Below are 288358 nucleotides of genomic sequence, written 5' to 3'. Positions count from 1 at the left end.
CAAGGGATTTTAAAGCAGCACTCCAGTGTTATTTTGCAGTGCTGGAGTGGTGCTTTCACTATAAGCCCTGTGCCCCCATTCTTATACTCACCCTCCAGCGTCTTCATATAGTACTGTACAGACACCACACTGGTCCCGCAGCTTCCAACAGAATAACATACAGGTCCTTCTCAAAAAATTAGCATATAGTGTTAAATTTCATTATTTACCATAATGTAATGATTACAATTAAACTTTCATATATTATAGATTCATTATCCACCAACTGAAATTTGTCAGGTCTTTTATTGTTTTAATACTGATGATTTTGGCCTACAACTCCTGATAACCCAAAAAACCTGTCTCAATAAATTAGCATATCAAGAAAAGGTTCTCTAAACGACCTATTACCCTAATCTTCTGAATCAACTAATTAACTCTAAACACATGCAAAAGATACCTGAGGCTTTTAAAAACTCCCTGCCTGGTTCATTACTCAAAACCCCCATCATGGGTAAGACTAGCGACCTGACAGATGTCAAGAAGGCCATAATTGACACCCTCAAGCAAGAGGGTAAGACCCAGAAAGAAATTTCTCAACAAATAGGCTGTTCCCAGAGTGCTGTATCAAGGTAAGTCTGTTGGAAGGAAACAATGTGGCAGAAAATGCTGTACAACGAGAAGAGGTGACCGGACCCTGAGGAAGATTGTGGAGAAGGACCGATTCCAGACCTTGGGGAACCTGAGGAAGCAGTGGACTGAGTCTGGTGTGGAAACATCCAGAGCCACCGTGCACAGGCGTGTGCAGGAAATGGGCTACAGGTGCCGCATTCCCCAGGTAAAGCCACTTTTGAACCATAAACAGTGGCAGAAGCGCCTGACCTGGGCTACAGAGAAGCAGCACTGGACTGTTGCTAAGTGGTCCCAAGTACTTTTTTCTGATGAAAGCAAATTTTGCATGTCATTCGGAAATCAAGGTGCCAGAGTCTGGAGGAAGACTGGGGAGAAGGAAATGCCAAAATGCCTGAAGTCCAGTGTCAAGTACCCAGTCAGTGATGGTGTGGGGTGCCATGTCAGCTGCTGGTGTTGGTCCACTGTGTTTCATCAAGGGCAGGGTCAATGCAGCTAGCTATCAGGAGATTTTGGAGCACTTCATGCTTCCTGGCACCTGCTCACAGTGCCAAAACCACTGGTAAATGGTTTACTGACCATGGTATTACTGTGCTCAATTGGCCTGCCAACTCTCCTGACCTGAACCCCATAGAGAATCTGTGGGATATTGTGAAGAGAAAGTTGAGAGACGCAAGACCCAACACTCTGGATGAGCTTAAGGCCGCTATTGAAGCATCCTGGGCCTCCATAACATCTCAGCAGTGTCACAGGCTGATTGCCTCCATGCCACGCCGCATTGAAGCAGTCATTTCTGCCAAAGGATTCCCGACCAAGTATTGAGTGCATAACTGAACATTATTATTTGATGGTTTTTTTGTTTGTTATTAAAAAACACTTTTATTTGATTGGACGGTTGAAATATGCTAATTTATTGAGACAGGTTTTTTGGGTTATCAGGAGTTGTAGGCCAAAATCATCAGTATTAAAACAATAAAAGACCTGACAAATTTCAGTTGGTGGATAATGAATCTATAATATATGAAAGTTTAATTGTAATCATTACATTATGGTAAATAATGAAATTTAACACTATATGCTAATTTTTTGAGAAGGACCTGTACTATTATATATAACAACACCACATATAATAGTATGTTATTTATGTTATTAAATATTTTACCACATTTTTTGCTTCAAATATTTTTTTTCCCTATTTTCCACCTCTAAAACCTGGGTGCGCCTTATAGTCCGGTGCGTCTTATAGTCCGAAAAATACGGTAAGTAAAAAAAAAAAAAACACTAAAATTTCCATATCCAAAGATCATTCTGTCAGCTGATTTTTGCTGCCCGAACCACAGGCAGCATGAATCAGATTATGGCTGCTTTATTGCTGTTATCGGAGGCTGGGCCCCAGCAACTTCTCCCTGCCTCAATCCCCATGATTGACCGTTCTCTCCATATGTTTATGTATAGGGAGAGACAGTCTGGGGAGTGGAGGGGGAGGCAAGCAGCCGGAGACCGCCTTGGATGAGTCTTTCGAGATGACTCCCCCAATATGCAATATAATTGCACATTGAGGTCAATTACTCAGATTTACTAATGTATTTATACCAGTTTTTTGTTTATAGACACATATAAAAATAAGGAGCTTAGGCTCCAACTTTTACTTACAAAGTCTAAACACTAACCTCTCAAACACAAATCTGAAAAAAAAAAGTGGGTGTAGCTATTTCTTAAATGGAGTTGTCCAGGCTTGGGGTTCAGGTCTGCGGCCACTTACGCGGTATCCAGATTAACCGCTGCTGGCGACGGGAGCAGGCAGGAGCGAGAATGCTGTTTGCAAACATGCAGTCATGTGGCGATTAGATGTGCACAGCCTCGCTCAATACAAGTGAACTGAGTGAGGCTGGAAATGTCTAGTCGGAAGGTGGCCAGAAGAAGGGCCGGCGTCACCACCCGGCGCACACAGGCAATATATAAGTATATATAGGCCATTATACTGTATGGAGCATTATATGGGGCCATTATATAGTATATGGAGCAAAATTTATGGGGCTATTATGTACTGTATGGTGCAATATATGGGGCCCATTATACTGTATGGAACAATATATGGGCCCAATATTCTGTATGGAGCAAAATATAGGGCCCATAATGCTGTATGGAGTAATATATTTGGCCCATAACACTGTATGGAGCAATATATGGGGCCAATTGTACTGTATGGAACAACATATGGAGCCCATTATACTGTATAGACTATGGGGCTCATTATACTGTTTGGAGCAATAAATGGTGCCCATTATACAGTATGGAGCAATTTATGGGGTCCATAATACTGTATAGAAAAATATATTGGTCCATAATACTGTATAGAGCAATATATGAGGCCCATTATACTGTATGGAGCAATATATGGGGTCATAATACAGTATGGAGCAATATATAGGGTTTATTATACTTCATGGAGGACTATGTGGGCTCATTATACTGTATGGAGCACAATGTGGTAAAATTTACAATAAGTATCACTCATATAATGAAGGAAGAAAGTGAAATCTTTGACATCGTACTATACCTATAATTCTTATCTGTGCATCATGAATCGTGGTATGTGTTAAAGGGGACACTGACACTCTTTTTCCCGGGGCCCATGAAAACCTGGAGCCGGCCCTGGCCAGAAGTATGAAAATCTATCCCAGAGCCAGCACTGGAGAGTCCTGACAGTGCACACTGTCCACGCTGCGAGGATTCACAAGCCTGCAGCCACAGAGAGTAGACTTGAGCCCTAAGCATGAACAACCCTTGTAAGTTTTTCTATTTATAACATTTAGAGAAAACAATGGTAGGACCAAATTTGTATAATTCAAAATCTCTGCATCAATTTATAGTAACCAAATTTGCTAACACTTTTGGACTAATCGGAAGGCTCCGGTAAGAAGAGGAAGACCGCACAGGAGACCTCCTGTAATGCTGTGCGCACCACACTCAATCACCCTCATTAAGGCAGCACTAAAGAAAAATTAAACATGCATACGCCCTAGTGATAAATCAGACAGATATCGCTTTGGGGAGGAGAATAGGCCACTGCTCCCACAGAGTATAGCCCTGGTGCTCCTCACTAGGCAGACACTTGGTGTTTAATACTGCAGATGTAACTTACACAACACATTTTGGACTCATACTTCATTTTTTATAACCAATGTATTTAACCAATGTTTTTTCTTTGTTTTTCAACTTTGTGATATATTAATAACCATTCTTTTCTCCTCTCTTGCCCCCATTCCTAATTTTGTTCCTCCATCATTGTGTCATTAAATTACCATATGTTGTACAGTCATATCCACGTTTCGGTCTTCCCATACAATCCCTTTCGCACCTTCTTCCCGCCATTTCTTTTCCCCACCCTGCCACCTAAATACCCATCAAGCCTGGCCCCCCAAAAAGTCCCACTTATTGGAAATGGAGCATCACAGAAGGAGAAGGAGGTGCTGACCAAAGGCTAGTTGGAGCCGGCCTCCAACATGGCTAATGGCAGTGAGTCTGAGGAGCTGTCTGGCTCTCTTACCCAGTCAACAGCAATCTCAACCCATCTCAAACTAGTGTTACTGGGTTTCATTATATGTGCCAGTCTGGCAGGCAACCTACTGGTTTCACTGCTAGTACTAAAAGACCGTTCCTTGCACAAGGCTCCTTACTACTTCTTGTTGGATCTCTGTCTTGCCGATGCTGTCAGATCATCTGCCTGTTTTCCATTTGTCCTACTTTCCATCCGCAACGGTTCAGCCTGGGCCTACAGCCTATTAAGCTGCAAGGTTGTGGCGTTCATGGCCGTCCTTTTTTGCTTTCATGCCTCATTCATGCTTTTCTGCATCAGTGTTACACGCTACATGGCCATTGCCCATCACCGATTCTATTCCAAGAGAATGACGCTTTGGACGTGCATTGCAGTTATCTGCATGGTCTGGACACTCTCAGTCGCTATGGCCTTTCCACCAGTCTTTGACGTGGGCACTTACAAATTCATCCGTGAAGAGGACCAGTGCATATTCGAGCATCGATACTTCAAAGCCAATGATACCCTTGGATTTATGCTCATGCTGGCAGTGCTCATCGTTGCCACTCATATTGTCTATGCCAAACTACTTCTCTTTGAGTACCGCCATCGTAAAATGAAGCCTGTGCAGATGGTGCCAGCCATCAGCCAAAACTGGACATTCCACGGGCCAGGAGCTACAGGGCAGGCTGCTGCAAACTGGATTGCTGGATTTGGAAGGGGGCCAATGCCACCAACTTTACTGGGTATACGTCAAAACACCCACACTGCCAACAGGCGTCTATTGGGGATGGATGAGTTTAAAAGTGAGAAAAGGTTGGGTCGGATGTTTTATGGAATAACCCTGAGCTTTTTGGTGCTTTGGTCACCTTATATCGTGGCCTGTTACTGGAGGGTGTTTGTTAAAACCTGTAGCATCCCTCATCGCTACTTGTCCACCGCGGTGTGGATGACTTTCACTCAGGCTGGGGTAAACCCTATAATGTGTTTCCTACTCAATAAAGACCTGAAAAGCTGTCTGCAGCTCCACATCCCCTGCTGGAGGACGAAAGCCTTGTTACCCAGGGAGCCTTACTGTGTGATGTGAAAAAAAAAAGGGAAACCATTGCACTCCCAACCTCACATTAACCTCAGCGATCGGGAGATCGATCGGGGTGGATTTAAGAGGCCAACGCGGCATGCCGATGATGAAGGAATCGTTCTGATGGACCATGCTAAGAGGGAGAAGACAAAAACATCAAATTGAAAGACCATAGCTTTCTTTTTTAATAACAAAGAAATGTCCCTTTTCTAGAGATGTCATTGACGAAAGGACTTGGCGGGTGGGTGTGGGTGGGGACGACGGGGTGCGTGAGAATTTCTGGGATGTCTCTTTTTTATTCAAGCTAAGTGCATAAAGGGAGAGGGGCGAAGGATGGGTAAGGGGTTGTAATGGAGGGTATGCAATGTGTGTTTGGTGGGAGGGAAAGGGGAGGCTGATGGGAATTTATGTATTTGTTTATGGACATATTTATTGACATGGTTATAACGCCATCACTTGTATTAATGTCTTTTGATTGATACAAAAACACAAGGGAATTTGTTTTTCTTTCTACTAATTAATCGCACTCATGGAAACATCCAGGTGTACAACTGTATCCAAAGAAGTAACAGGTTTTGAAAAAAAAAAATGATATGGTAAACATAATTAAAAAGGAGAGTCTTTGTCAGCGCCTCTCCCTTCCGTATCGGTAGGCGAGGCACTGCTGATGTGGCATCTGTCAGCTGCTTACTAGATCCCGTGGAAGAGGAGGCCATATCTCAGGAACAGAGAGGAGCAGGAGCAAAAGAAAAACAGCGCCGGATTTATGAGAAAAGCGTCATTTACACCATGACATATTATGAAAAGTGACGACTCCTATTTTCACAAGTTTTGTAACTGCTATATTTACCGTTACAGTATGGTTTCCACATTGCAGGGGCTACTGACTTGTTACTCCTTTCATTCCATGTGTTAGTCGACAGATGACAACAAGTATCATAGACATAGATCAATGATGCAGCATATTCACACATGTGCACGATACAGTTTACAAGCTGTCCCATCGTACAGGTATTGGACATCGGTATCATCAGTGTCTAAAGTAAGCTTGTGGAAATCCAGCCTGTGCGCGAATGTTTTAGCTCTCCAGTGCTATACACACCAATGGGTCCTATTCTGTATCACGCCAGCTGTCACCATACTACAATTCCCTGCATGTTCTTTCACAGAATGCTGGGAGTTGTGGTTGTGGAACACGTTGGGGACCCTGCTATGCTTCCATTCATACAACACTACTATACATTTTCCATATAGCAATTCTACCACAAAGGATAAATTCCAGTGGAAGTAACTAGTCTGTGCTTCGCATTCACATACGTACATAATGTACTATGAGAAAAGATGGAAAATACTTGTCTGCTAGTACTCAAACTGGAGAGCAAAAGGCCAAAAATACACAGAAATTATGTGTTTTTAGGATCAGATTGGATATTTTAAGTGTCTGACCCCATCAATTACACTGTTATGACATATCTAATTTATATGCCTTATACATTATGTATAGTGAACAACCCAGACTAACCATCGTTTTCATTTGTATTTTACAAATCAATAGTACACATGAAAATAAGCAACTTTGTAACATATCTTATCAGCGAAATCTGCTTCTTTCTCTTCCTGGACTGATCTTTTGTGCTCAATATTTTCAATTTACTGGTAAAATCTGTCTTCAGTGAACATAGAATTTTCCATTACTGAGATGGCCGTTGGTGCTCATAAAATTCTATATAGAGGGGAAAGGCAGGACCTGGAGGCACACACAGACATTCTGCCGCAAGTTCTCCTAGAATGACACGCTTTCATTTTTGTAACCATAGATTTACAGTGTAACTGTTGTTTCAGGAGAACTTGCAGTGGAAAGTCTGTGTCTGCCTCTAGCTCCTCCTTCCTTCTTCCCCCTCTCCTCTTCATAGAATCTTATGAGCACCAACTGTCATCTCCTAGCTCAATAATGCCAAAATCGGTCTTCTCTGAATACAGCTTTTGCCCTAGAATAGAGAGTGAAAAATGAATCCAGAAGGAGAAATTAAGCAGATTTTCTTGATAAAATAAATCACAAAGTTGCTTATTTTCATATATACTATTGATTTATAAAATAAAAAATACAACAATGGTAACTCTTTAGAGTCAAATATTCTAAGTAATCAAAAAAGTCATTTGTTGCATATGCAGTCAAGCAATTTTGCCTCTTTAAAGCCAATTCTGAAGACTTCACAAGAACCTGTCAGGTGGATGAAACTAGTGCCATAAATGTATAGGTCCTAATACAACAATAAAAATGATACCTATCTTGTAGCAATCCGATGTGCCAGCGCTGAGAATTCAACCTTTGAATCTGCACGCAAAATAGCCTGGAAGTGCATTGGGGGCAAGTCATTGCACTCTTTACATCAACACGCCCCCATTGCACTGACAGTCTAATTTGCCTGTGGCTTCAAAGCTCGATTTCTCAGCGCAGGCACATCAGATTACTAAAAGATAGGTATCATTTTTATTGTTGTATTAGGACCTATGTATCCGTACCACTAGCTTCAACAGTAAGAATCCTCCTTAAATGTTCCCTTTCACAATCTACATCAAAAGAAAATCTGAGTTGCCCGGTTTCTTCACTGGGTATCATATTTTAGAGCAACCTACAGAGGCACCTAAAAAATATCCCAAAATAGTTACCAAACTTTTTATGACAACATGTTTCTAATTTTTGCAAGATCACAGAATTCTTTGTGGCTGCTGGGAAAGAAGCAACATTGATATGTTAAGGGATCAAACAGCTCACAGGTTACTCTTACATAAATCTTTTGGCTTTAAAAAAAATGTGAGACCGAACAATTCACGCTTACTGAAGCCTCTGTACGGAATTGCACAGTCATCTGCTGCACTGGCGCCGGAGGACACAGACAGAAGAGGCCCCTGTGCAAGAACAGTTTATGGGCCCTTTGCAGTCCATCAGGTCATCATAATGTACTATTGCACATATTTTGGAGGTGGAAATGGGCCCCCTTACCTCTTGGGCCCCTGTGCTGCTGCAGAGGTTGCACAAATGATATATCCAGCCCTGGTCTGCTGATCCTCATGGGCTCTGTTATTGTGGCAAAGTCTGGGCCGGCTGGGGGATTATCCAGGGGCCAGTCCAGCTGTGACGCTCAAGGATACCAAACAGGTAAAACAAAAAATATCCTATACACATACATGGCCGGCTACAGGTGTATGTAACAAAGTCACAGCGTATTTTGTGTTCCCACTTTCTTTGCTTGAGTTGGTATGCATGTGTGCCCAGATCATCGCACCCCCATACCTTCAGACCCCGAAGATCGCGGAATCTTCCCAGCTTTACCTGGTGCAGACCTTGACCTGAAATATAGAGAACTGAATAACAATGGGGACAACATTTTAAAATAATTTGCATACCAGGCCCCCATACACAGGAGACAAAAGTTGGTCGGTCGAACTCGCTGAAATCAATGGCATCTACCGAGAGTCTAATGTGTATGGGTGTCTCCCATCGCTACCCTGACGAATGACATCTGGGGAGCGAAGGATCCGGCATTTTGGACTTTAACTACATTTTTTTTCCTTTAATGAACGTTTTCTTATCTAGTATTTTCATTACTTTTTACTTATTTTCCATTATTCAGGTTCATTCTGTTGACTGATCGTGTAAATTTTTATTATTATGAATCCTATGCTATTAACGGTCAGTTTCTTTCCATGAGGGTGGGGGGACAAGTAGCTGCCAAAATCTTTTAAAGCCATGAGTGACCCAAATGGATAGGTCGGATCCAATTCCCTTAAAACAGACATGTGGACACAATAGACTGATGGTTTTGACAAAATTGTCAGGATCCGCTGATGTACGTGTAAGACCCTCATACACACATTAGACTAACATCGGCCAAATCTGCTGATATCTGACAATAGTCTAATGTGTATGGGGGCTTCCCGAGTTTTCCCCAACAGATAATGTCGGGGCGCAATAAGAATCCGGTGCGTCCGATTTTGGATTGCCGATACTTTTGTTCTTAGTGAGTTAAGCCGCCTATAGAGGAGTAAGCCTGGCATGAGGACGACCTTTGTCCGATGTCGGAATGCGCAGCCCTTATTTTTTTTATAAATTGTTATGAAGGTATTACCTGCCTGTCTGTTGCACTCAGCAGCGCTTTTATCATCCGTGTTTTATTTCAATTTTTTAAACATTTTTCCCAACACATGTCGGTTCCGGGACCAGTCTATCACCGGGTGCAAGCTGCAGCTGATTCCTTCCATCTCTGGATTTGAAACAGGTATTTGCACATCCTCCCAAGGTGATCATACTGCAATGTGCCCTTTCTGTCAGCCCTCACCATCTCCACTTCATTAAGGATTTCGGCACTGTTGGAATTGATTGGAAGGGGAGATCCGATGCTGCTTTTAATTATTGGAGACCTCAGTAACATACTGTATGTGATGATTTCTGGGATAGAAACAAAAATATACAGAACAGGTCGGAAAGCCATACTACGGCGTTTGGAACATATATTCGAGAGATTGGTATGACTGATTTGTGGAGAGTGCGACACGTTGGGGAGAAGGGATATTCTTGCTACTCACCGGCTCATGATACTTTATCCAGAATAGATATGGCGCTCGGAAACAATATGTTTGATACTATGGTGGGAGAAGTGAGGTACTTGCCACGGGCGTTCTCCGATCATAATCCAATAGAGGTAGAGCTACGGACAATGGGGACATAAACACGGCATAGGGGAGAGTGGAAAATTCACCCTAACTGGTTGCATAGTGTGGGTTTGGAGGGCATACAGCAGGAGGTGAAGGAGTTCTTTGATATTAACGAGGGCAGTTTGGACATACCCACTATATGGGAGACTATGAAGGCATATATGAGAGGTTTGCTGTTCAGGGATATCAGTAGATGTAAGCGGCGATCAAAGCAGGCGGAGAATGCCGCGAGGGAAAGGCTGAGAATTGCTGAAGATGAGTTGTCCACACTGGGTACCCCTGAGGCTGTAAAACGGTTAAGAGAAGCCCAGAATAATATGGATAAAATTCTTTTGGAGAGGGCAGGGAGGAAGAGAGAGTTACAATGACTAGCCTTTTATCAGGAGGGGGAGGTAGCGAGGCATATGCTCTCATTGGTGGCTTCTGCCCAGAGGGGTACATCATTCATCCATTCACTGGAACTTGACAATGGTATGAAAGTGTCAGAGACCTCTGAGATCTTAAGGGTCTTTATAGACTTTTACACGAATCTGTACTCCTCTGGTGTGGTCCCATCGGGGGGCGACAACGCTGCATTTTTAGAAGGTATTGTCTTACCTAGGTTGAGTGAGGAGAATAGGGAAAGTTTGGAGGGCCCTATCACGGATGAAGAACTAAGTCGTGCTTTAAGGGCTATGGCAAGAGGTAGGGCGCCAGGAGCAGATGGACTACCAGCTGAAATTTATAAAGAGGTGGAGGGAGTGTTGTAACCCAGATTACGAGTAGTCTTGGAGGAGGCTAAGAATAGTAAGAATAGGGGGATTCTCCCAGCCTCCATGAGGGAGGCCATAATAGTTGTAATTCCGAAGGAAGATAAAGATCTATGACTGCCTGAATCGTATCGCCCTATTTCTTTGCTCACCACGGACGTTAAACTTCTAGCTGGGGTGTTAGCGACCCGATTGATGGGTGTTATTTCTAAGTTAATTTATCCAGATCAGTCTGACTTTATGCCTGACATGTCCACGGCAGTTAATCTTAGAAGGCTTTTTTTAAATCTACAACTGGGAGCTGATAACGATAGGCATAGAGTTGTTGCTTCCTTAGATGCCCATAAGGCATTTGATAGTGTGGAATGGGGGTACTTGTGGCAGGTATTACAATGCTTTGGCTTTGATCCACAATTTGTGTCTTGGGTTCAGTTACTGTGCTTGCAACCATCAGCTAGAGTGAGAGTGAATGGGGAGCTTTCACACAGGATAAGGCTACATAGAGGGACGAGACAGGGGTGTCCTTTCTCCCCTCTTTTGTTTGCTTTGGCCGTGGAGCCGTTGGCCGCCAAGATTCAACAGTCCGCCAAGGTCTCTGGGTTTAAATATGGATCGATAGAGGAAAAGATAGCGCTTTACGCGGATGACATACTGCTGTTCTTGAGTGACCCACATGATTCATTGATTAATGCAATTCGGCTCATCAAGGGATTTGGTGCTTTGTTGGGGCTAAAGATAAATTGGAATAAATCAACTTTGCTCATGGTGGATGATGCAGGGGGTGAGCTGCGAGATTCCACGGAAGGGGGTAGACTTAAAGTAGCAGATCAATTCAAATATTTGGGGATACTAATCTCTTTGCCGATCACAAATTATTTGCATACGAATCTTGTACCAGTGTTGGGAACATTTAGGGTATGTGCACACGTTCAGGTTTTTTCGCGTTTTTTTCGCGATAAAAACTCATTAAAAACGCATACATTATGCATCCTATCATTTAGAATGCATTCTGCATGTTTTGTGCACATGGTGCGTTTTTTTCCGCAAAAAAAAAAAATGCATCGCGGTAAAAAAAGCAGCATGTTCATTAATTTTGCGGATTTTCTGCGTTTTTCCCGCAATTCTATGCATTTGGAAAAAAACGCACAAAAAACGGGTCAAAAACGCATGAAAAAAAACCGCATGCGGATTTCTGGCAGAAATGTCCGGTTTTTGTCAGGAAAATTTCTGCAAGAAATCCTGACGTGTGCACATAGCCTTAAGGCTAAGGTATGGGTTTGGTCTAAATTGCAATTGTCTGTTATAGGCTGAGTTAATCTCATTAAGATGATTCTGATGCCTAAGATACTGTATGTTCTCCATAACTCACCTATCTGGATACCACTTGGGAAATTCAAACTGATTAACTTTTTATTTAGAAGTCTGGTATGGGGGAAGCAACACCCACGAATCAGGTTGGAGATGCTTCAACGCCCTAAGGACGTGAGAGGTTTAGCTCTACCTAACCCTGAAATATATTTTTTAGCAGCCCAATGTCAGCATTTAAAGGGCTAGGAGCATGAGTCGTCTGCCAATGTGGTACAACTCTTGATAGAAAGGGTGACAAAAAGAAGTCCGGCAGTACAGTGTTTAGAAGATGGCTCCCTAGGGAAACTTTGGAAAAAGTACCCAACATTATTTCTGAAATATAAAATATGGGGGAGAGTTAAACAAATAAAGAGAGGCGGGAGTTGAAACCCTTTTCGCAGTTACAGTCGGAGTATGGTCTCAGGATATCTGGGGGGTTCCAATATGAACAAGTTCGACATGAGTTTGTGGCTCAGAATAAGGGTGATTGTTTCCAAATTCTAAGTGACTTAAGGTACCTTCACACTAAACGATATCGCTAGCAATCCGTGACGTTACAGCGTCCTGGCTAGCGATATCGTTGAGTTTGACGCAGCAGCGATCAGGATCCTGCTGTGATATCGCTGGTCGTTGGTTAAAGTTCAGAACTTTATTTGGTCGTCAGATCGCCGTGTATCGTTGTGTTTGACAGCAAAAGCAATGATACCAGCGATGTTTTACAATGGTAACCAGGGTAAATATCGCGTTACTAAGCGCGGCCCTGCGCTTAGCAACCCGATGTTTACCCTGGTTACCCGGGGACCTCGGCATCGTTGGTCGCTGGAGAGCGGTCTGTGTGACAGCTCTCCAGCGACCAAACAGCGACGCTGCAGCGATCGGCATCGTTGTCTGTATCGCTGCAGCGTCGCTTAGTGTGAAGGTACCTTTAGTATTGGACTACATCTGTGGAGTGGGGACAACGAGGGGTGTTATCTCATCTCTATACAAGGATTTACTCCATGCTCACTTATTGGGATATCAGATTGGCGCGAGGGCTAAATGGGAAAGAGAGTTGGGTTGCTTAGAGGATGAAACGTGGGAGTCTGTACTAGAATGGATACCGAAATTATCACTAAACGAGCCATATAGACTCTCCCAGCTTTATATTATACACAGTGTATAGATCCCCTGATGTCCTATACAAAGCGGGGTTGAGATCTGACTCGGAATGCCCTAGATGTAGGAATGATAGTGCTGGAATGTTTCATATGTTATGGACGTGTCCGAGATTGACTGCTTTTTGGTTGGTGGTTTGAAGCCGGATAGAAGGGGCATACAGATGTGTGATTCCAAGAGAGCCTTTGGTGTGCGTGTTGGGGTATGTGGATGAGATAGTTGTGGATAACAAGCTGAAAATAGCAATCGCTAGACTGCTATACATGGCTCATAGTCATAGCAAGAAATTGGATTAAAGAGGAGCCTCCCTCGAGGGGACAATGTATTAAATATGTGAAGCAGGTCATTACCCTGGAAAAGGGATTGTATCAGAAAAGAGGGAAGATGGGCCTGTATGATAAATTGTGGACGCCTTGGCTGGAACTAGGTTGGGGAAGGTTAAGGGAAGCAAGGCCTGAGGAGGGTTCGCCTATATAATAATGGTTTATATGTCCATAATGGAAGTCACTACAAATGGACAATGTATATAATGTTACAAGACATGTTAAGAGAAGAGCGTGAGCGGTCTAAAGGGGAAGGAGGGGAGAGGGTTGGGTTAGGGGATTTAATGTTGGGGAAAATGAAAATATATGTCTTAATGTCAAATGTTTTATTGGAATTTTATACTTAATAAAAAATATTTGAGTTAAAAAAGGATTTCGGCACTATGGAGGGCGCTGCTTTTTTATTCTTAGTATAGGTTCATTGCTAGAGGAGTCAGACAGCGGCCACCTATGGAAAACACAGGAGCTGAGTGCTCTCATGTATGGACAAGTTGGGGACAATAGCTGTCGGCAGAACTATTGTTTGGCAATCTATCGTGTATGGGGGGCTCTAGTTTATACAGTTAGGGTACTGTCACACAGTGGCACTTTGGTCGCTACGACGGTACGATCCGTGACGTTCCAGCGATATCCATACGATATCGCAGTGTCTGACACGCTACTGCGATCAGGGACCCCGCTGAGAATCGTACGTCGTAGCAGATCGTTTGAAACTTTATTTCATCGCTGGATCTCCCGCTGTCATCGCTGGATCATTGTGTGTGACAGCGATCCAGCGATGCGTTCGCTTGTAACCAGGGTAAACATTGGGTTACTAAGCGCAGGGCCGCGCTTAGTAACCCGATGTTTACCGTGGTTACCAGCGTAAAAGTAAAAAAAAAAAAACGTACATACTCACATTCCGGTGTCCTTCAGGTCCCTTGCCGTCTGCTTCCCGCTCTGACTGACTGCCGGCCGGAAAGTAAGAGCAGATCACAGCGGTGACGTCACCGCTGTGATCTGCTTTCACTTTGCGGCGGCACTCAGTCAGAGCGGGAAGCAGACGGCAAGGGACCTGACGGACACCGGAATGTGAGTATGTACGTTTTTTTTTTTTTTACTTTTACGCTGGTAACCAGGGTAAACATCGGGTTACTAAGCGCGGCCCTGCGCTTAGTAACCCGATGTTTACCCTGGTTACCCGGGACCTCGGCATCGTTGGTCACTGGAGAGCGGTCTGTGTGACAGCTCTCCAGCGACCACACAACGACTTTCCAACGATCACAGCCAGGTCGTATCGCTGGTCGTGATCGTTGGAAAGTTGCACAGTGTGACAGTACCCTTATGTGCACACGTCCGGATTTCTTCCAGAAATTTCCTGAAGAAAACCGGAAATTTTCTGCAAGAAATCCGCATTTTTTTTTTTTTGCGTTTTTTTTCCGTTTTTTTCGCGGTTTTTTTAGCATTCTGCAAGCGTAATTAGCTTGCAGAATGCTAAAGTTTTCCAAGCGATCTGTAGCATTGCTTGGAAAACTGACTGACAGGTTGGTCACACTTGTCAAACATACTGTTTGACAAGTGTGACCAATTTTTTACTATAGATGCTGCTTATGCAGCATCTATAGTAAAAGATAGAATGTTTAAAAATAATAAAAAAAATTAAAAAAAATGCTTATACTCACCTGCAGACCTCAGCGGCGTCCGTTCCGTATAGATGGTGTGTGCGCGCAGGACCTTCCATGACGTCGCGGTCACGTGAGCGGTCACATGACCGGTCTCGACCAATCACAGGACCGTGATGTCATCGCAAGGTCCTTCACCGCACACCAGCTATAGAAACCGAAGCGGCAGCATGCAGCTGAGAGGCGGGAAGACATCGAAGGTGAGTATATCACTATTTTTTATTTTAATTCTTTTTTTTTTACCAATTATATGGTGCCCAGTCCGTGGAGGAGAGTCTCCTCTCCTCCACCCTGGGTACCAACCGCACATAATCTGCTTACTTCCCGCATGGTGTGCACAGCCCCGTGTGGGAAGTAAGCAGATCAATGGACTCCTAGGTGTGCGGAATCCCCGCAATTCCGCATTTTTAATGAACATGTTGCTTTTTTTTCCGCGATGCGATTTTTTCGCAGAAAAAAATCGCAACATTTGCACAAAAAAATGCGGAATACACTGTAAATAATAGGAGGCATAGGTTAGCGTTTTTTTCGCGTTTTTATCACGTTTTTATAGCGAAAAAATGTGAAAAAACCACGAAAAATCCTGAACGTGTGCACATGGCTTTAGCAATAGGGTTTATTCAATGTCAGATAGCGCTGCTATTTATCAACCAGCTGTATGTACCTAATCCACATACAGCGATCACCCACTGACTCAAAGGTTCTTCTTGTGACCCTGACCTTATAGTCATATAGATAAGGCGTTATCAAGTAATCCCATGTCATTATTGATCCACATCAGTTAAAGCCTCCATTGTTTTAAGGCACAGTGAACAATGTATACTAACCTGTCAATGAACCACTAAAAGGGGGATGTTGCCGGAACTGATATATTGATGACCTATTGGATAGGTCATCAGTATGAGATCGGAGGGAGTCCGATACCCATCACCCCCACTATTCCGTTGATATCTCCTCTGGTAGTGGCCAAATCTAATATAAACAGTAACGATTACTACACAATGTGTTCCTCTACATACACAGCTTACATCCGGCCACTGAAGGACCAAATGTCAGCTGATTGTTGGGGAAGCTGAGGGTCAGACCATGACCAATCTCATATTAACCTACAGAAAGGTCACTTAAGAAGAACACCTTTACCCTGAAGAAAACATGGAAAAAGAAGGAAGTATAATAATGCCTGTGAGAGATGAAATGTAATACTTGGTCACATTGAGTCCAACATAGTCAAGACCCCTTTATGAAATGGCTCTATGCTATAACTTGTTGATGGGAGTCCTTACATGCCCCACTATGATGACCTTAGACGATATTAGGACATAGAGAAAGAGTATGTCCATATCCGAACATCCTGTTAATCTGATGTTAGACATGTTTGTTTGTCGCTCTTGGAGCAATGTTAGATCTAGTGTAGGCTCCTATTCACCCGATGAAGGACAAAGGGGTGTCCTTTAGGCCTCCTTGGCGTCAGTGTACATTGGTATACTGCAATATTCCTTACAGAGGCATTCAGTAAAAATTGCATACATTTTTTACAATAGGAGCCTATAAGGGAAAGATACCACTGGATTTGGAGCGCCCCCACACCGCCGCAGGGCCGAGGGGTACCCGGAGCCGGGCCTCTGGGATCTCAGTCCTGGGGTTGTCACGGTGGCTAGACCCGGTCCGTGGCCCTGTCTGTCAGTGGGGGACGTCCGTTGCAAATAGGTACTGTTAACGGTGGTGTAGCGGTGCAGTTGTGGGGTGCAGGTCGCGGTAAATAACGAGGACACCAGGTTGCAGTCTCTTTACCTCTTTACTGGAGATCTCTCGGTCCTCAGTCCAGAATCCGGTCCACCAGGCTGCGCAAGTCCGGCCGGTCCAATGGCACTTCCAGAGTTCTCCTCACAGGTGGAAATCAGTGCCTTCCTACTTAGCGCTTTGTGTTGTAGTCCTTCCCTGCTGTGCTTACGGAAAGTACCCCACAACTGTTGTGTCTGTTTCTTAAGTTCCCTCACAACTCGATTAACTGATCTTCTGCTAATCTTCCGTCCCTTCCTGATGTTACAGTAAGAACGGCACCCGTTTGTCAGGTAGGCCTGGAGTTCTTCCGGGACCCTAGAGACGCCCCTCTCCCGCAATTGCCCCCCAAGACTTCATAGGTGATATGTGGTAGACAGCCCGCCTGAGACTGACTGTCCTGCCGCTGTTTGGAGTATGGCTTAAAGCTGTATCTTATTCCACTCCCTCGGCGTTCCGGCCACCGGTAATGCGCCTCAGCAAGGTGCTGCCTCTTTCAACAAAACCCCTGCTGGTATTCTCCTTCTGCTTGATCTCGTTTCTCACTCAGCACAATCTATCTCGCTTCTAATCCTTTCTTAGGGCACCGCCGCTATTCTGAGCAGGCACGGTCCCGTTACGTTCTTTCAATGCCAAGCCTCTGCCAGGATCCCACCCCTGGCAGAGACCCTACTGTCTCTTCCTCCACAACACCCTCTCTCACTAGGTGTTGCTTCGTTCAATCCAGTCAGCTTTCTCTACTAACTTCCTGCCTGACCCCCAGTTTACCCACTATGGTGGGGAGTGGCCTAATGAATAGCACCCTTAGCTCCCCCCGGAGGCCCAGCTGTGAAACATATTGGTGTCTGTGATACCTGATTGGAGGAACTCCTTCAGTGCCATCGAACGCACCATGGCTCCCCTTAGTGGCGGAGCCACAGTACTGCAACGACCAGGACTCTGGGGCGCTGCACTCCCCCCTGGTTAAACACAGTACTCCGGGACTGGGAAGAAAACAACAATACAGGTTAGCAAAAAGACATACAAATTTGTTGAGTGCAAAACAATAAGCATACTTGAACAGGCTTCCCTTTATGGGAGGTGAGGACACTTTAACGTTACAAAACATAATCAAATATCATAGCAACAGGCTACAATTAACTCTCATTACCCAACCGGGTATTCTACTAAGTGCAAATGCTGGAACAATAAATTAACATTGCCTTTAAGAAACATACACTCTTAGTTTATCAAAGGCCTTCCTATAATCACATTACAGGGCAAGGTAACTTCACATTCTCCTACTTTGAACCTGCAGGACCGCCTGTCCCTATGGCACCAGACCTACTGCCTCTCCTTTCTTTTACAGGACCGCCCCGTTCAGCCAGGGCCTACTGCCTTTCTCTACTATACATAGTATAGACATAACATTCCTTTCAATTTGAGAGCATGGAGCCCACTCTGCTTGGCTCCTATAAGGACTCACTCACTAACCCCTACGGGTCTACTTTCTGTCCTTAGTAACGAACTAACTTTCTATGGGGACGCAGGGTTTACCTTCTATCCTCACCTTCGTTATTACTTCTTTACTTTCAGTTAAACCGAACTCTACATCTACCCCTACGGGCTTTCTACATCTTTCTCTTCAAAGAACATTATCTAGGTTTCACATTTTAAACAAATTAAACACACATAACTTTTCCATGAAGAACAGTTACATTTCCTTCAAAGCATTATCTTGACATTACTGTTCTAAAACAGTATCACTTTCAAGTTCAATTCTAACCTCCCCTTTAAGAGGAGATCAAGTCTTTCTGAGGTAGCTCTTCTTCTCAGCCTACCAGTCCATGCAAAGGCTCCGGAATGGTATCTTCGCAAAATGTCCTTAAACAAAACCAGTAGGAAGCACCTTTAAGAAGGTGCAAACTATTTACAAGAAAGTTCAAATCATGCACAGTCCATGATTTCGCAGTTTGTGTAACTTTGTGCAAAAACTTCAAGAAAACAACAATAGTGACCCCGGGTCAACAAAGGGGTCACCTTTTTAAAGTTTACCCTGGACGGGTTTAGCAGCAACTTGAAGAACAAACAGTAACTATTTACATTTTCATAAAAGAGCATTCAATTCAAAATCCCCCACGAGGCGCCACCTGGCGGGGGAACCCCTGCAATACAGGCAGGTCAGGTTCCAGATTCACTCCCGCGGCCAGGTACACCCCATGGGTGCGGGTCTGTTGCACAACCAGATCATGTGCGGTGATGAGGGTCTGCGTTCCTACGTCTTTCTGCGCTGGTACATCAGGAACATCAGTCACTTGAAAAGGCACTTCCTTGGCCACTACGGTGGTTGCGGGGGTCATGCGGCAGATCGCAGGTTCTGTGATCAGACAGGTGGGGGCGACCGGGGTGGTTACGGATCGATCACACGGTGGCACCTTGGCTACAGGGGCTGGTTTCTCTTTCTTGTAGACGTTCAGAGCAAACCACCCCTTTTCCCCAAAATGCCGGGTGTAAGTAACGCTGTCCCCCGGGTAGAGGTCCCGATCGGGGTGGCCCTCTCTAAGGTGTGACTCAACATCCCGTCGGTTGACAAAGATCTCCGCATATAGCCCCGGTTCCTTAATAAAGCCCCAGCCTCCTCGGAGCTTAAAGGTGGTGACGATGCCCTGCCTGCGCGGGGCCTGGTGAATGGTGGGGTCCTTGCGGGCCCGATCCTTGACCGCCAAATCCTTTTGATGGTGAGCCTCCCGCCCAGCCTGATGTACTTTCTCCTCCTCTCGCCACCGATGTTCTAGCTGGATTTGGTATTCCTCCCAGCTTAGGGCCTGTACCATCTCCCCCTTCTGGGTCTCCACCCCGGGGAACCCCATAAGATTGGATCCGGGGTTCACCCAGCGGCACACCGTGCGCTCCGCGTGGACCTCACACAGCAAGGGAGTAGGGGTGATTGGGGCTCGCATACGGTGTTCCATGCCCGTGGCTTCCTCCCATGGTAGCAGGCGCTGGAGTCTATGGGTTCCCGGGAGAGGTGGTGCCGCTACAGGACCCACTAACACACCCTCGGCTGGCGGGGCAGGATCGGCGGACTCACCAACTGGTACGAGTTCACTTTCCGTAGCAGGTCCCGCTGGTTCTTCCGGTGAGAACTCCGATGTCCGGGAACCCTCTACCGGCTCCACCGGGTGCGGAGCCTGGACTCTCACATTCAGTTGGAGGAGCTGGTTATATAAGTCCTCCATCTCAGCTCTCAGGAATCTGGTGTTATCCACGGAGGACGGGCTACTGGGCTCATCCGGGTAGTCGGGGGAGACTTCCACTTCAACCCCACTGTCGGGTTCGGAGCTGCTGGCCATAGCGTCCTCCACGTGGGTCACTTCCTGGTCTTTTTCCCGCTCTCTCCTTCGGGAGCGGTTTCGTTTTCTCTGCCTCCGCCCCCCATTAAGAATTAGGAGGCGGATCTCTGCTGCTGACGGACACGTCCTCACCGTGCAGAAATATTTAGACTGGGCGGCCATTGCTGTTCGCGCTCTCCAACTTGTCTACGCCCACTCCACGCCCCTCTTCTCTTCCTGCGCTCTCCTCAGCGCTGCAATGGCGGCGGATTTTGGCGGCAAATGGCACAACACACAGTCTTTTCAATAAAGTACGGTTCATGCACAACAAATCACAGTCTCTAGGCACACATGACCTGATTCTTCAGGCTTAAGTAGATCCTGTTCGTGACGCCAAGATTTGGAGCGCCCCCACACCGCCGCAGGGCCGAGGGGTACCCGGAGCCGGGCCTCTGGGATCTCAGTCCTGGGGTTGTCACGGTGGCTAGACCCGGTCCGTGGCCCTGTCTGTCAGTGGGGGACGTCCGTTGCAAATAGGTACTGTTAACGGTGGTGTAGCGGTGCAGTTGTGGGGTGCAGGTCGCGGTAAATAACGAGGACACCAGGTTGCAGTCTCTTTACCTCTTTACTGGAGATCTCTCGGTCCTCAGTCCAGAATCCGGTCCACCAGGCTGCGCAAGTCCGGCCGGTCCAATGGCACTTCCAGAGTTCTCCTCACAGGTGGAAATCAGTGCCTTCCTACTTAGCGCTTTGTGTTGTAGTCCTTCCCTGCTGTGCTTACGGAAAGTACCCCACAACTGTTGTGTCTGTTTCTTAAGTTCCCTCACAACTCGATTAACTGATCTTCTGCTAATCTTCCGTCCCTTCCTGATGTTACAGTAAGAACGGCACCCGTTTGTTAGGTAGGCCTGGAGTTCTTCCGGGACCCTAGAGACGCCCCTCTCCCGCAATTGCCCCCCAAGACTTCATAGGTGATATGTGGTAGACAGCCCGCCTGAGACTGACTGTCCTGCCGCTGTTTGGAGTATGGCTTAAAGCTGTATCTTATTCCACTCCCTCGGCGTTCCGGCCACCGGTAATGCGCCTCAGCAAGGTGCTGCCTCTTTCAACAAAACCCCTGCTGGTATTCTCCTTCTGCTTGATCTCGTTTCTCACTCAGCACAATCTATCTCGCTTCTAATCCTTTCTTAGGGCACCGCCGCTATTCTGAGCAGGCACGGTCCCGTTACGTTCTTTCAATGCCAAGCCTCTGCCAGGATCCCACCCCTGGCAGAGACCCTACTGTCTCTTCCTCCACAACACCCTCTCTCACTAGGTGTTGCTTCGTTCAATCCAGTCAGCTTTCTCTACTAACTTCCTGCCTGACCCCCAGTTTACCCACTATGGTGGGGAGTGGCCTAATGAATAGCACCCTTAGCTCCCCCCGGAGGCCCAGCTGTGAAACATATTGGTGTCTGAGATACCTGATTGGAGGAACTCCTTCAGTGCCATCGAACGCACCATGGCTCCCCTTAGTGGCGGAGCCACAGTACTGCAACGACCAGGACTCTGGGGCGCTGCATATGCCTACTCTGTGATTCAATGGAGGTATATGTTGGGAGACTCTCCTGAAGTAGACCATGGATGAACAATGCACCGGACAATGACCGTAAAGTCCCAACATGTGCAACGGTAGCATGGGTCAACAATACTGCTTTGGCATATTTCGGTCTAGTATAGTCTAGAAAACATATTTGTTGTATGCACTAAGAGAATTTTTTACAATGTGTGCAATGAGTGATGGTGTTAAAACACAACTTGATTTTTCGGGGAACTTGGCAGAAATGCACCAATTCTGACACCACCTGTAAAGAAAAATTATAAAAAAAATAAAGGGAACACTAAAATAGCACATCCTAGATATCACAGAATTACGTATTTCAGTTGCAATTCTTTACTTATTACATAAGTAATTGTAAATCAAAATTAATATCCCATGGCGGTCTGGAGTTGGAATGATACTCAAAATCAAAGTGGAGAATCAAATTACAGGCTGATCCAACTTCAGTGGAAATGCCTCAAGACAAGGAAATGATGCTCAGTAGTGCGTGTGGCCTCCACGTGCCTGTAAGATCTCCCTACACGGCCTGGGATTGCTCCTCATGAGACGGCGAATGTTCTCCTGAGGGATCTCCTCTCAGGCCTGGATTAAAGCATTATTCAATTCCTGGACAGTCTGTGGTGCAACGTGATGTTGGTGGATGGAAAGAGACACATGTCCCAGATGTGCTCGATTGGATTCAGGTCTTGGGAACGGGCGGGCCAGTCCATAGCATCAATGCCTTCATCATGCAGGAACTGCTGACACACTCCAGCCACATGAGGCCTAGCATTGTCATCAGTAGCGTAGCTACCAGGGGGGGCAGAGGGTGCGGGCGCCCCGGGCCCGGTGCTCTGAGGGGGCCCACCCGGAGCTACGCTACTGTAAGTGTATACAGTTACATTCTGCAGCAGTGCAGGGAGAATCGATCTCCCTGCTCTGCCGCCCGGCCAATATGGGCCCCTGAGCAGGCGGGGGGGCCCGGTGCCAGCAGTGGGCCCCCCCGCCATCATCGGAAGATCAGCTGTACCGGCATTTAGCCGATACAGCTGATCGCAATGATGGGAGAAGGAGTGCTGACAGCGGGCGAGATGATGTCACTGCCCGGCACCCGCTGTCAGGAGATCAGCGGGAGCAGCGCAGGAAACAGGAAGAAGAGAGGTGAGTATTTTTTTTTTCGAATGGGTGCTGCCGCCTTATTACAGGGTCTGCCAATGGGGGGGCTGCCTCATTACAGGGTCTGACTATGGGGGCTGCCTTATTACAGGGTCTGCCTTATTACAGGGTCTGACTAAAGGGGCTGCCTTATTACAAGGTCTGACTATGGGGGCTGCCTTATTACAGGGTCTGACTATGGGGGTGCTGCCTTATTACAGGGTCTGACTAAGGGGGCTGCCTTATTACAGGGTCTGACTAAGGGGGCTGCCTTATTACAGGGTCTGACTATGGGGGTGCTGCCTTATTACAGGGTCTGCTGCCTTATTACAGGGTCTGCCTATGGGGGGCTGCCTAATTACAGGGTCTGTCTGACTATGGGGGTGCTGCCTTATTACAGGGTCTGCCGCCTTATTACAGGGTCTGCCTATGGGGGTGCTGCCTTATTACAGGGTCTGCCTATTGGGGGGCTGCCTTATTACTGGCTTTGCCTATGGGGGTGCTGCCTTATTACAGGGTCTGCCGCCTTATTACAGGGTCTGCCTATAGGGGTACTGCCTTATTACAGGGTCTGCCTATATGGAGGTGCTGCCTTATTACAGGGTCTGACTATGGGGGCTGCCTTATTACAGAGTCTGACTATGGGGGTGCTGCCTTTTTACAGGTTCTGCTGCCTTATTACAGGGTCTGCCTATAGGGGTACTGCCTTATCACAGGGTCTGACTATGGGTGCTGCTTTATTACAGTGTCTGCCTTTGGGGGCTGCCTTATTACAGGGTCTGACTATGGGGGCTGCCTTATGCTATAGAGTCTGCCTATGGGGAGTGCATTATACTATATTGTGGACTTTTTGGTGCATTATGCTACTGTATATGGCGGCTATCTAGGGGGCCATCATACAGTATGGAGATTACAGTGTGAGAGTCATTATACATTGCTGGAGCCATCAGTTTGGGGGCTACTAAGGAGTCAGTATACTGTGTGGGTGGACCTATACAGTGAGAGGGCAATATACTGTGTATAAGAGAGCATCATGCTGTGTATAGGGGAGCTGTACAGGTGGGAGACTCGGGACAATATTAAATGTAAAGTTGGCACTTATTGTTATAGGGGAACTCAGGTTACTGTGACTATTAAAGGGGCACCCAGGGCCATATTACTTTCTAGGGGGCAAAATATGGGCACTGTTTTCTAGGGCACTTGCACCTGGCATTACTATATTATAGAGGGGTGCTTTAGAATTTAGAGGGCACAGAGAACCACACAGCAGGAGCAGTAATAGGGACACATACGGCAGCAGCGGCTCAGTATTGGGGTATCAGGTGCAGTAATAGGGACACATACGGCAGCAGCGGCTCAGTATTGGGGTATCAGCAGGATGAGGAGTTGGTGCAGGTTGGGAATAGATGGTGATGGGGCTGGAATATGAGAAGTTAAATGTGTCTTTGTTGTATTCTCTGCAGATGAGTCCTGGCTGGAAGAAGTTGTCATGTCGGTCTGGGCCAGATGGAAAAGACGGGAAAAATGAACGATTCCATCAGAAAGGACGTTTCACCGGTAAGACACTATCTGTAACTGTGCAATGATCTGTTATATGTTATGTAGGGCTGGTATCTACCACTGACCATATGGCGGTAATATCCATGTTGGTCGTTGAATAGAGATTATCTTCAGTAACAGCGTGGTCATCTGCTGAGGTTCTCCTCCATTATTAGGGTGACTGAGTTGTAATCAAGGTTACCTGGTTAGGGGCCCACTCAGAAGTTTCGCCCCCCCTGAACCAAAACCCTAGCTACGCCTCTGATTGTCATGTATCAGAAGGAACCCATGGCCCACTGCACCTGCATATGGTCTCACAATGGGTCTGAGGATCTCATCCTGGTACCTGATGAAAGTCAGGTTACCTCTGGCGAGCACATAGAGGGCTGTTTGGCCCTCCAAAGAAATGCTTCCCCACACTATTACTGACCCACTGCCAAACTGGTCATGCCGGAAGATGTTGCAGGCTGCAGAACATTCTCCACTGCGTCTCCAGACACTGTCACGTCTGTCATATGTGCTCATTGTGAACCTGCTCTCACCCGTGAAAAGCACAGGGCCCCAATGTCAAATCTGCTAATCTTGGTATTCTATGGCAAATGCCAATCGCCTTACACCACGGTGTGGGGCTTTAAGCACAACACCCACTTGTGGATGTCAGGACCTCGTGGAGTCTGTTTCTGACAGTTTGAGCAGACACATGGATGTTAGTGGCCTGCTGGAGGCCATTTTGCAGGGCTCTGGCACTGCTACTCCTTTTCCTCCTTGTACAAAGGAGGAGGTAGCGGTCCTGCTCCTGGGTTATTGCCCTCCTACCACCCTCTTCACGTCTCCTGGTGTACTGGCCTATCTCCTGGTATCATCTCCATGCTCTGGACTCTGTGTTGACAGACACAGCTACCCTTCTTGCCACAGCTCGCATTCATGTGCCATCTTGGATGTGCTGCACTACCTGAGCAACTTCTGTGGGTTGTAGACACCACCTCATGCTACTGTACCTCTAGGTAAGAGCAATTACAAAATGCAAAAGTGACCAAAACAACAGCCAACAAGGATGGGAACAGATAAACGGTCTGTGGTCACCCCCTGCAGAACCACTGCTTTATACGGGTGTCTTGATAATTTACTACCATTTCTACCTCTTCTGTTTGCACAATAGCAGGAGAAATGGATTCACATTGGTGTTGCTTCAAAACTGAACAGGTTGAATTCACAGAAGTGTGATTGGCTTTCAGTTATATTGTGTTGTTTAAGTGTTCCCTTTATTTTTTATTATTTATATATTGCACACTGCCTAAATTCGGCAAGCTGCATGGCTTGCCAAAAATTTCCTCAAAGGTGAACAACCCATTTAAAAGGGACGGCTAACATCTGATTGGTCAGATTCCCAGCAATCAGAACTTTGACTTACTGACTCGACAACATTGGATATTGATGTGTTGTCATTGGCCTCCTAATAAAAAAATATTTTTTTTATTTATAGGGAAGCAATGTAGAAATCTAGCATAGAAGTCATATGCTTGCAAAGTATATGGATTTTACGGTAGATTTCTCATGTTTGGCACATTCAATCTAGGGGAAAAAAATATAATAATTATTGGGGGACAAGCACCTATACAGTTATATTACTACATCCATATATAGAAACACGCCAACAGGATCCCTAAGGCTATGTGCACACGTATTCTGGTCCACTGCGGATTTTTCCGCAGCGGATTTGATAAATCCGCAGTGCAAAACCGCTGCGGATGTATTGCGGATTTACAGCGGTTTTTCTGCGGTTTTCTACGGTTTCCCAACTGCGGTTTTCCATAGGGGCAGCTGTAATGAATGTAAACCGCTGCGTTTCCGCGCGTTTTTTTTTTCCACAGCATGTGCACAGCGTTTTTTGTTTCCCATAGGTTTACATTGAACTGTAAACTCATGGGAAACGGCTGCGGACCTGCAGCTGCGGAAACGGTGCGGATCCGCAGCGTTTTCCGCATCGTATGCACATACCCTTAAAGTCCATTTTGCATTGACTGAAAATTGGCCATATGAGCATTTGTGAGAGGGCACATTTGTGATTAATGGCAGGTGTAAATGTAAAGTGCTGCAAAGTGGTAATCGCGACCGAGCTGTGGTCTGGCTGTGCTCTGGTCCTTTACAGACACGCGGTGTTTCAGTGTGCGGCAGGGTGCATCACACTCACTTGTAGACTGCAGGCCTCCGCTGCCTCCAGCCTTACGTCCTCAGGAGCCACCGCACACAATGCATGGGACACCAGGTTCTTTGCAACAGTCAGACTTTTACTAAACAGTCCAAGTTCATCAGGTGTATACAGGTGGGATAGGGCACAGCAATTCACACTTCCTTTCTCCTTAAGGTACCTTCACACTCAGCAACCTTACAATGAGAACGACAACGATCCGTGACGTTGCAGCGTCCTGGTTAGCGATCTCGTGTTTGACACGCAGCAGCGATCTGGATCCCGCTGTGATATCGCTGGTCGGAGCTAGAAGTCCAGAACTTTATTTGGTCGTCAGGTCGGCGTGTATCGTCGTGTTTGACAGCAAAAGCAACGATGCCAGCAATGTTTTACATGGAGCGAACGACCTGTGAGAACGATAAGTGAGTCACCGTTACGTCACAGGATCGCTCCTGCATCGTTCTGGAGCTGCTGTGTTTGACGTCTCTACAGCGACCTAAACAGTGACGCTGCAGCGATCGGCTCGTTGTCTATATCGCTGCAGCGTCGCTGAGTGTGACGGTACCTTTAGTACAACTCCTCTTCTGCCACATGTTTGTTCTGGATTACCCCAAAGTACACTGACTCCATCAGCCTCAAGGATTTGTTGTCTGTTGTGAATTCTGTTTGTGGGCTCCCCCGGTGGTGTTTTATGGTATTGCCACTTATTTGCCTTCTTCTATCCTTGATCACCTGTTGACACCCATTAGGGGAGTTTCCTATTTAAGCCTGCTTGGCTGCTGGTCTGATGCCGGCCAACAATGTATCAGTAGCATTCTGTTGCATTCTCCTGCCTCAAGTTCCAGTTCAGCTAAGTTGAATTTTGTTCCTAGTTAATGCTATTTTTTGTCCAGCTATCTGCAATGTGACTCTCTGTAGCTGGAAGCTCTCGTGGACTGAAATTGCCACTCCAGTGGCATGAGTTGTCACTGGAGTTTTAAAGTAATTTCAGGATGGTGTTTTTGAGTAGTGTTTTGAAGTTGACCGTGAAGTAACTCTTTCCTGTACTTCTGCTATCTAGTAAGCGGACCTCACTGTGCTAAATCTGCTGTTCATCCTACGTATGTCTTTTCCTCTTGACTCACCGTCAATATTTGTGGGGGCCTGCTATCTCCTTTTGGGGTTCATCTCTGGAGGTAAGGCAGGCCTGTATATTCCTCTGATAGGGGTAGTTAGATCTCCGGCTGGCGCGTGGTGTCTAGGGCATCGTAGGAAACACTCCCCGGCTACTTCCAGTGTTGTGTCAGGTTCAGGTCACGGTCACTTTAGTTTCCATCACCCGAGAGCTAGTCCGTTTGTTATTTTTGATTTCCCTGCCATTGGGAAAATCATAACAGTTTGGCCGGCCCACATGTGTTAAAACTATGCACTAAAGCAGGAAAGGATATGAAAAGGTTTTTTTTTTCCTTCTGTGTTTGGAAAGTGCACCTTAGTGCTTATTTGTACTCCTTGCTTAAACTGCAGTCTTCAGCCTTTTTTTTTTTTTTTTCTTCCTCTCCTCTTAATCTCTGAATGGCTTTGGTTACACCTGTTTGAATCATGGATCCACAGAGTTTGGTTGCAGGTCTGAATAACCTGGCTTCAAAGGTCCAGAACTTACAAGATTTTGTTATTCGTGCTCCAATGTCTGAACCTAAGATCCCTATGCCTGAATTTTTTACCGGAGACAGATCCCGTTTTTTGAATTTCAGAGAGAATTGTAAATTGTTTTTGTCTCTGAAATCTCACTCTGCTGGTGATCCTGCGCAACAGGTTAAAATTGTTATTTCTCTATTGCGGGGTGACCCACAAAGTTGGGCATTTGCATTGTCGCCAGGGGATCCTGCGTTATTAAATGTAGATGCGTTTTTTCTGGCTTTGGGGTTGCTTTATGAAGAACCTAATTTAGAGATTTTGGCTGAGAAAGCCTTGATAGCTCTTTCCCAAGGGCAAGATGAAGCTGAGATATACTGCCAGAAATTTCGTAAATGGTCGGTGCTTACTAAATGGAATGAGTGCGCTCTAGCAGCTAATTTCAGGGAAGGTCTCTCTGATGCCGTGAAGGATGTCATGGTGGGGTTCCCTGTGCCTACAGGTCTGAATGATGCCATGAAATTGGCTATCCAGATTGATCGGCGTTTACGGGAGCGCAAATCTGTGCACCATATGGCGGTATCTTCTGAGCAAAAATCTGTGCACCATATGGCGGTATCTTTTGAGCAAAAACCTGTGCACCATATGGCGGTATCTTCTGAGCAAAGACCTGTGCATCATTTGGCGGTGACCTCTGAAAAGGCACCAGAGCATATGCAATGCGATAGTGTATTGTCTAGAGGCGAACGACAGAATTACAGGCGCAAAAATGGGTTGTGCTTCTATTGTGGAGATCCAGCTCATGTTATATCAGCATGCTCTAAACGCATAAAGAAGGTTGATAAAAAGGTTGATAAATCTTTTTCTATGGGTACCTTGCAGTCTAAATTTCTTTTGTCCGTGACATTGATTTGTACTTTATCATCTGTTACTGTGGATGCTTATGTGGATTCTGGCGCCGCTCTGAGTCTCATGGATTGGTCCTTTGCCAAGCGTTGTGGGTTTGATTTAGAGCCTCTGGAGGTTTCTATTCCCTTAAAGGGTATTGATTCTACACCTTTGGCTAGCAATAAACCACAATATTGGACACAAGTGACTATGCATCTTTCCCCAGACCATCAGGAGATTATTCGTTTCCTTGTGTTATATAATCTACATGACGTATTAGTACTTGGATTACCATGGTTACAAATTCATAATCCAGTCTTGGACTGGAGATCAATGTCTGTGCTGAGTTGGGGATGTCGGGGGATTCATGGGGATGCACCTTTGGTTCCCATTTCTTCATCTACTCCCTCTGAGATCCCAGCATTTCTGTCAGATTTTTATGATGTCTTTCAGGAGCCTAAAACTGATTCTCTCCCCCCTCACAGAGAGTGTGACTGCGCTATTGAGTTGATTCCCGGTAGTAAATTTCCTAAGGGTCGCTTGTTTAATTTGTCTGTACCTGAACATACTGCTATGCGGGAGTATATCAGAGAATCTTTGGAAAAGGGTCATATTCGCCCCTCTTTGTCTCCATTGGGGGCAGGGTTTTTTTTTGTGGGTAAAAAGGATGGTTCATTGAGACCTTGTATCGACTTCTGAATAAGATTACTGTTAAATACCAGTACCCGTTACCTTTACTGACTGATCTTTTTGCTCGCATAAAGGGGGCGAAGTGGTTCACTAAGATCGATCTACGTGGTGCGTATAATTTGGTGCGGATTAAGCAGGGGGATGAGTGGAAGACCGCATTTAATACGCCTGAAGGCCATTTTGAGTATTTGGTAATGCCTTTCGGTCTCGCGAATGCCCCTTCCGTTTTTCAGTCCTTTATGCACGATATTTTCCGTGAATATCTGGATAAATTTATGATTGTGTATTTGGATGATATTTTGATTTTTTTCGGAGGACTGGGAATCTCATGTTCAACAGGTCAGGAGAGTTTTTCAGGTTTTACGAGCTAATTCTCTATTTGTGAAGGGCTCAAAGTGTATTTTTGGGGTTCAGAGAATTTCCTTTCTGGGATATATTTTTTCCCCTTCATCTATGGAGATAGACCCTGTTAAGGTTCAGGCTATTTGTGATTGGATACAACCTACTTCTCTAAAGAGTCTTCAGAAATTCTTGGGATTTGCTAATTTCTATCGCCGATTCATAGCGGGTTTTTCTGCCATTGCTAAACCTTTGACTGATTTGACCAAGAAGGGTGCTGATGTTGCTAATTGGTCCTCTGCGGCTGTGGAGGCCTTTCGGGAGCTTAAGCGCCGCTTTTCTTCTGCTCCTGTGTTGCGCCAGCCTGATGTTTCGCTCCCGTTCCAGGTTGAAGTAGATGCTTCCGAGATCGGAGCAGGTGCAGTTTTGTCGCAGAAAGGTCCTGACTGCTCAGTGATGAGACCATGTGCGTTTTTCTCTCGAAAGTTTTCGCCCGCTGAGCGAAATTATGATGTTGGAAATCGGGAGCTCTTGGCCATGAAGTGGGCATTTGAGGAGTGGCGTCATTGGCTTGAGGGTGCTAGACACCAGGTGGTGGTCTTGACTGACCACAAAAATCTAATTTATCTTGAGTCAGCCAGGCGTCTGAATCCTAGACAGGCGCGCTGGTCGTTGTTTTTCTCTCGATTTAACTTTGTGGTCTCATATCTGCCTGGGTCTAAGAATGTGAGGGCGGATGCCCTCTCTAGGAGTTTTGAGCCTGACTCGCCTGGTGATTCCGAACCTACTGGCATCCTGAAGGATGGGGTGATATTGTCAGCTGTCTCCCCAGACCTGCGGCGCTCTTTGCAGGAGTTTCAGGTGGATAGGCCTGATCGCTGTCCGCCTGGTAGACTGTTTGTCCCTGATGACTGGACCAGTAGAGTTATTTCGGAGGTTCACTCTTCCGCGTTGGCAGGTCATCCTGGAATTTTTGGCACCAGGGATCTGGTGTCTAGGTCCTTCTGGTGGCCTTCCTTGTCTCGAGATGTACGTATTTTTGTGCAGTCTTGTGATGTTTGTGCTCGGGCTAAGCCCTGCTGTTCCCGGGCCAGCGGGTTGTTGTTGCCCTTGCCTATTCCTAAGAGGCCTTGGACGCACATCTCTATGGACTTTATTTCTGACCTTCCTGTTTCTCGTAGGATGTCCGTCATCTGGGTGGTGTGTGACCGTTTTTCCAAGATGGTTCACTTGGTACCTTTGCCCAAATTGCCCTCCTCCTCTGAGCTGGTCCCTCTATTTTTTCAGAATGTTGTGCGTTTGCATGGCATTCCTGAGAATATAGTGTCTGACAGGGGTACTCAGTTTGTGTCTAGATTTTGGCGGGCGTTCTGTGCCAGGATGGGCATCGACTTGTCGTTTTCGTCTGCATTCCATCCTCAGACTAATGGCCAGACTGAGCGTACTAATCAGACCTTGGAGACTTACTTGAGGTGTTTTGTGTCCGCTGATCAGGACGATTGGCTTGATTTTTTGCCATTGGCAGAGTTTGCCCTTAACAATCGGGCCAGTTCTGCCACTTTGGTTTCTCCATTTTTTTGTAATTCAGGGTTTCACCCTCGCTTTTCGTCCGGTCAATTGGAGTCTTCGGATTGTCCTGGAGTAGATGCTGTGGTTGATAGAATGCATCAGATTTGGGGACAGGTTGTGGACAATCTGAAGTTGTCCCAGGAGAAGACTCAACAGTTCACTAATCGTCATCGGCGTGTCGGTCCTCGTCTTTGTGTTGGGGACCTGGTTTGGTTGTCTTCTCGATTTGTTCCTATGAAGGTCTCGTCTCCTAAGTTTAAGCCTCGGTTTATCGGCCCTTATAGGATTCTGGAGGTTCTCAATCCTGTGTCCTTTCGTTTGGACCTCCCAGCATCTTTTACTATTCATAATGTTTTTCATCGGTCATTATTGCGGAGGTATGAGGTGCCGGTTGTTCCGTCTGCTTATCCTCCTGCTCCTGTGCTGGTTGAGGGTGAGTTGGAGTATGTGGTGGAAAAGATCTTGGACTCCCGTGTTTCCAGACGGAAACTTCAGTATCTGGTTAAGTGGAAAGGCTATGGCCAGGAGGATAATTCTTGGGTGACAGCATCTGATGTTCATGCTCCTGATTTGGTTCGTGCATTCCATAGTGCTCATCCAGATCGCCCTGGTGGTTCTGGTGAGGGTTCGGTGCCCCCTCCTTAAGGGGGGGGTACTGTTGTGAATTCTGTTTGTGGGCTCCCCCGGTGGTGTTTTATGGTATTGCCACTTATTTGCCTTCTTCTATCCTTGATCACCTGTTGACACCCATTAGGGGAGTTTCCTATTTAAGCCTGCTTGGCTGCTGGTCTGATGCCGGCCAACAATGTATCAGTAGCATTCTGTTGCATTCTCCTGCCTCAAGTTCCAGTTCAGCTAAGTTGAATTTTGTTCCTAGTTAATGCTATTTTTTGTCCAGCTATCTGCAATGTGACTCTCTGTAGCTGGAAGCTCTCGTGGACTGAAATTGCCACTCCAGTGGCATGAGTTGTCACTGGAGTTTTAAAGTAATTTCAGGATGGTGTTTTTGAGTAGTGTTTTGAAGTTGACCGTGAAGTAACTCTTTCCTGTACTTCTGCTATCTAGTAAGCGGACCTCACTGTGCTAAATCTGCTGTTCATCCTACGTATGTCTTTTCCTCTTGACTCACCGTCAATATTTGTGGGGGCCTGCTATCTCCTTTTGGGGTTCATCTCTGGAGGTAAGGCAGGCCTGTATATTCCTCTGATAGGGGTAGTTAGATCTCCGGCTGGCGCGTGGTGTCTAGGGCATCGTAGGAAACACTCCCCGGCTACTTCCAGTGTTGTGTCAGGTTCAGGTCACGGTCACTTTAGTTTCCATCACCCGAGAGCTAGTCCGTTTGTTATTTTTGATTTCCCTGCCATTGGGAAAATCATAACAGTTGTCCACTCCAGTAGTGCAACCGGGACCGGCCACCTACCCCTCATGTAACTCCACGTCCACCAACCTTGTAATGTCAGAAAACCAGGCCTGAGCCATAGCTCATCAGGTATTTCCATTTGGCTGCCCACTGCCTTGAACGTTTGGCCCATGCTGCCCCTAGCAACCCACCTCACCTAAACCTGAACTCTCCTCTACACTTCACTGACTGACACTGAACTCCCTCTAACATGAAGTGCCCCCTTCTTATCAGCACTAGTGCCCACCACTGTGCTAGTCCTAAACTTAGCCATTTCTTATTGACATGCTAACCTAATCTATATCCTATTCACATAGCGAGTCTGTTGTCACCAGGGGCAAGACAGTACACATCCCTACATTCCTCCCCTCTTTAAACACCATCATCATCATTGACTATTCTGAGACCTGGAAGAAAGAACACAGCAGGCAACAATCACTTAAAACATTTAAACTGCTAGTCTTCTCTCTTCTGGGGTATAGTGTTCATTGCAGATGAATACACTGACCCCAAAATCAAAAAGTACAAGTTCATCGGCCTGTAGGCCAACTTAAAGGGATCCTGTCACCAGGAATAACACAGTTAACCTGCAGGTTAACAGCGTTATGATGTCCTGTGACTGCACGTAGCCGAATGGAGCAGGGAGAAAATTACCTTTATTCTCCCCGCCAGCATCCGGTATTCAGTCATAGGGGCAGAGCGGTGTCGGTTCAGTCATCGCTCTTAGTATACAGAGCGACCGCTGTAACCGCGCCCTGACTGACAGCCAGCCGCAATGTAGAGCCAGTGTAAGTCAAGGCTGGGGGCACGGTTATAGAACCGCTCTGTATATTTAGAGCGTGACTGAACCAGGGCCAGCGCCTCTATGGCTGAATACCGAATGCTGCAGGGGAGAATAAAGATTACTTTCTCCCCGCTGCATTCGGCTGCGTGCAGCATCAAATTGCTGTTAACCTGCAGACTAACCAACCTCATTATGTCAGAATACCAGGCCTGCTGTCATGACCCCAAGGGTTGGTCTAGCGGATGGTATAACAAACACCAACAATGTGATGGAAAAGGGGGAAGAAGGCCCTAACTGTATGGATCAAGGGATGGGGCACCTCCTAACTCAGCCTGTGCTTATCCCTAATCTCCCCTAACATCCTATGAGGGTCCTTCCCCCCCGCCGCCACGAACCTGTTACCTAGCTGTCACCTCACTAAACCCTGGCTAGTGCACTGGCCGGCAAGGACACTAGCCTCACCACTGCAGAGACAAGCGTGAGACAGACAAGGTATAAACAAAAGTTACTTAGCTCCAGGGACTGCTGCCAAGCTCCACACCAGAGGACACGGAAACAAGACCCCTAACTCCACAGAAGTAGCAGATTCGGAGCTAACACCAGAAAGCTGCAACTCCACCACTGGTCTCCAGAGAATACACTATCACCAACAGTCAGCTGATGCTTCATGTGACTATTTTAAGGATGGTGGGAGTGGTCACCACTCACTTCAGCTGACCTAGCAACTTGCAGCAAGGAAAACTGACATAACCCTTGCTGGCACAAAAGCAAAAAAACAATGTTTAAATTAAAGCAGAGGCAGAGCTGTCACAAATCCAAAAATGGATTGTGACACCTGCTCCATGGTACCTGGAAGGAGCCATAGGCTCCAGACGTTGTTGGAATATCCATCAGGGATCTCCATTTGGCCACCCAATGACCTCAATGTTTGGCCCATGCTGACCCTAGCAATCCACCTCACCTGAACTTGAATTCTCCTCCACACTTCACTAGCTGACACTGAACTCTCTCTAACCAGCAAGTGCCCCCCTTCTTATCAGCACTAGTACACAGTACCCTCTCATATGCTGTCCTAAACGTATCTTATGCTATATTCACATTATGCTCTAACACTTGAAATACTATACATCACCATAATACATTACATGTATTACTTTCATGTGTTACTTTCACATATAAAACCGCAGGATGGTATTCACACAGTGCATCTGTTGTCTTCAGGGGCAGAAACAGGGTAAGGCCTCTTTCACACTTCCGTCTTTCTTTTTCCCTCACAATGCCTTGCAATGCAAATGTTTCTGCTGGATCCATTTTTTTCTCATAGATTTGTATTAGCGACGGATTGTGATGGATGGCATCCGTTTCATCCATCGTGCACTGGATTCGTCATAAAATTGCTGTCCTTCGGGCGGAGACAACGTACAGAGGAAAGTTTTTTAAGCGCGTCGGAAAATCCGTTGCTGTGTGTCAAAAGCAGGAATCCAGCGACGGGTTTCGTCTTTTGAAACTGAGCATGCGAGGAAGAATTTCCAGTCAGAGAAATTCTCTCTTGCTCTCTCTCTTTTTACTATTGATGCTGCCTATGCAGCATCAATAGTAAAAAGATATAATGTTAAAAATAATTAAAAAATCTTGATATTCTCACCTTCCGGCGTCCCCCGCAGCGTTCCCGATGCTCCCATTCCCAGTAATGCATTGCGAGAATGACCTGTGATGACGTAGCGGACTCGCGTGATGCTACGTCATCGGGTCATTTCGCAAGGCATTACTGGGAACGGGAGCATCACGAGCATCGGGAAGGCTGCGAGGGACGCCAGAAGTTAAGAATATCAAGATTTTTTATTTTTTTTATTTTTTTTAACATTATATCTTTTTACTATTGATGCTGCATAGGCAGCATCTATATATATATATGAGGCATCGTGATTACTAGCTAATCCCGCCCCCTGCACAGTAGCTCTGCCCCCACCACATCACCACACACAATCCCGCCCCACCACATTACCACACACAATCCGCACCACATCACCACACACAATCCCACACCCCACAAATCCCGCCCCCCCACCACATCACCACGAATAATCCCGCCCCCCACCACATCACCATACATAATACCGCCCCCCCCACCACATCACCACCCATAATCCCGCCTCCCCACCACATCACCACACATAATCCCGCCCCCCACCACATCACCACACATAATCCCGCCCCCTCAACACATCACTACACATAATCCCGCCCCCCAACACATCACCACACAATCCCGCCCTCCCAACACATCACCACACATAATCCCGCCCCCCCACCACATTACCACAGATAATCCCACCCCCCCACCACATTACCACACATAATCCCGCCCCCACCACATTACTACACATAGTCCCACCCCCACCACATTACCACACATAATCCCACCCCCCACCACATTACCACACATAATCCCGCCCCCCACCACATTACCACACATAATCCCTCCCCCCACCACATTACCACACATAATCCCGCCCCCCCACCACATTACCACACATAATCCTGCCCCCCCACCACATTACCACACATAATCCAGCCCCCCACCACATTACCACACATAATCCCGCCCCCCATCACATCACCACATACTGTATAATCCAGGCCCCCACCACATTACCACACATAATTCCGCCCCCCACCACATTACCACACATAATCCCGCCCCCTCACCACATCACCACACATAATCCCGCCCCCAACACATCACCACACTATTGTTATTAACTTCATTTTAAGTTAATTTACCACCTGCTTAAGTGCTATTGAATATTGTCATTATTTTCTTTAGTTTAATCACCAGCAGCGTTAATTAGATAGCAATGGGTGTGCCGAGCGTTATCTGGCTGGAAACATCTAGTCAATAGTATAAAGTTGGTCACACTTGTCAAACCGTATGTTTGACAAGTGTGACCAACCTGTCAATCAGTTTTCCAAGCGATGCTACAGATCGCTTGGAAAACGCTACGGATCCGTCAAAAAAACAGATCCAGTGCATCCGTTTTTTACAATCTGCACAGGATCCGTATTTTCAACATTTTGACGGATTGTGACTGATTATAAAAAACGGAAGTGTGAAAGAGGCCTAAGACAGTCCACATCCCTACATAAACATGGCAGCTATCAGTGGACAAACTAACAAATGCTGGAACATAATTTTATCACATCTTTTATGGAACAAAAAATCCCTGTTGCTTATCGCTACTGGGGAATAATTATGGTGGATTCAGGGAGATGCATTCGCAACTGGGCCCTGGAGCCTATGGGGGTCATAACTTGTCCCTATGGCCTGTAGGACAAGACCAACACTAATAAAGTCCCCTGATATTTGGAGGCCCTGTTGGGAGATTTTGCATTGGTGCCCACATACTTACAACACTGGCTTTTGGCTGCACATCTTTTAATGGACAAAAGACGAGCTGCGACCAAAGTGAAACCTGAATGGGGACAGCATGTAAAAGACCTCCTTAATTATAAGTCCCTGTTATTATGCTCCTTGTGTAAGTGACACAATAACCCAGGAACCATAATCTGGAACCAATTTAGTGACCATAAACTACAATATTACAAAAAATCCAAGATTACTGATTAATGGTAATTATTAATGATTTGGGTTAAAAAAAAAACCCACATAAGTTATGATCACACGAGCACGGCTGAGATTTCAACCAGGGCTTGTAATATATTGAAAAATTATGTGTCACAAGTAGCTGAAGCGAGATGATTAATGAGAGACCACCCTCCCGCCCCCAACTCTGGGCACAACACCTACATTTAGTGACTAGGATCATTAATCCCCGAGAGGTATTCAAGGTTAATTGAAAGGTATTTAAGGGTTTGGGTTTTTTTTGCAAAAAAAAAAATTTGTTCATATCCTCTGTGTTAATTGCCCTCCTCACATAAGAGGGGGACGAGGAGGTACTTACTCATAAATTACATACGCGGGGAAGATAATAGTACATGTACAGTAAAAAGCCTCAATTTTACATATATAAAAATTATGGGGGCAGATTTATCAAAAGTGTTTAAAAGGACACTGTCTTTGTTACCCCCTAGCAAACAACCACAGAGCAGCTTTCATTTTAGTTGATCAGTTTATGAAATGAAAGCTGTGCTATGATTGGCTGCTGTGGACGACAAAGCTAATTTTCTTTTTAGGCACTCTTGATAAATGAGGCCCATTACCATATATGTTATGTTTTGCATGCTCCTAATATCTGAATCCACAAAATTGTTTGCACATTTTTTTTTTAACCTTACATAGAGCAGTATATTTAGATTACAGATCTGAGAGTTTTGCCCCAATATTTAAAAAAAATGAATGTGAAATTAAAGGGGTTTTGGGCTCAAGTCACTGTATGTGACTGCAGACTTGTGAATCCTCACAGCGTGTACAATCAAGATTCTCCAATGCTGTCACCGGTAACTAGTGGTCATTGTCATACTTCCGGCCACATTGTGAATTCTTGCGTTCACTCCAGGGCCGGCTTCAGGTTTTTTGTGGGCCCTGGGCGAAGGGGTCTCAGTGGGCCACTTTAACACATACCACGATTCATGAACCACAGATATGGCAGACGAATATAGGTATACTACAATGCCAAAGATTTCACTTACTTCTTACATTACATGATTGATATCTATTGTAAATTCTACAATACCATACATATATTATAATGCATCCCATAGTCCTCCATATAGTATAATGCACAGCCCATAGTCCTTCATATAGTAAATGCACAGCCCATAGTCCTCCATATAGTATAATTCACAGCCCATAGTCATCCATGTAGTATAACGCACAACACATAGTCCTCATGTAGTATAATGCATATCCCATAGTCATCCATGTAGTATAATGCACAGCCCATAGACCTACATGTAGTATAATTCACAGCCCATAGCCCTCCATATAGTATAATGCACAGCCCATCTACCTCCATATATTACGCACAGTCCTCAATATAATATAGTGCACCCCCCATAGTCCTTCATATTCCTCCATATATAGTGCACCTCCATATATAATGCACAGCCCATAGTCATCCATGTAGTATAATGCACAACACAGTCATCCATGTAGTATAATGCATAGCACATAGTACTTCATATAGTATAATGCACAGCCTATAGTCCTCCATATAGTATAATTCAAAGCCCATAGTCATCCATGTAGTATAATGCACAGCCTATAGTCATCCATGTAGTATAATGCAGAGCCCATAGTCATCCATGTAGTATAATGCACAGCCCAAAGTCATCCATGTAGTATAATGCACAGCCTATAGTCATCCATGTAGTATAGTGCACAGCCCATAGTCATCCATGTAGTATTATGCACAGCCCATAGTCATCCATGTAGTATAATGCACAGCCCATAGTCATTCATGTAGTATAATGCACAGCCAATAATCATCCATGTAGTAAAATGCACAGCCTATGGTCATCCATGTAGTAAAATGCACAGCCTATAGTCATCCATGTAGTATAATGCACAGCTCATAGTCAACGATGTAGTATAATGCACAGCCCTCAGTCATCAGCGTAGTATGATGAACAGCCCATAGTCATCCATACAGTACGATGCACAGTCCATAGTCATCCATGTAGTATAATGCACAGCCCATAGTCATCCATGTCTATAATGCACAGCCCATAGTCATCCATGTCGTATAATGCAAAGCCCATAGTCATCCATGCAGTAAAATGCACCACAGCCTAGTCATCCATGTAGTATAATGCACAGCCCATAGTCATCCATGTAGTATAATGCACAGCCCATAATCAATGATGTAGTATAATGCACAGCCCATAATCATCAATGTAGGATAATGCACAGCCCATAGTCTTCCTTATAGTATAATGCACAGCACATAGTCATCCATGTAGTATAATGCACAGCCCATAGTCTTCCTTATAGTATAATGCACAGCCCATAGTCATCCATATAGCATAATGCACAGCCCATAGTCATCCATGTAGTATAATCTCAGCCCATAGTCATCCATGTAGTATCATGTACAGCCCATAGTCATCCATGTAGTATAATGCACAGCCCATATTCATCCATGTAGTATAATGCACAGCCTACAATCGCCCATGTAGTATGAGGCACAGCCCATAGTCATCCATGTAGAATAATGCACAGCCTATAGTCATCTATGTAGTATAATGCACAGCCTAGTATAATGCACAGCCTATAGTCATCCATGTAGTATGATGCACAGCCCATAGTCATCTATGTAGTATAATGCACAGCCCGTAGTCATCCATGTAGTATAATGCACAGCCCATAGTCCACTATGTAGTATAATGCACAGCGCATAGTCATCCATGTAGTATAATGCACAGCCCATAGTCATCCATGTAGTATAATGCACAGCCCATAGTCATCCATGTAGTACAATGCACAGCCCATAGTCATCCATGTAGTATAATGCACAGCCCACAGTCATCCATGTAGTATAATGCCCAGCCCATAGTCATCCATGTAGTATAATGCATAGCCTATAATCGCCCATGTAGTATGAGGCACAGCCCATAGTCATCCATGTAGTATAATGCACAGCCTATAATCGTCCATGTAGTATGATGCACAGCCCATAGTCATACATGTAGAATAATGCACAGCCTATAGTCATCCATGTAGTATAATGCACAGCCTATAGTCATCCATGTAGTATGATGCTCAGCCCATAGTCATCCATGTAGTATAATGCACAACCCATAGTCTTCCTTATAGTGTAATGCACAGCCCATAGTCATCTATGTAGTATAATGCACAGCCCATAGTCATCCATGTAGTATAATGCACAGTCCATAGTCAATTATGTAGTACTAGATGGTGGCCCGATTCTAAGGCATCGGGTATTCTAGAATATGCATGTCCACGTAGTATATTGCCCAGCCTATAATCGTCCATGTAGTATGATGCACAGCCCATAGTCATACATGTAGAATAATGCACAGCCTATAGTCATCCATGTAGTATAATGCACAGCCTATAGTCATCTATGTAGTATGATGCTCAGCCCATAGTCATCCATGTAGTATAATGCACAACCCATAGTCTTCCTTATAGTGTAATACACAGCCCATAGTCATCTATGTAGTATAATGCACAGCCCATAGTCATCCATCTACTATATAATTGTCTAAGGGTACTTCCGTCTGTCCTTCTGTCTGTCACCGTTATTCGTTCGCTGATTGGTCTCGGCAGCTGCCTGTCATGGCTGCCCCGACCAATCAGCGACGCGCACAGTCCAGAAAAAAATGGCCGCTTACTCCCCGCACTCACTGCCGGCGCCCGCATACACCGCTCACACAGGGTTAATGCCGGCGGTAACGGACCGCGTTATGCCGCGGGTAACGCACTCCGTTACCGCTGCTATTAACCCTGTGTGTCCCCAACTTTGTACTATTGACGCTGCCTATGCGGCATCAATAGTACAAAATGTAATGTTAAAAATAATAAATAAGAAAAAAAAACCTGCTATACTCACCCTCCGCCGCCTTTCTCGCTCCTCGCCACGCTCCCCGGACCGCTCCATTACAAGCGTCAGCTTGCGGTGCGGTCCCGTCCCAGGGCTGGTGTGCAGCAAGGACCTGCCGTGACGTCACGGTCATGTGACCGCGACGTCTTCATAGGTCCTGCTCCCACCAGCCCTGGCACTTGCAATGGAACTCGGCTTCAGGAAAATGGCCGCCGCGATCTCGATCTGCGCACGCGCAGCATCCAGCGGCCATTTTCCTGAAGCCGACCACTACCATCTGCACAGGATCCCAGGAAGAGAAGAGGCAGGACGCAGAGGAGCAGCGACAAGAATGGTGAGTATGATACACTACAAGGGGCCCTCGGATCGTTAGGTGAGTATGTTTATTTTTTATTTTTTGGCCCTATACGTGCCTCGGTAATATACTACGTCACTGGGCAATATCCTACGTGGCTCTGCTGTATACTACAAGGCTGGGCAATATACTACGTGGCTGGGCAATATAATACGTGGCTGGGCAATATACTACGTGGCTGGGCAATATACTACAAGGCTGGGCAATATACTATGTGGCTCTGTGCAATATACTACGTAGCTGCGCAATATCCTACGTCGCTGTGCTGTATACTATGTAGCTGGGCAATATACTACGTCGCTGGGCAATATACTACGTGACTGGGCAATATACTACGTAAATGGGCAATATACTACGTGGACATGCATACTCTAGAATACCCGATGCGTTAGAATCGGGCCACCATCTAGTGTAGTATAATGCACAGTCCATAGTCAATTATGTAGTACTAGATGGTGGCCCGATTCTAAGGCATCGGGTATTCTAGAATATGCATGTCCACGTAGTATATTGCCCAGCCACGAAGTATATTGCCCAGCCACGTAGCATATTGCCCAGTCACGTAGTATATTGCCCAGCCACGTAGTATACTGCCCAGCCATGTAGTATATTGCCCAGTCACATAGTATATTGCCCAGCCACGTAGTATATTGCCCAGTCACGTAGTATACTGTCCAGCCACGTAGTATATTGCCCAGTCATGTAGTATATTGCCCAGTCACGTAGTATATTGCCCAGCCACGTAGTATATTGCCCAGTTACGTAGTATATTGCCCAGTTACGTAGTATATTGCCCAGCCACGTAGTATATTGCCCAGTCACGTAGTATATTACCCAGCCACGTAGTATATTGCCCAGCCACGTAGTATATTGCCCAGCCACGTAGTATATTGCCCAGCTACGTAGTATATTGCCCAGCCACGGAGTATATTGCACAGCGACGGAGTATACAGCACAGAGCCACGTAGTATACAGACTTAAAATAAAAAATAAACATATACTCACCTTCCGAAGGCCCCTTGAAGTCCTGGCCCTTTGTGCGGTGCACGCGGCAGCTTCCGGTCCCAGGGTCGGTATGAGCGCAGGACCTGTGATGACGTCGCGGTCACATGACCGTGACGTCATGGCAGGTCCTTCTCGCAGGACCTGTGATGACGTCACGGTCACATGATCGTGACGTCGTGGCAGGTCCTTGTCGCATACCATCCTTAGCACTGGAACCTGCCGCTTGCATGGAGAGGTCACCGGAGCGTCGCGAGGAGTGGGAAAGGCGGCGGAAGGTGAGTATATAATGATTTTTAATTTTTTAAATTATTTTTAACATTAGATTTTTTTACTATTGATGTTGCATAGGCAGCATCAATAGTAAAAATTTGGTCACACAGGGTTAATAGCAGCGTTAATGGAGTGCGTTACACCGCGGCATAATGCAGTCCATTAGCGCTGCCATTAACCCTGTGTGAGCGCTGACTGGAGGGGATAATGGAGCGGGCACTGACTGCGGGGAGGAAGGAGCGGCCATTTTGGCGCCGGACTGTGCCCGTCGCTAATTGGTCGTGGCTGTTTTGACACGACCAATCAGCGAGTTGGATTTCCATGACAGACAGAGGCTGCGACCAATGAATATCCGAGACAGACAGACAGACAGACGGAAGTACCCCTTAGACAATTATATAGTAGATAATGCACAACCCATAATCATCAATGTAGTATAATGCACAGCCCATAGTCATTCATGTAGTATAGTGCACAGCACACAGTCATCCATGTAGTATAATGCACAGCCCATAGCCATCCATGTAGAATAATGCACAGCCTATAGTCATCCATGTAGTATAATGCACAGCCTATAATCGTCCATGTAGTATGATGCACAGCCCATAGTCATCCATGTAGTATATTGCACAGCCTATAGTCATCCATGTAGTATAATGCACAGCCTATAATCGTCCATGTAGTATGATGCACAGCCCATAGTCATCCATGTAGTATATTGCACAGCCTATAGTCATCCATGTAGTATAATGCACAGCCTATAGTCATCCATGTAGTATGATGCTCAGCCCATAGTCATCCATGTAGTATAATGCACCGCCCATAGTCTTCCTTATAGTATAATGCACAGCCCATAGTCATCCATGTAGTATAATGCACAGCCCATAGTCATGCATGTAGTATAATGCACAGTCCATAGTCAATTATGTAGTATAATGCACAACCCATAATCATCAATGTAGTATAATGCACAGCCCATAGTCATCCAAGTAGTATAATGCACAGCACACAGTCATCCATGTAGTATAATGCACAGCCCATAGTAATCCATGTAGTATAATGCACAGCCTATAGTCATCTGCAGCGCCCCAGAGACCTGGTCGTTGCAGTAACATCGCTCTGCCGCTAAGGGGAGTGATGGTACGTCTGATGGCACTAAAGGAGTTCACCTGACCAGGTATCACAGACACCAATACACTTCATAGTCTGGCCTCCAGGGGGAGCTAAGGGCGCTATGTATTAGGCCACTCCTCACAATCTGGTAAAACTGGGGGTTAGATAGAAAGTTAGACAGAAGCTGACTGGGTTGGAACCAGGCAACATCCTGTGGCAGAGGGTGTTGCAGGGGAAGATTCAGGGGGGTCCCCGTCAGGGGTGGGATCCTGACAGAGGCCTAGCGAACAGAAAAGAACGTTAAGGAACCGCGCCTGCACTACATCGCGGCGGTATCTCAAGAAAGGCAACGAAGCGAGGTTTATTGTGGAGAGTGAGAAACGAGATCAAAGCAAAAAGGAGATAACACCAATAGGAGTCGTGCTGTAAGATCGAGGCAACATCCTATTGAGGCGCGTAGCCAGTGGCCAGAACGCCGAGGAAGTATTAGGCTCCAAGCAATACTTCAAACAGAGGCAGGACAGTTGATTTTAGGTTGGCTGTCTCACCAAAATCACCTAAGAAGACATAGGGGGCAACTGTGGGAGAGGGGCGACGCTAGGGTCCCGGAAGAACTTCAGGCCTTCCCGTCATACGGGTGCGTCCTATCCATATCATCTGGGGGACGGAGAAGAACATCAGAAACAGATATAACAGTTGTGAGGACTATCCCGTGGTGCTCAGCAGAGAAGTACTACAACACACAGGCGCTAGAAGGTAGGCACAGATTTCCACCTGCAAAGGGAACTCTAGAGGTGCCATCGGACAGGCCGGTCTCTTGCAGCCCTGTTAACCGTACTCTGGATTGAGGACCTTGAAGCCTTCAGTAAAGAGGTAAAGAGACTGCAACCCTGTGTCCTCGATATTCACCGCGAACTGCACTACGCACCACCACCTACACCTTTCATTGGACGCCCTTTAGCAGGGTCACGGACCGGGTCTAGCCACCATGACGACCCCAGAACCGAGACAGAGAAGCCCGGTACCGAGTACCCCGCGGCCCTGCGTCTGGGGGCGCTCCACATCCATGTAGTATAATGCACAGCACACAGTCATCCATGTAGTATAATGCACAGCCCATAGCCATCCATGTAGAATAATGCACAGCCTATAGTTATCCATGTAGTATAATGCACAGTCTATAATCGTCCATGTAGTATGATGCACAGCCCATAGTCATCCATGTAGTATAATGCACAGCACACAGTCATCCATGTAGTATAATGCACAGCCCAAAGCCATCCATGTAGAATAATGCACAGCCTATAGTCATCCATGTAGTATAATGCACAGCCTATAGTCATCCATGTAGTATGATGCTCAGCCCATAGTCATCCATGTAGTATAATGCACAGCCTACAATCGTCCATGTAGTATGATGCACAGCCCATAGTCATCCATGTAGTATAATGCACAGCCTATAATCGTTCATGTAGTATGATACACAGCCCATAGTCATACATGTAGAATAATGCACAGCCTATAGTCATCCATGTAGTATAATGCACAGCCTATAGTCATCCATGTAGTATGATGCTCAGCACATAGTCATCCATGTAGTATAATGCACAGCCCATAGTCTTCCTTATAGTATAATGCACAGCCCATAGTCATCCATGTAGTATAATGCACAGCCCATAGTCATCCATGTAGTATTATGCACATCACACAGTCATCCATGTAGTATAATGTACAGCCCATAGTAATCCATGTAGTATAATGCACAGCCTATAGTCATCCATGTAGTATGATGCACAGCCTATAGTCATCCATGCAGTATGATGCTCAGCCCATAGTCATCCATGTAGTATAATGCACAGCCCATAGTCATCCATGTAGTATAGTGCACAGCCCATAGTCATCCATGTAGTATCATGCACAGTCCATAGTCATCCATGTAGTATAATGCACAACCTATAGTCATCCATGTAGTATAATGGACAGCCTATAGTCATCCATGTAGTATAATGCACAGCCTATAGTCATCCATGTAGTATGATGCACAGCCTATAGTCATCCATGCAGTATGATGCTCAGCCCATAGTCATCCATGTAGTATAATGCACAGCCCATAGTCATCCATGTAGTATAGTGCACAGCCCATAGTCATCCATGTAGTATCATGCACAGTCCATAGTCATCCATGTAGTATAATGCACAGCCTATAGTCATCCATGTAGTATAATGGACAGCCTATAGTCATCCATGTAGTATAATGCAAAGCACATAATCATCAATGTAGCTTAATGCACAGCCCATAGTCATCCTTTTTATATAATGCACAGCCCATAGTCTTCCTTATAGTATAATGCACAGCCCACAGTTATCCATGTAGTATAATGCACAGCCCATAGTCATCCATGTAGTATAATGCACAGTTCATAGTCAATGATGTAGTATAATGCACAGCCCATAATCAATGTAGCATAATGCACAGCCCATAGTCATTCAAGTAGTATAATGCACAGCCCATAGTCATCCATGTAGTATAATGCACAGCCCATAGCCATCCATGTAGAATAATGCACAGCCTATAGTCATCCATGTAGTATAATGCACAGCCTATAATCGTCCATGTAGTATGATGCACAGCCCATAGTCTTCCATGTAGTATAATGCACAGCACACAGTCATCCATGTAGTATAATGCACAGCCCAAAGCCATCCATGTAGAATAATGCACAGCCTATAGTCATCCATGTAGTATAATGCACAGCCTATAGTCATCCATGTAGTATTGTCAAGGTGAAAAGATATATTTTTATACACCTTTTTGTACTGTTATATTCTTATACTGTGAAACAATAAGTTTTCCCTTTTTGCCAGCTAATGCTAATGTAATTGTATTTAAAATGGCTGCCAGTATTCACCTTTGCCCTACTTTTCGTCTCTGAGGAAAGAAGTATCATTTCTTCTGAAATCGAAACTTGAGGAATGTGAAGAAAGGAGGATTCGCCAGGAGACATCAGGACAAATCAGAAAGACTGAATACTAGACATATACTGCTTAAACCCCGCCTATTGCATTCCTTCTCTTAACACACAATATAGTACTGTGTATCCGGAAATAAATGCAGTTGCTGTAATCGTTGCCGACACTTGTGGACGCACGAGCATCAACTAAGATTGAACCAGCTTTTGTCTGACTCATTCTTACCCGGTATCAGATGCTCTGCGCATACTTTAATTTGGAATGACTGGTGAATGAGGGTTATTGTCGTGACGACCCCGACAGTATGATGCTCAGCCCATAGTCATCCATGTAGTATAATGCACAGCCTATAATCGTCCATGTAGTATGATGCACAGCCCATAGTCATACATGTAGAATAATGCACAGCCTATAGTCATCCATGTAGTATAATGCACAGCCTATAGTCATCCATGTAGTATGATGCTCAGCCAATAGTCATCCATGTAGTATAATGCACAGCCCATAGTCTTCCTTATAGTATAATGCACAGCCCATAGTCATCCATGTAGTATGATGCACAGCCCATAGTCATCCATGTAGTATAATGCACAACCCACAGTCATCCATGTAGTATAATGCACAACCCATAGTCATCCATGTAGTATAATGCACAACCCATAGTCATCCATGTAGTATAATGCACAGCCCATAGTCATCCATGTAGTATAATGCACAGCCCATAGTCATCCATGTAGTATAATGCACAGCCCATAGTCATCCATGTAGCATAATGCACAGCCCATAGTCATCCATGTAGTATAATGCACAGCCCATAGTCATCCATGTAGTATAATGCACAGCCCATAGTCATCCATGCAGTATAATACACAGCCTATAGTCATCCATGTAGTATAATGCACAGCCTATAGTCATCCATGTAGTAGTATGGCCACCGTGTATTCAGTGATTTAAAAAATTAATACTCGCCTCCCTTCCGCTCCCTGGCATCCTCTTCTGAAGCAGGCAGCTGACTTGAGCGTATAAGTGACGGGAGCGCATGACGTCACTGTCATACGCCCTCAGTCACGTGCATGCTGATGGCAGCTTCTGGCCTCTAATTAGCCAGCAGTGTGTATTGCCTTGCACAGATGCGATGGTCTGTGCGCTGAGGTACACTTCAGCACTTCTGAGGATGCACATCCAGCTATAGTATTTGCTGGCTTCTGCAGGACCCTCACCCTCCAGGCTCGGGTGGTCGCAGCAGACACCGCTTCGACTGCAATAGTTACGTCCTTGCCAACGACAAGTGGGCCCCCTCATTTGTACAGGGTCCCAGCACTTGCCCGGGTGCCCCAGGTGGTGGCGTGGGCCCTGGGTCATGCGCCTGCCATCTCTAGGTACCAGAGAATCCTGACTGTGCACACTGTGCACTGTGAGGATTCACAAGTCTGCAGCCACATAGAGTGACTGCATACTTGAGCTGCAAACCTAGAAGATGCCTTTCAGGATCTATTCTCCCCTGAAGTATTGAATGGAGAACACATTATTTTACGGTGGCACTAAATCGTCTGTAGGTAATATATGTGGATCATATACATACAGGTGCGTCTCACAAAATTAGAATATCATCAAAAAGTTAATTTAATCCAGTTCTTCAATACAAAAAGTGAAACTCATATATCATATAGTCATTGCAAACAGAGTGATCTATAGAGAGGTTTATTTCTGTTTATGTTGAAGATTATGGCTTACAGCCAATGAAAACCCAAAAGTCATTATCTCAGTAAATTAGAATAGTTTATAACACCAGATTGAAAAATGATTTTAAAATCCAAAATGTTGGCCTACTGAAATGTATATTCAGTAAATGCACTCAATACTTGGTCGGGGCTCCTTTTGCATCACTTACTGCATAAATGCAGCGTGGCATGGAGGCGATCAGCCTGTGGCACTGCTGAGGGGTTATGGAAGGCCTGGTTGCTTCAGCTTATCTGCATTGTTGGGTCTGGTGTCTCATCTTCCTCTTTTCAATACCCCATAGATTCTCAATGGGGTTAAGGTCAGGCGAGTTTGCTGGCCAATCAAGCCCAATGATACTGTTGTATGTAAACCAGGTATTGGTACTTTTGGCAGTGTGGACAGGTGCCAAGTCCTGCTGGAGAATGAAATTTCCATCTCCAAAAAGTTTGTCGGCAGAGGGAAGCATGAAGTGCTCTAAAATTTCCTGGTAGATGGCTGCGATGACTTTGGTCTTGGTAAAATACAGTGGACCTACACCAGCAGATGACATGCTCCCCAATCCATCACTGATTGTGGAAACTTCACACTAGACCTCCAGCAGCTTGGATTGTGGCCTCTCCACTCTTCCTTCAGACTCTGGGACCTTGATTTCCAAATGAAATGCAAAATTTACTCTCATCTGAAAACAACACTTTGGACCACTCACTGAGCAACAGTCCAGTTCTTTTTCTCCTTGGCCCAGGTAAGACGCTTCTGGCGTTGTCCATTGGTCATGAGTGGCTTGACACAAGGAATGTGACACTTGTAGCCCATGTCCTGGATATGTCTGTGTGTGGTGGCTCTTGAAGCAATGACTCCAGCAGCAGTCCACTCCTTGTGAATCTCCCCCAAATTTTTCAAGACTTTCAAGACCCAGTGGCCATTTATTTAACCCTGCAGTAACCCAAGTGGCAAGAGTAAAATCATAACCTATTGCTTCCTTGTTTTTGTGCTAAGATTCATCACGCACACCATGGTTACTGTTAGGATCTGTCAAAGGCATTCTGCTGAAAAAGACTGCCTTGGACAGGCTTGGCACAAAGCACTCCGCTTAATAGGTCCCAGCGTCACCCTGGTCTTAACCTTTCAACCGCTGTACAGAGATCTGGGCTTCCACCAGTGCTCACTAGGTTGCCCCTATGGAGTAGCTGCTGGCCCGGAGGAGTGAACAACTAGCCTGGTTAGTAACTGTATGTAAGAAGCTAGGCAATGTGCACACAGTTATTTTTGAGCCAGTGAAAAACAATGAATCTTTCAAGCAAAACCCAGAACAGGAAACGCTCCTTCTAGCAGTCATTTTCTAGGCAATTCTTTTGTCTTGAAGAGTTTGTGTTACCCTATTATTCTGAAGCATTTTCTGTAAACACTTCATAGGTTTCATTTTGTGGGTTTGCATATGCAAATTGCCTCTTCTGAGAAAAAGAGGACTTAAACTCTACAGCGCCACCTATTGGAAGTAGCGATCCTACAAGTCACAATCAACCCTTTAATGAGTCGTGCAATATGACTTAGGATAAAAGCCAAATCAGTATCTCAATTCGCAGACACGGTGTTTCGGGCTGTTGGCCCTCGTCAGTGCGAAGCATGAGAACTGAGTTGGCTAGGTGAGAGGCTCTGGACATGGGGTCTAAGGGGTATCGTTTCTCCTTATGGAGAGTGACATACCATCTCTGGCTTGTCAAGGTAAGGAGGCTTATTCGCCGTACAATGCTCCTCTAGGAATTTAAATATGCAAATTGCCTCTTCTGAGAAAAAGAGGACTTAAACTCTACAGCGCCACCTATTGGAAGTAGCGATCCTACAAGTCACAATCAACCCTTTAATGAGTCGTGCAATATGACTTAGGATTTTGTGGGTTCTCATTTTATTAAACAGTGAATTATATGAGGCGAAAATGCCATTCATAAAACACGGGTAGCGCCGGCTGAGGACAGAGGCTCACGTTGCTGGAGCAGATCGAGGCAAGGACGTTACAGTAGGACATAAGAGGCACACGTGCCATCATCCTAGAGAGGCAGGAGACTGTGGCACACAAAGCACATTATCAAAATATACTTCCACATTGAAACTCCCCTTTTAAAGGTCATCTGCCCCGTCCAAAAAACAAAGTTGGTTTTGGGGGTTGATGCCTCCCTAAACTTGCTTTACGGCACCCAGATTTTCCAACTCCTCAAAGTCTCCCTTTTTCCCGGAGCCTCCTAGACACTTTGAGTTGGCATTAGTTATGAGTGAACGTGCTCAGATAAGGTGTTATCTGAGCATGCTCAGTTGCCTAGTGTACTTGAATAATATGTTTGAGTCCCAGCAGCTGCAACACATGCGGGGATTACCCAACAAACAGGAAATCCCTACATATGTTGCGACCATCGAACAGCTGTGTAACATGCAGCCACGGGGACTCGGACATATTATTCGAGCACGTCGAAGACACTCGGTTAGCACCCGAGCATGCTCAGATAACACCTTATCCCAGCATTCTTGCTCATCATCACCAGCTGTCATGTAAGATTAAAGGCATTTTCCAGTTTCAGATAGATAAAATGCATTGACTGACGCAAGAAATTATGAAAGTCAACTAAATAAATGTTTCTCCTGGCTGTCGTTGAGAAGAAACTATGCTTTACTCCTCCTCCGGTCCAACACTGCAGCATTATTGTCTGCAACACTGACGTGTAAATAGCAAAGCCGCTTGGTTCCACTGATGAAACAGCTCAGAGCAGCAATACCATACACAGCCTGTGGACAGGGAGGCGCTGTTTTGGGAATTTGCAACCATGTTTTTTTTTTTTGTAATCCTGTATAATGCCTTTAAGGCATCAGTGGGGGACCAAGAATTTGTACAGCCACTCAGGGCCGGACTGGCCATCGGGCAGTTCTGGCAAATGCCAGAAGGGCCGGTGCCAGTAGTGGGCCGCTGCGCACTGACTCACCCCCCCCCCCAAGCGCCGCCGCTGCCGCATTCAACTATACCGGCGTCTATGACGCCGGTACAGTTGAATGCAATGATGGAGGAGAGAGCGTCACCTGACGCTCCCTCTCCCATCATTCCCCGCTCTGCCTCTGACACTGCGGGCACGAGGAGTGTTTTTTTTTTTTTTTACTGGACTGTGGGGCCATTCTAGGGGGGGGGGGGAGGAGAGATGTGGGCTGTGCTGTATACTACTATGTGGGCTCTGCTATATACTACTGTGTGGGCTCTGAGGATACTGCTATGTGGGCTGTGCTATACATTACTATGTGGGCAGTGCTGTATGCTGCTATGTGGGCTGTGCTATACACTACTGTGTGGGCTGTGCTGTATACTACTGTGTGGGCTGTGCTGTATACTACTGTGTGGGCTGTGCTGTATACTACTATGTGGGCAGTGCTGTATACTACTATGTGGGCTGTGCTGTATACTACTATGTGGGCTGTGCTGTATACTACTATGTGGGCTGTGTTGTATACTACTATGTGGGCAGTGCTATATACTGTGTGGGCTGTGCTATATACTACTATGTGGGCTGTGCTGTATACTACTATGTGGGCTGTGCTATATACTACTATGTGGGCAGTGCTGTATACTACTATGTGGGCTGTGCTATACACTACTGTGTGGGCTGTGCTGTATACTACTATGTGGGCAGTGCTGTATACTACTATGTGGGCTGTGCTATACACTTCTATGTGGGCTCTGCTGTATACTACTATGCGGGCTGTGCTATACACTATTATGTGGGCTCTGCTGTATACTACTATGTGGGCTGTGCTGTATACTACTATGTGGGCTGTGCTATACACTACTATGTGGGCTCTGCTGTGTACTACTATGTGGGCTGTGCTATACACTACTATGTGGGCAGTGCTATATACTACTATGTGGGCAGTGCTGTATACTACTGTGTGGGCTGTGCTGTATTACTATGTGGGCTGTGCTATACACTACTATGTGGGCTCTGCTGTATAGTACTATGTGGGCAGTGCCGTATACTAGTATGTGGGCTGTGCTATATACTATGTGGGCAGTGCTGTATACTACTATGTGGGCTGTGCTATACACTACTATGTGGGCTCTGCTGTATACTACTATGCGGGCTGTGCTATACACTACTATGTGGGCTCTGCTGTTTACTACTATGTGGGCAGTGCTGTATACTACTATGTGGGCTCTGCTATACACTACTATGTGGGCTCTGCTGTATACTACTATGTGGGCTGTGCTGTATACTACTATGTGGGCAATGCTATACTACTATGTGGGCTGTGCTGTATACTACTATGTGGGCTGTGCTATATACTACTGTGTGGGCTCTGCTGTATACTACTATGTGGGCTGTGCTATATACTAGTATGTGGGCAGTGCTTTATACTACTTTGTGAGCTCTGCTGTATACTACTATGTGGGCAGTGCTGTATACTACTATGTGGGCAGTGCTATATACTACTACGTGGGCTGTGCTGTATACTGCTACATGGGCTGTGCTGTATACTGCTACGTGGGCTGTGTTATCTGCTATGTGGGTTGTACTATATACTATGGGGGGTATATTATATTCTATGGGGGAGGCTGTGTTATACCATGGGGGGCTGCATTATATTATGTGGGGGCTACATTATATATCATGGGGAGGTGGGCTGTATTATATCCTATGGGGTGGCTGCATTATACTCTGGGGTGGCTGCATTATATTCTGTAGGGTGGTGGCTGCATTATACTGTATCGAGGATTATGGGGAATACGTTATACTATATGAAGAACTATGGGGTGCATTATACTATGGGAAGTGAATTGTACTACATGGATGACTATGGCGGTGCATTATACTATATGGAGCACTATGAGGAGTGTATTATGCTATATGGAGGACTATGAGTAGTGTATTATACTATGTGGAGGACTGAGCAGTGTATTTTATTATATGGAGGACTATAGGGAGTGTATTATACTATATGGAGGACTGTGGTGCACATTATAATATATGGAGGACTATGGGGTGTATTTTACTAAACAAGTGCGGCATATTCAGATTGTTTTTGCTGGAACAAAAATCATTGTTCTCAGCAGCGCATCGCCGGTGTAAACTGTAGATGTGCTGCTGATAACATGATACTGTATGGGGATCGGTTAGTGATCTATTAGTGATCGTTCTGTCTCATCATTATTCCTCAGCTGGTGGAAAGAGGCCGGGAAACAAGCGTTGAACAACTTCAGTATTGTCGATCAAACTTGTTTAGCGGCCTGAACTCAGCGCACGTAAATACAACAGAAAGGCTTCTGTGTGATGTGCAATATGTTAGCATTTGGGGACCCATTTTAAACTTTGCCTAGGGCCCCACTTTGCCTAAAACCGGCCCTGCCTACAAGTGTACAAAGATATTATACAGTCACCATGTGACAAGTGGGCCTGTGTAACTTCAAATGCCAGGGCTGAATTTTAGTCCCAGTCCGGCCCTGCAGCCACTGTTAGTAGATATGACACATTAAATATTAATTTAAAGACCGTAAACACTTTTTAACTCCACATATTTATTTTCTATAACTATTTCTCTATAAAAGACTGATAAGTGGACCCACTCCCGGCCGTAACAGCAGCTCGGCACTCTCGTAGACACTGTGTGTGAACTCTGCTGCAGCACAATCCCTGAGGACATCATCATCAGCAATAACAACTTTTCCCCGCCCATCACATCGTTTGCGTTCCAAACCTCGGTCTCACAACAAGCGGCAAACGGACGACTCGGAATTTTCATTTCTATTGGTCAACACAGGTCCTAGGCGTGGATCTCGTTAAATTTCCTGCAAGGTGATTGGTTTAGCCAGCATGACTGAGAGCGGGGTGGGACTGGGAGGAAGTGGCTGCTGCTCACGTGATCCTTGCTCGTATTGGGCGGGAGATGCAGCAAGGCCGGAGCCTCCGACGTCACGTTCGTTGGTCACGTGCTGTGTTGTTGACGTGACGTGGCGCCCCGTGACTGGCGCAGAGGTGACAGGGGCTGTGACGTCACGCGGTGACAGTTCTCGTGGTGGCATCGGGGGGGACAAGTTTTTGAGGGGGTCCCTGTGTGGTGAGTTTGCCGTATCGGGGAGAAAGGGATGGGGTGCGCTAATAACGTCGTCAGTGTGACGTAGTGCGTTTCTGTGTCGTGTGTGGTGCTTTTATACTGTGCACTGCTGCTGTATTGAGCGGTTGCTTGGGGACTTGTGTATAATGCTTTTATATTTTGACCTGAACTAAAATCATCCACAAAAATGTAGAGTAGAAATCCTCTGGGAGGCTTTACCTCTTAAGTGTCAAAGTTATGAGTCATACATGCGATATTTTCCTGATATATGCAATATATACGCTATACATGCAATATGTTCCTCCTACATGTGATATATACCCCATACATGTGATATTTGCCTCATTCATGCAATATTTACCTCATACATGCCATATTTACCTCATACATGCCATGTTTACCTCATACATGTCATATTTACCTCATACATGCCATATTTTACCTCATACATGCCATGTTTACCTCATACATGTCATATTTACCTCATACATGCCATATTTTACCTCATACATGCCATGTTTACCTCATACATGCCATGTTTACCTCATACATGCCATATTTACCTCACTGCATGCTGTATTTACCTTACTGCATGCAATATTTGTCTCCCTACATGTAATGTTTACATCATGCATGCAATATTTGTCTCTGCACATGCTGTATTTACGCCATGCATGCAATATTTGTCTCCCCACGTTCAATATTTACATCATGCATGCAATATCGGTCTCTGTACATGCAATATTTACGTCATGCATGCAATGTTTGTCTCCCTACATGCGATATTTACCTCATGCATGCAATATTTGTCTATCTACATGCAATGTTTACCTCATGCATGCAATATTTGTCTCCCTACATGCTTTATATTCCCCATACATGCATTATTTGCCTCCCTGCATGCAATATTTACCCCATACGTGCAATATATGTCTCAATAGATGTGATATTTACCTCATACTTGCAATATTTACCTCATGAGGCTCGTTGATATCAAAGTTAAGACTCATACATGTAATATTTTCCCCATAAATTTAATATTGGCCACATTAGTATTACATTTAGAGTTTATACATCTAATATTTGCCACATAACTATCAAATACCTATGTTACATCGTTGTTACACGTGCTATATCAGACTTGTGCTCTATACGAGCTTGTGTTTTTCTGGGCTGCGTTATTTGCCAATTCTACTTTACAGCCTTTGAGGTATTGGTGCAGCGCTGCCATTTTTCTCAACTGGGTAAGCTCCAAATATCTCCATAGGGTTACATTAGTTAGACAAGAGTGCCCTTTTAATTCTTGACTACTTGACTAGCTGTAAGTATACCGCAAAAAGCAAATAGCTTATTGATGGTTGGGGGGTCCAATCATTGAATGAAGCAGAGGTGCACATACTCCACCTCCGCTCCTGTAATTGTATGTAGGACTGGTGGAAATAGCGGGGCGCTGTATTCAGCTTCCTCCGGCAGTTCTATAGACAATTATTAGGCATCTGTCACACCAATGGGCGAACATGCTCGGATAAGCATCTTATTCAAGCATGCTCGGGAGTATCTTGGGCATAGTTGTATATTATGTTCGAGTCCCTGCGGCTGCATGATTTGTGGCTGTTGGGCAGCCTGAACACCTTGGGATTCCCTGACAAACAGGCAATCCTGGCATGTGTTCAGGCTGTCTAACAGCTGCAAATCATGCAGCCGCAGGGAGTCTAACATGGTATTCGAGAACGTCCAAGATACTTGGATACGATGTTATCCGAGCACATTCGCTCATCACTAGTCACAGCCTCTGTTTACCCTATATGTCAGGAGCTTTTCCTGGCATATACAGTACATTGAACAGATACTATAACAAGTAAAAAAATAAAGATGCTAAAACAGCTTAAAAATAAAATAAAAAATGATACATAGGTTGGTGTGTTAGGGTATATGGACATCTTTCAGTTTGCAGTCTGTGTTGCTCTGATCACTGGGGTCCTGCTCTTGGCAAACTGCTGTTTTTGCTGAAGGAATCTGTGGCCAGCCAGACATTTCACCTGCAATGGCTGCCAAAGTGGGATCTGTGCACCCACGTGGCGGACAATCTGCTATGGAGATGAGTGGAGTGCACCAGAAATGGGTGTCGCTCATTGATGGTAGTCCCTAGTTAATGGGGACAGGCAATATGACAACCTGTGACCAGCAGCACAGTCTATAACGCTATTTAGTGAAGGCTTTGTAATACTAATACTTTAGAATATACTATTAAAATGACATGATGTATGTATGATTGCAGGGTCACCGCCAGTTACAAGAATGAGGGTTGTCTGTCCGTACTTAAGTGGAGGTGTAGTACTCGTACATGACGACCGCTCTCATAAGTAGTGAATGAAGCCGTGCAGGCATCCTGCTGCTCGCTCCCTCATTCTTGTGATCGGTGGAGAATCCTAGTAGTCGGTCCACGCCTGGTACGTGAATCATGAACCCTGACACGCGGACGTGTTGAATTAGGTCTAAGGCCAGCTGCAGACGACTCTATAAAAATTGTCCGCTTTTCATTCAGAAAAAAGTACGGTTTTTTTTTATGTCCTTGTACGATCCGTTTTCATACATCTATATTAAACATACATGATCAAATACCGTTTTGAAGGTTGATAATAGAAATATAGCCATAAAAATTGTTTCAGATTTTTTTTTATGCACCCATAGACTTGCATGGGTGAGTCTTGAAAGAAAGTAGTGCATGCTGCAAATTTTTTTTCTCTTACGAACTATTGGACTGAGAGAAAGATCGTTCATCTGAACAGCCCTATTTTATAACATTGGTCAGTGTTGTGTCCTATAAAAAAATCAAACACACGTCAGATTTATACACTCATTTGCATGAGCCCTAAAACTGGGAGACTGGGAAGACCTGCTCCTTGGCATTATTCTTGCATGTAATACCCTGTACACAGACGACTGCGTAAAGACATCCTGATGAAACTCAACATTATAACTGAAGGGCTCATATATACAGGCTTTTATTTGGTTGTTTTATGGTTGTCATAGTACAAATAAACTTCTATGGGGGCTTTTCTACCTCTGTACCTCTTATATCAGAGGCCCACCCATCTTCACTGTGGGAAAATAATTGAGGATGCAAATAATTGATAAGATACTTTATAGCATGTTAAGCTCTTGATGTTAAATACTGCTTTGCATTTAATTATCAGATGATCGACCATGTGGAGGATTGGTAAAATACTATCGATTCTTTAAAGTTTCTGCACCATGAGCTGTCCAGAGAAGAGTGGGGAGTGCTCTCCTCCACCAGCTAAACAGAGAAAAGTTTTGGACACTGAGGAAAAAAACAATGGAGTTCTTGATCTTCCAGATAGTCGTCAGGAAGTTGAGGCTGCTCAGACATTATGGGAGATGACCAATTGGAGGGAGAATGCAGAAGATAAGGAGCAGACAGGAAATGTTATTCCACACACGCCAGAAAATGGCGCAGTAGAAGACACACATGCAAGGCTACCTGTGTGTACACCCGAAAGGGGGGATACAGGAGAAAGCGCAACAGGAACCCCTCACATCCCTGAAGGTGGTGAAACCGGAGAGAAGAAAACACCATCAAAGCAAGAGTCATTAAGAAGGGATGCAGCAGGGAATGGAGATTCAGATGATCAACGAAGAAGATGTGCCCCACCAAGCCTAGAGATAGCGGACACAGAAGAGCCGGCTGTCTTGTCACCCCTTTCCTCAGATTCAGAAACGGGTGACCGTCGATCTTGCAGCGAGGGTGATTGCTGTATTGTTTCTGTTGGCACCCAGGCTACTGGTAGTGATCGCTCCCTGCAGGCTCTCGAGTCAGTGCAGCAGGAGCTAAGGTCGGTGAATGAACGGGCCGACCGTGCTCTGCTGCAGCTGAAACGAAGGTACGGACAGCTCAGAAAACCACACATCCAGAAACGCAATGCCATCATACGCACCATCCCAGGTTTTTGGGTCACTGCTGTATCCTATAACAAATTTGTTACTCTTTTTATGACATTTTATTTTTCCCCTTCCCTTCTCTGTGAAGACAGTAATAAGTATTTACCGTATGTAAAAATCATTCACTACAAAGTATGTTGTTTTACAGTAGTGTTCAAAATAATTGCAGTGTGTTCAAAAGCATGATTAATCACAAAATCTTTATACTAGTTTTTATTTCCATGCTTTGGGAACATTGCACACTGTTTTCTAATTCAAAACATGAAGAGAAATGTATATAATATTTAACTACTTTACAGAAAATAACAAAAAATGAACATTGGGCTGTTCTAAAAACCAGCAGTGTCTGCATTTGTCTTTACAAACTCTCAGTATGTACTTTTTTTTTGTGGATTTAGCATTCCTGTGAATAACCTAATATTTAGTCGTATACCCACAGTTTTTTAGAACTGCTTCACATCTATGTTGCATAGAGTCAACCAAGTTCTGGCCCCTCTCAACTGGTATTCCAGCCCAGATTGCTTATATCCCCCAATTTTATTGTCATTTGTTGGCTTTGGCTCAGAAACGGCATTTTTAATGCAATGTTCTATTGGATTAAGGTCCAAGGATTGGGCTGGCCACTCCATAACCTCAATTTTCTTGGACTGGAACCAAGATTTTGCTTGTTTACTGGTATGTTTAGAGTCGTTGTCTTGTTGAAACACCCATTTCAAGGGCATATCCTCTTCAGCGTAAGGCAACATGACCTCTTCAAGTATCTACTATATAATTGTCTAAGGGTCACTTCCGTCTGCCTGTCTGTCCTTCTGTCTTTCTGTCATGGATATTCATTGGTCGCGGCCTCTGTCTGTCATGGAATCCAAGTCACTGATTGGTCGTGGCAATGGCAATATGGCCGCTCTTTCCTTCCCGCAGTCAGTGCCCGCTCCATACTCCCCTCCAGTCATCCAGTCAGCCCTCACACAGGGTTAATGCCAGTGTTACCTGAGCGCGGTGTAACGCACTCCGGTTACGCAGCTATTAACCCTGTGTGACCACGTTTTTACTATTGATGCTGTGTATGCTGCATCAATAGTAAAATGATCTAATGTTACAAATATAAAATAATTTTAAAAAAAAACACGTTATTCTCAGCCTCCGACGTCGCGTCCTGTCCGCCGGCAGGTTCCGGTGCTAAGGATGCTACGGGAGAAGGACCTGCCATGACGTCACGGTCATGTGACCGCGACGTCATCACAGGGCCTGCGCGAGAAGGACCTGCCATGACGTCACGGTCATGTGACCGTGACGTCATCACAGGTCCTGCGCTGATAGTCATACCAACCCTGGGAACGGAAGCTGCCGCGTGCACCGTACACAGGAGCCAGGACTAAGGTGTGTTTATTTTTTATTTTATGTCACTGGCCAATATACTACATTACTGGGCAATATACTACGTGGCTGACCAATATACTACATACTTTGTGGCTGTGCAATATACTACGTTGCTGGGCAATATACTACGTGGCTGGGTAATATACTACGTGACTGGGCAATATACTACGTGGCTGCGCAATATACTACGTAACTGGCCAATATACTACATGGCTGGGCAATATACTACGTGGCTGGGCAATATACTACGTGGCTGGGCAATATACTACGTGGCTGGGCAATATACTACGTGGCTGGGCAATATTCTACGTGGCTGGGCAATATTCTACGTGGTTGGGCAATATACTACGTGGCTGGGCAATATACTACGTGGCTGGGCAATATACTACGTGGCTGGGCAATATACTACGTAACTGGGCAATATACTACGTAACTGGGCAATATACTACGTGGCTGGGCAATATACTACGTGGCTGGGCAATATACTACGTGGCTGGGCAATATACTACGTGGCTGGGCAATATACTACGTGGCTGGGCAATATACTACATGGCTGGGCAATATACTACGTGGCTGGGCAATATACTACGTGGCTGGGCAATATACTACGTGAACATGCATATTCTAGAATACCCGATGCGTTAGAATCGGGCCACCATCTAGTTTTAATATATGTAGACTGGTCCATGATCCCTGGTATGTGGTAAATACATGTGCTTTTCACAAAATTAGAATATCCTCAAAAAGTTAATTTATTTCAGTTCTTCAATACAAAAAGTAAAACTCATATATATAGAGTCATTACAGAGTGATGTATTTCACGTGTTTATTTCTGTTAATGTTGATGATTATGGCTTACAGCCATTGAAAACCCCAAAGTCATTATCTCAGTAAATTAGAATAATTAACAAAAACACCTGCAAAGACTTCCTAAGCATTTAAAAATGTCCCTTAGGCCGGGTTCACACATCTGTTTATTTTCGGTACTGGAGATGTCCGTGTGTTGTGAATGTAATACTTATGGCAGCCGTGTGCCGCATCAGTACCACACAGACGGCCGCTGGGGAAGAAGCGCTACAGTAAGCGCTGTTCCCCGGCAGCAGGTGTTGAAGATGGCTCTCATCATTCTCCCCTGCTCTGCCGGCAATCAGCGCAAGCAGAGGAGAATGATGAGAGTTACTCTCCTGTTGTCACTTGCGGCAGCAAGTGTCGGATGCTGGGAGTAATAGTCCCAAAAGCCCCCACCTGCTGTCATCTTTCGGACTTTAATATAGCTCTCATCATTCTCTTCTTCTCACGCCGATCGCTGGCAGAGCAGGGGAGAATGATGAGAGCCGCCTTCAGCACCTGCCGCTGGGGAACAGCGCTTACTGTAGCTCTCCTTCGCTGGTGCCAATGTGTGTCACATGGAGGCCAAGGAGGAAAAGAACTGGACTGTTGCTCAGTGGTCTAAGTTGTTGTTTTTATATGAAAGTAAATTTTGCATTTCATTTTGGAAATCAAGGTCCCAGAGTCTGGAGGAAGAGTGGAGAGGCCACAATCCAAGCTGCTGGAGGTCTAGTGTGAAGTTTCCACAATCCGTGATGGTTTGGGGAGCCATGTCATCTGCTGGTGTAGGTCCACTGTGTTTTATCAAGGCCAAAGTCATCGCAGCCATATACCAGGAAATTTTAGAGCACTTCATGCTTCCCTCTGCCGACAAGCTTTTTAGAGATGGAAACTCAAGAGAAAGATGAGACACCAGACCCAACAATGCAGACGAGCTGAAGGCTGCTATCAAAGCAACCTGGGCTTCCATAACACCTCAGCATTGCCACAGGCTGATGACGTCCATGCCACACCGCAGTATTTGAAGTAAAAGGAGCCCCAACCAAGTATCGAGTGCATTTACTGAACATACATTTCAGTAGGCCAACATTTCTCCTATGCCTCATTGGGGGACACAGACCGTGGGTGTATGCTGCTGCCACTAGGAGGCTGACACTAAGTGATACAAAGATAGCTCCTCCCCTGCAGTATACACCTTAATGCTGGCTCTCAGCTAACCAGTTCTTGCTTAGTGTCTGTAGGAGGCACTTGGGTCTGGTTATTTTATTTTTTACTTTTCTGTAAATTTTTATTTTTTAATTAACGGAGTGAAGGGGTCGACGGATCCTTTCAAGGTTCCAATCTCCCCCGAATCATCAACAGGCGAGCACGCGGAGTATACATCCCCGTACCCTCTCCTGTGACGTGGGAAGCCATGCCTGAGCTCACTTCAGGGGCGACTGGTCCTTCGAGTCCCGATCTCCCCACACCAGCAGCAGGCGACCACATGGAGTGTCGCCTCCATGTATCCTCTCCTGGAGCCAGGCCTACAGCCGGACAACTGGCCCTGTCCACCCGAGTGCTTGAACTCTGTGGATGTACAGAGGCTCCTCTCTTTGGCGTCCGAGCAGCCCCCACTGTCCCACCTCTGTGAAAGCGGATGGCACAAGGAGGCGGACGGTTCCTCTCCACCTCCCTAACAAAGGGATGGTGGATTAAGGTTTATCCCTCTATCGCTGCACCTGCAGCAGAACAATAGAGTGCGCGCGCTTTCCTTGTCGCTGAAACCGTCATCGCGGCGGTTCCATGCCGGGACGCGCACCTATGGTGAGTGGATCAGCGATGGGCCTCTGCAGTGGGATATTCACATGCTGACAGGCAGCCTCAGCTTCCCTGTGGCCCACCTCCCTGAGGTAACGCTCCGGCCAGCTGCAAAAATTTAGCCCCCGGCTTCGGCCGATGTATAGGCCGCATCCCGGAAGCCGCGCCCGCACTAAGGCGGCTCCGCCCACCTTTTCTGGCGCTTCTTCCCTGGCACTGGAGCGATCGCTTCCGTCTGCAACACTGGTATTGCTCACGCCAGCTGCAGAAATTTAGGCCCCGGCTTGGGCCTATTCATGGAAGTCACGAGGCTCCGCCCACATATCGTCTGTGGCTCCTCCCCCCAAATTGGCGCCTCTCGCTCTCTGCGAGACTTTACCACCTCTGCAACTCCCGGTGGCCATCTTAGTCCACCCTGCCAGAGCGAGCGCACACGCACACACACACACACACACACACACACACACACACACGCGCTCACACACTCTATGGTTTTGCATTAAAGGGGCACAACGACTGCAACCAAGTAAGGAAGTACTACATAAAGGTACATGACCAGAATTCCCTAGTCTTAAAGGCACGTGACGAGTATTACCTTTTCTTAGGGGCGCAAGACCAATATTTCCTGGTCTTAAAGGCGCATGACCTGTATTCCCTGGTCTTAAAGGCACATGACCAGTATTCCCTGGTCTTAAGGGCACATGACCAGTATTCCCTGGTCTAAAGGGCACATGACCAGTATTCCCTGGTCTTAAGGGCACATGACCAGTATTCCCTGGTCTTAAGGGCACATGACCAGTATTCCCTGGTCTTAAGGGCACATGACCAGTATTCCCTGGTCTTAAGGGCACATGACCAGTATTCCCTGGTCTTAAGGGCACATGACCAGTATTCCCTGGTCTTAAGGGCACATGACCAGTATTCCCTGGTCTTAAGGGCACATGACCAGTATTCCCTGGTCTTAAGGGCACATGACCAGTATTCCCTGGTCTTAAGGGCACATGACCAGTATTCCCTGGTCTTAAGGGCACATGACCAGTATTCCCTGGTCTTAAGGGCACATGACCTGTATTCCCTGGTCTTAAGGGCACATGACCTGTATTCCCTGGTCTTCCCAGTTTCCGCAAATGGACTATTGTTTTACTTTTGTAGTTTATTTATCTGTTACCCAGCTGTATGGGGTGGACTTAGTCTGAATGACAATCACCTGTTTTTGCATATGATAGCCTATTGTCCTTGAGTCTTAAGCGAAGTGTTTACATACGGAGAATGTGCCTGTATAAATTATACTAGTGCCATGTGTCCGGAGCGCTTCAGATCAGCTGAGTTTCATGTATACGATTATGCCATCCTGTTGCGCCAGGTTGTTAGCAGCCGCTTGCGTTTCATGCTTGGAACGCACAACGGCACCGGCGTACCGGAAATGAGGTATCCAATATGGCGTCGGCACTTCCGGTTGCGCGATATGTACTGGGAGGAGGCCGGCGACCACTGAACACATGGGCAGACAGCGTGCGTTCCAGTAATGGAGCGCAAAAGGACCCGGTAAGCAGTATTACCAGAACCGGATGGGGGTAGGTACTAGTTGGTACATACCCGCTTGGTGGGGAGGGATTTTCTAATTCGCCACATATAAAAAGGGATAGCATATACCACTCTGCGCTGACTCACTTACCAGGGTGGAGTGCCATATGATATCACCCATCTCCAGGATGCTATACAGCCACTGCGTATACTCCGTATTTTTGGATGCTTGAGTGGACTTTATTTACGGACTTTTGAACTGATGTCCAGGCCTGCTTGGCCATGAAAAAATCTCCCCTGATGAATCTCCATTATTGGTGAAGAAACGCGTAGGGAGGCGTCAATTACATTTGGTGGGGGGTGTCCATAGTAGAGCATACTTGGGCCTGTCCTTGTAAGGACAGGAGTTTTGTGCTGGGGCACGACAGGGGAATAGGTCCCTGTCCCCTTTCATTATTCTACTGCTTGGACCCTCCCTAGGATCACCCGATTCATCCATCTGGGGATCCTCTGTCCATAATTGGTGAGATCAAACCAGTTTTTTATCTTGAGCACAGTTTTCGGCGTGAGCACCTTATTTGTTTGTTATGGTTTGTTCTATTTTAATATTCTAAGTAAAAGTTATGTTTTAACCGATTGGGATACACTCTTCTAGCTGATTTCTGTTATAATCCCCAAGAGTTGGCAACGGCTCGGTATATCCAGGCCATAGCTTATTACACACATGACCAGTATTCCCTGGTCTTAAGGGCACATGACCAGTATTCCACATGACCAGTATTCCCTGGTCTTAAAGGTACATGACTAGTATTCCCTGGTCTTAAAGGCACAGGACCAGTACTCCTGGTCTTAAAGGTATATGACCATTATTCCCTAATCTTAAAAGCACATGACTCGTAATCCCTGGTCTTAAAGGCACATGACCAGTATTACCTTTTCTTAGGGGCGCATGACCAATATTTCCTGGTCTTAAAGGCACATGACCTGTATTCCCTGGTCTTAAGGGCACATGACCAGTATTCCACATGACCAGTATTCCCTGGTCTTAAGGGCACATGACCAGTATTCCCTGGTCTTAAAGGGCACATGACCAGTCCGAAGCCAGTCACCCTAAATGAGCTCAGGAGCCCTCCGCCGCCTATCCCAGAGTACCTAGTTCCCTGAGTGGGCTTTGTCACTGCCGCAACCCATGGATTCTCTGACAAGAGATTGAATCCCTCCGTGAACCCTCTGTGGCTCGGAGTGCTGGCAGGACCAATATAGATGTCCCTTTCCTTCATGCGAGCCGTCGGCTAGCAGGAGCCGCAAGCTTTCTAGAAACGTACAGGCGTCTAATAACGTACACGCACCTAGAAAACGGAAGTTTCATTTCTTGATCCCTCACCAATGATTTGCTGAGAACAAGTCTCTGAATATGGATTGGATATTGCCTTGGTTCTGGACTCACCAGAACTTCAGAAAAGGTTGGATTCGCCTATTTATATCATCAACCAATCTCTGTAGATTGACGAGGACTTCGGTTCTACTCTAGATCACGCAGCGTCCCTCATGAGGAAACTAAACTCCCTCACAGAGCATCTGCCATTCACCCGGACAGGTAACCTTTGGATAAGCGATCCACTGGACAGAAACCTCTGCAAGCGCGGTATCCTTTTTTCAGCCAATATGCAAACACGCGGGGTGTCCACTCCCACATATACCCACCTAAGACGTGAGATGCCATGCTTGGTTTGATTCTTAATTGCGACGGGTCCTTTTAAAGGGGCACCGATCTCCCTTCACCATCGATAGACGAGCACATTGGGTGTCGCCTCCATGTATCCTCTTCTACAGCCAGGCCTAACGCCGGACAACCAGCCCTGTCCACCTAGGGACCTTAACTCTGTGGATGTACAGAGGCTCCCTTTTTGGCGTCCAAGCACACCCTCTGCATGTTCCTCCGCTCAGCCATTACTTCAACGGAAAAAGGTGGAGTTTCTGGCATCCACCGACATTCGAGATGCTTACCTTCACATTCCTATGTGTTCCCCTCTTCAAAAATTCCTTCGCTTTCCTTTCCGCAAACAGCATTTTCAAATCACGACCTTGTCCTTTGGCCTTGCCACCGCACCCAGAGTGTTCGCAGGGGTTATGGCGGCTGTCACGTTCCTCTTTCACCCTAGAGGCGTGGTCGTCCTGCCCTATCTGGTCGACTTTCTAGCCGCTCTTCCAGCCCTGCGCTGAGTCGTCTATATCTCTATAAGTTTTTCCCTTATTTCCAGCCCAGCAGATGTCCTTTTTTGAGGATAATCCTGGAATCTTCCAGAAGATTGGTGATTCTCCCTTGAGACAAGGCCGTGGCCCTTCAACAGGGAGCTTGCGCACTTGTTCACTCTCCCTTCATTCCATTCGATTTGCTAGGAGGGTTCTGAGGAAAATTGGTGACGGCAATGGAAGCTTTTTCCTTCGCTCCTCTCGTTTTCTGCAGGTCAATCAAACTTTCAGGGGGTAGTCTCTGAGCTCCTTCCTCATCCAGGGGAGATCCTTTCTCCCGGTTCAAGGGTTATTAGTGACTACCGATGCCAGTCCTCTTCTACTGATCATTGTTCTGGGGATCTGAACGGTACTGCTAGTCCTACGGCAGGTCCACTGCCTTCTGGCGGGTCACCCCATCCGTTTCAATCGGACAATCCCACGTCTGTCCCATACGTCAGTCATCTAGCAGGTACCCACGGTCAGGCGTCATGGCCGAGGTACCTCACATTCTCTGTTGGGCCACGATCTATCATTTGGTGATCTCGGCACTACACATCTCAGGAGTAGAACTCTGGGCGGCGGACGCCGCCAGGGTCCTGCCTCATATGAGTGGGAACTTCACCCGGAAGTCTTCCATCAGATCTGTCTTCTCTGGAGCACTCCAGATGTATGTCGGATGGCGTCCAGACTGAACGCCAATGTACTCTAGTTCATGGTTCGGCCTCCAAGTCCAAAAGCCATCGCAGTGCATGCTCTGGTCCTTCCATGGTACCAGTTTCGTTCACCCCTCTTCAACTACTTCCGAGATCTTTTCGGAATCAGGAAGGGCCCCAGTGATCCTGGGAGATCCGCACTGACCATGTCAGGTTTTTCTCGTTTGCGGAACTAGTATTTTTCCGTCTTATTGCAACAAAACTGCAAATATGGACTTCCTCGCAGGGTGTCTTCACATGTGGTTCTTCCCTATCGCATACCGTTAGATCTTTGGGACCTTAATGATCCTGGGAGTCTTGCAGTAGTCTCCTTTTGATCCGAACAAACTTTACTATCAGGGAAGGTCCCCCCTTTTTTCTCTGCGATCTCCTCATCCTGATGAGTCTTCGGAGCTAGCCACTCTGTTCTTTCAGACCTTTTTCCCTTATTACCATCAAGGCAAGGTTGCCCTCAGGCCATCCCCGTCCCTTGTTACCAAGGTGGTATTGTATTCCCACAGTTATGAGGGCATCGTTCTTCCCTCATCTCTTTTCGCACCAGTCCACATAACGGAATGGGTTCCCCATATTCTGAACGTGGTGAGTGCTCTGAGTAGGTACGTCCCTAGGAAGGCGTCCTTCCGAAGGTTGGACACTTGATTTGGGCTTCCTCACTGTAAGAGGACGGCTTCCTGACGGTTACAGGAAGGGTTTAGCCTTTTCATCGGCCATGTTAGCTTGGTGGATTTGTTACACCATCCAGGAGTCCTTCCGTGTTAGATGTCAGCCTATCTCCCTGTCGAGGTTTCTTGGATGCTAAGCACCAGGCGTCGGCACAGCACGCCTGCAAGGTCGTCCAGTCCGCATGCATTCTTGAATCACTATAATTCCCACACTTCCACAGATGTGAGTCTGGACAGGCGGACTCTGCAGGCCGCGGTGTCGCACTTGTAAGTAGCGGTTACACAGGGCCTGATCTGATGTTGTCCCCACCCAGGGACTGCTTTGGGACGTCCCACGGTCTGTGTCCCCCAATGAGGAGTAGGAGAAATATCGATTTTTGTGTACTCACCGTAAAATTCTTTTCTCCAGCCATTCATTGGGGACACAGCTCCCACCTTATTATTAGCTTGTGCTTGTTTTATAATTTAACATGCTATACTCTCATATATAATGTGACATGTTATACGCTTATATATTGTTTATTGATCTCCTACTGCTTTGGCACCGAACTGGTTAGCTGAGAGCCAGCAGGAGGGTTTATACTGCAGAGGAGGAGCTAACTTTCTTTGTATCACTTAGTGTCAGCCTCCTAGTGGCAGCAGCATACACCCACAGTCTGTGTCCCCCAATGAATGGCTCGGAGAAAAGGATTTTACGGTGAGTACACAAAAATCCATATTTTACATTAATTTTTCAAGCTGGTGTTATAAAGTATTCTACTTCACTGAGATAATGACTTTTGGGTTTTCATTGGCTGTAAGCCATAATCATCAACATTAACAGAAATAAACACTTGAAATAGATCACTCTGTATGTAATGACTCAATACAATGAGAGTTTTACTTTTTGTATTAAAGAACTGAAATAAATTAACTTTTTGATAGTCCAATTTTGTGAGAAGCACCTGTAGGTCCGGCACCATAGTAAGAGAGACCTGCCCATATCATGATGCTTACACCACCATTCTTCACTGTCTTCAGAGTGTACTGTAGCTTGAAAGCAGAGTTTGGGGGTCGTCTGACGAACTGTTTGCGGCCCTTGGACCCAAAAAAAAGAACAATTTTACTTTCATCAGTCCACAAAATGTTTCTCCATTTCTCTTTAGGCCATGTTCACACTTTGCGGGTTTTACCGCGGATCCGCGGCGATTTTGATGCTGCAGGTCCGCAGCAGTTTCCATAGCGTTTACATTTACATGTAAACCCTATGGAAACCGCAAACCGCTGTGCACATGCGCAGAAACGCAGCGGTTTACAACCCGCAGCATGTCACTTCTTTGTGCAGAATTGCAGCGATTCTGCACACATAGAAATGCATTGATCCGCTTACTTCCCGCATGGGGCTGTGCCCACGATGCGGGAAGTAAGCGGATAATGTGCGGTTGCTACCCGGGGTGGAGGAGAGGAAACTCTCCTCCAGGCCCTGGTAACCATATTTGTGGTAAAAAAAAGAATAAAAATAAAAAATAATGCTATACTCACCTCTCAGCGCTGCACGCGGCAGTCCGGTCTCAGGTTTGCTGTGCGAGCAGGACCTGCGGGGACGTCGCGGTTACATGACCGTGATGACGCCGCGGTCACATGACCGTGACGTCACGAAGGTCCTTCTCGCACAGCATCTTTGGAAACGGACCGAAACGAAGGAGATCGGGACGTCAGAGAGGGTGAGTATAAACCATTTTTTTTTTATTTTTAACATTACTATTGATGCTGCATATGCAGAATCAATAGTAAAACCAAAGCCCGCAGCGGAAACCGCAATACAAAACGTGATAAATCTGCAGGGATAACCGCAGCGGTTTTGCCCTGCAGATTTATCAAATCCGCAGGGACCCGAACCTACGTGTGCACATAGCCTTAGGCCAGTTGATGTGTTTTTTGGCAAATTGTATCCACTTCAGTACGTTTTTGTTTTTTGTAACAGTGTGACTTTGCGGGGATTTCTTGCTAGGAGATTAGCGTCACACAGGCGTCTTCTAGCTGTCGCAGTCCTCACAGGTTACTTGAGACTGTCTTTGATTATCCTGGAGCTGATCATTGGCTGAGCCTTTGCTATTCTGGCTGTTCTTCCATCTATTCGAATGGTCGTCTTCCGTTTTCTTCCAAGTCTGTCTGGTTTGGCTTTCCATTTTAAAGCATTGGAGATCGTTTTAGCTGAACAGCCTATGATTGTCTGCACTGCTTTATAAGTTTTTGCCCTCTCCATTCAACTTTTTAATCAAAGTACGCTGTTGTTCTGAACATCTGGTAATAGACCATGTTTTTCGGACTATAAGATGCATCGGACCATAAGACGCACCCCAAATTTTGGGGTGGAGAATAGCAGAAAAAAAGATTTATTTTTTTTTTAAGATGGGGTCCGTCTTATTGTCCGAATTTAAAGTATCTTACCTGAGGGTAAGAAGGCATGATCCCTTCCTCAGGAAGCTGGCGGCAGCAGAAGTGGGGCAATGCTGCAGTCCTGGGTGCGATGCTACGGGTCTGGTGTCGGCAGTGAGGCAAAGCTGGAGCAGGGTCCCTTCCTCAGGATGCTGGCGGCAGAAATGTGGCAACGCCGCGGCCCAGTGTCCACCGTGAGCAGAGCCGAGTGCATCACCGGTTTCCGTGTGGCCATTCTCCTGAAGCCGGGTGCCGCCGAGATTTCAATCCGCGCATGCGCGGCCTACGGCTTCAGGAAGATGGCTGCAGGGAAAGTGGTGATGCAGTCGGCTCTGCTCACCGTCGACACCGGGTTGCGGCGTCGCCAAATTTCTGCCGCCGGTATCCTGAAGAAGGGACCCTGCTCAGGTGCACTGCCCACCGCCACAGCCTCGCAACACCTCTGCCGCAACCCCCCACTTCCTTCCCGGTAAGCCTGCGTGCGTACCCCTCCATTTTCCTCCCAAATTTTTTGGAGAAAACGTGCGTCTTATAGTCCGAAAAATACTGTAATTTATACCAACAACAGTGATTAATCTTGTTAGTCATATTGGACTTTTTATTTTGAACACTACTGTATCTGATTAGGGGTTTTAATGTCAGATGTCAGTGACCTGGAGAGCGAGTGGTAAGAGGGGTGTTAAGTGTTGTGTAATTACAGTTTAGATCACCACAAGTTCTGTATCATAAGAATGTTTGGGTATCAAAACCTTACTGCGTGAACAAGGCCTAAAAGTGTCTCTTATTCTCTCCATACTGTTATACTGTACATTTTATGTGGACATTAAAGTAATCCCATTATCTAAGGTGTTCATATAATATGAATTCTTTGAAAATATTTCCCATATTTTCCTTAACATTAACCTATTTTAGTTTCTGAATCACCCCCAACTTTCTGCGATGATTGACGACCGTGACGAAGATACATTAAGTTACATGAACAATTTACAGGTAGGTGGATGTACCTATTATGTATGTGAACCTGCTTATCTCATACTTGTTTATGCTTAAAGGGTTTTGGTCAATACATAATCTGGCGTGGGCATTCTTTTTACCAGATCACCCTGGCTCATGGACCCCTAGGCTCAATTTCTGCAGCCAGTTTATGTGTATTCCCCAAATGCCTTCTGCACTGGCATGTAAGCGATCGTGTGGTTAAATCACAGGGTTGTAGAGTCCCTACTCAGGATCGCTGGTCAGAGCCCAAGCAATTAAGACAATTATTATCTATCATATGGATAGAGGATATTTTTTTTTTTTTTAGGAAATAATCTTTTATTTTTAGAAAGTACTTGCGGAAAATCCAGATTTCTGCTTAATTTAGCCAATGCAATACTGTGACCTTGAAATGTTATTACACCAGCATTCCTTGTTTTTGTTTAGTTTTCTCTTTATCAATACCATGATTTTTAATTTTTAGGTAGAGGACTTTACACACATAAAGTCTAGTTGCAAGATAAAATTCTACTTTAACTCCAATCCTTACTTCAAGAACGATGTGATCATCAAGGAGTTTCAGTATGCTTCCTCTGGTGAGTAATGAGTTGGTAAATCAGTCCAGGGAATGGGAATTCTGTGTGACACTCCTCTGTTGTGTGCTGAACTGTGGGCTGGAATCATCAAGCAGAATTCTTGCTTAAAGGTACCTTCACACTAAACAACTTTCCAACGAGAACGACAACGATCCGTGACTTTGCAGCGTCCTGGATAGCGATCTCGTTGTGTTTGACACGCAGCAGCGATCTGGATCCCGCTGTTATATCGCTGGTTGGAGCTAGAAGTCTGGAACTTTATTTGGTCGCTAGATCGGCATGTATCGTCATGTTTGACAGCAAAAGCAACGATGTCAGCAATGTTTTTACATGGAGCGTGAACGATAAGTGAGTCGCCGTTACTGTGTTTGACGTCTCTACAGCGACCTAACAGCGACGCTCTAGCGATCTAGTTTAGGTCGGATCATTGTCTATATCGCTGGAGCGTCGCTTAGTGTAACGGTACCTTAAGGGTATGTGCACACGTTGTGTATTTTGATGAGTTTCCGCAGCGTTCTTGGACGTGTGAAATTGCCTCAAATCCGCTGTGCGTTGTACACACAATGTTAATGAGAAATACAAAAACGCTGCACACATGCTGCGGAAAAAATCGCGCAGGCCAATGCGCAACGTGTGCACATACCCTAAAACAGCTTGAAATGTTGCGCAACTCAAAACTGAGCAAAAATGTATTGACTTTAGACATTTTGTGCTAGTCCCAGCCAGTGTCTGTGCGACATACCAGTCCGGAGATTCAATTCAGGCAGCACGAGCTCTGTCAGTCAAGAAGAGGGAAGGTACATGGCATGGTGATTGATGAGGCGCAACAGTGCCCTGAGCACTTGGCCATACCAGGTGTACACTGGAGCCTCATGGATCCCCAGAACTAGGATCTGAAATGATCCCTTCTGAATGCTCCACTTATGCTCTATGAGACTACTGAAGGGGCCCAAGTACAACATTAGAATCTGGTGATCCTACTGCTCCGTTCCTGCTAGACATTTCAGAGCTCCATTTTCAAAAATAGTGGGGGTCATGGCAGACATATCTACTTTTAATGATGTTTATGACCTTTTAATGTTTGTGAGTTCTTAGCCTCCATGTCATTGATCTGGCCAGTTCTTTGGAATGCAGCTAAATACTGCATTTACTATTTAGAGAGACAATATGAAATTATGCACAAATATTTTTAGAGCTCTTAATGAAAGGGAGAGGTCCATTCTTGGGGTGGGGTAACCTTTTGTCTCTTTGTGGGTGTTTAACTGCTTTTTCTGTGATCTTTAGTTGTACAGAATGTGGTGTATTCCTGAACCCTTGTATGTTTACTGAACAATGAGCTTATAAATTATATTTCTTAATGGATATTTGTTTTGTCTTTAACGATGACTACATTTCTTCCTGAAAAACATTTGCTTTATTTATATTTTCAGTGGTAAAACTAAAAAAAAAATAACTCATTCTGTTATCAGCTCCAAAGAACCACAATGATGCAGTGCACCTACCTGATTATTTTCTGTTTGCAATACCAATACACAGTATTCAAAAAATAGTATATACGTATAATAAAAACACACACAAAACAGTATCTATCACTGTGTTGTGATATTTTCCTATACTATTTCAAAATCCCAATAGTATTTTTTGTCTTTCCATCAGTATAGCCATATGATTGTTTGTTTCTTTATTTGGTGGACAAGCTGTCATTTAGAATGGCATCATTCACTTTTCTAAAAAAAAAAAAAAAAAAAAAAAAGTGAAAACATTTCCAAGTGAAAAAAAAATCCCACAGTTTCACATTTGTTTTTTTGGGTTGTGTGTCTATGGCGTTCATTTTCTGGTTAAAATTGCCTGTTAGTTTGATTCTTCGGATCTTCTTTTTTTAAAAAAAACAAAAACAAACTATTTTAGTGACTTAAAAAACATCTGAACTTTTGGAAATGAAAAAAAAAAATCAGATTATGTTGCTGTTTTTCAAAAACCATAACACTTTTTTTTTTTTTTTTCAATCTGTGATGCTGTATGATGTTTTTTTTTTTTTGTGAGCTGAGCTGTAGTTTTTAATGGTACCATATTGGGGGACGTACGACGTTTTGATCACTTTTGTTGGGGGGAGGTGCAGGAACTCTCATCAAATGGGTGAAGTAATATTATATTTTCGTATACATTTCACTAACAAAAAATGGATGATTCCACTTTTGATTTTTCTTTTCAATTGCTGTAATATTCTGTCAAAACATATTTTATAAGTCATAAAAGGGGCCTTCTCCAACAACCCATTGGCACCCTACAATAATGTAGCAAAGGTCATTGGGCGTTATGGATGGAAGCCCGGCAGGATCGGCCGGCTTAAAGGCTGTTGTCTTTGACAACTGCATTTACGTTGCTGCTCTTAGAGGCAGTTTTCCGCTGTGTAAGGCTGGGTTCACATTGCGTTAACAGCAGCCCGTTCAACACATGCGTTAACGGGCTGCTCTTAACGCAAGTGCCAATTTGTCATCGCGCTAGCGCAGATAGAGCATCTGCTAGCTCTATCTGCGCTAGCAATGACGGACCCGGAAACGCTGCAGCCCGCGTCCCAGGGTCCGTCACTCAATGACGGCACAAAGCTAGCACACGCCCATTGTGGGCATGCGCTAGCGATGCGTCCAACATAGGAATTAATGGCGGCCGTTAAGGACTACGTTACACCGCGTTATGCCGCGGTGTAACGTAGTCCGTCTAACGGACGCCAATAACGCAGTGTGAACCTGGCCTAACACAGCCTACATCTTGAGCCCACTATACACAACCGGACATGCTCCAGGATGGATATGTCTCCATAGAGTGTTAAATAGGTTAGGATTTTACAACCTGTGGGGTGATAAATATACCCACTAGAGTCATGTTCACATAGATTGTAAGTCCTGTATGAGGACACCACACCACTACCGCCTAGCAAAAACTGATGATTATTGTAATTCAATCTGTAGTTAGCTGGACTAATGCAATGTCTTGCTAATTATGTTAGGCGGGATAGGTTTTCTGACAATCTAATACTAGGATGTTTTTTTCTTTGTTTTACTATTATTGCTTTAAGACTGTCTTGCAAAAACCAAATCATCGTGTCACAACAAAGCCATAGCCAAGCAAAACTTTTATCAAAACTGCCCATTCCATACTACTGGTAAATTAACGTGGAAATATGTCATTTTCTGTGTAATGAACTGCTCGTAAATACCATTTTCCAATTTGTTTCAGGCCGCCTCGCATCTCATTCTACTCCCATTCAGTGGTGGCGAGGGCAGAACCCATCATACAGAGGCAAAAACACTTCTACACCAAGTTTTTTCAGTTGGTTTTCTGATCACAGCTTCCCCGCTGCTGACCGTATTGCAACAGTAAGATATAAAAAAAAAATTAAAGAAAAGTTGGGACTTCATACAGACTCCTCTTAGAATGATAGCCACAGGCCTAAGAAATAAAAAATAAAAAGATGCATTAATGAACAGAAATTTTTAACTTTTTAAAATCGTAACTCAAGCAAACATGTAAGGCTACTTTCACACTAGCGTCGTTTTGAATACATCGCAATGCGTTGTTTAGGAGAAAAAACGCATCCTGCAAAGTTGTCTGCAGGATGCGTTTTTTCCCCATAGACTTACATTAGCGACACATTGCGACGTATGGCTACACGTCGCAACCATCGTGCGACGGTTGAGTCGTGTTTTGGCGGAGTGTCGGCACAAAAAAAGTTACATGTAACGTTTTTCTGGGCGTCGTGTCTGCCATTTTCGACCGCGCATGCGCGGCTGAAACTCCGCCCCCTCCTCCCCGGACCTTACAATGGGGCAGCGGAAGCGTCATAAGACTGCATCCGCTGCCCACGTCGGGCATTATTTTCACAACGCGCGTCGGCACGTCGGGCCGACGCTAGTGTGAAAGAAGCCTAAGAGAAGAATTGCTGCAACTCATGAATTTTTCCTTGCAGGGAATCACAATATTTATGTTATTAATTACTTAAGTCCTGTCATTAAAGCACCCTCTGCTCCAACATGGAAAAGAGGAGTGTGACATGGCAAGTTTAATTTCAGCTTGTAGACTTGTAGAAATTTTTGCATCTCCTGCTTTATCTGTAACATGGCAAACGGCAATACCCCTCTGTGAATTAGGATGGGAGAGGTCTGCAGCACAAACTGTATGACAACTTAAGGAAAAGACTCCAAAATCCTACAGTACTTATAGATTTGAGGGCAGAAATTTTTATTTCATGGTCCACCTAAAGGGGATCTTTCACCAGTTTAAGCATTTTAAATGGCTCACTTTGTGGAATATTGGCTGCATATCTGAATAACATATACAGTAGCTTTTTTTTATTTCTCATTTCAGTTGTGGAGATATTAGCTTGTAAAGTTCGAGTCCAAAGTGGCGTGTACTTTTTCCCCTGCTTGATGGTAACCAATCATTAGCAGGAGCCATCATATAGGGGGAAAAAAACAAAAACGTTACCCCCACTCTGCAGCTCCTGTACAGTATAGAGTAGAGCGTAATGTGATTACAAACACCCCTAGCAGCTTTCATCTCTCTGCAGTCAGTGTGGGAAGGAAGGGCAGAGCTAACAGCACTTTTGTCACAACTGCATGTGTTTATTTTAGATAATCAAAGAAGATCTATGGCCAAATCCTTTGCAGTACTATCTTATTGGTGAGGGCGAAAGTGACGATCATGCAGCTGAAGACAGGTTAGTAAGTGATGAGAAATTAGTGGATTGTTTCAGTCAGTAATATTTTCTGAACACCATGGTTTGTATTGTTTTTTAATAGCGATCCTGACAACACTGATGATTGTGTTGTTATCGTTGACGATGACGACAACGACGATGAGGAAGAAGGGGGAAATGAAAACGAGGAAGATGACGACGATGATGATGAAAATGATGTACATGAAATATCTGATAATACGGAAAAACACACAGAAGGTAAATGTTGAAACGTATTAGATGTTAGAGGCTCTAGATTTCACATGTAAAACTCTGGCCCGTGGGACAAATCTGGTCTGCAGGGTGATTATATTTGGCCCATATTGCCTGAACTGCTCCTCCCATCATACTGTACGGAGGACTATGTAGGGCCATTATACTGTACTAGACTGTGGCCCGATTCTAATGCATCGGGTATTCTAGAATATGCATGTCCCCGTAGTATATGGACAATGATGATTCCAGAATTCGCGGCAGACTGTGCCCGTCGCTGATTGGTCGAGGCAACCTTTATGACATCATCGTCGCCATGGCAACCATTATGACATCTACGTCGATACTGTGCCCGTCGCTGATTGGTCGAGGCCTGGCGGCCTCGACCAATCAGACGCGGGATTTCCATTATGACATCATCGTCGCCATGCTGTGCCCGTCGCTGATTGGTCGAGGCCTGGCGGCCTCGACCAATCAGAGACGCGGGATTTCCAGGACAGACGGAAAAACCCTTAGACAATTATATATATACTAGAATGTGGCCCGATTCTAACGCATCGGGTATTCTAGAATATGCATGTCCCCGTAGTATATGGACAATGATGATTCCAGAATTCACGTCAGACTGTGACCGTCGCTGATTGGTCGAGGCAACCTTTATGACATCATCGTCGCCATGGCAACCATTATGACATCTACGTCGATACTGTGCCCGTCGCTGATTGGTCGAGGCGAATTCGCGGCAGACTGAGTTCGTCGCTGATTGGTCGAGGCAACGTTTATGACATAATCGTCGCCATGGCAACCATTATGACATCTACGTCGATACTGTGCCCGTCGCTGATTGGTCGAGGCGAATTCGCGGCAGACTGTGCCCGTCGCTGATTGGTCGAGGCAACCTTTATGACATCATCGTCGCCATGCTGTGCCCGTTGCTGATTGGTCGAGGCCTGGCGGCCTCGACCAATCAGAGACGCGGGATTTCCAGGACAGACAGACAGACAGACAGACGGAAAAACCCTTAGACAATTATATATATAGATATATATAGACTAGACTGTGGCCCGATTCTAAAGCATCGGGTATTCTAGAATATGCATGTCCCCGTAGTATGTGATTCGCGGCAGACTGTGCCTGTCGCTGATTGGTCGAGGTAACCTTTATGACATCATCGTCGCCATAGCAACCATTATGACATCTACGTTGATACTGTGCCCGTCGCTGATTGGTCGAGGCCTGGCGACCTCGACCAATTAGAGACGCGGGATTTCCATTATGACATCATCGTCGCCATGCTGTGCCCGTCGCTGATTGGTCGAGGCCTGGCGGCCTCGACCAATCAGACGCGGGATTTCCAGGACAGACAGACAGACAGACAGACAGACAGACGGAAAAACCCTTAGACAATTATATATATAGACTAGATTGTGGCCCGATTCTAACGCATCGGGTATTCTAGAATATGCATGTCCCCGTAGTATATGGACAATGATGATTCCAGAATTCGCGGCAGACTGTGCCCGTCGCTGATTGGTCGAGGCAACCTTTATGACATCATCGTCGCCATGGCAACCATTATGACATCTACGTCGATACTGTGCCCGTCGCTGATTGGCGGCCTCGACCAATCAGAGACGCGGGATTTCCAGGACAGACAGACAGACAGACGGAAAAACCCTTAGACAATTATATATATAGATAGATGGGGGACTATGTTGGAGCCATTATACTGTATGGAGGACTATGTAGGGGCATTATACTGCGTGGGGATCACAGTTGGGACATCCATACTGTGTTGAGGTCACCATACTTTGATGGGTGGGTACAGTATGGTCATCATACTATGCGAGTGGGGGTATCATACTCTGTTTAGGGAGGCACTTTTGATGGCATCATACTTTATTATCTGTATCTATTCAAGGTTTTTATCATTTGTTATTAAATATTATACCTTATTTAATAGATATAAAGGTTGACATCCTTGCTTTAGATTGTTTAGGTCCAAACCTCAACATGGGACTGCAAAGTAAATTATGGGGATTTACAGGCCGCCTGCAACCAAATGTCATCAGTTTGCGGTTGCGGGACATGGGCACAATTGTTTAGTAGTGGACATATAGTAATAGTAATATCTGTAAATGGAAGCGCTTTTATTAACAACCACATGATGCAAAGTTTGTTGGGCTGGTAGATGCCTTAAATGGCTTATACTAAGGTGAGTTTCACATATCCGACATTCACGATCTTTGTACGAACTACAGTGCTTTGTCCAGTCACGGGTGTCCTAACCTGAATACAGTAGCTTCAGAGGCACATATGAGGCTGTTGTGTTCTCATCCTGAGGCTGGTCCGGACATCGTGGTCCGTACATGGATCGTTTATTTACGAAAGCAGCCTTTGGATAAGCCTTCAGTATTAGATTGTGGAGATTCGTCTGTCTGCACCCTCTCGCAATAATACTTTGAAGAGGCTACAGTGCTTGAAAGAAGCAACGTTGCAATATCTTGAATGGCAGGATGTATAACCACTTTAATTGGCATGAATTATTTCTTTGCACAGAATGAATGTAAGATGATACTGGTGTTAAGTACTTATTCCCTGTTATCCAGGTACTGATAATGATGATGATGACGACGAAGATGATGATGATGACGATGTTGATGATGATGATGACGACGGTGAAGAATCGGTGCCCGAGGAAATGGTGGAGTCAACTGTTGTTGATGAAACAGATAACATTGTTGTGGATGCAGATGATTCTGACAACTCTTCAGAAGAAGGTGGTGATTCACAGTAGGATGCCAGGACGATATTAAATAGCTAAATTAGTAGATGCAGGGAATACGTCACCCCACTTAGAAGGCAAGTTGCACTACAGCGAGTAAGGTGTGTAAGAAACTTGGTGAATTCCACTGGCATCAGGAAAAAAAAGACCAATTCTTGTGGGGCTTCTCATGTCCAGCTCCACAAGCATGTCTGATCAGGGACAACCCATTTATACGCTTTTCTAGTTAACGCTGTGGGGAAAGTGGACGTCTGCTTATATCCCATTGGCAGTATCCATAGCATTTGCACTGCAACGTAGGCACACAGGAGCCAGATATATTAAAAATTAAAATACTGGATATGTTAAGGTAATTTAAAAGAAAAAAAAAGAAGCTATTTTTATCAGTAAATTTTAACTGGTTTATTTTTTTTTTTTTAGATAAATAGATATTTACATTTTTTTTATAATTCAGGGGAATTGTTTTTCTTGAGTTTTATTTTTTAATCTTATAGTTGGCACCATTTTGTGCCACCAAAAAAAAAAAAAAAAAGTACCAAGTAGTGGTCTGCATGCTGCTGTTGGTAACCTTCTCATATTTCTTCCACTCCTGCACAGAGCAGATGTCTCAATTAATACAGGGTGAATCTTTTACAGTGGTCAGTTAATATTTATTACTTCATCGCTATTCATTCCACACCTGTGCCGTCTGCTGTGGACCTCAACCATACCTTTCCGTGACGAGCGTCAAATCTCTCTAAGTGACCCAACACCTTCCTCGCATGGACCATGACTTTGAAACCTCAAGTCCTGTCTTACCCCTATGACACTTTCAGCAAACGCTGTACTTCTCCTAGCACAATAGTGTGTACACTGGCTTACCCTGTATGTGAGTATTTATAGAAAGAGAGGTGATTGCTAAAGAACTTGGAAGATCATCCTGCTGTGTGCTTAATAGTATGTGATACAGCCAGCTTTCAACTCTTTTTGGACGTTGATCCACCAGTGCAGTAGTAGTTGCAGCATTTTAGTTTCCAGATACACAATTATGTTGGTTTGATACGCAGGGGTATTTTTGTTTCTTTCTCGCTTCATTGGGGGACACAGGTAAACATGGTGTATGCTGCTGTCACTAGGAGGCTGACACTATGCAAATAAAGAAGAAGTAGCTCCTCCCCGGCAGTATACACCCTGCGACAGGCACCAGGCAACTCAGTTTTTGCTTAGTGTCTGTAGGAGGCGGACCTGGATCTAACCCCAGATCCGCATTTCTTTTACAGGGGTTTGTTGTGTGTATTAATCATTTTCCCTTTCTTTTTCAGATACTCTCTTCAGGGTAACAGGGTGCAGTTTTCTCACCCTGTTTTCCCCACTTTGAGCGACAGAGAGAGCAGTGTGGTATCACCCACATCGCACCCTCTCGGACCCGCTGGGCAGGACTTTGTCCCCTGTCACCCATTTGGGTGTTCAGGGTGACCTTTCCTCGGTGGCCAGTCCTGCCTGTTACCCCTCCTCATCCCTCTCCTCGGAGAGGGCTGAGAGAAAGACGGCAGTCACTTCCAGTGACCATCTCCCCCTGGTTAGGGGTCGACGCCGTCTTCTGCGCCGGCGCGGGAAGGAGGACTTCTTCCAGGACCCTCTACTCTTCTAGGGACCCTGATGCGTCCTCATCACCAGGTGGGGAGCCTTCAAGCAACAGTACGCTCCCCGCCCCCCGGCAAGCTATCTCCCTTATCTTACCGGCTGGATGTCTTATACCCTCTTCAAGGATCTCCTGCAGGGGGCGTTCTAAGGAAAGGGGCTGCAATTTCAGGGGCTGGGATACGCAATTGCCGCGGATCACGCTGGCATTTCCCTCCCTTTTATTCAAACCTGCGGGCGTGCGCGCCCGCCATTTTTTTTTCTTTCTCTCCCGGCTTTCTTTCCTTCATTCGGCGCTCACGCACCCTCTTGTGGCGGCTGGCATTATTGCGGCCGGGAGTTCAGCTTCAGCGCTTGTGCACGCCCACAGCGTCGCGCTGTCTCCGCGCTCTTTCTGCCTCTTCCTGCATCCTGTCAGCGTCTGCTCACCACGTGGGACACAGAATCAGGGCTACTGCTCTCTCGGGCTCTACTACTCCCGGCAGTATTTCTCCTCTCCTGGACAAGGTAATATCCACCTATGTCCGACCCCGCTCCGGCCTTTGCCACTACGGCCATCCATTACGCCTGCGCTCTCTGCAAGAAAAAGTGGACCTCAGGTCAGCCTTCCCTTTGCTGCCCGTCCTGCGTTCCTCCCACCATGTCAGCTCCCCTGGAAGCTCCTAGGTCCCGGGATGAGTGCAACGGAGTGGACTGTTGCAATGTCTCAATCAGTGTCTGACCTGACTAAGGTGTCTCAGTCCCTGGTCCAGGCACTTGAACGTATCTCGCTTCTCTCTAATGCCACCAGTGCCACGAACGCCTCACACGGCGATTCGCTCGCACCTGTCCAAGACCCTCACAGAGGCAGACCGGACAAAAGAGACAGAAAAAGGACCTTGAAATAAATAGAGGGCTGACAGCACTCACTAACTGGGGCGCCCGTCCGAGTCCAGGGAACCATCCAGGACCATATAAGTTTCAGGCAATAGAAGAACAGCGCTCCATCCAGGTGTGTAGTATAAAAATAGTAGTTTATTCAGCCATAAAACAGCAACGTTTCGGCCCAAAGGGCCTTTATCAAGCATAACATACAATGCTCATGACCGGCTTTAAATAGTGTGTGTGCCACGCAGGGCACCAATCACCATTCAGCCGCCCACTATCTGATAAAACATACAATATATTGTTTGTGGCCATTCGCCACATTGTGGCCATTCGCCGGATTCTCTGGCTAAAGGCGTGGAACGCTGACCCCGCCTCTAAGAAATCTCTCACTGGTCTGCCCTTCCAGGGTTCCAGACTCTTCGGCACGCAGCTGGATCAAATGATCTCGGACACCTCGGGTGGTAAGAGTACCTCCTTACCCCAGTCCAAGCCGAAGGGGCCCCCAGTCCTTTCGTCCCTTTCGGTCCTTTACCTCCTCAGGAAACCCCAATCAGGACCGTTCCTCCTCACAAGGGGACCGAAGAAAACTTTCTTTCAGGCCTCTGCCGCGCTGGAGAGCTAAGAGTCACCCCTCAAAACCTTCTGGATCTCGGAGCCACAGGTTTTCTAATAAATGATGGGTCGCCCCCACCTGGAAATCCTTCCAGGGTGGGAGGCCGCATTCTTCTGTTCTCAGAGGTTTGGCTTTCAGTAGTCGACGACGCCTGGGTCAGGGAGATTGTCACGTCAGGCTACAAAATAGAATTTTCTTTGCCCCCAGGAAGTCGTTTCCTCCTCTCTCGTCCTCCCAAACAGCCCTCTCATCTCCCAGGGCTTCTCCAGGCCGTCGATTCGCTCCTTGCCTCGGGAGTCGTAGTGCCGGTGCCTTTTCGCGAGACGTTTTCGGGTTTTTACTCAAATCTGTTCGTGGTTCCAAAAAAGGACGGCTCTCTCCATCCGATTTTGGATCTCAAGCGATTGAACCGCCATCTACGGATTCGGCACTTCAGAATGGAATCTCTGCGCTCGGTGATCGCTTCCATGGAACCGGGAGAGTTTCTGTGCTCCGTGGACATTTGGGATGTGTACCTTCACGTTCCGATTTGCTTACAGCATCAGAGGTTCCTCCGGTTCGCGATCCAAGAGCACCATTACCAGTTCACGGCCCTCCCTTTCGGGCTAGCGTCGGCTCCCAGGGCCTTTACTAAGGTCATGGCAGCTGTCATGGCCATTCTGCGCTCAAAAGGGATTTTGGTAATCCCATACCTCGATGACCTCTTGATCAAGGGCTCATCCCGTCGGGATTGTAGCCAGAGCCTCCAGCTCTGGTTCGCCTTGGCTGGATAATCAACTACCAGAAGTCTTCCTTGATTCCAGTCCAGCGTCTGGAGTTCCTAGGCATGGAATTCGACACCTTTCGGGCTCAGGTCTTCCTCCCCAAGGAGAAGTTTTTCTCTTCGTCGGGGTGTCAGAGCGCTAAAGGGTCCGAACCCTCTGTCCCTCCGTCTCACCATGAGGGTTCTGGGGAAGATGGTCGCTTCTATGGAAGCGGTTCCCTATGCTCAGTTTCACCAGCTGGCCCTTCTGTCTGCCTGGGACAGGAACCCCCTCTCCCTGGACCGTCCGTTTCCCCTCTCTTCCAAGGTGAAGCAGTCTCTCTCTTGGTGGACGCTGTCCTCCATTCGGCGCGGGAGGTAATTTCTCCCTCCCCGCTGGCAGGTGATCACCACCGACGCCAGTCTCCAGGGTTGGGGAGCGGTCTTTCTCCATCTCACAGCCCAGGGCCGCTGGACTGCTCAGGAGGAGTGCCTCCCTATCAATCTCTTAGAAATCAGAGCCATCTTCCTAGCCCTCATCCGCTGGGAGTCCCTCCTCTCGGGAAAGCTGGTCCGCATTCAGTCGGACAACGCCACAGCCGTGGCATATATAAACTATCAGGGAAGGACTCGCAGCAGTCAAGTCATGGCGGAAGTGGCAAGAAGTTGGGCGGAGGGTCACTTTCCCTCTCTGTCAGCCATCCACATCCCAGGGGTGGACAATTGGGAAGCCGACTTTCTAAGTCGCCAGGGCATCGTGGCGGGCGAGTGGTCTCTTCTTCCCGCAATCTTCAGCCAGATTTGCCAACGGTGGGGCGTTCCAGACGTCGACTTGATAGACTCCTTGGCAAACCACAAGGTTCCCCAGTACGTCTCCAGATCTCTGGATCCGATGGCCGTCGGAGTCGACGCCCTCGTGATCTCGTGGGCCCAGTTCCAGATGCCCTATCTGTTCCCGCCTCTCCCCTTGATCCCAAGGGTCGTAAAGAAGAACAAGTCAGAAGGGGTCCCCGTACTCTTGGTAGCTCCAGATTGGCCTCGCAGGGCCTGGTATGCGGAACTGGTGAACATGCTATCGGACGTTCCGTGGAGGCTTCCGGATCTTCCGGACCTTCTTTCGCAGGGGCCCCTCTTCCACCCGAATTCTCGGTCTCTGAATTTAACGGTATGGCCGTTGAGGCCGCGGTCCTGAAGAATGCGGGTCTTTCTCATAGCGTCATCCAGACTATGATACGAGCGAGAAAACCGGCTTCCTCGCGTGTTTACCACAGATGTTGAAAGGCCTTTTTCCGGTGCTGTCAGTACAACAATCTGTTTCCTATGACCTTTTCCCTTCCTTCCCTTCTCAGCTTCCTTCAAACGGGTCTAGATTCGGGTCTTTCCCTTAGCACCTTAAAGGGTCAGATCTCCGCTCTATCCATTCTTTTTCAAAGAGACGTGGCCTCCCTGCCTCAGGTGAGGACCTTCATCCAGGGGGTCGCTCATATAGCTCCCCCTTACCGTTCTCCTGTCGAGCCTTGGGATCTCAACCTCGTCTTAGACGCCCTCCAGCGTGCGCCCTTTGAACCGCTTCAAGACGTTTCCTTCTCACTTCTATCCTGGAAGGTAGCCTTTTTGGTCGCCATCACCTCCATTAGAAGGGTGTCAGAGCTGGCGGCATTATCCTGTCGTTCCCCCTTTCTAGTCCTGCATCAGGACAAAGTGGTTCTTCTTCCAGTTCCTTCCTTCTTACCGAAGGTAGTCTCATCTTTTCACATCAATGAGGACATTGTCCTCACTTCCTTTTGCCCTTCCCCGGTTCATCCCTTGGAGAAATCTCTTCACAAGTTGGATGTGGTCAGGGCTATCCGGATTTACCTCACCAGAACTGCCTCTTTTCGTCAGGCCGATCCTCTGTTCGTCGTCTCGGATGGGCGTCGAAAGGGACTCCCCGCCTCCAAGTCCACAATTGCTTGTTGGATCCGTTTGGCGGTTCTGGAGGCATACCGTGTCCAAGACAAACAGCTCCCTTCGGGGGTGAAGGCTCACTCTACCCGGGCTGTGGGAGCTTCCTGGGCAGTTCGTCACCAAGCTTCGGCCTCGCAGGCCGCAACGTGGTCATCCATTCACATTTGTCAAATTCTACAAGGTGCATACTCGGGCTTCTGCGGACGTGAGCCTGGGTAGGAGGATACTGCAGGCGGCGGTTTCTCACCGGCCGACCTAACTCCTCTTTTTTCTGCAGAATACCCGCCCTAGGGACTGCTTTTGGACGTCCCATGGTTACCTGTGTCCCCCAATGAAGCGAGAAAGAAAGAGGGATTTTTGGTTCTTACCGTAAAATCTCTTTCTTGGAGCCTTCATTGGGGGACACAGCACCCTCCTTTGAAGTTGTACCGTTTTGGCTAACATGCCGTTGTTTTGGGTTGGTACATAGGTTGAGTTTTGTATTACCTGTTCCTACTACTGCTTTTGCACCAACTGAGTTGCCTGGTGCCTGTCGGAGGGTGTATACTGCCGGGGAGGAGCTACTTCTTATTTATTTGCATAGTGTCAGTCTCCTAGTGACAGCAGCATACACCATGGTTACCTGTGTCCCCCAATGAAGGCTCCAAGAAAGAGATTTTACGGTAAGAACCAAAAATCCCTCTTTTTGTTATTTGTTTTATCAGCAATTTATTTCTCACTTGTACAATTCCTGTAGCGGCCACGTGTGAGGACACCGCCCCCTGGTGGCAGTTATGCAGATTTACCAACATAAGTCACTTGGCACGAGAGCTGCATATTTGGGCAACGCGATATCTATTCTTTCACATACATAGCACTCAGTAAGGATTCACTTATGCCATCATTTAATCCCGTCTTGCATCTGCATGTGATATACAGCCCAGCAGGATTGATGGTGTTTCTATTTTCACCGTATGTCATATCTTTTTATTGTAATGTATTCCAAGGCAAATTTTGGTTGTCAGGAAGAGTCAAAACAAATAAGATGTGCATCATTGTAGATGATAACGGTGTGCTTTGGTGTCTAATGATCTAGCGATGACTCGGTATAGAAACTATGGAACTAAAATGTAGGGTTAGAAGTTGCAAAAAGCTTCATTTTCAGCTGCTAGGCAGTGTAATGCTCAGGATTATAGTGCACTGATTACCTATAGGATTGCCTATTTGTTATTTCATGTACTTGCCACCCTCTGTCAGAATATAGAATTGTTAATAGAGTAAAACCTGCAACTAATAGTTTTTTGGGTAGTCTCCTCTGCATTAAGTAGGCTACCTGTGTAGCTGCGTCTTAGGTTTCCTTTCTTAGGCATTTGCTTGGGATGTGGGAGATACAACCTCCTTTATTGATAAGTTTGTCATTCTCTATCCTCTCTTGGGATTAAGTTCTCGGAGCAAGTAACTTTCCTCAGCAGGATACAGAGGTTTTTTTTTTTTTTTTTTTTTTTTTTTTTTTTTGCATGATTGCTGCCCATGACAACATCTGAATGAATGACACCAAGTAAAAGAAGGTCTCTAGAAACTTCCGTTTCCTAAATAATCATCTATTATGACTTGTTAAATAATCATGTACTATGACAAACATTAAATTAGTTTTCATGGCACAGCACATCCTTAAAGCATTGCTTCACCTTTGAACATAATTCCCACGTATACAGTATATATGATGAGTGATAATGTTTATTGCTTGTTCTCTCTTGATTTTTAATTTACATATTTTATTATAGCCCGCCATTCATTTGCAGTCTTTTCAGTAGCTAAAGTCTCCAATCGATCTTATGTTGTTCATGTCTGCAGACAGCTTATTTTTCTGATGTTTACTTACGGACACTATGAGTCAGACCAATATTGTTATCTGACATTGGCAAAAAAAAAGGTGAGAATGCATTCATTGCATTTCAGTAAAGGAACGTTAAACCAGCAAAATAATTATAACATAAACAATAGATTTTTGTTTTTTCTTCACTTGGAGCACTCCCATAGGGATGAACTCCAGAGATTTTTTTTGTTAAGTGTTTCCTATGTCCACCTTCTTGGGGCGCAATTTTTCTTTTCTTTTTTTTCTTAAATGCATGCTTTCGGAGCCCATTCATTTTTTAAAAATTGTTTCACTAAAAAATTGGCACCATTCGTCATTTTGCAGGCTTTATTTCCCTGTAAATTCAACTTCGGTGTGGTCATAATTTAGCTGAGAAGCTCAGAAATAAGAGTTACAAACCTCCAGTCAGACTGTCATAGTGGACTCACTATAAATATTTTTAGTCTCGATTACACACATTTAAATTAAAAAAAGTAATGATAATTTGTCCCCAGAGGTGAAGAAACCTCTTTAATAGCATATTGAAAGAATGTCATAAATGATGTCAGCAATGCACTGTGGAATTAATGCTGCCATATAAGCTAGAAAAAAAAAACATATGTGGTAATATTTTGTTCAAAGGTGAACATATACGGTATTTAAAATGTTCTGTTATCCAAAAACATTGCTAAAAATTAATTCTTCTGTCAAAAAGTTTTTTCTTCCTTCTTTCCTATTGATAATGAACTTCTGTTGTCATTCTTTATCATGAGCATGGTCAGCCTAGCCTTGTCGCTAATACGATACCTCACAGTGAGGTTTTTCTTAAAGTAAGTTCCATGGCAGTCATTTTTTTTTTCCTCCGTTCATTCTGTGAGATTTTTTTTTTTTACATCTTGTCCTTATATGCTATATGATGTTATTGGTGATGTAACAAAAAAATGTTTAAAAAAAAAGAGCAACCTACGCATCCCTCCCAAATGCACATAAAATCTGTGTTGAAAAAGCATTTTTGTACTAGTCATATTTCATATGTAAAGCTGTGCTATTGTGTGTACTTTCGTATGTGTTTTTGTGATTTATTATTATTTTTATTTTTTTCTAACTAACTTCTTGCTTGAGCTGTGGAAACTTTCTCAAATGCCCTAGGTAAGTCATTTCAGCTAGCTTGTGCGTGCATTAAAGAAGGTTTCCTAAATTATCCTGTCAAATCGTATTTGGCAACTGCCCCAGCTTAGACACTTGGGCTAGGACTATAGGATGACACTGAAATCGCGACACTGCGACGTTGCATATACTTACTATAGATTAGTGGAACTCATTTACCATAGACTATATAGCAAGACACATGCAATTTGGCCATTTATTTTTCTTTACAGCAAAATCACATCTATAAAATAGTTGCACTACTGCAAGTCACACGGATGTTTTGCTGTCACATGAAGCTGGGTATCCCTTAGCCTAAATCTGTCTAACCAGAGCCCTATTTTCTTTTTTGTATTGCGTTGAGCGTGGGGACAATAAGAAATTTTGTGAAGCTCATCATTGCTAGCTGAAATTTTCTGACAGTATGCAGGACTGGATCTCTTGGAATTTTTTTTTTAGACTGCTATTATTTTACACCAGTTTTAATAAACAGACGTCTGGTGTTAGATGCACTTAATTTATTACACCTCTTAATTAAATGCTTCTAATAAAATCTAGGTGTACACTATAATTTACGCCACTTTCTGCTGTAAATTATTGTATATACAGTGGGTACGAAAGTATTCGTACCTCTTTACATTTTGCACTGTTTCATTGCAGCCATTTGGTAAATTCAAAAAAGTTCATTTTTTTTTAATTAATGTACACTCTGCGCCCCATCTTGACTGAAAAGAAAACAGAAATGTAGTAATTTTTGCAAATGTATTAAAAAAGAAAAACTGAAATATCACATGGTCATAAGTATTCAGATCCTTTGCTCAGACACTCGTATTTAAGTCACATGATGTCCATTTCCTTGTGATCCTCCTTGAGATGGTTCTACTCCTTCATTGGAGTCCAGCTGTGTTTAATTAAACTGATAGGACTTGATTTGGAAAGGCACATACCTGTCTATATAAGACCTCACAGCTCACAGTGCATGTCAGACCAAATGAGAATCATGAGGTCAAAGGAACTGGCCAAGGAGCTCAGAGACAGAATTGTGGCAAGGCACAGATCTGGCCAAGGTTACAACAGAATTTCTGCAGTACTCAAGGTTCCTAAGAGCACAGTGGCCTCCATAATCGTTAAATGGAAGAAGTTTGGGACCACCAGAAGTCTTCCAAGACCTGGCCATCCAGTCAAACTGAGCATTGATGAGATAAGAACCTTGGTGAGCGAGATAAACAAGAACCCCACGATCACTGTGGTTGAGCTCCAGAGATACAGTAGGGAGATGGGAGAAAGTTCCACAAAGTCAACTATCACTGCAGCCCTCCACCAGTCGGGCCTTTATGGCAGTGGCCGGATGGAAGCCTCTTCTCAGTGCAAGACATATGAAAGCCCTCATAGAGTTTGCTAAAAACACATGAAGGACTCCCAGGCTATGAGAAATAAGAATCTCTGGTCTGATGAGACGAAGATAGACCTTTTTGGTGATAATTCTGAGTGGTATGTGTGGAGAAAACCAGGCACTGCTCATCACTTGCCCAATACAATCCCAACAGTGAAACATGGTGGTGGCAGCATCATGCTATGGGGGTGTTTTTCAGCTGCAGGGACAGGATGACTGGTTGCCATTGAAGGAAACATGAATGCGGCCAAGTACAGAGATATCCTGGATGAAAACCTCTTCCAGAGTGCTCTGGACCTCAGACTTGGCCAAAGGTTCACCTTCCAACAAGACTATGACCCTAAGCACACAACTAAAATAACAAAGGAGTGGTTTTAGAACAACTCTGTGACCATTCTTGACTGGTCCAGCCAGAGCCCTGACCTTTAAACCCAGTTGAGCATCTCTGGAGAGACCTGAAATTGGCTGTCCACCAACGATCACCATCCAACCTGACGGAACTGGATCCCCAAACTTGTTGCACCATTCCCAAGAAGACTCATGGCTGTACTAGCTCAAAAGGTGCTTCTACTCAATACTGAGCAAAGGGGCTGAATACTTATGACCATGTGATATTTCAGTTTTTCTTTTTTTAATAAATTTGCAAAAAATACTACATTTCTGTTTTTTTTCTTTTCAGTCAAGATGGGGCGCAGCGTGTACATTAATGAGAAAAAAATGAACTTTTTTGAATTTACCAAATGGCTGCAATGAAACAGAGTGAAAAATGTAAAGGGGTGTGAGTACTTTCTGTACCCACTGTATATACCAGGATGTACATGGCCGCACTCCTTCCAACCAAGTGTCACCCACACTTTACTGAGAAAAAAAAACATAGCACAAGTGGTGGAAAAGGTGTGTGTATATATATATATATATATATATATATATATATATATATATATATATATATATATATATATATATATATATATATATATATATATATATATATATATATATATATTTTGATGCATGCCAGGTCTGCAACACTTAGGGATATATACCGTATTTTTCGCTTTGTAAGACGCACTTTATTTCCCCCAAATTTGGGTGGGAAATGGGGGTGCGTCTTACTAAGCGGATATACCGCTTACCGTTACAGGCTGGGATGAGGGGGTGCCCGCCGCCGCTGCAGCGGTTGTCCGCTGCTGCCCAGGGTGATGCTGGAGTCTCCGGTGCTGCGGGGAGCTCTGCTGACATTTTGTGAAAGGCCAGAGCCCCCCGGCAGTTCGTCCATGCTTTCCTGTGCGACGGACTCCGGAAAAATGGCCGCTGGAATGTTCGGGAGATGAGATTTCAGCGCTGAGATCTCATCTCTCGAGATCTTGGTCCCAAGATCTCCATCTGCGCACGCGGTGTCTCCCGACGGCCATTTTCCCGAAGTCCACCACACAGGAAAGCATGGACGAACTGCCGGGGGGCTCTGGCCTTTCAAAAAATGTTGGCAGAGCCCCCCGCAGCACCAGAGACACACTTGCAGCACAGGAGCCCCCCTGCAGCACAGGACACCTGCACACCCCCTCATCCCAGCCTGCAGCAACGCTCCACTCCTGCCTCCTCCAGCAGCGACCGTGGGACCCTGATCCACCGCAGCCACAACCCCCTGTAAGCAATCAGACGCATGGATTATAAGAATCATCACCAAATTTTTAATTTTTTTTCTCCTATTTTTCTCCTCAAAATTTGGGTTGCGTCTTATAATCCGGAGCGTCTTACAAAGAGAAAAATATGGAGATATATGTATGCATGTGTGTGTATGTATATGTGTATATATATATATATAAATGTATATATATGTGTGTGTGTGTGTGTGTGTGTGTGTGTGTGTGTGTGTGTGTGTGTGTGTGTGTGTGTGTGTGTGTGTGTGTGTGTTGCAGACATGGCATGCATCAAAATTTGCAACATGTTTACTGTAGAAAATTGGTGTGACTGTGTATTAACAAAGGAGAAAATACGCCTAATATATTGTTTAATTTTGTTCTATACGTTGTACTATGTAATGTTCCCACTTACTAATATACAGGATATTACCAGTCCCTGATCACGGCTGCCCAGGAGACACTGTTCACATTCTTTCATTACACATTGCTCTATATGAACTACCTTTATGGTATACGCCCTGTTAAAGTGCTGTTCTTATCCTGTTCTCTCAGCCATGTGCAAAAACCATTCTGTAGGCATGAATTATATATTAGTATATTGTAGCCCTACTCCAGCTCAGCTGTATACATATATATGCATTGTCGTATTTACATGACACGTCCTACGCATTGGCCATATTGGCATGATACTGCAATAAACCCTTCTGTATCTACCAGTGACATGATTTCTTGGTATATACAGCACCCTTTGCTTATAAGCACAGTGTGAGCCATTGTCTTCCTGATTTCTGCAGCTGCTTTTTTTTTTCTTTTATATTTGTGAATGTTACTCGTTCATTTATATGTAAGAGCTTGCAATTCGAGGACAGTGGTTGTAAACATTAAATTGATGTCAATAAAAAGAATACCATAAATATATTCTCTTTAAAGAGCCACTGCCCTGAAATTTTGGCAACAATACCTGACATACTAATTGCCTTTATAGGAAAAGTATTGCAGGTTACAGACATGGAGTAAAAAATGCTAAAGCATTTGATCCACAAGAAGCTTTGTTCAGGTAATGCCCATAAATTATGCTAGTCAGGTTCTCTGCCATGGTCTAGTGCAGATAATTTTTATACATCTATTACCATACTTTGGTGGTAAGATTTTTATTTTATTTTTTGCAAAAAGGCAAATTGTGTCACAGGTTTAGTGGTCATTTCACGATTGCATCGATTATGTGCTGATATTACAATGATTTCTGTTTGGTTGCAAGACATCCCATACTTGCGTAGATTGAAAATCCTGTCGGGTAGAAAGGCACACTCAATCCTGTGCGCAATCTACCAGATGTAGAAGCACCTGTATTTCAGTAGTCTCAGAGTTGGAGTGTCTTACTATCTTGTTCTTATGCAAGGACCCAGGGCTCCTCTAGCGATGGGTTGTGGGTTCATCTTATTACACAGCTTTATAGTATATTGTATAATGTATCTTAATGGTGTTTGAATGCTTTTCTTGCTAAATACCCAATGCTGTTTTTTTTATTTTATTTTTTTTCTGTTTGCAGTTTCCTTTTTCTTCTGTAAAAAACAAACAAAACTTGTTTCTTTCCACAGAGGAGGTTGTTAATTTTTAATAAAATTCTTCCTACATTATTTGTTTGTTTTCACTCTCGTTAGCGATAATTTAGATTTGGATGCACTGTCCATGTTTAGCAGTAAATGAAATAGCACATTAACTAGGCGTAAGTTAATAGCACCTTATCTGATAGAACATAAGCAAAACCTATTCATTTTAGTCTGTTTTCACAAGGGTATGTTCAATTTACATCTCAGTGTTTGAAATCAAAAGGCTGACCCCGCAGATTTGAAGATTGAACTGCTGAAAATTATCCCAATTGTTGAACTTCTAATCCTCTTCTGGGTGGAATCTGCCCAACAGAAGTGGAATGCTGCTTATTTCCACTGCCGACTATTTTTCCCTCATTGTCTCCAAAATTCATGCTCAACTCGACCCATGTGAACGTAGCTCAAAGGTTTCACTGATATTTATTAAAAAAATATATCTAATATATAATTGCCTAGAATACTACTTCCTGCAATTTGTGCCAACTTCCGTGGCTTTGTCCGGAGCTAATGTCCGGAGCTAATGTCCGGAGATAAGTGACGTCACCAGTGTCCTACACCCAGGCAGAGCACAGGGGCCCCAGGCAGAGCACAGGGGCCCCAGGCAGAGCACAGGGGCCCCAGGCAGAGCACAGGGGCCCCAGGCAGAGCACAGGGGCCCCAGGCAGCATATGGGGCCCCAGGCAGAGCACAGTGGTCCCAGGCAGAGCACACACCAAATCGGAGGCCGAGGGGCCCCGCCCACCAAATCAGAGGCCGAGGAGCCCCGCCCACCAAATCAAAGGCCGAGCGGCCCGGCCCCGCCCACCAAAGCGGAGGCCGAGGGGCCCGGCCCCGCCCACCAAAGCGGAGGCCGAGGGGCCCGGCCCCCGCCCACCACATCGGAGGCCGAGGGTCCCCGCCCACCACATCGGAGGCCGAGGGTCCCCGCCCACCACATCGGAGGCCGAGGGTCCCCGCCCTCCAAATCGGAGGCCGAGGGTCCCCGCCCTCCAAATCGGAGGCCGAGGGTCCCCGCCCACCAAATCGGAGGCCGAGGGTCCCCGCCCACCAAATCGGAGGCCGAGGGGCCCCGCCCACCAAATCGGAGGCCGAGGGGCCCCGCCCACCAAATCGGAGGCCGAGGGGCCCCGCCCACCAAATCGGAGGCCGAGGGGCCCCGCCCACCAAATCGGAGGCCGAGGGGCCCCGCCCACCAAATCGGAGGCCGAGGGGCCCCGCCCACCAAATCGAAGGCCGAGGGGCCCCGCCCACCAAAGCGGAGGCCGAGGGGCCTCGCCCACCAAAGCGGAGGCCGAGGGGCCTGGCCCCGCCCACCAAAGCGGAGGCCGAGGGGCCCCGCCCACCACATCGGAGGCCGAGGGTCCCCGCCCACCAAAGCGGAGGCCGAGGGGCCTGGCCCCGCCCACCACATCGGAGGCCGAGGGGCCTGGCCCCGCCCACCACATCGGAGGCCGAGGGGCCCCGCCCACCACATCGGAGGCCGAGGGGCCCCGCCCACCAAATCGGAGGCCGAGGGGCCCCGCCCACCAAATCGGAGGCCGAGGGGCCCCGCCCACCAAATCGGAGGCCGAGGGGCCCCGCCCACCAAATCGGAGGCCGAGGGGCCCCGCCCACCACATCGGAGGCCGAGGGGCCCCGCCCACCACATCGGAGGCCGAGGGTCCCCGCCCACCAAATCGGAGGCCGAGGGTCCCCGCCCACCAAATCGGAGGCCGAGGGTCCCCGCCCACCAAATCGGAGGCCGAGGGTCCCCGCCCACCAAATCGGAGGCCGAGGGTCCCCGCCCACCAAATCGGAGGCCGAGGGTCCCCGCCCACCAAATCGGAGGATAAGGGGCCCCGCCAACCAAATCGGAGGCCGAGGGGCCCCGCCAACCAAATCGAAGGCCGAGGAGCCCCGCCCACCAAATCGAAGGCCGAGCGGCCCCGCCCACCAAAGCGGAGGCAGAGGGACCCCGCCCACCAAATCGGAGGCCGTGGGGCCCCGCCAACCAAAGCGGAGGCCGAGGGTCCCCGCCCACCAAAGCGGAGGTCGAGGGTCCCCGCCCACCAAATCGGAGGCCGAGGGTCCCCGCCCACCAAATCGGAGGCCGAGGGTCCCCGCCCACCAAATCGGAGGCCGAGGGTCCCCGCCCACCAAATCGGAGGCCGAGGGTCCCCGCCCACCAAATCGGAGGCCGGTCCCCGCCCACCAAATCGGAGGCCGGTCCCCGCCCACCAAATCGGAGGCCGAGGGTCCCCACCCACCAAATCGGAGGACGAGGGGCCCCACCAACCAAATCGGAGGCCGAGGAGCCCCGCCCACCAAAATTAAGTGCGGCCCCAAAAGTAAGTGCGCCCCCGGGTGCAAAAGTAAGTGCGCCCCCGGGTGCAAAAGTAAGTGCGCCCCCGGGTGCAAAAGTAAGTGCGCCCCCGGGTGCAAAAGTAAGCGCGCCCCCCAGTCCCGTGTGTGAAAAGTGCTGCTGTAAAGCTGGTAGCGCTGTTCAAGCACCATGTATTTCCTTCAGGAAATGCCCATCTAATATATAATTGCCTAGAATACTACTTCCTGCAATTTGTGCCAACTTCCGTGGCTTTGTCCAGAGCTAATGTCCGGAGCTAATGTCCGGAGCTAATGTCCGGAGATAAGTGACGTCACCAGTGTCCTACACCCAGGCAGAGCACAGGGGCCCCAGGCAGCATATGGGGCCCCAGGCAGCATATGGGGCCCCAGGCAGAGCACAGTGGCCCCAGGCAGAGCACAAGGGCCCCAGGCAGCATATGGGGCCCCAGGCAGAGCACAGTGGTCCCAGGCAGAGCACAGGGGCCCCAGGCAGAGCACAGTGGCCCCAGGCAGAGCACAGGGGCCCCAGGCAGCATATGGGGCCCCAGGCAGAGCACAGGGGCCCCAGGCAGCATATGGGGCCCCAGGCAGAGCACAGTGGCCCCAGGCAGAGCACAGGGGCCCCAGGCAGAGCACAGGGGCCCCAGGCAGCATATGGGGCCCCAGGCAGAGCACAGGGGCCCCAGGCAGAGCACAGGGGCCCCAGGCAGAGCACAGTGGCCCCAGGCAGAGCACAGGGGCCCCAGGCAGCATATGGGGCCCCAGGCAGAACATGGGGCCCCAGGCAGAGCACAGGGGCCCCAGGCAGCATATGGGGCCCCAGGCAGAGCACAGGGGCCCCAGGCAGCATATGGGGCCCCAGGCAGAGCACAGGGGCCCCAGGCAGAGCACAGGGGCCCCAGGCAGCATATGGGGCCCCAGGCAGAGCACAGTGGTCCCAGGCAGAGCACAGGGGCCCCAGGCAGAGCACAGTGGCCCCAGGCAGAACATGGGGCCCCAGGCAGAGCACAGTGGCCCCAGGCAGAACATGGGGCCCCAGGCAGAGCACAGGGGCCCCAGGCAGCATATTGGGCCCCAGGCAGAGAACAGGGGCCCCAGGCAGCATATGGGGCCCCAGGCAGAGCACAGTGGCCCCAGGCAGAGCACAGGGGCCCCAGGCAGCATATGGGGCCCCAGGCAGAGCACAGTGGTCCCAAGCAGAGCACAGGGGCCCCAGGCAGCCTATGGGGCCCCAGGCAGAGCACAGTGGCCCCAGGCAGAACATGGGGCCCCAGGCAGAGCACAGGGGCCCCAGGCAGCATATGGGGCCCCAGGCAGAGCACAGGGACCTCAGGCAGCATATGGGGCCCCAGGCAGAGCACAGGGGCCCCAGGCAGCATATGGGGCCCCAGGCAGAGCACAGTGGCCCCAGGCAGAGTACAGGGGCCCCAGGCAGAACATGGGGCCCCAGGCAGAGCACAGGGGCCCCAGGCAGAGCACAGGGGCCCCAGGCAGAGCACAGGGGCCCCAGGCAGAGCACACACCAAATCGGAGGCCGAGGGGCCCCGCCAACCAAATCAGAGGCCGAGGGGCCCCGCCAACCAAATCGGAGGCCGAGGGGCCCTGCCAACCAAATCGGAGGCCGAGGAGCCCCGCCCACCAAATCGAAGGCCGAGCGGCCCCGCCCACCAAATCGGAGGCCGAGGGGCCCCGCCCACCAAATCGGTGGCCGAGGGTCCCCGCCCACCAAATCGGAGGCCGAGAGTCCCCGCCCACCAAATCGGAGGATAAGGGGCCCCGCCAACCAAATCGGAGGCCGAGGGGCCCCGCCCACCAAATCGGAGGCCGAGGGGCCCCGCCCACCAAATCGGAGGCCGAGGGGCCCCGCCGTCCAAATCGGAGGCCGAGGGTCCCCGCCCACCAAATCGGAGGCCGAGAGTCCCCGCCCACCAAATCGGAGGCCGAGGGGCCCCGCCAACCAAATCGGAGGCCGAGGGGCCTCGCCAACCAAATCGGAGGCCGAGGAGCCCCGCCCACCAAATCGAAGTCCGAGCGGCCCCGCCCACCAAAGCGGAGGCCGAGGGTCCCCGCCCACCAAATCGGAGGCCGAGGGTCCCCGCCCACCAAATCGGAGGCCGATTGTCCCCGCCCACCAAATCGGAGGCCGAGGGTCCCCGCCCACCAAATCGGAGGCCGAGGGTCCCCGCCCACCAAATCGGAGGCCGAGGGGCCCCGCCCACCAAATCGGAGGCCGAGGGGCCCTGCCCACCAAATCGGAGTCCGAGAGTCCCCGCCCACCAAATCGGAGGATGAGGGGCCCCGCCAACCAAATCGGAGGCCGAGGGGCCCCGCCAACCAAATCGGAGGCCGAGGAGCCCCGCCCAACAAATCGAAGGCTGAGCGGCCCCGCCCACCAAAGCGGAGGCCGAGGGGCCCGGCCCCGCCCACCAAAGCGGAGGCCGAGGGGCCCCGACCACCACATCGGAGGCCGAGGGGCCCCGACCACCACATCGGAGGCCGAGGGGCCCCGCCCACCACATCGGAGGCCGAGGGGCCCCGCCCACCACATCGGAGGTCGATGGGCCCCGCCCACCACATCGGAGGCCGATGGGCCCCGCCCACCAAATCGGAGGCCGAGGGGCCCCGCCCACCAAATCGGAGGCCGAGGGGCCCCGCCCACCAAATCGGAGGCCGAGGGGCCCCGCCATCCAAATCGGAGGCCGAGGGTCCCCGCCCACCAAATCGGAGGCCGAGAGTCCCCGCCCACCAAATCGGAGGCCGAGGAGCCCCGCCAACCAAATCGGAGGCCGAGGGGCCTCGCCAACCAAATCGAAGGCCGAGGAGCCCCGCCCACCAAATCGAAGTCCGAGCGGCCCCGCCCACCAAAGCGGAGGCCGAGGGGCCTGGCCCCGCCCACCACATCGGAGGCCGAGGGTCCCCGCCCACCAAATCGGAGGCCGAGGGTCCCCGCCCACCAAATCGGAGGCCGATTGTCCCCGCCCACCAAATCGGAGGCCGAGGGTCCCCGCCCACCAAATCGGAGGCCGAGGGTCCCCGCCCACCAAATCGGAGGCCGAGGGGCCCCGCCCACCAAATCGGAGGCCGAGGGGCCCTGCCCACCAAATCGGAGTCCGAGAGTCCCCGCCCACCAAATCGGAGGCCGAGGGGCCCCGCCAACCAAATCGGAGGCCGAGGGGCCCCGCCAACCAAATCGGAGGCCGAGGGGCCCCGCCAACCAAATCGGAGGCCGAGGAGCCCCGCCCAACAAATCGAAGGCCGAGCGGCCCCGCCCACCAAAGCGGAGGCCGAGGGGCCCGGCCCCGCCCACCAAAGCGGAGGCCGAGGGGCCCCGACCACCACATCGGAGGCCGAGGGGCCCCGACCACCACATCGGAGGCCGAGGGGCCCCGCCCACCACATCGGAGGCCGAGGGGCCCCGCCCACCACATCGGAGGCCGATGGGCCCCGCCCACCACATCGGAGGCCGATGGGCCCCGCCCACCACATCGGAGGCCGATGGGCCCCGCCCACCAAATCGGAGGCCGATGGGCCCCGCCCACCAAATCGGAGGCCGATGGGCCCCGCCCACCAAATCGGAGGCCGAGGGGCCCCGCCCACCAAATCGGAGGCCGAGGGGCCCCGCCCACCAAATCGGAGGCCGAGGGGCCCCGCCCACCAAATCGGAGGCCGAGGGTCCCCGCCCACCAAATCGGAGGCCGAGGGGTCCCCGCCCACCAAATCGGAGGCCGATGGGCCCCGCCCAGCACATCGGAGGCCGGGAGTCCCCGCCCACCAAATCGGAGGCCGATGGGCCCCGCCCACCAAATCGGAGGCCGATGGGCCCCGCCCACCACATCGGAGGCCGAGGGTCCCCGCCCACCAAATCGGAGGCCGAGGGTCCCCGCCCACCAAATCGGAGGCCGAGGGTCCCCGCCCACCAAATCGGAGGCCGAGGGTCCCCGCCCACCAAATCGGAGGCCGAGGGTCCCCGCCCACCAAATCGGAGGCCGAGGGTCCCCGCCCACCAAATCGGAGGCCGAGGGTCCCCGCCCACCAAATCGGAGGCCGAGGGTCCCCGCCCACCAAATCGGAGGCCGAGGGTCCACACCAACCATAACGGAGGCCGAGGGGCCCCGCCCACCAAATCGAAGGCCGAGGGGCCCCGCCCACCAAAGCGGAGGCCGAGGGTCCCCGCACACCAAATCGGAGGCAGAGGGACCCCGCCCACCAAAGCGGAGGCCGAGGGGCCCCGCCCACCAAATCGGAGGCCGAGGGTCCCCGCCCACCAAATCGGAGGCCGAGGGTCCCCGCCCACCAAATCGGAGGCCGAGAGTCCCCGCCCACCAAATCGGAGGCCGAGGGGCCCCGCCAACCACATCGGAGGCCGAGGGGCCCCGCCCACCAAATCGGAGGCCGAGGGGCCCCGCCCACCAAATCAAAGGCCGAGCGGCCCCGCCCACCAAAGTGGAGGCCGAGGGGCCCGGCTCCGCCCACCAAAGCGGAGGCCGAGGGGCCCCGCCCACCACATCGGAGGCCGAGGGGCTTCGCCCACCAAATCGGAGGCCGAGGGTCCCCGCCCACCAAATCGGAGGCCGAGGGTCCCCGCCCACCAAATCGGAGGCCGAGGGTCCCCGCCCACCAAATCGGAGGCCGAGGGGCCCCGCCCACCAAATCGGAGGCCGAGGGGCCTCGCCCACCAAAACGGAGGCTGAGGGTCCCTGCCCACCAAATCGGAGGCCGAGGGGCCCCGCCAACCAAATCGGAGGCCGAGGGGCCCCGCCCACCAAATCGGAGGCCGAGGGTCCCCGCCCCCCAAATCGGAGGCCGAGGGTCCCCGCCCACCAAATCGGAGGCCGAGGGGCCCCACCAACCAAATCGGAGGCCGAGGAGCCCCGCCCACCAAATCGAAGGCCGAGCGGCCCCGCCCACCAAAGCGGAGGCAGAGGGACCCCGCCCACCAAATCAGAGGCCGTGGGGCCCCGCCAACCAAAGCGGAGGCCGAGGGTCCCCGCCCACCAAATCGGAGGCAGAGGGACCCCGCCCACCAAATCGGAGGCCGAGGGGCCCCGCCCACCAAAGCGGAGGCCGAGGGTCCCCGCCCACCAAATCGGAGGTCGAGGGTCCCCGCCCACCAAATCGGAGGCCGAGGGGCCCCGCCCACCAAAGCGGAGGCCGAGGGTCCCCGCCCACCAAATCGGAGGTCGAGGGTCCCCGCCCACCAAATCGGAGGCCGAGGGTCCCCGCCCACCAAAAGTAAGTGCGGCCCCAAAAGTAAGTGCGCACCCGGGTGCAAAAGTAAGTGCACCCCCGGGTGCAAAAGTAAGTGCGCCCCCGGGTGCAAAAGTAAGTGCGCCCCCGGGTGCAAAAGTAAGTGCGCCCCCGGGTGCAAAAGTAAGTGCGCCCCCGGGTGCAAAAGTAAGTGCGCCCCCGGGTGCAAAAGTAAGCGCGCCCCCGGCCCCGGGTGCAAAAGTAAGCGCGCCCCCCAGTCCCGTGTGTGAAAAGTGCTGCTGTAAAGCTGGTAGCGCTGTTCAAGCACCATGTATTTCCTTCAGGAAATGCCCATCTAATATATAATTGCCTAGAATACTACTTCCTGCAATTTGTGCCAACTTCCGTGGCTTTGTCCAGAGCTAATGTCCGGAGCTAATGTCCGGAGCTAATGTCCAGAGATAATGTCCGGAGCTAATGTCCGGAGCTAATGTCCGGAGATAAGTGACGTCACCAGTGTCCTACACCCAGGCAGAGCACAGGGGCCCCAGGCAGCATATGGGGCCCCAGGCAGAGCACAGTGGCCCCAGGCAGAGCACAAGGGCCCCAGGCAGCATATGGGGCCCCAGGCAGAGCACAGTGGTCCCAGGCAGAGCACAGGGGCCCCAGGCAGCCTATGGGGCCCCAGGCAGAGCACAGTGGCCCCAGGCAGAGCACAGGGGCCCCAGGCAGCATATGGGGCCCCAGGCAGAGCACAGTGGCCCCAGGCAGAGCACAGGGGCCCCAGGCAGAACATGGGGCCCCAGGCAGAGCACAGGGGCCCCAGGCAGCATATGGGGCCCCAGGCAGATCACAGGGGCCCCAGGCAGAGTACAGGGGCCCCAGGCAGCATATGGGGCCCCAGGCAGAGCACAGGGGCCCCAGGCAGCATATGGGGCCCCAGGCAGCATATGGGGCCCCAGGCAGAGCACAGTGGCCCCAGGCAGAGCACAGGGGCCCCAGGCAGAGCACAGTGGTCCCAAGCAGAGCACAGGGGCCCCAGGCAGCCTATGGGGCCTCATGCAGAGCACAGTGGCCCCAGGCAGAACATGGGGCCCCAGGCAGAGCACAGGGGCCCCAGGCAGAGCACAGGGGCCCCAGGCAGCATATGGGGCCCCAGGCAGAGCACAGTGGTCCCAGGTAGAGCACAGGGGCCCCAGGCAGCCTATGGGGCCCCAGGCAGAGCACAGGGGCCCCAGGCAGCATATGGGGCCCCAGGCAGAGCACAGGGGCCCCAGGCAGCATATGGGGCCCCAGGCAGAGCACAGGGGCCCCAGGCAGAGCACAGGGGCCCCAGGCAGAACATGGGGCCCCAGGCAGAGCACAGGGGCCCCAGGCAGAGCACAGGGGCCCCAGGCAGAGCACAGGGGCCCCAGGCAGCATATGGGGCCCCAGGCAGAGCACAGGGGCCCCAGGCAGCATATGGGGCCCCAGGCAGAGCACAGCGATATTTTGGACCACTGTGTGGTGTTTCAGACCCCCTGTGTGATGTCTGGGGCCCTGTTCTTAAGTATATTAAAGATTAAAGTAACGTATATTAAAGTATATTATAGATCAAATTTGACACGTTTATGAGCACCATTGAGTGATATACTCAAGAATGACATAATTTTTCAACATTTTATGGTTTCAAACTGTAAACACTCAGAGTTTTTTTTACTTCAACCAGAAAACCTTAACGGTTCATAAAAAACTTGACTGTTCAGGATATGATAAAAGTCATAGTATTCTGAATCTTTAACTTATAAAAGATACCTTTACATGGGGTGATTATTGGTTCCAGAGAGGCTTTCGGCCGATAATCGTACACATGGCTGGTGACAGGACAATACAATATAAACGTTCAAAGGTAAACACTGATAACATTAAAATCTAATATATAATTGCCTAGAATACTACTTCCGGCAATTTGTGCCAACTTCCGTGGCTTTGTCCGGAGATAATGTCCGGAGATAAGTGACGTCACCAGCGTCCTACACCCGCTCAGGGTGGACAAAGATATATGCCTTCGTGGTGCGCGGCACTTTTCTGATTGGTTGCCGCCTGCCGCGAGCGACCAATCAGAAATGTGCCGTACTGTCAAGAATTGTCAAGAGCTGGTGAGTGCAGCCATTTTTTGTTCTTTCTTACTATTATATATTAATTGTATTATTCTTTCATTTGAATAAATAAAGTATATATGGATTCTAGACTCCCGATTCTTTAGAATCGGGCTGCCATCTAGTATTTACATAACTGTGCAATAAAGTTTTTAGGCAGCTGTGTAAAAATACTGTACAAAATAAAATAACATCATCACAGAAACCCCCTTAATAGCCAGAGCACAACAAAACTGACAATAATCAGTAAACACACAAGAAAAATCCAGTATACTGTGCTAGTATAAAGTTACAGCTTTTATTAAATAGAACTAAACAGAGTTAATTTAAATAACACAAGTAACAAAAATCAAAATTAAATTCATATAGCCATTGTAGTCACTACTTAGTACAGATGGGGAGATAACCCAACACATGCCTGACCTACTAACCACGTTGTGCAGTGTGTCATACACTATTAACTGATACTCCCAGGAGATATCCTAACTCGGATGTCAGTAGTACTACCATGGGATTGAATCAAAATGTACAAACATAGTAAACACTTACATGAGAGGTGGTCTGCTGTGTGTGGCTCTTCCCCAAGCGCTTGTAGGTCAGGCATGTGTTGGGTTATCTCCCCATTTGTACTAAGTAGTCACTACAATGGCTATATGAATGTAATTTTGATTTTTGTTACTTGTGTTATTTATATGAACTCTGTTTAGTTCTATTTAATAAAAGCTGTAACTTTTATACTAGCACAGTTTACTGGATTTTTCTTGCGTGTTTACAGAATAAAATAAGCAACATGTGGGAGATTGTTCCAAACATCTTGGAGAACTAACGACAGATCTTTTGTGGACGTTGCCTGTTCAAATTCTTTTTGCCTTTTCATGTAATCCCAGGCAGACTTAATGATGTGAGATTTGGGATCTGTGGGTGCCAGATCATCACTTCCAGAACTCCTTGTTCTTTATGCTGAAGATAACATTTGCTGTATGTTTGGGATCGTTGTCCTGCTGCAGAATAAATTTGGAGTCTATTGGATGCCTCCATCATGGTATGGACATCTTGGTTAAGTATCTGCCTGTATTTCTCTGCATTGAGGACACCTGAAAAAAACGGAGTGACAGGTTCCCTTTAAGTATGAGATAAAAATACCATTAAAATAGGGCCTGAGCTGTGCTGGACAATAGTGTATTTTGTGTACCCCGATTCCCCACCTATGCTGCCGAAATACGTTACCAAAGTCGCCGTTTTCGCCTGTCAATTAAGGTGATCAGGTCAAATGGGCGTGGTGAAATCACTTCTTCTCCCCCAGATCTTGCTCATCTTTCCGTTGGTGGCGTAGTGGTTTGCGCATGCAACAAAGAACAAGAGAAAGAATATGCACACTAGTGGGATCAACCAACCATAATAATCTTTATTAGAAATATTTATACAATACAGGGCAATGAAAAAGACAGTTTAAAACCATTTAAAAAGGCCGTACAGAGCAACTGAAACCTCCCAGGACAAATGATCTCATTAGACATATACGTACATATGTAACTCAGCACATGAAACTTAAGCTTTGGTAAGATATAAGTTGAGCTGACACACATAAAAATCCGTAAATACATCCATATAAATAACAATAACCTGTGCCGCCAGCTGACCTTAAACAAATACTATCAGCCTGAAAAGATTTTTTTTGGTGTGCAATGCAATAGTAATGTGCAATAAGAAGTAAACTGGTACCATACTACCTAAGTACCACTGTAATCAAATAGACACATAACCTATTGTGGCCCATCAAAATATTGTAGCCGGGGGGTGCTGTAATAAATTCAGTTAGATAAAGAAATCCAACAAATATTCCCCAAATAATCACCAGCCAGAAAGCCCAAGGTCCTGTGTCCTAAGGTGCTAATAGTGCATGGCAGAGTATGGCTACAAGTCCTGGGGGGGGAATACGAACCCAAATAATCACCAGCCAGAAGGCCCAAGGTCCTGTGTCCTAAGGTGCTAATAGTGCATGGCAGAGTATGGCTACACGTCCTGGGGGGGGAATACGAACCCAAATAATCACCAGCCAGAAGGCCCAAGGTCCTGTGTCCTAAGGTGCTAATAGTGCATGGCAGAGTATGGCTACAAGTCCTGGGGGGGGAATACGAACCCCACGCGTATCGACGCTGCTAGAGCGTCTTCATCAGGGGAGATATAGTCAGTCCCTCCAATGCCCCCTTATATACAAAAGTTAATATGAGATAGTAATCACCTGTGAGAGGACCGCAGCTTATCGGAACGCCGCATGGCGTGTAAGGCCGGATAAACATCCGGTTTCTAAGTCGGGAAATGGTATGCGTCTGTGCACAAGAGTATCCCGGATTGGTCGAGTCTGACAATGCCGGCGCCTAGGTAACCATAAGCGTTGCCTGCGCACGCGCTGTGCTGTTACTAGACCACTCAATGTTACATCAGTTACCAAATACAACGCAGTGTATTTACACTGCAGTACTGACAGTGCGCCTGCATACATACGAGCACGATCTGCGCTATTCTCCGCTTTTTCGCTGGCGGCGGCCATGTTCCTGAGGCCGCGCGTGCGCAGATGGAGCGCTCTGCTGCCTGGGGCTTCAGGAAAATGGCCGCTGGATGCCGCGCGTGCATCTCGGCTTCAGGAAAATGGCCGCCGCGATCCCCATCTGCGCACGCGTGGCATCCTGCGGCCATTTTCCTGAAGCCCCGGGCAGCAGAGCGCTCCATCTGCGCACGCGCGGCCTCAGGAAGATGGCCGCCGCCAGCGGAGAATAGCGCAGATTGCGCTCTTTTTCTTCAGCTGCGCAGTGCATTCCCCTGTTGGGCATGCGCAAACCACTACGCCACCAACGGAAAGATGAGCAAGATCTGGGGGAGAAGAAGCGATTTCACCACGCCATTTGACCTGACCACCTTGATTGACAGGCGAAAACGGCGACTTTGGTAACGTATTTCGGCAGCATAGGTGGGGAATCACTATTGTCCAGCACAGCTCAGGCCCTATTTAATGGTATTTTTATCTCATACTGCTAAAACGGGGTGACAAGTTCCCTTTAAAATGAGCAATGTTAAGAACTGTAGATGTAGTAGACAGCCAGCATTACAATCGGCTCAGAAGTGGCAGCAGCCAGTGGGACTCGGATACTGTATGTCTACTGTTCAAAGAAGTCTGGTCAGAAGTAGTCTTCATGGAGGAATTATGGACAAAAAACATGCTTTCTTATTCTGCAGCAGGACAACAGGCACAGAATACATACATCCACAATGGTATTAATAACTATTTTCAGCGTAAAGAAGAACGAGGAGTCCTGGAAGTAATGATGCAGACCCACAGACCCACAGAGCCCTGATCTCAACATTACATCTGTCTGGGATCACATGAAGACACAGAAGGATTTTCACAAGTGGCATCCAAAGAAGATCTGTAGTTAGTTCTCCAAGATGTTTGGAACAACCTTTCAGCCAAGTTGCTACAAAAACTGTGTGTAAGGCCTCTTTCAGACTAGCGTCGTGCACTGCACGTCGCTATGCGTTGTTCTGTAGAAAAAATGGTTGCGTCGTGTTGCATCGGACCATCGGCACAAAAAACGCTACGTGTAACTTTTTTGTGCGTCGCTAGCGTCTTTCCTAACCGCGCATGCGCGGCCGGAACTCCGCCCCCGCCTCCCCGCACATCACAATGGGGCTGCGGATGCGATGTAAAATAGCATCCGCTGCCCCCGTTGTGCAGCGCTTCCACACTATGCGTCGCTGCGCTGCAACGTCGCATAGCGACGTGCAGTGCACGACGCTAGAGTGAAAGTAGCCTATAAGTCAACCAAGAAGAATTGAAGGCAAAGAATATGGGTACAATTTAGATTTCTCTTTGGTTCATTCACTTTGCACTTTAATTGATAAACATAAACTATTAACATTTTTTATTTTTGAAAGCATTCTTAGTTTGCAGAATTTTTTGTACCTACACCTGTAAAAACCTTTGTAGGTCCTGTATTTACTTCTCTCATATCTTCGCTATAAATCAAAGTGTTGAAGTCTATGGACACCTTTGACATGGAAAAAAATATTTTACATATCTTGGTGAAATTTTATTAACTAAACATAACCACTAAGATTAAGTCTGCATCCATTCTTCATTTCTTCATTGCCTTTCCTACCCCTTGATATGCAATTTGCAGCCTAATCCAAGTTTCAGATACTTCTTTTGTAAGATTGTTCCTCCTAGTAATATAGGCTGGATGTGAGGTCTGCATGAATCCAGGGCACTGCTCTCTTTACTACTCATATAAAAGCACAGCTTCTATCCTGAAGATTTCTTCATGTGCTTTACGCCCTATCTGTAGTGTGTTTTCTCTGACCTCTCTAAGATACTCTCATCCTTTTCTTTGCTGTTAAACTCTGTGTGCATCCCCTCTCCATTCACTACCATTATATATAACACTGAGAGACAAGAGGCAGTGTTAGAACCAAGAAACGGATCAGCACCTGGTTAGATGAAGGACTTACAGAATCTCCGCAACCGCAAAATGGCATTTTTTAATGAAGACTATTTAGAAAGTTGCTTTACTTAGTATTTAAGAAGTAAATGAACAATTAGAAAAATTATGTACATGTGTGATAGCCTTAAAATCAGTGGATTGCCCTATACCAGAATACAGTACATACCATACATGCCATATGCATGTTTGACTGTGGTGAAGTGATCATGTATCACCCAGAAGGGCAGCGTCAGTGACAGTGTATAAATGAAATAATTTTTACATATATATATATATATATATATATATATATATATATAGTATTTTAATGGCTATTCTTCAAGACCCGTTTCATGGACGCCGCATTCAGGTGAAGCAGCATGAACTTTCCTTTTATCATAATATAGATACGTATTGACATAAAACTAAGATGAATGTAATGGTGCTGGACTTTAGACTGATTTTTTTTTTTTTTTTTAGACTGATTTATTTATTTTTTTACTTTGTAACTTCATTTATAGAAAAAAAATGTGCCATGGAACTTCATGTGGAGTAAAACATTGTCATACCAACAATAAAAAGTTTTTGGCTGTGTTTTCACAACATTAGTTAACTACGTGGCAAATTGAATATCTTTGCAAAGCTACGGTAGGAAATTTGGCTCTTCTTTCTGTTCTGCTAAAGTCATTCTGCAGTGTGAGTAAAAAAACAAAATGTATTGCTACCCTAAGTAATATTATTGAGCACCAGGGACGCCTACCTTTTATACCAACTTAGAGCAATAACTTAACTAATCTAGTCACATATAAGCGAATGAAGTAGAGATGATTTCTTAGTATGGTTTACTTATCTCTGCAGTTTGAGGATCATTGTTTTATTACTTTCTCATGACTGTTGCAAAAATTAACACAGTTATGCATACTGTTAAAATGTAGTAGTCGGGCTATAGTCACACTTTGTCGTGGTTTCCGCTCATAAAGGAAGCTCAATGCTCTGTCCTGCAGCCTTCATATTTATAAGTACGCACTGTCGTAATGTCTTTCTCTTTCTGGCAAACTTACATGAATTTGTGCTGGAGCTTCCAAAACAAATGCTAACGAAGCCTCAAAACAAGCCAAAAATCCTGAGATGGTAAAGTTGTTGACTTGGTGTATTAAAGAAAATTGCTTCACCGAGGCTGATCCCTTCAGAGTAGGGGTGGGCAATTAATTTTCCCGAGTGGCCACATGAGAGACTATGACTGTTGTGGAGGCCCGAACCGATAGGCTGAAATAAATTTATCTCAATATTAATATCAATATATTAATATATTATTGATAATTATATTAACTGTATTACATAAAATTGAGCAGAATTAAATATGCTGACATCCCCCTATATATCGTTTCAACCACAATACAGCCACTTCCATAGATTGTATGAGCCCCACACAGCCTCCCTATATACTGCATGAGCCCCAAACAACCTCCCCATATAGAGCAATGAGCCCCAAACAACCTCCCCATATAGAGCAATGAGCACATAGCCTCCCTATAAACATCATGAGCCCCACACTGCCTCCCTATATACTGTATGAACCCCACACAGCCTCCCTATATGCTGCATGAGCCCCACACAGCCTCCCTATATACTGCATGAGCCCCACACAGCCTCCCTATATAGAGCATGAGCCCCACACAGCCTCCCTATATATACAGCATCAGCCCAACACAGCCTCCTTATATACTGCATGAGCCCCACACAGCCTCCCTATATACTGCATGAGCCCCACACAGCCTCCCTATATACTACATGAGCCCCACACAGCCTCCCTATATACTGCATGAGCCCCACACAGCCTCTCTATATACTGCATGAACCCCACACAGACTCCTTATATACTGCATGAACCCCACACAGCCTCCCTATATACTGCATGAGCCCCACACAGCCTCCCTATATACTGCATGAGCCCCACACAGCCTCCCTATATAGAGCATGAGCCCCACACAGCCTCCCTATATACTGCTTGAGCCCCACACAGCCTCCCTATATAGAGCATGAGCCCCACACAGCCTCCCTATATACTGCATGAGCCCTACACAGCCTCCCTATATAGAGCATGAGCCCCACACAGCCTCCCTATATACTGCTTGAGCCCCACACAGCTTCCCTTTATACTGCATGAGCCCCACACAGCCTCCCAATATAGAGCATGAGCCCCACACAGCCTCCCTATATACTGCTTGAGCCCCACACAGCTTCCCTTTATACTGCATGAGCCCCACACAGCCTCCCAATATAGAGCATGAGCCCCACACAGCCTCCCTATATACTGCTTGAGCCCCACACAGCTTCCCTTTATACTGCTTGAGCCCCACACAGCTTCCCTTTATACTGCATGAGCCCCACACAGCCTCCCAATATAGAGCATGAGCCCCACACAGCCTCCCTATATACTGCATGAGCCCCACACAGCCTCATTATATAATGTATGAGCCTCACACAGCCTCCCTATATAGAGCATGAGCCCCACACAGCCTCCCTATATACTGCATGAGTCCCACACAGCCTCCCTATATACTGCATGAGCCCCACACAGCCTCCCTATATACTGCATGAGCCTCACACAGCCTCCCTATACACTGCATGAACCCCACACAGCCTCCTTATATACTGCATGAACCCCACACAGCCTCCCTATATAGAGCATGAGCCCCACACAGCCTCCCTTTATACTGCATGAACCCCACACAGCCTCCCTATATACTGCATGAGCCCCACACAGCCTCCCTATATAGAGCATGAGCCCCACACAGCCTCCCTATATACTGCATTAGCCCCACACAGCCTCCCTATATACTGCATGAACCCCACACAGCCTCCCTATATACAGCATGAACCCCACACAGCCTCCCTTTATACTGCATGAACCCCACACAGCCTCCCTATATACTGCATGAGCCCCACACAGCCTCCCTATATACTGCATGAGCCCCACACAGGCTCCCTATAAACTGTATGAGCCCCACACAGCCTCCCTATATACAGCATGAACCCCACACAGCCTCCCTTTATACTGCATGAACCCCACACAGCCTCCCTATATACTGCATGAGCCCCACACAGCCTCCCTATATACTGCATGAGCCCCACACAGGCTCCCTATAAACTGTATGAGCCCCACACAGCCTCCCCATGTCCAGGTTGAGACCCCCATAGACTCCCCATGTTCAGCCAAATATCCCATGCACATGAAAAAAAAGCACCACATACTCGCCTCGATCCCGTTCCCCCGCGCTCTGCTTCTGTTCCTGTCATCTCGTCAGCTGTTTCACACGCTGATTGGTGGAGGAAGTGGCCCCTCCCCAACCAATGAAGTCAGCACAGATGGAGACAGCGGGCGGGGGAGGGCAGGGTGCGGCCCGTGGGCCTCTGTTTTCCAGCCCCTCAGCTGTTGCGGTCCGTGGGATGGATAGGGGACCGGATGTAGCCTGCGGGTCCCACTTTGCCCATGTCTGCTTTAGGGGATCTGTATAATGGTATTTCAGAGATGACATGGTAGGCACTTTTGTGTTCAATAGCTGATCAAGTGCTAAGAAGGTCGCAAGTAGAAATTGTATTTAAAGAGAATGTCAACGGGTTTTTTGCTTTGTGATCTGACAGCATCATGAGGTAGGGACTGAGACCCTGATTCCAACGATGTGTCACCTAGTTTACTGGGTGAAGTAGTTTCTCTGCTGCATATCTAGCAGAGCTAGGAATGCTGAGCTGTGTATAGCCCCATCCACACCACTGATTGTAATGAAAGAGAGTCTAAAACACAACCTAGTAAGTGACACATCGCTGGAATCAGAGTCTCTGCACCTACATCATGCAGCTCTTAGGTTACAAAGCAAAGACCTTATGACAGATTCCCTTTAATACAGACATTACACTGCTATCTGTGCCCTATAGACTTATATCATTGGATGGCAGTGGTTTCCATGTTCAGTGCTTTGGCGAGAGTGGATAAGTGTTCTTCGGGAGAGCCGAGAATCGAGAAGTGTTGACCCTAACATGTATGGCCAGCATCCTGGAAGTTTGTCATGTAACCCCTCTTATTTTTGTTGCTTGAGGATTATTTGTTACATATTTTTGCCCCTATTTTCTGTATAAGAAATTTTTTTTAAACTTCTTAACCTCTTCTGGGTAGTTAATGGCTTCCACTATAAGCCTATAGACAAATGATCTTGTTTCACATGGGCTTCACAAGAAAAGGGAAGTCTTGATTTCGGTGAGTGCTCAATACAGGCTCCAGTGGCAGACAAGTCATCGGCCTCACTGGTCAGATGCCGGGGACAAGAATAGATCTCTGTCGAGCAAAGAACACAAGAGAAGTAAATTGGAATTGTTACATTTTCATGTTTTTTTCCCCAAAATTTCAAACAGTGACATATTCTTACTGGAGGAGAGCTAATTTGCATACCCGTTTTTCCCCAGTGATCATTAACTGGTCTAGAAGTCTTCCCCACTCCAGCTGCTAGTTTTCAGATAAAAATATGCTACCCTTTTGTCTCTGGTCCTCTCACCCAAACAACCAGTACCCGACTCTATACTGACAAGTGGCAGGAATCTTGAAACAGCTGTCTGCAGATGGGTGCCTTTTTTCTCTTTTTTTTTTTATTTTCCAAAATAGACTCTGGGAACTCTGGTTCTGCTAAAGGTTCAAAATTTTGGTAATGTTCGTTAGAGGGTTGGACATCAATTTTATAGCGCAGTTGCTTCTAATAGGCGCCACTAGAAAGACAGCTTTGTTCTTGCTGGAAATCTAATTTGTATGTTTTCATTCATCCTCCTTGTACATATACTGTATGGATAAAAGTATCCAGATACATCCAGTCCCATCGCCCCCGGTGTATAACCTCTGGCCTCTCGCCCCCGATATACAAGCGCTTCTCACAAAATTAGAATATCAACAAAATGTTAATTTATTTCAATTCTTCAATACAAAAAGTGAAACTCCTATATTATATAGAGTCACTACATTCAGAGTGATCTATTTCAAGTGTTTATTTCTGTTAATGTTTATGGCTTACAGCTAATGAAAACCCTAAAGTCATTATCTCAGTAAATTAGAATAACAAAAAACACCTGCAAAGGCTTCCTAAGTGTTTTAAAAAGGTCCCTTAGGCTACGTTCACATTTGCGTTGTGCGCCGCAGCGTCGGCGCCGCAGCGCACAACGCAAACAAAAACGCAGCAAAACGCATGCACAACGCTGCGTTTTGCGCCGCATGCGTCGTTTTTTTCATTGAATTTGGACGCAGCAAAAATGCAACTTGCTGCGTCCTCTGCGCCCCGACGCGGGCGCCGCAGCGACGCATGCGGCGCAAAACGCAAGTGCGCCGCATGTCCATGCGCCCCCATGTTAAATATAGGGGCGCATGACGCATGCGGCGCCGCTGCGGCGCCCGACGCTGCGGCGCTGGCCGCAAATGTGAACGTAGCCTTAGTCTGTTTCAGTAGGCTCCACAATCATGGGGAAGACTGCTGACTTGACAGATGTCCAGAAGGCAGTCATTAACACACTCCACAAGGAGGGTAATCTACAAAAGGTCATTGGTAAAGAAGCTGGCTGTTCAGAGTGCTGTATCCAAGGATATTAATGGAAAGTTGAGTGGAAGGAAAAAGTGTGGTAGAAAAAGGTGCACAAGCAACCGGGATAACCGCAGCCTTGAAAGGATTGTTAAGAAAAGGACATTCAAAAATTTGGGGGAGATTCACAAGGAGTGGACTGCTGCTGGAGACATTGCTTCAAGATCCACCACACACAGACATATCCAGGACATGGGCTACAAGTGTCACATTCCTTGTGTCAAGCCACTCATGACCAATAGTCAATGCCAGAAGCGTCTTTCCTGGGCCAAGTAGAAAAAGAACTGGACTGTTGCTCAGTGGTCCAAGGTGTTGTTTTCAGATGAAAGTAAATTTTGCATTTCATTCTGGAGGAAGAGTGGAGAGGCCACAATCCAAGCTGCTGGAGGTCTATTGTGAAGTTTCCACAATCAGTGATGGTTTGGGGAGCCATGTTATCTGCTTGTGTAGGTCCACTGTGTTTTATCAAGACCAAAGTCAGCGCAGCCGTCTACCAGGAAATTTTAGAGCACTTCATGCTTCCCTCTGCCGACAAGCTTTTTGGAGATGGAAATTTCATTCTCCAGCAGGACTTGGCCCCTGTCCACACTGCCAAAAGTACCAATACCTGGTTTACAAACAACAGTATCACTGTGCTTGATTGGCCAGCAAACTCACCTGACCTTCACCCCATAGAGAATCTATGGGGTATTTGGAATGCCCGCCAGGGCCGTGGGGTACTCTGTACCGGGTCTGGTACTTTTTTTTTTTTTTTTAAACTCTTTTTATTGAAAGATTCCATAAAATAATTTAACAGGCATGTGACAATGCAGTGTAAAACCAGAGTAATCCATCAAATCATCATCCACAATATTAATGATAAAATCATACTTTCAATGACAAAACAAACAAATAAAATAAGTAAAATAGAACATTAAACACAATGTATTCTCAACAGGATTGCACCATCAACCAAGAAGTTCTTTATCAAGGTTCTGAGTATGTAACAGTTGAGGTTATAATAAGCAAATATTCCTGAGTCCACATAGAGCATCACGTTCATGCACTGAAAAAGAGAAACCTCAGGGATTATATCTCACAGTTGAAGAAATCACAGCACCAGGGGCTAGGTGTGTCGGGTGAATCGCACCACCTTTCCCAAATTCTATTAAATTTTTGGGGACAACCTCTGTTCCTGTATAATATGTTCTCATATGGAATTATGTCTGGGTCCGGTACTTAAAGGGGATGTCACGGTGGCGGCGACCCGGTCAGTGGCCCTGGGTGCCCAAGTGAAAGGGAAAGTATTTAAAGGTGTTTTGAATAAAGTTTGTATTTGTGACACCACCTGTGGTTCTTGGTCAGAGGTGACCGATGCTGCTTAAAGGGGTCCACTGGGGTGGTGATATGGCAGCTAAGATGGTATAACTTCCCACAGGTGAAGTAGGTCCCTAGGGCTCCCGTGGTGTAGATGAAGATGGAGGGTAGTGTAGAAAGAAACGGAGGACACAGGCTTGCAGTCTCTACCTGGTTTACTGAAGACTTCAGGCAGCCACATTCCAGGGTCCCGGTTAACGGTACAGGCAGGGTCCTGCCAGCTTGGAAGCGAGTTCAGAGTCTCCTTTACCAGGTGGAGTTAGAAGCCTTCCTACTAGCGCTGTGGTGTAGTCCCTTGCTGCCTGTGGCTTCTATCAAGGTCCTCACTGTTCTCTCTGTCCTCCTTAAAGGTGGGACACTAACCCGTATGACAGGTGGCTCGAGCCTTTTTACAGGGTCTCTGTCACGACCCGGGCTCTATGCGCCACTGGGTCTTCAGGTGTTAGGGCGGACAGGTGACGTGTAGTCCAGCTCTCCTGCCGATTTCTGCTGTAAATCTTGGAGTCCCTCACAACCTCGGTCTTCCGCCTACCAGTGTCTGCGCTCTGTAGGGAGGTAGCCCAGTCGCAGCTGTCCTCCCCAGTTCTCACTCTCCTGCGTTTCACTTCTCCAACACGCTCTCTACAATTCGTTCGCCTTTCTCTAGGAACTGCAGCACTTCTTGTGGCTGCACGGCCCCTTAACTTCCTTCTCTGTCACTCTGAAAGGAACTCTCTCTGACTGGCTGACTTTCCCTGCAGACCAGAATATAGGGGAGCCACCCACAAGCTGGATCAGAGCTCCCCCTTCTGGCCTGGAGTGTGAACATGTTGCATGTTTGTGTTTACCTTATAAAGAAGGTCTTCCAAGCGTGACATCACTCTCCCCGTGAGGAAAGCAATGCCACTGTGACAACCAGGAACCTGGGGTGTCACATATTGTCAAGAGTAAGGTGAGAGACACCAGACCCAACAATGCAGACGAGCTGAAGGCTGCTATCAAAGCAACCTGGGCTTCCATAACACCTCAGCAGTGCCACAGGCTGATCGCCTCCATGCCACGCCGCATTGATGCAGTAATTAATGCAAAAGGATACATTTCAGTAGGCCAACATTTCAGATTTTAAAATCATTTTTCAAGCTGGTGTTATAAGGCTAGGTTCCCATTGCGTTTTAGTGTGAGCGCTAACGGACAATGTTGCCGGCAATGTTAAAGCGCATTGCTAGCGCGTGTCATTTTCGGCACGCGCTAGCGATGTGCCGTTCTTTTGTAGCGCGCCTCGGACGCTGCTTGCAGTGTCCGCGGCGCGCCCGAGGTCCATTCCCCGCTCTCGCAGATCGGGGATCTGCGCTAGCGGGGACATTTAACGCGACCCCTTTAAAGACATTGCGTTAGCGCAATCCGCTAGCGCTTAGCGCTAAACGGATTGCCCTAACGCAATGGGAACCTAGCCTAAAGTATTATAATTTACTGAGATAATGACTTTTGGGTCGTTTGGAAGAACATAACATGACCATCTGCACAGAGCCAGGACCTCAGCCCCATCCAATACCTTTGGGATGAACTGAAACCGAGGCTCTGAACCTGGCCTGTCCCCAACATCAGTGTCTGAGATCACAAATGCTTTTCTGGATGAAGGGGCAAAACAAAAATTCCCACAGATGAATCTTGTAGAAATAACAGCTACCTCTCTTTTGGGAAGGATCTCTGCATAGGGGCCAACGCCATGTTAATATCTATGGATGTGGAATGGGAGGTCAGTAAAGCTCTTGTAGGTGCAATGTGCAGGGGGCATAAGACTTTTGTTCATATAGCATATGTTCTGGAAATAAGAGCTGTTCATGCTTTCATTTTAGCAGTCTTGGCACAGAATTGAATATAAACAGTGGACACCGGTTGCTACAATAGACCATGAGATACGTGCAGCCTATAACTGTATAATATCCTGCCAGTCTCACACACAAAGATGCAATCTGACAGACAAAACTGCAATAAATGTTTTGAATAACGTAGTTTATCAGCTGTTCACCCTCCTCTCCCCGGCAGAGCAATGCCAATGCATAGACTCGCGAAACCTCCAAGAATTATACAACTATAATCTGGCACCAATAAAAGTGTATGAGTCCTTCGGGTACCTCTGCTCAGCCTTTACACACTCTTCAGTCTTTCAGCCAGTTGTACGGATGCGTAACAGCTACCGTATTTCAGAAAGCTCAGTGACTGCCATCATGGGCACTATACGGGCAGCCATATCGATTACTGCTCAGTGAAAAACTGTATGTGTAATATGATGCAGTAACTTTACAGGAGATGGCTTCTTAAGGACTTAACAGTAACATGTAATGATTACGACATAATTATTTTATTGCAGAGGAAAAATGCTTTTCAGTTGATTTTTTTTTTGTTAGCTAACTTGCTTTTTTAGTATATTTGAGGTCCGTGATCCACCTTGCGATATTGCTTGGCGAAAATTAGTTTCGACAAACCAGTGATAGGTGAACAAGCTCGTTTTTGACTATCGGCCTGTCTAAACAGGCCAGTAATTAAGGAATGTGTAAATCGGGTGCGATGCATAATAATGTAAGTAGATGATGTGCTGTCGATAACATGATATTCAGTGCACATAGAAGGATTGTGTTATCGTTCTGTGCGCATACATTGTTCGTCAGCTGGTTAAAACAGACCAATTAACGACCACTGATTGGCTTGTACAGAAGTGGCCTGAGACAGCTCATGTAAAAAAGCCATAAGATTTTAGGAAAAAAAAACAATAAATTACATGTACATTTTTTGTAGTTTTTACTTTTTTTTTGCCTCTGACAGTGATGTTATTTTTTTCCACTCTAATTTTCTCTTTCTGCTTCATAATCATTCTCCTTCACTTCCTCCTCCTTTCTCTGTCTATAGCATTTTCGTGAATGGAGAACCATTACATTGTCCCAGTGAAAGCCTATTGACATATTGTTGTAGAGTAGAAAACACCTGTACTTTTCATTTCATCATCAGGGCCCTCGTCCAGTCAGCCATGAAGAGAAGGCCTTGTGAGCAGCTGGCCGGAGATGTTGTATACCCTAATGCCAAATATTTAAAGAAAAGAGGGGAAAAAAGTCTGAATGTCATACAAAATAAACCCTCCATGAATGGAACGTTCTTATGCATTAACTTGTTTGCCCTGAACTTGATGTTTGACTTTTTTTAAAATCTTTGAATATTTTAATTTCTCCATAACATTTAAAATCTATTTTTTAAAGTCTTAAAAATTAGACAGTGGAGAATGCAGGAAATTTAAAGGATATGCCGAAGATTAGGAAAATATTGTCTGTTTATTATTCCGCAGAAACCGCGCCACTGTTGTTTGGAAATGAAGTTTAACTCCATTTTCATGAATTAATGTAGTAGTGACATGAGATATATCCGTGCACAATGCATTTTCAGAACGGTAAATCTTTTATTTATTTATTTTTTTTATAAATATTAATTTGCTAAAGTCCACGCTAAGGCTGCTGTCACATTTGCAGTATTTGGTCAGTATTTTACATCAGTATTTGTAAGCCAAAACCAGGAGTGGAACAAATAGAGGAAAAGTATAACAGAAACTTATGCACCACTTCTGCATTTATCACCCACTCCTGGTTTTGGCTTGCAAATACTGATGTAAAATACTGACCAAATACTGCTAGTGTGACAGCAGCCTAATTATTTTCAAGCTTCTTGCTTATTTTGATTCTTTAGTGAACTTTGCGTGAAAAAACACTGAGTACAAAAGAACTTTATAGGGGTTTACTCTTCTGCAGTGTTCAGGAGCACATCGCTCCCCTGCCTTCCTGCTTCCTTGTTAGTTGGGGTAGTCCAGAAGATTGACTGTTTGGACCAGTAGCACGGTTGGATTGCTGGTCTGAACTTTGCGCTTTTACATGCTATAAACGGAGGCAACTCTGCCTCTGCAGCATGAGACAAGTGCCGGGCCTCAGATTTCTGTCTCCAGGCAGCTTCAGAGTAAAGATTGCACAATCTAAAGCAAAGATCTTGGATGCATTTGCCATGTATTTTCTTCATAATGGTGCAATGTAAAAAAAAAAATCACTCCAGGATGTAGTGGGAAGGGACTGGAGGACATATCCTCCAAAATTTTGCAACTTTTTATAAAGTTGTAAATAGTGAACCTGCCACAAGTATCTGAATTACAAAAAGCATACAAGCAATGGCGAACAGAGGAAAACAAAAATAGCTGAACAAGTAGAAAATAAACATAGCTTAAAAGAATTTGGCAATAAAAAAGAACCTCCAAACAGGAAAAAAAAATTGACAAAAAGTAGAAGAAAATTCAGTAGTGAATGAAGCCCCGTGTTTATTTTATTAACCAGTCTGCTAATTTTATTTATTTTAAAAAGCTTAAATATCAAATACAAAGTGATAAATAAGCAAAATTTGTGTATACATTTTTTTTTTTCAAGATTTTTTTTTTCTCTTTGTGGTAAGAGAAATGATATAATAGAGTAAAGACATCCAGCATTTATCAGTAGACATGCAGCATTCCGGATTCAATTTGCTTGTATCTGAGATAAGTGTATAGAGTCATTTCTTACACAGACGCAGCATGGCATGCCAGCAGTCGGGATTGTCACTCTTATCCATATGCTATCTATGGACAAGGAAAGATGCAATATGCAGGCAGGCGCCCACATATTCCCTGTCAATGTCACCATCTGCTTGGACAGTGGGATGCTGCCTTGAGAGATAAAACTGTTTTGAACTGGTTACTGATTTTTTTTTTTCCCTTTCTTTTCCACCATTCTGCTCCCTCCCCTCATCTTTAGCTCCCTGCCAGCTTGCTCTGCCTGTTTGTCTGATTCTTATCACTGGCTTTCAATGCAGGATTAAACATGCTAACTGGAATGTTAACATAGAAGGCCAGAAACACCCTGAAAATTTGTTAAAAGTGGCTAATCAAGATGATGCGTTTAAATTACGTCCCTCGCCTATCTGTTCCTCTAATTCGTGAGAAATGGAAGCATGGTTTACCACTGACCCAAGTGACTCTCGGGGCATAAGAGCTCTGCCGCACATACTTACACTACCATAAGTGCTTTCCAGCACACTTGTCTATCTCTGATAGTGATTCCCTCGCATTCCCCAACGTTCATGTCATCTGGCATGGTGCAGCCTTGGCACTGCATTGCCGCCTCCATTCCAGCAGAGCCTATTATTTGCCATCTAGTTATGTCATTTAGAGGCAATTATTAGAAGGCTCCCTTTAGAGTCACCATCTGCTTTCATCTTCATTCTGGTTGTTTCTTATCTTCCAATTTGTTAATTATGTAGGTGTCCTCTTCATTATCACTGGGAAAGAAGGCAGGAGTCTCAATGGGACAGGCAAAAATTGTAGGAGTGAGTGACTATTAAGCTCAGCTCTCACAGTGGGAGCCTTGATCACTTTATGAGACCCTCAGCACATTCCAGACTTTTGTGTCCCGTCTATCCAGTGTTTGCATTGTCGGGGATAAAGAAGCCACTTACATAGAAAACGGAAAAAGCGCAGCTCCGCCGTGGCATTTTATCTGGGCACTGGTCTCTCAATGTTCGAGCCTAAAGGTAATGAGGTCCTGATGGTATAGTGCACTTGTGCTTTGCGTGCTAAATATGTGCTATTGCTTGTCATCCTACTATTAAGGTATACCGTAATTAATTCACGTTATTTTAGCACATTGCTTAAAATCAGCACAACTCCAACAAGCATATTCTTTTTCTTTTCCTATAGATTTGTGTTGGAAAATTGTGTTTTCACCTAAATGGGCAATGCCCCCCAAAAATTATGTATTTTTTTTTTCCTGCTAAAATTATGTATGTTGGGCTTTTGTCGATAAATCTTTCATTTCTCTTTTAGTCATGCTCCTTTATATTTCTGTTATGTTTGCATGTGCCATAATTTAGAAGGAAAAAGAAAAAATGTTTGCTGATTTTGTGTTGAATCATGTGCCAAAAGTGATATTTGCAGGAACACATTCCAGTTTACATTCAAAATATATATATATTTTTTTTCAGTTTGCAGATGAGATCTGTTAAAATGTCATCCACTTTGCTGCTACTGTAATATCTTGCAAATTTTTTTTCCTCATCTTATCCGGGCGGGAAATTGTGCAAAAGATCAGTTCAGTGGGAATGATTCGTATATATATATATATATATATATATATATATATATATATATATATATAATATATATACCATCTGTATCCCATGTCAGCTACGCTTCCGCAGAGTGAGCGGGTAGCCTTGCCGGGTTGCCAGGTATGTCAGCGAGCACGCTGTTACAGTATCTGTTTTTAGAGTCCGCTCTGACTATTTTGTCTCCACAAGGCTCTCTAGCTTAGGCTTTGTTACATTGTCGCTCTGTTTTCTCCATCCCATAGAGACTTCTGATGATAAGCCGTGTGTTTAGAATTCCTCTGGGAGGGGATGAAATCTGTTTGGAGTTTGTTTCTATGTGATGCCGTATGCACTGACCTCCCTCCTTCTACGTGTGCGACTAAAGGGGTGACCTGGTATCTTCCTGGTCCTTTAATACCATAGCTATTAGATCATTCTAATCCATTTCATCAAACACTGCTCTGCTTTGTCTGGGCGACACTCATTCATCCATAGTAATCGAGAGACGCCGCCAAAGATGATTGTGAACCTCTCGTAAATGAAGGAGAATTAATAAGGTGATTTCTAGTTAATGGTTTTTCGAGATTTCATTGAACCTAGTGCCATTAAGAGCGCCTCTATCTTGGCTCGTTGCTATGCTCTACGTCCAGTTATTTACCACGTTCTTAGCGTCCCGCTGAGGCAGAGAATAGTCAACAGCTTCCAGCACAGAGCGTTCCCTTGTCTTGGCTTTGGGGTGAAGGGTAGCAAAGGCCTGCACTTCCAATGCCCTTGATATGTCTATATTATGGATGAAGCTATAGGATAGAAATCTCCTGCGCGCGGTAGGGAGCTTAGATGGGAAGGTTGGCGGAGGGGGCTTGCTCTGCCAGCGACGTACCTGCTCTGTATATAAATGGGGTGGTTGACAGAGGAGAGGATTGGCAAAACAAAGCAGAAAGGGCACGCCAAGGTCACGAGAACATGCAAAGAACAGAATTTGTAATGAGTTTTTTTCATGGGCACACAGGGGGACTCTTTAAAAAAAGAAAAGTTTGCAATGTTTTGGGCACGGGGCCGCACACACACAAATACCATAAAATCGAATGGATCCTTTGGAAGTAGAGAGAAAGGTGCATAAATTCCTTCATTGTGGTTCCTTTGTGCATAGTTGCGATATTTTTCTAAAGGGTGACCGATTGGACTGGATCTTCTGCCTAGTGTTATGTTTAGATGATCTGTACTGTGTGCGCAGGGTAGTACTCTCCATTACAGCAATCTGTTTCTACATTGTGGGCAAGTCAGAGGTTAATTGCATGCTAATGGCAACCTGGAGAGATCAGACTTCACAGGGCTGCCACTGGCTTGCTGGTACTTTCCTGCTCTCCTTCCTTCCTCCTGCCTCTATGTGCTCCTCTATAACAATACCCCGCTTAGCTAGCTGATTTTGTCTCTCAGGTGTTTGCCCCTTCTATTATCTCCATGAATAATCTTGTTCTCCTTGTACTTGTGATTTGGAATCAGGTAGTTTGCTCCAATCCTATTCCTTCCCTTTAATCTTCTCTCCTCCCTCATACCTCTGGCTGGGTTGTCCCTCCTTCCGTGCTTACTCTTATTCGCTCTTTTAACACCCCCCCCCCATGTTCCCTCTTCTCTCTCTCACTCTCCCCCTTTCCTTATCCCTCCTCCACTGTTTCTCTCCCCCTTTCCTTTTCACTCCCAACAGAATGGAAAGTAGAGCTGTCAGGTTCTGTCACTCCGGACCCTCCCTCATACTGTCACACTTTGCTCTACCAACATAACTGCACAGACACCATGGCTCAGTATTAAACTGGACTGTGCTTGTAACCTGTTTATTGCTGGGTTGTGCTACACCAAGACATTTCTTCTGAAAGCTGGGACTGTAACCACCTGCAGACTTGTCTCATTCGCTTGCTTCTCTGTCCTTTGACATCCTTTACGTAACCTGTATTCAACTTGAAAGTCGATTGACCAAAGGGGAAAAAAAAAAAGGAGCGACTTCTCTCTAGACGGATTACACACCTGGGTACGCCTGCAGTTTATCTCCTGTCCGTCTGACAGCTCGCATGTTGCCTCCAATTATCACGTATACTCCCCGTAATGCACATTTCGAAATGGTACGAAGTCACATCAGCTGATTGGAGATATCTGCCTCCTATTCCCTTATCAAATCCTTACTCGCCAGAACATATCTGAGGTATGTACCACTCTCTTCTAAGCTCCTAAAACATCCTGGTATTCGTCAATGTCTCCAAGTATTGTGCATGTTGTTCCTGCGACTTTTTATTTCGTGTTTTCGCTTTCTTTTTCTTCTATATGTAGAGAGAGACTTTTTATCTCATGTTTTTTGTTCTCTGTTGTGTGTATATATGTTCCATATCTTCAGCATTTACTAGTGATGAGTGAATATACTCGTTACTTGAGATTTCCCGAGCACGCTCGAGTGTCCTCCGAGTATTTTTTAGTGCTCGGAGTTTGTTTTCTTCGCCACAGCTGAATGATTTACAGTTATTAGCCAGGCTGATTACATGTGAGGATTCCCTAGCAACCAGTCAACTCCCACATGTAATTAGCTTGGCTAATAGCTGTAAATCATTCAGCTGTGGCGAAGAAAACTAAAACTCCAAGCACTAAAAAATACTCGGAGGATACCCGAGCGTGCTCGGGAAATCTCGAGTAACGAGTATATTCGCTCATCACTGATATTTACCTCTGGGACATTTGATCAGTAAATGATGATGATATGCTTTGGTCATGGTGCATTAGTCTCGTCCCTTGCAGCTTAGTGTTCATGTGCTTTGATTGTTTCCCCAAATTCTTTACACTATGTTGGGTTTATTTTCTGCTCCTTGTAGTACAGTAGCTTCTGCTCTGTACTTTCCTCTGCTGTTTCTCCATTCACGCCCTATCCAGCGTCTCATTCCTTTGACTTGTCCTTCTCTCACCTTTTTATAATTGACAAGTTGATCTCTCACTCCACAAGTCTCCTCCCTGTCTGGTCTTCTTGAGTTTTCCTCATTAACCTCATCCCTCCATCCTCTTAAGTTCTCACTTTCTTTCTTCCTTTTTTTTCTTCGCTTCCCCTATTCTTTTCTCTTTTTTTTTTTTTGTTCCCCGTGTTGTCCCTGCCTTCCAGCACGTTCTTTCTCTCTTTCTGCCTCCCATCCAACCTCTTTTGTAAGTTGGAGAGAGATGGGAAAACACACAGAGCTGCTCCATATCTGGTGCCTGGTACGAGGTGTCCCAGGTTTGAGAGGTGGTGGTTTGCTTTCGAGAGAAGCCAAACTATCGGATCACCAGCCTTTCCTTTTCTAAACACTGAAATCATATCTCTGCCAAAAATACAGTAATTACACTGTTAACCCTTTCCCCACCTCCCCCCAGTCATGCGAGGTCTGATTAAAGAAATAAGAAAAAAAAAACCTTATTGTCTCCTTAATGTGCCGTTTCCTAGAATCCTTTCATGCACAAAATAATGAGAAGCAGAGACATTAACTTCAGATTAAATGCCTAATAGGTTTATCGGAGCTAAATGGCTTCTATAATGGATCATGCAGAGCGGAGTTTCTCAGCAGGTATCCTCGCCTGGTACCGTAGTCATCAACTGTGATAATGCTGTAATGTGTTTTGTTACTTTTAATCAGAAGCAGAGTGTATGCACAATGATGGTGAATTTCCCTTTAAGCTATGACAGTCATGTAACTTTTTTTTTTTGCATGTCCCTCTCCAAAATACACTATGTCTGATCCGGTCTGGCTGTAAACCATAGTTCATGTCTCAATCAAGGCTATTTAAATGGATGCAATCCCAAACACAGTTACATCTAAAAATGTTATTTCCTATGAGTAAAAATAAGTTATTTCCTATAAGAAATGTAACGTTCCTCCCTTGTGTATCCTTCTGAAGGACACCCTGTTATAAAGGACTTCCTTTTTACCACAGTATATTCTCACGCTCCTTCGCTTACACACAAATCCCTTGAAAGCCCTGGGCCCAAGGTACAATTGTTTAGAACAAAGTGCATTTGCATTCTAATTTGACCCAGAAAGTCTTTGCCCTGGCACCACATCCTGGTCATTGTTAGTTATAGAATAATGTCATGATTTCCATTTTCGGGACCTTTTTTATACTCGGACCACACAAGAAATATGTTGGTTTTTTTTTATGGCAGGTCACATGTTTAAGATGAACCTTTAATCTGTGGCCGGTTTTAATTATAGTGACGTAAAATATACACAACGATGTAAAAAAAAAAAAAAAAGTTTTAAATAAATGGCCATAGCAAGTCTTCATTCAACAAAGCACTAAAATGTTTAAGAATCTGGGATGTGAATTTTGTAAGTTAAGATCAGATAGATAGATCATGCCTGGAGCAAAAATGTAAAAAGTTAATTGCTTACTTATGGGTTATTACTTCCGAAAAGCTACATTACTGCTATGTAATTTTAAAGTGTCACATAATTACTATATGGACGTCTACTCCATTCGCTGCCATGCGGGTACTTGTTTGGTAGGTTCTTGATTATTGAGAAATGTTAGTCACAAGAGAATTGCTTTTCCTGAGCAAAATATCGGCAGGGTCAAACATTGATTGAGAATTATGTCAAGGACCTTGCAAATAAATATCCTCGTTTTCCCATCTTCTTAAGGGCCTTTTGCGTTTTACATCAAAGTAAATACTAGGATCGGGCCTGAATTTTGGACTTAAGTGGGCTAGACACGCGAGATAAAAGTAGATTGTGTGTGGGGACCTTATGACTGTGCCCTCGATGGCAGATGTTGGAGAAAAAAAAGGGACTGGGTATGACTGACACGCTCTTGGTAAAAACAATAAGCTGCTTCCTTAGGGATCTATGGATGAAAAAAAATGCACTCTTGGTCAAGGTGAGTTTTTTGCAGTCAGTGGAAATAGCTGTAGGGATTATATCTTAATAGGTAAGTTCTTACAGACGCCCTGCCATGTATGATTTATAAAGTAGCACAGTTTTCTGGAGCACATTACCGCTTCTGACATTAGTCTAAACACCCATTTCTGCTCCCTCAGGACAGGGAACATTACAGCGGGCATGTATATACGTATGTCTGCGTTATCTGCCGTCATTAGGTGTTCATGTTTTAATGAGCCCTGGGAACAAAACAAATGAACAGATTTCCTCTTCATTGTCTGCTTTTGCTCACGATTCTGGGATGCTTATTTTTATCAGCTTGACTAATATCCACATCACTTTTCCTTTTTTTGCTAGAAGGAAGGGAAGCTTCCCGGTACGACCCAGGACAGATTAGATAAGAGCATTTTCAGTAAATACAGATTTGTTCTCTATTAGAGCAATAAAATCTCATATCCTGCTATGAGTCGTCCGGTCAGTTTGATTTACGCCCTTTTTTATTTGTCCTGAAAGGTGATCTAAAGTAGGAGAGTGAGTAGATATGTGTCCGCATTGTGATGTTACTGTGGGAATACCGGTGTGTAAACTTTGTGTTGTCACTCTCTCTCCTTGTGCCTAGGGTAGTGGCAACATGCTGGTGTCTGCGCTGCCGTCTCTACTCCTGCTGCTTCTCAGCTTTTCTGTGAGGACATGGACCTCCAGACCGGCACGGGTCTACCTGTCATACAAAGGTAAGATGAACTCGCAATTCACATTCACAGGATATACGAAGAGTCAATTTATGTAGTACAATCATCCATCCAATATCACAAGGACTTTGCTTAAGGTCTTTATTTCGGATGGGATCTGAATTTCCTAGGCAGAATAAATTGCTGTAATTCATCATAGTGGCAGATATTTTCCAAAATCAAGTTTACGGTCATTGTGACCAATGCCACAAGATGACGCTGAATTCTTACGGATACCGATCAGACCTGTTAATTTTACTAATTTTGCAGAAGTCAAAGAAAAGGAAAGTCTGTAAGGGCCCAAGTGTGAGCATGATTTGTATAGCGGCGCTTTTTCGGTACCAAGGATTTGAGTAAGCTTTACTTTGGAGCAATATTTTATATAGAATTAATCTGCAATAAAAAGTTTTAAAAACTTTGTGGATTACTTATATTGTACTGGAGCTATATTTTTCTTCAAAGCTTTGTTCACAAAGCTACAGGCTTCTGAGCTGAAATCTCCTGGTATTCCTTACTGGCCCAGTATTTGCACAGTATTTGCACAGTACTTTTATTTGATGATCTGCATTCTGGGTAGACTTTATACCCTGTTTCACACATCTGTGTTTCGTGGTTCAAGCACCGGTCTCCTAATCTGAACTCAACTGCTTCACCAAGTAAATATGATGCTGTGGACAAGACCCCCACCACCAGTCCGTGCATGGATGTGTTAAACCCACCTTAATCTGACGTAGGAGAAACTCAAAGATCCACCATATATTAGACTAATGTCATCCAAACCCGCCGATATCAGCGGGATCGACCGACAGTCTGATTTGTATGGGGGCTTCCTGACTCGCCCCATTATCTTGTCCAGGATCAGGCCAAAACTGGATTAAAGTCAGAAAATGCTTTTATTTTTTTTAAACAAAAAATAATCATTATTTTGTCGCTGCCTCTCCAGAACAGCTTCTTCATTGATCCATGACTTTGTTTTTTTACTAGGCTGCAATAGTGACTTCACGTCTTTCTACCCGTGACTGCTGCAGCCAGTCACTGGCCTGATTGGCTGCAGCAGTCACCTGTTGTAAATGAAACGTCACCTCTGCAGCTCTGTACACAAAGACCTTACAGGAGCAGTGGAGAGATGCAGCGGCTCCAACAGGTCAATAACGCTTATTTTATCATATTAAAGCCTTGCCGCAGTCTGATTCTAGACACTGCCTTTTTGATGCTTTTCTTGTACAGTTTAGAGATCTATATGAGATGGGTATGTTTATATCAATACAGATATGTTTATAGAAATCCTTTACAGACACTTTAACCAGTCCTATTGTATATAGGTCTCTTCAGACTTATTCTGCCTCTTGCTATTCATCAGCAGACAATTGGGCACGCAGCAGTGGCGTCATGTGTGAATGGGACCCAGACTGTCATAAATTTGTCTTTAGTCTGCCAGTCGATAGCAAGGAAGCCAAAGGGGTGGGAGGAATTGGAATTTCCCATGTGAATGCTGTAATTTTTTTTTTTTTAACCTTGCTGCAGCAGCAATTGCAACAATAATAATATTATTATTACTTGCTGTTTAACTTGCAATATTTTGTGGAAAGTGTATAAATATAACTTTAGACTTTACCTGTATAGTATGACCTGCACCTGCCTCCTGTGGAAAGGGTACATGTTCAGTCCAGTAGTAAAGGTATTATTTTACAGACTGACACCTGCACCTTACACCATTTCTTTGTTGACCTCCCCGTGTCATGAGCCCCTCGGGCAATGCTGTGACCCCCATTTCAGAAGCCTTCTTATTGCCTGAGATAAAATGTGTCCTGTATGTTAGTGACCTTTTAACAAAGGGTCGTCAAGGGGGAAGAAATTACCTTGTGTTTTTGTGTGTATTTGACCTCTAACCCTAAAGGGTCGCAGAAGGGTGAAGAATTGTCTTATGTTTCCTCCTGGCCCCATGGTGGTGGGGGGTAATGTTGGCAGACTCTTTGGTATTGACATTATTAAGGGTTGGTGAACAATGACTGGCTGTTTAGCACCTATCCTTCCATAAACAAACTTGTGCAATAAAAAAAGCACACCCTCATTGTCACCATTTTGTACAGTGTTTTTGGCTGTAGGACGGGAGACTAATGCTCGGGCCATGCCATCTTTACTGCTCTTGGCAACCAGTTATACACACACTCATGTTACAAGCTACAGCAAATTCTCTGATATGGTGAATTAGTATGAAAAGGATATGAGAATGGCTGGACTTTATAAATAAAGGAGCGGGATGTAAACCAGCGGGTATCAAGAATCACGTCGATCTGCACCAGTCGTGCGTTTAACGTGTCTTCAGCGTTGATTACCCGAAGAACAAAAGAGGAAAGGGCAGTTGTCGGGATTTTGATGTACTTTGTTCTTGACAAGCGCATCCCAAAAATACCGCGGTTACCTCACCGCAGCCGCGGGGGCCTATTAATAGGGAGCACTGAGCCCCGCTATCTGTGTGTGACAGCTGGGTCTTTATCCCTGGAGTCACCGGGTGTGAAGCTGTGTGCTGCATCTCCACAGCAGGCAGTGCCCGGGGACACCCCTCTGTGTGTATAAATCCTGAGACATCCTATGTGTCAGGGCAGATCTATCTATGAGCAGGATGAGCTCACAGCCAGTGCATGCTTACTGGAAAGGAGGCATGTATGTTGAACCAGGCGGGTTTATGAGAAATTTAAGCAGACTATGCCAGCTCTAGATGACAGCAGCTACATCTCTGCAATCCCCCCTACATTGCCATAAATCTCAGACCTTTCACTCGCAGTCTGCAGTTATTCATCCTATTTAACTTACATTGAGGTTGTTATTTTAGTAGTCAGGTTTACATTGATTTATCTGTCCGGTTAACATTTCTCCACATGACTCTGAAGTGACTGGTTACACACATTGATTGAAATTCCCTTGTCATTCCTTAGTGCAGGCGGCTTAGGGTGCAGGAAAACTTCTCTCATTCGTTAATTTACACAGAGTTTATTTCTGTTCATTGGTTGTATAAAGTTTAGTCGCTGGAAGCAGTCTGTGACGTTCCCTAGTATAATGCTAATAATTGAATCATTGCAAAAAGACGCAGATGATGGGATTATAACCAGGGCTGTAGAGAAACAAAATTCTTGCATTCTGCATGTGATAAAGATGTAGCTTATGTGTTGTGCGCATGGTGCACTTATAAAAAAAAAAAAAAAAAAAAAATGAATAACAAGATTTCCAATTGCGTTTCATTATGGATTAGCAAGGTGATTTCCAACCTAAAAATATGCATCTTTAGGGCATGCTTAAAACTGTGGACGCTGGGAATTTAAAATGGATTGTCTAAGAGTGTATTCCTGAGACATGGTGCAGCACGAGCGAAGTCCTGAAGACTGGAGCTGGAGGTGCGAATTATGGAGAATGTTATTTCTAGATCATTAGCAACACAGGTAGGGTGGTAGACTGATTTGAGGAGGATATGGAGTGTGGTGCAGCACTGTAGAGAGAGGAGATGGGTAAAGATGGAAACTGAGATGAAGAGGAGATATAGGGTGGTGCAGCACTGTGGAGAGGACGGATAGGTGGTAGAAGGAATAAGTGAGGAAATTGGCTGTGCAGCACTGTGGAGAAGGTGGTTAGGGAGGAGATGGAGGGCGGTGCAGCTCTGTGGAGAGGACGGATAGGTGGTAGAAGGAATAAGTGAGGAGATGGGCAGTGCAGCACTGTGGAGAAGATGGGTAGGGTGGTAGACAAACAGGTTAGGGAGGAGATGGAGGGCGGTGCAGCACCGGAAAGGCTGCATATTGTTGTATGCGGAGATGAGGGTTGTGCAGCACTGTGGAGAGCGAGGTTAGGGAGGAGTTGGAGGGCAGTGCAGCACTGTGAAGAGGATGGATATGATGGTAGACTAAAGGTACCGTCACACTAAGTGACGCTGCAGCGATACAGACAACGATGCCGATCGCTGCAGCGTCGCTGTTTGGTCGCTGGAGAGCTGTCACACAGACCGCTCTCCAGCGACCAACGATGCCAAGGTCCCTGGGTAACCAGGGTAAACATCGGGTTGCTAAGCGCAGGGCCGCGCTTAGTAACCCGATGTTTACCCTGGTTACCAGTGTAAAATGTAAAAAAACAAACACTACATACTCACCTTCGCGTCCCCCGCCATCCGCTTCCTGCACTGACTGAGTGCCGGCCCTAACAGCAGAGCGGTGACGTCACCGCTGTGCTGTGCTTTCACTTACGGCCGGCTCTCACAGTCAGTGCAGGAAGCGGACAGCGAGGTACGTGTGACAGACATCAGAAGGTGAGTATGTACTGTTTGTTTTTTTACATTTTACACTGGTAACCAGGGTAAACATCGGGTTACTAAGCGCGGCCCTGCGCTTAGTAACCCGATATTTACCCTGGTTACCAGTGTAAAACATCGCTGGTATCGTTGCTTTTGCTGTCAAACACAACGATACACGGCGATCTGACGACCAAATAAAGTTCTGAACTTTAATCAACGACCAGCGATATCACAGCAGGATCCTGATCGCTGCTGCGTGTCAAACACAATGATATCGCTATCCAGGACGCTGCAACGTCACGGATTGCTAGCGATATCGTTTAGTGTGACGGTACCTTAAGATGGAGGGTAGTGCAGCACTGTGGAGAGGACAGATATGGTGGTAGATGGCGATCAGGGAGGAAATGAAGGGCAGTGCAGCACTGTGGAGAGGAGGGAGTAGATGGAGGGTGGTGCAGAACTGTGGAGAGAACTGATATGGTGGTAGATGGAGTTAGAGGGTAGTGCAGCACTGTGGAGAGGATGGGTATGTTGGTAAATGGAGATGAGGGAGGAGATGGAGGGCAGTTCAACACTATGAAGAGGATGGATATGTTGGTAGACAGAAATGAAGGCGGAGATGGAGGGCGGTGCAGCCCTGTGGAGAGGACGAGTAGGGTGGTAGACGGAGATGAGGGAGGGTTTTTTGGGTAGATGTGATACACACAAGGTAAAAGTTGGCTGAAATGGCCAATTGTGCTGATTCCAGCAGAAGATTATTTGGATACAATAAGTGAACATTCACGATATTTGTGTCAGAAATGTGATATGCTGAATTTAGCCACTGCAATTCACTGCTATTTTATGCTAGTGATAAGATGATGGTTTCAGCACTGTCTGTTTTGTCTGCAAACAGTGGTATTTTTGTGACATTTACACTTTGCTACAGCACTTACATCACACTGTAAAAAAGGGGTCTTTGCTATTCATGAGCTGAGGTATGTTCCGCCGTCACTTACTGATCGCTTCTTCCCTGTTGTTAGTGGGGATGAAGGGTATTGGTCAATCAGCTAATAAATACCAAGGACTCCTGAGCCTGTGTATATCATCCAGAGGACTCCAGGAGGGCAACATAAAGGTGGTGGACTTGATTCCAGTAAATAGAGGGGCATTCATGGTTTCCCGCTCCTGTGAACCCCTGGCAAAACGTGGTTTCAGCCAGTGAAAGCTGTTATTGGCTTCCGCATGAGGAAATTGCATGCTAAGCGGTCAACTAAGGTGAGAACCATTTTAAAATTAAGCAGCTTTTTACTTTGTCTCATATTGGGGGGTCCTGAGTCGGGAGAATTCATTCTTGATGGGACAGTCCCATTTTAAGGGTCTTATTTTATGCGCTGAGCTATAAGATTCCCATTGCTTCCCAGGTTAGACCTTAGAAAGAGACCTGTTCAGTCTGTTCATCCAATAAGACCTTGTTAGCACACGTACACATTATTATTATTATTGTACATTTTTATAGCGTCATTTATTCCATGGCGCTTTACATGTGAAAAGGGGGCAAATATAGACAAATACATTAAACACGAGCAAAAACAAGGCACTAACAGGTACATAAGGAGGGAGGACCCTGCCCGCGAGGGCTCAGTCTACATGGGATGGGTGATGATACACTAGGAGAGGGTAGATCTGGTCGTGCGGCGGTTCAGTAGGTTGATGATCGCTGCAGGCTGTAGGCTTGTTGGAAGAGGTGAGTCTTCAGGTTCTTTTTTGAAGGTTTCTATGGTAGTTGAGAGTCTGATGTGTTGGGGTAGAGAGTTCCAGAGTATGGGGGAAGCACGGGAGAAGTCTTGGATGCGGTTATGGGAAGAAGAGATGAGAGGGGAGTAGAGAAGGAGATCTTGAGAGGATTGTCATTGTATGTCACTGTAAGGGTTTTGAACTGGAGTCTCTGGGCGATAGGAAGCCAGTGAAGGGCTTGGCATAGGTTAGAGGCTGAGGAATAGTGGGGAGACAGGTGGATTAATCGGACAGCAGAGTGTAGGATGGATTGGAGTGGTGCCAGAGTGCTAGAGGGGAGTCCAGAGAGTAGGAAGTTGCAGTAGTCAAGGCGGGAGATGATAAGGGCATGCACTAGTGTTTTTGTGGTTTTGTTGTCGAGGAATGCGCGGATCCGGGATATATTTTTGAGTTTGAGACAGCAGGAGGAGGCAAGGGCTTGGATATGTGGCTTGAAAGGGAGGGTAGAGTCGAGGATCACCCCGAGGCATCGGGCGTATGGGACTGGGAAAAGTGAGCAGCCATTGACTGATGGATAGGTCTGGTGGAGGGGTAGAGTGAGATGGGGGAAAGCACACATGAATATTTGCATCTGTCTCAATCTTATCTATGCATTTATTTTCCTTTATTTTTGGGGTGATCCCAAAGAGTGCAGCTGGTTACATTCCTGTTCTGGTCTATTAACAAACCCATTTGAATTGAGTTGGAGTCAGGAATGGATAGGGCAGACATGTGATATAAAATATATAATAAAATATGTTGTTTTTTTTTGCTGTGCGCAGTCTGTAATGGCCTATCGTTCATTAGGAAATGATGCCTTCCAAGAACTCGTTTACCTCTTCTATAGAGGACAGCAGACTTGTACGCACCAGCCAGTGAGCCAGGCATTTTCCTCTAACAGCAGCACAATAATTTAACCTCCTCTTTGTAAAGGCATCCTTGATGTCAACCACACATCTGCTGTTAATAGAAGTAAGTGCCCTCCTGGACTGTGGCTTCCTCTGCCCTCTCTGGACAGCAGAGCGGTGGCAACCCGCTGCACACAATCTGTGTCGGTCTGAGTACAGAAAAAATGTCCATTGTTGTCTGTTGCACTAATGCACTGTGAGCCGAAACAGCTGCCTTCAGATAAACAGTATATTCTGGCACTAGGTAACCTAGATGTCCCACGGGGGAGATGCCCCTTTCCTCCATATGGAGGATAGAAAATTAAGGGGGAGAGAATGTCCAAATGTGCAAATCCCCTTAATAACTTGGTGAATGTAGCTACAATGTTTTGTAACCAAAGACAACTACAAAATATTCACTCTTACTAGACCTAAACATCTCCCACAGTGGTGAGAGCAATGATGTAGGGTAAGCCTATTAATGCCTTGTCTGATGCTTTTTGTCCTTCGTTGAAAGCCGTTTTATTGTCTTGTGTTCTGCAGTTGTATGTCCCGCTGTTGAGCTTGACTTTTCCTAGCAAGTTGGACCAGAGTTTGCAATCGAGCAAAATATATATTTTTTTCTTTTTTAGTTACTACTAGTGATTACAATTTAGGACACATCTGTACAGTAAAATTGAGTAAGTGTTTGTGTTTTGCATATTAAGCTGTTTAATTTTTATATAAAAATAGAATATCGCGCTAAAACACTAATGTGCTGATATAAACTGATGTGGGTTTTACAAAACCCTACTGCACCCACAAGCTGCCGCCAATACAAGTGCCAAAACTGGTAGTGGTATTACAAGGAAATAATAGTGAGCACCTGCTCCTTACCCAAAGGATGGCACCGTAGGGGTTACAGTTGGCATAGACGGTTACTGTAGACACCGGACAACCTGGCGGCAGGAGTGGACTGCGATGGTACCCGTAGTTGAGGAACGCGCAGAGCCAGAAGCGCTCCGGCCGGTAGCGATCCTGGATGCGCGTCTAAAAAATGGCCGACACTGCTCAGCCCAGCAGCGTGTGACGTCACAAAAAACTACGGAGTATAGAGTGGGGCAAGAAGCTAACCAACGCGTTTCGAGGGACTCCGTCCCTCTTCGTCAGGGTTACCGCCCCCTCCCTGCCAATCGTTATATATAGTTGACCAGTGTAATTGACAAACTAACAAATTAACCCCTAAGAAGAAATATAAATGCGCATTCTCTCCCCCTCAACTACGGGTACCATCGCAGTCCACTCCTGCCGCCAGGTTGTCCGGTGTCTACAGTAACCGTCTATGCCAACTGTAACCCCTACGGTGCCATCCTTTGGGTAAGGAGCAGGTGCTCACTATTATTTCCTTGTAATACCACTAACAGTTTTGGCACTTGTATTGGCGGCAGCTTGTGGGTGCAGTAGGGTTTTGTAAAACCCACATCAGTTTATATCAGCACATTAGTGTTTTAGCGCGATATCCTATTTTTATGTTTTTTCTGGTTCACCTGCGGGTGTGACAGGACACCTGTCCGATATCAGCAGCTTCCACGTATCTCTCATTAGCGCCAGTGTGGTATTGTTTCTGTTTAATTTTTATTTTATTCAGTGTATAAAATTTTGAAAAAAATATTAAAAAAATATCACCAATTTTGCTAAGGAACCCATGATGGGACTTGGTTGCCCACAAATCTGCAGCGTTGCTACAACTTGCATGCTGCCTCAATGGAAGATGTTATTTGACATCTGCTGCTACTTGGATGTCAGTTTTGCCGGCCTGGCCTTTCCCATTCATAGAGAAACAATAAGGTTATATAGTGGCCCCAGTACTGCCTTAAAGAAGCACTAATGTTTTTTTTCTATTATAACGGCACCCCCACCTGATTGTTACACACTATTCTCTTAAGGCCCCGTCACACTTAGCGACACTGCAGCGATACAGACGACGATGCCGATTGCTGCAGCGTCGCTGTTTAGTCGCTGTGTGGTCGCTGGGGAGCTGTCACACAGACAGCTCTCCAGCGACCAACGATGCCGAGGTCCCCGGGTAACCAGGGTAAACATCGGGTTGCTAAGCGCAGGGCCGCGCTTAGTAACCCGATGTTTACCCTGGTTACCAGTGTAAAATGTAAAAAAACAAACACTACATACTCACCTTCGCGTCCCCCGGCGTCCGCTTCCTGCACTGACTGAGCGCCGGCCCTAACAGCAGAGCGGTGACGTCACCGCTGTGCTGTGCTTTCACTTTACGGCCGGCAGTCAGTCAGTGCGGGAAGGGACCTGACGGACACCGGAATGTGAGTATGTAGTGGTTTTTTTTTTTTTACATTTACGATGGTAACCAGGGTAAACATCGGGTTACTAAGCGCGGCCCTGCGCTTAGTAACCCGATGTTTACCCTGGTTACCAGTGAAGACATCGCTGAATCCGTGTCACACACACCGATTCAGCGATGTCAGCGGGACCTCAACGATCAAAAAAAGGTCCAGGCCATTCCGACACGGCCAGCGATCTCACAGCAGGGGCCTGGTCGCTGCTACGTGTCAAACATAGCGAGATCGCTACTGAGGTCGCTGATGCGTCACAAAACTTGTGACTCAGCAGCGATCTCGCTAGCGACCTCGCTTAGTGTGACGGGGCCTTTACACTTACAGTGGCGGCAACATTACTGTTATTGTGAACAATTAAGCAAGTTGAAGATGAAATGATCTCTAAAAGGCCTAATGTTAAAGATGGATGACACATTTCCTTTGTATTTTAAGTAATAAAGATATATATTTTAATTTTTTTGATTTTAAAAATTACAAAAAGGAATATGGGCTGATATAGATGTTTGGGTACTCTTGGAGATTTGTGTGCTCAGATAACTATGGCCAAGGTTTCAGATCTTAATTAGCCTTTTAGAGCTTGTTCATGATCATCATTAGAAAAAGCCAGGTGATGCAAATTTCCCAGCTTTATAAAAACCCAGCCTCCTCTAGCCTTGTGCCAAAAAACAGCAGCCATTGTTTTTTATAAGCAGCTGCCTAGCACTCTGAAAATGGTGGAGGCCCACAAAGCAGGAGAAGGCTTTAAGAAGATGGCAAAGCGTTTTCAAGTTGCCCTTTCCTTGGTTCGAAATCTAATTAAGAAATTACAGCTAACACGAACAGTGGAGGTCAATATAAGGTCTGGAAGACCAAGCTAAAATTGAGAGCTGTTCTTAGGATTGCTAAAGGGCAAATCAGAACCTCTGCTTGACTGACCTTCAGAAAGATTTAGCAGACTTTAGAGTTGTAGAAAACAAAAGAGGAAAGGATTCTCCAACGTTGATTTTTGAATAAAACTTCACATTTATTTGTAATTCTTCATAAATTGAGGTAAACTGGCATGCCACTGACTACCCTAAAAAACAAACCAACGTATTGCGGAGCTGCTCCTTCTGATCATAACTGTGGCTGGTTACTCCACATCAGTCTCCTATTCCAATCAATAGGAGGCCACCAACGCTGAGAATATCTGATCGGCAGGGGTGCCGGTCCGATCAGTCATAATGACCTAACCAAGATCAGGTCATCATCAATGATAAAGTAGTGGACAACCTTTTTAATATGCAGCTCGTTTCCATGATTTATAGACCTAAATTCTTAGGTGAAAGTGAGGGAAGCTTCACCGAACTCCAGCTGTTGTAAAACTATGGTTCCCAACATGCCCTTACAGCCACCATCTGTAGCTTTCAAGGAACGATGGGAATTGCTGGAGTGCTGCAGGTTGCCGAGCCCTGACTTCTATTTTTCTGCAGTGAAAGAAAGGCATGACACAACATTCGCTGAAATTGGGGCATTCCTTTATTGAAATCTGTGGCTCTCTGATATAGCAATTAAAGGGAGGGTGAGGGGACTTCCTATAGTTTGTCTAAAACAGACCCCTGTACATTTGTTTCTGGGAATCTGGGAGATGGGACCAGTATAAATGCCAGTAGTTCTCTCCCAGCTTTTCCTGCCCTCGGAATGATAAATCTGCCAAGTAATAGTGTTTTGTTTTTTTTTCTTCCTGACCCTAAGGGTATGTGCACACGTCAGGATTTCTTGCAGAAATTTTCCTGACAAAAACCGGACATTTCTGCCAGAAATCCGCATGCGTTTTTTTCACGTTTTTGATGCGTTTTTTGTGCATTTTTTTCCAGATGCATAGAATTGCGGAAAATCCGTAAAATTAATGAACATGCTGCTTTTTTTTACCGCGATGCGTTTTTTTCGCAGAAAAGCACCTTGTGCACAAAACATGCAGAATGCATTCTAAATGATTGGATGCATAATGTATGCGTTTTTAATGAGTTTTTATAGTGTTTTTATCGCGAAACAAACACGAAAAAACCTGAACGTGTGCACATACCCTAAATCTCTGCATTACTAGATGGATTAAGATTAGGAAAACCTCAAAGATAACCCTAAGGCTAGGGTCACATTGCGTTAGGGCAATCTGTTTAGCGCTAAGCGCTAGCAGATTGCGCTAACGCAATGTCTTTTTCGGGGTCGCGTTAAACGTCCCCGCTAGCGCAGATCACCGAGAGCGAGAGCGGGGAATGGACCTCGGGCGCGCCGCGGACGCTGCATTAGCGTCCGAGGCGCGCTACAAAAGACCGGCACATCGCTAGCGTGTGCCGAAAATGGCACGCGCTAGCAATGCGCTTTAACATTGCGGGCAATGGGAGCGCTAACGGACGCGTTGAACGGCGTTAATTTCCCCGTGCAACGCTGTCCGTTAGCGCTCAGCCATAAACGCAATGTGACCCTAGCCTTAAAGCAGCAGTATCTTTTAATTGTCAGTTTTGGAAAGCAAGTAAGTGGGAAAAAAAACCCTTTAAAGATAAGAAACCTCTCATAGTTTTGTGCCAGGTTCGTATTCGATTAGACAAAACACAGACTTACAGGGACACATTTTCTAATTTTTGACAGAAGAATCACAAGACTTTTGTTTCAGTGACCTTTAAATGCCACTTGCCAACATGTATGCAGATTTATTACTGCTGTAACAAGGTCAGATTTTGAGTTATGTAAAAAAAAATAGAACTTTGCTTTGATAAACAACAAAATGGAGTTTATACAACGTCCCACAGATCATGATAAAGTAGTTTTTATTAAATAATCACATACAAATTCATTGTCCAACAAACACTATAGTGTAGACACAGAGGAGAATGTGGAGGAGACATGAAGGTAAGCTAGGGGGGAGTGTGAGACAATGTGTACCCAAAGGGGGCAGGATCAGATCAGTAGCCATTCTATGCAGCTTCACGTATCATAAAGAGGCTGGTGACAAAAGAGTAGAGGGGAACAGTGTCCAATACACCAGATACAAATGCTGCATTAAAGGCTGAGTCACACATAACGATATCGTTAATGATATCGTTGCAACGTCACGCTTTTGGTGACGTAGCAACGATCCCGCTAGCGATCTCGTTATGTGTGACAGCGACCAACGATCAGGCACCTGCTGGGAGATCGTTGGTCGATGGGAATGATCAGGACCTTTTTTTGGTCGCTGATCACCCGCTGTCACCGCTGGATCGGCGTGTGTGACGCCGATCCAGCGATGTGTTCACTTGTAACCAGGGTAAATATCGGGTTACTAAGCGCAGGGCCGCGCTTAGTAACCCGATATTTACCCTGGTTACCATTGTAAAAGTAAAAAAAACCAAAACAGTACATACTCACATTCTGATGTCTGTCACGTCTCCCGGCGTCCACAGGGTTAAAACTGCTTTCAGCAGGAGCGCTGCTAATATGCACGCGCTGCTGCCGAGAGCTTCCCTGCCTTGACTGTGTCAGCGCCAGCCGTAAAGCAGAGCACAGCGGTGACGTCACCGCTGTTACTGCCGGTGCTGAACCCTGTGGACGCCGGCGGGGGACGTGACAGACATCAGAATGTGAGTATGTAGTGTTTTTTTTTTTTTTTACTTTTACAATGGTAACCAGGGTAAATATCAGGTTACTAAGCGCGGCCCTGCACTTAGTAACCCGATGTTTACCCTGGTTACCCGGGTGCTGCAGGGGGACTTCGGCATCGTTGAAGACAGTTTCAACGATGCCGAAGTCGTTCCCCGGATCGTTGGTCGCTGGAGAGAGCTGTCTGTGTGACAGCTCCCCAGCGACCACACAACGACTTACCAACGATCACGGCCAGGTCGTATCGCTGGTCGTGATCGTTGGTAAGTCGTTTAGTGTAACGGTACCTTAAGTCACTCCACCCAGTCTTCTTTGTAGAGTAAAGTTAGAAATTGGTTTCTCAAACAATCAAGACTTTTTACCTTTCAACTGGATAGATGATAAATATCTGATAGCTGGGACCCAAATTCCAACAATAGTCGTCCTTCTTAGGCTATGTGCACACGTTCAGGTTTTTTCGTGTTTTTTTCGCGTTTTTTCGTGGTAAAAACGCTATAAAAACTAATTAAAAACGCATGCATTATGCATTCTATCATTTAGAATGCATTCTGCATGTTTTGTGCACATGGATTCGTTTTTTTCCGCGAAAAAAACGCATCGAGGTAAAAAAACGAGCATGTTCATTAATTTTGCGGATTTTCTGCGTTTTTCCCGCAATTCTATGCATCTGGGAAAAAACGCACAAAAAAACGCATCAAAAACGCATGCGGATTTCTGGCAGAAATTTCCGTTTTTTTGTCAGGAAAATTTCTGCAAGAAATCCTGACGTGTGCACATACCCTTAGGGTTTAATACGGATAATAGCCAAGTACAGATACTGGTTATCTTTGTCAATCCTATACATCTGGTGTGTACGACCTTTGCTTCTTTCTAACATGGAAGACAAGACCTTGTGATCTGTCAGGATTCTAGCAGTGAGAACTCCAGCAAACAGACTCTTATCTCCTATCTGTGCAGTACATCATTGGGCGAGTATGGTAGTCAAGGCTTCAATTCCCTACTGTGCATGTGGCGGTCACTATTTACAGAAGACAGTGGATCACCCCAATTACAGGAGAGTTTACTTAAAAATGAAAGCCCTGGACATAGAACATACAGTGGGGAAATAAGTATTTGATCCCTTGCTGATTTTGTAAGTTTGCCCACTGACAAAGACATTTTTTATGGGTTTAATATTGAGAGATAAAATATCAAAAATAAAATCCAGAAAATCACATTGTATAAATTATATAAATTTACTTGCATTTTGCAGTGAGAAATAAGTATTTGGTCCCTCAGGCAAACAAGATTTAATACTTGGTGGCAAAACCCTTGTTGGCAAGCACAGCAGTCAGACGTTGTTTGTAGTTGATGATGAGGTTTGCACACATGTCAGGAGGAATTTTGGTCCACTCCTCTTTGCAGATCATCTCTAAATCAGTAAGATTTTGAAGCTGTCACTTGGCAACTCGGAGCTTTAACTCCCTCCATAAGTTTTCTATGGGATTAAGGTCTGGAGACTTAAAATTATAGACTGTTCATGTCTTTGTCAGTGGGCAAACTTACAAAATCAGCAAGGAATCAAATACTTATTTCCCGCACTGTATAATATGCATAGAGGAAAAACTGCTGTAGATTTAGAAAGGTCTTTACATGACCTGAAGTGTGGTAGGACTACTTTTGTGTGGTAATATTTGATGACAGGTTCCCTTGAAGATACAGGCACAATTCACCTGCCAATGCAGGCGGTTAAAGAAAAAAAAAAAAGTTTATTTATGTAAATTTAAGCAGACAGCAAAGTGTGTAAATGTCACCCAGTGTGGGGTAGAGCACAGAGAGATTGTAAGTCTCTGTATGGATTCAAGAAAAATGCAGCGGAGAATGTGATCAGATGGTGAATTTCACCATTTGTTTCTCATCTTTGTGAGCCAGAGCCTTGTGCACTGTGAATCTGGAATGGGGCCACATACCAGACAAAGGATGCCTTATGATGGGTGAGAAAAAAAAAAGAGTGGAACAAAACCGCAGATAAAGGTGACTTTATGAACATATGGACTTTCAATGCTTTTTGAGCTACAGAGTTATGCATAAATATACTATTTTATTTACTCAATAGTATATCTCTAGTCTTTGTTTTGGTAACTGCTTCTATTCCCTATAACATCTGAATTTTAGAGCCTTTTTTTCCCATACAAATCTGTGATGTGCCATATCTGTTTTATTCCTCTTTTAAATGCATTATATAATTAAATTGACCACTTACATTAGTAAAGCAGGCCATACATACTAGATAGCTGTCAAAGCAACAATCTTTTTCACTAATCATCCATACAGAGATGATCAGCTCGGCCGAGAGATGCTCAAGGACTCCTCTGCCTGCTGCTTATCTACCCGCCTAAAAAAATGAGGCGATTACATTCCAACTCATTGATCTTTAGCCCCTCCGATAATATGTTGGATGGTAATGACACAATTCAATTAATAATTCTTAGAAACGTTCTCTAGAAGCGCCATTTACTTACACAGATATTTGGGGGAGAGCCTATAGGTCCTCTGAGATGTTTTACTTTTTTATAAGTACCGTAATTACATTTTGTGGATCTCTGACCAATAAAAACAAAGAATTTCTGTATAGACTCACTATTGTAAAAGTAACGTTTGAGCCCTTGTCAGTGAGCCTTCACTTATGCACATTAGTATATCCATTTACAGGAAAGATAAGAACTCAGTTTACCAATATATAAGTGAAGAAGACTCATTGAGCAAGAACATTCACTCCAGCAGTTTTCTGCCAGATCAGCATTTTTTCCCTATGCTTTGATTTTTTTTATATGTATATTAGATTATGTATTACTCAATTAGCTTGCATCATTTATTCTATCCTGTTTTCCTATATTGCTGGAGGCAGTCGAAACTCAAAATCTGGTGCATCTTGTTCTGTGCATGGAGTGTGTATCTGTAGTAACCTGTGTGTCCTGCCAGGGTGGAAGTATAATTGCTGAGTAGTATTAAAGCATTTAACTTAGCATGGCTTGTGCCACTTATGAGGAATACTTATATATACACTGCTCAAAAAAATAAAGAGAACACTTAAACAACGCAAAGTAACTCCAAGTCAATCACACCTCTGTGAAATCAACCTTTCCAGTTATGAAACAACACCGATTGTGAATCAATTTCTCCTGCTGTTGTGAAAATGGAACAGACAATAGGTAGAAATGATAGGCAGTTAGCAATACAACCCCCTATAAAGAAGTGGTTCTGCAGGGGGTGACCAGAGACCATTTCTGTGTTCTCATCCTTTTTGGCTGTTGTTTTTGGTCACTTTTGCATTTGGGCATTGCTCTCACCCCTAGAGGTACTGTACAGTAGCATGAGGTGGGGTCTACAACCCACAGAAGATGCTCAGGTAGTTCAGCTCATCCAGGATAGAACATCGATGCAAGCTGTGGCAAGAAGGGTAACTGTGCCTGTCGGTACAGTGTCCAGAGCATTTAGCAGATACCAGAAGACAGGCCAGTACACCAGGAGATGTGGAAGGGGCCATAGGAGGGCAAGAACCCAGCAGCTGGACCAATACCACCTCCTTTGTGCAAGGAGGAGCAGTGCCAGAGCCCTGAAATGACTTCCAGCAGGCCACTAAAATCCATGTGCATGCACAAACTGTCAGAAACAGACTCCATGAGGGTGGTATGAGGGCCCAATGTCCTCAAATGGGTGTTGTGTTTGCTACCTAACACTGTGCAGGGTGATCAGCATTTGCCAGAGAGCACCAAGATTGGCAGATTCGAAATTGGCGCCTTATGCTCTTCACGGGTGAGAGTAGTTTTACACTGAGCATGTGACAGATTTGACAAGAGTCTAAAGACGCCATGGAGAACATTCTGCTGCCTGCAACATCCTTCGGCATGATTGGTTTGGCAGTGGGTCAGTAATTGGTGTAGGAAGGCATTACTTTGGAGGGCCGCAGAGGTACCCTGACTGCCATTAAGTACTGGGATGAAATTCTCAGACCCATCGTGAGACCATATGCAGGTGCAGTGTGCCCCAGGTTCCTTATAATGCATGACAATGCTAAGCCTCGTGGTTGAAGTGTGTCAGCAGTTTCCGCCTGATGAAGGCATTGATGCTATGGACTGGCCTGCCCGTTCTCCAGACAAGAATCCAATCAATCACATTTGGGACATCATGTCTCATTCCATCCACCAACCGCATTGCACCACTGACTGTCCAGCAGTTGACTGGTGCTTTAATCTAGGTCTGGGAGGAGATCACTCAGGAGACCATCTGCCGCCTCATCAGGAGCATGCCCAGGCATTGTAGGGAGGTCATACAGGCACGTGGAAACCACACACACTACTGAGCATCATTTCCTTGTCTTGAGGCATTTCTCTGAAGTTACAGTATATCAGCCTGTAAATAGATTTTCCACTTTGATTTTGAGTATCATTCCAAATGCAAACCTCCATGGGATATTAATTTTGATTTACATTGATTATTTTTATGTTTTATTGTTCTCAACACATTCCACTATGTAATGAATAAAGATGTGCAACTGGAATATTTCATTCAGTGATGTCTAGGATGTGGTATTTTAGTGTTCCCTTTTATTTTTAAGAGCAGTGTAGTTCCCATAGACATCACTTGTCTAAGGGCACAGGCCATATAAACGTCCATCATCAATGTATAAAAATACTGTTCTAAACTTCCAAGGACAAATGTAGCCCTGGTTCTACGGACCTACTCTCGAGGTCTAAATTGCCACATGTATGTATTTCATAGCATCGGCACATCCTGTACTCACTATAGTAAAATCACAATCCATCTAAAGATGAGACAGATGAAACGGATTAGCTATAATATTAAAGCCATCTGCCCAATATTGCGTAGGTCTAATTTGTGCCGCCAAGTGTTCTGACCTGTCAAGACTTGAACACCACAAGTCCTTCAATAGTATCCCGACAGAGAGGCGTTAGCAGCAGGATCTTTTAAAGCGGTTGTAAAGGAGTTTAATATTGATGATTATATCGGATAGGTGAGAAGTTGAGAGTTCAACTTCCAGCATCGCCATCAGTCAGCTGATTTAAAGGAAATGGCACAGTGCCATGCAAAACGTAATGCCTCTTTGTTGTGGCTACCTAGGCTAATAATCACAAAGTCCTGTGTGCGAATGGTGTGGCAGGCCTCATGTGTAGTGGTTGTGAGGGTTACAGCAAGTTCTCTCGTACACTCTTGCCAGTGATATACGTACAGTTCAGTTATCCCTTGTTATTGGGGTCTTTTTACATTTCTCCTTGCCTTTTGAAAAAAATCCTTTCCACTCTTGCTGAGTAAAGTGTTTGCTATGCTTAGTGCTCCGAGCCAACCATGTCTTCCCATTTCTCCTCCACCCACAGTCGCAGAGAGGGAGGAGGGGGATGCAGCTGCAGGTTTACTTGTCTAATATAGGTGTCATTTATTGGGAACGGAGAAAAAAATGTATAGATTGAAAAGTTTCAAATGTGACAGCTGATCTATGCAACTATAAAAAATAGTAATTTCTACTCCATTGTCTTGGACCTGTATACATCTTACCCATTCATTTTTGCCTAATCTCATGTGTGTCCTATATTTTTACACAGGAAAAAATCAAAATGCAGATGGGTGAATGCACAATCACATTGGTATGTGATCCTATTAGATTCCTCTTGCTGAGGGGGGATACTGTTTGTTTTGGTGTATCTGATGGGCATCTACTCTAAGCATCTTTTTTGCATCCAGTCGTCTTCCTGCCATCGTAGATTTTGAACACGTACTTTGGATGGAGTTGAAATTACTTGTTGATGGGGTAGATCGTAGAGAAAGATATTTGTTATCCCAAGATGGTTAATTCTAAATCGGTACCATAGCGTGCAGATATTTTTGGCCGTGATGTTACAATTATGACTATGGCAAGAATGATAATTCGTAGACTTTACTTCATCGCTGTTGTACCCAGATAAGTAGGCTGCTGAAGGCTGCCAAGGCCTTATTTAGAAGAATATGTCCCTCTTAATTAATAGTTCTGTCACTGTTAATTTTAATTTGTGTTTCCCATATATTAAAACTTGGCTTGAGGCTTTGTGGGTATCTGTTTCGGGACACACTATGTAACACAGTTTTTGTTCCTGGCTTCCAAGTGTAATATTTCAACTGCTTATGTTTAAAGACTATGGAAAAATGACTACATTCAGCACAAACTTTGATTTTATGACCACAGGCCAGAAAAAAATTGTATTTATTGTGTCAAAAAAGGGAAATTACACTATAAAAATGTTTTATTTATTTTTTGTTCCTGGGTCCAAAATGTGTTTTTGTAACCCGTTATGTCTAAAACAAATAGAAAATAGTTGTTGTTCCACAAAAACTTTGCTTCTGTGATCAGGACAATAAAATTTTGAAATTTGTTTGTTTTCGGGAAAATTCTCCATTCGTTTTCAATACGGAGTAGTCTTCATTGTTCTGATCACAGAAGCAAAGTTTTTATGGAACAACAACTATTTTCTATTTTTTTTAGGCATAACGGGTTAGGCTACTTTCACACTAGCGTCGTGCACTGCACGTCGCTATGCTTCGTTTTGTTGAAAACACGCATCCTGCAAAAGTGCTTGCAGGATGCGTTTTTTCTCCATAGACTTGCATTAGCGACGCAGTGCGACGGTCCGTCGCCACCAAAAAACGTTGCATGTAACGTTTTTTGGTGCGCCGAGACCGTCTTTTCCGACCGCGCATGCGCGGCCGGAACTCCGCCCCCCACAATGGGGCAGCGGATGCGTTGAAAAACAGCATCCGCTGCCCCCGTTGTGCGGCGCTTTCACTGCTTGCGTCGGTACGTCGCAACGACGCAATTCGTCGTGCGTCGTACGACGCTATTGTGAAAGTAGCCTTAGGAAAACACACTTTGGACCTAGGAACAAAAAATAAATAAAAATTTGTTACATTATAGTCAACATTTATGGATGGAGGAAATTATTGCTAATATGAGGCCTAAAGCTCACACGGTGATGATGCGGTTCTCTAATTATATATCTACCAGTAATTAGTCATAATCTCATAGTGGCTTGTGGCATAATTAGCAGAGTAAGTCAAGTGGTAGGCAAGGCACCAGATTTAGGACAATATTTTTTTATATATATATATTTTTTAATTTTTGTTTAATGTTTTATAGGATGCAACATAACAAGCTTGAGTCTAGTGTGAGCAAAGAAATATTTGGGAACCTACACCGGCCCAAAAGCAAGGAAAAAACATGGGAAAAACTACCAGGGAAGAAAAAGAAGTAATGATACAATCATGTAGCAACAACATTTCCAGGCTTTTCTAAACGTAAATACCTCAGTGCACGCATGAAAGTAGATTTGGGATGGTTTCACACATCCGTACTCAGACCGCAATACATGGACCGGCCACGGGTCTCCTGACCCCAACACAACACAGCCTCGTATATGCATGTAAGGCTGTTAAGTTAGGTCTGTACTCGGACCGAGGGGTGGACACAGGCAAAAATAGTATATGGGCCCTTTGTAGTCCAGTAGCTCTTCATAATGCGTCTGTGTCTGAGACAAAAGCTGATTTGGAGGTAAAAGTGAGCTCCCTTAATTCTTGGACCCCTGTGCAACTGCACAGGCTGCACCAATAGTATATCTGCCCCTGCTTGGACCATGACACATGGGTATATGAAACCATCGGGTTTAGGGAGGACCCTAAATTGTATATGAAGTAGAAGAAGGGAAGGTAGTGAGAAAAGAAGGGAAAAAAAGATGAGAAAGGACAAGATTTTATGTTTTATGCACAAAAAGTTTTGTTTGTTTTCAATGCATCTAGAGTAAGAAATTGAGGCAACTTTGCTGATAGTTTTAATGTAAAATACTCTATTATTTTGTGTACTTGGCTCCTATACAGGCCAATGGTAACAGACTACAAAAAACCCTATGTAAGTGTGATCCTGCAGTCATACTCCGTGGTATCTGCATCTCATGTACAACACCCTTTGCCAAGGATTGCAAGAAGTTAGGCATGAACTAAATATAACTGCAAGATTTTACTTCCCAAGGTTTGTTTTATTCTATCACACTGGAGAAATATTATTCTGCAGACACAGCCACAATAAAGCGCGAGTCTCATAATCCCATAGTCCCATGTGTGAATGGAGTGCCAATGCTCACGTATGACCTCTGCTCCTCACATTACCATGGGACTGGCGAAAAGTAAATAATCCCGCAACTCATCCAGAATTAGTTAACATCAACATTTATTCCCTAAAATACCAAACAAACAGGATATCCATATCTTACCTACATGCTTCCATCCTTAGTCAAAGCAGTTCGGGACGTACATAACTTTTATCTACATTTGTCCTTTTAGATGTGAACAGAGCAGCGGTCGTTCATTCACACTCTTGGAGGTCCAAGCTGTCGAATGCCCAGGAATCATACATTTATCTCATATCCTGTGGATAAATATTAAAAATATGAATATATTTTATAATGTTTATTGGACAACACCAGAAAATCCTAAAAATAAATTTGTTTTGTTGGACTCCCTATGACCATCATATTTAAGGAAGGTGTTTGGCTTAGCTGCAAGACTAATTTATTGTTAATGTACATGGGATCTCAAGAATTTTGTACGTTGAAAAAAAAAATAACTTGGGCAGTTTCTTTATTTCTAGAATTACCGTAGTTACTCCCTTATACATTGTCTTCTGCACAACTCGGGCTGTTTTTACATCAGTAATAGGAACAGAGAATAAACCTGAACCTATGCAGTGACCAATCCTTCATATGACTGACAACAGTAGTGCCCGGCGGACCAACGCTGACTACATTGGGGTGTGCTGGAGTTTTAGCATGGTGTCAGAAGCGCAACAAAAGAAAATATCGCAGCATCCCTCACCTTTTTTCTGTAAAACTGAGGAAATCTGCAAAAGAGTCTTCGAACAACAGCGAAGACTGAAGGACAGATCAAGGGCTATATTTCCGGGGTATTCTCTAGCTGCCATAAACAGGGGCATACTGATTGAAATCAATACTTTTTAATTTTTTTTTTTTTAATAAAAGGATATGTGCTGCAAACACCTTGGCACTGACTGTCCTCAGAGGCTGACAGCTTTGTGGTACAAAGATCTAAATCATCCTTTTTCCAGTCTACCGCATCTCCCGAGTGGTCTACCTCCCATCCAAACACTGTGACTGAACTGCCTCTATTATATTCTGCTCTATTAAATCCAAGGCACTCGAGCTTACCGAACCATTACAAAGTTTTCCAGCAATTGTGAGACCCGATCACCCAGGAAGGGCAGCCCTCTCTTTGGGACCCCTTGTAACCGCTTTCATTGGAGGCATGGAAGTAGAAAATAAACATTAATGGGGGCACAAAACATTTGATGCCGTTTGTCTCATTTTATTACTCTGGTTTATAGATTGCTTGATATATTACTGGCAGGCTTGTGTTTTGCAATGTGTCCCTGCTTTATGTTCAGTAAATGTTTAGTCTTTTGCCTATTTGGCATTCTTGGATTTTAATGAGAGGCTTGTCCTTCGGTACAGTTACAATTAATGATTAATGCAGTTACAGAGTGATACAAATAATAAAGAGGTACGGCATTTCTTTTCCTTTTTTTTTATTATGTCTTTTGTATTATGTCAAAGAATATTTTGATGTGGGGAAAAAGAAAGCCTGTATGGTAACTGATAAATAAGCGAAACTGGCTGCATTAGCATTGAGTCCAAAAAGAGTTTGAGAACGGGGGACTGCAGAGTGAAGCAAGTAGCTCATAACCTGCAAAAGGTGGGGACCTTGCCCTAGTATAAAACTTTACACTGCCCGATCCCAGGCTTATACGATCATTACAAGCCGAACATCGGTCATTTAATGGCCTATTTAGACTAGCTGACCGTTATTCTGTGAGTACAGAGCGATCATTACTAGAATGTTATGTAATCAGCAGCACATCACCCATATACACAGAATGATGTGCTGCCGAGAAAATTATCACACCTGACGAATTAGCGTTTTGTTCGTTCTTCTACTATTTGCCAGCATATTCATTCAGATGGGAATGATAACCGTTTCTATGACCGCTCGTTCCCCGATTATTGACCTGTGTAAATGGGCATTAAGCTAGTGGGTGCGATAGTCCCCAAATCTGCTAATTAGGGCCATTCACATTCACGAGATTTCGCCAACATTCATCTGAATAGCATTGATTCTGCAGCAAGGGGAATGGATTTCTGCAAGCCCCATTGAGGCGAATTGGATGGTGGCAGGAGTTATCATGTGTGACTTCTTCCTATAATAGAACTGGCTGGATAAATAAAAAAGATAATAATGTGTCGTAAGAAATTGTTTAGATACCCACTTGGTACTCCTGTGTGTAGAGAAATACAGCATGCTGTGGAGGTATTATATGTGCCCATGACGGACTATGCTCCCCATAGTATGGATCCATTAAAGGCTAATCTGTAATTTTCCCGTGGGCACAAACTGTAAGGGATATTGCAGTTCTGTAGTATTACCGCCATTGGGTAATCTAATAAATGCCAAAGTGTTACAAGTTCATCCAATTTTTTTTTATACAAGCAGCAGAGATAAAGATAACATAATATTAATTTTGGAAGTCGTTTGTCACTGTGCTAGAGGAAAACGGTGCCCATGATTTGGGCCCTTTGAATCTTTGATAAGTTCCCTGTAAGTCCTCGAAGGCTGGAGTAGGGTGCAAGGAGACTTGGCAGCACTCAAGGCTTTGCTGTCATCTATCTCTCTGCACATTAACTAGAAGTACATTTAGAGGGGGGACCTAATCTCCCATCATTTACAGCACTACATCAATTCTCAAGCAATATTTTTTTGAGAATGTGGCTATTATCGTTAAAGCAGTTCATCATAAGATAGTAGTTATTGCCAGATGCATTGGTTGCCATTACAGTGATTGGGGAGAAGGTTTGTTATAACAACTGAATGATGTATGACAGTAGTAATGACGGAGGAATCTACGAACATCGACATTTGAGTTCTTCAGAAATGGTTGTCCGGCACGCTCTCAGCAGCTGGATTATCCAGCACAACGTCTGTAAACATAAGGCTGATTCCTGGCACTGAAATCTTGTACTTGTCATGTACACAAGTAACAAGGTTTTGGCAACGCTCGACGCAACCTACCACCAAGAAACATGGACAGCTTGTGCGGAAATCTATATTGCCAATTCTGGCGGCAATCTGTCTCCGAGACGCTGACCTCTTTTAATTTTAATAGATATGTTTAATGGGATAGAAAGGTTATCAAAAAGCTGTCGTAAGTCAGGACTCTCTGGGTTTTGGAAATACTTTGAAAGTTTTAACTGGTGCTGTAAGTCTAATAACTAGTTTGGTGAATACATTACTTGCATATGAAGATCATCTTGGAATAAAATTGCATTGGTTTAAAGGGCCACTGTCACCCCCTCCAGCCATTATAAACTAAAAGAGCCACCTTGTGCAGCAGTAATGCTGCAGTCTAACAAGGTGGCTCTTTTAGTTTTTGATTCCGATATTCCCTCAATAAAGCGTTTTAAAATTTGCCCTAACTACCTGTCCTTAGACCTGGAGGCGGTCCGAAGCCTCCTCTGTGAATCTCCCAACGGCCGTCACTCTTCTCTTCTGGGGATGTGGTCGCCGCCCCCTTTGCGCTGTTTCTTCTTAAATCCGGCGCCTGCGCTGTGCGTGCCTGCCTGGGACAGGCGCAGTCTTCATTGTCCGTCATAGGTCAGATGCAGGGTGCCTGACTGCGCCTGTGCGGGCAGTGCAGCCACCCTGTTGCTGAATCCCCGCCGCGCACTGTGTTATTCATTATGCACAGTGCGGGGCTGGGGTTCCTGGGCATGCGCACTGCGCTGTTCAGACGGTCCCCCGCCTTCCAGCGTTGCCGTAATATACAGGTTTCCTTGCCAGCGTTTGGAATGAAGCAGCCGCAAATAACAACGCTGGAAGGCGGAGGAGCTGGGGGAGCGTCTGAGCTGGGGGAGCGTCTGACTAGCGCAGTGCACATGCCCAGGAACCCCAGCCCCGCACTGTGCATAATGAATAACACAGTGCGGGGCGGGGATTCAGCAACAGGGTGGCCGCACTGCCCGCACAGGCGCAGTCAGGCACCCTGCATCTGACCTATGACGGACAATGAAGACTGCGCCTGTCCCAGGCAGGCACGCACAGCGCAGGCGCCGGATTTAAGAAGAAACAGCGTGAAGAGGGGACGACCACATCCCCAGAAGAGAAGAGTGACGGCCGTTGGGAGATTCACAGAGGAGGCTTCGGACCGCCTCCAGGTCTAAGGACAGGTATTTAGGGCAAATTTTAAAACGCTTTATTGAGGGAATAACGGAATCAAAAACTAAAAGAGCCACCTTGTTAGACTGCAGCATTACTGCTGAACAAGGTGGCTCTTTTAGTTTATAACGGGTGGAGGGGGTGACAGTGGCCCTTTAATGATCGATGACCTAAAGAGTTGCCCTTATTAGCTTAATATACTGTCCTGGAGTTGGATGACAGTTTACAATAATTTTCTTTATATAGCACCAACATGTTCCGTAACACTTGACAATTGAGCAGGGACATGTACAAACAATAAAGATACTTCAAAGTAAAGGCCCCGTCTCACATAGCGATTTACCAACGATCACGACCAGCGATACGACCTGGCCGTGATCGTTGGTAAGTCGTTGTGTGGTCGCTGGGGAGCTGTCACACAGACAGCTCTCTCCAGCGACCAACGATCAGGGGAACGACTTCGGCATCGTTGAAACTGTCTTCAACGATGCCGAAGTCCCCCTGCAGCACCCGGGTAACCAGGGTAAACATCGGGTTACTAAGCGCAGGGCCGCGCTTAGTAACCCGATGTTTACCCTGGTTACCAAAAAAAACAAACAGTACATACTCACCATCTGATGTCCGTCAGGTCCCTTGCCGTCTGCTTCCTGCTCTGACTGAGTGCCGCCGTACAGTGAGAGCACAGCAGAGCGGTGACGTCACTGCTGTGCTGTGCTCTCACTGTACGGCGGCACTCAGTCAGAGCAGGAAGCAGACGGCAAGGGACCTGACGGACATCAGATGGTGATTATGTACTGTTTGTTTTTTTTTTCATTTACGCTGGTAACCAGGGTAAACATCGGGTTACTAAGCGCGGCCCTGCGCTTAGTAACCCGATGTTTACCCTGGTTACCAGTGAAGACATCGCTGGATCGGTGTCACACACACCGATTCAGCGATGTCAGTGGGACCTCAACGACCAAAAAAAGGTCCAGGCCATTCCGACACGACCAGCGATCTCGCAGCAGGGGCCTGGTCGCTGGTACGTGTCACACATAGCGAGATCGCTACTGAGGTCGCTGTTGCGTCACAAAACTTGTGACTCAGCAGCGATCTCGCTAGCGATCTCGCTATGTGAGACGGGGCCTTAACAGTTACAGGAGGAGTGAGGGCCCTGCTCTGTATTAATCCGATTATCTGGGATAGTGCATTCCAGAAAAATTTTATTTTACTACAGCGGTATGCATTTATACCATACCAGTAGGAAGTGACCCAGAGAAAAGAATGATAACAATTAAATCTTTATTGATTACATATAGAAAAACAAGAAATGAATTATAAGAGGCAGGGGAGTGAAGAAATAACCTCCAAGAGAATTGGGAAGGAGACAGCAGAATATCCAAAAAGGGCCTGCACCGAGACACAGTTATTTGAAAAGAAAAAGATTACAGGTAGCCAAAGTATAGAAGTGCAAATAGCAGTGGAGACTAAACCGCTGTAGGTCCCAAAATGAACCTCCCTACTTGTAGTGCATTTAAGCCAAAGGTATGCAAATAGTTATGTATATAGGTAGGGAGGGTACAAGGGCTAGTGAGTGTCCCATTGCCATATATAGCCTCATAAATATTCCCTTACAGACATCTCCCTGCAGGAAACGTATATTCTGTGACCAAATGGTATATCAAGGTATCGGGGTATTTACCTGAAGAGGGAATGCTGTTGCTGCCAGGTAGTGCGACCAGGGGAGGGTGCTGTGTCCTGTAGTGGGACAATCTAAAGATACCGTACTTAAAAAAAAATACCAGAAAAATGGTGTAGCACGAGAGACGTCTTGGAGACGGATGTGGGAGGTTCGAATTATGGAGGATGTTAGTCTTAAATCAGTTGCAGAACAGAGAGCATATAGACCAATATGAGGGAGGAGATGTAGGGTGGTACAGATCTGTGAGAGAGCTGTTTATATTGCACTTTGTAATGGATGAGTAACCAGTTCAACGGCTGGCACAATGTGTAGGCATCGGTGTAGCTGCTGGATAGATGTACTAATGCTGCCATTTTTGATTAGGAAGTGGTTTTAATAGTTATTGGAAAAGTATTATGGGATTTAAACACTGACCTCCTCCGCCTGGCTTTTGGATAGGTAACGTTTGATCACTGATAATCCACCACTGAACAGCAGAAATAAAGCGTGAGGGGTACGTCGTCTTCATTGATTAAAATCTGCAGGTTTTTTTAATGTATGTAGCTTTGCATGGTATTTCAGTTTATCTTTGCTTTTAGCCATTAGTCCTTTCATTTAGTAATCGATAGAGGTTTCCATCTACATCTGTGATGACCTTCCTCCTACATTTTTCTTAATGAGGTAACTGCAATCAAAAATTCTAATTTATAACATCCAGGTATTGTATGGATTCACAGCAGTTTTTTCACTTCATATTATGGATCCTCACAGGGTGAATCTGTTAAAGCCTCGTAACTTATTTTTGGTTTGCAGATTTAAACCTGCAGCATGTCAATTCTTTCAGCATTTTTGCTGCAGATTTCACCCGTCCCTTACTAATGAGTGGGGAAAAATCTGCACCAAATACGCATGTGAAAAACGCATAAAAAATGCTCGTATTTTATGCCGCATTTTTCCTGCCAAGGGATGCAGACATTTCTGCACCAAATACTAAACGTGTGCACATACCCTCAGACAGGATCCCCCTCTGGATTTCGGCAGCACCAACTCTGTGGTGAGGTGCAGAGACTGTGCACTGCTTTACTTTTCAATATATCTCCTGTTGAGAAGAATGGAGTAATAGGTTTGTCTTTTTATAAGGTTTTTGTTTTTTTCTTCAGTAAAACGTAAGCTTCGCAAATCAGTCAAAAGAACATTACTCCGCCATAGACTTCTAAATCCAATTTTTTTTTGCAAATTAGGCGTATGTGTCCAGCAAAATGTACTGGATGAGTGTGAACATAGTCTTATGCTGACGATGTAGCTTTTCACTCCACCTCTTAGATGGGCCCAGTGTATATGGAAGAACAGCACTTGTGTGAAGTTTCATGATAAACATTTGCTGGTTGGAAGACAAGTGGTTTTCCAGCTGACCAAGTGCTAGCAGCATAAGTGTCTGATAGTCGTCTTATCATATTGTGCCAAAAGTCCGTCAAGCAGCATCTGCTTGTTGGAGAGTGTGTAGTAGTTCACCACCTCAATAATGAAAGCAGCTATAGAAGGCAAGGAAGTCTTATCAATTACCTTGTACTATGTATAATATGGCAGGTTTACTTCTGGCTAGTTGCCATTGTTTCATCTTTCTCATTTTATCAGTACTTTTTTTCAAAATTTTTCTATTTCCTTAATCTTTGCAGATTTTTTTCTGTTGCTCTCCTTGCTGATCAAACATTACTTTTTATTTTGTGCCAATTCACAGGCTGAAAAATTCTCTAATCAAAGCAGATCTGTCACCATATTTCAGAATACAATCTGCACAGTTTTTTAAAAAGCTCTTAGACCCGACGAAGCTGATGTTCTTACTTTGGAAATTAATGTCAGAATGGCTGCGTGATGTGATATTAAACTGAGAATTTTAGTCCACCTATAGATTGAGATCTCTCATAAGTCCAATTCGGTCTCCACCTGCCCTCCCAGCGTGACTGACAACTGCAGTTTGTTCTGAGCAATGTGAGATCTCAGCAGGTAGGAGGGGACGCTAACGAGCTCTTACTCAGGCTAGGTGGGCGGAAATAGAATTTAAATAAAAATAAAACCGGATTACACAGCCATTCTGTCAGGGATTTACAAACAAGTACATCTGAGCTGTCTGTCTGGTTGGCAACTTACCTCTGATCTGTGTTCTGATGTGGTGTAATGATGATTGGTAAAAACTGTCTCTTCTAGTTGGATTATTAATGTTTATTGATAGATCTGCGATCATAGCTTTATAGTCTTGACTTTCCTTATTAAGTTCTTCAGCCTATATAAGTTAATAACATAGAGTTTATCAAAATTCAATAAATTTTAACAACCTATATATGGGTATGGTGTTCTTTTGGTGATGCACAGTGTTGGCTTTGCGCCAAACATACCTTTTACAATTAAGACCAAAAAGTTCAACCTTGGTCTCATGGACCATAACATGTTTTCCCACATGTTTTTGGCAGACTTGATGTAGATTTTGGCTAAACATAGCTGGGCTCGGATGTTTTTCTGCCTGAAAAGGCTTCTGTCTTGCCACCCTACTCCACAGGTCAGACATATGATGAATACAGGAGATTGTTGTCACATGCAGTAAACAGACAGTACTTGCTAGAAATTCATGCAGATTTAATGTTGCTGTATGCCTCTTGGCAGCCTCCCAAACTAATTTTCCTCTTGTCTTTTCATCAATGTTTGAAGGTCGTCCATTTCTAGGTAATGTCATTGTTCTGACAAATTGAATCCGCTTCTTGATGACCTAATGCGTTAGAAATATTTTTGGACCTTTCTCCTGACAGATAGCTTTCAATAATGAGATCCCTTTGCTGTGTTGTAAGCTGTTTATGGCTTTTGCTGTAAAATGCAAGTAAGAAAATGTCAAGAAAATCCTCTTAGAACAGGTAAACTTTCTATGGGGATTAATCAGAATCGCTGTAAGCGAGGACAGTCACGTTCTGACTACTATGTAACGTGAGTGTACATGTGATTGGCTAATTCTGAACAAAACCACATCCCCAATTATAACAGGGTGTTCACACTTACCCAATCACATTATTTTAGTTTTGTTTTTTATTTATCTCCCTCTTGTACAGATTGTGGACAACATTAAATGTGGAAAAAGTTCTGAAATAATTCTTCGTAGATTTTTTTCCAACAAGAAATCCTCTGGACGTTTGCCTTGTGAATTGACCCTAACGGGAACCCTTTATTGTCCCGATTGGGTGGGGGGGGGTGAGCTGCTCCATATGGTAACAGGTGGCTAGGAAATATAAAGAGCACATCTCCTTGCAGTGGTATAAAGTATACAATACTCCATGTTTCCAGACAGCACTTTATCGTCATGGGTAGGTTTTCCTCTCGGGGATGATATCACTTTCTTTAGAACAACTGACTTGTTATTCGGAAGGTAAAAGATGGACCAAGATTGACATAAGTGAGTTCTCTTATTTCAGTGCTTGGTACAGTCAGTGATTTCACAATAACATATTGTCCTCCATACCACAATGGCCCCACACTGACGGGAACTCGACTGAATTAGCAGGAACATTATCTGCTCAAGGAGAAGCCAAGTTGTCAATAACTGTTTACTAGCTCTTACATTAATGTGTGTTTTTGGTTTACTGTAAGCCTTGGTGCCCTGGTAACTACCTCATATGACCTTGTAACGTTTTCTCAATGGGATTAAAAACAAAAAAGAAAAATCAGGACACATCCTACACTTACCCGCCCAAGTGGCTACCATAATATGGTGGTGGTCTAAACCCTATGTTATTTACCTGAGCACCTCCACCATTAGGCTGGGGCTAGACAGTGTTGCTCCCTTTGATCTGTCTCCTACTTTTTTTTTTTGAGTATAAAATAAAAAAATCCTCGCCCTACAGCGCTCCTGTGGATCTAGCGCATGCTGCTCTGGAGGTCTGGGCCAAGTTCGGAAGCAATGGCTGCTCCGCTTAGAAGCCACATAACCTCCACAGCCTGTGATCAGCCACAGTGGCCAGGCAACCAGAATAGCGCACCATCAGAGAAACAACTGATGTCGAGCCGCCGGACTTCCGCAGCCAACGACAGGATTCAGCAGTCTTCCCACCTCCGAACGGAGATCTGGCTCCCACTTTAAATGGATGGTGATAGGACAGAATTGACATATCTGATACTACTGGAGGAATATCGCGGCATTAAAAGTTTTACGGTTCCCTTTTTATCCTATGTGCTATCCAAACGTCTTCTTTTATGTATTTAGACCATGAATCCTAGGACTTTGCGTTGTGTGTATTTTGCAGATTTTAGAACTTCACCGTCTTTTATGATGACGATGGGGGAGGACAACTTCCAAGCTGTTGCAAGCCCTTCAGGGCAGCACTGATCTGTAGGTTAATGCTGAAAAGACCCCCTGGAAGTAATCCAATATATCACTTTGTACAATGCCAGGTGCTTCCAAGATCCAAACACATTCATTGAACCCTGTCATTTGTATCTTCATCTAAGGGGCCATGTTTAACCTATTGTCTGCTGAAGATACTTCGACCATATTTCTTTTTTGTTTTTTTTTTCTGTAGGAAGAGATAAATCTAAGTTTTATGATTAATGTAATAAAATGAATATACAGTTATGAAATCTTACTCTACGTTCACATTTGCGGTCGGCGCCGCAGCGTCGCCGCATGCGTCATGCACCCCTATATTTAACATGGGGGCGCATGGACATGCGTCGCACTTGCGTTTTGCGCCGCATGCGTCCCTGCGGCGCCCGCGTCCGGGCGCAGAGGACGCAGCAAGTTGCATTTTTGCTGCGTCCAAAATCAATGAAAAAAAGGACGCATGCGGCGCAAAACGCAGCGTTGTGCATGCGTTTTGCTGTGTTTTTGTTTGCGTTGTGCGCAAATGTGAACGTACTCAGCCAATATTCAGTATTCACTTTGTTTGTTTCTGAGAAAGCTGGAAGGGCACCAATATGGCCCAAATATCAGATACAACAGTGGACTTCTCTTAGTTTCCCACACTCCGGACTGGTACATCTGTTTTACAACGTTGAATGCCCCCATACACATCAGATAAAACTGCTTATTTCAGTGGAATCTGTCAACCATCCAATCTGTATGGCTGTCTCCTAAAAGATTATGTCAGGAGACTATAAGGATGGGTAGCTTATAATTAAATGAAAAAAACAATGGACTAGAGCTCACCACGCTTCCTTGTTGGATGAAGAGCCGAGAATGTCAGACTAGGTGGGTGCTAAAGATCCTGCTGGGGTGGCACTGCAAAATTACCAATAGAGAGAGGAAAAGTTCGGCACATCCATCCGGTAAAACCCAATAAACTCCCTTAATCTTAGCCTTTAGGATCTTAATACTTAATACAAAATATCTTCATGGTATGAATTTTAGAAATAATCTGTTTTTCATTTTATTAGTTTTTTCATAATAGTTTTTTTCCGTGTGTGTTTCTTAAGTTACTTATTTGTACTTACATTTTTTCTTTCAATACATGTAGCAGCCCACTGTTGGTCAAGCATTCATGGGTTCTCATAGGATTAAACAAGACTCTCATGATCTTTTTGTCATGGTATGATTAAGGGTGTTTGACGCGTCAGTTTTTAACATCTTTGCATGGATCCACTGCTATTAATGGAATTCTAATAAATTACTTTTATGTGATGGATGTGTCAAACATTTTTTTTATTCTCTCTGTCCGTATAATTAAATCACTTGATCATGTTTTGGTTGTTAGGAGGATAAACCGCTGGCAGATGATCTGTCCGCGGCTCTCTCATAGAGAGCACAGGAGCGTTTGGCTGAACATTTACATGTACGGGAGGAATGGAGGAAGATAGAAGTCGACCGCTTACACTTATGTATGATCAGCCTTAAAAGAATGTGTTAGCAGGTTTTGCTATGTAATCTGAGAGCAGCATACTGTAAGGGAAGAGTCCGTGATTCCAGCGATTTATCACTTACTGACTCCTTTTAATAGAATCCTGGTTTTATCTGTGGTAGATCTAGCAGTGCTCAGAATGCTGATCCTGTGTATGTACATTTCGCATTTGCGATGTTAGATGTTACATGTACAGTAACTCCTCTTATGTCTTCTCATCACATTACTACAACAGGATACTCCCCTTTGTATATAAGAAGCGCACACATTATTGCTTTGACTCCAACCCTGCCCGTAGTATTAATTTTCCATCACTGCGTTATTGTAACCTTCATTGAGAAATGCTAGTTTGAATTATGGGAGTAGCTAATTGTCTCGTGTCTATATTTTTATGTAAAAATAGTCTCCAGAGATTGATTATTCACTTGTGCATCTGGTCCGTGTGGACAATTAGCTTTACGGCGTTGCTTTGTGGCACCAAAGTGTCGGGCTAATATATTATCTGATAACGCTACATTGTTCTATAAAAATTCCCTATAGCGCTTCTGTGTTGGAATAAACCTGGCAGCGTTATTTTTGTAAGATGCAAGTTGCTGTGTGGGCAGGAATTGAGCTATGGCACAGATCCTTGTTGGTAGGAATTGTGGCGTGGGCACACTGTCATAATCTATTTGTGGTTTCACAGAGGTGTATTAAACATTTATTAATATGTAGACCGTTTGCCTGCTAATTGGAATTTCCCACAATTGACTCCTGACAATCAGACACAGTGGCAGCCGAAAACCAGACTGATTTGTGCTTTTTTTTTTTCCCCTGCAGATTGGCACTGATTTCTAATTAATTGGTAATGGCCACATGATTTTGCAATAAATCGCAGCTTTAGTCTTTTTCTTTACTGCATTTACTAGGGACTTAGCCGCAGCTTTATATCCAGTGCAATCTAGCTACATTGCATTCTGACATCTGACATCTCAGCTGTCAATTTACTGTCCCATTTCTGGTTGACTGACGATCTCCATATTTTCTGCTCACCTCTTCTGAATGATTTGATGCTTTAGGAACGGCTTTATCCGTAGGACATCACTATGTAGAAGAGATCTCACCCAGCGACTGAGATCTGTTGGGAATATTTAATAATGACTTTCCAGATTTGGAAACAAAAAAAACTTTGAAGCATAAAAGGCAAAGGGCCATGCCTGTGTATGGATGCGTGTGCCGTCATGTTTCTCCCCATTTTGGGCTGCTGCCATGGAAACAATCTACAGAATCATTCAGCTGAGTACATCGCTGAATAAATGTATATTTTCTGTGTTTACTGGGGAGGGGGGGGGAGTTCGGCAGTATAAGTTGGAAGTTTTGCCTCCGGCACTAAGTATCCTTGCAGAACTCTCCACGCGCTCTCGGAAGCAAAGGGAAAAAAAAAATTAGATTCTTGCCTCGGGGCAGGAATTCATTCGTGTAAATGCAATTAATTGGGTAGACGACTGTCAACAGTAAGGATTGGGGTAGGGGACACTTCTCTAATTCACAAGGAAGTTATAGTCTTTTGGCAGAAAGGAGGACAGATCCAGTGCCTCCAGTTAAGCTATCCCAAGAGGATGCATATAGAGGGGTCTACTGCGGCTTTCTGCCCTGTATTCATGCTACAAGTGCTCGGCATATGATGGGGTCACTAATGGCATTGTATGGACTTTCTAGCGGCACTTATGGCATCAGTAAACATTTTTTTCTGATGCCATAAGAAATGTTGTTAATGGCCATGTCCTGCCTGCAGATATGTTTTCTCAATATAGAGAGGGAAAAAGTCGCTGCCTGATACCTCTGGCTGTGATTTATCTTTTCTGAGAGCAAAAATTAATTTGGGCATGTTGAAACCTCACTTAAACAATGCTTCTTTCCCCAAAATCTGCCATCAGGATAGTTGGAATACCATTTGGCCATTCATCTAATCTATATGGCCACTTTTATTGAAGTTCTATGCAACTTTGTTGTTTAACCAGATGTAGCAAAATCCACACTAATTTGCCTGGCCCAGCACACATCCCTGATTTTGAGATTATTTTTAAGGTGCTCTGCTTAAAGAGAGAACAGCCTTTAATATCCTAATTTCCTTACACTGTGAGTAACATTAGCATCTATTGAAATGAGGGTGGAACATTCACGGACTGTGATTTTCCTTCCAGACACTATGGATGGCACAGAAAAGCAGCAAGTTTTTATGGACTGCCCGTAAATGTACGGACAGTTGGCAGCCATTGTTTATATGTGTTATACATACTCTCGGCCAGAACCGTTCCAGGGTGCATGGCCTCGCGCCATACTCTTGTATGGAGCGAGGTCGCACCCTCTAGTCGCCTACGGCCGCATCATTAGTTGGGGCGTGGCCTCATTCATTGCAAGTGTTTGGAGGGAGGCGACGCCCACTTGACAGGAGTATGTATAAAGCATATATACACGTTATCATCTACCCTAAGGGCATGTGCACATGACCATATTTTTGGACTGAAAGTGATCCGACAAAACATCGGATCACACGCGGACCAATGTTATTCTATGGGGCTGTGCACATGTCCTATTTTTTTTCTCAGACATTGCCGCTCCATGGAAACAAAATTGCTGCATGCCTGAGTTTGATGGATATTAAGATTGTACTCGGCCATCAAGTATATGAGTCCGTGGAAACCATCGGACTGCACCCGAATGACATCTGAGTGCTGTCTGATTTCCGCGGACTCACAGAATGGAGAACATGGAGAAATATTTTTCTCCATCATCTGAGACAATCGGATCAATTACGCAAATCGCACTCTGTTTAGAGTTTGATCAGATAATCAGAGTGTGATTTTCATAATCGACCCAACATTCTCACTTGATAGAATATGCGGTCGACTGCTCCTGGCCTAGGAAACAAAGTGTTGGACTGGTGTATGGAGTTGTACACAAGCATCTTCCTCAGTAGAGGTGGAAGGGTAGGAACAAACTCCGTTGGTGCACTTAGCCCATAGTATACACCAGGATCTCTTCCTGATATGTACTGTAACGTTTCCATTTGCAACCAATTGTGTTTTTTCCAGCCACTGTCTGTCCCATATACTGTTTGTTTAACTGTGTGAGGAAACATAAAGTTTTATTACAGGGGATCATTATGGTGGACGCATACCTCCTGTATCCATCCTGCCTGTGCCTACTGTGGGGCGCGTGATTTGGCATTCATCCTGCCTGTGCCTACTGTGGGGCGCATGCTTTGACATCATCCTGCCTGTGCCTACTGTGGGGCGCATGCTTTGAAATCATCCTGCCTGTGCCTACTGTGGGGCACATGCTTTGACATCCTCCTGCCTGTGCCTACTGTGGGGCGCATGCTTTGGCATTCATCCTGCCTGTGCCTACTGTGGGGCACATGCTTTGACATCATCCTGCCTGTACCTACTGTGGGGCGCATGCTTTGGCATTCATCCTGCCTGTGCCTACTGTGGGGCACATGCTTTGACATCATCCTGCCTGTGCCTACTGTGGGGCGCATGCTTTGGCATTCATCCTGCCTGTGCCTACTGTGGGGCACATGCTTTGACATCATCCTGCCTGTACCTACTGTGGGGCGCATGCTTTGGCATTCATCCTGCCTGTGCCTACTGTGGGGCGCATGCTTTGGCATCCATCCTGCCTGTGCTTACTGTGGGGCACATGCTTTGGCATCATCCTGCCTGTGCCTACTGTGGGGCGCATGCTTTGAAATCATCCTGCCTGTGCCTACTGTGGGGCGCATGCTTTGGCATTCATCCTGCCTGTGCCTACTGTGGGGCGCATGCTTTGAAATCATCCTGCCTGTGCCTACTGTGGGGCACATGCTTTGGCATCCATCCTGTCTGTGCCTACTGTGGGGCACATGCTTTGACATCATCCTGCCTGTGCCCACTGCGGGGCACATGCTTTGGCATCCATCCTGCCTATGCCTACTGTGGGGCGCATGCTTTGGCATTCATCCTGCCTGTGCCTACTGTGGGGCGCATGCTTTGGCATTCATCCTGCCTGTGCCTACTGTGGGGCGCATGCTTTGAAATCATCCTGCCTGTGCCTACTGTGGGGCACATGCTTTGGCATCCATCCTGTCTGTGCCTACTGTGGGGCACATGCTTTGACATCATCCTGCCTGTGCCCACTGTGGGGCACATGCTTTGGCATCCATCCTGCCTATGCCTACTGTGGGGCGCATGCTTTGGCATTCATCCTGCCTGTGCCTACTGTGGGGCGCATGCTTTGGCATTCATCCTGCCTGTGCCTACTGTGGGGCGCATGCTTTGAAATCATCCTGCCTGTGCCTACTGTGGGGCACATGCTTTGGCATCCATCCTGTCTGTGCCTACTGTGGGGCACATGCTTTGACATCATCCTGCCTGTGCCCACTGTGGGGCACATGCTTTGGCATCCATCCTGCCTATGCCTACTGTGGGGCGCATGCTTTGGCATTCATCCTGCCTGTGCCTACTGTGGGGCACATGCTTTGACATCATCCTGCCTGTGCCTATTGTGGGGCACATGCCTCCTGAGCACCACAAACGTACTGCGAGCCTAGTCTTAGGGGTTTGTGACCCAATGTGGAATTTCTAAAACACATAGTAATAGAATTCTCAATGTGAAGTGTGAAACTGTCAGCAAGAGCAGACAACCACATGCACTGAGGGCTTATGTCTCAGCACTTGTCACACACTCACCCTACAGTACCGCACACTGCCAGTGTCCTCAACTATGCGCAAAACCTGGCAACACTGGGGGAAAAAGCAGAGTCAGGTTGTGAGAAGCACCACTCCATGCACTGTATTCTGCACTCACTATGGACGTGCACAGCAGAACACGTGCACAGACATGAACACTGCTCTGTAATGGGACCATACGGCAGAATTCTGTTCTGGTTCGGTGTGTTTTCCTAGCCCACGCAGGGTAATGGGCAGAGTTAGTGCCAGCGTTACGTTGTGTGCCATACTCCTCTGTGCTTGCACCTCCTCACTCACTACCAATCCCTTTCTCTTCATACACAGAGCGCTGCTACGGGTGGCCGCAGAGGCCAAACTCCTGCAGGCTAGAGAACGTGCGCTGCATGGTGCCCTGCTTCATTCTTCGCTTGCTTCTTTCTCATCTGTAGATGGGACCCACGCAGCTCTTCTTCCAGGATGGGTCCTGTATGTACTGCCTATGGCAGCCTTTTTAGTGCAATTGCAGTACAAACTTTCATGGTGGGTGGAAAATTCCTAGATGGTCCTTTTTTTCTTTAGGACGCTACGGATGTCAGAGAAAAGAATCTGGTTGCTTTTACGGACTGTCCATAAATTTACGGATGGTAGGCAACAATGTATCCGGGTTCTGTGATTTTTAAAGATGTCTGGTGTATCACAACAGGCACCAATGGCACACCGCAGGCTCCGTCTGCTACTCTGACAATCCCTTCTCATTCCTCATATTTACCTTCTGTAAAATAATATCACTTCTACTCACCTCCAGTGCCGGCGCCGTTCCAGCAGTGTCTACACTGGCTCTCCTGGGTACATAATCTCAGGCGACCCGATCCCTCTGGCAAGTCAGGCCCAGCGTCACTCTCCCCGCCTGTGGATGAATCGTATACATCCAGAGTTGGAGTTGGTTGGAGTAACTATCTGCAGGAGGAAGCCAGCTTTACCATCCAGTGGGTAAAGGTGCATTTACAATGTATTACTACATAAGCTGTCAATCTCCTGATGAATGAACAAAATAATTTTTCATCAGGTAAAGTTATATTTAAGCTTGTTTAAAACGAATCGTTCTCGGCAGCACCTCATCCTGTTCAAACATGACGTGCTGTCGAGAACAATGACAGTCTGTGCACTTTAAATGATCTATGAACAATCGTCCTTAAGCCATTCAACCTGTCTACGTAGGCTATTAAATTATCGGCTTTCTCCTTTGACTGCAGCTTGTCTAATGTCCTGCACCCATAGATTAATATAGCTTTACCAGATACCAGGAGGAATTTTTTTTTAACCCGAATCCAACGTACCAACTATAAAGTTTATTCGTGGATGACCGGCAAGGAGGCCAGGCCTGTTCTACTCCACAAATTACTTTTTTCAGTGTTGTCTTTCTCACCAATGTCAAAATGCATGATTAAACCCCTTCCCGACATGTGACGGAATAGTACGTCACATGTCGGGACCCCCGCTTTGATGTGCGCTCCGGCGGTGAGCGCACATCAAAGTCGCGACATGTCAGCTGTTTTTTACAGCTGACATGTGCGCGCAATAGCGGCGGGTGAAATCGCGATCACCCGCCGCTATTAACTAGTTAAATGCCGCTGTCAAACGCAGACAGCGGCATTTAACTACCGCATCCGGCCGTGCGGCCGGATATGAGCGCATCGCCGACCCCCGTCACATGATCGGGGGTCGGCGATGCTCCTTCATTGTAACCATAGAGGTCCTTGAGACCTCTATGGTTACTGATCCTCGGCAGCTGTGAGCGCCCCCCTGTGGTCGGCGCTCACAGCACACCTGCAATTCTGCTATATAGCAGCGATCTTATGATCACTGCTGCATAGCAGAGCCGATCGGGCTGTGTCTGCTTCTAGCCTCCCATGGAGGCTATAGAAGCATGGCAAAAGTAAAAAAAAAAAGTTTTTAAAAATGTGAAAAAAATAAAAAAAATATAAAAGTTTAAATCACCCCCCTTTCGCCCCAATCAAAATAAATCAATAAAAAAAAACCCCAACCTACACATATTTGGTATCGCCGCGTTCAGAATCGCCCGATCTATCAATAAAAAAAAAGCATTAACCTGATCGCTAAATGGCGTAATGAGAAAAAAATTCGAAACGCCAGATTTACGTTTTTTTGGTCGCCACGACATTGCATTAAAATGCAATAACGGGCGATCAAAAGAACGTATCTACACCAAAATGCTATCATTAAAAATGCCAGCTCGGCACGCAAAAAATAAGCCCTTACCTGACCCCAGATCACGAAAAATGGAGACGCTACGAGTATCGGAAAATGGCGCAATTTTGTTTTGTTTTGTTTTTTGCAAAGTTTGGAATTTTTTTTCACCACTTAGGTGAAAAATAACCTAGTCATGTTAGGTGTCTATGAACTTGTAGTGACCTGGAGAATCATAATGGCAGGTCAGTTTTAGCATTTAGTGAACCTAGCAAAATAGGCAAGCAAAAAACAAGTGTGGGATTGCACTTTTTTTGCAATTTCACTGCACTTGGAATTTTTTTCCCGTTTTCTAGTACACGACATGCTAAAACCAATGATGTCGTTCAAAAGTACAACTCGTCCCGCAAAAAATAAGCCCTCACATGGCCAAATTGACGGAAAAATAAAAAAGTTATGGCTCTGGGAAGGAGGGGAGCGAAAAACGAAAACGGAAAAAGCTCCGGGGGTGAAGGGGACCTCTCTTGATTTGTTGTTTTTACCCTGTGACGCATTGAAAAAAAAAACAAGAAGGAAATCGTATGTAATTGCAAATGCAGTAAAAAGTATGTCCAGCTTTACTCTTTGAGCAACTTTCAGTACTGGGAAAGCATTGACTTTCTAACATATAAAGGAAGACTGCCCTGGTGAAGGAATGAGAAGTCATGTTAGAAAGTTTTCTGCTGTTATTTCTACATGTCTCCATAAGTGTTCCCCTGGCACTGGGCAACTCCTGGCACACCAGATGGTGTGGGATTTCCCCCCTATTATTTTGCAATAATGGGGACATTGTGTGATTAGTATTGTCAGGAAACTATTGTATGTGATTTAATGGCCCATTAAATCAAGGGCAGAAGAATGCAAGGAGTTTCTCTACAGTCACTTCAGAGATCACATTAGAAGTTTCCTCATCGCAGAGTCCACAGTTTCTAGTCTGGAAAATTCTCCTGTATTTTACATAAGAACGGTTTAACACTTCCAACATTCATGGTCTGAATGCAGTTTGCAATGTCTGTAAATGCTGCTGGTCTCCTGACCCAAACTCAGCAGCTTCGTGCGAGGTGATAGCGTTCCAGACAAGAGACCTGCAAGCGGTCTGTGCGTTGTGTGAAATTGTCCCAAGAAGATGCTTCATAAATATGTTCTATTACTTTATTTTAGGCTTATTAGGCTTCATTCAGACGTCCGCTTTGTACGTGTTCTAGCCGTGTTTTTCACAGAGCACATACTGTATAGTTGAAACCAGAAGTTTACATACACTATATAAAAAGACACATATGCATGTTTTTCTCAATATCAGACATACAAGCAAGGCGACCTACACACCTGGATCGGTTACACCAGTTTTGTCAGGAGGAATGTGCCCAAATTCCAACCAACTGTTGTGCGAAGGTTGTGGAAGGAGATCCCAAATGTTTGACCCAAGTCATTCAGTTTAAGGGCAATGGTATCAAATACTAGTGAAATGTATGTAAACTGTGACGTTGCAGTAAGTAATAAAAATGCCTTAAAACATCCTCGCTCTCTTATTATTCTGGCATTTAGCAAATATTAATAATTATGGTAACGCTAATTGACCTAAAACGGGAAAGGTTTATTCTGATTTCATGTCTTTTTATATAGTGTATTTAAACTTCTGGTTTCAACTGTGCGTGTTAATGTCTATGGGGCTATTAACATGTTTGTTTTTCGCTGCATTAATGGTTTGCAAAAAACAACGGAGACATGTCCTTTTTTGAGCCCTCATCAATGCAAGTATATATGGAGCGCCCCCAGATGCAGGGCCGCGGGGTACTCGGTACCAGGCTTCTCTGTCTCAGTTCTGGGGTTGTCACGGTGGCTAGACCCGGTCCGTGACCCTGCTAAGGGGCGTCCAATGAAAGGTGTAGGTGGTGGTGCGTGGTGCAGGTCGCGGTGAATAACGAGGACACGGGGTTGCAGTCTCTTTACTGAAGGCTTCAAGATCCTCAATCCAGAGTACTGTCAACAGGGCTGTCTGAGACCGGCCGGTCCGATGGCACCTCCAGAGTTCCCTTTGCAGGTGGAAATCTGTGCCTACCTTCTAGTGCCTGTGTGTTCTAGTACTTCCCTGCTGAGCACCACGGGATAGTCCTCACAACTGTTGTGTCTCTTTCTGATGTTCTTTCCCACAACTTATATCTGTTCTGATGTTCTTCTCCGTCCCCCAGATGATATGGCTAGGACGCACCCATATGACGGGTAGGCCTGGAGTTCTTCCGGGACCCTAGTGACGCCCCTCTCCCACAGTTGCCCCCTATGTCTGCTTAGGTGATTTAGGTGAGACAGCCAACCTATAATTAACTGTCCTGCCGTTGGTTTGAAGTAATGCTTGGAGCCCAATACTTCCTCGGCGTTCCGGCCACCGGCTACGCGCCTCAGTAGGATGTTGCCTCGATCTTACAGCACGACTCCTACTGGTGTTATCTCCTTTTTGCTATGATCTCGTTTCTCACTCTTCAGAATAAACCTCGCTTCTTGTCCTTTCTTGAGATACCGCCGCGATGTAGTGCAGGCGTGGTTCCTTAACGTTCTGTCTTGTTCGCTAGGCCTCTGTCAGGATCCCACCCCTGACAGGGACCCCCCTGAATCTTCCCCTGCAACACCCTCTGCCACAGGATGTTGCCTGGTTCCAACCCAGTCAGCTTCTGTCTAACTTTCTATCCAACCCCCAGTTTTACCAGATTGTGAGGAGTGGCCTAATACATAGTGCCCTTTGCTCCCCCTGGAGGCCAGACTGTGAAGTGTATTGGTGTCTGTGATACCTGGTCAGGTGAACTCCTTAAGTGCCATCAGACGTACCATCACTCCCCTTAGCGGCGGAGCCACAGTACTGCAACGACCAGGACTCTGGGGCGCTGCATATAGACTTGTGTAAAACAGTGTTTTCCCCCTTCCTGTTTTCCTATTCTTTTGCATGTTTGTCACACTTAAATGTTTCAGATCACCAAACCAATTTAAATATTGGACAAAGATAACACAAGTAACCACAAAATTCAGTTGCTAAATGAAGGTCTTTATTATTAAGGGAAAAAGAAATCCAAACCTACAGGGCCCTGCGTGAAAAAGTGATAGTCCCCCTAAACCTAATAACTGCAGATGTTGCTGCTAAGGGTGGCCCAAACAATCAAGCATTTGCGGTAACTGTCAATGAGTCTTTTACAACACTCTGGAGGAATTTTGGCCACTCATCTTTGCAGAATTGTTGTAATTCAGCCACACTGGAGGGTTTCCGAGCACGAACCACCTTTCTAAGGTCATGCGACAGCATCTCAATCGGATTAAGATCAGGGCTTTGACTAGGCCACTCAAAAGTCTTAAATTTGTTTTTCTTAAGCCATTCAGAGGTGGACTTATCGGTGTGTTTTGGATCATTGTCCTGCATAACTCAAGTGTGCTTCTGCTTGAGGTCTTGAACAGATGGTCGTACATTCTCCTTCAGGATTTTTTGGTAGACAGCAGAATTCATGGTTCCATTTACCTTAGCAAGTATTCCAGGTCATGAAGCAGCAAAACAGCCCCATACCATCAAACTACCACCACCATATTTTACTGTTGGTATGATATTCATTTTCTAAAATGCTGTGTTACTTCTACGCCAGACGTAATGGGACATACACCTTCCAAAAAGTTCAACTTTTGTCTCATCAGTCACAGAGTTTTCTTCCAAAAGTCTTGGGGATCATCAAGATGTTTTCTGGCAAAACTGAGACGAGTCTTTATGTCCTTTTTGCTCAGCAGTGGTTTTCGCCTTGGAACTCTGCCATGCAGGCCAATTTTGCCCAGGCTTTCTTATGATGGAGTCATGAACACTGACCTTAACTGAGGCACACGAGGCCTGCAGTTCTTTGGATGTTGTTGCTTGGGTCTTTTGTGACCTCTTGGATGAGGCGCCACTGCGCTTTTGGGATAATTTTAGTAGGCCAATCACTTCTTGGAAGGTTCACCACTGTTCCATGTTTTCGCCATTTGTGGATAATGGCTCTCACTGTGGTTCGCTGGAGTCCCAAAACTTGATCGTGGCATGATGTCTAGCTTTTGAGGATTTTTTTGGTCTACTTCACTTTGTCTGACAGGTTCTATTTATGTAATTTCTTGTTTGAGAACAGATGTGGCAGTAATCAGGCCTGGTGTGACTAGGGAATTTTGAACTCGGCTTCCCATAGATGTGATAAACCACAGTCTTATATTTAGATGCATATGAAAATCATGGACAGTGATGCCATCTTTTTCCAACTTCGCAATGGGTATGGAAGCTTAACATCTTAACATTTTTTATGAGAGAGTGAGAATATGAATATGAGAATCACTGATGAGATGATGATGGCAAAAATCTAGTCACTGCGTACATACATTATATTACTTATCCTTTACTGATCCGGAGTTACTTCCTGTATTATACTCCAGAGCTGCACTCACTATTCTGCTGGTGCAGTCATTGTGTACATACAGTACGTTACATTACTTACCCTGTATTAATCTTGAGTTACATCCTATATTATACCTCCAGAGCCGATTTCGCAATTCTGCAGACATCAAAGCTGCTATCACCCAGGAGTCACTGTAGACCATCTCTCTAGTTTAGTAATTTGCATTGTGGGAAGTGTATAGTCTCTGTACACACTCGTGTAAGAAAAACTATAAATTATAATTAATAATATATATAATAAACTATAATTCAGCTAAATTGTTATGCATGAGTCTTTTTACAGAAAAATAGACTTAATCCAATAATAATCTGCACAATAGTGAGTGCAGCTCTGGAGTATAATACAGGATGTAACTCAGAATCAGTGCAGGATAAGTAATGTAATGTATGTACACAGTGAGTGCACCAGCAGAATAGTGAGTGCAGCTCTGGAGTATAATACAGGATGTAACTCATAATCAGTGCAGGATAAGTAATGTAATATATGTACACAGTGACTGCACCAGCAGAATAGTGAGTGCAGCTCTGAAGTATAATACAGGATGTAACTCATGATCAGTGCAGGATAAGTAATGTAATGTATCTACACAGTGACTGCACCAGCAGAATAGTGAGTGCAGCTCTGGGGTATAAAATAGAATGTAACTCATGATCAGTACAGGATAAGTAATGTGATGTGTTACAGAACCCCCCAGCACCCAGAATATGTTATGCAGTCATTTATATATATAATAGGTTCCATGTGAGATATATGTCCCTAAGGCATCAGCCCACAGGCTGCGCCCTTGGGCAGAGGAGACAAGATATTCCCCTTCTGTCCTCCCCCACCTTTGTAATTCCCACAGTAAATATCGGCAGGCTCCGGCCCCCTGTGGCTATTGTAATGTATGTCTGGCCTGCGTTTCAATGGGCCTGCCCTCTGTATCTGTGTGATATATTCTGTGTTCTGTGAATAAAGTGTTGAGACTGGAAATACGTGGAGAAGCAGTCAGCTTTTATATGCTCTCATTTAATCAAGGAATTCCAGCCAGCGTCCTTCATTCAGACTCCAGCCAGAGCAAAGTGGACCTCTTGAAACACGGGGTGGTACTGAAAGAGGTACCCCAGCTTGGTAGACCCCGTTACACTGGTGGCAGACAGCGGGATCTGATACCTTTTCTACAGGAGGAAAGGAATGAATGGAAAACAACTACCAGAAGTTAAAGAGGACTACATTAAAAGATCTGGTGGAAGCCCGAGGGTTAATCGCCAGCAACAAAACAAAAGCGGATTTGATAGCAGCCATCATGAAACACGACGGTGCAGCGCCCCCCAATGTGAACGTGGAGGAGACTGAATTCCAGAGGGAGGTAAAGAACAGACTGGCGTTCTATGGCCCAAACCCTGCAGTAGAGATCATACGAGAGGTGATGGCTGATGTGCGTACTGATCTGAAGAAAAAAATGGCCGAGCGGACCAGAATAGAGCTAACCAAGATGGAGATGGCAGAGCGGACCAAAGTGGAGCTGGCCAAGATGGAGATGGCAGAGCGGAGAGAGGAGAGTCAGCGAGAAGGGGGAGCTCTGGCCTCCGACCAGGTACCTTCAACAGTAAGCCACAAAAAGATCCAGTATAATGCCTTCCGACAGGTGGGGGAGGCGGAGGAAGACATTGATGGCTTTCTGCAGGACTTTGAGCAGCAGTGTTCCCCTCATCAAGTGAAGCCGGAGGAACAGGTTCAGATTCTGGCCAGCAAGCTGACCGGCCGGGCAACGGACGCCTATCGCAGGGTACCTGATGAGGACTGTATGGACTATGAGCGGATCAAAGAAGTGATCTTGGCCCGGTATGCGCTGACACCAGAGGCATACCGCCAAAAGTTCCGCGGACTTATAAAACGAGTAACCGATACCCACGCTGAATGGGCCTGTAAATTACGGCGGTCACTGCTACAGTGGGTACAAGGGAGCCAAGCAACCACTAAGGAGGACGTCCTCCAGCTCTTCTTGTTAGAACGATTCTTTAATGGACTAACCCCCGAGACACAGGAATGGCTTCGGGACAGGCGGCCAATGACTCTTGAGGAAGCCGCTCGTCTGGCCGATGAACATCATGACCCCAGGAGGCCTCAGTTGTCTGGATCAAAGATGGTCACTAAGGGTCCGCCCATGGACCTGGAGGGCCCCAAACCACCGAAGATTGTAAGGGGACCAGCTAGAAACCTGGCCTTCCACAGTTCCCCTGGGGCGCGATGCCACACCTGCCGTCAGCTGGGCCACCTGCAAAGACAATGTCCCAACCAGACTCGGCATACCCAGTGGCCAAAGGCAGGAACAGCTACCTTCAGCCGGGCCGCTGTACACTGCTACCAAGGGGAAGCTGACCTGGCATTGGGGGCTACAACTAACCAAGGGGTGGAAGAAATGGAGGAAGTGCTGCATGAAGTAGACCCCGTGCAGGCAGCCCGGGCAGATAATCGACAACAGCATAAGCAGGTCGTGTGGATTAATGGGAAACGCATGCAGGGACTAAGAGATTCCGGAGCAACTTTGACCCTTGTGAAGCCTCATCTCGTCCGGGACCAAGAGAAGACTGACTGGACAGTGGCAGTCCGTGTAGCAGGGGGAGCCATACATCGACTGTCCACTGCCAGGATTCACCTGAACTGGGGAGTCGGGGATGGCCTTGTTGAGGTCGGCTTGATGGAGGATTTGCCTGCAGATGTCTTGCTGGGAAATGACTTGGGGCCCATGTAATCTGCCTTCTCGGTTGCCCCTCTGGCTGAGACATATCCTGTCACCACCAGGAAACAAGCTCAAGCTGCGGAGGTGGAATCACACACAGAGGAGGCCCAGGTAAGACATCCCAGCCCTACACGTATTCCCATAGCCAGACACATTTCTTGGGCCACTCCAGATGAATTTAAGAGGGAGTTACTTGAGGATCCTTCATTGGAGGGATATCATGGGAAGGCACAGGAGGGGAGAGGGGTACTGGAAGGGGAACAGTTTATATGGAAGCAGGGACTCCTCTACCGGATCACAGAGCAGCACCACACAGGGACGAGCCCCACTATAAAATGACAGCTGGTAGTTCCCAAGAAGTATAGGCAGGAGTTACTGCGAATCTCTCATGACATACCCTTGGCCGGGCACTTCGGCGTCAGTCGCACCAGGCATTGTCTGACACAAAACTTCTTTTGGCCGGGGGTAACCTATGATGTTCGTCAGTACTGCTAGACCTGTGACAGTTCCCAGCGCATTGGCAAGAGGGGAGATCGATGCAAGGCCAGATTACACCCCCTCCCCATTGTGGAGGAACCATTTAGCTGAGTAGCGGTCGATCTGATAGGGCCGTTAGCCAAACCCAGTCCATCAGGGAAAAGGTAAATATTGACAGTGGTAGATTATGCCACTTGGTATCCAGAGGCGGTTGCGTTACCTAACATACTGGCAGAGACGGTGGCGGCTGCCCTGCTCCAGGTTTTCTCATAGGTTGGATTTCCCCAGGAGATTATCTCGGACCAGGGTACTAGTGATGGGCAGTCCGGCTCTTTTTGGTGATCCGGCTCTCATGGCTCCGCTCACCAAAAAGAGCTGGCTCTTTCGGCTCACAAAACGGCTCTTTTTGGATCCTAAATGGATCCCTGTTCAGGCGTCCGAATCTCCGCCCACCTACCGCAGAAACTCCGCCCACTTCTTTAGAGACACATTAAATTGAAGAGTGGGCGGGGTTTTGTTCAGGTGGGCGGAGTTACACATGCCGAAGCCCGGGATTTTACGCCCAGTGAGAGCCATTCAGGAATTATAGTAGCTCTCACTAGCGTGCCGGCTCCCGTCGTTCACAGCAGGGAGCCGGCTCTTTGTGTCGGCTCGTTCGCGAACGACACATCACTACAGGGTACCCAGTTTACAGCAGAGGTGACCAACCAACTGTGGAAGCTGTGTGGCGTAAAGTCCATTAGAAGCGCCCCGTACCACCCACAAACCATTGGGTTGTGTGAACGCTTTAACAGGACGTTAAAACAACTCATTGGGACTTTTACCAGGACCTACAGGGACTGGGAGAAATTCTTGCCTCACCTCCTGTTTGCCTATCGGGAGGTGCCCCAAGAATCCACGGGGTTCTCCCCGTTCGAATTGGTTTACGGGAGATGGGTAAGGGGACCCCTAGACTTAGTGCTAGAACACTGGGAAGGGGAGGGCATTATAGAAGGGGTACCTATTGTACCCTATGTGCTGGAATTCCGGGACCGCCTACAGGAGCTGACCCAGGCTGTACGTGGGAACCTGCAGGTGGCCCAACGGCGCCAGCGCGTATGGTACGATCAGAGGGCCAGAGAACGCACCTTTGAGATAGGACAGAAGGTCCTGGTGTTAGAACCCACTAGGTAGAACAAGTTCCAAGCTGCATGGCAGGGGCCCTACCAGGTAGTGGGGAAAATAGCTGACACCACCTATAATGTCGCCGATTGTGACGACCCCAGGGTTATCTGCATGTTCCACGTGAACATGCTGAAGCCCTACCGGGAGCGCCCTGAAGAGGTAGTGGCCATCTGTGCAACTGAAGCAGAGGATTTATCCGGACTTCCCTTGCCTGATGTCTTAGGGGAGAGGACTCAGTCTAAAACATGGGACCAGGTACACGGGGGTGAAGACCTAGGTCCCCGGGAGAGACAGCAGGCAGAGGCGTTGTTGAGGCAGCAACAGAGGATGTTTTCAGGGAGACCGGGGTACACCCACCTGGCACAACACAAGGTTGAGACCCAGGATCAGACCCCCCTGAGACAACCCCCCTTCCGTGTCCCTGAGTCTGTACAAGAAGGGATGCGACAAGAGATACGAGAGATGTTGCGTTTAGGGGTCATTGAAGAACCAGATAGTCCCTGGGCATCCCCTGTAGTGTTAGTGCCCAAGAAGGATGGGACTACACGGTTTTGTGTAGACTATCGTAAGCTCAATGAGAAAACTGTGATGGATGCGTATCCCATGCCGCGCGTGGATGAGCTGTTAGACCGGCTGTCGGGGGCAAAGTATTTGACCACCATCAATCTATGCAAAGGCTACTGGCAGATTCCCCTTAGTCCTGACGCTATTCCCAAGTCTGCATTTGTCACCCCGTTCGGCTTATTCCAGTTTTGAGTTATGCCATTCGGGATGAAGAATGCCCCTGCGACCTTCCAGAGGCTGGCTGACCGGCTTCTGGATGGTCTCCAGGACTATGCGTGTGCCTACCTGGATGACATCGCCATCTACAGCGTGACATGGGAAGAGCATCTAAATCACCTAGAGACAGTATTAGACAGGATCCACAAGGCCGGAATCACCCTGAACCCAAACAAGTGTCACGTGGGCAAAGCGGAGGTTCAGTATTTAGGATATTGGGTGGGAAGTGGGAAACAGAACCAGCCAAGATTGAGGCCATAGCCAAATGGCCCACCCCACGCACTAAAACCCAGGTCATGGCGTTTCTAGGGACAGCAAGGTATTACAGGAAATTCGTCCCCAATTACAGCAGCGTAGCCAAGCCCCTCACTGATCTGACCCGTAAGAACCAACCCCGCCAGGTAACCTGGACCTCAGAGTGTGAGGAAGCCTTCCGCCAGCTAAAGGACGCCCTCACCAATACCCCTGTATTGGCCGCACCCGATCCAACTAAAAGTTTCCTTGTTCACACAGACCCTTCTATGTTTGGATTGGGGGCAGTACTGAGCCAAGTTGGGCCGGACAGCCAAGAACACCCGGTAGCTTACCTAAGTTGGAAACTACTGCCCTGTGAAGTAAGCTATGCGGCCATCGAGAAGAAGTGCCTGGCAGTAGTATGGGCACTCAAAAAGTTACAACCATATTTGTATGGACGACCCTTTTCCCTCCTAACGGACCGTAATCCCCTAGTCTGGCTTAATCGGGTCTCCGGAGACAACGCCAGATTACTGCGGTGGAGTTTAGCCCTACAACCTCTGGACTTCACCATCCACTACAGACCCGGCAAACACAACGGTAACGCCGATGGACTAAGTCGACAAGAAGAACTTGTACCAACCCCATAAACTTCGGTCATCCCCAAACCGATCCGTTAAGGATCAGACACTGCATGCCGATCGCGTCGCTGAAAGGGGGAGCCGTGTTACAGAACCCCCCAGCACCCAGAATATGTTATGCAGTTATTTATATATATATATATATATATATATATATATATATATATATATATATATATATATACACTCACCGGCCACTTTATTAGGTACACCATGCTAGTAACGGGTTGGACCCCCTTTTGCCTTCAGAACTGCCTCAATTCTTCGTGGCATAGATTCAACAAGGTGCTGGAAGCATTCCTCAGAGATTTTGGTCCATATTGACATGATGGCATCACACAGTTGCCGCAGATTTGTCGGCTGCACATCCCAAAGATGCTCCATACAAGGCAGGATGGATCCATGCTTTCATGTTGTTTACGCCAAATTCTGACCCTACCATCCGAATGTCGCAGCAGAAATCGAGACTCATCAGACCAAGCAACGTTTTTCCAATCTTCTACTGTCCAATTTCGATGAGCTTGTACAAATTGTAGCCTCAGTTTCCTGTTCTTAGCTGAAAGGAGTGGTACCCGGTGTGGTCTTCTGCTGCTGTAGCCCATCTGCCTCAAAGTTCGACGCACTGTGCGTTCAGAGATGCTCTTAGGCCTACCTTGGTTGTAACGGGTGGCGATTTGAGTCACTGTTGCCTTTCTATCAGCTCGAACCAGTCTGCCCATTCTCCTCTGACCTCTGGCATCAACAAGGCATTTCCGCCCACAGAACTGCCGCTCACTGGATTTTTTTTCTTTTTCGGACCATTCTCTGTAAACCCTAGAGATGGTTGTGCGTGAAAATCCCAGTAGATCAGCAGTTTCTGAAATACTCAGACCAGCCCTTCTGGCACCAACAACCATGCCACGTTCAAAGGCACTCAAATCACCTTTCTTCCCCATACTGATGCTCGGTTTGAACTGCAGGAGATTGTCTTGACCAGGTCTACATGCCTAAATGCACTGAGTTGCCGCCATGTGATTGGCTGATTAGAAATTAAGTGTTAACAAGAAGTTGGACAGGTGTACCTAATAAAGTGGCCGGTGAGTGTATATATATATATATATATATATATATATATATATATATATATATATATATATATATAATAGGTTCCATGTGAGATATATGTCCCTAATGCATCAGCCCACAGGCTGCGCCCCTGGGCAGAGGAGACAAGATATTCCCCTTCTGTCCTCCCCTACCTTTGTAATTCCCACAGTAAATATTGGCAGGCTCCGGCCCCCTGCGGCTATTGTAATGTATGTCTGGCCTGCGTTTCAATGGGCCTGCCCTCTGTATCTGTGTGATATATTCTGTGTTCTGTGAATAAAGTGTGAGACTGGAAATACGTGGAGAAGCAGTCAGCTTTTATATGCTCTCATTTAATCAAGGAATTCCAGCCAGCGTCCTTCATTCAGACTCCAGCCAGAGCAAAGTGGACCTCTTGAAACACGGGGTGGTACTGAAAGAGGTACCCCAGCTTGGTAGACCCCGTTATGTATGTATGTACACAGTTACTCCACCAGCAAAATAGTGAGTGCAGCTCTGGGGTATAATACAGGATGTAACCCAGGATCAGTGCAGGATAAGTAATATATGTACCCAGTGATTCCATTAGAACCGAGTTTGGGAGTATTTATTATTGTTATTATTATTTATTTATATAGCATTATTGATTCCATGGTGCTGTACAATGAGAAGGGGTTACATAAAAATTATAGATATCACTTACAGTAAGCAGACTAGCAATTACAGACTGATACAGAGGGGTGACGACCCTGCCCTTGCGGGCTTACATTCTACAGGATGGTGGGGAAGGAGACAATAGGTTGAGGGTTGCAGCAGCTCCGGTGTTGGTGAGGCGGTAGCTCCGATAGTGGTGAGGAGGCAGCGGGGTCAGTGCAGGTTGTAGGCTTTCCTGAAGAGATGGGTTTTCAGGTTCCGTCTGAAGGAACCGAATGTGGGTGATAGTCGGACGTGTTGGGGCAAAGAATTCCAGAGGATGAGGGATATTCGTGTGAAGACTTGGAGGCGGTTGGGTGAGGAGCGAATAAGTGTGGAGGAGAGAAGGAGGTTTTGGGAGGACCGGAGATTACGTGATGGAAGATATTGGGAGATTACTTCAGAGATGTATGGAGGAGACCGGTTATGGATGGCTTTGTAGGTCAGTGTTAGTAATTTGAACTGGATACGCTGAGGGAATGGGAGCCAGTGAAGAGATTTGCAGGGGGGGAAGCGGAGGAGTAGTGAGGAGAGAGATGAATTAGTTGGCAGCAGAGTTAAGGATGGACTGGAGAGGTGCAAGGGTGTTTAGCAGGGAGGCCACAGAAAATAATGTTGCAGTAGTCGAGGCAGGAGATGATGAGGACATACACAAGCATTTTAGTAGATTGACGGTTGAGGAAAGGACGGATTCTGGAGATATTTTTGAGCTGCAGGCGACAGGAGGTGGAAAGAGCTTGGATGTGTGGTTTGAAGGACAGGGCAGAGACAAGGGTTACTCCGAGGCAGCGGACTCTGGTACGTGGGAAAGCGTGGTGTCTTTAATTGCGATAGATAGATCAGGTAAGCAAGATCTGTGATATGGAGGAAAGATGGAGTTCAGATTTGTCCACACTGAGTTTGAGGAAGCGAGAAGAGAAGGAGGATATGGCTGATAGACACTCCGGGATTCTGGACAGCAGAGAGGTGATGTCTGGGCCAGAGAGGTAGATCTGAGTGTCATCAGCATATAGATGGTACTGGAAGCCATAGTACTTTGAGTTGTCCCAGGCCGAGTGTATAGATTGAGAAGAGTAGGGCTCCTAGAACAGAGCCTTGGGAGACTCCAACAGAGAGAGGGTGGGATAAGGAGGTAGTGAGGGAGTGGCAGATGCTGAATGTGCAGTTGGAAAGGTATGAGGAGATCCAGGATAGGGCGAGGTCTTTGATGCCAAAGGAGGAGAGGATCTGTAGTAGGAGGCAGTGGTCATCTGTGTCGAAAGCAGAGGACAGGTCTAGGAGGAGAAGTATAGAGTATTGTCCGTTAAATTTGGCTGTAAGTAGGTCGTTGGTAATTTTGGTCCGGGCAGTCTCAGTTGAGTGATGGGGCAGAAACCAGATTGTAGATTCTCAAAGAGAGAGTTAGATGAGATATGGGAGAAAAGTTAAGAAAGCGTGGACATGCTGTCCAGGAGTTTGGAAGCGAACGGGAGCAGCGATATTGAGCGATAGCTGGACACAGCAGTTGAATCGAAGGTTGGCTTTTTAAAGGGAATCTGTAACCCCATTTTTGGCCTATAAGCTGCGGTCACCGCCATCAAGGGCTTATCTACAGCATTCTGTAATGCTGTAGATAAGCCCCCGATGTAACCTGAAAGAGAAGAAAAATAATTTAGATTATGCTCACCCAGGGGCGGTCCTGATCCGGTCCGGTGGGTGTTGCAGTCCGGGTCCGGCGCCTCCCATCTTCATACGATGTAGTCCTCTTCTTTGCTTCCTGTCGCGGCTCCTGCGCAGGTACGTACTTTGTCTGCCCTGTTGAGGGCAGACCAAAGTACTGCAGTGTTCAGGCGCCAGGCCTCTCTGACCTGAACTTGACAATATGGAAAGGAGTCTTCTGCTCACTGAGCAGATGCTCAATGGGATAGATGAGGGGGGGATGGTAGGATGGGGCTGCAGGACAGTGGAGCAGTGTGCTGGGTGACAGTCAGAAGGCCGGGTAGAGGGAACAGTGCCAGGGAGGCTATTCCTGATCTAGCTCACCCCAATAAGTTTGCTAAGTTGGCAGATGAGGTGGGTGCCAGTACAGGGGTAGCACTGCTGCAGCCAGGCATGTTCTCTGAAAGCAGGAGGAGTGACTGCTACAGTAAGGAGGGAAATAGGAGAGCAGGGCAGGCCAGACAGGTGCTGGTAGTGGGGCATTCAATTATTAGGGGAACAGAAAGGCAATCTGTCACAAAGACAGGGATCGTCGAACGGTGTGCTGCCTACCTGGCGCTTGAGTCCGACACATCGCTGATCGGGTGGACAGATTTCTGGGAGGGCCTGGTGAGGACCCAGTGGTCATGGTGCACATTGGCACAAATGACAAAGTTAGAGGTAGGTGGAAGGTCCTTAAAGACGATTTCAGGGAATTAGGCTGCAAGCTGAAAGCAAGGACCTTCAACGTGGTATTTTCCGAAATACTGCCTGTACCACGTGCCACGCCAGAGAGGCAACGGGAGATTAGGGAGGTTAGTAAGTGGCTCAAGAATTGGTGTAGGAAGGAGGGGTTTGGGTTCCTGGAGAACTGGGCCTACTTCTCATTTGGCTACAGGTTCTACGCTAGGGACGGGCTGCACCTCAGTGGGGAAGGTGCAGCTGTGCTGGGAGAGAAAATGGCCATAAGGTTGGAGGAGTGTTTAAACTAGGGATTGGGGGGAGGGTATTCAATTTATAGGAGGGGAAGATAGTACAGATAGAGACCTGGGCACAAATAAGAAAGTTGGGGGTGGCGGTGGCATGGGGGGTGGGGTTAGAACCGTTAATAATTTAAGAAAGAATAGAGGTACAGAGAGATACATAAAGTGCATGTATACTAATGCCAGAAGCCTTGCCAACAAAATGGACGAATTAGAATTAATGTTGTTGGAGCATAATTATGACATGGTGGGGATATCTGAAACATGGCTGGATGAGAGCCATGACTGGGCTGTTAACTTGCAGGGCTATAGTCTGTTCAGAAATGACCGAATGGATAAGCGAGGGGGAGGGGTGTGTCTATATGTAAAATCATCCTTAAAACCCATCCGGCGTGATAATATAGGTGAATCTAATGAAAATGTAGAGTCCGTGTGGGTGGAGATAAGGGGAGGGGGAAAAATAATAAATTACTGATAGGGGTTTGTTATAAGTCTCCAAAAATAATGGAAGCTACGGAGAATATCCTCATAAAGCAAATAGATGAAGGTGCGACTCAAGGAGAAGTCATTATTATGGGGGACTTCAACTACCCTGAAATAGATTGGGGAACAGAAACCTGCAGTTCCAGCAAAGGTAATCGAATTTGACAACTATGAAAGACAATTACCTTTCACAACTGGTTCAGGACCCAACAAGAAGGAGGGGGGCACTGCTAGACCTAATAATAACCAACAGGCCAGACCGCATATCAAATATAAGGGTTGGGGGTCACTTGGGGAATAGTGATCACAAAATAATAAGTTTTCATGTATCCTTTAATAAGATGGGTAGTAGGGGGGTTACAAGGACACTAAACTTCAGGAGGGCAAATTTCCAACGGATGAGAGATGATCTTGGTGCAATTAACTGGGACGATATCCTGAGACATAAAAATACACAAAGAAAATGGGAGACGTTTATTAGCATCCTGGATAGGACATGTGCACAGTATATACCGTATGGGAATAAACATACTAGAAATAGGAGGAAACCAATATGGCTAAATAGAGCTGTAAGGGGCGCAATAAGGGACAAAAAGAAAGCATTTAGAGAATTAAAGGAAGTAGGTAGTGATGAGGCATTAAATAAATACAGACAATTAAATAAATTCTGTAAAAAGCAAATCCAGGCAGCTAAGATTGAGACAGAGAAACTCATTGCCAGAGAGAGTAAAAATAATCCCAAAATATTCTTTAACTACATAAACAGTAAGAAACTAAGAAATGATAGCATTGGCCCCCTTAAAAATAGTCTGGGTGAAATGGTGGATGAGGAAAAAGCCAATATGCTAAATGACTTTTTTTCATCAGTATTTACACAAGAAAATCCGATGGCAGACAATATGATCAGTGATAACAAAAATTCCCCATTAAGTGTTACCTGCTTAACCCAGCAGGAAGTACGGCGGCGTCTAAAAATCACTAAAATTGACAAATCTCCGGGCCCGGATGGGATACACCCCTGAGTACTGCAGGAATTAAGAACAGTCATTGATAGAGCATTATTTTTAATCTTTAAAGACTCCATAATAGCAGGGTCTGTACCAGAGGACTGGCGTATAGCAAATGTCGTGCCAATATTCAAAAAGGGGACAAAAGCTGAACTCAGAAATTATGGGCCAGTAAGCTTAACCTCTACTGTGGGTAAAATCCTGGAGGGCATTCTTAGGGATGCTATACTTGAGTATCTGTAGAGGAATAACCTCATGACCCAATATCAACATGGGTTTACTAGGGACCGTTCCTGTCAGACAAATCTGATCAATTTCTATGAAGAGGTAAGTTCCGGACTGGACCAAGGGAACGCAGTGGACGTAGTGTATATGGACTTTTCAAAAGCTTTTGATACGGTGCCACACAAAAGTTTGATACATAAAATGAGAATAATGGGGATAGGGGAAAATATGTGTAAGTGGGTTATCCCATTATCTACCAATGTCCTTTTTTTGGGACGCCTAATCTTTAGCTTATAGCAACTAAGATTTTATAATTAGGTCCAATTTTTTGTGTTGCGTTTGTAAAATTAATGTTTTCAAAATAGGAAATCATGTCATTGTCATTTTTAATTGAATTTTGGGATGCCCTTTTCTGAAAAATCCGTACTTGTAAAAAATTTAATTTGGCAAGTAATGGGTTAAGAGCTGGCTCAGGGATAGGAAACAAAGGGCGGTTATTAATGGAGTACACTCGGACTGGGTCGCGGTTAGCATTGGGTTACCACAGGGGTCAGTATTGGGCCCTCTTCTCTTTAACATATTTATTAATGACCTTGTAGGGGGCATACAGAGCAGAATTTCAATATTTGCCAATGACCCTAAACTCTGCAGGGTAATCAATACAGAGGAGGACAATTTTATATTACAGGATGATTTATGTAAACTAGAAGCTTGGGCTGATAAATGGCAAATGAGCTTTAATGGGGATAAATGTAAGGTCATGCACTTGGGTAGAAGTAATAAGATGTATAACTGTGTGCTTAATTCTAAAACTCTGGGCAAAACAGTCGATGAAAAAGACCTGGGAGTATGGGTGGATGACAAACTCATATTCAGTGGCCTGTGTCAGGCAGCTGCTACAAAGGCAAATAAAATAATGGGATGCATTAAAAGAGGCATAGATGCTCATGAGGAGAACATAATTTTACCTCTATACGAGTCACTAGTGCGACCACACTTAGAATACTGTGTACAGTTCTGGTCTCCGGTGTATAAGAAAGACATAGCTGACCTGAAGGGGGTGCAGAGAAGAGCGACCAAGGTTATTAAAGGACTGGGGGGTCTGCAATACCAAGATAGATTATTACACTTGGGGCTATTTAGTTTGGGAAAACGAAGGCTAAGGGGTGATCTTATTTTAATGTATAAATATATGAGGGGACAGTACAAAGACCTTTCTGATGATCTTTTTAATCATAGACCTGAGACAGGGACAAGGGGGCATCCTCTACGTCTGGAGGAAAGAAGGTTTAAGCATAATAACAAATGCAGATTCTTTAATGTAAGAGCAGCGAGACTATGGAACTCTCTGCCGTATGATGTTGTAATGAGTGATTCACTACTAAAATTTAAGAGGGGACTGGATGCCTTTCTTGAAAAGTATAATGTTACAGGGTATATTTACTAGATTGCTTGATGGGGCGTTGATCCAGGGAACTAGTCTGATTGCCGTATGTGGAGTCGGGAAGGAATTTTTTTCCCCCAATGTGAAGCTTAGTCTTTGCCACATAGGTTTTTTCGCCTTCCTCTGGATCAACAGGTTAGGGCATGTTAGGTTAGCTATGGGTTGAACTAGATGGTCTTAAAGTCTTCCTTCAACCTTAATAACAATGTTACTATGTTGTTTTTCTTCTCTTTCAGGTTACATCGGGGGCTTATCTACAGCATTCTGTAATGCTGTAGATAAGTCCCTTATGGCGGTGGCCGCAGCTTATAGGTCAAAAATGGGGTGACAGATTCCCTTTAAGGGTAGGCGTGATTGTGTCATGTTTGAAAGCAGAAGGGAAGGTACCAGAAGTGGGTTGAAGAGGTGGGTTAGGGATGGGATAAGAGTGGCGGTGAGTATAATACAAGATGTAACTTGGGATAAGTGATGTATTTGCATGGTGGCTTTTTCAGCGTAATCAGGAGTGCAGTTCTGGAGTATAATACAGTTTGTAACTTTACAAATATTCTTAACTATTTATATTTATTTTATCCATAGGTCAACTGTAGAATGGGATGTTATTGTGTCTTTTTTTCCCTTTTCCTTGCTAAGCAAAATTATTTTAGTTAGCAGTGTGAGTCAGTGTCAGTATCACAGACTCATCTACACACCCTGTACTGCTGACTAGTGATAAAACGTCCTCACCCATCTGCTATAACGACCCAGCCATCATTAATTAAGGATTAAACCTGCTGCCTAAACAGGTGCAGCAAGTAATAGGAAGTCTGACGATTATGATGACATTTTATGTTGCTTGAAACCTTTTTAATTACGAAATTTCAGGTCATAACATTTTATTAATTTTTTATTTAATGTTTCCATAAGTACTAAAATCGTTCAGCCAGTTGATAATTAGCACATAATAATCTTTGCATTCCCTTAAAAATCAAGAAAGCTTGACGTACCTGTATCAAGATTGGCGTAATAAGGACGTTTAATACTGAGGGTTTACTTGCTATAATAAGTTTGCATTAAGATCCTCCTCATTCAGAAGATAGAAAACCTCAATCATTGGGATTTAGGTAAACCGCTCTGCAAATAACACACCCATTACATATGTAAACCAATTAGAGGAACCCAGGTCGCCCCTCCCTTCCACTATTTAGGGTGTATAAACCAATCAGAGACCAGAGCCTGCACTACAAAAGTTCATGTGCGCGTCAATGTCGACAGAAGAAAATCCAATCCCTTAAAATCGGCGAGCATCTATAGGGACCGCAGCAACATCAATACCACAACCACCTGCACCAATCCAAGATCAGCTGCATTCAGCCAAAAGTAAATGGACTTTATTATTTATTTTTAGTGCACCATTGATTCAGTGGTGCTGTACATAAGGGGTTACATGTAAAATTCAAATGTAAATTATGGTGCAGTACAGAATTTCAGAGGATGGGGAGAGAATTCTTGGAGGTGATTCGGTGAGGAATATATGAGTGTGGAGGAGAGAGGGAGGTCTTGGGAGGACTGGCAGTTGCGTGATAGAAGATATTGGGAGATAAGTTTGGAGATATACAGTGGGGGAAATAAGTATTTGATCCATTGCTGATTTTGTAAGTTTGCCCACTGACAAAGACATGAGCAGTCTATAATTTTAAGGGTAGGTTAATTTTAACATTGAGAGATAGAATATCAAAAATAAATTCCAGAAAATCACATTGTATAAATTATATAAAATTATTTGCATTTTGCAGTCAGAAATAAGTATTTGATCCCTCTGGCAAACAAGACTTAATACTTGGTGGCAAAACCCTTGTTGGCAAGCACAGCAGTCAGGCGTTTTTTGTAGTTGATGATGAGGTTTGTGCACGTCAGGAGGAATTTTGGTCCACTCTTTGAAGAGCATCTCTAAATAATGAAGATTTTGAGGCTGTCGCATGGCAACTTGGAGCTTCAACTCCCTCCATAAGCTTTGTATGGGATTAAGGTCTGGAGACTGGCAAGGCCACTCCATGACCTTAATGCGCTTCTTTTTGAGCCACTCCTTTGTTGCTTTGGCAGTGTGTTTTGGGTCATTGTCTTGCTGGAATTCCCAGCCACAACCCATTTTTAATGTCCTGGCGGAGGGAAGGAGGTTGTCACTCAGGATTTTACGGTATATGGCTACATCCATTCTCGCATTGGTGCAGTGAAGTAGTCCTGTGCTCTCAGCAGAGAAACCGCCCAAAACATAATGTGCGAAAGTGTTAGCAGGGAGGCCACAGAGGAGAATATTGCAGTAGTCGAAGTGTGAAATGATGAGGGTGTGCACATTTTTAGTAAATTGAGGGTTGAGGAAAGGGCGGATTCTAGAAATATTTTTGAGCTGGAGGCGGCGGGAGGTGACAAGAGCTTGGACGTGCAGTTTGAAGGACATGGCAGAGTCGAGGGTTATTCTGAGACAGCTGACTTCTGGTACTGTGGAGAGCGTGGTGTCATTAATTGTGATAGATTGTATAGGGGGTTAGGTGAGATGGAGGAAAGATGATGACTCGAGTTTTGTCCACATTGAGTTTTAGGACTTGAGAGTAGAAGGAGGATATGGCTGATAGACACTTTGGCATTGTGAACAGCAGAGAGGTGACATCTGGGCCGGAGAGGTAGATCTGATTGTCCTTGGCGTACAGATGGTACTGGAAGCCATGGAACTTTGAGTTGTCCCGGGCCAAAGGTATAGATGGACACCAACAGAGAGGAGGTGGGATGAGAAGGTAGCATGGGAGTGGGAGATGCTAAATGTGCAGCTAGACAGGTATAAGGAGATCCAGGAGAGGGCAAGGTCTTTGACGCCAAGGTAAGAGAGAATCTGTAGTAGTATGGAGTGGTTGACTGTGTCAAAGGCAGAGGACAGATCTAAAAGGAGGCCTATATAAAATTGTCTGTTAGCTTTGGCAGTATGTAAGTTGTTAGTAATTTTGGTCTGGGTAGTTTTGGCGAAGTGGTGGGGATGGAAGGCAGATTGTAGGTTGTCAAGGAGTGAGTTATATGGGACCAAAGGGCATCATGGACATGCTGTCCAAGGAGTTTGAAGGCAAACGCAGGCAGCAATATCGTACGATAGCTGAATGTAGAGGTCAGATAGAGGCATGGTTTCTTCAGGATAGGTGTGATTGTGGCATGATTAAAAGCAGATGGGAAGGTACCATAAGTTAATGATAGGTTAAAGAGCGGGGATAGGGCCGGGATAAACATGATGGAGAGGAGATGGGATGAAAAGGGATGGTCAAGTGCACAAATTATTAGGTGCGATTTGGAGAGTAGATGAGGAAGCTCTCCTTCAGTGATGGTTAGGAGGAAGGTTATGGGGAGGAGCACTGGTCTGTGATACGTAGGTGGTTGTGCAGTAAAGACTTGTCTTGTTTGGTCGATCTTATTTTTGAAATATGCGGCAAAGTCATCTGGAGGGATGAGGGAGGTCGGAGGGGTCACTGGTGGGTGGAGGAAGAAGTTAAAAGTGGTGATGATTTGAATTGTTTGGAGTTGTGGGATAAAGAAGATATGAGAGATGTGAAGTAGAACTGTGTAGGGTAGGTGAGGGCCGACTTGAATGTGAAAGTTGCTTTTTTGAATGTGGTGAATTCTTCTTGGGAGTGCATTTTCTTTCAGCACTGCTCCGCCCGACTAGGACATCAGGCCATCACGCTTCCCATTGTAAGCACAGATGAAAATGGGGTTATTTATCAACACAATTTATGCAAAAAAGAAACACCTACATGATGGGAAACAGCACTGTACGACACATCCAGATGGACGGGAGCAAAAGGGTTAACTAAAATCCATGAGAGTAATATCCCTCACCCCCTCAAAAAAAAAAAAAATGGAACAGAGTAACACCCCTCAAAAAAATTCTGTAAAGCCGCAGAGTTAAAATGGCACTATAGAAGAGCTGAAAATCTGAAACATTGCTGTCTGTGTTGCATGTTTTGGATGTAATAAACCACTTTTTTCTTTTTTTACTGGATTTTTTTGGGCTACCTCACAGTTTCACTTTTTTTGCATAACAACTAAATTATCAAATGATCTTAACAATAGGATATTTGGCAAATATAATAGAGCATGACAAAAAGCCACATTGTATGCATGAAGATGGACTTGGTCCTGTGTATAGTGTGCTGATACTTGCAAGGCGAGTATTACTGAGACAATAATAATATTGAGTAAAGAATCTTATTTCTGTCCAATATACCATTAACATAAGAGACATTCATCATCTCCTACATCCCCACATCTATATGTATCGCTAACGTTCATGTACCACTCCACATTCGCCCCATGGTCCCTCAAATGTAATTCCATTCTAGAAAAACAAAATACAATAAATAAGTTCAAACATTGTAATGATGGTATATTTTACTCACTAGGTGTTATACATCCTAATTCACATCATTTATTTTCCAGTGGCACCCAATGGGCAAGTTATGCCACATGCCTAAGCTTTCTGTCAGAGGCATTTTATACTTTTTGATGGAATGCTTGAACACTGAGCATACAGAGGCGTGCCTAGAAAAAAACAAAAACAAACCTCACCACTTCCCAGTTCAATCCAATGATTCAATATGACGTCCTCATCACCTTAAAATTGAGTGCAAAGTATTCTGTCTACCAAACGGGTAGCAGCAGAAATATGGAAATGGTGGGGTCACATCTCAGTGCTCTTCAAATAAAATAACTTGTTTATTTACCCATTCTAGATGTCATAAAAAAAGAGGGCAAAGAGCAAAACGGGACCACCAACGCGTTTTATGGCCATGGTGTTTGAAAAGCAGTAGAAGTCCCCTTTTTTTCCTTGCACTGGTGTATTTTTTTTTAAGGCTTTTAAAATGAATGAATGAAGAAGTGATTTTATTTGAAGCGTGCTGGGATTATTATTATTCTTTATTATTATAGCGCCATTTATTCCATGGCGCTTTACATGTGAGGAGGGGTATACATAATAAAAACAAGTACAATAATCTTGAACAATACAAGTCACAACTCGTAGAGGAGGAGAGAGGACCCTGCCCGCGAAGGCTCACAATCTACAAGGGATAGGTGAGGATACAGTACGTGAGGATAGAGCTGATCGTGCAGTAGTTGGTGCATCCCTACAATTTCTATAGAGCTGTGCATAGTTGAGGTGTAGATGTAGCTGGCGTTTGTGGTGAGCGAGTAAGGGAATCTAATTCTCAGCTGAATTCTCCTTATAAAGATAGCCAGTGTTTATTTTTTCATGCAGTTTACATCTTCCTGGAGTTTACTGATTTCCTCAAATGTTTTTTACTCCTGTCCAAATTTGGAGCTTGTCTAATTTGTTTATTTCTAGATTCCGCAAGATGAAGTAAACCAAGAATCCTGATTAAAGCCAAGGATATTTTCATCTTACTAGTGTGTATAGCTAGAAATGTTGTATTTATATGAGACGTACATCAATTTAATAGCAAAAAAACACCACGGGTATCGGATGAGTTACTTTTCAGTTGATGTTAACCTTGTCATATATAAACAGTACAGACCAAAAGTTTGGACACACCTTCTCATTTAAAGATTTTTCTGTATTTTCATGACTATGAAAATTGTACATTCACACTGAAGGCATCAAAACTATGAATTAACACATGCATCTTCTACTTAAAAAAAAGTGTGAAACAACTGAAATTGTCTTATATTCTAGGTTCTTCAAAGTAGCCACCTTTTGCTTTGATGACTGCTTTGCACACTCTTGGTATTCTCTTGATGAGCTTCAAGAGGTAGTCACCAGGAAGGGTCTTCCAACAATATTGAAGGAGTTTCCAGAGATGCTTAGCACTTGTTGGCCTTTTTGCCGTCACTCTGCGGTCCAGCTCACCCCAAACCATCTCGATTGGGTTCAGGTCTGGTGACTGGGGAGGCCAGGTCATCTGGCGTAGCACCCCATCACTCTCCCTCTTGGTCAAATAGCCCTTACACAGCCTGGAGGTGTGTTTGGGGTCATTTGTCCTGTTGAAAAATAAATGATGGTCCAACTAAACGCAAACCGGATGGAATAGCATGCCGCTGCAATATGCTGTGGTAGCCATGCTGGTTCAGTATGCCTTCAATTTTGAATAAACCCCCAACAGTGTCACCAGCAAAACACCCCCACACCATCACACCTCCTCCTCCATGCTTCACGGTGGGAACCAGGCATGCAGAGTCCATCTGTTCACCTTTTCTGCATCACACAAAGACACGGTGGTTGGCACCAAAGATCTCAAATTTGGACTCATCAGACCAAAGCACAGATTTCCACTGGTCTAATGTCCATTCCTTGTGTTCTTTAGCCCAAACAAGTCTCTTCTGCTTGTTGCCTGTCCTTAGCAGTGGTTTCCTAGCAGCTATTTTACCATGAGGCCTGCTGCACAAAGTCTCATCTTAACAGTTGTTGTAGAGATGTGTCTGCTGTTAGAACTCTGTGTGGCATTGACCTGGTCTCTAATCTGAGCTTCTGTTAACCTGCGATTTCTGAGGCTGGTTACTCGGATAAACTTATCCTCAGAAGCAGAGGTGACTCTTGTTCTTCCTTTCCTGGGGCGGTCTTCATGTCAACCAGTTTCTTTGTAGCGCTTGATGATTTTTGTAAATGCACTTGGGGACACTTTCAAAGTACTTCCAATTTTTCGGACTGACTGACCTTCATTTGTTAAAGTAATGATGGCCACTCGTTTTTCTTTACTTAGCAGCTTTTTTCTTGCCACAATACAAATTCTAACAGTCTATTCAGTAGGACTATCAGCTGTGTATCCACCAGACTTCTGCACAACACAACTGATGGTCCCAACCCCATTTATAAGGCAAGAAATCCCACTTATTAAACCTGATAAGAGCACACCTGTGAAGTGAAAACCATTCCCGGTGACTACCTCTTGAAGCTCATCAAGAGAATGCCAAGAGGGTGCAAAGCAGTCATCAAAGCAAAAGGTGGCTACTTTGAAGAACCTAGAATATAAGACATATTTTCAGTTGTTTCACACTTTTTTGTTAAAGGGAACCTGTCACCCCCCCAGGCGTTTGTAACTAAAGCAGCCACCTTGTGCTGCACTAATGCTGCATTCTCACAAGGTGGCTCTTTTAGTTCTTGTTCCTGGCACTGCTGCAAAAATCGTTTTTGAAATTTGTCTCTTATACCTCGAAATCGCCACGGTGGCAGGTCTTTCCCCCCTAATCCAGATGCTTCACAGCCGTCACTCATGACCTCTGGGCGCCGCCTCCTCTTCCTTCAATAGCGTCCTCGGCTCCTGCGCTGCCCTTCGAACTTACAGCGCAGGCCGGGGGAAAGACCTGCCCCTGTGGCGATTTCGAGGTATGAGGGACAAATTTCAAAAACGAATTTTGCAGCAGTGCCAGAACAAGAACTAAAAGAGCCACCTTGCGAGAATGCAGCATTAGTGCAGCACAAGGTGGCTCTTTTAGTTACAAATGCCTGGGGGGGTGACAGGTTCCCTTTAAGTATATAATTTCACATGTGTTAATTAATAATTTTGATGCCTTCAGTGTGAATATACAATTTTCATAGTCATGAAAGTACAGAAAAATCTTTAAATGAGAAGGTGTGTCCAAACTTTTGGTCTGTACTGTATATCGAACAGATCAAGTTTATCTCCTAGTATAAGAGAAGAGCAGATTGCAACCCTCTCACTATTGAAATAAGCATCTCTGTACGAGCCGAGGCTCCACGTTTTTGGCAAAGTTGGCAGAATGTCCATGGCCATATGCTCACCATTTTTACTAGACACATACTGGATGGGATGCACTTAAAGAGGTTGTTCACTTTGTAAATCTATGGTGCATTGAAATACACAATGTGGGGATGCAGGTGAGAAGCTTCACCAAACTGCTCCATATCAACCTGACTTTATTCTGCTATAGACATCACATCTGTACAGATGCTGGAAAATATTTGACTACTTAATGTATTCTTCGAGACACTTTCATAAATATGGGTGATTTCATGTATGATGATTGACGTAATATTTAAGGACATACGGGACAGTTGCAATAGTTGTAATTTTTAGAGGGAAGACTTAAAGGTAACTTGCAAAATGCATATTTCTCCAATTTATATTCTAAATTTTGTCCAGCCTGTAGTAGAAAGGTGTAATTTTATCGGGATCAGTCAGACATTCTGTCATCTCTGTCTGACCAGAAAAAAATGTCTGTTTTAGTTTTATAGTTTTGTGATAAGCCCTCAGATGACCCCTCCAATGTAGTTACCGGTATTACTAGAAAGCCATCTAATGTGTGATTTTTTTTCCCCAACAGGATATATAGTAACTGTCGGCCAAACATATTATTTTTCACTGGTCCAGGCTACTATTTATTGTGTATGGGCCTGTCCTCTCCGCTGACAACAGGTGTTGTAGTAAAAGAGGGTCCAGCATGTCGAATTTCACCATGGCCAATCCTTTGTTCTTGTGGGAGACACCCCAGAGGTGTAAACCAGCGACCAGCGCTGATTTCACACATCCGTGTATCTGAGTGCAGACTGCGATGTACTGTACTGATGGGTCTCATGAAATCAGCCTTTCTCTCCTTGCTTCATTGAGAACACACGTTTGCGCTGTCGAGTTGAGTGCATGTATGGGTGGAGATATATGAGATTCGGACCCCCTTTAAATAAGAAAATAAAAGATCATTCTACAAACTTAACTGGATTGGAAAAAATGCTGGTGGCATGAGCTGAGAACCTGGGCCCCTTCTTACGGCCCATAGTTTTATCTATTGATCCATGTTTCTGACAGTTGCTGATAACGTAAAGATTTGTTTTGTGCTTTCAGCTGCATAATAAATTGTTCTCATCTGTCAGCCAGATGGATGGAAAAAGAATAAAATAAACGCAATCAATTACGGGATCGGACTAGTTACTGAACTGATTCTTGGGTTGTGTGCATAGCCCAATATTAGGAATTCCCTATGCTTGTAATACTCATAAAAATTCCCCTTGTGAGTAATACCTTCCCAGAAACATCACTTCGCTACTTTTCTCAAGTGCCTCCTGCTCTCTCGCACTTCCCCGTTAAAAGAAAATTCCAACGATGATGGGAAGATCATTGTAAACAGTACTCGATGGGAAACGACGTGAGGTATGCAATACTTGTATCATTATTGTAGAGGTGTGTAGGAGAGTAGTCAGAGATGAGCGAATGGATTCACAAGAACCCAGGTCCAGCGGTCAGACAAGTATTTTGTGGCTTCCAAATGGTAGCCCTGCAAATTGACTCCTACCTGCCGGCATTACTGGCTCCTCATGTGATTAGTTGGCCTGTCTCTACATCATGTGTGTTTCACACCGCAGGCCGGCTAATCAAAAGAGGAGCCGGGATTGCCAGCAGGTAGGAATACTGACCTGGCCGCAGGACTCATCACAAAAAGTCAGTGGGAAGCACACACACAAAAAAATCACTCCTGATTAATTCCAGTATAACGAGGCAAGACTGATAGACTCTTGCGACTGAAGGATCATAGGCCATTTATTAAACAATAAAGTTGTTTCTAATGTTTATATCCTGGGCTCTCAATTAAGTTGTCAAGAAGTACGAATATTGTGCGTTTTATCCAAAAGCCGTCAGTATTGTAAAATGTGATTTTTGCAGACAAATATCCGTCATCATGTTGAAACAATGGGGCACATTTACTAATCCCGTTCACTAGACAGCGCATGCTTTAATTCGCTAATCTGAAAACCCTCCACATTCATCTGATATATCTGGTGCATCATTAGGACTTATTCACACGTCAGTATGTTGTGTCAGTGTTTGTATGCCAAAACCAAAAGTGGAAATTAAAGGGGAAAAAACTATAATTGAAAGATTGACACATGCTCTGTGTTTTGGAGACACTCCTGGTTTTGGCATACAAATATTGATCCAAAATGCTGATATGTGAATAAAGCCTCAGATACATTTGTCTAACTTTCTAACACTTATTAGTTGGCTTACATGGCACCTGAAATTTGGGGCATGTTGTCTCATTTTTAGGCCACTGCCCCTTTATCTCTTGCTAAGCAATGTCTACTTGTTGGATGAGTGTCACAGTAGCTATAACTGAGTCTAGAACTTGGTGCAACATTACGTTCCAAAATGCTTCAAATTTTGGATCAATCTTTGTCCAGATCTAGGTGCAAACACATCTGTCTACTATTTAGACAGCGCAGACTTGAGACTAAAAAGTCTAAAAATGGCCAAATTCTATCAGCGGCTCATGCATGAACTCTGTTAGTTTGCTTACATTGCCCCACTTCTTTGACTGAGTTTGGATGCAATTTGGGGCACGCTGGTACTTTTTAAGTCGTCGCCTTTTTCCTCTCTTTTACACATCCTTGACTCGCACGCTTAATGTAACATTCGGATCCAACTGCTCCAAATTTTGGACCATTTTTCAAAAAGGTCTAGGTGCAAATACCTTTTTTTTTCCCATACCATATATGTGCATGTATGCAAATTTATTTGCCAATGTTGCTAACTGTAGGCCATGATTCACTTCCCCCCCCCCCCAGCACTGGAAATATCAACTGCAATCGTTACATTGTTTCCCCCCCGCTAATTCCTATTTCCAAATCTCACATCATCATGTATCAGTAACGATCATTGTGCACTTATTTTTTTTTATTATTATTTTTGATCCATGGGACATTTTTAATTGATGTGTTTCGCCAAACTGACCGAACATTAACTTGGGCACCAACAAGATCTTTAAATAGATTTTGATCTCGTTTTGGATAGGATTTCATCAAGTATTCGCATTAATCCAGGCTGGACAAAAGCCACTACAACAATTGTACATCATTCATCCGGGATATGCAGGGGGAAATTCATAGCATTAGGATCGCACTGTTCAACCACGATATCAACATGTATACAATTACATTATGATCAAGCCATTCAGCAGCAGAAGTACGACCACTGGTACAGATAGGATGTGCCATGCTCATAAATCTCCACGCCGCGCCGCTGGTGTCAGTGCATATGTGTGTGAGGCACTGCACAACATTACATCAGATAATTGTGAGATGGGAGGAATTAAGCTCAAAACTCCCATAGTTCCGCAATAGGGCCCCGGGATCAGGATATCAGATTGAAGGACTAAATAGAATTAATCTGGGTTTGAATCACACTTCAGGGAATCAATTTGTAAGACCTTAGGGGATATTGATGGAATTTGTTTAGTAGACGCAAGCTACCATACTCGTATATCTCAGTGACCCAGGGCCGAGGTGTACGTACGTTACTTACCGTGAGGCGCACATATTTCTGCTAATGGATTGCGCCACATTATCGGAGTGAATATAGCTGTTGGCTTCTGTTACAGCGGATTTAGCATAGCTCACTATTTATTCTCTGTTATACTCCAGCTGCCGGCTCCTAATGTTATTATGATAAAATACCACAGTGAGTAGACCCGTATCAACATGAATAATTCATTTTAAATGTGTAGGTAAAAATTAATATTGCATAGAGGGATAGATTATGATCTTCATGATGTATAGGTCTGTCTGACAATGCATTCACCTTGTCAACATTATAAGTAACCTTGATTTTTAAAGGGGAAGGTGCACTCTATTTTTAGGGAGTATTTAGTCATTTGTGTCACGATTGGTTGTAAAAGTAGATAAGATCAGGTCTGTGTATGGGATACAAAATATGTAATTAATTCTGAATGTACAGACAATTACACAGCGATGCTGCTTACATTCAGCTGGTATCTCATCTTTTGTATGTCGACTGTATGGGGGGCTACTTAGTACCACATTTTTTTGTATAGTGTATGAGCGGCTGTATGGTACCATATTTCTTTTATGTCGCCTGTATGGGGGCCTCTATGGGACCACCTCTCTTGTTTGTATGGTGTACAAGTGGCTGTATGGTACCATATCTCTTGTATGTATGGTGTATGAGCAGCTGTGTAATGCCACTGTATGGTAAAACATCTCTTGTGTATATGATGTTTGACCTGCTTTATGGAACCACATCTCTTGTATTTATGATGTATGGGCAGCTGTATGGTACTATGTTTATCATGTGTGTGTAACCATACATACATATACACACACCCACATACACAGTGGGGGAAAATAAGTATTGCCTATTTTGCACGTTTTCCCACCTACAAAAAATGGAGAGGTCTGTAATTTTTATCATGGGTACACTTCAACTGTGAGAGACAGAATCTAAAAATAAAATCCAGAATATCACATTGTATGATTTTTACATTATGAATTTGCATTTTTTTTTGCATTAAATAAGTGTTTGATACAATAGAAAAGCAAAACTTAATCTTCGGTACAGAAACCTTTGTTTGAAATTACAGAGATCAGACGTTTTCTGTAGTTCTTGACCAGGTTTGCACACACTGCAGCAGGGATTTTGGCCCACTCCTCCATACAGATCTTCTCCAGATCTTTCAGGTTTTTGGGCTGTTGGGCAACATTGAGTTTGTTTCCTCCAAATATTTTCTATTGGGTTCAGATCTGGAGAATGGCTAGGCTACTCCAGGACCTTGAAATGCTTGTTACGGAGCCACTCCTTAGTTGCCCTGGATGTGTGTTTTGGGTCATTGTCATGCTTGGAAGACTCAGCCACGACCCATCTTCAATGCTTTTACAGAGGGAAGGAGGTTGTTGGCCAAAATGATGCAATACATGACTCCATCCTCCCTTCAATAGGGTGCAGTCGTCCTGTCCCCTTTGCAGAAAAGCAATCCCCAAGTATGAGCTTTCCCCCACCATGTTTCACAGATGGGATGGTGTTCTTGGGGTTGTACTCATCCTTCTTCTTCCTGTAAACACGGCGAGTGGAGTTGATACCAAAAAGTTCTATTTTGTTCTCATCTGACCACATGACCGTCTCGCATGTCTCCTCTGGATCATCCAGATGGTCATCGGTGAACTTCAAATGGGCCTGGACATTTTCTGGTGTGAGCAGGGGGACCTCGCGTGCCCTGCAGGCTTTTAATCCATGATGGCGTAGTGTGTTACTAACGGTAATGTGTGAGACTGTGGTCCCATCTCTCTTCAGGTCATTGGCCAGGTCCTCCTGTGTAGTTCTGTAGCCTTGTGCAGGTCTTCAATTTTGTCCTTGGTGTCCTTAGACAGCTCTTTGGTCTTGGCCATGGTAGAGAGGCTGGAGTGTGATTGGCTGGGTGTGGACAGGTGTCAATTAATACAGGTAAGGAGTGCAGAGTAGGAGGCTTCTTAAAGGAAAACTAACAGGTCTGTGAGAGGCAGAATTCTTGCTGGTTGGTCAGTGATCAAATACTTATTTCATGCAATAAAAAGCAAATAAATTATGTAAAATTCATACAATGTGATTTTTTTTTTTTAATAAAAAATATTCTGTCTCTTACGTGTGAAGTGTACGTATGATAAAAAGTACAGACCTCTCCATTCTTTGTAGGTGGGAAAACTTGCATAATCAGCAGTGTATCAAATACTTATTTTCCCCACTGTATAAATCTGTGTCTGATTATATAAGTTTCTGCGATGTCTGTCCACTAATTTGCAATGTTAATTTGGTGTCGCTTTCTGTGTCTTTCTGCAGAGCTCATGGAGTCCCGCACCGCGCGCTTCTTCAGCTTCGGCTTTAATACCAGTGACTATCGGATCCTTCTCCTAGACCAGGATCAGGATAGGATGTACGTGGGAAGCCGCGACTACCTGGTGTCAATGGACCTTGGCAACATTAATCGTGAGCCCTTAATTGTAAGCCCATGTGTTGCAAAATATTGTATGCAAGGGACTAAAGTAAAATGTTCAGAAAATATTACATTATTACAGGTTTACTCAGTAGTAAATTATTGGCAGACGTATTAATTGTGCTCACTAGAGTGTAATCAGGGTGGAATATTAAAATATATATCAGCCTGACATCTTATCAGCCATCTGGGTCAGACGTATCGCAGACTGCAAAATCATGATAGATGATGGTAAGCGCTGCCAAAGAAATGGGTGGGAAGATGGATGCAGGTTGGGGTGTTCACAACAGATGGCTTACAGTAATTATAATACACAGTGATTACTGTAATAAGTGTAGACCAGACATTGATATTACATAAGACAATTTGCCTTATGAGGGTAATGTATGAAGTCCAATTCTGCACAAATGTAATGCTCATTTCCAGATAATCCTGCAATGCAAACAGGCTGCCGATCACCCGACAAACAAGCAAATCTCCTGTACGTCTGGTGAAACGATCTTCTGCCTTGCTTAAAGATCATCGTTTGGGGCCTGGAAGAAGCTATTTCTGTCGGTCGCAGGCAGAGCCAATCAAATGATACTTATGCCTCAGCTCCTCTACATATTGCATAATGCTCCAGTGTGGCTGCCTCAGAGTAAATTTTATAGGATCAATACTCTATTTAGGGATTTAATTTGGAAGGGTGGACGGGCACGCATCAAATTGGAACATCTGCAAAGGGCCAAGGATGAGGGTGGTCTGGCGGTCCCCAATCCATGGATTTACTATATAGCATCTCAATGCCAGCACATACTAGGTTGGGGAGAGCCAGAACAAAGCTCTTCAGCGGGGATAATCATTGAACGCGCGGTAGGGAAGGGCCCATTGTTGGCCAGTCTTGAAGCAGGTAGATTCAGAATTAACCCCCAAAAATTCCCAACAATAGCTATGGTGGGGAAAGTATGGCAGAAAATTAAGCAATGGAGGGGAGTAACGGAATTTACGAGATATACGCCAATTTGGTTTGATCCCAGATTGGCAGAGCTTACGAGATTGCGGGGGTTCGGTCAGTCGAGGCGCATTGGCATTTGGTTCGTGTCTCAGTTGCTTGATGGAGATGTTATTAAAACATTCGAGACACTTAGGACTGAGTTTCCTTTAACCCAGAAGTCATTCTTTCAGTACCTGCAGTTGAGACACGCCCTAAACTGTCAAAATGAGGTGTCGCGCGTGAATCTGCAGTCAGATAGCTTGTTGAATTTTATTGGGCCTCGGAGGAGTACGAGGGGGTTCATTACCTTGATGTACAGGGGTCTGATGGATACCTTTTTATTGAAGCATCGATTAAGGATTAAGGAGAAATGGGTGGCGGATGTGGGCCCCTTGTCGGAGTCCCAGTGGGAGTCCATACTTCAATATATCCCCAGGGCTTCCCTGAGTGAGGCTAAGAGGGTGTCACAGCTATACCTGGTGTATAGGGTGTACAGGACCCCGGCATGGATGAGGAAGGCAGGACTGAGAGGTGACTCAGAATGTCCCAGGTGTGGTGAGGAAGGCGCTGATCTGCTACATATGATGTGGTCGTGTGCTCGCCTTCAACCCTTTTGGGTGAAGGTGCTTAACTTGATCCAGGAGGTGACAGGAGTAGATGTGGTGCGTAACCCGCTGACTTGCCTTTTGGGCTGTATGGATGATACTGCTACGGATGAATGTGGAAGGCTGACTATCGCAAGATTGTTGTATGCTGCGAGAAAGCTTATCGCAATGCACTGGTTGGATGAAAAACCGCCAGGGAAAAAGGAATTTATCAACAAGATAAATTTTATTGTCCTTATGGAAAGAAATATATATAGTAAAGGCTGAGTCACACATAACGATATCGTTAATGATATCGTTGCAACGTCACGCTTTTGGTGACGTAGCAACGATCCCGCTAACAATCTCGTTATGTGTGACAGCGACCAACGATCAGGCCCCTGCTGGGAGATCGTTGGTCGATGGGAATGATCAGGACCTTTTTTTGGTCGCTGATCACCCGCTGTCATCGCTGGATCGGAGTGTGTAACGCCGATCCAGCGATGTGTTTGTAGCGCCCCCACAGCCGCAGGGCCGAGGGGTACCCAGTACCGGGCCTCTGAGTCTCTGCTCTGGGGTTGTCACGGTGGCTAGGCCCGGTCCGTGACCCTGCTGAGGGGCGTACAATAAAAGATGTGGAGGTATGGGATGATAACGTTATGGTGCGGTGTAGTGCCGGTCGCAGTAAATAACGAGGACACCAGGTTGCAGTCTCTTTACCTCTTTACTGAAGGCTTCTGGGTCCTCAGTCCGGAATACGGTTAACAGGGCTGCGCAAGTCCGGCCGGTCCAATGGCACCTCCAGAGTTCACTTCGCAGGTGGAAATCTGTGCCTACCTGCTAGCGCTTGTGTGTTGAGGTCCTTCCCTGCTGTGCTTACGGGATAGTACCCCACAACTGTTGTGTCTGTTTCTCGTGTTCCCTCACAACTCGATTCTGATGTTCTTCTACGTCCCCCTGATCTTACGGTTAGGACGCACCCGTATGACGGGGAGGCTCGGAGGTTCTTCCTGGGCTCTATCGTCACCCCTCTCCTGTTGTTACCCCCCTGTGTCTTCCTGGGTCTGTGTGAGACAGCCCGCCTGTGACTGACTGTCCTGCCGTAGGTTTGAAGTTTGGCTTGGAGCTCTATACTTCCTCGGCGTTCCGGCCACCGGTTATGCGCCTCAATAGGATGTTGCCTCGATCTTACAGCACGACTCCTACTGGTATTCTCCTAGTTGCGTTGATCTCGTTTCTCACTCAGCACAATAAATCTCGCTTCTTGTCCTTTCTTGGGGTACTGCCGCTATATCGTGCAGGCGCGGTCCCGTAACGTTCTCTCTGGTTGCTAGGCCTCTGTCAGGATCCCACCCCTGACAGGGACCCTTCCGAATCTTCCCCTACAACACCCTCTGCCACAAGGTGTTGCCTGGTTCCAACCCAGTCAGCTTTCTGTCTAACTTCCTGCCTAACCCCCAGTTTTACCAGACTGTGAGGAGTGGCCTAATAAATAGAACCCTTAGCTCCCCCTGGAGGCCAGACTGTGAAATGTATTGGTGTCTGTGATACCTGGTCAGATGAACTCCTTCAGTGCCATCAGACGTACCATAGCCCCCCTTAGCGGCGGAGCCACAGTACTGCAACGACCAGGACTCTGGGACGCTGCATGTTCACTTGTAACCAGGGTAAATATTGGGTTACTAAGCGCAGGGCCGCGCTTAGTAACCCGATATTTACCCTGGTTACCATTGTAAAAGTTAAAAAAAAAAACAGTACATACTCACATTCTGATGTCTGTCACGTCCCCCGGCGTCCACAGGGTTAAAACTGCTTTCGGCAAGAGCTCTGCTAATATGCACGCGCTGTTGCCGAGAGCTTCCCTGCACTGACTGTCAGCGCCGGCCGTAAAGCAGAGCACAGCGGTGACGTCACCGCTGTTACTGCCGGTGCTGACACATTCAGTGCAGGGAAGCTCTCGGCAGCAGCGCGTGCATTAGCAGCGCTCTTGCCGAAAGCAGTTTTAACCCTGTGGACGCCGGCGGGGGACGTGACAGACATCAGAATGTGAGTATGTAGTGTTTTGGGTTTTTTTTACTTTTACAATGGTAACCAGGGTAAATATCGGGTTACTAAGCGCGGCCCTGCACTTAGTAACCCGATGTTTACCCTGGTTACCCGGGTGCTGCAGGGGGACTTCGGCATCGTTGAAGACATTTTCAACTATGCCGAAATCGTTCCCCTGATCGTTGGTCGCTGGAGAGAGCGGTCTGTGTGACAGCTCCCCAGCGACCACACAACGACTTACCAACGATCACGGCCAGGTCGTATCGCTGGTCGTGATCATTGGTAAGTCGTTTAGTGTAACTCCAGCTTTAGAGAGGTCAGAATACAAAATTTGAAAATGTGTGGGGCGGATGGATGGATTACCCAGGTGTGGCGTCTGCTGAGTTACTGCAAAGTAGAATGGGTGTCGTGTAGTTGATTCTGGGGGGACTCCTAGGGTATGTGTCCACGTTCAGGATTGCATCAGGATTTGGTCAGGATTTTTCATCAGTATTTGTAAGCCAAAACCAGGAGTGGAACAATTAGAGGAAAAGTATAATAGAAACTTATGCTCCACTTTTGCATTTATCACCCACTCCTGGTTTTGGCTTACAAATACTGCTGAAAAATCCTGACCAAATCCTGATGCAATCCTGAACGTGGACACATACCCCTACATGTACAGGCGTGTTTTTGTAAAGCTTGTTATCTTTTCTCAAGAGGTGATGCTGTCAGATGGTTGCATTGGAGGGGGGGTTGGTTAGGTGGTAAGGGTGTTGTTTAGTAAAATGAAAATATATTATCAGGTCATGTATCTAAAGTACGGTATTTGTCTGGAAATTGTATCGGACTGTGTTAATGGCGTGTCATATGCTTTAATAAAAAATACATGATTTAAAAAAAAAAAAAATCATCGTTTTCGTATTTCATATTTCAATGACCGCCATTGAGCACTAAATAATGAGGTCTGCCTGTGTAAGCAAGGCCATGAAACAACCAACGACCGGTAAACAAGTAGCTTGTCAGCAATCATTAATGCCGGCTGGGGTAAACCCATTATTGCTGGTTAGGGTATGTGTCCACGGTCAGTAAACGCTGCGTGTTTGACGCTGCGCCGAGCTGCAGCGTCAAACACGCAGCGTCCAGATGTTCCAGCATAGTGGAGGGGATTTTATGAAATCCCGTGTCCACTATGCGTGGAAACACGCATCCGACTTCCCTGCGACTCCGGACATGCTGCGTGTCTTTTCAGATCGCAGCATGTCCGAATACCTTGTGTGGACGCTGCGTCGCCGCAAGTAATATCACAGGGCGCTATGGCGAGGGGTGCGATGATCCCGGATGTGTACAGTTAACACATCCGGCACCATCGCGTCCCAAAAGGGGGCGGGGCTTAGCACCGAGCGGCGATACCGCCGGCCATCCTGAACGTGGACACACACCCTTAGGGTCTTTAGTAGTTTTATTTGCAGCTCCTAAAGATCGCCAGTACACAACATGGCATTGGTGTCGATGGCTCAGGTATCTGCACAAGGGGCGGCACAATTGGGGGCCGACTCATCAATTTTCTGTAGAATTCAGTCTAAACTGTGTTTAAAATTTTTCTCAAATTGTTTGTGTAATTCATTGCACAAACATTTCGAGTGATTTGAAAACACTTTTTTTTTTTCATGGCTGTGAAAACTTTTGCTACTTTTGGTGTTTTTAAGCACTATGGCCTAAGAGTTTTAAGTTGTCCTATGTGCACACGATGCGGATTTAGTGCGGATCCGCAGCGGATTTTTCCACGCAGAAACGCTGCAGATCCGCACTGTAATTTACAGTACAATGTAAATCAATGTGAAAAAAAAAAAGTTGTGCAGATGGTGCGGAAAAATCCCTGCGGAAACGCTGCAGATTTAAAAGAAGTGCATGTCACTTCTTTTGTGCGGATCTGCAGCGTTTCTGCACCCTTCCATTAAAGAAATCCACAGTGGTAAAAACAAAATCAAAAACGAAATCCGCACAAAATCCACATGAATTCCGCATAAAAACCGCACAAAATCCGCAGAAAATCCGCTGCAAATCTGCACCTACGGATTTGCCAGGAGATGCGGATTTTGTGCAGAAAATTCTGCACCCCATTCCACAACGTGTGCACATAGCCTAAATGTAAATCTGATGAAGGCATCTGAGGCGTTCCCCACCAGTCGCACAGGTCTCGTGGGGAGCAATTACACGTATGAAATATGGATGAAGTTTGCTGCTGACAAACAGCATGCCGTCCTTCTTTACTTGTAAAATAAGGGAGTTGTTGTCATGTCCATGATCTGTAGTATCACGGTATAAAGTATGTGAACCACCCACAAGATTAGTATGCAGCCGGTCACATAAGTAAGATGAGAGATGCTAATCTTGGGACATTATGAGTGTGGATGGAAGAGGACGGCACATAGTCATTAGTGCCCATATGCATTTGCATCACATTGAGTTGTGGCCATTTTCCTTGCCACAGAGTATAAAATCATTGCCTACAGGTAACATAATAGAATATATTGTGAAACATCTGCCTCACTGGAACTGGAAGAAAGCAAAACTGAGAGCAAAAACTGGATGATGACTCCTGCCGCATGGACTTATTAATGGGGTCCCAGCAATTCTTACAGGGTGCATACACCCCATTATGTGTCAGTAAGATCATTAGTGACCTTTCTCTTTTCTCACTGTCAGATTCATTGGCCCGCTGCCCCAAGTCGTCAAAAGGAGTGTCTGATGGCCGGGAGGGGACGTGCAGTGAGTATAATATAGTCTGTCCTGTTATATAATGCTTCATGCCCATGTCAGTCCACAAACATGTACAGCACCGCGCATTACTTATTATAAGGTGTGATAGGATAATGATACTGAGAAAGGAAGTTTCTAGGTATATGAAAGTCTAAATAGGCTCTCTGTGATATATAAGCATGGTAAAGTGCTTCTTAAAGAGATAATAAAATATCAAGATCATGAAATATTGACAATGCTTTTTTTAAAAAGTTGCAAATGGAAAAAGTTTGCCAAATCAATCCGTCCATTATAAGATGGAAAGAGCAAATATCCCATCAACTGTCTTACACTTCATTGCTGGATTGACTGCTTTTAATATGTTTATATTATCATTCACCTTTTCATTCCTAAATGTACATTTCCAGCCACCTTATTTTACCCCTCCTGTCCTGCTTGTTCCATAGGACGAGTGCGCCAATTACCTGCGCGTCATTCAGCCACTGAATCGAACGCATCTCTACGCTTGTGGGACGGGTGCTTATCAGCCTCAGTGCACCCTTATCTACCGAGGCTGGAGGTCAGAGGTGAGAAATCAGACATATACCATAATGCCTATAGTCTGGGATAAAATGTCAGCACGTCCTGTGGCTTCCTGCGCATATCTGGGGCCTTTCATTTCACTGTTACATGATCACTGTTATCTCTCAGTCAGGCTTTGCTTCCTGTATAAGAATTGCAGCACCATCTTGTGATGGACAGTGGTTACTACAGGAAACAAATCCCAACTACATTCCTATTATTACAATTGTATTTTTGATTCCATCCTAAAATATATTACATGTAAAGCTGACAATTACTGATCTATTTATTGATTTTACTTTCACAGTCTTGACCATGTTAGCTTAACGTTTGCACAAAAGTCATGATTTTCTCTATCCCAGGACTACGTATTCCGAATTATATCTGGTTCTCATGAATCCGGAAAGGGGAGGTGCCCTTATGATCCCAAGCAAGAAAACATGGCCACCATTATAGGTAAGATCCCTGAAAGAAGAAATAAAATCTTTTGTACGTGAAAAAAAAAGTCCCCAAAAGACTATTTTATACATTTCAGATGGGGTGCTGTATGCTGGGGTACAAGTGGATTACATGGGAACAGACTCTGCAATTTTCCGCACAATGGGTCACAAACTTCCAATCCGAACTGAGCAGTATGATTCTCGCTGGCTGAATGGTAATATAGTCGTTTCATGGTGTGTAACTTACAAAGAAAATGCAACTAAAAGCAAATGAAGGATTTTTGTTGTGTTGTAATCTCAAAAGGCTGTGTGAATCCATGGAGGAAGATCGGATCATGCAGTCTGCGACCTGGGTGAAACCGGCATTGTACCTTTTTTCTTTTCTCAGATCCTGTATTTGTGGGATCACTGGTCGTGTCCGAGAGCAGCTTCAAAGAAGACGACAAACTCTACATCCTATTTCGAGAGAGAAGTCTGGAGGGGGAGAGCGGCCCCGCTATGGTATCACGCATTGCACGCATTTGCTTGGTGAGGACAAGGGTTGCATTAGGTTTTCTTTGTGCATTTACACTATATGCTGGAGATCACTTGACTGTACTGCTGTCATTGCAGAATGATGAAGGCGGGATGCGCTCACTGGTCGGAAAATGGACATCCTTCCTCAAGGCAAGACTCGTTTGCTCTGTTATTGGCCCAGACGGAGTGGAGACATCATTTGATCAGCTACGTAAGTAATTACCATTAATGCTACTTCACAGCAACAGCAAAGTCAGGAATATAGTGCAAAGAACCCCCAACCTACTGTCTCCTTCCCCATAACCCTGTAGAATGTAAGCCCGCAAGGGCAGGGTCCTCACCCCTCTGTATCAGTCTGTCATTGTTAGTCTGTCTACTGTAAGTGATATCTGTAATCTGTATGTAACCCCTTCTCATGTACAGCACCATGGAATCAATGGTGCTATAGAAATAAATAATAATAATAATAAAGAAGATCCAAGGCACAAAACGATTCCTATACAATGTCGCAAGTATTCATCTTGGAAAAAAAAAAAATAAGCGACCTTTTGGCAACACAATATTTTTTTTTTTTTTTTTTTAAGAACAGAGAATAATTAACTGTTCAGACCATTAGAAGTGGTGGCGCATCACAAGGATTTCTAATCACTACTGGATACGACTATCAGGATCCCGAACTATCCACAAAATGAAGAACTGCGTCTGCATACATCAGCAGCTTTCCCATTCACTATAATGGTGCTTTGATTTTCCCTACACAGCAAGTGAATGGCAGCATGGGTCATACGCCCAACGATCGAATGCTGATGTATTTAATGTGTGATTTTGTCTAATACAACCAATCCCACCACATCTTGCATTGTCTATACCTTGTTGAATAATCTCTAGACCGTGGGTAGCCCCTTTAATAATTTTTTTTGAGAGAAATGCTTTTAAGTCCCTCCTGCCAATTTTCATGTTTAAGCTTTCGCTTTTTTCCTCCCTTTCTTCCAAGAGCTACAACTTTTTTATTTTTCCACCAACATAGTCGTATGAAGGCTAGTTTTGTGCAGGATGAATTGTAGCTTCAAATGACACTGAAACAGGAAAAACATTCCAAGTGTTGTGAAATTGAGAGAAAAAATCACAGTTCCCCCATTGTTTTTTATGTTTTGTTTTATGGTGTTGTTTGTGAAGTAAAAATGACCTAGCAACATGACTTTCCAGGTCAGCACAATTACGGCGATACCAAACTTGTGTATTTTAGTCGTGATAAAAAAAAAATCTGAAATTTGTTAAAATGAGAAAAAAAATTAGTTTATGTCGGCATTTCTATTTTTTTTTTTGCATGCCAGACTGACATTTTTATTGAAACCATTTTGGGCTACATAACAATGTTTTGACCACTTTTTGTTGCAGCAACCGAAACAGAGCAATTCTAGAGTTTCTGTCTTGTTTTTTATGGCACTTACTGCATTTTTTCTCTATTTTGATAGATCAATACCAAATGTGTTTGTTATTTTTATTTTATCAATTAATTTATTTTTAATGGGGAAATGGGTGGCGATTTGATTTGAATGTTTTGGTTTATTACATTTTTTAAATATTTTTGTAAACTTTTTTTTAGTCCCCTTAAGGGACTTGAACCAACAGTCGCCTATTCTATATATGCTACTCAAACATTAAAAAAAAATGTTCACCACGTTCAAATGGAGATATGAGACCATCAGCCTGGAGGCCTCTGAGTGCCAAAAATACCTCTGTAGGTCACTAGTGAATATCCGAAAAATCATGGATTCACTTTACATCCAGCAGCTTTAAAAACATTGTAGTTGAAGATTTTCTTAACCCGATTAAAACGCGTGTCCCACACAGTGAAAAAACTCTCACACGTTTCTAACATACACACAGCCCGTATTCATAGAAAAACAATCACGCTTTTCTTGCGTACACACCACCTTTAGTCATGGGAAATTACTGATGCGTTTCTAGTGTACACACCGCCCTTAGTCATAGGAAAGTACTGACACGTTTCTGGTGTACACACCGACATTACTTATGGAAAAACACTGATGCTTTTCTGGCGTTCACACCTCTTTTATTCATGGAAAAACACTGATGCATTTCTGTCGTACACAATGACTTTATTTATGGAAACACACTGATGCATTTCTGGCATACACACCGACCTTATTCATGGAAAAACAGTGATGCGTTTCTGGCGTTCACACCTTTATTCATGAAAAAAACTGATGCATTTCTGGTTTACACACCGACCTTACTTATGGAAACACACTACTGCATTTCTGTCGTACACACCGACCTTATTCATGGAAAAACACTGATGCTTTTCTGACGTACACATTGTCCTTAGTCATGGAAAAACACTGATGCATTTCTGGCGTTCACACCTCCTTTACTCACAGAAAACCTCTGATGCGTTTTTGGTATACACACCTCCTTTATTCATGGAAACACACTGATGCATTTCTGGTGTACACACCGACCTTATTTATGAAAACACAATAATTTGTTTCTGGCATACACACCGACCTTATTTATGGAAACACACTGATGTGTTTCTGGTGTATACATGGTCCTTAGTCATGGAAAAACACTGATGCGTTTCTGGCGTTCACACCTCCTTTATTCATGGAAAAACACTGATGCGTTTCTATCGTACACACTGACCTTAGTTATGGAAACACACTGCTGCGTTTCTGGCGTACACACAGACCTTATTCATGGAAAAACACTGATGCTTTTCTGGCATTCACATCTCCTTTATTCATGGTAAAAAACACTGATGAGTTTTTGGCATACACACCTCCTCTATTCATGGAAAAACACTGATGCATTTCTGGCGTACACATGGACCTTATTTATGGAAACACACTGATGCATTTCTGGCATACACACCGACCTTATTCATGGAAAAACACTGATGCGTTTCTGGCATACACACAGACCTTATTCATGGAAAAACACTGATGCATTTCTGGCATACGCACCTCCTTTATTCATGGAAAAAACACTGTTGCATTTCTGGCATACACACCTCCTTTATTCATGGAAGAACACTGATGCATTTCTGGCATACACACAGACCTTATTCATGGAAAAAACACTGATGCATTTCTTGCGTACACACCTCCTTTATTCATGGAAAACACTGATGCGTTTCTGGCGTACACACCTCCTTTAGTCATAGAAAAAACACTGTTGCATTTCTGGCATACACACCTCCTTTATTCATGGAAAAACACTGATGCATTTCTGGCATACACACACACCTTATTCATGGAAAACACTGTTGCATTTCTGGCATACACACCTCCTTTATTCATGGAAGAACACTGATGCATTTCTGGCATACACACACACCTTATTCATGGAAAACACTGTTGCATTTCTGGCATACACACCTCCTTTATTCATGGAAAAACACTGATGCATTTCTGGCATACACACCTCCTTTATTCATGGAAAACACTGTTGCATTTCTGGCATACACACCTCCTTTATTCATGGAAGAACACTGATGCATTTCTGGTGGACGCACTGCCCTTATTCATGGAAAAACACTGATGCGTTTCTGGTGTACACACCGGCCTTATTCGTGGAAAAACACTGATGTGTTTCTGGTGTACACACCGCCCTTATTCATGGAAAAACACTGATGTGTTTCTGGTGTACACACCGCCCTTATTCATGAAAAAAACACTGATGCGTTTCTGGCATACACACCTCCTTTATTAATGGAAAAATCACTGTTGCATTTCTGGCATACACACCTCCTTTATTCATGGAAGAACACTGATGCATTTCTGGCATACACACAGACCTTATTCATGGAAAAACACTGATGCATTTCTGGCATACACACCTCCTTTATTCATGGAAAACACTGTTGCATTTCTGGCATACACACCTCCTTTATTCATGGAAAACACTGTTGCATTTCTGGCATACACACCTCCTTTATTCATGGAGAACACTGTTGCATTTCTGGCATACACACCTTTATTCATGGAAGAACACTGATGCATTTCTGGTGTACACACCGCCCTTATTCATGGAAAAACACTGATGCGTTTCTGGTGTACACACCGGCCTTATTCATGGAAAAACACTGATGCGTTTCTGGTGTACACACCGGCCTTATTCATGGAAAAACACTGATGCGTTTCTGGTGTACACACCGGCCTTATTCATGGAAAAACACTGATGCGTTTCTGGTGTACACACCGGCCTTATTCATGGAAGAACACTGATGCATTTCTGGCATACACACAGACCTTATTCATGGAAAAACACTGATGCATTTCTGGCATACACACCTCCTTTATTCATGGAAAACACTGTTGCATTTCTGGCATACACACCTCCTTTATTCATGGAAAACACTGTTGCATTTCTGGCATACACACCTCCTTTATTCATGGAGAACACTGTTGCATTTCTGGCATACACACCTTTATTCATGGAAGAACACTGATGCATTTCTGGTGTACACACCGCCCTTATTCATGGAAAAACACTGATGCGTTTCTGGTGTACACACCGGCCTTATTCATGGAAAAACACTGATGCGTTTCTGGTGTACACACCGGCCTTATTCATGGAAAAACACTGATGCGTTTCTGGCGTACACACTGCCCTTATTCATGGAAAAACACTGATGCGTTTCTGGCGTACACAATGCCCTTATTCATGGAAAAACACTGATGCGTTTCTGGTGTACACACCACCCTTATTCATGGAAAAACACTGGTGTGTTTCTGGTGTACACACCGGCCTTATTCATGGAAAAACATTGATGCATTTCAGTTGTACACACAGCTTTTACTCATGGAAAAAAAAACTGACGTGTTTCTTGCATACACACACCTCCTTTATTCATGGAAAACACTGTTGCATTTCTGGCATACACACCTCCTTTATTCATGGAAAACACTGTTGCATTTCTGGCATACACACCTCCTTTATTCATGGAGAACACTGTTGCATTTCTGGCATACACACAGACCTTATTCATGGAAAAACACTGATGCATTTCTGGCATACACACCTCCTTTATTCATGGAAAACACTGTTGCATTTCTGGCATACACACCTCCTTTATTCATGGAGAACACTGTTGCATTTCTGGCATACACACCTTTATTCATGGAAGAACACCGATGCATTTCTGGTGTACACACCGCCCTTATTCATGGAAAAACACTGATGCGTTTCTGGTCTACACACCGGCCTTATTCATGGAAAAACACTGATGCGTTTCTGGTGTACACACCGGCCTTATTCATGGAAAAACACTGATGCGTTTCTGGCGTACACACTGCCCTTATTCATGGAAAAACACTGATGCGTTTCTGGTGTACACACCGCCCTTATTCATGGAAAAACACTGATGCGTTTCTGGTGTACACACCGCCCTTATTCATGAAAAAAACACTGATGCGTTTCTGGCATACACACCTCCTTTATTAATGGAAAAATCACTGTTGCATTTCTGGCATACACACCTCCTTTATTCATGGAAGAACACTGATGCATTTCTGGCATACACACAGACCTTATTCATGGAAAAACACTGATGCATTTCTGGCATACACACCTCCTTTATTCATGGAAAACACTGTTGCATTTCTGGCATACACACCTCCTTTATTCATGGAAAACACTGTTGCATTTCTGGCATACACACCTCCTTTATTCATGGAGAACACTGTTGCATTTCTGGCATACACACCTTTATTCATGGAAGAACACTGATGCATTTCTGGTGTACACACCGCCCTTATTCATGGAAAAACACTGATGCGTTTCTGGTGTACACACCGGCCTTATTCATGGAAAAACACTGATGCGTTTCTGGTGTACACACCGGCCTTATTCATGGAAAAACACTGATGCGTTTCTGGCGTACACACTGCCCTTATTCATGGAAAAACACTGATGCGTTTCTGGCGTACACAATGCCCTTATTCATGGAAAAACACTGATGCATTTCTGGTGTACACACCACCCTTATTCATGGAAAAACACTGGTGTGTTTCTGGTGTACACACCGGCCTTATTCATGGAAAAACATTGATGCATTTCAGTTGTACACACAGCTTTTACTCATGGAAAAAAAAACTGACGTGTTTCTTGCATACACACACCTCCTTTATTCATGGAAAAATACTGATGCGTTTCTGGTTTACACACTCTCCTTATTCATGGGAAAACACTTATGCATTTCTGGCATACACACCTCCTTTATTTATGGAAACACACTGATGCGTTTCTGGCATACACACCAACTTTATTCATGGGAAAACACTTATGCATTTCTGGCGTACACACCTCCTTTATTTATGGAAACACACTGATGCGTTTCTGGCGTACACACCAACTTTATTCATGGAAAAACACTGATGCGTTTCTGGCGTACACACTGCCCTCAGTCATGGGAAAACACTGATGCGCTTCTGGCATACACACCGTCCTTAGTAATAGTAAATATGACTAGGGTGGGGTGTACACCAGAAGCGCGTAAGGGTTATATTTTTTTCTCAGTATGTGGGAAACATGGAAGCAGATGCATAACACTGCTGGCATAGGCAGGGTATGGTGTGTTCTCAGCTTTCGAGTCCGCATCATGCAACCACTCTCGAGTTGCGCCGTACATTCACGGCGGATGTCAGGAAGAGGTTTAAGTGACTCCCTAATATAATTTTTTAGGTATCTCAAAATTAGAATTACACTTTAAAAAATGTTTAATTTTTATGGAAAACTCTTTTTTAAAAGTATTTATCATACACCGCAGATAATGTACACCGACAGCAGGATTTTCACCCCAAGCACATTCCAATTCTTCGCCTTGGACTGCTACATGCAAAGCGAAGATGACACTGCTGTCAGGTCTGGAACAGTGGGGGAGAAGTTACAGATATTACTCATTAACAGTTTGCAATGTACGTGTGGTGCTCGGTTCACAGGAGAACTTTCTTCCATCACAGCAGCCAATTAAGCAGCAGAAGCAGACAACATGCAGATTTGTACTCTTGTTACCTCTTCTTTGATATTGTGCTTGCTCCATCACTTCTGCTGTTTTTAATTGGCTGCTCAGCGATTGGAAGATGCCTGTGTGAATTAGGCCTAAGGGAACGGAGATGCAGCGAGACAAACGAGTGACAAGAACCGCTAAACAAAAAGCACGTCCTAATGTGCAATCTTGTCAAGCAACCAAATGTTACCAATCACCAGACTCATGGTTATCAGACATCACGTTACATCTCTCTTCGTCTAACCGTATTTAGCCTAGCTGACATTTATCCTGCGGGAAAGGATGAAGGGGGGGAGGAAGCCAGGGCTTATTTCATCTTTTACAAATGTTACTCTATAAAAAAACAATGAACTCCCCATGACACCACTTGAGTCACCACGCGTCTTGGCAAAGCTTTCTAGCACATGCCAGTGGACTTGCTCTTTTGGTGATCAAGTGTGTATTATTCCAGGCGGACTCCTCAGAAAAGAGAACGGGTATTATTTAACAGAGGTTCCCTTCCTAAAATGACCGAAATTACATTTTGTGTTGTATGTGTTATTTTACCATCTTGGTTTGCTACTCTTATTTTTTTTTTTAGGTGTATGCCCTTACAGTACTTGATTAAGGCGTAGCAGGAGTTGTATCTTGTGTAGAACTGATCTACAGCTCTGGCAAAAATTAAGAGACCACTGCAAAATGTTCAGTTTGTCTGATTTTTCTCTTTATAGGTATACTAGCTGTACTACCCGGCTTCGCCCGGGTTAATGACTGCTGTTAGCAAAATAGAATGTGTTAACAAAAATTTATTCTAAACACAAAAACCACAAAACAAATAGATAGAAATGTAATTATTAAAAGGCAAAAACTAAGCTAATAGAAGAATTTCACAACATATATTAGCTTTGTTATACTGAAAATGTCTTTGTTGCCTATATTAACCAATCAGAGCTCAGATTAATTAACTGTAGCAAAATAGAAGCTGAGCTGTGATTGGTTGCTATTGGCAGCCTGATAAATCCCCAGCCAACAGGAAGCCCACCCCCTGGCAGTATATATTAGCTCACACATACACATAATAGACAGGTCATGTGACTGACAGCTGCCGTATTTCCTATATGGTACATTTGTTGCTCTTGTAGTTTGTCTGCTTATTAATCAGATTTTTATTTTTGAAGGATAATACCAGACTTGTGTGTGTTTTAGGGCGAGTTTCGTGTGTCAAGTTGTGTGTTGAGTTGCGTGTGGCAACATGCATGTAGCGACTTTTGTGAGATGAGTTTTGTGTGGCGACATGCGTGTAGCAACTTTTTGTGTGTCGAGTTGCATGTGACAGGTTAGTGTAGCAAGTTGTGTGCAGCAAGTTTTGCGCGTGGCGAGTTTTATGTGTGGTGCCTTTTGAGTATGTGCAAGTTTTGTGTGAGGCAACTTTTGCATGTGTTGCAACTTTTGTGCATGTGGCAATTTTTCTGCGTGTGCAAGTTTTGCGTGTGGCGAGTTTTCCATGAGGTGAGTTTTGCACGTGTGGCGAGTTTTGCATGTGGAGAGTTTTGCGCGTGGCGAGTTTTTAGCGGCGACTTTTGTGTTTTGACTTTTATGTGGCGAGGTTGGTGTATGTGTGGTGAAATGTGCGCTGAGGGTCGTATATGTGTTCGAGCATGTGGTAGTGTGTGGCGCATTTTGTGCGTGTGTTCATATCCCCGTGGTGATTATCCCATGTTGGGGCCCCACCTTAGCAACTGTACAGTATATACTCTTTGGCGCCATCGCTGTCATTCTTTAAGTCCCCCTTGTTCACATCTGGCAGCTGTTAATTTGCCTCCAACACTTTTCCTTTCACTTTTTCCCCATTATGTAGATAGGGGCAAAATTGTTTGGTGAATTGGAAAGCGCGGGGTTAAAATTTCACCTCACAACATCGCTTTGACGCTCTCGGGGTCCAGACGTGTGACTGTGCAAAATTTTGTGCCTGTAGCTGCGACGCCTCCAACACTTTTCCTTTCACTTTTTCCCCATTATGTAGATAGGGGCAAAATTGTTTGGTGAATTGGAAAGCGCGGGGTTAAAATTTCACCTCACAACATAGCCTATGACGCTCTCGGGGTCCAGACGTGTGACTGTGCAAAATTTTGTGCCTGTAGCTGCGACGCCTCCAACACTTTTCCTTTCACTTTTTCCCCATTATGTAGATAGGGGCAAAATTGTTTGGTGAATTGCAAAGCGCGGGGTTAAAATTTCACCTCACAACATAGCCTATGACGCTCTCGGGGTCCAGACGTGTGACTGTGCAAAATTTTGTGGCTGTAGCTGCGACCGTTCAGATGCCAATCCCGGACATACATACATACATACATACACACATTCAGCTTTATATATTAGATTTTTGAGTAAAATGTAAATTGTTCTTTAACCCCTTCCCGACCCATGACGCCACATAGGCGTCATGAAAACCCGTGCCAATCCGACCCATGACGCCTATGTGGCGTCATGGAATGATCGCGTCCCTGCAGATCGGGTGAAGGGGTTAACTCCTATTTTACCCGATCTGCAGGGAGAGGGGGAGTGGTGCTTCAGCCCAGGGGGGGTGGCTTCACCCCCCCGTGGCTACGATCGCTCTGATTGGCTGTTGAAAGTGAAACTGCCAATCAGAGCGATTTGTAATATTTCACCTAAAAAAACAGGTGAAATATTACAATCCAGCCATGGCCGATGCTGCAATATCATCGGCCATGGCTGGAAAACCTGAAGTGACCACCCCCCACCCCACCGATCGCCCCCCCACCGCTCCGTTATGGGGTCCGGTCCCCTCCGTCCTGTGCTCCGCTGCCCCGTGCTCCTGCCCGCTCCCCCGTCCTGCTGTCCGCTCCCCCCGTCCTCCGATCACCCCCCCTGTGCTCAGATCCACCCCCCCACCACCCCTTCATACTTACCGATCCTCCCGGTGTCCGGCCGTCTCCTCGCTGGGCGCCGCCATCTTCCAAAATGGCGGGCGCATGCTCAGTACGCCCGCCGGCCGGCAGATTCCTTACAGGTACATTTTGATCGCTGTGGTAGGTTCTACCACAGCGATCAAAATAAAAAAAATAATAAATAAACCCCCCCCCTTTATCACCCCCATAGATAGGGACAATAATAAAATAAAGAAAATATTTTTTTATTTTTTTTTCCCACTGTGGTTAGGGTTAGAACTAGGGTTAGGGTTAGAACTAGGGTTAGGGTTACGGGTAGGGTTAGGGTTATGGCATGTGCGGATTTGGCAGCGGATCCGCAGCGGATCGGCGGCGGATCTGCAGCGGATCGGCGGCGGATCCGCAGCGGATCCGCGGCGGATCGGCCGCGGATCGGCCGCGGATCCGCGGCGGATCGGCCGCGGATCCGCAGCGGATCGGCCGCGGATCCGCAGCGGATCGGCCGCGGATCCGCAGCGGATCGGCCGCTGCGAATTCGTAGCAGTTTTCCATCAGGTTTACAGTACCGTGTACACCTATGGAAAACCAAATCCGCTGTGCCCATGGTGCGGAAAATTCCGTGCAGAAACGCTGCGTTGTATTTTCCACAGCATGTCAATTCTTTGTGCGGATTCCGCAGCGTTTTACACCTGTTCCTCAATAGGAATCCGCAGGTGAAATCCGCACAAAAAAACACTGGAAATCTGCTGTAAATCCGCAGGTAAAACGCAGTGCCTTTTACTTGCAGATTTTTCAAAAGTCGTGCGGAAAAATCTCACACGAATCCGCTACGTGGGCACATACCCTTAGGGTTAGGGTTGGAATTAGGGCTAGGGTTGGAATTAGGGTTACGGGTGTGTTGGGGTTAGGGTTGTGGTTAGGGGTGTGTTGGGGTTAGGGTTGTGATTAGGGTTATGGCTACAGTTGGGATTAGGATTAGGGGTGTGTTGGGGTTAGTGTTGAAGTTAGAAATGAGGGGTTTCCACTGTTAGGGCACATCAGGGGTCTCCAAACGCAACATGGCGCCACCATTGATTCCAGCCAATCTTGCATTCAAAAAGTCAAATGGTGCTCCCTCCCTTCCAAGCCCCGACGTGTGCCCAAACAGTGGTTTACCCCCACATTTGGGGTACCAGCGTACTCAGGACAAACTGGGCAACAACTGTTGGGGTCCAATTTCTCCTGTTACCCTTGCAAAAATAAAAAATTACTTGCTAAGACATAATTTTTGAGGAAAGAAGAATTATTTTTTATTTTCACGGCTCTGCGTTGTAAACTTCTGTGAAGCACTTGGAGGTTGAACGTGCTCATCACACATCTAGATAAGTTCCTTGGGGGGTCTAGTTTCCAAAATGGGGTCACTTGTGGGGTGTTTCTACTGTTTAGGCACATCAGGGGCTCTGCAAATGCAACGTGACGCCCGCAGACCATTCCATCAAAGTCTGCATTTCAAATGTCACTACTTCCCTTCCGAGCCCTGACGTGCGCCCAAACAGTGGTTTACCCCCACATATGGGGTATCACTGTACTCACAACAAACTGGGCAACAAACATTGGGGCCCAATTTCTCCTGTTACCCTTGTGAAAATAAAAAATTGCTTGCTAAAACATCTTTTTTGAGGAAAGAAAAATGATTTTTTATTTTCACGGCTCTGCGTTGTAAACTTCTGTGAAGCACTTGGGGGTTGAATGTGCTCATCACACATCTAGATAAGTTCCTTGGGGGGGTCTAGTTTCCAAAATGGGGTCACTTGTGGGGTGTTTCTACTGTTTAGGCACATCAGGGGCTCTGCAAATGCAACGTGACGCCCGCAGACCATTCCATCAAAGTCTGCATTTCAAATGTCACTACTTCCCTTCCGAGCCCTGACGTGCGCCCAAACAGTGGTTTACCCCCACATATGGGGTATCACTGTACTCACAACAAACTGGGCAACAAACATTGGGGCCCAATTTCTCCTGTTACCCTTGTGAAAATAAAAAATTGCTTGCTAAAACATCTTTTTTGAGGAAAGAAAAATGATTTTTTATTTTCACGGCTCTGCGTTGTAAACTTCTGTGAAGCACTTGGGGGTTGAATGTGCTCATCACACATCTAGATAAGTTCCTTGGGGGGTCTAGTTTCCAAAATGGGGTCACTTGTGGGGTGTTTCTACTGTTTAGGCACATCAGGGGCTCTACAAATGCAACGTGACGCCCGCAGACCATTCCATCAAAGTCTGCATTTCAAATGTCACTACTTCCCTTCCGAGCCCTGACGTGCGCCCAAACAGTGGTTTACCCCCACATATGGGGTATCACTGTACTCACAACAAACTGGGCAACAAACATTGGGGCCCAATTTCTCCTGTTACCCTTGTGAAAATAAAAAATTGCTTGCTAAAACATCTTTTTTGAGGAAAGAAAAATGATTTTTTATTTTCACGGCTCTGCGTTGTAAACTTCTGTGAAGCACTTGGGGGTTGAATGTGCTCATCACACATCTAGATAAGTTCCTTGGGGGGTCTAGTTTCCAAAATGGGGTCACTTGTGGGGTGTTTCTACTGTTTAGGCACATCAGGGGCTCTGCAAATGCAACGTGACGCCCGCAGACCATTCCATCAAAGTCTGCATTCCAAAACGTCACTACTTCCCTTCCGAGCCCCGGCATGTGCCCAAACAGTGGTTTACCCCCACATATGGGGTATCAGCGTACTCAGGAGAAACTGGACAACAACTTTTGGGGTCCAATTTCTCCTGTTACCCTTGCAAAAATAAAAAATTCTGGGCTAAAAAAATATTTTTGAGGAAAGGAAACACATTTATTATTTTCACGGCTCTGCGTTATAAACTTCTGTGAAGCACTTGGGGGTTCAAAGTGCTCACCACACATCTAGATAAGTTCCTTGGGGGGTCTAGTTTCCAAAATGGAGTCACTTGTGGGGAGTTCCTACTGTTTAGGCACATCAGGGGCTCTGCAAATGCAACGTGACGCCCGCAGAGCATTCCATCAAAGTCTGCATTCCAAAACGTCACTACTTCCCTTCCGAGCCCCGGCATGTGCCCAAACAGTGGTTTACCCCCACATATGGGGTATCACCGTACTCAGGAGAAACTGGACAACAACTTTTGGGGTCCAATTTCTCCTGTTACCCTTGCAAAAATAAAAAATTCTGGGCTAAAAAAATATTTTTGAGGAAAGGAAACACATTTATTATTTTCACGGCTCTGCGTTATAAACTTCTGCGAAGCACTTGGGGGTTCAAAGTGCTCACCACACATCTAGATTAGTTCCTTGGGAGGTCTAGTTTCCAAAATGGGGTCACTTGTTAGGGAGCTCCAATGTTTAGGCACACAGGGGCTCTCCAAACGTGACATGGTGTCCGCTAATGATTGGAGCTAATTTTCCATTCAAAAAGCCAAATGGCGTGCCTTCCCTTCCGAGCCCTGCCGTGTGCCCAAACAGTGGTTTACCCCCACATATGGGGTATCATCGTACTCAGGACAAACTGGACAACAACATTTGGGGTCCAATTTCTCCTATTACTCTTGGAAAATTAAAAAATCCTGGGCTAAAACTCATTTTTGAGGAAAGAAAAATTATTTTTTTATTTTCACGGCTCTGCGTTATAAACTTCTGTGAAGCACCTGGGGGTTATAAGTGCTCACTATGCATCTAGATAAGTTCCTTGGGGGGTCTAGTTTCCAAAATGGGGTCACGTGTAGGGGAGCTCCAATGTTTAGGCACACAGGGGCTCTCCAAACGCGACATGGTGTTCGCTAACGATTGGAGCTAATTTTCCATTCAAAAAGTCAAATGGCACGCCTCCCCTTCCGAGCCTTGCCGTGCACCCAAACAGTGGTTTACCCCCACATATGAGGTATCAACATACTCAGCAGAAATTGCCCAACAAATTTTAGGATCCATTTTATCCTGTTGCCCATGTGAAAATGAAAAAATTGAGGCTAAAAGAAATTTTGTGTGGAAAAAAAAAGTACTTTTTAATTTTTACGGATCAATTTGTGAAGCACCTGAGAGTTTAAAGTGCTCACTATGCTTCTAGATAAGTTCCTTGGGGGGTCTACTTTCCAAAATGGGGTCACTTGTGGGAGCGCTCCAATGTTTAGGCACACGGGGGCTCTCCAAACGTGACATGGTCTCTGCTAGCGATGGAGATCATTTTTCATTCAAAAAGTCAAATGGCGCTCCTTCCCTTCCGAGCCTTACCATGTGCCCAAACAGTGGTTTACCCCCACATGTGAGGTATCAGTGTACTCAGGAGAAATTGTCCAACAAATTTTAGGATCCATTTTATCCTGTTGCCCATGTGAAAATGAAAAAATTGAGGCTAAAATAATTTTTTTGTGAAAAAAAAGTACTGTTTAATTTTTACGGATCAATTTGTGAAGCACCTGGGGGTTTAAAGTGCTCACTATGCTTCTAGATAAGTTCCTTGGGGGGTCTAGTTTCCAAAATGGGGTCACTTGTGGGGGAGCTCCAATGTTTAGGCACACGGGGGCTCTCCAAACGCGACATGGTGTCCGCTAAAGATTGGAGCCAATTTTTCATTCAAAAAGTCAAATGGCGCTCCTTTCCTTCCAAGCCCTGCCGTATGCCCAAACAGTGGTTTACCCCCACATATGAGGTATCAGCGTACTCAGGACAAATTGGACAACATCGTTCGTGGTCCAGTTTTTCCTTTTACCCTTGGGAAAATAAAAAAAATGTTGCTAAAAGATCATTTTTGTGACTAAAAAGTTAAATGTTCATTTTTTCCTTCCATGTTGCTTCTGCTGCTGTGAAACACCTGAAGGGTTAATAAACTTCTTGAATGTGGTTTTGAGCACCTTGAGGGGTGCAGTTTTTAGAATGGTGTCACTTTGGGGTATTTTCAGCCATATAGAACCCTCAAACTGACTTCAAATGTGAGGTGGTCCCTAAAAAAAATGGTTTTGTAAATTTTGTTGTAAAAATGAGAAATCACTGGTCAAATTTTAACCCTTATAACTTCCTAGCAAAAAAAAAATTTGTTTCCAAAATTGTGCTGATGTAAAGTAGACATGTGGGAAATGTTATTTATTAACTATTTTGTATCACATAACTCTCTGGTTTAACAGAATAAAAATTCAAAATGTGAAAATTGCGAAATTTTCAAAATTTTCGCCAAATTTCCGTTTTTTTTCACAAATAAACTCAGAAATTATCGACCTAAATTTACCACTAACATGAAGCCCAATATGTCACGAAAAAACAATCTCAGAATCGCTAGGATCCGTTGAAGCGTTCCTGAGTTATTACCTCATAAAGGGACACTGGTCAGAATTGCAAAAAACGGCAAGGTCATTAAGGCCAAAATAGGCTGGGTCATGAAGGGGTTAATTCTCTAAACTTCTGACAACATGTCTCCGAATTTCCAAGCAATAAATTTTGTATTTTTTTTCTGACAAAAAAAAAATGGTCAAAATAAAAAAACAACAGTGCCTTGTGCCTTCAGACCTCAAATAATGCAAAGAAAACAAGGTTATCATCATTTAGAAACAACAATACTAATGTTTTAACTCCAGAAGAGATCAGAAATCAGTATTTCTCCTTCACAACATTGGGGGGCACATGACCGTGGGTGTATGCTGCTGCCACTAGGAGGCTGACACTAAGTAAATACAAAAAAGGGTTAGCTCCTCCTCTGCAGTATACACCACCCAATGGCTTCAGATAGAATGAGTTCATGCTCAGTGTCCGTAGGAGGTACACTGGGGTTTGCTATTCAGACCATACCTTTTTTATTTTTATATTTTTTAAACCTTTTTGCGCAAGAGGAAGACTGGGGCGACGGACCCTTTCAAGGGGCTGATCTCCCCCAAGCAACAACAGGCGAGCACGGCAAGTGTCGCCTCCCCGTGCCCTCCCCTGCGACGTGGGTTGCCAAGCCTGAGCTATCTTAAGGGTGACGGTTCCCTTCAGGGCGCCGATCTCCCCACACCAGCAACAGACGGGAACATGGAGTGTCACCTCCATGTACCCCCTTCTCAGCCAGGCCAAAGCCGGACAACCTGCCCTGTGAAATCCTAGGGGAGCAAACCCTTAGGATACACAAAGGCCCCCCTCCCCATGGCGTCCGTGCTGCTCCCACTGCACCACCAGTGATGGAACAGCGGTGCTGCAGGGAGCTGGACAGTCCCTCTCCTCCTCCCTCTCAAGAGTGATGGTGGATTGAGGGTTCCTGCACCGTCCCTATTGCAGGCCTGACCTGCGAGCAGAGTAGCACCTCTGCCCATCGCTCCCTCCAGGAGGTGATCTGAAACCCTCAGATCATCCGGCGGAGAGTTTTTCATGGTGGGGGGGGGGGGGGCTCCTGAGCGTGTCGCGGGCTCGGCGGTCATTTCCAGCAGGGCACCAGTAAATTAGTCCCCGGCTTCGGCCCTTGCAAGGCTGCATGCTGGTAATCCCGCTCCCTTCCGCGCGTCATTCTGCCGGTCCCGCCCACCTGCCTGGCGCTTCTCGCACTCTTTGAGAAGCGCCTCTCGTTCTCGGCGGCCATATTTCACCACCCAGCAGGCTCAGCACGGCACGGCAAGCATCCTCTACCCTTGAGGTCCAGCGCTGCACGCTTGGGGACAGAACTCTTGGGGGCACAGGTCCTGAGTAAGGCTTCTTTCACACTTCCATCTTTCTTTTTCCGTCACAATGCGTCGTTCTGTGAAAAAAAACGGATCCAGCAAATGTTTCTTCTGGATCCGTTTTTTTCTCATAGACTTGTATTAGCGACGGATTGTGACGGATGGCCTCACGTTTCATCCATTGTGCACTGGATCTGTCGTAAAATCGCTGTCCGTCGGGCGGAGACAACGCACAGAGGAATGTTTTTTATGTACGTCGGAAAATCTCTCAGCGACGGATCCTGCGCTGCCCGTCATTGGCTATAATGGAAGCCTATGGACACAGGATCCGTCGCTGATTGTCAAAAGCAGGAATCCAGCGACAGATGCCGTCTTTTGAAACTGAGCATGCGAGGAAGAATTTACCGTCAGGGAAATTCTCTCTCGCTCTCTCTCCCTTTTTTTTTTTTTTTTTTTTACTAATGATGCTGCCTATGCAGCATCAATAATAAAAAGATTATGTTAAAAATAATAAAAAAAAAAAAATAATCGTGATATTCTTACCTTCCGGCGTCCCCCGTAGCCTTTCCAATGCTTGCGATGCTGCCGGCAGCTCCTGTTCCCAGTAATGCCTTGTGAAATGACCCGATGATGTAGCAGTCTCGTGAGACCGCTACGTCATCACAGGTCATTGCTCGCAAGACATTACAGGGAACGGGAGCTGCCGGCAGCAATCGGGAAGGCCGCATGTAGGCTGCAGTGGACACCGGAAGGTAAGAATATCACAATTTTTTTTTTATTATTATTTTTAACCTGGATTGTGTTGTGTATGCGTTTTCGCGGAAAAACGCAGCGAAGACACATACACAACGTGTGCACATAGCCTCGACGGATCCGTCAAAAAAACGGACCCAGTCCACCCGTTTTTTACAATCTGCACAGGATCCTTCTTTTCAACATTTTGACGGATTGTGACTGATTGTAAAAAACTGAATTGTGAAAGAGGCCTAAGTGCTCTGCCACACTTCCCTCAGGCTTCTCTCCCATTTTTTCTTCAAGTGATCTGCTGTTTTTCAGCTGCACAATTAGCTTCCTGCAGTATTTTGGGGGTTAACATGGATAGAGCATGTCTCTACCTAAAACCTCTAAAAAGACCACTAAAACACATACAGTGTTTTTTGCTTCATGCACCTCCTGTCAGGCTGCATTACCAAGGGGGCATATTGCTCTGCTCTGTCAGGCTTGCGATCACAAATGTTCTCAGGAGCCCCCCCACCGTGACCAAACCCACGGTGACCAGTCCCCCTGAGTGGGCCATGTCACTTTTGCAATCTATGGCTTCTTTGACTAAGGTCATCGAGTCCCTCCAGGATCCTTCCAGGACTACGACCTCTAATCCGTCTGTCTCAGAGAATTCCCCTACATCAGGGGAACCATCGGCCTGCAGGGGCCGTCCTCGCCTTTGGCACAGACAGGCATCAAGGAAGCGGGGTACATAGCTGGCCCCCTAGGCCCTCTGGCGCTTCGGCGTCTGTTAGCTCTGTTTCTCACTCTCCCTCTCCAGGAGTGTACAGCGAACTTGACGACTCTGAATCTGAGTCGGATGTACCTCTTGACCTAGAGTCCCCAGGTTATCAGGCTACTGTGGATAGTCTCATTGAGGCCATCAACCAGTCACTGCAGGTCGACGAAGAGCCTATTTCATCACACACGGATACTGCAGTGTCTTTTAAAAGGACTAAATATCCTCATAGGTTGCCAATCACCCTGAGTTCCAGGACATAGTCCAGCGAAATAGGGAGCACCCAGAGTAACGCTTTGCAGGTCAGAGATCGTTGGAGACCAGATATCCTTTCTCCACTGACCTCCGCAAACAATGGACGGAATCTCCTCCAGTGGATTTTCCCGTATCGCGTTTCTCATCCAAGACTCTGCTGTCCCTACCAGGTGGATCTTCCATTAAAGATCCCACAGATCGGCTGATTGACAGCCTCGCTTGTTCGGTTTTTGAAGCGTCTGGCTCGGCACTCTTTCCCTCCTTTGCAGTGACCTGGGTAGCCAAAGCTGTGGCTTACTGGACAGATTCCCTGCATAAGGCCATACCGAAGAGTGATCTTTCTTCTGAGATAGCGGAGTTGGGCAATCAAATTTCTTTGGCCGGTGATTATTTAGTAAATGCTTCCCTGTATGCGGCTTATTGCTCTGCTTTTACAGCTTCCAACGCAGTAGCTATTAGAAGGGCACTATGGCCGAGTAACTGGCGAGCGGACTCTGCATCTAAAAAGTCCTTAACATCTCTTCCCTATCTCAGCGGTCATTTATTCGGAGAAAAACTGGACCAACTGATTTTGGACGCTACAGATGGGAAGAGTAAATTCCTTCCCCAGCAGAGAGTTAAGCGTCCTATCCGCCGTCAACTGCAGACACGTTTTCGGTCCTTTCGCAGCAATTATGGGTGGTCCTCGACGGATAGATCCCCCGGTTTGGGGAGCCCCGCTCACAGGGACAAGAGTCCTCAGTCCTCACGCAAACTCAACACTGCAGATCCTCGACTAAATGACACAACCTTGCCCGAACGACACCATCAGAGTAGGCGGCCGCCTACTCCTCTTTCGCCATGTCTGGCTCACAGTCGTTCTGACGAGTGGGTCAGAGATCTGGTGTCCTTCGGGTACAAAATAGAATTTTCTTCCTCTCCTCCAACCCGATTCTTTTCTTCCCGTTCCCCTGAGGTGGGTATGCGGGCTCGGGCCTTTTACCAAGCCATTGAGTCTCTCCGTCGAGACGGGGTCATTACCCCGGTCCCAGAGAACGAAAGGTTCCAAGGGTTCTATTCAAACCTGTTCACAGTACCAAAGAAGGATGGTTCAGTCAGACCCATCCTGACTTAAAGCTTCTAAACAGATTCGTCAGAGTCCGGCATTTCAGGATGGAGTCCCTCCATTCCGTCATCTCCTTGATGGAACGAGGGGAATTCCTAGCCTCCATCGACATTCGGGATGCCTATCTTCACATCCCAATTTTTCCTCCTCACCAAAGATTTCTGCGGTTTGCAGAGAACATTTTCAGTTCACAGCCTTGCTCTTTGGCCTCGACACCGTCCCCAGGGTATTTACAAAGGTCATGGCGGCTGCGATGGCCATTCTACACTCTCGGGGCTTAGTCATTTAACCTTTTCTAGATGACCTACTGATCAAAGGGCAATCTTTCCAAGCCTGCGAGGAGTGCCTCCGCATTTCTTTGGATACTCTCTCTCGGCTTGACTGGTTAATCAACCTGAACAAGTCCCCTCCTGTTCCGGCTCAGCAGATTTCCTTCCTGGGCATGGTGATGGACACTTTCCGAGGGTTGGTGATTCTCCCTCGGGACAAGGTCCTAGCCCTTCACAGGGAGTCCCGGCGCTCTGTCATTCATCTCCTTGTTCCATCCGTTTCGACATGAGGATTCTCGGGAAGATGGTAGCCGCAATGGAAGCATTCCCATTTGCCAAACTCCATCTTCGGCGCCTACAACACGCACACTTGAATGCATGGGACAAGAGTCCTTTTTCCCTCGATCGTCCATCTCGACTAACCCCTCGGGTCAAGCAGGCACTCCAGTGGTGGAGTCTCTGGTCCTCCCTCCTTCAAGGGAAGTCCTTTCTCCTGGTCCATTGGCTGGTGATCACGACCGACGCCAGTCTCTTCGCTGGGGAGCTGTTTTTCGTCATTGCACTGCCCAGGGGGAGTTGATGCCCACAAAAATCACGTCTTCCCATGAATGTCCTAGAGATCCAAGCGATTTGGCTGTCCCTGCGTCGGTTCCATCATCTCCTAGCAGGCCGCCCCATCCGTATACAGTTGGACAATGCCACAGCTGTGGCCTACATCAATTATCAAGGGGGACTCGCAGCAAAGCCACAATGCGCGAGGTGGAACACATCCTTTGCTGGGCCGAAAGGAGCCACTCAGTCATATCGGTTGTTCACATTCCAGGAGTGGAAAATTGGGCTGCGTATTTCCTCAGCCGTCAGGGCCTGGCCCCGGGAGAGTGGTCTCTCCATCAGGAAATTTTCCAGCAGATCTGCCTTTGCTGGGGGACTCCGGACGTAGACCTCTGATGGCTTCTTGGTTCAATGCCAAGGTACCCGAGTTTGTAGCCCAATCCCAGGACCCGAGAGCCATCGGGGCGGACGCGCTGGTCCTCCCCTGGAGTCGCTTCCATCTTCCATATCTGTTTCCCCCCTTACCCTTGATTCCGAAGATCAACAGGAAAATCAAGGTGGAGGCGGTACTGGGGATTCTCATTGCCTTGGGCTGGCCACGCCGAGCGTGGTAAGCAGAACTCGTTCAATTGGTCGCAGACGTCCCTTGGCGACTCCCAGATTTGCCGGATCTGCTTTCTCAGGGTCTGATTTACCACCAGAAATCAGGGGCCCTGTATTTGACGGCTTGGCCGTTGAATCCTGGGTTCTGACTCAAGCGGGTTTTTCCCGCAAAGTAGTTTCCACCATGATCAATGCTCGAAAGCCGGTGTCGGTGCGTATCTATCATCGGATCTGGAAAATCTTCAACTGGTGCAGAAGCAGAGGTCTTACTTCGCTCAATTTCAACATTCCCACCATTTTGGAATTTCTTTAGTCCAGTCTGGACTTGGGTCTAGCGCCGAGTTCCCTCAAAGAGGATGGCACCTTTTTGTCAGACGGATGCCCTGTTCATGCTCCCGGCGGGACACCGGAAGGGATTGACCGCTTCTAAGTCGAAAATAGCCAAATGGATTCGGTCGACTATTCAAGACGCTTACCGCATCAGAGGCAAGCCGATTCCAGCGGGGATCAAGGCACACTCCACTTGGTCGTTAGGCGCTTCGTGGGCCATTCGGCATCAAGCATCTGCGGAGCAGGTTTGCAAAGCAGCAAACTGGTCTCGCCTGCACAGTTTCTCAAAGCATTTTGATGTCCATACTCGGGCATCTGCAGACGCGAGCCTGGGTAGATGTATCTTGCAGGCAGCAGTAGCGCATCTTTAGGTAGCAGGTTTTGGGAGTTTACTCTGTTGTGTTGTTACTTCCCACCCAGGGACTGCTTTGGGACGTCCTACGGTCCTGTGTCCCCCAATGTGGCGAAGGAGAAATAGGGATTTTTGTGTACTCATCGTAAAATCTTTTTCTCCGAGCCACTCATTGGGGACACAACACCCACCCTTTTGGCCTGTTGCCTATGATGAGTGTTAGGCTGGGGTCACACTTGGCGTAAGACTATACGCCACGTATTATACGTCCGTACTACGGCCGTAATACGGAGAAATGTTCCCAAAATAGTGATCCGTAGGCAGGGTGTGTCAGCGTATTTTGCGCATGGCATCCTCCGTATGTAATCCGTATGGCATCCGTACTGCGAGATTTTCGCCCAGGCTTGCAAAACCGACATCTAATGGATTTATGTGCTCAAATGTTCATTAAAACATATATACAGTATATATATATATATGTCAGTGAGACACATATATATATATTCTGTATTTAGATTTCATTCAGCGCGATATCTGTGAAAAGTCGGTAATTCAATTGCCGGCTTTTCATTTCTCCTGCACAAACCCGACAGGATATGAGACATGGTTTACATACAGTAAACCATCTCATATCCCTTTTTTTATGCATATTCCACACTACTAATGTTAGTAGTGTGTATGTGCAAAATTTCAGCGCTGTAGCTGCTGAAATAAAGGGTTAAATGGCGGAAAAAATTGGCGTGGGCTCCCGCGCAATTTTCTCCGCCAGAACGGTAAAGCCAGTGACTGAGGGCAGATATTAATAGCCTAGAGAGGGTCCATGGTTATAGGACCCCCCCCGGCTACAAACATCTGCCCCCAGCCACCCCAGAAAAGGCACATCTGGAAGATGCGCCTATTCTGGCACTTGGCCACTCTCTTCCCACTCCCTGTAGCGGTGAGATATGGGGTAATGAAGGGTTAATGCCACCTTGCTATTGTAAGGTGACATTAAGCCAGATTAATAATGGAGAGGCGTCAATTATGACACCTATCCATTATCAATCCAATTGTATGAAAGGGTTAAAAAACACACACACACATGATTACAAAGTATTTTAATGAAATAAACACAGCAGTTGTTGTAATAATTTATTGCTCTCTCAATCCATTTCCAGGCCCTCGCTTGGCAAAATAATTAACACACAAGATACATACCCTCAGCTGAAACGTCACGTCCCACGAAGTAATCCATCTGAAGGGGTTAACTAATATTACAGGCACGAGCTGCGATAAACCACTCGCTCGTGTCTGTAATCCCCGGGTGCTGAAAGGAAAGCTGGATCTGTACTTACATTGAGTCGCGGTGAGGCGCCCTCTGGTGGATGTTCTCATGAACTGCAGCCTGGGAACTTTTTCCCACGCTCCAGGTCATATGAGGACATCCACCAGGGGGCGCATCACCGCGACTGAAGGAAATGTAGGTCAATGACCTACATTTCATTAATTCGCCGGGGATTACAGGCACGGAGCACAGCTGCATTAGCAGGGCTCGTGCCTGTAAAATTATTAACCCCTTCAGATGGATTACATCGTGGGAAGTGATCTGACATCAGAAGGTATGTATCTTGTGCGTTTATTATTTTGCCAAGCGAGGGCCTGGAAATGGATTGAGAGAGCAATAAACTATTAAAACAACCGCTGTGTTTATTTCATTAAAATACTTTTAAATCATGTGTGTGTGTGTTTTTTAACCCTTTCATACAACTGGATTAATAATGGATAGGTGTCATAATTGACGCCTCTCCATTATTAATCTGGCTTAATGTCACCTTACAATAGCAAGGTGGCATTAACCCTTCATTACCCCATATCCCACCGCTACAGGGAGTGGGAAGAGAGTGGCCAAGTGCCAGAATAGGCGCATCTTCCAGGTGTGTCTTTTCTGGGGTGGCTGGGGGCAGATGTTTTTAGCCACGGGGGGGCCAATAACCATGGACCCTCTCCTGGCTATTAATATCTGCCCTCAGTCACTGGCTTTACCATTCTGGCGGAGAAAATTGCGCGGGAGCCCACGCCAATTTTTTCCGCCATTTAACCCTTTATTTCAGCAGCTACAGCGCTGAAATTTTGCACATACACACTACTAACATTAGTAGTGTGGAATATGCAAAAAAAAAGGGGATATGAGATGGTTTACTGTATGAAAACCATGTCTCATATCCTGTCGGGTTTGTGAAGGAGAAATGAAAAGCCGGCAATTGAATTACCGACTTTTCACTAACACCGCTGCGTATTTCTCGCAAGTCACACTGCTGGTCCGTGTGGAATCCGTATTTTTCTCGCCCCCATAGACTTTCATTGGCAATTTTTTTGCGCAATACGCTGACAAACGCAGCATGCTGCGATTTTGTACGGCCGTAGAAAGCCGTATAATACTGAACCGTAATATACGGCTAATAGGAGCAGCCCCATTGAGAATAATTGTGCCGTATGTAATGCGAGTTTTACGGACGTAGTTTCTGCGCTCTTACGTCCGTAAAACACGCATGTGTGACCCCGGCCTTATAGTTTTGACATGTTGTACCTACAGTTAATATTTGTTAATCTCCTACTGCTTGGTCACTGAACTGGTTCTATCCGGAGCTAGTGGGTGGTGTATACTGCAGACTAGGAGCTAACCCTTTTTTGTATTTAGTTAGTGTCAGCCTCCTAGTGGCAGCAGTATACACCCATAGTCCTTTGTCCCCCAATGAGTGGCTCGGAGAAAAGGATTAAACGGTGAGTACACAAAAATTCCTATTTTGTGGAATAACCATGATTTTTAATGATCGCTTTCATGCGTCTTGGCATGCTTTCCACCAGTCTTTCACACTGCTTCTGGCGCAAAAATTTAAGCAGTTCTTCTTTGATGGCTTGTGACTATCCATCATCCTCTTGATTACATTCCAGAGGTTTTCAATGGGGTTCAGGTCTGGAGATTGGTCTGCCCATGACAGGGCTTTGATGTGGTGGTCTTTTAATTTTTGCCAGAGCTGTATGTCATGCATCCAAAGGAAACGGGAATAAAAAATGCAGAATTACTTAGAAAGAGAAATACAGAAATTATCTCTCTGTTAAAAGTGTGTTTTAGTATAACTAGGTGGTGACCTATGTTTTTAGGTAACACTCCCAACTTTGAAGGATTGCACCATCAGTAGAGCCTTTGTCCATAGACTCCCTATGGATGTTACATTGGAGTCTTCCCCAGCTAACAAGCCGCGACTCTACCTCAGTGTCCCAAAATGTATTTATAGTCCGATTACCTGCAAGATTAAGAATACAAACTGGTGATATTTTTTATCCATTTATGTGTCATTTTGTATTGTTACAGGGGATATTTTCATCCAGCAGACTCAGGACAAGCAGAACCCCTTAATTTATGGGGTGTTCACCACATTAGGGTAAGAGCAAAGATTTTCTGTCCTTTCTCTCCTATGTGACTTTATATACTGTTTGTGTCGCACATTGTTCCTACATCATAGTATGCTTGCCCTGCATGAAGACCAGTTTGCACTAGGCCAGTACTGGTACGCCTTGTCCTCCTTTGCATGGTACACGGCTGTTTTGTTGCCCCAGTGTGTGATATCTTTAGTCACCCTGCTGTGTGTTTCCTAATGTATCTGTCTCTGTGCGTCTCTTAGTTCCGTGTTCCGGGGCTCTGCCGTCTGTGTGTTCTCTCTTGCTGACGTCCGTGCAGTGTTTAATGGGCCATTCGCACACAAGGAGGGACATGGGTACCAGATGACGGCGTATACAGGGAAAACACCCTATCCCCGACCTGGAGCGGTGAGATACGTTATGACACTATGAGAGTTTAAGTGACTCAATGAATGCAGTAATAAGTGCACCAAGGGCGTTAATGTGATGTTGGTGATTACTTGTGGTAAAAAAGAAGGTTCAGTTTTCATGAACCTGCACTAACGCGATGAGGAAGGGGATGAACCGTATTTTCCTAATACAAATTCCCAACTTTAAAGTAGCGCTGCAGCCCCTGCAAACATATTAGAGAAATTGTGCACCATGACCAAAGAAAAAAAAAATTATCTCCTCCTAGTCAATGAAAAAGATAATGAAGGAGGGTTGAATAATTTTGGGCAATATACAAATTTATAATTTGCTTACCATTGAACACTCTTTTATCTTGTTTATTTTAATTAGGTTTAAATTTTTTCGCTGATCAATTTTTACTATTTGTTATTTGTGGTCAGAGTGCGTCTGCCTGATACAGAGCTGCAAAACCTCTTCATGGACAGAGTTAAAAGGGGTTTTCCTGGTAAATAATCATTCAACCCTTCCTGCAATATAAAACATTCCTCCGGGCACCGACATCCTGCTCAGCCTGCGGTGTTATACGCAGGAGCCAATCCCAGGCAGACCTGCAGGAGGAGAGAGAGCAGCCTGACCAATGGCGAGGCAGTGGGTGTGTCTCAGACTACCTCCGCCCCCCTGTAAATAGCCAAATTGTAGCCACAGATCACAGTCCTGTCCTGATGGGGCTGAGCTGCAAAGCAGGTACATTGCAAGATTAGAGGATAATAAATAGTCGGTAATTATCTCCTGCAGGTAACGACTTGCAATTTATTTTTGAACTACTGACTAGACCATTGCATTAATTTTGTGCAGGGGATTTTGAGCTCTGTATTCATCTTTGCATTGTAGTAAAAAATTGTTTTAATTAAATTAATTTACTAAAAAAAAATGTTTTAAAGGTAAAGATTAACTTTGGGATAAGGTCATTACAGTCAGGCTCCTGAATATCCACCACCACTGGGTAGTAGAGCTAAAGTTCCCATGATTCTGTGAGAAACTTATATCAGAGTAGACACAACCAAGAGAATTATGAGTTATAAAAAAAAATGACAAACTGGTAAGATAGGTCATCCCTTTATGATCAGTGGTGGCCCAACCTTTGGGATTTCCGCTGACAGTGAGAATGGGGGCTGCAGCACTGGGACACTCACTGACACTGAGAATGGGGCAACAAGAGAGGGACCCTCACTGATTCTGGGAATGGGGGCTGCAGCACTGGGACCCTCAATGAATCTGACAATGGGGGCTACAGGACTGGGACCCTCACCAACACTGAGAATGGAGCAACAAGAGAGGACCCTCACTGATTCTGGGAATGGGGGCTGCAACACTGGGACATTCACCGACATGGAGAATGAGGGCAGCGGGACCCTCACTGATCCTGAGAATGGGGTAGCAGGACTGAAACAGGATTGGGACCCTCACTGACACTGGGAATGGGAGCTGTGGGACTGCGACCCTCACCGACACTAGGAATGGAGGCAGCAGGACTGGGATCTTCACTGATTTTGGGAATTCGGGCTATGTAACGGAGACTATCACTGATTCTGATCATGGGGGCTGCAGGACTGGAACACTTACTAATCCTGAGAATGGGGGCTGCACGACTGGAGCCCTCACCGACACTGAGAAAAATATGGGCTTCTGCACAAGGGACATTTACTGATTCTGAGAATGGGGGCAGCAGAACTGAGACTCTCACCGATTCTGAGAATGGGGGCTACAGAACTGGGATCCTCGCTGATTCTGAGAATGAGGGCTGCAGGACTGGGAATCTCACTGACACTGAGAATGGGGGCTATAGGACTGGGACCCCCAATGATTCTGTGAATGTGGCTGCATGACTGGGACCCACACTGAGAAAAATGTGGGCTGCAGCACAAGGGACATTTACTGATTCTGAGAATGGGGCAGCAGGACTGGAACCCTTACTGATACTGAGAATGGGGTGATGGACTGGGACCCTCACTCATTCTGAGAATGAGGGGGCTGCAGCTCTCATCAGCACTGTATTCCTTTTAATACTCAGTATTCCCCGGACTCTTGCTGTGCAGACAACTGTAGCACATCCATATGAAAGTGCATAGTACAGAGCAGCAGTTACCTGCACAGCAGCACTCACCGCCACCCGGCTCTGAAAGGAAGGGGGATATTGTGTTCAATCAGTTCTGCAGCCCTTTTTCTCTCAAGATTGGTGTGAGAGTACCCAAGGTTGAACCACAAATGATTGTAAAGTGATGGCACGTCCTAGTGATCTGTCTCTATATTCATATGAGATTAGCCCTTTAGGACTATTCCTACCTTCAGCATTTATGGCATATCCATGGGATCCCCATTCCCTAATTCACTCTGTTTTCACCACAGAATTGGATGAAGGGGTGCTGCTACAAATACGGTTCACCTAGTAATTTCTATGGAGAAAGTGGCTATTTGGTTATGATGGTCCTTGGCGTATGCCATAATGCAATACCCATGGTAAATGTCAGTTACCCCTGAAGTAATTTTTAGGATTTCTATACGTTCTATAAGTTCTATAAGTTTTCAGTACTATATTTTATAGTAATCTATTTTGCAGTGTGCAGGTGGATTCTCTGTTACTGGCATTCACTCCAGTAAGCTTTTTGGGGAGGATGTGCTGAGATTTGTACGCACGCACCCCCTCATGTACACCTCAGTGTATCCTGTCAACCGGAGGCCCCTCCTGTTACTCTCAGACGCTTCTTACACATACACCAGTATTGCTGTAGACACTGTTCCTGCTGCTGATGGGGAGTACACCGTTCTGTTTTTGGGCACAGGTAAGTAAAATCACATGATATATACATTATTATCGGTGTTGTCACCGATGACCTTAGTGTCGCTCATCATCTACGTCCTGTCTCCTACTATCTACAGATCGTGGTACAGTGCAAAAGGTGATGATTCTTCCTAAGGGTCCTGAGGAGACAGAAGGTATCACGCTTGAAGAAGTGGAAGTTTTTCGAGTAAGACCTACATTTATTATGGGACTTCTATACACAGTCCAAATGTGATAGTGGTGGGAAAAGTAACCTTTTAAATGGAGTTCTCCTTCAACACCCAAGCAAAGAAATACCGTTCCCTGGAACTCTCAACTGTTAATGTGAAGCCCCATCTTTAGTTATCTGTACAGCACATCTTTGTAATTTACTTTAATTTCTGTTTTGCGTGACGTAAATTTCCCATAATCAACATATGATAAGTGTTTGATTGCTGGGGGTCTGAGTGTTGGGACCACAATCACTACAGCAGGTTTCTTGAGCATCCTCAATGAATGGGGGTGTACATGCGTGATCACCGCTTCATTTTCTGGCCACAGGAATGATGGAAATAGCCAAGTGCTGTACTACGCCTCCATCTGATCCATGGACAGAGCATGGAGCTGTAATGAAGGGAAAAGCCTTTGTCCTCATCTGCTCTACATATATGGCATATGCACTGTCCATTAGGTGTAATGTGCAGTATACATACTGTTCAAGGGCTGAGACCACATCATCTGCAGCCATAATGGCTGGGACTGAACTCCAATCCCAGCCGTTCCAACACTTGGATGCTATAGCGGAATAGTGACTTCTGTAACTAAGTGGTTAGATGGTGCCATGTAATTACCACCGGTGATGTGCTGGCAGGAAAGTACACACACAGCTGATGTGCCTGTATGTCGCTCCCCTCCTCACATACTGTTCAAGATCTGAGACTACATCATCTACAGCCATAATGGCCGGGACTGAACTCCAATCCCAGCCGTTCCAACACTTAGTTGCAGAGGTCACTATTCCGCTAGGGCATCAAAGTGGTTAAATGGCTCCATGTAATTACCACCGGTGATGTACTGGCAGGACACAGGTGATGTGCCTGTATGTCGCTCCCCCCCCGCATCAGTCTCTGCCTGTGATTAGCCCTGACTTTTTGACTCCTAAATATTTGATGTTCTTTAATATCTGAACCCATTGTCTTTCTGTTATCTTGTACAATTTATCACAATGGGCATTTGTCAGTAATTAGTGCTCCCTTGTATTTCTCCACACAGGTGCCGTCTCCCATTAAAAATATCAAAATTTCTTCTAAGAGGGTAAGCGTCTTATTTATCATTTTCATTGTGTCTGTATCTGACTGACTCGCTTAGGGTACCGTCACACATTGAAATTTCCATCGCTACGACGTTACGATTCGTGACGTTCTAGCGATATCGTTACGATATCGCTGTGTCTGACACGCTACTGCGATCAGACACCCTGCTGAGAATCGTACGTCGTAGCAGATCGTTTGGAACTTTCTTTCGTCGCTTGATCACCCGCTGACATCGCTGGATCGTTGTGTGTGACAGCGATCCAGCGATGTCTTCGCTTGTAACCAGGGTAAACATCGGGTAACTAAGCGCAGGGCCGCGCTTAGTAACCCGATGTTTACCCTGGTTACAAGCGTAAACGTAAAAAACCAAACCGTACATACTCACCCGTCGGTGTCCTTCAGGTCCCTTGCCGTCTGCTTCCTGCTCTGAGTGCCGGCCGGAAAGTGAGAGCAGAGCGCAGCGGTGCTGCGATCTGCTCTCACTGTACGGCTGCACTCAGAGCAGGAAGCAGACGGCAAGGGACCTGAAGGACACCGACGGGTGAGTATGTACGGTTTGGTTTTTTACGTTTACGCTTGTAACCAGGGTAAACATCGGGTTACTAAGCGCGGCCCTGCGCTTAGTTACCCGATGTTTACCCTGGTTACCCGGGGACTTCGGCATCGCTCCAGCGCCGTGATTGCAACGTGTGACCGCAGTCTACGACGCTGGAGCGATGATCATACGACGCTGCGACGTCACGAATCGTGCCGTCGCAGCGATTAAAATTTCAATGTGTGACGGTACCCTTAGGCTACTTTCACACATCAGGTTTTTTATTTCAGGCACAATCCGGCAAGTTTTGAAAAAAACGGATCCGGGTTTTTTTTACGCCGGATCTGTTTTTTACTCATAGAGTTGTATTAGCGCCGGACTGCGCCTGATGGACAGACGTTTCATCTGTTTTTTTCCGGATCCTTTTTATTATTATTATTATTATTATTATTATTCATTTTTATAGCGCCATTTATTCTATGGCGCTTTACATGTGAAATACGGGGCAAATATAGACAAATACATTAGACATGAGCAAAAAAAACAAGGCACACGGGTGCATAAGGAGGGAGGACCCTGCCCGCGAGGGCTCACAATCTGCAGGGGATGGGTGATGATACACTAGGAGAGGGCAGAGCTGGTTGTGCGGCGGTTCAGTAGGTTCAGGATCACTGCAGGCTGTAGGCTTGTCGGAAGAGGTGAGTCTTCAGGTTCTTTTTGAAAGTTTCAATGGTAGGCGAGAGTCTGATGTGCTGGGGTAGAGAGTTCCAGAGTATGGGGGAAGCACGGGAGAAGTCTTGGATGCGGATCCTTCCAAATAGTCGTTTCCGGCATACAGCGCAAACGTCCAGAGGAACGTTTTTTTGTCCGTAGGAAAAAGCGCACAGTGACGGAACCGGCCAAAAACGTGTGTAACGCAGATGTGAACCAATGAATCCGGCCACCGGATCCGGTTTTCAAAGCATTTTCCATTGAAATCATGCAGATTCTCTCTCTCTTTCTTTTTCTCTTTCTCTTTCCAGGAAGTCACTGTAAACTCTATGTGAAAAATACAAACCGGATCCGGCAGAAAAACAGATTCGTTGCATCAGTTTTTTCACTATTTGCAACGGATCCGTTTTTTTCAAAACTTGCTGGATTGTGCCTGAAATAAAAAACCTGATGTGTGAAAGTAGCCTTATGTAGACAATTGGAGAACATCTCACCTGCTATTGTGAATACAACATGCGATGTGTGTATAGCAAGGTAACATGCATCACTTTTCATTTCTCTTTCATTGTAGCATCAGTTGTATGTCTCTTCAGATGTGGGAGTGACACAACTCTCTCTCCATCGCTGTGCGGTCTATGGCAAGACGTGTGCAGACTGCTGTCTCTCCAGGGATCCCTACTGTGCTTGGGATGGAAACTCCAATGCTTGTGCACGTTACACCCCAACGCCGGTGAGGTGAGTTACACTGAACACGTCTCATAGGGATATTCTCACAAGTGACAGCATGTGGCTAGGACTGCCATTACCTCCACCAGCAGAAGGTCTGCCAGCTCTAGTGAAAAGGGTCTTCCTATCTTAATAAGTACTGGCACCCGATGCACGTTGCTGCGTGGCATACATAGACCAGCTTCTTCTTCTCTTATAGAGGTGGATACCCCAAAACTACAGCTTCATGATCACTGCACAATTTGGGGCTTATCTACCTGCATTATCCCTTATGAAGGTTTCTAACTAACTCTAAATGTTGCAACTTATTGGGGAGCTGTATTGTGACTGGTGTTTCTTATGCCTGACTTACACAAAAAGTCCCCTGGAAAAATATGCACCAAATGAATTAATGCTTGGGCTGTCTGTGCATTAGAAAATGAAATCTCTATTATTAAATGATAGTAAATTGGTTGTCTTATGAAGCACCGCGGTACACCATTAAGTCACACCCAATTTTAAGAAAAACTAAGAAAAATAAAAGTTGCTAAATGTATTCGCAAATATGAATTACACAAAATGTGTGACTTTTTGACACTGGGGACAGGGAATGATACATTTATGAACTGTACCAAGGAAACCTCACAATTACTGTCAGGCCATTACCAGCACCTTGTTACTTGCAGGCGGAATCGGCGTCAGGATGTGAAACACGGTGACCCCATGAGGCAGTGCAGAGGGTACAACATGCAAGGTATGGTCTGAGTTACAGTGAAGCCATTTCCCCAAAGCTGTTTTGATTTTTTTTTTTGTGGCTAAATGGCTCCATAAAATCTGACTAATGTGCTTGGATTACAGTGGATCGAGGAGTCTCTGAGAAAATGCAGATCGGAGTTGAAGGAGGGACTGTATTTCTTCAATGTGACACAAACTCGCCCCTTGAAAGCGTCACATGGTTACTGCAAAGAGACGGGACCCAGCATCGAAAAGAGGTAACAGGATCAGTACCTTCTGGAAATCATTTGTATTAGTATATATGGGGTGGTAAGAACATGATAGCCTGTGATAATGCATGCATTTTTGTACACTACCAGCCCATGTGAAGACTTTCCTTCCCAGTACCAGAGACTGAACATAAAGGTTACAGCAGCCATTATGGCTCTGGTGTTAGTAATGACCAAACGGGTATTAATTGCTTTAGAAATACAGTGTGTCCGTAAAGTCATGGTGCACTTTTGACCAGTCACAGGCTCTATTTATAGTTTACATTTTGGCGCCCTTTCTCTGGCCCAATCATATCAGACCTGTTCATGAGGAGAGATAACAAGAACCAATCAAACACAAACTCATGTAAGCTGTTGCTGAGCCCCCAGTCAGATTAACCCCTGATAAACTGAACTCTGATTAATACACTGCCAGGTCTGTGACATCATGCAACCACAAGCTTGTGCCAGCTGTGTGTGTTTCCATGCCAGTCGAGATGTGGACAGTACAGAGGAAAGTTCAGTGTGTTCTGTGGCTCGCTAAATTCGAATCTGTGACCAAAGTGCCACGTGAATATCGGCGCGTTTATAACGAAGCGCCACCACATAGGAATAACATTACTTGGTGGGATAAGCAGTTGAAGGAAACAGGCAGATTGGTGGAGAAACCCTGTTCTGGTAGGCCATCAGTCAGTGACGAGTCTGTAGAGGCTATATGGAATAGCTACCTAAGGAGCCCTAAAAAAAATCTGTGCGTGCGTCTGCTCGACAATTACACCTAAGCAAGACTACAGTTCATAAGGTGTTAAATAAACGTCTGTTTTACGGGGTACAAATTGCGGCTGTTGCATGCTATCAAACCGGCGGATTGACCCAAACGATGCACGTTTGCTACAGGTATGCTTCATGAGATCAACAATGATGCAAGATTTTTACAGAAGATTGTGTTTAGCGATGAGGCGACCTTCCATATCTGTGGACATATTCATCACCATAATGTCCGAATATGGGCTGCTGAACATCCTCATACCTATGTTGAATACGAACGTAACACCCCTAAAGTAAACGTGTTGTGTGGCCTGATGCATGATAAGGCGATAGGCCCATTTTTTTCGCGGAGCGGTCTGTAACGGCAAACGTGTATCTTGACATGTTGGAATTGTATGCAGTGCCACAAATTCCAGAAGGTGTCATCTTTCAACAGGACGGCGCTCCTCCACACTACGCTACCATTGTTCGTGAGTTTCTGGATAGAACATTCCCCTGGTGGTGGATAGGCTGGGGTTCTGTCAAGCCATGGCCACCACGATCCCTGCATCTGATGCCCTTAGACTTTTGGGGTTATGTGAAACAACATGTGTACATTGAACGTATCAACGACATTAATCACTTAAAACAGAGAATCACAGATGTTATTCACTCTGTTACACCTGATGTCCTTACCCGTGTGTGGCGAGAACTTCACTATCGTTTGGATGTGTGTAGGGCAACAAATGGAGCCCACATCGAACTGCACTGAATAGGTATGAAACTGGGAGAGTTTTTCTTTTATTTGGAGCAGATTTCACATTTCTGTCGTTCTTTTGTTGCTTTCCAGTGACTGGTCAAAAGTGCACCATGACTTTACGGACACACTGTAGTTCACCTCACACAGAGAGAATCTTGTTATGCATTGTCGGTTTTAGATGATGTTCAGCAACCACCATTTATGTTAGACCTCAAACATCTACAGCCAACAGGACTCCAAACAGTGAACGGCTGACCCTGCAGCAGCTCCTATACACATCTGCTGGGTCTATCTGCACAAAAGTCAGTTTCCATATTACCTGAATATTGCATTTAATGTTTCTGGTATTTCTCCTGGAAATATATGAGGAAATTGACAACAAGGAGTTACCAGTCAGCATGTGTCAATATCGACTGGACAGTGTCAAAACGCACAGACAACCTTGACTGGTCCCTAAATATAGAGTCCCTTAATTAGAATATCATTTTATAACAGATTCACTTTTACTCCACTTGATTAATTGGTATAATTGGGCCCATTCATTTTAAAAGTGTAAAAATAATCACCCCTGAAAAACTGCATTCCGGCATATCCATCCATCGGATGGGGCCACGGACTTTAGTGAAGGAGACAGTCATTTTCGGCAGTATCAGCTATCTTGAGACAGGCACAAAAGCACAGTCAACCACAATTTTGTGGCCATCTACAAAAGGCAAACTCAGGCGAAAACGAGATAAGAAACCATTAAAGTCAATGGCTCTATTAATGGATCCACCTCAATCCCATTTTTCAGGGCTTCAGCCAGAGGCACTGACGTGGGAAAAAAAAGTGAGCCCAGCCTAATCCATCTATATAAACCACATGTCAAACTCTGGCCTGCGGGCCAAATCTAGCCCGCAAGGTAAGTGTACTTGGCCAACAACTCCGGCATAGCACAACTGTATTGGCATCCTGGATGTCGATATAGTTGAAAGCAATGATGAAAGAGGGAGCAGTCAGCTGACGCACCCTCCTCCATTATTCTCCCTCTGCATCTGATGTCTCAGCACAGCAGGCGCAATGATACCACACACCTCCTGTGCCGAGCAGTGCAGGGGTTTAGACTGCTCACTGCTCAGACCGGAGGAGCGAGGGAACAAGGAGAGGCGAGTATTACATATATTTTTTTTAAATGCAGGGCCATTATATTGTATGCAGGACATTATACTGTATGGAGGATTGTGTGAGGATCACAGTTGAGGAATCATACGGTCTTGGGGGTTACCATTCTTTCCCGGGGGAAGGGGGGTTACAGTAGGGTCATCATACAATGTGCATGGAGTGTATTATTATAGCGCCATTTATTCCATGGCGCTTTACATGTGAAGAAGGGGTATACATAATAAAAACAAGAACAATAATCTTAAACAAAAGAAGTCATAACTAGTGTAGGATGAGAGAGAGGACCTTGCCCCTGAGGGCTCACAATCTACAAGGGACGGGTGAGGATACAGTAGGTGAGGGTAGAGCTGGTCGTGCAGCGGTTTGGTGGAACGAGGGTTACTGCGGCTTGTAGGCTTGTCTACAGAGGTAGGTCTTCAGGTTCCTTTTGAAGGTTTCCATGGTAGGCGAGAGTCTGATATGTTGGGGTAGAGAGTTCCAGAGTGGGGGGATGCGCAGGAGAAATCGTGTATGCAATTATGGGAAGAGGGGAGTAGAGAAGGAAATCTTGTGAGGATCGGACGTTGCGTGCAGGAAAGTACCGGGAGCCTAGGTTGCAGATATATGGAGGAGACAGGTTGTGAATGACTTTGTATGCCATGGTTAGAATTTTGAACTGGAGTCTTTGGGTAATGGGGAGCCAGTGGAGGGATTGACTGAGGGGAGAGGCCAGGGAATACTGGTGGGGACAGGTGGATTAGTCAGGCAGCAGAGTTTGGATAGATTGGAGGGGAGCGAGAGTGTTTGAAGGGAGGCCTCAAAAAATAGATTTGGGGTTCTTACTGTAAAATCTCTTTCTCTGAGCCTTCATTGGGGGACACAGGAAACCATGGGTGTATGCTGCTGCTACTAGGAAGCTGACACTATGGAAATAAAAAAGCTCCTTCTCCGCAGTGTACACCCCACTGACTGGGGCCAAGCTGTTCAGTTAGTGTCAAAGCAGCAGGAGAAGCAGCCTAAATAAAATCATTAGAAAAAAAGGGTGGGTGCTGTGTCCCCCAATGAAGCCTCCGAGAAAGAGATTTTACATTAAGAACCCAAAATCTACTTTTCTCTATCGCTTCATTGGGGGACACAGGAAACCATGGGATGTCCCAAAGCAGTACCCAGGGGTGGGAAGACTACAAGAACTAGTCAAAAACACGAGCAGAGGTGAAAATCGCAGGACAGAGACTGGCCTCTGTAATATAGAGAAGACCCTACTACCCAGGCGAAAAACGCTAGGAAGGCAGAGGAAAGGCAAAAATATAACAGAGAACAACAGCTTAGAGAGCTGCTATTAGGAACCCGAGTAAGAATGTTGCTGGATGCTGCTCGTCCAGAAGCCGAGAGAAGTAGGGAAGACAAAGGATGACTGTCCAAACGCAAACAGGGAATCTGAGTGTCCAAATAAACTGTTCTTGACAGAAGGAACGCTGAGATGTCCTTGTCCAGTTACTAAGGAATCCGAGAAAATTGCTAGAAAGACAAGGAACGCAGGAAAATGACCAACACCAGAGGCGGGCTATTCTAAAGACACCCGGGAAGCTGCTAGGATCAAGGAAGCGCGCACTCCCCACAGGAAAAAACAAGCCAATGAAAATAGAAACTGGTTTCCCTGAAAGGAAAACAGAGAAGCAGCCTCAAGGAGGTTAAGTGACAACTAGGCTCCAGAACCTACCTCGGGAGGAGAGAAAGGGGCATATAAAAGGGGAATTCCCTGCATAGATCGTATTTACGCATTGACTGGAGGAGCCGGAGTTTGGATGCTGTGGTTTTACTAGCAGGCCGTAAAAAGGACAGGGACAGTTCCATTGAAATAACAAGGAAAAAACTTGAAAGTAGGCTACTGTGAACATACAGGAGAGCAAAACACTGATTCATACTGAGGGAAAGTTCGTGAAATACTCAGGATCTCTTCCGCACGATACGGGTTCTGTTTCATCAACAAGCGGCTCATAAACAGACAAGGAGTTGTCTCTTCAGATGGTTCTCTTTCTAAGTAGGTATAACGTAGACTGTCATGGACAACTCCACAGACTCGGATCAATCAGGAAGCTAAACTCAAGCGTACTGGGATGAGGATGGTCATAAGGAACTATGGAAATAGTTGTCAAGATGGACATTGAAAGGCACAATAGTAAATGAGCAGTTGAGCCCGAACAAAAAGATGGATACCGTCCTACTCCGAACAGGGAGAAATTAGAAGGAAAAGTCCCTGAAGAACTGAAGTATGCCACGCCCATGTGGGAGGAGACCAGCCAAATCCATGGAAAGTTGGCAATGGGAAGGAGCACATAGTATCCAGAAGAAAACTTGACTGACAAAAGAAACAACTATCACTATGACGTCCTGGGCGACCTTATCGGTCCTGGACCAAACAGGGCGAGGATTCTCGTGTGTGGACCCGCTTACCTAGGTATGAGTCACAACACAACCGAAGATAACTGTGAAAAAGTAATTGTCAAAATACTGATGAGGATATGATTCTTTCCAAAGGGCAAAAACTGTTGTTGCCATGCTCCTCATCGGATTCAGGCCTAGAGCAGCCTTCGTATACTGGTCGATGCTTGTGCTGAGTAAGATCCAGTCCCTCTCAGAGGGGGGAATTTGTTCCTGCAACTTTTGGAAACCAAATCCAGGACTTGTTAGATTCTTGTGCTCAAGGCTTTATCCGGTGTCTGTAAGAAGTGGGGCAAGTACTGACAAACAGATAGGGAGCTCTGGTGTTGAGAAAGCTCAAAGTCCTCTAGGATCGTACAGTGACCAGTCATTAGAGTCATGGTATGAGTCATGGTATATACAATGCCTACAAGTAGTATTCAACCCCCTGCAGATTTAGCAGGTTTAATAAGATGCAAATAAGTTAGGGTACCGTCACACAGTGCCATTTTGATCGCTACGACGGCACGATCCGTGACGTTGCAGCGATCGTATGATTATCGCTCCAGCGTCGTAGACTGCGGTCACATGTTGCAATCACGGCGCTGGAGCGATGCCGAAGTCCCCGGGTAACCAGGGTAAACATCGGGTTACTAAGCGCAGGGCCGCGCTTAGTAACCCGATGTTTACCCTGGTTACCAGCGTAAACGTAAAAAAAAAAAACCGTACATACTCACATTCCGGTGTCTGTCCTCCGGCGTCTCAGCTTCTCTGCACTGTGTAAGCACAGCGGCCGGAAAGCAGAGCGGTGACGTCAGACGTCACCGCTGTGCTCGCTTTCTGGCTGGCCGGCGCTCACAGTGCAGAGAAGCTGAGACGCCGGAGGACAGACACCGGAATGTGAGTATGTACTGTTTGTTTTTTTTACGTTTACGCTGGTAACCAGGGTAAACATCGGGTTACTAAGCGCGGCCCTGCGCTTAGTTACCCGATGTTTACCCTGGTTACAAGCGAACACATCGCTGGATCGCTGTCACACACAACGATCCAGCGATGTCAGCGGGAGATCCAGCGACGAAAGAAAGTTCCATACGATCTGCTACGACGTACGATTCTCAGCAGGATCCCTGATCGCTGCTGCGTGTCAGACACTGCGATATCGTATGGATATCGCTGGAACGTCACGGATCGTACGGTCGTAGCGATCAAAGTGTGACTGTGTGACAGTACCCTTAGAGCCTTCAAACTTCAAACAAGAGCAGGATTTATTAACAGATGCATAAATCTTACAAACCAAAATGTTTTGTTGCTCAGTTAAATTTTTATAAATTTTAAACATAAAAGTGTGGGTCAATTATTATTCAACCCCTAGGTTTAATATTTTGTGGAATAACCTTTGTTTGCAATTACAGCTAATAATCGTCTTTTATAAGACCTGATCAGGCCGGCACAGGTCTCTGGAGTTATCTTGGCCCACTCCTCCATGCAGATCTTCTCCAAGTTATCTAGGTTCTTTGGGTGTCTCATGTGGACTTTAATCTTGAGCTCCTTCCACAAGTTTTCAATTGGGTTAAGGTCAGGAGACTGACTAGGCCACTGCAACACCTTGATTTTTTGCCTCTTGAACCAGGCCTTGGTTTTCTTGGCTGTGTGCTTTGGGTCGTTGTCTTGTTGGAAGATGAAATGACGACCCATCTTAAGATCCTTGATGGAGGAGCGGAGGTTCTTGGCCAAAATCTCCAGGTAGGCCGTGCTATCCATCTTCCCATGGATGTGGACCAGATGGCCAGGCCCCTTGGCTGAGAAACAGCCCCACAGCATGATGCTGCCACCACCATGCTTGACTGTAGGGATGGTATTCTTGGGGTCGTATGCAGTGCCATCCAGTCTCCAAACGTCACGTGTGTGGTTGGCACCAAAGATCTCGATCTTGGTCTCATCAGACCAGAGAACCTTGAACCAGTCTCAGAGTCCTCCAAGTGATCATGAGCAAACTGTAGACAAGCCTTGACATGACGCTTTGAAAGTAAAGGTACCTTACGGGCTCGTCTGGAACGGAGACCATTGCGGTGGAGTACGTTACTTATGGTATTGACTGAAACCAATGTCCCCACTGCCATGAGATCTTCCCGGAGCTCCTTCCTTGTTGTCCTTGGGTTAGCCTTGACTCTTCGGACAAGCCTGGCCTCGGCACGGGAGGAAACTTTCAAAGGCTGTCCAGGCCATGGAAGGCTAACAGTAGTTCCATAAGCCTTCCACTTCCGGATAATGCTCCCAACAGTGGAGACAGGTAGGGCCAACTCCTTGGAAAGGGTTTTGTACCCCTTGCCAGCCTTGTGACCCTCCACGATCTTGTCTCTGATGGCCTTGGAATGCTCCTTTGTCTTTCCCATGTTGGCCATGTATGAGTGCTGTTCACAAGTTTGGGGAGGGTTTTAAATAGTCAGAAAAGGCTGGAAAAAGAGATAATTAATCCAAACATGTGAAGCTCATTGTTCTTTGTGCCTGAACTACTTCTTAATACTTTAGGGGAACCAAACAGAATTCTGGTGGGTTGAGGGGTTGAATAATAAATGACCCTCTGAAAAGACTTTTCACAATTTAAAAAAAAAATAAACAAAGAAATAACATTCTTTTTTGCTGCAGTGCATTTCACACTTCCAGGCTGATCTACAGTCCAAATGTCACAATGCCAAGTTAATTCCAAATGTGTAAACCTGCTAAATCTGCAGGGGGTTGAATACTACGTGTAGGCACTGTATAGGATCTGACTGAGAAAGAGATAGCCGAAACTTATAAACTGCAATTGGTAAATCATGTATGGTAGGTGTAACGTACTGAATAGAGAAGACAGCCTGAGGACAGAACTGTAACCTGACCTACTGGATAGTTAGTGGTAGGCCTGAATAACCAGCCTCTAAATCCTGGATAGCGGATAGAGTACTGCTGCAATAGAACGTGAGGAACGTGATGGAGAGTGCTTCTGACTTACCTGAATATGGAACGAAACACGGCAGGACACGTCTAATGCACTGAAAAGACGACGGCTTCAATCTACCGTACTGTACCTGGAGGGTGTGCTGCAATCGGCTCTCAGTATCCTGCGACTGACTCACCGTGGTGAGAACCCTTGAGAAAGGGTATAGGAGAGAGCCGATTCTGTGTTGCGGTCCAGGTCTGGTTACCTAACGGTATTAGGCAGAATAACAGTCTCAAATGTGGCTGTGTAGTAAACTGCACTATGGAGTCTGTCCTGAAGTATGTCCTGTCCTATCATCTCACCTGAAGGCAGAACAGTCAGCTTGGGATCAGAGGGAGACCATACTCTATTCTCTGTCTCCTGGGTTCAAACCCTTGAGCCTGCATTTTGTGGTCGGCTTTTTTGTCCACTGAGCCATAGGAGACACTGCTGGAGGATACAGTCTTTTCTCATTAGGAAATCGATCCCAAACACTGCGGTAGTGAAAGGGTAGGAGCAGCTCACCTCTATGCCTAGAGCAGTGCAACACTGGCATCAGGAGAGGGGCTCTACGTTCCTAATGTAGTAAGGAATATCCTTAGACGTCCGAGCCTCGTGGGATGTCCATGCCTCCTAGAACGGACAGGCTCTAGTGGGCAGGAGACGGGGGCCAGGACCAATGTTTGTATCACCTAAACACTCTTCATGTGTTAGGGGTTGAGGTCCTACTGGCTAGACATATGAGGATACGGGGTGGCAGTACACGCCGTACTCGGTCTCTACGTGGGTGTACAGTTGTGTCAGTTCACACTGTATCTCTTCAGAGTAAGAAGATCCAACTGAAAAGAAACGACGAACACTGAGGTAGATATGCGTCTGGTAAAAGACCCATGTCCACATCCTACTGACACTAAGCTAAAATTGACCAGCTTGGCCCTGGTCGGTGGGGTGTACACTGTGGAGGAGGAGCTAACTTTTTTATTTGCATACTGTCAGCCTCCTAGTGGCAGAAGCATACACCCATGGTTTCCTGTGTTCCCCAGTGAAGTGATAGAGAAACAGGAGATTGCAGTAGTCGAGGCGGGAGATCATTGGTGCATGGAAAAGGTTTTTTGCAGATTCTTGTTTGAGGAATATACAGATCTTTAAAATATTTTTTAGTTGTAGTCAGCGGGAAGTGGAAAGGGCTTGAATATGTGGCTTGAAGGAGAGATCAGATTACAGGGTTACCCAGAGACAGCAAGCTTGTGGTACTGGGGAGAGTGAGCAGCCATTTACTTTAATGGGTAGATCTGTTCGGGGGGTTGAGTGAGATGGGAGAAAGATGATGAACTCTGTTTTGTCCATATTAAGTTTTACAAATCTAGCAGAGAAGAAAGATGAAATAACAGACAGACATTGTGTGATTCTGGTTAGTAGGGCGGGGATATCAGGTTCAGAGAGGTAGATTTGTGTGTTATTAGCATAGAGGTGATACTGCAAGTTGTGGGACACTATGAGCTGTCCAAGATGGAAGAGAGCAGGGGTCCCAGAACTGATCCTTGGAGGATACCAACAGATAGGGGGCAAGTTGAGGAGGTGGTGTGTGAGTGGAAGACGCTGTATGTCCAGCCTGTTAGGTATGATGAGATCTAAGATAGGGCCGAGACTGTCATGCCAAGAGATGATAGAATCTGTAGTAATAAGGAATGGTCCACTGTGTCAAAAGCAGATTACAGGTCCAGAGGAGGAAGACAGAGTAGTGTTGCATGGCATTGGCAGTTAGTAGGTCATTGGTGACTTCAGTTAGGGAAGTTTCAGTGGAGTGATGCAGTTGGAAGCCAGATTGTAAGCGGTCAAAAAAGGAGTAGGAGGAGAGGTGGGAGGACAGTTCAAGATGGACGTGTTGTTCCAGTAGTTTTGAGGCATAGGGGAGAAGTGATATGGGGTGATAGTTAGACACAGAGGATGAGTCAACGGAGGGCTTTCTGATGATGTGTGGGATTGAGGCATGTTTGAAGCATGAGGGGGAAAACACCAGCTGTTAGTGACAGGTTGAAGGGATGGGTTAGCGTTGGGATGAAGACTGTGGTGAGGTTTGGGATGAGGTGGGAAGGGATCGTGTCAAGTGCACAGGTGGTGAGATGTGATCTTGAGAGTTGAGTGGAAAGTTGATCTTCTGTAATGGAGAAGGTGGTTTTGGAGAAGGGCTGAGTAGTTATGAGGAAGGGCTTTGGGAGTAGTAGGTGAAAGCTTTCTCCGATATCAATCTTTTGCTAGAAGAATGATGCAAAGTCTTCAGCTGAGATAAATGGAGAGGCATGAGGGGCTGGGGGATGGAGAAAATTTAAAGTGTTGAATAGCTTTTTAAGTTTGTGAGACGGGGAGGATATATGAGATGAGAAGTAGGTTTGTTTTGCCGCAGTGACTGTGGTCTTGAAATTCGTGAGGGACTCTTTGAATGTGATGAAGTGCTCATTGGAGTGGGATCTTTTCCATCTCCGCTCAGCAACCCTGGATGCCCGACTTGGCTCTTTGGTCAGGCTGGTGTGCCAGGGTTGCCTGTTGATTTTGCAAGCTTTGGTATGTGTGAGAAGGGCTACCAATTCGAGAGTTGCAGCTATTTTGGTGTTATATAAAGTAACAGCAGCATCTTCATTGTATAAGGAACTTACGTCTGTAAGAGAGAGAACGAATTCAGAGAGTGAGTGTGGATCAAGGTGTTTGTTCGAGGGTGTGCAAGTTTGTGGAGTGGGGATTGTGGACTCGGAGAGGAGAGGGAAGAGAATGTAAGTAGGTTGTGGTCAGAAAGAGGGAGAGGTGAGTTAAAAGGGTTAGAAAGGGAGCAGAGTCAAGTGAAGATGAGGTCCAGTGTGTGGCCATCTTTGTGAGTGGCTGCAGAAGACCATCGAGCGAGGCCGAAGGAGCAAGTGAGAGAGAGAAGCTTAGAGACAGCTGAGAGGGAAGTGTCAGTGCGGATGTTGATGTCACCCATGATGTAAGTAGGGATGTCTGCAGAGAGGAAATGAAGTAATCAGGTAGTGAAGTGATCGAAGAAAGTGGTGGCTGGCTCTGGGAGGCAGTAAAAGATAGCTGGTTGGAGGAAGAGTAGATGTGCAGAGTGCACCTGAAAAGAGTAGAGGGTAGGGAGGGTGGCAGTGCAATTGGGGTAAAGGAGTTGTCTGATAGGAGAAAACCAACTCCTCCGCCATGCTTGCTACTGGGGTGAGGGGTGTGAGAAAGATGGAAAGGAAACCACCATAAGAAAGTGCAGCTGGAGAGGCGGTCAGAGGGTGTGAGTGAGGTTTCATTGATGTCAAGGAAAGCAAGTTTGTTAGTTAAAAAAAAAAGATTATGGATGTAGGAAAGTTTGTTGCAGACAGAGCAAGCGTTCCATAGAGCTCCTGTTAGTGTGACTGGGGAAGAGGGGGCTGGGCGCATGGATATTAGCTTAGAGAGGTTCCGGAAAGTTGTGATAGAGCATGGATGGGAGGTAAAAGTGACTGCGGGGATGCGGTGCAGAGGACCAGTATTTGGAGAGATATCACAGACAGTGAGGAGGAGCAGAGAAAGCGTTAGTTGGTGGGAGCAGGAAAGGGCATGAGGGAGCTGTCTGTGTTTGGAGACAGAGGATTGTTATGTTGAGGAAAAGTTCTTAGGAGGAACTTCAGTTCATTCTGGTATAATTCATAGCTGCACACTTGTATGGTGCACAGGGCAGACTAATATATTGCAAACAATACGTCTGCAAGACATTTGCTAAAAAAAAAAAGAAGAGTGGTCTGAACTGGTCTTTGTCAGATAATTAAGACTGAGATGGATGCAGCATATTCAAGGTAGAGTAAACAAGGAGGTCATAAATAACATTGGGGGTATAGCAGTGACTAGTTGAAAAACATACCAAGTGAATGCAAGGAGCAGAGGTAGGGAAAATTAGGTTGGAAAAGCTGAATGACTGTGGAGAAATTCACTGTGGGGGTGTCTTACTGTGTCTGGTGGACAGTTTTCTTGGCATCATACGTCATTATCTGTATTATTCAAGGTTTTTATTCTGTATTACATATTTAAATTAGGCCACTGAGCCATATGCTTTTTTACTGCTCTTACATAACACATTATTACAGGATTCCCCATTTGTGATTGTTTATTTGATTCTAAAATCTATTAATTAAAATGTACTCTGTTCATGGGACAACCCATTTACGTTTGTTTCCATATTAAAAGGTTCATAGTTATATTTGATAAGGAAAAACTTCCTTTATTGTAGACATTTTTTTAAATAAACATCAAGGTTGGCCCTCGGCTTTGTCCAAGTTTTTAATTTTGTCCCTTTGTGTATTTGAGATCCCCGATATAAATCACGCTGAACCTGGTTGTGCTCAGTGATTGCTTTATTTGCCAAATAGTATACATACTAATATTTAAAGGGAGTCAGTCACCACAGGACGACTGTTCAAACCAAGCCTAGGCACCTTGGTGCATCGGTGTGGCCCAGCAGTTCAGTGCATCTTCCCATCGACTTGTTTTCCATTTATCTTTGCTCTTCTTTGACTTCTTATAAGCCAGAGCAGTCACTTAAGGTGGAGGGTGGAAATAGATGGAAAATAAGTAGGTGGGAAGTTACACTGAGCACCTGTGCTTGGTTTGAACACTTCTAGTTTTGTTCTTCACACCTTCCCACTCCCAGGACAGTTTTGTGGTTCAGACCATTGCTGTGGTGGTTTGCTGCCTCCCTGATACACCATTATCCCCTCCGATTCTTTGTATGTAGATTCAGTTGCACATTGCTGTATAGTGTCTGCCTGTGGATTTCAATGGCGACTGATTTTGGATCCCATCCCCCTTCTACTGTGTTTACTCACCAGGTTCGTCTTCACTATATGGAAGGAGGCGCCATTCTACGCTCCGTCCAGATAAATGACGCAGGCCTCTATACATGTCTGGGGACAGAGAATGGCTTCCGACGTTCACGTGGCAAAATAAGACTAAGTGTTCTACCCCGTGAAATGCTGGAAAAACTGACATCAGCCCCTACCATGCTCCCATTACCAGCACAATGCCCACCTACCCGTAACAGGCAAAAATCAAGAACACAAGCTGAGAGGAACTGAAGCTGTCAAAATATGGACAAACCAGCCCGAGAGAGCTGGCCGGCTGCAGCCACAGGACCCACTGTTCCCACACAAGAGACTCCTGCCCCTGGGAGACTGTGGGGATATCACCTTCCCAGCTGCCATGCTGGCGTGGGTGAGGATGAGTATTGGTTTGTGTAGGGGTGAAAGGTGTTAGTGGTAGTAAGACATTCCAGAACGATACTTTGTATAGAGAAGTGTGTGAGTGAGTATGTAGTGCGAGTGTGAAGTATTCCTATTTATCACAAACACTGGATGCCAGATTTCTTGTTCTAACCTGTGAGCAGCTGCCATGTTGTGTGCCATCCTCAGCCCAAGTCACTAGGTTTTCTTCTCATGTATCCGATTTCCAGCACAAGAGACTGAGTTGCACAGCGAGCAGCACATTTAACTGGACAGATGCCAGGCGACAATGCTGGCCCACTTGTAATTAGCAATATCAGATTCACAACCTGAAGTAAGAAATTAAATCTATTTTGTATCTGTTATTATTGTATTCTCAGTTTCCCCATGGACTGTAATTCTGCTCACATTTTATATATTTTGTGCTAATATCGCTGCTTATTATGTTGGCCAGTTTAGTTTTTTTTTTTAAAGTTTTTGTTTAAGTGTAAAATATTGGGACTGGAAAGGGGAAATTAAATGTTGTGTTTATAGTCCCAGTTACAGAGAATGAGAGTAGTGCTTCTAATGAGTTTCCCAGGCAGGCCGCCGTTACCAAGTACCAGCATGAAGGCTGTAGGAGATAAGTACTGGAGATACTTACACATGTAGACCAACTCAAGAGAATGGGTCTTTGCCCATATCAGTGTGTTTCCACGGACCGTGTGTGTCCGTCGGCAAAATACTCTGACTTGTCCATTTAACAGCCGCCTGGGACGCAAACCAGGCCGCCCACGTGCACACGGATGACATCCATGTGTCATCAGTGTGACACTTACTGGCGCCTGGGAAGCATCGGTACAGTCAACGCTGTTCCCTGGCACCAGGTGCCGAAGACCGCTCTCATGATTCTTCTCTGCTGTGCCGGCGATCAGCAGGGGAGAATGTTGAGAGTTATATTCAACTGATAACAGCGAGAGCAGGCAGAGGCTGATGGGACGATTGCTCCCATCAGCCTACACCTGCTGCCAATAATAACAGTGAGAGCAGGCGGTGGTTGATGGGGTTATTCATCAGCCACTGCCTGCACTATAAAGAAATAAAAAAACAAACGGCATGGGTTCCCCTGTATTTTTGATAGCCAGCCAGGCAAAACTGTGGGCCCCAACCCTCAGCTGTCAACATTAGCAAGGCTGGTTATCAAAAATGGAGAGGTCCCTATTAATTTTTTTTTAATTATATAAATTTAAAAAAAAAACAAAAAAAAACAAAACCTTGTGAAATCATCCCAATTTTTGACAACCAGCCTTGCTGAGGCAGACAGCTGATGGCTGGTATTCTCAGGCTGGTACGGGGCCATAGATATTGACACCCCCAGCCTAAAAATAGCAGCCCCCAGCTGCCCAGAGAAGGCGCATCTATTAGATGCACCAATTCTGGTGCTTTGCCTAGCTCTTCCCACTTGCCCTGTAGCAGCAGCAACTGAGGTAATATTTGTGGGGTTGATGTCACCTGACATTACAAAGGTGACATCAAGGCCACAGCTTAGTAATGGAGAGACGTCTATAAGACACCTATCCATTACTAATCCTATAGTTATATGGTAAATAAAGACACAGCCAGAATAAAGTTCTTTATTTGAAAACAAAACATACTTTTTCATTTTTATCTAAAAATAACACACAGTTATACTCCCCTAAAACCCATTCCTTTGAAGCCAACGTCTCCTGTAACAAAGCAAAAATAAATAACAGTAACCCTCACCTGTTCCATGCCGTAATCCACGTTTGGGGATAAATAGTTTTCAACCTGGACTTGGATGGCCAAGATGCGACTGTCCAGGCTGAGAACCACTGATGAAGGAGCTACTGCGAGGACAACATCAGTGAGCAGCGGTGACCTCTTCGAGGTTACTGCGGGTCACTGAGGCTGAGTTCCCAGCCGGGCGGAACTCCGGTGACCTCAGCACAGTGTGGAAAGAGTCACTGAGTTCACCGCAGATTTCTCACGGTGAACTTACTGAGCTGAACAGTGGTGAACTCAGTGGCTTTTTCTCACGGTGCTGAGGTCAACGGCGTTCCGCCCGCCTGGGAACGCAGCCTCAGTGACTCGCAGTAACCTCGATGACGTCAGTGCTGATCACTGATGCTATGCTCGCAGCAGCTCATTCATCAGTGGTTCTCAGCCTGGACAGTTGCATCTTGGCACTGTCCAGGTTTAAAACTATTTATCCCCAGACATGGATTACGGCGTGGGACAGAATGTCGAGGACAGGTGAGGGATATTGTTTTTTATATTTTTGTTTTATTACAGGATTCCAAACAATGGAATGGGTGTTATGTGTGAGTATAACTGTTTTTTCCAATTTTATTAAAATACAGCAAATGTGTGTTTTGTTTTGATTTAAAATAAAATACTTTATACTTCCTGTGTTTATTTACCATATAACTATAGGATTAGTAATGGATAGGTGTCTTATAGAAGCCCCTCCATTACTAAATCGTGGGCTTTGAGGTCACCAGACAATACAAAGGTGACATCAACTTCACAAATATTACCCCACTTACCACTGCTACAGGGCAAGTAGGAAGAGTCAGGCGAAGTGCCAGAATTGGCACATCTAATAGATGTGCCCTTCCTGGGCAGCTTCGGGCTGCTATTTTTTAGGCTGGGGGGGACAATATCCATGGTCCCTTACCAGCCTGAGAATAAATACACCTATCAGCCGGCGCCTGCTCTCATTGTTATCAGTTGAATATAACCCTCGACATTCTCCCCTGCTTGCGCTGATCACCAGCTGAGCAGGGAAGCATGATGAGAGCGGTTTTCAGCGCCGGGGAATAGTGCCAACAGTACCGCTGTTTCCCAGGCGCCGCTACGTGTGGAACTGATTAGGCACACCATTGCCACACATGTGCCGCAAGTATTTGACACATGGACATGGATATCTCCAATATTGTTTTTCCAGTACCGAAAATATCAGGACATGTGAAATTGGCCAGCCTTAGGGTACCGTCACACAGTACCATTTTAATCGCTACGACGGCACGATCCGTGACGTCGCAGCGATCGTATGATTATCGCTCCAGCGTCGTAGACTGCGGTCACACGTTGCAATCACGGCGCTGGAGCGATGCCGAAGTCCCCGGGTAACCAGGGTAAACATCGGGTAACTAAGTGCAGGGCCGCGCTTAGTAACCCGATGTTTACCCTGGTTACCAGCGTAAACGTAAAAAAACCAAACAGTACATACTTACATTCCGGTGTCTGTCCCCGGCGTTCTGCTTCTCTCCACTGTGTAAGCGCCATAGCCGAAAAGCAGAGCGGTGACGTCAGACGTCACCGCTGTGCTCGCTTTCCGGCCGGCGCTCACACAGTGGAGAGAAGCTGAGACGCCGGAGAACAGACTCCGGAATGTAAGTATGTACTGTTTGTTTTTTTTACGTTTACGCTTGTAACCAGGGTAAACATCGGGTTACTAAGCGCGGCCCTGCGCTTAGTTACCCGATGTTTACCCTGGTTACAAGCGAACACATCGCTGGATCGCTGTCACACACAACGATCCAGCGATGTCAGCGGGTGATCAAGCGATGAAAGAAAGTTCCAAACGATCTGCTACGACGTACGATTCTCAGCAGGATCCCTGATCGCTGCTGCGTGTCAGACACTGCGATATCGTAACGATATCGCTAGAACGTCACGAATCGTACCGTCGTAGCGATCAAAATGGTACTGTGTGACGGTACCCTTAGGCTGGATTCACACAGTCTATCATCATGGTCCGTGCTCTGATCAGAAGACATGACCCCATCTGTCAACAACTGTATTTTCTCTCGTCTGAGAAAAATCAGTCAGATTATGCTAATCACATGCTAATCAGTGTTCTCTGACAAGGAAAAAAAATTCACCATTCTGCCAGTCTGAAAATCGGACCGTACTCAGATGTCATCCGAGTGCAGTCAGATTTTCTCTGCAGACTCATTGACTTGCATGACCAAGCGTGATCTGGATATCGGATGAAAATCATGTGCACTGAGTTTTTTTTTCCTTTGGACAGACTGTCAAAAGAAAAAAAAAATACAGGCATGCTCAACGCAATAGAAAAACATTGTGATACTGACTATCATGTTTTTATTTATGTTAGGAGCATTAAAGGGGATGTCCAGGTTTGTAATGAGTCTGCAGTCATTCTTTGTGACTGCAGACTTCTGAGTTCTCACAGTACGCACTGCACGCTGTCAGGATTCTCTCGTGCTGTTGATTTACATACATGCAGTCACGTGCTGACTAGACATGTGTGGCCTCACTCAATGAAAGTGAACTGAGCGAGGCCGGGCACGTCTAGTCGGAATGTGGTCAGAAGTATACAAATCACATGCTTGTGCTGACTGTCCACTGGCAAGGGAGAATCCTAAGTGTGCAGTGCATTATTTGTGAGAATTCAGAAGCTGCGATGTCAGGATTCAGCTCTGCAGATTCCAGTAGTCATCACATGGACACTTCACACATATGTGATTTTCATACTTGTGGTCCTTTGACAACGAGCTTCTCTTCTTGCTTCTCTCAGTTTTTCACTGAACATTGAGAGTATTAAGGAGAGCGGCTCGTGGGTACATGACTAAGTGTGCAAATTGCATATGTCCTTGGGAAGGGGGGGTGCCAAACTGAATTCTTGCGCCGGGTGCCAGAAACCCTAGATACACCTCTGCCGGTATGCTACTGCGAGCGGCGATTACCGGGTCCGGTGGGGGGATATCTGTGCACAGGCAGTGAGGCAGGGACTGAGGGTGTGCACAGCGAGAGACTGGAGACCCAGAGACTGCCCGTCCCAGTCTACGCCGTAGCCTGGAGCCCTCATTATCGTAGGAATATGTCAGTTAATATTGTTTTTCTAAAGCTTTATAGTGTAGTTTTAGGTCAGAGAGGGATGTTTAAGGATGAGCTAGCAAGGTGCAGGGACAGGTAGTGAACGCACTGTTGCCGTAAGTGATCCGTTACGTGGCAGATGCGGAAAAACTGCCGGATCTGCTGCAAAAGGCTACTTTCACATCAGCGATTTTTGCCAAAGTCACCGCCGATAGTGTCATACTCACCAATGGAGGAGGCAGAACTAAAAGTACCTAGGGCAGCATAAACTCTAAATACGGCCCTGTTGGAAGTTATATATTAAAAATCCTCTCTGTGCTCAAGAACAGTGTGATCATAAATGCCATAGGTTATGGCTCATTGCATAGGTTACAGCTACTCCTGCTGTGTATCGAATGTGTTCGGTTTCTTAGGAAAGGAGCAAGCATTGCTATAATGTTGGCTGAATCATTCATTCAGTACTGCCCAGCCAGAAGGCAGGGAAGCCGAGCGCTCTTATAAAGTCAATATGAGACACAGGGTTGTGACTCTGTCCTGCAGTCAGATGTCCTGGGTAAAGAAGCATTACATTTATGGCCTGTTACTGAGCGAAGATCAACTATATACACATTGAGAGGTTACATTCTGTGCTCTGTAGTTTCTAAATGTGAATAATTGCACACGGAGGTTGGATCAAAACACCCAGCCTGGCCACTGGTCTCCTGCTTTATCTATGCCTATTAGGGATTGCACGACGGTTGCGACGTGTGGCAATGCGTCGCAAATGTTAGTCAATGCTCAAAAAACGCATCCTGCAAGAACTTTTGCAGGATGCGTTTTTTCGGCAAAACGACGCATTTGCGACGTATTGCAGTTAACGCTAGTGTGAAAGTAGCCTTATAGATGACGTCGTCTGTGGAGCCGTTCTCCTTCATCTTGTCCAGACCCCATGATGAGTTTTCTCATCCACAGCTCGTCTTTGCAGACTTCAATCTTCTCCGCTCTTTTGCAGAAAATCTCCACGTGACGCCCTTAAAGATACAAGTGTCATTATAATGCTCTGAATAAAAAATTGCCCCTTACTATATTGTCTGCACAAAATATGACCCCCACACTGTCCCTCTTAGGGTACGTGCTCTTCTCACTCTCCTTTCCATACCGGCCCCCTCTTCACATTGTCCTCTCACACTGTGTCCCCCTATAGGGCTCAGTCTCTATGCTGTACTCTCTCATTACACTCCCCCCTCCTTGGTTTACTGTCCCCTCCTGGCTGTGCCCTTACACTGTCCCCCCCATGCTACGAACCCACTACTCAGTTTCTATTCTGTGCCCACTCACTTTTCTCCCCCCATACTGTCTCCCCTCACATCCCTCCTGTTCACTATACTGTCTCTTCATATATTTACCCCCTCACTTTCTTTACTGCCTGCTCACCTGACTCCCCATACTGTGTCTGCACACATCACATCACCCTCACTCCCCGTACTCTGTCTACATACATTTTTCACATCGCTACTCATACTGTGTCCACATACATTCCCCTGTTCGCTCCCCATACTGTCTGCACCCATCCCCCATACTGTTTCCTCATATATGCCCCCCATTCCCCCATATTGTTTCCTCATACATGCCCCCCCATATTGTTTCCTCATACATGCCCCCCCCATTCCACCATACTGTTTCGTCATACATACCACACAATCCCGCATACTGTTTCCTCATTCATGCCCCCCATTCCCCTGTACTGTTTCCTCATTCATGCCCCCATTCCCCTGTACTGTTTCCTCATACATTCCCCATACTGTTTCCTCATACATGCCCCCATTCCCCTGTACTGTTTCCGCATCTCCCCCTTTGCTCTTCATTTTGTGTCCTCAAATCTCCCCCACACACAATAAATAACCCCAACCCCACTCCAATTCTCCCCACACATAATAAATCCCCCTATCCTCACTCAAATTGTCCCCACAAACAATAAAACCCTCCATCCCCACTCCAATTCTCCCCACGTATAATAAATCTCCTCCCCCCCCCGTGCACTTAATCTTCGGTGTCTTCTGGTCCACTGGAGCACTTACCACCAGTGTTTGCCTCGGCAGCGCGAGTGAGCGACGTCAGCAGCGTGATCACATGATCTGATCATGCTGCTCATGTCGCTCTGACCCGGTAGTCAGAGCCTCAATTGTACTCACTTCTGTAAGATGCGAGTACAATTCGACTCACTTCTGTAAGATGCGAGTACAATTGATCCCTGGGCAGGGGCGGACACTGTCAGCTTGGGGCCCCTGTGCAAGAACTCTGTCTGGGCCCCCCTCCTTTTAGCTATGTATATATATATATATATATATATATATATATATATATATATATATATATATATATATATATATATATATATATATACACACACATACATGTGTGTATATTACATACCGTATATACTCGAGTATAAGCCGCCCCGAGTATAAACCGAGGCACCTAATTTGCCACGGAAAACTGGGTAAGTTATTGCCTCGAGTATAAGCCGGGTATGCATTGTCCCCTCATTCCTATCCCCGGTATGTGTGGTTCCCCCCCGTCCTGTCCTTCTCAGTGTGGCTCCCCCTGTTGTATGCATGGCTTTCCCTGTTGTATGCATGGCTCCCCTGTTGTATGCATGGCTCTGCTCCCCCATCCCATCCCTGTATGCATGGCTCGGCTCCCCCTCCTCCCATCTTGTATGCATTGCTCGGCTCCCCCTCCTCCCATCTTGTATGCATTGCTCGGCTCCCCCTCCTCCCATCTTGTATGCATTGCTCGGCTCCCCCTCCTCCCATCTTGTATGCATGGCTCAGCTCCCCCCCATCTTGTATTCATGGCTCAGCTCCCCCCCATCTTGTATGCATGGCTCAGCTGGCTCCCCCCACCCATCTTGTATGCATGGCTCAGCTGGCTCCCCCCCATCTTGTATGTATGGCTCGGCTCCCCCCACCCTCCCTCATCCTCCCGTCATACTCACCTTTATCACACCGCGCCGAACGTCCCTGCATCACTGTCCTGGCGCAGCAGCTTCTTCCTGTGTGAGCGGTCACGTGGTACTGCTCATTAAGGTCATCACTTTAATAAGCTGTACCACGTGACCGCTAAGCACAGGACGAGCTGCCGGCGCTGAGACCATCGGAGTTGCAGGCACTGCTGGAGGAAGGCGAGTATGATGTCTTCAAGGAGGTGGGCGTGCGGTGACCCTGGACTTTAATAATAATAAAAAAAAAAATTAAAATTGCTGAGGTGCCGCCCCCACATCCTGGCGCCCTAGGCACGTGCCCTCAAGTGCTTAGTGGCAAATACGGCCCTGACTTCCAATATTGTTACAAACAGTTTGCAATCTTACCAACTACAGAACTTGAGAATAACCCTTTAATAGATGTTTTCTCTCAAAGGACATGCATCCACAGAATGACAACTGTTGGATTGTTGGGGTCTTAGTCCACCATTCCTCCTGTTTGAAGTCAGGCTTGAATGGAGCAGCCATTCATTTGTCTATGAGAATACAGAGAGAATACAGCACGCTTCTATCTCACAACAGCCGACAATGACTTTCTGTTTAAACCTGACCTAAGAGAAGAGGAGGATCAGACATAGTCATGGCCAAAATTGTAGGCACACTTGAAATTGTTCCATAAAATGAAGTATTTCTCCCAGAAAGTGATTGCAATTGCAGATTTGTGTTATACATGTTTAGTTGCTTTGCATTTTAGAACACAAAACAAACCAAGAAAAAAAGGCAAATTGTACATAATTTCACACAAACTCCCAAAAATGTACAGGATAAAATTGTTGGCACCTTTCCAAAATTGTGGGTCAACAAACTTTGTTTCAGGCATGTGATGCTCATTCAAACTCACCTGTGGCAAGTAACAGGTGTGGGCAATAAGAAAATCACACCTGAAACCAGATAAAAAAGTCAATCTTTGCCACAATAAGTATGGAGAACAGAAAGAGAACAGAACTGTCTGAGGGCTTGAGAACCAAAATGGCTGAATCTCAGGGTTACAAGTCCATCTCCAGAGATCTTAATGTTCTTTTGTCCACTTTGCGCAACATAATCAAGAAGTTTACAACCCACGGCACTGCTGCAAATCCCCCTGGATGTGTACATCAGAGAAAAATTGATGAAAAGGTTGCTACGCAGGATAGTCCAAATGGTGGATAAGCAGCCTCAATCAAGGTCCAAAGAAATTCAGGCTGTCCTGCAGGGTCGGGGTGCATCAGTATCAGTGCAAACTATCTGTCAACACTCGAATTAAAATGAAACACTATGGCAAGAAACCCATGAAAACCCCCCTGCTAACTCAGACATAAAAAAAAAAAGTTAGACTGAGCTTGCCAAAATGTACATAAGCAAAAATCCTATGAAAGCATCTTGTGGACAGATGAGATCAAGATAGAGCATTTTGGTAAAGCATATCATTATACTGTTTACCGAAAATGGAATGAGGCCTACAAAGAAAAGAACACAGTACCTACAGACAAATATAGTGGCGGTTCAGAGATGTTATGGGGTTGTTTTGTTGTCTCTGGCACTGGGTGTCTTGACTATGTGCAAGGCACCATGATTGAAAGCTGAAGATTACCAAAGGATTTTGGGTCTTAATGTAGTACCCAATGTCAGGATGATGGGTTTGCGTCCTAGGTCAATGGTTTTCCAGGAGGACAATGAACCCAAACATACGTCAAGCAGCCCCCAGAAATAGATGGAAACAAAGCGCTGGAGAGTTCTGAAGTGGCAGCAATGAGTCCTGATCTAAATCACTTTAATCACCTGTGGAGAGATATTAAAATTGTGAGAGAAGGCGCCTTCACATATGAGAGACCTGAAGCAGTTTGCAAAAAGAAGAGGGCTCCAAAATTCCTGTTGAGAGGTGTTAGAAGCTTGTTGATGGTTATTGGGAGCGAGCAATTGCAGTTATTTATTCCAAAGGGTGTGCAACCAAATATTAAGTATAGAATTTTGTGCAGCCCATTTTTGGGGTTGTGTATGAAATATCCAATTTGCTTTTTTTCCCCCTCTGTTCATTCATTTTCTGGAACAATTTCAAGGGTGCCAACACTTTCACCCATGATTGTATACAAGTGATAAGTAGTTTGTGAAGAGCTTTTGTTATACAGCTATGGGAAAAGGGGTTTTCTTTACATCAATGTATCTCATTTCAGAGAGGGTTCTGCCAAATTCATTTAGTGGTGCAGTTCTTTATAAATTTGGAACATTTTATGCCAGCGGACTCTACCTCAAGCCTGGGGAACTAAACACCAGTAGTGATTAGCCACCACTAGAGGGAGCACTACTATACAAGCTGTATGCACTAACCTGGCAAACCTGGGCATTAGGCAATGAAAGACATTCTGATTTCAAGCTGGTGAGTTTTTCTGTTTTACCATGCTTTCATTTGGCAGAACTTATTAGATAGATCATGGCGTGAGCCTAGTGTGTTCTTGCTCTGTGGGCTCTTCTTTTCACCCATTTTATAGCTTTCTCCCCTTTACTAATCATACAGAGGATGCAGTCAGAGCTGCGTGGACTGAGGAGCAACTCGCACAAACGCAAAGCTTGAAGCTCACAGCAACTACTAAATTGCAAATTCGGCAAAATAAGGCACTTTTACATCCAAGATGCTACTTGTATCATAACTATCCGGCTAAGGAGCTCTGCACCTAGAACTGTTACATAACAATACATACAATCACTGTAAGATACTCTCACCACCCGCCAGCGGCTGAGCCTGTGGGTCACCAGTGGCCGAGCCTGTGGGTCACCAGCGGCCGAGCCTGTGGATCACCACCTGCATCTCTAAATAGAAAGACCTTGAAAAGATACAAAATTTTAAAAAACAGCGCTGTGCCCTGGATCACATCAGTATTTCCAAGCCTGACTTGTCCCATTGTCAGGGGTAGTAAAGTGAAGCACAGTATTAGAGACACCCATTATGCAAAAAGCAATTATGTTACATACTTAATACTACCATCAGAAAACTAAATTTTTCCCCCACTGATCTTAAATGGATCACTTTGTGGCAGCCAGTTGTGTGTACCCTACCAATCATGGGGGAGTTGCCTAGTATTCTGAATGCACACAGGGTGCTGGTCACTCACGTGTAGTGGACCCCCACAGCATTACATTAGTCGGCATCCCATAGAAATGCTTTATCCATGTGCATTCACAGACTGGGCCTCACTCCATGATTGGTAGGTGTCACTGGTTGTTTCATCAGTATTTTGCACCTGCGATACCTCTGCCTCTTCATCTTCATCATTGATGCTTTTTGCATCCTGCAGTGCAGTAGTATTGTGATCAGGCATTGGTAAGTGTGGCTGCTTGTTTTTTTTGTGTGGTTTCTTGGATTTAAAAAGGGAATATCTCACCACATTTGTTCTAGCTAAACTATATTAATATGGGCATACAGCAGGCATGTCAAACTCAGGGTACCCCGAGGGCCACATGAGTAACAAGAGGTTGTTGCGAGGGCCGCACACAGCAGCTAATGTCACACACGTATTTTAACAGCAGTCATGAAAACAAGATATGAAGTAGTAATATGTAACAGCAACATATATTTGCAGTGCGCAACAGCAACTAATATATTTAACAAAAATACAGCAATTAAAAACTAAACATTTATTTGCTATCATTTTTTTCAATCATTAGTGTTTTGTCCTGAGGCTTGACATCTCTTTGTGCTAACAATTGTTGGTATATCAGGCTGAAATGACAACGCAGTGCCTACTTTGATCAAAGATGATAAGTGGTGATCAGTCAGCCTTGTTCTCTGAGAAGATTTTGTTAGTTTCATAAATGAAAATAACTGTTCGCAAACATAGGTTGAACCAAACATTGCCGTAATCTTTGTGGCAAACTTTTTAAAGTTGTTAAACTTTTCAGGAAGGTATGAAAAGAAACCAGGTATTCCCACTTCAAGATACTTTGCTCTGAGTGTAGAATCAGATTGTATTTCTAAAAGTTCCATCTGCGGCTTTCTTCTGCCTTTGCAACATCAAAGGTGAATGGTGCTGAGAATAATGCAAACTGATGTTCAAAAGATGAGAAATCACAAAATCTTTCCTGGAATTCCTTTGACAATAGCTTCAGATGACTGTCATACTTAGCAAAGATAAGTACAGACTCAGTATTAGCTGTGTTTTTTAACTCTTTGCACGTAGGAAAATGAACTAAATTTTCATTTGACAACTGCGACTTCCATAAGCTTAGTTTTGCAAGGAAGCACTTGATATCATAATACAGATTAGTGATGAGTTTGTTTTAACCTTGTAATTTCAGATTAAGATCAGTTAAATGTGCAGTTATATCCACAGCAAAAGCCAGGTCTTGTAGTAAACCAGACGGAAAACTGCTGCGAATCCGCAGCGGCCAATCTGCACCGTGTGCACACAACCTGAGAGTGAGAGAGAGGCCAGAACGAGGCTCCCATAGACTCACACTGATTAGTGACCTCTGCGCTGCTCCATGAAACACTGGAGCCTTGGACAGGTCACAAACTGCAGGAGACGGAGCCGAGCGGAGACTAAAACAGATGAAAACGCCAGAAGGTGAGTATCAGACAGAGGGCAGGGGACGGGGATTGTCAGCTCCGCTCCAAAAATGAAATAAAAAATAATGCTGGAGTGGTGCTGTAAATGTGATGCAGCTCTTGGTTACTGTATGGGGGCTCCTTATACTAATACTCATAAAAGACCCAGGTGGTACGTATCAAAAGCCCCCGATCCCCCCATCTCCAGCCTCCCCAGACAGCAAATATTATGTGATGGAGCACATATAATATCAGAACTAAACATTATAATATTCAGCCCCCAGTGACCTGTCCCCCTCCCCCACTTCAGTCCCAATACCCCCATCATCTCACATCCACCCCCTCAGTGCCCTGTCCCACCTCACCCACCTACTGCCCCACAATACCCCCATCGTCTCACATTCACCCCCCCCCCCAGTACCCTGTCCCCCCTCACTCACTTTCAGCCCCCACAATACCCCAACGGTCTCACACTGACATACCTGAATTTAATAAACCTAATAAGTTCCATCCCCAGCACTTAGGCTACTTTCACACTAGCGTTAACTGCATTCCGTCACAATGCGTCGTTTTGCCGAAAAAACGCATCCTGCAAAAGTGTTTGCAGGATGCGTTTTTTCACCATTGATTAACATTAAGCGACGCATTGTGACGGATTGCCACACGTCGCACCCGTCGTGCGACAGATGCGTCGTGCAGTGGCGGACCGATGCGTCGTGCAGTGGCGGACCGTCGGGAGCAAAAAACGTTGCATGCAACGTTTTTTGCTCCGTCGTAAACGTCTTTTCCGACCGCGCATGCGCGCCTGGAACTCCGCCCCCACCTCCCCGCACCTCACAATGGGGCAGCGGATGCGCTGGAAAAATGCATCCGCTGCCCCCGTTGTGCGGCGGAGACAACGCTAGCATCGGGAACGTCGACCCGACGCACAGCGACGGGCCGAGCCAGACACTAGTGTGAAAGTAGCCTTACTGATAACGTTTGCACTGCAGGCAGGACCAGGAAGTGTGAGTGAAATGCACGGTGTGGGCACTAGGACCCAGCGTGCGTGAGCCAATCCCAGCGTGCACAGAGTGAAGAAAACTGCAGCCGGGGAAAAGCTTCATGATCAGGTCAGACGGGCGAAACCATTCACTGCAGGGGGGAGACTGCAGCCGCCACTGTGCTAGCAGCGTGCAGAGTCTCCGTCAGACGGGAGCAGACAGATTATACTGCTCTGCTCCTATGCGGTGTTCTGCCTCCTCACAGAATTGGCCCTGGTTCCCAGTGGGCCCCTTCATGTGACAGGGCCCGGGGCGATGGCCCCCTCTGCCCCCCCAGTAGCTACGCTAACAGCACCAATCGCAGGTTACATACAGATGGTGTTCCACCAGTTCATAGAGTAACAGCTCTCCATTTGCATCACAATTATTTATAATCTGAGTGCTCACCCCTCTGCTTAGTTTTTAATGGTTACATACAGGAGGGCCACTCACTTGCTTGGACTTTGCCTGTGCGGCAGTGGGTCCCTTCTTCCTCAGCACGGTCACAGTATCCCAGTCACTCTCAGCCACGACTCTTCCTCCGCTCACAACAAAACTGACTTAGGTGATCAGCAGCCACGCGAGCCGCAGATGTACAAAACTCACGATCAGCACTTCCGGGTCGTCATTCATTGGCCCATATCCCTGCATATGACCTGCTTATGTGATCAGCAGCCGACCAAAGTACACGCATCATGGATTGACACGGAGCTAGTTGGTCGGCTGCTGATCACGTAAGCAGGTCATACGCAGGGATATGGGCCAATGAATGAAGACCCGGAAGTGCTGATCGTGAAGTTTTGAGCATCTGCGGCCCGCACAAAAGTCTCAAACTTTGTGTTTAGAGACAAAGTTTGAGACTTTTGTGAGGGCCGCAGATATGCCTGTGAAGGGCCGCATGCGGCCCTCGGGACGCGTGCTTGACATGCCTGGCATACAGGTTATAGACTGAGCTAGGTGAAATGTGGTGACAGATTCCCTTTAATGTCTTCAGAGAACTGCAGCATAAAAGCTGCCAAGAGTATTATCCAGCACTCCTCACAGGACACATGTATGACTTTCATTGCTACACTCTACTATAAATGGTGCCTGGAGATCGGTGCTAGGAAGTTTGGATTCTCCTGCCTTTACCCCCAATAACACCTGCAATTCTCATAAATCAGGTAATAAGGAAAGCAATGTCTTCATATCACAGAAACCGCTACAAGCAGGGACCTCTACGTACTTTAGTCATGAAATAGTTAACCATCTAAACAAACATATTTAGCAGTCAAGTATCTTGTAAGAGAGATGTCCAAATTGGAGGCCAGATCGGGCACTGTCAAATGTATCATGGCTGGTGCTGAAACATTCATCTGGCAGTGCAGAGATCAGCATTCAGACACCATCTGTCAATGAAACTTCATGCCAGACAACAGGCTGCCTGTATCAGTTACTAGCCGCGGGCATCAAAGCCACAGTACAATATACGGGCCCTGTACAATCAGAGGACACAAACAATAAAAGGTCTTTTATGTAGTATTGTGCACGTTTATCGATTCCGAATGATCAAATCTGATAATCAAATCTCCAAACCCTTTCCACACACTGGAGGAGATTAATCATAGCTGGTGAACAGGGAAGAAAAAAAAATGGAGTTGTCCAGAGCAACCAAACAGTTTACCTCCAAATCGTGCCTTTAAAGGGAATCTGTCACCCCAAAAATCGTATATGAGCTAAGGCCACCGGCATCAGGGGCTTATCTACAGCATTCTGTAATGCTGTAGGTAAGCCCCCGATGTATCCTAAAAGATGAGAAATAAAGGTTAGATTATACTCACCCAGGGGCAGTCCCACTGCGGTCCGGGTCCGATGGGCGTCGCGGTCTGGTCCAGTGCCTCCTATCTTCATATGATGACGTCCTCCTGTCTTGATGACGTCCTCCTGTCTTGTTGCCGCGCCTCCGGCGCAGGTGTACTTTACCTGGCCTGTTGAGGGCAGAGCAAAGTATTCCAAAGCACCAGCGAATTTAACAGCAGAGGAAAACAGGGCTCTAAAAGAAATAAGGGGATGGAAGGACACTGTAGTTTGACCTGCTGACAAGGGGGGAAAAACAGTCTTAATACCAAAGGACATGTACATTATGGAGGCCCATAGACAATTGTCTGATGAGAACACTTACAGAAGGTTGCCGGGTGACCCTACTAATAAGTTTAAAACTGAATTGAGGACGCTGCTTAGAAAAGCAGTAGAGACTAACGTTCTGCCTACCAGCAAGGCGGAAAAGCTGCTGCCGGAGTTCCCCAGGAAGCCGCACTGGTACCATGTCCCTAAGATTCATAAAGCCATCACGGAACCGCTGGGTCGACCGATAGTGTCAGGGGTGGGATCCCTCACAGAACCCCTTTCAAAATACATAGATTGGTTGTTACATCCATTATTGAAACCTATACCATCGTATATTAAAGACACAAGTGCCTTTTTACAGCATGTTCACCATTATACTTGGCAGCCGACATTTAGGCTGGCGTCGGTAGATGTTGTCAATCTTTATACACGGATCCCGCAAGAACTGGGAGTAAAATCTATACGCCATATTCTAGATACTTTATGTATGGAGCGTAGCACCGTTAACTTTATCTGTGATGGCCTTAAATTTATCCTGACGCACAATGCGTTTACATTTTTGGACCTCTGGTACCTGCAGACAGTTGGTACGGCAATGGAGACTCCGGCAGCTTGCACTTTCGCTAATTTGTATTTGGGTTATTTTGAGGAGATGTACATGTACTCCCACCAGAATCCCTACCTTAAACATATCAGGATGTACTTACGGTACGTCGATGATATGTTCATCGTGTGGGATGGACCGCAGGATATTTTCGGACATTTTGTAACGTATTTAAATGATAACACTATGGGTATGTCATTCACATCAAATTTTGGAGGATCACATTTAGAATTCTTAGATGTGTCAGTTGATATAGTAGATGGGGAGATTAATACCTCTCTATATCGGAAACCGGTATCTACCAACGCACTGATGCACTTTAATAGCTACCACCCAGGTCACTCTAAACGATCATTGCCGTATGGTCAACTAGTACGAACTAGCAGGGCCAACAGTACACGAGAGGGGTTCGAAGCACAGGCTTTAGACCTGGAACATAGATTGAAGTATAGAGGATACCCTGACCATGTTTGGCAGGACGCTCGGAGGAAAATGTGTAGTGAAGATATAAATAAGACACAAGATTCTATCGCTAAAAGATTCACTTTCTGCTTCCAATATGGCCCCATGGACCAACAAATCAGGTCCGCTATAAGGAAGAATTGGCACCTACTAGACAGAGATAGGGAGCTAGCCGAAGTGGTGGCTAGAGGTCCCCTAATTTCAAACAGGAGGAGTACTAGACTACATATTGGTAAGAAATCGGATCGTAGATGATAAGACCAATAGTTGGTTGGGGGGTAATACCCCGAAGGGGAACTATCGGTGTGGGCACTGCGCATACTGTAGGCAACATATGACGGATAGGATCCTAAACATTGGACCGGTTGAGCACAAAGTAATGCAGTTCATCACGTGTCAAACGAAAAATGTAGTTTATGTTGTATGGTGTCCGTGTGGACGATATTACCTCGGTAAAACTATTAGGTGTCTGTATGTACGCTTTAGAGAGCATTGCAGATCTGTCACCACAGGGAAGGGAGTACCCAGACTCATCAACCATATACGTGAAGCGCACGGAGGGAGTGCAGAGGTAATGAAGTTTGCGGGCATAGAACAGGTCAAGATGTCCAAAAGAGGGGGTGATCATCATAATGATCTATTAAGATGTGAAGCGGTATGGATTATGCAGACAGGAGCTACAGGCCCCGTAGGACTTAATGACAAGGTGGATATGTCAATATTTTTGTGATTGATATATGAGTTTAGACTGTGGTGTATGGTTTCTCCTATGTACAAAATGTGACGTATAGTATAATGTTTTCCAAGTCATTATCTGTGAGCTCGTAATAGACAGAAAAAGAGGGAGTTTGGAGATAAACGTCTGTCGCACCCTGCTGGTTCGTGCGGGGAACAGCAGCAGGGGACATGATCACGTGAGGACCTGAGCTATCCGAATCCGCTGTGGAATGACAGTAGACTGGGTAAGTCGGTTGCTTTATAAGAATTGGTTATAACTTGAGTTCCTCAAACTGTACAGATTATTGAGTATGCCTTTAATCAGGGTTAGTGTTTTTAATAAGTTTTGTACCGTGGGAGGACGGATGTTAGCGTAGGGGAGGGGCGCCGGCTGTGCTCGCTACTTCAGACGCCACATCCGTCCACCCATTGAACCTGTTGAAGCGCCAGGAGGGCGCGAAACGGCCGTCGTTCGGCTGCCACGTTCTAATGTAAATATACACCCCCGAGCTGTGAAGAATTGTTTATAATAAAGGAACCTGTGTGCGAAGATTGGGGAGTGCTGCCGTTATTATTCTCCTTTTCAACTATTCAAGATTGCCGTTTCCTCGGCCTGAGCACCCGATATCTGTGGATAGACTGCGGCTTTATGGTTTGAAGGGTTCACGGTCTGCGACAGCGGTAGTGCGGTCAGCTGTTACTATCACTATCAAAGTATTGCAGTGCGCAGGGAAAGGTCAGAGAGGCCCGGCGCAATGCAGTACATTGCTCTACCCTCAACAGGACAGACAAAGTGCGCCAGAGCCGCAGCAAGAAGAGGACGTTATCGTATGAAGATGGGAGGACCCGGACCGCAGCGGGACCGCCCCTGGGTGAGTATAATATAACCTTTATTTTTCATCTTTCAGGTTACAGCGGGGGCTTATCTACAGCATTACAGAATGCTGTAGATAAGCCCCTGATGCCGGTGGCCGCAGCTCATATACGATTTTTGGGGTGACAGATTCCCTTTAATCTTGTTTTGATAAATCTCCCCCAATAAACCAGCTAGTAGACATAGATGAAGATTCTGCGTCCAGCGTCCTACCGTAGCTAAGTGCTGCCTGGAGCCGCCAGTACTCAGTCATGTGCCCCCCTAGGGCTGCTCGCGACACAACAACCAGTGAACAATAAGGACTGAGGATCTTCTTCATGTAATAAGAGAATCTGTAATATTCTTAGCTGCACCATCGCCCTCCTGTGGCATATCCTGGCACAGCATGAGGGAGTCAGTAAGTGGTCAGCCACTAGTATGCACAGCTATTTTTGCACTGGTGTCATGACTCCCATTTATAACTAAAGTCATGGAGTTGTACCAAATGAGTCAAAGAAATCACATATGAACTGAAGAGACCTTACTTACTATCCATAATGATGGCTTTGACTAGTGAGGAGCGGACATGCTCAGGTAAGGTGCCAGCCGAGCATGCTTGAGTGCTAATAGAGTATCCAACAAACGGGAAATCCCTGCATGTGTTGCAGCTGTTGAACAGCCACGAGACATGCATCCACGGCAACTTGAACCATAGTATTGGAGCACGCCGAAGACACTATTAGCACTCGATCATACTCTCACATCAATAATAGTGACCCTTCCCAACATTATACATTCATCAGTTATTCATTGTTCTTCACTCTAATCATATATACTAGCATCAGGTCTTTTTTTGTATGGCAAATTATTTTTTTTACATTTAGCCCCTGTAGGTTAATAAGCTCCTATAGTGATCAGAGCGCCACATACCGTGCGGAATTAAAGGGGTTGTCCAGGACACATATGTATACACACATATGCATACATACACAGACATATACATACATACACACACACACACATACATACATATACACTGCTCAAAAAAATAAAGGGAACACTTAAACAACAGCATATAACTCCAAGTAAATCAAACTTCTGTGATATCAAACTGTCCACTTAGGAAGCAACAATGATTGACAATCAATTTCACATGCTGTTGTGCAAATGAAATAGACAACAGATGGAAATTATTGGCAATTATCAAGACACTATCAACAAAGGAGTGGTTCTGCAAGTGGGGACCACAGCTCAGTACCAATGCTTTCTGGCTGATGTTTTGGTCCCTTTTGAATGTTGGTTGTGCATTCACACTCATGGTGGCATGAGACGGACTCTAAAACCCACACAAGTGGCTCAGGTAGTGCAACTCATCCAGGAAGGCACATCAATGCGAGCTGTGGCAAGAAGGTTTGCTGTGTCTGTCAGCGTAGTGGCCAGAGGCTGGAGGCGCTACCAGGAGACAGGCCAGTACACCAGGAGTCATGGAGGGGGCAGTAGGAGGGCAACAACCCAGCAGCAGGACCGCTACATCAGCCTTTGTGCAAGGAGGAACAGGAGGAGCACTGCCAGAAGCCTGCAAAATGACCTCTAGCAGGCCACAAATGTGCATGTGTCTGCACAAACGGTTAGAAACCGACTCCAAGAGGATGGTCTGAGTGCCACAGCCCAACACCATGCAGGATGCTTGGCATTTGCCACAGAACACCAGGATTGGCAAATTCGCCACTGGCGCCCTGTGCTCTTCACAGATTAAAGCAGGTTCACATTGAGCATATGTGACAGAGTCTGCAGACGCCATGGAGAGCGATCTGCTGCCTGCAATATCCTTCAGCATGACAGGTTTGGCAGTGGGTCAGTAATAGTGTGGGGTGGCATTTCTTTGGAGGGCCGCACAGCCCTCCATGTGCTCGCCAGAGGTAGCCTGACAGCCATTAGGTACCGAGATGAGATCCTCAGACCCCTTGTGAGACCATATGCTAGTGCGGTTGGCCCTGGGTTCCTCCTAATGCAGGACAATGCCAGACCTCATGTGGCTGGAGTGTGTCAGCAGTTCCTGCAAGATGAAGGCATTGAAGCAATGGACTGGTCCGCTTGTTCCCCAGACCTGAATCCAATTGAATACATCTGGGACATCATGTCTCGCACCATCCACCAACGTCAAGTTGCACCACAGACTGTCCAGGAGTTGGCAGATGCTTTACTCCAGGTCGGAGAGGAGATCCCTCAGGAGACCATCTGCCGCCTCATCAGGAGCATGCCCAGGCGTTGTAGGGAAGTCATACAGGCACGTGGAGGCCACACACACTACTGAGCATCATTTCATTGTCTTGAGGCTTTTCCACTGAAGTTGGATCAGCTTGTAACTTCATTTTCCACTTTGATTTTGAGCATCGTTCCTACTCCAGACCTCCAAGGGATATTCGTTGTGATTTATGTTAATAATTTTTAGGTTTTATTGTTCTCAACACATTCCACTATGTAACGAATAAAGATTTACAACTGGAATATTTCATTCAGTGATATCTAGGATGTGGAGTTTTAGTGTTCCCTTTATTTTTTTTTGAGCTGTGTACATACAGTACAGACCAAAAGTTTGGACAGACCTCATTTAAAGATTTTTCTGTATTTTCATAACTATGAAAATTGTACATTCACACTGAAGGCATCAAAACTATGAATTAACACGTGGAATTACAGTATATACTTAACGAAAAAGTGATGACTGCTTTGCACACGCTTGGCATTCTCTTGATGAGCTTCAAGTGGTAGTCACCGGGAATGGTCTTCCAACAATCTTGAAGGAGTTCCCAGAGATGCTTAGCACTTGTTGGCCCTTTTGCCTTCACTCTGCGGTCCAGCTCACCCCAAACCAACTCGATTGGGTTCAGGTCTGGTGACTGTGGAGGCCAGGTCATCTGGCGTAGCACCCCATCACTCTCCTTCTTGGTCAAATACCCCTTACACAGCCTGGAGGTGTGTTTGGGGTCATTGAAAAATAAATGATGGTCCAACTAAACGCAAACCGGATGGATGCCGCTGCAAGATGCTATGGTAGCCATGCTGGTTCAGTATGCCTTCAATTTTGAATAAATCCCCAACAGTGTCACCAGCAAAGCAAACCCACACCATCATATCTCCTCCTCCATGCTTCACGGTGGGAACCAGGCATATAGAAGTCCATCCGTTCACCTTTTCTGTGTCGCACAAAGACACGGTGGTTGGAACCAAAGATCTCAAATTTGGACTCAGCAGACCAAAGCACAGATTTCCACGGGTCTAATGTCCATTCCTTGTGTTCTTTAGCCCAAACAAGTCTCTTCTGCCTGTTGCCTGTCCTTAGCAGTGGTTTCCTAGCAGCTATTTTACCATGAAGGCCTGCTGCACAATATCTCCTCTTAACAGTTGTTGTAGAGATGTGTCTGCTGCTAGAACTCTGTGTGGCATTGACCTGGTCTCTAATCTGAGCTGCTGTTAACCTGCGATTTCTGAGGCTGGTGACTCAGGTAAACTTATCCTCAGAAGCAGAGGTGACTCTTGGTCTTCCTTTCCTGGGGCGGTCCTCCTTTCCTGGGGCGGTCCTCATGTGAGCCAGTTTCTTTGTAGCGCTTGATGGTTTTTGCCACTGCACTTGGGGACACTTTCAAAGTTTGCCCAATTTTTCGCACTGACTGACCTTCATTTCTTAAAGTAATGATGGCCACTCTTTTTCTTTACTTAGCTGCTAGTTTCTTGCCATAATACAAATTGTAACAGTCTATTCAGTAGGCCTATCAGCTGTGTATCCACCAGACTTCTGCACAACACAACTGATGGTCCCAACCTCATTTATAAGGCAAGAAATCCCACTTATTAAACCTGACAGGGCACACCTGTGAAGTGAAAACCATTCCCGGTGACTAGCTCTTGAAGCTCAACAAGAGAATGCCAAGAGTGTGCAAAGGAGTCATCAAAGCAAAAGGTGGCTACTTTGAAGAACCTAGAATAAAAGACATATTTTCAGTTGTTTCACACTTTTTTGTTAAGTATATAATTCCACATGTGTTAATTCATAGTTTTGATGCCTTCAGTGAATGTACGATTTTCATAGTCATGAAAATACAGAAAAATCTTTAAATGAGGTGTGTCCAAACTTTTGGTCTGTACTTTACACATACACAAACATATACATACACATACATATATACATACACACACACATACATACATACGCTGCCTTGTGAAAGTATTCGGCCCCCTGAAACTTCAACTTTTTCCCACATATCACGCTTCAAACATTTATCAAGCAAGGTGAGTGATCCAACAAAAATCAAATAGATAATAGCAATTGGATACTGTAAAACTTACTTTTTATGAACCTATTAAAGGTTATCATAAAATATTGAAAGAATACAAAAAGGGGGGAGGGGAACCCTAGTGAATTGATGTGCCCTGATACCCAACACAAAAAGGGAAGACAGAAAAAAAAAACCAAAAATACACAAATGTTATAAACTGACAGCACTATTAGTCTCTGAACCAGTGACGTCACAGTCAGAGAAATTAAGCAGATCTCCACTTAGGTGGAAAGCTAGAGGATATCTCTGTTTAGACCACTTTCAGGAGGGCCAGATTTAGAGAAAACCACAGATTGGACAAATTTCAATATTTTCTATGGTCAAGGTTGCATGCAAGGTATATCTCTGTATAGACTAATACCCCATCTAATCCCATAAGCGCAAACCTGTGTCCAATATTGAATGCATTAATGAACTATCTTATAGTCCAATCATAGAGCCTTTCAGCCTGTGTAACTTTTGGCTCCTAATGTTATATCAGGAGGCTGCTTCCAAATTCGTATAAACAATTGTCAATCAATTATTTGTTTATCATGAACCATAGTTACTGTCAGTAAATGCAGCAGCATATCAGTGAGGCTTCAAACCAAAAAAAAGAATCATAGCCGCAAATATAAGACCACATGTAATAAGGAACCATGCCTCCTCATCAAATATTCATGAGCGTTCCCTTATGGTTAATTTGCGGACGCTTTGTCAATTTACCATAGATGCTTCATTTATACGCTGCCATGTGTAGAACAGCATAATGTTAAAGAACCCACAGATGTGGGTAGATCTCACCATAAGTTGGAGAGACTTTGCCCTGTATTAGATCTCTCAAAGGCGGTGAGATGAAATTGAAGCCTCGGCTATGAATAGCGTCTCCCGACGCGTTTCATCCTTGCGGAATTATCAGGGGAGTATAGTGACCTGCATTCGCCGCTTTACCGATCTCCCCAGTTCTGTGGTATTTAAAGGATGAACCCAACGGTGCGTCGGGGAAGCCCCGCCCCTGGCGTGTGACGCATCTGTGGGTTATACAAAGTACTTCCGGTATTATAGGAGCGCTCGTCCGGGGTAATGGAACGCAAAAATCCCATTGAGGTGAAGCGCAAGCATTCACCTGAGATGAGATTCTGCGCCCATCCAGATCCGTAGCTTATTGGCCCCCATACCTATGTAGCGGGACATGTGTCACGCACTGGTGAGTATCTAACCACGCAAGAAAGTCCCGATTTGTGACGCGCATATATTCATAAATGTCTGAATGTATATAACAAGCATTCCTTATGGGCTAAGCATACAAGATAAGGTGGATGCAATTTATGTCAGCACCGTCTTATGCACCATATGGCATGATTCAGCATTAACTCAACACTTTGTTATGATGACACTCACAGATCTAATGTGCAGAGCGCTAGGGAAGGAAACAGATCCAGAGTGGAGTACAAGCATTGGACAAGAGAGATAGCTGATGATTGTAAATATTGTATATACAAGAAAAAATAGCGGCTGTATATACTTAAAAAAAGGTATTCTTATATCCTCAAAAATTCTATCTATTATATGTACGGAACACCACTTACACTAACCAAAAGAATGGAAAGAAGAGTTAAGGGGGGGGGGGGGGTTGAAAGGAGAGGGACCTGTTGTGCCCTATATACATATTCATATATCGAAGACCACCCGAAATTGCTGCAAAAAGACAAAAAACGAGTCTGCAGCTGACAGCGGATAGGACGCCTAACTCTCTGCTGGTGGAGGAATTTACTTTTCCCGCCTGTAGCGCTCGTAATCAGTTGGTCCAGCTTTTCTCCGAATAAACGACCACTGTGAAAGGGAAGAGATGTTAAGGACTTTTTAGATGCAGAGTCCACTCGCCAGTTCCTCAGGCATAGCGCCCTTCTAATAGCTACTGCGTTGGAAGCTGTAAGCACAGAGCAATTAGACGCATCTAGGGAAGCATTTACTAAATAATCACTGGCCAAAGAAATTTGATTGGCCAACTCCGCTACCTCAGAAGGAAGATCACTCTTTTGTATGGCATTATGCAGGGAATCTGCCCAGTAAGCCACTGCTTTGGCTACCTAGGTCGCTGAAAAGGAGGGAAAAAGTGCGGAGCCAGATGCTTCAAAAATCAAACGAGCGAGGCTGTCAGTCAGACGATCTGTGGGATCTTTAATGGAAGATCCATCAGGTAGGGACAGTAGAGTCTTGAATGATAAACTCAATACGGGAGGATCCACTGGAGGAGGTCCGTCCATTGTTTGCAGAGGTCAGGGGAGAAAGGATATCTGGTCTCCAACGATTTCAGACCTGAAAAGCATTTTCCGGGTGCTCCCTATGTTGCTGGACTATGTCCTGAAACTCAGGGTGATTGGCAAACACCCTATGAGGACGTTTAGTCCTTTTAAAAGACACTGCAGTATCCGAGTGTATCGAAATAGGTTCTTCATCGACCTGCAGTGACTGGTTGACGGCCTCAATCAGACTATTCACAGTAGCCTGATAACCTGGGGACTCTAGGTCAAGGGACCCATTCGACTCAAATTCAGAATCACATTCGCTGTCCACTCCAGGAGAGGGAGAGCGAGAAACAGAGCTAACGGACGCTGAGGCTCCAGAGGGCCTGGGGAGTGAGCTATGTACCCGCTTCCTCGATGCCTGTCTGTGCCTTAAGCGAGGACGGCCTCTGGAGGCCGATGATTACCCTGATGTAGGGGAATTCTCTGAGACAGACGATTAGCGGTCGTGGTCCTGGAAGGACTCGATGACCTTAGTCAAAGAGGCCATAGATTGCGAAAGTGACAAGGCCTACTCAGGGGGACTGGTCACCATGGGTTCGGTCGCGGTGGGGGGCTCCTGAGCACATTTGGGATCGCAAGCCTAACAGAACGGAGCAGTATGCCCATTTGTTAACGCAGTCTAACACGAGGTGTATGAAGCGAAAAACACTGTTTTAGTGGTCTTTTTAGAGGTTTTAGGTAGACACATGTTGTATCCTTGTTAACCCCCAAAATAATGCAGGAAGCTAATTGTGCAGCTGAAAAACAGCAGAGCACTTGAGGAAAAAATGGGAAGGAAGCCAGAGGGAAGAGTGGCAGAGCACTTATCCAGGACCTGTACCCACGAGAGTTCTGTCCCCAAGCCTGGAGCGCCGGACCTCAAGGGTAATAGAAGCTTGCTGTGCTGTGCCTGCTGGGTGGTGAAATATGGCCGCCGAGAACAGGAGAGGCGCTTCTCACCTTACAGGTGAGCGTGACCACCAGAGTGATGCGCGGAAGAGGGTGGGATTACCGGCTTGCAGACTAGCAAGGGACAAAGCCGGGGACTAAATTAGCGGTGCCAGGCCGAAAATGACCGCTTGGCCAGCAACGCGCTCAGGAGCTCCCCCCCCGGGATGAAAAACGGTGCAGCGCCAGATCTCCTCCTGGAGGAAGCGATGGGCAGTGCTGCTACTCTGCACGGAGGTCAGGGCTGCAATAGGGAAGGTGCAGAGACCCTCAATCCTCCATCCTTTTGAGAGGGAGGAGATGGACCGTCCAGCTCCCTGCAGCACTGCTGTTCCATCAGTGGTGGTGCAGTGTGAGAAGCACGGACACCATATGGGGGGAGCCTATGTGTATCCTAAGGGTTTGCTCCCCTAGGATTTCACAGGGCAGGTGGTCCGGCTGTGGCCTGGCTCAGAAGGTGGTACATGGAGGTGACACTTCGTGTTCCCATCTGTTGCTGGTGCGGGGAGATCGGTGCCCTGAAGGGAACAGTCGCCCCTAAAATAGCTCAGGCCTGGCATCCCACGTCGCAGGAGAGGGTACGGAGAGGCGACACACGCCGTGCTCGCTTGTTGTTTGGGGGTGATCGGCCCCTTGAAAGGGTCCGTCTCCCCAGTCTACATCTTGTGCAAAAAGGTTTATAAAATATATAAAATATAAAAGGGTATGGTCTGAATAGCAGACCCCAGTGTGCCTCCTACGGACACTAAGCATGAACTGGTTCTATCTGGAGCAAGTGGGTGGTGTATACTGCAGAGGAGGAGCTAACCCTTTTTTTTACTTAGTGTCAGCCTCCTAGTGGCAGCAGCATACACCCACGGTCCTGTGTCCCCCAATGAGGCGAAGGAGAAACTTCAGTAGCGCTAGCCAGATCGCACGGATTTCTAAGATATTGATTGGATGTTTCGATTCCTGAGATGACCAGCGGTTCTGAGCGGTGAGGTGACGAAAAACTGCTCCCCAGCCCAGAAGACTGGCATCGGTAGTCACCACTAGCCACTGAACCGGGAGAAAGGACTTTCCCTGGTTGAGGGAAGAACTCAATGTCCACCATCTGAGAGTCTGCCTGACCTGCAGGGATAGGTAGGCGGCATCGGCAGTCGAGGGAGAACAGGTTCCTGTCCCAAGCCGCTAGAAGAGTATGCTGTAGGGGACGGAGGGACATCTGTGCGAAAGGAACCAATTCCATTGCTGCCACCATTTTCTCCAGTACCCTCATCGCAAAGCGGATGGAATGAGGGGATGACTGAGAAAGTGCACGGACTCCTTGCTGAAGGGGTAGGACCTTGTCTCGAGGGAGAATCACCAACTCTCGAGAGGTATCCAGGGTCAAGCCTAAAAAAAGATATCTGCTGGGCTGGAACAGGGGAAGACTTGGCTAACTTTATCAGCCAACTCAGACGAGAAAGAGTATCGCAAGCGATTCGAACGGCCTCCATGCAGTAGTGGAAAGACGGACCCTTGACTAGGAGGTCGTCCAGGTAGGGCAGGATGACCACGCCCCGAGAGTGCAAAATGGACAGGACGGCTGCCATGACCTTTGTGAACACCCTGGGAGCGGTAGCGAGACCGAAGGACAAGGCCATGAATTGAAAATGCTGTTTGTGAATGGCGAAATGCAGGAATCTTTGGTGGGGGGTTAAATCGGGATGTGCAAGTAAGAATCTCGAATATTGATGGATGCTACAAACTCCCCCTTCTCCATTGAGGTAATGACTGAACGCAGAGACTCCATGCAGAAGTGATGGACCTTGACAAACTTGTTTAGAAGTTGGAGGTCTAGTATGGGACTCACTTTTCCAGCCTTTTTTGGGATGAATAGGTTGGAGTAGAATCCCTCAAACCTTTCGTTTTCTGGAACCGGGACAATGACGCCATCGCAGCTCCAAAGAATCTATGGCTCGGGAAAGAGCTTTTGCCCTTGTCGCTGGAAGCAGGGAAGGAAAGAAACGAGCTGGGGGATGTGAAGAAAAATCGATCTTGTATCCCGAAGACACCAGGTCTCTGACCCATTCATCATGAACGACTGAGAGCCAAACCTGGTGAAAAAGAAGCAGGCAACCGCCCACCCTGCTGGTGTCAACCGGATAACCCCATGAGTCATTGGACGGAAAATCTCTGGGACCTAGATCCCCTAGATCCAGACTGTTTGGGCCAACCCTTCCATTGCCGATTGGACCTATAGGATGTCTGGGGACCTCTGTCCCTGCGTGCAGAGCGCCCTGATCCTGAAGAGGTAGTGGTAGTGCACTAAACCAGATTGTTGTGAAAGGATCGAAAACGGATTTGTTGTTGATGCCGAAAAGGACGCCTAAGACTCTGCTGGAGAAAAAATTAGCTCTTTCCTCGCGTAGCATCAAAGTTAAGCTGATCCAGCTTCTCTCCAAATAAACGCCCACTCTGGTAACCAGGTAATCTCCTGCCTGAGAAATTTCGCTAGCCAGCTGCGCCGCCTCCGGAGTAAGATTACTGCTCTGAATGGAATTACCCAATGTCTCCAACCAGGAAACCATTACTTTAGCTACGCACACTGCAGGGAAGGAAGCATAGAGCCGCACCTGAGGCCTTGAAGACAGATCGAGCCAAATTTTCTATCTGGCACTCTGTAGGATTTTTAATAGATTATCCATCCGGTAGGGATAGAAGGGTTTTGGATTCCAGGCGAGAGACTGGCGGGTCTACTACAAGGGACTCGGCCCAATCTTTTCTCAGATCGGCTGAGAAAGGATACTTCGCCTCAAGCGTTTTTTGTCCTCTAAAGCGCTTATCTGGTCATTCCCTATGCCAATTAACTATATCCCGAAACTCCAGGTGAATATTCTATGAGGATGCTTAGCTTTTTTTGAAGCACACAGCGTGATCCGGTACAGTGCCGGAGTCTTCATCAACCTTCAGAGTTTGGTTGACTGCCTCAGAGAATCAACCATCCTCTGAAAGTCTGGGGAATCTGGATCAAAGGAGACGTCCGATTCATTCTCAGAATAGACTTCGCTATCAACGTCTGGAGAGGGAGAAAAAGAGACGGGGCTCACAGACGCCAGGGCACGTAACTGTACGAGACGTACTACGTATGTTTCCTAGACGATTTACGTTTCTAGATTGTGTGCGGCCCCTGCTAGCCGACTATTCCTGTGTAGGGGAAGGTCCCTCTGCGTCAGACGAGCGAACGCCAGAAGGAACACTGAAGGATTCAAGTGCTTTGGCAAGAGAAATCATAGATTGCGACAGAGACGAGACCCACTCAGGGGGACTAAGGACACTGGGCTCAGTGTCAGCGGGGGGCTCCTGAGCGCATTTGGGGTCACAGGCTTTGCAGAGCGGCGAACTCTGAGCTTTTGCAAATGCAGACTGGCAGGAGTTACATGAAGTGAAGAAGACAAAGTCTTATGGGACCTTTTAGGTGACCAAGGCTGGGACATGTAGTCCTATGTGTCCTCTTAACTCCTTTCTGCCATTTGATGTACTATCCCGTCGAGGTGACCTGGGACTTAATTCCCAGGGACGGGATAGTACGTCATAAGGACCGCTCCCGGCACATTAACCCCCAAAACACTGCGATCAAACATGATTGCAGCGTTCCGGCGGCATATGGAAGCATCACGCAGGGACGGGGCTCCTTGCGTGCTTTCCTGAGACCCTCGGAACAACGCAATGTGATCACGTTGTTCCGAGCGTCTCCTTCCTGCAGGCCCCGGATCCAAGATGGCCGCGGGGATTCTTCCGGGTTCTGCAGGGTGGTGGTTTGCAAGTTTGAAAGCCTGCAGCACTGCCAGTCAGATCGCTGATAGTCCCTGGAAAGCAACAAAGAGTGCCCTTCTCTTCCTCCAACCCTCAGTTCTTGCTAAGTACTCTACTTACAACTAAGCTATGAAACCTTTGTTCCTCAAGTGTAGTTGGGTTATCATAAAAGGATGGTAAATAGATCTCCTGACTCCTATGAAATTTAGAAGGAACCTTTGGTAGATAGGATGGGTCTGGTTTTAAAACTATTTTACCTTGACTATTAGAAAGGGAGGGTCTACAGATAATGCTTGGAGATCACTGACCCGTCTAGCAGAAGTTAGCGCTACCAACAGGGCAGCTTTAAAGGTTAATACTTTTATTGAATCTGAGTCTAATGGCTCAAAGGGTGGACCTGTCAATGCATCTAACACCATGTATAAGTCCCACGGTGGTAGTCTGGCGATGTGCACTGGATTGGTTCATTCACAGGCCTTAATGAACCTAGCTATCCATCTGTTACCAGTTATATTATAGTTGTAGAATGCCCCAAACGCTGAGACTTGCACTTTAAGAGTGCTAACAGTCAACCCCAACTCTCGACCCTTCTGCAAGAATTCTAAAGTTGCAGGGATTGGAATAATGTCCGATAAGGGAGTCGAGTGAAACATTAGAAATTTCTTCCACATTTTACAGTAGATTTTTGTAGTAATTTTTCTACTTTTTAACAATGTAGTAATTAGGGGTTCTGAAAACCCCCTACTTCTCAGCAGCTCCCTCTCAAATTCCACGATGTCAAGTGGACACCCTCCACTTGCGGGTGACGGAATGGTCCCTGAGAGAGGAGCTTCAGGCTCGATGGAAATACCCAGGGGTCAGTTACAGACATCACTTTCAGACATGAAAACCATGGCCATTTGGGCCAGAACGGGGCGGGGCTATCAGTATTACTCTCGCTCCCTCTTTCCTGATCTTCCTGAGGACTAGAGGGAGAAGACACATAGGAGGGAATGCATATGCCAGGACATAATCCCACTGGGTCTGAAGGGAATCTATTATGTCTGGATGGTCCGCCGCCCGTAGAGACGCAAATCCCCTGACTTGCCTGTTGTCCTTCGTGGCAAACAGGTCTATAACCGGTAGGCCCCACAAACATACTATTTTCCAGACGACTTCCCTGTTCAGGACCCATTTCCCTTGGTTTAGGAAAGGTCGGCTGAGATAGTCCGCTTGTATGTTGTGTTCCCCTCTTATGTGGAGTGCTGATAAAGAATGGAGCAGTTTCGTCTAGGATCAATGTCTTCCGTGGTGGTCATCGGGGAATATAACTTTGTTCCCCCCTGATGATTTAGGTAAGCTACCACTGTCGTGTTGTCGGAGTGAATGCGTACATGGGACTCCTGTAGCTCAAGCAAGAATTGGAACAGCCCATAGTTTACTGCCATAAGTTCTTTTAAATTAGAGGAATTTTGAGTTTCCTTAGTGGACCACTTCCCTTGGGCCAACTCGTTTCCTATATGAGCCCCCTACCCTTGAGGTCTGGCATCGATCATAACTACAATGTCCGGTTTTATTTCCCATAATACCCCTCTTGCCAAATGTTCAGCCACCAGACTAGACTTTCTCTCGTGTTGACTAAGATCTTTAATTTTTTCCCCAGACAACCTTGCAGTCTCTTTTCTGGTTCTGGTATACAAGACGTCAGGGAACCCAGTAAGGACATAGTTTGTCGTAATGTTACAACTTTATTGATCCTTCCTCTTTCGACCTTGCGTATTATGTCTGATTTATTTTCCTCCGATAGAAAACACTGTTGCGCTTCTGAGTCCAGGAGTATACCAAGGAATCTTTGACGAGTTGTAGGAACTAATCTTGACTTCCTCAAATTTACTAACCATCCGAGATCCTGTAGTGAAGATATTATATGCTTCAGTCGGGCTTTACACTGAGAAGCTGACCCCTCAACTATTAGAAAATCATCTAGATATGTTATAACAAGGGTATATTTTTCCCTCACATGGGCCATAACTTCTGCAATGACTTTAGTGAAAATCCGAGGCGCCAAGGACAGTCCAAATGGCACAGCGGTAAACTGAAAATGTCTAACCTGGTCGCCTACCTGTACCACCACTCTGAGATATTGCTGATGGGGGTGGTAAATAGGCAGATGGTAGGAGTCTTTTAAATCCAGGACTGTCATGTAACACCTGGGAAATAGTAGGTTAGTTGCAGATTTAACGGATTCCATCTTAAAGGCCTTAGGCTGGGGTCACACATGCGTGTTTTACGTACGTAAGAGCGCAAAAACTACGTACGTAAAACTTGCATTACATACGGCACAATGCTTCTCAATGGGGCTGCTCCTATTAGCCGTATATTACGGTTCAGTATTATACGGCGTTCTACGGCCGTACAAAATCGCAGCATGCTGCGTTTGTCAGCGTATTGCGCAAATAATACGCCAATGAAAGTCTATGGGGGCGAGAAAAATACGGATTCCACACGGACCAGCAGTGTGACTTGCGAGAAATACGCAGCGCTGTTAGTGAAAAGTCGGTAATTCAATTGCCGGCTTTTCATTTCTCCTGCACAAACCCGACATGATATGAGACATGGTTTACATACAGTAAACCATCTCATATCCCCTTTTTTTTTGCATATTCCACACTACTAATGTTAGTAGTGTGTGTATGCAAAATTTCAGCGCTGTAGCTGCTGAAATAAAGGGTTAAATGGCGGAAAAAATTGGCGTGGGCTCCCGCGCAATTTTCTCCGCCAGAGTGGTAAAGCCAGTGACTGACGGCAGATATTAATAGCCAGGAGAGGGTCCATGGTTATTGGCCCCCCCGTGGCTAAAAACATCTGTCCCCAGCCACCCCAGAAAAGGCACATCTGGAAGATGCGCCTATTCTGGCACTTGGCCACTCTCTTCCCACTCCCTGTAGCGGTGGGATATGGGGTAATGAAGGGTTAATGCCACCTTGCTATTGGAAGGTGACATTAAGCCAGATTAATAATGGAGAGGCGTCAATTATGACACCTATCCATTATTAATCCAATTGTTGGAAAGGGTTAAAAAACACACACACACATGATTAAAAAGTAGTTTAATGAAATAAACACAGCGGTTGTTGTAATAATTTATTGTTCTCGCAATCCATCAGGAACACCCTCGCTTGGAAAAATAATAAACGCACAAGATACATACCTTCTGGTGAACCGTCTCGTCCCACGAAGTAATCCATCTGAAGGGGTTAACTAATATTACAGGCAGGAGCACTGCTAAATGCAGCGGTGCTCGTGCTTGTAATCCCCGGCGAATGAATGAAATGTAGGTCATTGACCTACATTTCCTTCAGTCGCGGTGATGCGCCCCCTGGTGGATGTCCTCATATGACCTGGAGCGTGGGAAAAAGTTCCCAGGCTGCAGTTCATGAGAACATCCACCAGAGGGCGCCTCACCGCGACTCAATGTAAGTACAGATCACTGCTTTCCTTTCAGCACCCGGGGATTACAGGTACGAGCGAGTGGTTTATCGCAGCTCTGCCTGTAATATTAGTTAACCCCTTCAGATGGATTACTTCGTGGGACGTGATCTGACATCAGAAGGTATGTATCTTGTGTGTTTATTATTTTGCCAAGCGAGGGCCTGGAAATGGATTGCGAGAACAATAAATTATTACAACAACCGCTGTGTTTATTTCATTAAAATCCTTTTTAATCATGTGTGTGTGTTTTTTAACCCTTTCCAACAATTGGATTAATAATGGATAGGTGTCATAATTGACGCCTCTCCATTATTAATCTGGCTTAATGTCACCTTCCAATAGCAAGGTGGCATTAACCCTTCATTACCCCATATCCCACCGCTACAGGGAGTGGGAAGAGAGTGGCCAAGTGCCAGAATAGGCGCATCTTCCAGATGTGCCTTTTCTGGGGTGGCTGGGGACAGATGTTTTTAGCCACGGGGGGGCCAATAACCATGGACCCTCTCCTGGCTATTAATATCTGCCGTCAGTCACTGGCTTTACCACTCTGGCGGAGAAAATTGCGCGGGAGCCCACGCCAATTTTTTCCGCCATTTAACCCTTTATTTCAGCAGCTACAGCGCACAAATTTTGCACATACACACTACTAACATTAGTAGTGTGGAATATGCAAAAAAAAAGGGGATATGAGATGGTTTACTGTATGTAATCATGTCTCATATCCTGTCGGGTTTGTGCAGGAGAAATAAAAAGCCGGCAATTGAATTACCGGCTGTTCACAGATATCGCGCTGAATGAAATCTAAATACAGAATATATATGTGTCTCAATGACATATATATATATATATATATATATATATATATATATATATATATATATACTGTATATATGTTTTCCCTAACATTTGAGCACATAAATCCATTAGATGTCGGTTTTGCAAGCCTGCGCAAAATACGCTGACACACCCTGACTACGGATCACTATTTTGGGAACATTTCTCCGTATTACGGCCGTAGTACGGACGTATAATACGTGGCGTATTGTCTTACGCCATGTGTGACCCCAGCCTTATATTGTAGGAATCTATTCAAATTTTTTCAGGTTTAAAGTACACTGTGTGCAGAATTATTAGGCAAGTTGTATTTTAGAGGATTATTTTTATTATTGATCAACAACTATGTTCTCAAGCAACCAAAAAGACTCATAAATATCAAAGCTTAATATTTTTGAAAGTTGGAGTGGGTTTTTTTTAGATTTGGCTATCTTAGAAGGATTTCTGTTTGTGCAGGTAACTATTACTGTGCAGAATTATTAGGCAACTTAATAAAAACCAAATATATTCCCATCTCACTTGTTTATTTTCACCAGGTAAACAAATATAACTGCACAAAATTTAGAAATAAACATTTCTGACATGCAAAAACAAAACCCGCCAAAATTAGTGACCAATATAGCCACCTTTCTTTATGACACTCAACAGCCTTCCATCCATAGATTCTGTCAGTTGCTTGATCTGTTTACGATCAACATAGCGTGCAGCAGCCACCACAGCCTCCCAGACACTGTTCCGAGAGGTGTACTATTTTCCCTCCCTGTAGATCTCACATTTTATGAGGGACTACAGGTTCTCTATGGGGTTCAGGTCGGGTGAACAAGGGGACCATGTCATTATTTTTTCTTCTTTGAGACCTTTACTGGCCAGCCACGCTGTGGAGTAGTTGGAGGCATGTGATGGAGCATTGTCCTGCATGAAAATCATGTTTTTCTTGAACGATACCGACTACTTCCTGTACTACTGCTTGAAGAAGTTGTCTTCCAGAAACTGCCAGTAGATCTGGGAGTTGAGCTTCACTCCATCCTCAACCCGAAAAGATCCTACAAGTTCATCTTTGATGATACCAGCCCATACTAGTACCCCACCTCTTCCTTGCTGGCATCTGAGTCGGAGTGGAGCTCTGCCCTTTACTAATCCAGTCTCTGGCCCATCAAGAGTCACTCATTTCATCAGTCCATAAAACCTTTTAAAAGTCAGTCTTAAAGGGAACCTGTCACCTGAATTTGGCGGGACCGGTTTTGGGTCATATGGGCGGGGTTTTCGGGTGTTTGATTCACCCTTTCCTTACCCGCTGGCTGCATGCTGGCCGCAATATTGGATTGAAGTTCATTCTCTGTCCACCGGAGTACACGCCAGCGCAAGGCAATATTGCCTGAACAGCTTGGAGTAGGACAACATGTATAAAAAGTATCATGTGATCAAAATACAACTTGCCTAATAATTCTACACACAGTGTAGTTCTGAAGGAACCACCAGGTTTTGATATAAAAAATAAGGGAGAGTAAAACCCCTTCCCCTCTTTCACATCTACTAGGGCTCTCTTTTCTTTTAATTGCAATACTTCTATTTCTAGGGCCTGTTGTTGATCTTGAACCCTCAAGGTTGTTAATAAGAAGGAATTCAGAGGAGTCCTCCAAAAAGAATGGTTTCTCCTTGCGGAGATCGACATGCCGAGATGAGGAGACTTAAAGCCGCAATGCTCCTCTGGGTAATATGCTAATTATGCAAATTGTCTCTTCAGAGAGGAAGAGAGCTAGAACTCTAGTGCCACCTATTGGAAGCCTCCGAAACTCCAGTTTTAGCCCGGATGATATAATCCCCAGGATCCAGATGTTATATTAGACCACTGATGATAAAAATAGCTTAATCTGCAACCCACTGGGAGAATAGAATTAACGATAATTGCATCTCTTCTGGGGCCCTGAGGACCCACTGAAGTAGGCACTTCTTTTCTTCTGCTCTGCTGGCTCCCAGTCTCACTCTGTATATCTTCTTCAGAAGGGTGGACGTCTCCTGTAGGTGTTCTTAAAGGTAGGGTTACACAATTTAGGAAAACCTTTTTTTCCTATCCTCTGCTTTCGTGAGGATATCATCTAGTACAGGCCCAAATAGGTACTCACCCCAGCATGGAATGGTACATAATTTTGTTCTAGCCTGAGCATCCCCTTTCCAATTTTTTAGCCAGAGTGCTCGTTGGGCAGCATTAGATAAGCCCACGGATCTGGCCGCCAGCCTTACGGAATCCACCGAAGCATCTGCTAGGTAGGCTGCTCCTCCATGAATCTGTGAGAGGAAGTTTAGCAGTTTCTCTTTTGAAACTTTAGATCTCAACTGTTCTTCCAACCGATCAAGCCACACTATCATAGACCTAGAAGTGCAAGTACTTGCGATCGCTGGTTTGAAGGCTCCATTTGACGACTCCCAAACTCGTTTCAGGAGCATATCTGCCTTTCTATCAGCAGGACCCCATCTTCCATAGGTAGTACAGATCCTCTAGACATGGAGGATACCGCCGTATCCACCTTAGAAATTTTTACCCATTCTGCTAAATCTTGTCTTGTTTCCAGTCATTCTGGTCCAGAAACGACCGCTGCCACTGCGCCTGCTATCCTTGCGCTGCTCAGCTGTCTCCGGTTGGTGCTCCATATCCAGAGATGACATTGTGTGCACATATGTCACAGCAGCACGCTGGTCTAAAAAAACTGCGCTGCGCCTCCTCCCCGGACGTACTCCGTTTACTTCCGGTTCACGAGTGCTTTAATCTTGCAGCCGGAGGTTAGGCACTGGCAGCTCCAAGTATGAACGCAGTGAGCGCTCTCTGCCTGCGTTGTGCCCGCGCGACCCTGAACGGCTTCCCCGGGATCGTGACATCTGTATAGCAGACGAGGAGGGGCCGGCCTGCAGAGAACCCCCGACGAAGCTTCCGGCATCCCAGGCTCTGCCATTCCCACACACACACCGCGGAGAGGCTGCTTGGACCTGGGTATGTCTTCTTCCTGCAGGTTCCCTCAGGACAGGAACCCAAACTGAGGAGGCAAGGGGACCGCCTCCCTTTTTAACCTGTAGGTTCCTGTCCTGATGGTGGGCGGATCCCCTCTCTCCGTGGGTGCGGTCGTGGAGATAGGAAAACAGAAAAATAGAATTAGTCTTACTGGTAATTCGGTTTCTAGGAACCTTCCACGACAGCAGCATCGGAGGTTATCTCTCTGCCCTAATGGGGGACAGAAAACACAAATAGGTTAAATACCCCTCCCCTTCCTGCAACCACCAGTGTTTTTTCTGGACACACTAACATGAATAGTTACCACCAAAGTGCAGGTATCATCCAATAAGAAAATCAGATAGGGAGGGAAATTAGTGCTGTCATTGAAGGTTCCTAGAAACCGAATTACTGGTAAGACTAATTCTATTTTCTCCAGTCACCTTCCACGACAGCAGCATCGGAGTAATACCAACAACTAATTTCTTAGGGAGGGACTACAGCCTGCATAATTCGTCCGCAGAATATTAAATCTCTATT

At 45.7% G+C, this 288358-nt stretch overlaps 2 protein-coding genes across 3 annotated transcripts; both read left to right on the top strand.

Moving 5' to 3' along the window:
* Window positions 1-3968: 3968 nt before the first annotated feature.
* GPR173 (G protein-coupled receptor 173) lies at window positions 3969-5800 on the top strand. The gene has a single exon (XM_077283862.1). The coding sequence runs from the start codon at window positions 4116-4118 to the stop codon at window positions 5232-5234; it is 1119 nt and encodes a 372-aa protein (XP_077139977.1). The 5' UTR covers window positions 3969-4115; the 3' UTR covers window positions 5235-5800.
* A 49172-nt stretch (window positions 5801-54972) lies between these two features.
* Window positions 54973-251590, top strand: LOC143805059 (semaphorin-3F-like). 2 transcript variants are annotated; one of them, XM_077283859.1, is made up of 25 exons: window positions 54973-55055; window positions 58250-59033; window positions 71482-71563; window positions 72033-72140; window positions 75378-75517; window positions 76772-76857; window positions 76940-77094; window positions 79698-79868; window positions 126016-126127; window positions 197394-197554; window positions 203839-203901; window positions 204339-204458; window positions 204816-204909; window positions 204989-205108; window positions 205282-205421; window positions 205506-205620; window positions 230289-230358; window positions 230599-230743; window positions 233343-233565; window positions 233663-233751; window positions 234816-234857; window positions 236674-236837; window positions 237494-237561; window positions 237666-237799; window positions 250662-251590. In XM_077283859.1, exons 6-25 carry the CDS (start codon window positions 76842-76844, stop codon window positions 250905-250907), a joined length of 2448 nt encoding a protein of 815 aa, XP_077139974.1. In that variant the 5' UTR covers window positions 54973-55055; window positions 58250-59033; window positions 71482-71563; window positions 72033-72140; window positions 75378-75517; window positions 76772-76841; the 3' UTR covers window positions 250908-251590. The 2 variants fall into 2 exon arrangements, with proteins under 2 accessions (XP_077139974.1, XP_077139975.1); XM_077283860.1 differs by lacking the exons at window positions 54973-55055; window positions 58250-59033; window positions 71482-71563; ... (3 more) ...; window positions 76940-77094; window positions 79698-79868 and adding an exon at window positions 121939-122707.
* Window positions 251591-288358: the final 36768 nt, after the last annotated feature.

The sequence above is a fragment of the Ranitomeya variabilis genome, chromosome 2, assembly GCF_051348905.1.
Source record: "Ranitomeya variabilis isolate aRanVar5 chromosome 2, aRanVar5.hap1, whole genome shotgun sequence".
NCBI classification, from domain to species: domain Eukaryota; kingdom Metazoa; phylum Chordata; class Amphibia; order Anura; family Dendrobatidae; genus Ranitomeya; species Ranitomeya variabilis.
This window is presented reverse-complemented; position numbering and strand designations above follow the sequence as displayed.

Coding starts and splice junctions, on each gene's coding strand:
- GPR173 (XM_077283862.1), top strand. CDS start 4,116: ATGGCTAATGGCAGTGAGTCTGAGGAGCTGTCTGGCTCTCTTACCCAG.
- LOC143805059 (XM_077283859.1), top strand. Junction 197,555..203,838: donor TTAATCGTGAGCCCTTAATT/GTAAGCCCATGT, acceptor TCTCACTGTCAG/ATTCATTGGCCCGCTGCCCC. Junction 230,359..230,598: donor GGGGTGTTCACCACATTAGG/GTAAGAGCAAAG, acceptor TGCGTCTCTTAG/TTCCGTGTTCCGGGGCTCTG.